Raw genomic sequence first — 286,753 nt, 5'->3', positions numbered from 1 at the left:
CTCAGCACTTAGCACCTGGCTGGCACATAGGAGACCCTCAACACCCTCAATTTGACTTGATTTGTGCTTGAAAAGAATGGTTTCTTTATAGAATAAATGTAAATTTTTAGCTCTCCAGCAGTCATGTGCCCTTGTCTACCACAGCTCGCTCTAGCTCCTCTCCCAAAGCAATCTTCTTTAAGCTTCCAGCCCTCTTTCTGCCTGCCTGCTAATGCTCAGTTGGAGCATAGACCCTCACACCCCCTTGCATAAGCAAGTTGGGATCATGTTGGTTGTGATTCCATACGAATATCACTGCAACCCCCCAGTTTCTCTCTAAACTCTCTTCTGAACACATCATTTTGTCCTTTTTCAGTGTCAGAGAAACTCAGCATTGACTTTGGCTTAGAAAGGCAGGATAATGTCTCCTTCTTCATCTGTTCATTAATCCCATTCTTTCACAAATATTTATTGAGCTTCTATTTTGCACCAGCCATGGTTAGATTCTAATTTAAACAGGCATGGTGCTTTGGACCATAATCTAGTAGGAAGGCAGAAACCTGATATCTTCATTCTCTTTCTCTTGCCTTGAAAACATAGAAACATTTTCTTAGTCATTAAAAAAAAAAAAATCCAAGAAACCTTTTATTTACCTTTGCTGTTCTCATAAGAATGTTCTCTCACCTCTTCTTCTCCTCACTCCTAAAAGTTTAAAATGTATGACTTAGGCTGCTGTTGCCCATTTCCTCAATACCCTTTACCTCCCTGCTCCCATCCTCATGGCTCCACTGAAATTGCTCTCTTGGTGAACATACATGACCCAGTCAAAACCAGTGACATTTTCCTCAAGCTCATTTAATGCTATGGTTTCTTCCTTCCTTCCTTCCTTCCTTTTTTTTTTTTTTTAAGCAATTTTATTAAGATATATTCGTGTTCCATACAATCCATCCAAAGTATACAATGTCTTTTGGTATGAACTTCCTTCCCTCTTGGAATCATTGTATTCTTTGGCAGTGATTTCATTTTATATCTTTAGACTGGCTGAGTTATCTGCTTCAAAAAGTTGTCCAAAGAAGAAATTTCGACATGAGGCAACATTTTAAAAAACACTATTTATTTTAAAAGGTAAGAGAGAGGAGCAGAAGTGGCTCGTCGGTGGAGCACTGGCTTCCCACATATGAGGTCCTGGTTCAATCTCTGGCCCCAGCACCTAAAAAAAAAAGATAGTAAAAATATTTCAGTTAGTTATTTTTTTCAGAGACTGCCAAACCTTAGTATAATAATATGGTGAAGTCACTTTAATGTGTTTCTTATTGAGAGATAAGACTAAGTAAGTTTACATGCACCCGGTAAAAATTCATACCGGTAGGAAGAATGTACAATTAAATGTGCACCCCCAAATCTTCAATCTCCCAGCCCTCATCTCCAGAGCCACGACTATCAGTTTCTTGGGTCTTTCTCCGGAACTACTCCACGAACTTGTATGTTAGCGGCCATCAGGGCGCTTCACGTGGGACCGCGAATGGAAGCAGGGAGACTGACTAGAATTTATTTTGAGAGGTAAGGTAAAGTGTCAGTATAGAGGCCACGACGGGCATAAGAGACATTTTGAAGTGAAATAGGTCATCATGACAGATTAGATCTAGGGTATACAAGAGGGTCAAAAGTCAGAGTTTCTGTGTCAGAAACTTAATACCTTATTCTTGTAATTTCTGTCTACTCACCACATCTCTGATCATATAAATGATATAATTTCTAAAATACTGAAAAGATTTGATATGTATATTTACATATGTATTTAGTACTGATTTCCATCTCTCAGTAAGAAACTCATTAAATTAACTTAACTGTCTTTATTATTATACTAGGGTTTGGCTCTCTCTGAACAAAATAATAACCAACTAAAATACTTTTACTCTCTGTACTAGTCAGCCAAAAGGGTGCTGATGCAAAGTACCAGAACTCTGTTGGCTCTTATAAAGGGTATTTATTTGGGATAGAAGCTTATAGTCACAAGGCCATAAAGACTAAGTTACTTCCCTCACCAAAGTCTGTTGCCCTGTGTTGGGCTGCTGGTCTCTGTGAGGGCTCAGCTTCCTCTTTCTCTTAAGGATCCTTGGTCCCAGTTTCTTCTGATCCCAGCTGTAGTCTGGCATAAGGCTCATCTCCCTCCCTGGGGCTCATTTCTCTCCGGGCTCAGCTGCAGCTGTAGGCTATCAGGCACATTTCTCTTCCCAGGGCCTCTGCTGTGTCTATGGAGCTGTCTCTGTTCCTCTGTGTTCTTCTCCTGTGTGTCTATTTCCATGTGTCCTTGATTGAGCATCCATTTATCTAGCCTACTAAGGGGGGTGGGGACTCAACCCTACATGCCCTAATCTTAACATAATTTAATCAAAGACATCTCAGCTGAATCTAATACAATCAAAGGGTATCATGCCCGAAGGAACAGACCAGTTTACCAACATAATATCTCCTTTTTGGAATTCATAACTAATTTCAAACACTCTCTCATGTCTATTGACTTTCAGTTCATTATTTAAAGAAGCAGAATGTGACTCCCAAGTTAATATAATGATGTAGAATTCTGACTATTAAATATGATATAAAACACTTGTTTCCTTAATGTTCTCAAATCATGTGAACACTAATTAGAAGATAGTTGTCATTTTCAAAGGAAGAAGCGATTTCTTCTATTCACATGCTATTTTTTTTTAATCAACAAGGGAGGAATTGAGAGATCCTGTCCAAGTGTTGTCAGAGTTCACATAAGAAGCATCTCTCTGAACAGAAGCATGGGGATATTTTACTCCTCATATTAGCCATCCTCATGAAGGGAGGTTGGGTGTAGGGGATGAGCTATAAATTTTTTGCAGTTTAATAGTGCAAAGTAACCTCATTTGCTTGTTGGTGTCAGAGATCTATGGAGGCAAAGGGGTTTGAGCTGCATTTATGTTACTATTAAGACAATAAAAAGTTGTAAAAATCAAAAAAGGGTCAAAGGGAACTGCAGTGTTAGCAATCTTCAGCCCAGGAAACTGGAAGAATAAAGGCACTGGTGACAGGAGTGGCAGCAGTGAATGGGGGAGAAGTCATTTTTTAGACATTGTGAATTTGAAGTGATTTAAGATCATTGGGCAGTGGAAGGAGCCCAGAATATGGGTCAAAAGACCTCACTGAAGTCTGAACTCTACACTAACTGTATGACTTTGAGCAGATGAACTTTTGGGTCTTAATTCCTTCCACAAAGGTTTAATGAACACCTACTGTGAGTCAGGTACTGTTCTACATACTAAGGATAATTATAGAACGAAACAAAGAAAGCTCCTTCCCTGTGGAGCTTACATGCTAGCAGGAGGGAAAGAACACAAAATTAGAATATATTGCCAGGTAGTGATAAGTGCTATGAAGAAAACAAAAGCAGGGTAAGAGGATAGAAAAGTGTGGGAAGAGGTGATATCACATATAAGGAGATCAGAGGTGGCCTCTTTGAGATGACTGGAAGGAAGTGAGGGAACTTCAGAGGGATTCCAAGAAACTATTTCCATTTTTGGGGATTGAATCATGTCCTCCACAAAAGACATGTTCAGATCTTAATCTGCATTTCTGTGGGTCCCATTTGTACAATGTGAACATTGTACATTTTACATTTTACAAATGTGAACATTGTACATTTTACATTCTACAAATGTGAACATTGTACATTTTATATTTTACAAATGTGAACATTGTACATTTTACATTTTACAAATGTGAACATTGTACATTTTACAAATGTGAACCCATTTGTAAATGGCACTTTTGAAGATGTTGATACTGATTAAGATGTGGCCAAATTGAATCAGGATGGGTCTTTTTTTTTTTTTTAAGATTTTATTTATTTATTTAATTCCCCCCCTCCCCCGGTTGTCGGTTCTCTGTGTCTATTTGCTGCGTTTTGTTTCTTTGTCCGCTTCTGTTGTCGTCAGCAGCACTGGAAGTGTGGGCGGCGCCATTCCTGGGCAGGCTGCACTTTCTTTCGCGCTGGGCGGCTCTCCTTACAGGGCGCACTCCTTGGGCGTGGGGCTCCCCTACGCAGGGGACACCCCTGCATGGCAGGGCACTCCTTGCGCACATCAGCACTGCGCATGGGCCAGCTCCACACGGGTCAAGGAGGCCCGGGGTTTGAACCATGGACCTCCCATGTGGTAGACGGACACCCTAACCACTGGGCCAAGTCCGTTTCCCAGGATGGGTCTTAATGCATATGACTGGAGGCCTTACAAACAGAGGAAATTCAGATGCACTCAGTGATCAAGAAGCCAGAAGTCCTAGTAAGTCGGAAAGGAGAGAGAAATTTCTGTATGATGGAGGGTGCCATCACCAGAACACTACCAACTCTGAGAGAATGCATGGCCTTGCTAACATCTTAATTTTGGACAGCCAGCGTTCAAAACCATGAATGAATCCATCAGTTCTTATTGTTTCAGTCAACCCATTGTTTGGTATTTGTCATTACAGCCCTAGCAAACTATAACATCTGTGATTCTAAGTGAAGGAATCCTATAGTAATTTGGAAATAAGGATTGGGGGGCACAGATATGAAGTTGGGGAACATATGTAGATTTATTAGCCACCATCAACCTGGGTACTTGGATGATGCATGGATGAGACTGTCGAGCTCATGAGATAAGAGATGAAACTAAGGAGAAAAGTAAGGAAGACCAAAGAAAGCAACTTAAGGCACACCCAAAGCTGGGGGAGCAAGTGGGAGAAAGGAAGACAATGAAGAAGATAAAAAGACCAAGGTTGTGGTGGAAAAGCAATGGAAACAGATAGAATAAGGTTGCAGATATCCAGCAAGGAGGAAATGGTGAAGTGGGTCAGATTATGTGAAGAGGTTAATAACTGAGACAAAGACTCAGGATATGGCCCCAAAGTCACTGATGACGTTCATGGGCAGTTTCAGTGGCAAGGTTAGGAGCAGAGGCTGAATTACCAGGAGTGAAGAAGGAGAACCAGGCAGGATAAGGAGTTAGGCTGTAGTAACAAATAGGCCTCAACATTTCATGGATTAAGATAATAAAAGTTTATCTTTTCCTTATGCAACAGTTCTGGGCAGCTACTCAGATCATCAAGGTAGGAACCCTGGCTGATGGTGACTCTGTCATCTCTTCCAAGGTCAAGGAAAAGGTCATGGAAGAGTATGTGGGTTTTGTGTATGTGTGGGTATCAGTCTTACATTCCATTGGAAACAACTTTGTCACATGCTCACACCTACCTGCAAGGAGATATTAGATGGAGTCTAGCTCTGGGTCCAAGGAGACAGGAAAAAGGATTTCATGGGCAGTTGGTCTCTCTTGCAGACCAATAGGAAGTGGAGACTTTGGGGGTAGACCAGCGTTCGTGAAAGTGGGGCATTAGTCCTTCAAGATGTTCTGGAAAATGGAATTCTAAATTGGAAAATTTGGGAAATGCTACCTCTCATCCCTTTCTTGAAGAATCAGAAAGCATTATCAACAGTTCTAGGGAATCCTTAGTTAACAGGCAAAGCTTTTCCTAGACCTTCTTGACCTTGGACCTCTGGGTCTAGTGATGTGGGTAAGGGTCTGGTGGGATGCCTACTTAAGGTCCTGTGGGACACGCCTAGAAAACATAGTTAGAGTTGAGGACCTTAGGGTTAGTCAAATTTAGGTTTGAATGAAGACAAAAAACTGAGACATCCTGGGAAAGGTGGAGGTTCCAAACATTGGAGGAGAAAAGATTGTAAGAACAAGGCTGGGGAAGCGGACTTGGCTCAGTGGTTAGGGAGTCCATCTACCACATGAGAGGTCCACGGTTCAAACCCCAGGCCTCGACCCACGTGGAGCTGGCGCACGCGCAGTGCTGATGCGCACAAGGAGTGCCCTGCTATGCAGGGGTGTCCCCCCCATAGGGGAGCCCCACACGCAAGGAGTGCACCCCGTAAGGAGAGCTGCCCAGCGCGAAAGAAAGTGCAGCCTGCCCAGGAATGGCGCCCACACACGGAGAGCTGACACAGCAAGATGACGCAACAAAAAGAGACACAGATTCCCGTACCACTGACAGCAACAGAAGCGGAGAAAAGAAGAGCACGCAGCAAAGGGACACCGAGAACAGACAATTGGGGCCGGAGGGGTGAGGAAGGGGAGAGGAAAAAAAAAAAAAAAGAACAAGGTCGAAGAACTAGGAAGGAACCTGGAGGTAGAAGTGCTAACAGTCTTTACTGAAGGTTGGAGAAATCCATTCTTTTTTTTTTTTTAAAGATTTATTTATTTATTTATTTATTTATTTATTTCTCTCCCCTTCTCCACCCCGCGCCAGTTGTCTGTTCTCTGTGTCTATTTGCTGTGTGTTCTTTGTCCGCTTCTGTTGTTGTCAGTGGCACTGGGAATCTGTGTTTCTTTTTGTTGCGTCATCTTGTTGTGTCAGCTCTCTGTGTGTGTGGCACTATTCCTGGGCAGGCTGCACTTTCTTTCGCATTGGATGGCTCTCCTTACGGGGCGCACTCCTTGCGCAAGGGGCTCCCCTACGTGGGGGGCACTCCAGTGTGGCACGGCACTCCTTGCGTGCATCAGCACTGCACATGGGCCAGCTCCACATGGGTCAAGGAGGTCCGGGATTTGAACCGCAGACTTCCCATGTGGTAGATGGACGCCCTAACCACTGGGCCAGGTCTGCTTCCAGAAATCCATTCTTTCACCACAAGGAAGTGTGAGATTGAAAGAAATAAAGGAGTCTGTCATTCATGGCCCACTTTGACTGATTATGGGGGTAAGATGGAATTGGAGGTCTGAGGAGAAAGTTTCTAGAATAAAGCTGTGGAGTTTTAAAATTTTTTTTTAGGAGGTACCAGGGATTGAACCCAGGATCTTATATATGGGAAGCAGGTGCTCAACCACTGAGCTACAGCCATTCCCCTGTGGGGAATTTTTAATGTGGTGGGTGAAATCATTTCCTTCCAAAAAATGTGATCAAGTTCTAACCCCTGAAAGGAATGTGACCTTGTTTGAAAATAGAGTCTTTGCAGATATAACTGCATCAGTTAAGAAGAGGTCCTACTGGATTAGGGTGGGCTCTAATCCAATGACTGTAAGAAATGGGAGAAGAGACGGACACAGAGGGGAGACAGCCATGTGAAGATGAGGTTGAAATTGGGGTGATGCTACCACGACCCAAGGATCACTTGGGGCCACCTGACGCTGGACGAGCCAGGGAAGGATCCTCTAGCAATGCCAGGGGGAGCGTGGCACCTTGGTATGGGACTTCGAGCCTCCAGAACAATGAGCGAATAATTTCTGTTGTTTTAAGCTACCATTTGTCATAGTTTGTTATGGTGGCCCCAGAAAATTCAGACTGAATGTCTGAAGTCCACTGAAGACAGGAAATGCATGGACATCTAAATGGGCTTTATAATTAGATTTATAAGTTAGTAAACCCCTGCTTCTGAAACCTGGTAAAGACAGCAGTAGGAAGAAAAAAATGACAGTGATCTCAAATAGGAAATATAGAGGCTGTCTTCATCCCACCCTCTCAGCATGCCCGCTGCTGGAGCTCTGATTGAATCTCCCAGCATGGGGTGTTGCCAGATGATTAGTGGGGTATGCAGGGCTTGCAGTTTGCATAATGCCTTTTGCTCATTCTCTCATTTCATCCCTGCTCCACCACCTGGGAATCTCAGGATGAAAAATGGTGAAGGACAGGGTGGAACAGATAGCAGGTGAGGGGCTGGACACAGCCTCGAATTCCAAATCTGTTCCAACTGGCTGCCTCACCCCCCTGCTCACAGCTTTCTCTCTGCATCTTTATATAGTCCCTGAATGTGGTAAGTGGGTCTTATGTTGTCTTTTCTTGACAAAAAAGAGTTTAACAGAGGAGGGCTTTGTCACCTCCTCCAGAGTCACCCCTCCCCATCCAAAGCAGTATCGTCAGTTTTCTTTGGTGGCTGAGAAAATGCCAAGTGTTGTAATGCGCTCTGCTCCCTGAGGATGTTACAAACAACTGTGTCAAAATTTTCGCTGTTATAATGTTGCACTGATGATCATTTCTTTAATTGAATTTATTTTAGAAAAGACAATGAGGTTAGGCCTGATTTATATATATTTACTTGTGGGGGAGTACATTTGGATCCCTAGAGATCCTCGCAATCTTTCCTAAGGGCTCACAAGCCATCCATTTGAGAACATATTCTGGAATTTGTTCAGGGATCAGTATCAAGCTTACCAATCATAATTATCATAATCCACTTGTTACCAAGTGCAACATCATCATGAGCCTGTGGTATCAGCTCTGAGTTCCTTTGGTGTAGCTGGATACTCTCATCCTACTGGCTCTCCTATTTTGGGAAAGTTCCTACCTACCTATCTATCTGTCTGTCTATCTATCTATAGTTTATAAATTGTACGTTTACAGAAAAATCCTGCAGAAAGTACAGAGTTCCCATATACCCCTCCCCTCACTCACAGTTTCCCTATTATTACCACTTTGTCTTAGTGTGGTACCTTTGTTACAATTGATGAAATATTATTATTGTACCATTAGCTATATTCCATAATTTACATTAGGCCTCATTTTTTTCTAGTAACACATTTGTACCCTAAAATTTCTCCTTCTAACCACATACAAATATATAATTCAGTGGTGTTAATTACATTCACAATATTGTGTTCTCATCACTACCATCCATTAGCAACACTTTCTCACCACCCCAAACAGAAACTCTGTTCTATCTCCTACCCTCATCTTGACCCCTGGTAACCTGTATTCTAGTTTCAGACTATGAATTTGGTTTTTCTAATTATTTCATATTAGGAAGATCATACAGTACTTGTTCTTTTGTATCTGTCTTGCTTCACTCAACATGATGGCGTCAAGGTTCATCCATATTGTCTCATGTGTGAGAACTTCACTCCTTTTTTGACAAAATAATGTTCTATTGTATGTATATACCATATTTGGTTTATTCATCTGTTGATTGACACTTGGTTTGCTTCGTCTTTTGGCAGTTGTGAATAATCCCACTATGAATATAGGTGTGCAAATATCCATTCAAATGCCTGTTTCATTTCTTTTGGTTATGTACCTAGAAGTGGAATTACCAGGACATATGGTAATTCTATACTTAGCTTTTTGAAGAACTGCCAAACTGTTTCCCTCAGAAGCTGTACCATTTTATATTCCCATCAACAATGAAGGAGTGCCCCTATTTCTCCACATCCTCTCCAACACTTGTTATTTCCATTAAAAATTTTTGAAAGACTTATTTATTTATTTTTAAAATTTATTTCACCCCCAGTTGTCTGCTTTCTGTGTCCATTCACTGTGTGTTCCTCTGTGACCGCTTCTATCCTTATCAGTGGCACCAGGAATCTGTGTTTCTTTTTGTTGCGTCACCTTGTTGTGGCAGCTCTCCGTGTGTGCGGCACCGTTCCTGGGCAGGCTGCACTTTCTTTCGTGCTGGGCGGCTCTCCTTATGGGGCGCACTCCTTGCGTGTGGGGCTCCCCTACGCGGGGGACACCCCTGCGTAGCATGGCACTCCTTGCGCGCATCAGCACTGTGCATGGGCCAGTTCCACACGGGTCAAGGAGGCCAGGGGTTTGAACCATGGACCTCCCATTTGGTAGGTGGATGCCTTATCCATTGGGCCAAGTCCACTTCCCTCCATTAAAATTTTTATTGAAGTATTCATACATGAACATCTACAAACAATAGGTGCATAGTGAAATTTGTGAACTTACAAAACAATTATGCATATCATCGTATCAACAACTTGCATTGTTGTGAACCACTTGTTACAAAACTATGAAATAGCATTAAAATATTACTACTAAGATTATACATTTGGTGTATTCCCCCCCAACTCACCTGATTATTAAAAGCATGTATTAGTATTAAATATTTGTTATAGTTCATGAGAGAACATTCTCTTATTTGTTCTGTAAACCACAGTCCATCTTCCACCACAGGATTCACTATGTTATACAGTTCCATGTCTATACAATCCATTCAAAGTGTTAACTCAGTGGCTTTTGTTTTCATCACGGAGTTGTGTTATCATCACCTCAGTCAATTCCATTTTTTAATAGTAGCAATTCTAGTGGGTGTGAGATGGTATTTTATTGTGGGTTTGATTTACATTTCCCTAATTGTTAAAGATGTTGCACATCTTTTCATGTCCTTTTGGCCATTTGCATATCTTCCTCACAGAAATGTGTATTCAAGACTTTGGATCATTTTGAAATTGGGACTGTAGTCTTTTTGTTGTTGAATTGTAGAATTTCTTTTTATATTCTGGATATTAAGCCCTATTGGGCACACGGTTTCCAAATATTTTCTCCCATTGAGTAAGTTGTCTTTTCACTTTTGTGATAAAGTCCTTTGAGGCACAAAAGTTTTTAATTTTGAGGAAGTTCCAATTATCTTTTTTTTTCTTTTGTTGCTTGTGCTTTGATGTAAAGTCTAAGAAGTCATTGCCCAATACAAGGTCCTAAAGATGTGTCCCTATGTTTTCTTCTAGGAATTTTATAGTTTTGGTTTTTATCTTAGGTCTTTGATCTGTTTTGAGTTAATTTTTGTGTACGGTATGAGGTAGGGGTTCACCTTCATTCTTTTTCATATAGATATCTAGTTTCCCCAGCACAATTTATTGAAGAGACTGTTCTTTCCCCATTGACTGGGTTGGCATCATTGTCAAAAATCCATTGGCCATAGATGGAGGGTCTATTTCTGAATTCTTAGTTTGATTCTATTGGTCTTTCTGAATGTCTTTGTGGCGGTACCATGCTGGGTTTTTTTTTTTTTTGTTTTTTTAAATGTGTATTTCCTGTCTCTGTGGTGATAACAATGGCCATCATCACAGATGTTTGAAGTTCAAACTGACCTTAGGGATGAAGATATGGACATGTTGGAAAAGGGTTAATCGACTGGTGTGCTCAGAAGGAGTCAGTAACAGGCCTACCCCCAATCCATGTTCTTCCCATTGACCACACTGCCTGCCAGAATTTACTGCTTAGAAATCTTCACCATGGGTATCTTTTCTTTCTTTTCTTTTTCTGTTTTTTTTTAAGGAGGTACTGAGGATTGAACCTGGGACCTTGGACATGGGAAGCAGGTGTTCAACCTCTTGAGCTACATGTGCTCCCTGGTACTTTATTAATTAACTTCCGTGAGCAAAGATGTAGGGTTTGAGTCATTTTCATGTATGTAGTAGTTTTGTTTCTCTGCCACATGCTGTAGTTCCCAGGTGGGATCTCATCTTAACAGATGGCCTAATTGTAGCCCAAACAGATTAACTGAAGCAAGAAGCTTAGAATAACATCTTGAAGACCAGATTCAAGATCTACTTTGTCCCAAATTCAGGCCTGCCAAGTTGATGCAATTTTCTCTCCATTTTATTTCCTTAAAACATCACTCTCCCTTTGTTTCTCCTTCTGGGTCCCATACCTCAGATATGTACTCTTACTGAGTGACTGTTTTCCTCTGTAATGTATCCCTTTATTGATTTTTCCCAGTCAGTACTGGGCGGATTTATAGGCCAGAGTCAACCTTGTGCTGGGCAAAAAAAAAATCAAGGAGGCAGATTAACGATCCCCTCAGCACTGCCCATGAACATGCCAGAGCATGAGCAGGCCCACTGTGGCCCAGTGGAAGCTGTAGAAGCCCACTTCTATCTCCTCTGTGTCACTATACCGAATATGAACTCCTTCATTTCCATGCCAGTACCTGGTTTTTGGGGCAGGGGAGAAGAGATCTGAAGTGGCTCCCACCATGTTCTCCAACCACTGCTCCCCCCCCCCTTTTAAAATTAACTTTATTAGAGAAGTTATGAGTTTACAGAACAATCATACACAAAATAAAGGATTTCCATATACCACACTATTAACACTTGCATTGGTGTGGACCACTAGTTACAACTGATGAAAGCACATTTTTATAATTGTACAATTAACTACAAGTCCATGGTTTAACCTAGGGTTTACTGTTTGTGTAGTGGTAGTTCCATGGAATGTGTTAACATTTTTTATTCTGTAATATGCTGTTTTGATAATGGTAGATTTGTAATAAGTTTGAAAATCAGAAAGTGTGAGTCCTCCAACTTTGTTCTTCCTTTTCAAGATGGTTTTGACTACTTGGGGCCTCTTACCCTTCCATATTAATTTGGTTATTGGCTTTTTTATTTCTGCAAAGAAGGTTGTTGGAATTTTTATTGGGATTACATTGAATATATAAATCACTTTGGGTAGAATTGAATCTTAATATTTAGTCTTCCAATTCATAAACATGAAATGTCCTCCCATTTATTTAGGACTTCTTTGATTTCTTTTAGCAATGTAGTTTTCTATGTATAAATCCTTTACATCCTTGGTTAAATTTATCCCTAGATAGTTGATTTTTTTTAGTTTTTTTTCCCCCCCAATGGGTTTGTTTTCTTTATTTCCTTCAGAATGGTCATTACTAAAGTATAGAAACACTATAGATTTTTGCTTGTTGATCTTGTACTCCACACTTTGCTGAATTTATTAGTTCTAATAGCTTTGCTGTGGACTTTTCAGGTATTTCTATTTATATAGGATCTGTATAGATAGGGAATGTTTTACTTCTTCCTTCCCAATTTGAATGCCTTTTATTTCTTTTTCTTGCCTAATTGCTCGGGTAGAACTTCTAGTACAACGGAGAAAAAGAGTAGTGATGGTGGGTATCCTTGTCTTGGTCCTGATCTTTGAGGGAAAGCTTTCAGTTTTTCACCATTAGGTGTGGGTTTTCATATAGGCCCTTTATCAGATTGATGTTAAATCTGAATTTTTGTCTAATGCCTTTTCTGCATCTATTTGATATCATGTCGTTTTTCCTTTTGTTCTAGTAATGTGATGTATTGCATTAATTGATTTTCATATATTGAACCAAGTGGGATAAATCCCACTTGATCATGGGGATCAATAATTCCTTTAATGCACTGCTGGATTTGGTGTGCTAATATTTATTGAGAACTTGTGTGTGTGTACTCAAAGATATTGGTATATCATTTCTTTGTGGCATCTGTATCTGCCTTTGGTGTGAGGGTGATGTAGGACTCTTGGAATGAGTTAGGTGGTGTTGCCTTCTGTTCAATTTTTTTGGAAGAGTTAGAGCAGGATTGGTGTTAATTCTTTTGGAATGTTTGGTAAAATTCACCAGAGAAACTATCTGGTCTTGAGGTTTAATTGTTGGGAGGTTTTGGATGACTGATTTATTCTCTTTACTTGTGTGGTGATGAACTCTCTCAGCTTTTGTTTATCAGGAAATGTCTTAATCTCTCCCTCAATTTTGAAAGACTGTTTTGCCAGATATAAAATTCTTGGTTGGATGTTGTTTTCTCTCAATCTACTGCCTCCTTGCTCCCATGGTTTCTGATTAGAAATAGGCAGTTAATGTTACTGGAACTACTTGTACATATTAATAATATATTGCTTTTCTCTTTCAGTGACTTTCCTAGTCGCTGGTATTTAATAGTTTGACTGCCATGTGTCTGGGTGTGGTTTTTTTGAGTTTATTCTGTTTGGAGTTCGCTGGTGTTCTTTTTTTTTTCTTTTTTAAAAAATATTACATTCAAAAAATATGAGGTCCCATTCAACCCCACCGCCCCCACCCCACCACTCCCCCCACAGCAACACTCTCTCCCATCATCATGACACATCCATTGCATTAGGTAAGTACATCTCTGGGCATTGCTGCACCTCATGGTCAATGGTCCACATCATAGCCCATACTCTCCCACGTTCCATCCAGTGGGCCCTGGGGGGATCTACAATGTCCCGTAATTGTCCATGAAGCACCACCCAGGACAACTCCAAGTCCCGAAAACACCTCCACATCTCATCTCTTCCTCCCATTCCCCGCACCCAGCAGCCACCATGGCCACTTTTCCCACACCAATGCCACATTTTCTCTGTGGACCTTGGATTGGTTGTGTCCATTGCACATCTATGTCAAGAGGGGGCTTAGATTCCACATGGATACTGGATGCAATCCTCCTGCTTTCAGTTGTAGGCACTCTAGGCTCCATGGTGTGGTGGTTGACATTCTTCAACTCCATGTTAGCTGAGTGGGTTAAGTCCAATAAACCAGAGTGTAGGAGTTGAAGTCTGTTGAGGTTCAGGGCCTGGCTATCATATTGTCAGTCCAGAGATTCAAATCCCCTAGATATATCTTAAACCCCAGCACCAACTACAATTCCAGTAAAGTAGCATGAAAGTCTTGTGAAAAGAGATCCCATCTGAGTCCAGTTCCATCACCAGAAACACCAGCTCCAAGGAAGGGCCAACTGACATGACAGTGAACCCCATCTGCCATGACCATAGAACCCGTGGGTCTCTTTAGCCCTCAAAAAAACTAATACCTGGGGTTGTATCTACTTTATCTGTCTCTGAGACTCTGCTCAGGTGTGCATAAGGGCAATGCTTCTGACAACCTCCAGACTCTTTTTTAGAGACTAATAGCCATATAAACTCATTTCTCCTTTCCATTTCCCCCTTACATTAGGTCAAACAGCATTTTAAAGTCCTGTTATTATATGTAGACAGGGATATTCTGCTGGTCTGCGTTGAACCTTTAATTCAAGGTCATTTTCTAGTTGCATCACCAGCTGGTATTTGGTAGTGATCCGTCGGTGCCAGGGAGGCTCATCCCCGGGTGTCATGTCCCACGCTGGGGGGAATGTATTGCATTTACATGCTGAGTTTGGCTTCGAGACTGGCCACATTTGAGTAACATGAAGGCTGTCAGGAGGAAACTCCCAGGCACAGTGCTGCTCTAGGCCTTGTTCTTATTTCAGGCGTATAGGCTCACAAGCATAGTCATTAGTATCAGGGGCTCACTGTTGGACCCTCATTCCTTCCTGGTCCTTACTGTTGCACCTGGGGGACTGCCACTGCTCCCCTAGGGACCAGGACAGAGCACCCCCCGCCAGGAACCCAGTACCCCCCCAGCTGTTGTTTTTAATTGTTTCCACTATGAGTATATCCAAACATTACCATGCACCCTGGACATATGCCCTGTATAGCTCCCTGTCAGCCATATACCACCTGTCAATAGTATCCTATACCAGTATTCCTCCGCTGCCATTGTTGAACCACTCTGTGATCCAAAACTTCCTGAAAAGTGAAGCCCAATATAATGTCAGGTTCCCTTACTAGTAAAATGGAATATAGCAATGAGTTTAAAGGTTAGATCTAGAATATGTATTGATTTGGAAAAATTCTACATCCTATCTTTTCCTTTTCTTTTTTCCTAATTATTGAGCTTCTCTTCACAAGAGCCTTAGATCATAGTAATTCATATATACAATATACAGTACTCCCACACATCCATCATAAAACCTTTTCCCTTCCACAGCGATAATCTTATAACTTATTCATATCATATTTACTTAAACTGATGTACAGACTCTTAGACAATAGCTTTCAAACAAGGTGACATCTGTGCTTACATTGTGGTCCATACTTTAGGATATACAGTTTTCTAAATTTTTAGTTATCCTATGTTTTATATTATGGTTTACATTATTAGTCTGTCATCCCCTATATGTTTTTGGTGTAATATTACATGTTTTATATCCATCCTTGTGTATTCTCGCGAAACTCCTCTCTTACCCCCACATTTACCTTGGTTCCATCCATTCAACATCCATTTTCCCCTCCCCTTGGGGCCCACAGCGACAGCCAATCTCCATTTCCCGAGGAGCCACGTCCAGAGATACTTGCAACAATGTTCAGGGCTTGACTTGCTCAACTGCCCCAATGCCCTGGGAGCCACCCTTTCTCTCGAGAGATACAGTTCCCTCTATTTGATGGCATTAGTCCTCCCCAGGATGTGGGTCCACCCCCACTCTCATACTTGGGTCTCGCTGGTGTTCTTGAATGTGCATATTCATGTCTTCCATTAAATTTGGAAGTTTTTCTGTCAATATTTCTTTAATATCCCTTCTGCCCCTTTCTCTATTTCTTCTGCTTCTGGGACTCCCATAATGAGTATATTGATATGTTTGATGGTGACCCCCAGGTCTCTTAGGTTCTGTTCAGTTTTTTCATTCTTTTTACTTTCAGCTGCTAAGCATGGATAATTTCATTTCTTTTATCTTCATGTTCAATTTTTCTTTCTTCGTCCAGGTCCAGTCTGCTGTTGAAACCCTCTAAGAAATTTTAAATTTTAAAATTTTCTTCAGCTCCAGTATTTCTGTTTGATTCTTTTTCAAAATTTCTGTCTTTTATTGAGGTTCTCATTGTTCATTCATTGTTTTCCTAATATCCTTTCATTCTTTCTTCTTGGTTTCCTTTATCTACTGGAGTATTTTGAGGATCATTTTTTTCTGTGTCTTTGTTTGGTATGTCCAAAGTCTGGTCTTCTTCACTGATGCATTTTTTTGGTCTCTATTTGCTTATTCTTTATTTCTTAAATGTTCAGTTCTCTATGTAAATTCATAGGATTATAAAGCAGGCTTGTAAAACATGTAAAACTTATGGGAAATTTAAAAAAAAGAAAGAACAAAGAAGACAAATATTAAAAAATACTTATGGAATACAAGGAAAGGGGGCTAATGATGGACCAGATATTAATGAAAGTTAGTTAACACACTAAGCAGATTTCATACATTTTTGTCATCACACTGAATGTTTAAACAATCAGAAAGAGGCATAACTTCATAAGATGCTCTCCTTCTGGGTATTACTCTATGTCAAAGGTACATAACACTTTTAATTAGCATCTGGAGTAAAATGTGCCATAAGTCAACACATTGGACTTATAGGTCTTCTGAAAACTTAGCTGCTAATGATAATAAATATCTCAATAATCCCCATTATCCTATGACTGAACCTTTGGCAGGTGAAACTCTTGTGTCCAGGGGTCTAAACTGATCACCAGCCAGGTTCAGAATTGAATTTCTTCTTTCTTTCCTGATAGTAATTTATGATAGCCAGTTGCTGTGTGAGTGATTTTCTTCCTTATTCAGAGGCAACATCAGGTGACAGAAAGTCTTATCTTAGAGAATAGAATGGCCTCTGATATTTTGTATTTCTTCTTTGTAGTCCATCATATTCTCCAGTACCTTTCTATTCCCATTCACCAAATCTTCTCCACCTTTACCACAGGTCTTTGTTTCTTTATGCTGCTTTGAACCACTTTCTAGTGTCCTTTCCTTCCAGTCTGAAGAACTCCCTTTAGCATTGCTTGTAGGGCAGGTCTGGTGGTGATGAGTTCCCTCAGCTTCTTCTGTCTGGAAATGTCTTAATCTCTCCCTCATTTTTTTCCCTTTTTAAAAATTTATTAAATTATGTCAGCCATACATAAAAGTACATAAACAATAAATGTATAGTAATAATAACATCATACAGGGCTCTCATACCTCACCCTACCACCATACCTTGCATTGTTGTGAAGCATTTCTAACTAATGTGAAATAGCATCCTCAAAATATTACTACTAACCAAAGTATTTCCCCCCCAACTCACCCTATTATTATCTTTTATATCACTTATACATGAACATATATAAACAATAAGTGTATAGTAAAAAATATGAACTTACAAAGCCAACATGCATATCATACAGAAGTCCCATTCATCAACCCACTGCCACCAACATCTTGCATTGTTGTAAGACATTTGTTACAAATTATGAAAGAATATTGTCAAAATCTTACTACTAACTATAATCCTTATCTTACATTTGGTGTATTTTTCCCCCACCTACCCTATTATTATTAAATATATTTTGTGACAGAAGTTGTAAACATACAAAACAATCATGCAAATGTGCAGAATTCCCATACAACACCCCTCTATCAACACACCTCACCATGGTGGAACATTTGTTACAGATTATTAGTTAATATTATCAGGTTATTACCAGTTCCATAGCATATATTTGGCATACTTTTTCCATACTACCCTATTATCAACACAGTACATCTTTGGCATAGATGCATGAAGGTTACATTTCTACTGCTAACCATAGTCCATAGGTCACTCCAGTTGTATTTTTCCCATGCTTCCTCACATTTCCACTACCCTGAAATAGTGATGTACATCTGCTCTAGCTCACAAAGGACACTCTTGTAGCTATACCATCAAGCACAATTTTCATCCACTTCTGGGTTTACAGTGTTATTCAGTCCCTAGATCATTCTCTAGCTTTCTGTCAATTGGCATTTATATCCCTAAACTACCATTTTCAGCCAAATTCCCATTTATAAACCAGCTGTTACTCACTATACCAACTCTGTTCATTTCCACACTTTTACATTAAAGCTAATTAAAACGTCTACATACATTGAATATCAATAGTCCATCTCAGTCCTCTTCTTATCTCTTAAGAATCCACTACCTACCACCAGGTCTTGAAGATATTTTTCTGCATTTTCTTCTAGAAGCTTTATGGTTCTTGCTTTTACTTTTAGATTTTTGGTTTTTGAACCATTTTGAGTTCATTTTTGTATAAGGTGTGAGATAGGTGTCCTCTTTCCTTCTTTTGGCTGTAGATATCCAGTTCTCTCAGCACCATTTGTTGAATGGGCTGTTCTGCCTGAGCTGGAAGGATTTGACAGGCTTGTCCATAGATGTGAGGGTCTGTTTCTGAACCATCAGTTTGGTTCTGTTGGTCTATGTTTCTGTCCTTATGCCAGTATCATGCTGTTTTTTACCACTCTAGCTAGGTAATATGATTTAAAGTCCAGAAATGAAAGCCTTCCAACTTTGCTTTTCTTTTTTAAGATGTTTCTGGCCATTCAAGGCCCCTTATACTTCCAGATAAATTTGATAATCATGTTTTCCATTTATTTAAAAAATGCTGATGGGATTTTTATTGGGATTGCATTGAATCTGTATATCAATTTGAGTAGAATTGACAGTTCAATGATACTTAGTCTTCTAATCCATAAGCATGAAGTAGTCTTCCAATTAATTAGGTCTCTTTAAATTTCTTTTAACAATAAGTTGTAATTTTCTGAACACAAGTGCTTTACATTGTTGGATAAGTTTATTCTGAATATTTGGGTTTTATCTGTGATATTTTATTTTTACCACTCTTTTGACACTGTTAGTTACTTTTATTGATATCATCTTCATTTCTAGACTCTCTTCCAGGCCTCTCTCTCCTCTCTTCTTTTCAGGTTGTAACACACCCTTTAGTATTTCCTGCAAAGCCAGCCTCTTGGTTACAAACTCTGTGTCTGTTTATCTGTGAATATTCTAAACACACCCTCATTTTTGAAAGGTAATCTTGCTGGATATAAAATTCTTGGCTGGAAGTATTTCTTTTCTTTTCTTTTTAAAAGGTAATCTCACTCTTTTTATTGTTCTGCTTGAACCCTAACTATGGCATAACAGATTTGCTAATCCAGGAGTTCATGGAGCCAGTAATCCCAATGTCACCTGAATATCATCAGATGCACTTTTTACCCTTGAAAACATTTTCTTGTATTCCATTGTTTGCTCTGAAAACATGGGCTTTAAAGCTTCTAAGAAAACAGTTTGTCTCATCATTCTGGAGTTCTCTAGGACACGCGTACAGTGTTGCAGAAATGATGGAATGAAGGCCAGTCAGTTCTGACTGTGAGCCCATCCCCTCAAGGAAAGCATGTGGAAGTTCATCTAAAGAAATTCCCATTTCTAACTGTAGCAAATTTGTTTTTTCATGGCAGGGCAGTTCTAACAGTCGGAGAATCTGGTCCCTGCAGTGGTCAGTGGCCTTAGGCTGTCTTCCCAGCCAGGCCCCTGCCAAAGCCAAGCACTCTTCCACAGGAACACAGGACAGATGCACAGCTGTGCTCTGAGTAGCTGTTGAAGCTGAACTTCTTAGTGATTCTCTCAAATACTGCAGCAGTTTGCTGCCACTGAGAAGCAAGAGGTCAATCTCACTCAAATCATTTTTTATTTCCAATGATAACTCCTCACTTTGTGAATTTCCACTTCCATCTACTGCAGCTTCATTCATCTAGGAAGGCAAATCTGAAGGCATAGAGCTCTCCTGCATTCCTTGATGAGGCCCACAGAAGCATGTGTCTACGTTATCCCCTCTCCTTGTTGTCACTGTGGCCAGGCGGCAGTCGAGGACCCTCCTTACTGCCTCCTGTTTTGTATTCTTTGATGCAGGGAGCCTGAGCACACACTTCTGTCACAGCTGGAGGAAGGCATTCAGTGGCTCTTAATATGAACCTGCAGGCAGATGCTGAGCATCACGGAGGCCGTAATGAGAGATAGGAGAAGTTGATGCGCAGCCGCCAGGAGGGTGAAGAAGATGAGCAGCGTGTGGGTCAGCCCCTTGCAGAAGACCCCGAAGGAGCAAGCGGCGGCTGAGCACAGGAGCCAACAGCCAGGCCTGACAGAGCCACTGTCATATAGAGACCGGCGCCTGCCCCTGTGCTCCTACCACCTGCCTGCCTCGTGCCTGTAAGTTTTCCTCTTGCAGTGTCTTAAATGTATCATACCACAGTCTTCTTGCCTCTATGGTTTCTGAGAGAAATAGGCACATAATCTTATTGGGTATTCCTTTTATGTGATGCATTGCTTGTCACTTGCTGTTCTCAGAATTCTCTCTTTGTCTTTGGAATTTGACATTCTGATGAGTATATGTCTTAGAGTTGGTCTATTCAGATTTATTTAGATGGGAGTACATTGTGCTTCTTGGATATGGATATCTATGTCCTTCAATAAAGTTGGGAAATATTCTACCATTATTTCTTCAAATATTCCTCCTGCCCCTTTTCCCTTCTCTTCTCCTTCTAGGACACCCATGTCACATATGCTTACACGTCACTTGCTGTCTTTTAGTTCCCTTAGACCTTGTTCAATTTTTTTCCGTTCTTTTCTTCATCTGTTCTTTTGCATGTTCCCTTTCAGAGGCCATTTCTTCAAGCTCACCAATCCTTTCTTCTGCCCCCTCAAATCTATTATATGATTCCAGTGTATTTTTTATTTCATTTATTGTGCCTTTCATGCCCATAAGATCTATTATTTTCCTATGTATGCTTGTAGATTCTTCTTTGTGCTCATCCAATGTCTTTTTAATATCCTTAATCTCTTGAGCCATCTCATTGAATTAACTAAGGAGATTTGTTTGAACATCTGTTATCTGGATGTTATCCGGAGGCTTATCTTATTCCTTCAACTGGGCCATATCTTCCTGTTTCTTGGTGTGGATTGTAATTTTCTGTTGATGTCTTGGCATCTGGCTTACTAGAGTATTTATTCTGGGTGCAGTTTCTGTCTTTAGTTTAGGGGTTTCTTCCTTGCTGGTTGTGCAGTAGGAGCCAAGGATGTAGTTGGTGCTACAAGCTGTGGAGCCTCACATTGTCCTCATTGCCCCAGGGACCAATGAAACTTCTGCCAACTTTCTCCTTTGCCAGGGGTAGGGACAGAGCTACAGTCATGCATAGTAATCCAAGTTGTGGAGGCTTAGACTGTAGTTGCCCAGAAAGACTAAGGAAGCTTCATGCCCCTTTCTTCCCTGCCTGGGGCGGGGATGGAGCTGCATGTATGGGCAACAATCTGTGCCGTGTGGGTCCAAAATGACCATAGTTACCGCAGTAGACTTCTGATTATTCAGCCTGTGCCAGGTGAATGTATATTCAGTTACCTAGAGATGCAAGGCTGGTGCAAGGCCCGGCAGCCTCCTCCCTGACAAAGGAGGGCTGAGGCCTAGACTGGGGCTGCAGGCCGTTCTGGGTGAAAGAAGCTGGCTCCAGCCGTCACTGTGATTTTCAGTTAGCCTCGCTTCCACTCACGGTGGGGGTGGAGTCAAAATGGCGACCACTGGCCTTTCTAGGACTCGGACAGGTTCAAACTTCAGCTGTTCTTAGGGTTATATTTTAGCACCGAATTTACTAATCAGTAGCTGAAATCGATGGCCAACTGTCTGTTCTTTCCCTGCTTTGGGGAATTTGAGCTTCCAACTCCAGTTACAGAACAGCTCCTGAGGCAGCTTGCGCCGCCAGAGTAGGATGATCACCTGCCTCCGAGGTGTGGCTGGTCCCAGAGAGGCTGGTGCGGGTCCCCCAGCTTCCTCCCTGCCAGAGGTGGGGCTGGGGCTTAGTCTAGAGCTGCCATCTGACCTGGATGGAAAGAAGCTGGTACCCACTAGCGCTGTGATTTTCAGTCCTCCCAGCTTCCCCTTGTGCCAGGCGTGGAGTTAAGATAGCAACGACTGGCCTCTTTCTGCCTTGGACAGGTTCAAACTTTAGTTCTTCTTAGGATTATACTTTAGCCCGTCGAATTTGCTAATCTGTAGCTGAAGTTGGTGCCCAACCGTTTCTTTCTTCCCCATTTTGGGGAAGTGGAGCTTCTGATTCCAGCTGTGGAACAGCTCCCGAGGCAGCCGGTGCCTCTGGTGGAGAGTGGGCACCAGCCGCTGTGGCGTGGAGTGCTCTGCTCATGAATCTTCTCTGCACATGGGCAGTCTCCTCCTTCCATTCTTTCAAGGATGTTGCAGGATGCTCTTCTGGTTTCCTGGAGCCCCCAGACAGGTGCTTCAGCTAGCTCCAGAAAGCTCTGGGTGTTTACTAACTTCCCTGTAGCAGGAGCTGACTCTAGGAGCTCCTTACTCTGCAGCCATCTTGCTGGTTATCCGCTCCCTCATTTTTGAAAGAGAGTCTCGCTGGATATAAAATTCTTGGCTGGCAGTTTTCCTTTAGCACTTTAAGTATTTCAACCCACTGCCTTGCCTCCATGGTTTCTGATGATAAATTAGCATTCAATATGATTAGGACTCCTTTGTGTATAACATGTTTTCTCTTCAAGCTTTGAGAACTCTCTCCTTGTCCTTTGCATACAATAATGTAACCAACATATGACAGGCTCCATTTTTTTTTTCATGTTTATCCTGTTTGGTGTTCTTTGAGTGTCTTGGATGTGCATATTCACATCTCTTACTAAGTTTGGGAATTCTCTGTCATTATTTCTTTGACTATTCCTTCTGACCCTTTTCTCTCTTTCTTCTCATTCTGGGACTTCCATAATGCATATATTGATGTGCTTGATAGTGTCCCATAGCTATCTTACGCTATTTTTGCTTTTTAATATTTATTTTTGTTTCTGCCCAAAACAGAAACAAAAAAGAGCCTTATCGTCAAGTTCATGAATCCATTGTTCTGCTAGCTCTAATTTTCTCTTGAAATCCTCCTGGGCATTTTTCATTTCAGTTACCGTTGTCTTCAACTCAAGTAGTTCTGTTTGGTTCCTTTAAAAAATTTTTTTATTTAGACTCTCATATTGTTCATTCTTTGTTTTCCTGATATCCTTTAGTTCTTTCATGTACTTTCCTTATCTCCTTGAGCATTTTTAAGATCAATTTTTTAAAGGCTTTATTTGGTGTGTCCACATTCTCATCATCTTCCTTGGTGTTTTTTGTATTTTTAGCCTCTTCCTTTGGAGGGACCATCATTTCCTGTTTCTTTGTTTGTCTTGCACTCTTATTGCACATTGTACATTTTATTTTCAAATGTTAATGGTGGAATTTACTCCCTGGTATGTCTGTTTCTGGGTACTGTAACCAAGACTGAGATTTTCTTGAGCCCTCCTATCATGAAGGCCTGCCCGAGGTGAATGGAATGTGTAAGGTTTCCCCTCTCTTTCTGGACCTCTGTCTTGTTTGGGCTTTTGCTTGGTAGTTGTTTTGGAGTTCCCCTATTTATATGAGCTTGCTTGTCCCTTCTGTTTCCCAGGAGACAGACTTTACTGTCCCTGGTATTTGAGGCCATCAGGCCTTGTCCCCAGACTCCCGCCTCTATAGTTTTTAACGCTCCTTTCATTGTCTCACACTGCTTTTGCCAGGAGGGCAAGTTCTGTGAGGAGGGCCACCTGGAGAGGACTTTTGCAAGTCAGGCTTTCCCAGCCAAAACTGGGACCGAGACCTACGAAGAGGACTCAGGCAGACTCCAAAGTACGCTGCGGAGGAGATCGGAAAAAGCGCCAAAAGCTTCTCCAATGGTAGCTTTCCTGGCCTGCCCAGCAGATACAGCCCTTCAGCTAACTGTCCCCCACAGCCCTGAGGAAACACTGCATCTTTAAATCTCCACCACCTCTGCCCCTCCAGGGAGGTTGAGGCGATGGCTGCCTTCAGAGCTGGGGCCCGGCAATGCGAATTTGCTGATCAAAAGCCACGATTAGTGCTCAGCTCTGGGGAAGAGCATTCTTACGTCCCTTTCTGTCAGCAGCAGCTAGTCAGGGACTGGACCCAGTGGTTTCCTGCTGTGAGAGTTGGGGATGGGCAGCAGTAGCCATGGCATGGAGAGAACAATTTACAGTTCTTTACCATGATTTGTTAGCATCTTCCTCCTACTCTTTCTTGGATGCTGTGCAGTGTTCTTCTGGCCTCTGAAGTTTCAAACTAGTTGCTCCAGACAGCTCCTGCCTGTTTAACAGTTGTTTTGGTATAAGGACTGAGTCCTGGAGCTCCCCACTCCACCATCTTTCCCATTGATGGATTCTTGATTTTTATTTTGATCCTTTGGATGGGCTATCAGTTCATGTTTCTTTGTCTTGTAATCTTCTGTTCTTTTGTTGCCCACTCTAAAATATTAAAATGTTAAGTATTAACACTGGGATTTAGTCCCTGAGCTGCCTCTTCCTGGAGTTTATATCCAAATAGTGATATGATGGAGATTTCCCTGAGCTTTTGTTAGCTCCTGTCATCAGGAGAAAAACAACAACAGCAACAACAAAAGAAAACAAACAAAAAAACCCAACGTCTTTCACATTCTTAGCAAACTGACTCTGTGTTGGCTGGTGTTCTCCTCAGAGTTTAGCCCTCCTGTCACCAACATTGGCCCAAAGCAAAGGTGAAGTGCAGGCGCCTCTCTCTCTTTTCTGAACGTATTTCTTGCCCTGAACTTGTGCTTACTCAGGGCCTTCAATCTGTGGGGCAGGTGCAGCTCAGTGATTGAGCCCCTGCTTTGCACGTATGAGGTCCCGGGTTCAATCCTTGGTACCACCTCAAAAAAAAAAAAAACCAAAAACTTAATCTGTGGTAAAAGTGTATAACCTGAATCTGAACAACACGAGAAAACATGGGTGACTCCAAACAACAGCAAAGCATTCTCTCACAGTTCTGGAGGCTTGAGGTCCAAATCAGTGTGTCAGCAGGGCTGTGATTCCACTGAGGTATGTGGGGTTCTGGTGGTGGCTTGCCAGTAACCAATGACCTTCTTTGACTTGTGGCATAACTCAGTCGCTGTCTCTGTCACATGGTGGTGGTTCTGGTTTGCTAGGCTGCTGAAAGTGGTAAACAAGAAATGGAATGGATTTTAACACTGGAACTGTATTAATTTTCAAGCTGACAGTTCTCAGGCCATGAGAATGTCCAGATCAAGGCATCATCAAGATGATACCTCTCCCTGAAGACACCTGCTGGTGATCCTGGACTCCTCTGCCACATGGAAGGTACATGGTGACATCTCTGGTCTCTCCCTTCTCTTTTGGGCTTCTTGCTTCCCTGGCTTTCTCTCTCTTTGTCTGACTTTGGTTCTTATAAAGGACTCTAGTAAAAAGATTAAGGCCTACCATGGATGAGGTGGGTCACATCTTAACTTAAGATCCTACTCATCAAAAGATCCAGCTTACAATGGGTTGGCACACACACAGGAATGGATTAACTTTAAGAACAAACTTTCTGGGGTCCATACGGCTCCAAACCATCACGGTTGTCTTCCTTCCCTGTCTGTCTGGATTCACATGTCCTCCTTCAGAGGACACCATCTTACTGGGTTAGGGCCCAGGCTAACCCAGTTTGTCCTCATTTTAACTTACATCTTCAAAGATCCTGTTTCCAAATAGGATCACATTCACAGGGCTCGGGGCTGGGACACGTTCGCATCTTTGTGGGGGGCATCGTTCAATCCATAATGCTAGGTATGGGCATGGTGACCAAGTTCTGGCCATCGCTGTATGAGAGGAAGTGGTGTGGCAACTTCTGTGTCATGACCTCGGGGATGAAGGGCCACCCCTTCCCTCGTCCCTCTTGCTCTTGCACTGAGACCAGTCTTAAACGGCTTTTAGCAAGAAATAGAAGACCCTGTTGTTTCTTGATCTGTCTGTTTTAAAAGTTATATATTGACTTCACGTTTCAGCAATTGAGAAGTAGATCTCTCATACTCCCTCCCTCCTAAATATTTGCTCTCCCTTCTTGCAACATAGATCCTTCTTTTTGCTTACCATTTTAACATTATTGGGACCCTACAAAGATTGCTCACTGCTGAGCCTAACAGCATACTTTAGTTTTATATCCTATCTCTTAGAATTTTTTTCCCCTAGAGCCTTTTTATTCCATTTGCTTAGTGTTCTAGATACGTAGTGTTATTTTCCCCAAATGTCCCAAGTAGTCTGTCCAATGCTTATCAGTAATTTTCCCCCAGATGTTAAAAAACATAAAATACTGTCAGTTAATTCCTCCATTCCACCCCAACCCATGTTCCGTTCAAATCTGGACATTTGTTGTGGAATAAATCATGTTGTTGCCTGAAAAGACATGTTCAGATCCTAACCCGCAGTGCTGTGGGTGGGTGTGAATCCATTTATAGATAAGAGCTTTGAAGATGTTGTTAGTTAAGGTGAGGCCAAACCTGGAGTCCTTATAAGCAGAGGAAATTTAGATACAATAGGAAGAGAAAGTTGGGGAGAGATGGCCATGTGTTAGAGGCAGAGACTGAGTTCTGGGTTGGCATAAGCCACCACCGGAATGCCACAGATTGCAGAGAAAGCAGGGCCAGGCAACACCTTGATGTGGACTTCCAGCCTCCAAACCTCTAGACAACACATTCCTGTTGTTTAAGCCAGTCTGTGGTCTTTGTCACAGCAGCGCTGGCAAACTAAGACAGCTGTGCCCTGAATTTGCTTCCCAGCACTCAGTCTGGAATTTCCTTTCACCGTCACCCTGGGGATTCTCTTCCTTCCTCGCTTGTGTTGAGCTACCCTTTTCCCAGAACTCACGGTTCCTCTTCCTCTGTTAGCTCCTTCATTTGTCCTGACACATTCTTCAGTAGCTTCTCCAAGGAGAAAAAGTTCTAAAGCCCGTGCATATCTGAAAATCTCCTTCATTTCCCCCACAGTTGATGGATAACTCGGCTAGATATGGAGTTCCAGATTGAGAATCATTCTTCCTCAGAATTTTGATCTTTCATCTTTGAGAATTCCAGAGCTACTGTTGAGAAATCAGATCCATTCTGACACTCCTGCTTTTGTACATGGCCCATCAGTTTCTCTCTGGAAGCATTAGGATTATCTCTTTTAAAAAAATATTTCAACTTAAATTTTTTTTTAAGAGTTTCAAAATATAAAAGGCACAAAATCCATCTCTGATGCCCCACGGTTCCCAGCTATTTCCCTCCCGAGAGATAAACAGTTACTAGTGTTTATTGTATCCTTCCCATAAAAATTTACATATATTCTTTTTATTTATTTATTTATTTTTTATTTCTCTCCCCTCCCCCTCCAGTTGGCTACTCTCTGTGTCCATTTTGCTGTGTGTTCTTCTGTGACCGCTTCTATCCTTATCAGTGGCACCGGGAATCTGTATTTCTTTTTTGTTGCGTCATCTTGTGGCAGCTCTCCGTGTGTGCGGTGCCATTCCTGGGCAGGCTGCACTTCTTTTCTCGCTGGGCGGCTCTCCTTATGGGCTGCACTCCTTGCACGTGGGGTTCCCCTATGCGGGGGACACCCCTGCATGGGACAGCACTCCTTGTGCACATCAGCACTGTGCATGGGCCAGCTCCACACGGGTCAAGGAGGCCCGGGGTTTGAACCTTGGACCTCCCATGTGGTAGGCAGACACCCTATCCATTGGGCCAAGTCCGCTTCCCTACATATATTCTTTTCCCTTTTATTTATATAAATCATTGCATGCTGGATTCCCTGTTCATTATCTTGTTTCTGCCATTTAATGATGTAGCTTAGAGATGACCCTATTATTTTTATGGATACTTTTATTAATGTCTTTTATGGCCGTATAGTATTCCAATGAATGGCTCTGCCATTTGTCATTCATCTAGTCCCCTACTGATGGAATATAGTAAATAACTTTGTACAACATCAGTTCACATGTGTGTATATTGTATCTTAGGGTGAATTCCCAGGAGTGAAAGTGGTGAGTCAAATTTGAGCACATCAGTAATTTTTCAGGCTCGTTCCCTCCTTCCTTCCTTCCTTCCTTCCTTCCTTCCTTCCTTCCTTCCTTCCTTCCTTCCTTCCTTCCTTCCTTCCTTCCTTCCTCCCTCCCTCCCTCCCTCCCTCCCTCCCTTTCTCTCCCCTTCTCCCCTGCCCTGGTTGTCTGTTCTCTGTGTCTGTTTGCTGCGTCATCTTCTTTGTCCGCTTCTGTTGTTGTCAGCAGCACAGGAATCTGTGTGTTTTTTTTGTTTTTTTTTTTTAATATTTATTTATTATTATTATTTTTTAATTACATTAAAAAAAATATATGAGGTCCCATTCAACCCCACCGCCCTCGCCCCCCACTCCCCCCACAGCAACACTCTCTCCCATCATCGTGATACATCCATTGCACCTGGTAAGTTCATCTCTGAGCATCACTGCACCCCATAGTCAATGGTCCACATCATAGCCCAGACTCTCTCACGTTCCATCCAGTGGGCCCTGGGGGGATCTACAGTGTCCCGTAATTGTCCGTGAAGCACTATCCAGGACAACTCCACGTCCCGAAAACGCCTCCACATCTCATCTCTTCCTCCCGTTCCCCACACCCAGCAGCCCCCATGGCTACCGTTCCCACACCCATTTCACATTTTCTCTGTGGACATTGGATTGGTTGTGTCCATTGCACACCTATGTCAAGTGAGGGCTTAGATTCCACATGGGTACTGGATGCACTCTTCCCGCTTCTAGTTGTAGACACTCTAGGCTCCATGTTGTGGTGGTTGACCTTCTTCAACTCCATGTTAGCTGAGTGGAGTAAGTCCAATAAGTCAAAGTGTAGGAGCTGAAGTCTGTTGAGGCTCTGGGCCTGGGTGTCATATTATCAGTCCAGAGATTCAAATCCCCTACATATATCTTAAACTCAGCACCAACTACAATTCCAATAAAGTAGCATGCAAGTCTTGTGAAAAGAGATCCCCTCTGAGTCCATTTCCATCACACAGAAACACCAGCTCCAAAGAAGGGCCATCTGTCATGGCAGTGAACCCCTTCTGCCATGACCATAGAACCCGTGGGTCTCTTTATCCCTCAAAAGAACCAATACCTGGGGTTGTATCTACCTTATCTGTCTCTTAGACTCTGTTCAGTTGTACATAGGGGTATTCCTTCTGACAACCTCCAGACTCTTTTTTAGAGACTCACAGCCTTATAATCTCATTTCTCCTTTCCATTTCCCCCTTACATTAGGTCAAACTGCTTCCCGAAGTCATGTTATTATATGTAGACAGGTATATTCTGCTGTTCCGCATTGAATCTTTAATTCAAGGTCATTTTCTAGTTGCTTCTTCAGCTGGTATGTGGTAGTGATCCCTCGGTGCCAGGGAGGCTCATCCCCGGGTGTCGTGTCCCACGCTGGGGGGAATGCATCACATCTACACGCTGAATTTGGCTGTGAGAGTGGCCACATTTGAGTAACATGAAGGCTGTCAGGAGGAAACCCCCAGGCACAATGCTACTCTAGGCCTTGTTCTTATTGCAGGTGCATAGGCTCAAAAGTGTAGCCATTAGTATCAAGAGCCCACTGTTGGGCCCTCCTTCCTTCCTGGTTCTTGCCGTTGCACCTGAAGGATTGCTGCTGCTCTCCCAGGGCCCACAACAGTGACCCCCCGGCCAGGAGCCCAGTACCCCCCCAGCTGTTGTTTTTAATTGTTTCCACTATGAGTATATATAGACATTACCATATACCCTGGGCATATGCCCTGTATAACTCCCTGTCAACCATATATATCCTGTCAATAACATCCCATATCAGTATTCCTCCGCTGCCATTGTTGAACCACTCTGTGATCCAAAACTTCCCGTAAAGTGAATCCCAACATAATGTCAGCTTCAGAAGAGTCTTAGTTCACCGAAATTCATATATACAATATACAGTATTTCCCCAGATCCACCATAAAACCTTTTCCCTTCCACAGCAATAATCTTTTAACTTATTCATATCATATTTCCTGAAACTGATGTACAGATTCCGAAACTATAGTTTTCAAACAAGGTAACATTTGTGCTTACTATGTGGTCCATACTTTAGGTTGTACAGTTTTCTAAATTTTTTAGTTATCCTATGTTTTGTCTTATGGTTTTCATTATTAGTCTGTCGTCCCCTATATGTTTTTGGTGTAATATTAGCTGTTTTATATTCATCCTCGTGTACTCTCACATAACTCCTCATTTGCCCCCTTATTTACCTTTGTTCTATCCATTGCACGTCCATTTTCCCCTCCCCTTAGGGCCCACAACGCCTGCCAATCTAATGCCCTGGGAGCCGTCCTTTCTCACGAGAGATACAGTTCTCTCTATTCGACGGCATTAGTCTTCCCCAGGATATGGGTCCACCCCACCCAATGGTAGAACCCACCTTGGCAAAATGAGCCTTCAGCTATTCCCTCCAGAGTCCGTCCCGCATCAGACCATACCCCCTGAGCGTCCTAACCAGGTGACCCTCCTACTTATACTTTGATACGTTTTACTCAACATTTAGTTCTCAACGAACTTCTGGCACTCTCCCATGTTTGTATGTTGCCCCTCCCTCCCACCTATTTCTTGGACCATATTACCCCTCTTCCCATCCCCAGCCCCCCTCAAACCCAGAAAACCCCACCCGAAGGTAACCCCTTGCCCCCATTTTGTCCCTTCTTTGTGCTCATACTTACCCCCAGCTCATCACAGATTCCACCCCTACAGACATTAACTCACATCCTTCCTCCACCCCCCGATTTCCAATAAGCCACTTTTCCAGACTCTAGCTCTCTGAGGCAGTTAACTTATTTTATATCATTGAGGTCATATAGTATTTGTCCTTCAATGCCTGGGTTGCTTCACTTAACATAAGATTCTCAAGGTTCATCCATGTTATCACGTGCGATTGTAGTGTATTGGTTCTTACAGCTGAGTAGTATTCCATTGTGTGTATATACCACATTTTATTGATCCACTCATCTGTTGATGGACTTTTGGATTGATTCCAACTTTTGGCGATGGTGAACAATGCTGCTATGAACATTGGTGTACATATATCGGTTTGTGTCCTTGTTTTCAGATCTGATGGGTATATACCCAGCAGTGGTATTGCTGGGTCATATGGCAAATCTATGGATAATTTTTTGAGAAACTGCCAAACTGTCCTCCAGAATGGTTGGATCCTTCTGCATTCCCACCAGCAATGGATGAGTGTTCCCCTTTCTTCACATCCTCTCCAGCATTTGTATTCTACTGTTTTTTTCATGGCTGCCAATCTTATGGGAGTAAGATGGTATCTCATTGTAGTTTTGATTTGCATTTCCCTGATAGCTAGGGATTTGGAGCATTTTTTCATGTGCTTTTTAGCCATTTGTATTTCTTCTTTGGAGAAGTGTCTATTTAAATCTTTTTCCCATTTTTTAAATGGGTTGTTTATCTTTTTGTTTTCGAGATATATGAGTTCTTTATATATGCAAGTTATAAGTCTCTTATCAGATATATGGTTGCCAAATATTTTCTCCCATTGTGTGGGTTCCCTTTTTACTTTCTTGACAAACTCCTTTGAGGTGCAGAAGGCTTTAATTTTGAGGTAGTCCCATTTATCTATTTGTTCTTTTGCTGCTCGTGCTTTTGGTGTGATATTCATGAAGCCATTTCCTATTACAAGGTCCTGTAGATGTTTCCCTACACTGCTTTCTAAGGTCTTTATGGTCTTGGCTCTTATATTTAGGTCTTTGATCCATCTTGAGTTGATCTTTGTATAAGGTGTGAGATGGTAATCCTCTTTCATTCTTCTACATATGGCTATCCAGTTCTCCAGGCACCATTTGTTGAATAGGCCATTCTCTCCCAGTTGAGAGGGTTTGGTGGCTTTATCGAATATTATATGGCTATATACATGAGGTTCTATATCTGAACTTTCAATTCGATTCCATTGGTCTGTGTGTCTCTCCTTATGCCAGTACCATGCTGTTTTCACTACTGTAGCTTTGTAGTATGTTTTGAAGTCAGGAAGTGTGATTCCTCCTATTTCGTTTTTCTTTTTCAATATGTCTTTGGCTATTCGGGGCCTCTTTTTATTCCAAATAAATTTCATCGTTAGTTTTTCTAGTTCCTTAAAGAAGGCTGTGTTGATTTTTATTGGGATTGCATTGAATGTGTAGATCAGTTTTGGTAGGATAGACATCTTAATAATATTCAGTCTTCCTATCCATGAACAGGGAATATTCTTCCATTTATTTAGGTCTTCTTTGATTTCCTTGAACAATCTTGTATAGTTCTCGATGTATAAGTTTTTTACCTCTTTAGTTAAATTTATTCCTAAGTATTTGATTTTTTTATTTACTATTGTGAATGGTATTTGTTTCTTGATTTCCTCCTGATCTTGCTCATTATTGGTGTATAGAAATGCTACTGATTTTTGCGCATTGATCTTATAACCTGCGACTTTGCTAAACTCATTTATGAGTTCTAGGAGCTTTGTTGAAGATCTCTCAGGGTTTTCTATATATAGGATCATGTCATCTGCAAATAATGAAATTTTGACTTCTTCCCTTCCAATTTGAATGCCTTTTATATCTGGTTCTTGTCTCAGTGCTCGAGCCAGTACTTCCAAGACAATGTTAAATAGGAGCGGAGACAATGGGCATCCTTGTCTTGTTCCTGATTTTAGAGGGAAGGATTTCAGGATTTCGCCATTGTAAACAATGTTGGCTTTAGGTTTTTCATATATACTCTTTATCATGTTCAAAAAGTTTCCTTGTATTCCGATCTTTTGGAGTGTTTTTATCAGGAAGGGGTGCTGTATTTTGTCAAATGCCTTTTCTGCATCTATAGATATAATCATGTGGTTTTTTTCTCTCAATCTGTTTATATGGTGTATTACATTGATTGATTTTCTTATGTTGAACCATCCTTGCATACCTGGGATAAATCCCACTTGGTCATGGTGTATAATTCGTTTAATGTGTTGTTGAATACGATTAGCAAGTATTTTGTTAAGTATTTTTGCGTCTAGGTTCATTAGAGAAATTGGTCTGTAATTTTCCTTTCTTGTGGTGTCTTTGTTTGGCTTTGGTACTAGGGTAATGTTGGCATCATAGAAGGAATTAGGCAGTGTTCCTTCTGTTTCGATTTTTTGGAATAGTTTCAACAGGATTGGTGTTAGTTCTTTCCGGAATGTTTTGTAGAATTCACCTGTGAAGCCGTCTGGCCCTGGGCTCTTCTTAGTTGGGAGATTTTTAATGACTGATTCTATCTCTTTGCTTGTGATTGGTTTGTTAAGATCATCAATTTCTTCTTTCGTCAGTATGGGCTGCTTATGTATTTCTAGGAATTTGTCCATTTCCTCTAAATTGTCATTTTTGTTGGAATATAGTTTTTCAAAGTATCCTCTTATGATAGTCTTTATTTCTGTGGGGTCAGTGGTGATATCACCTTTCTCATTTCTTATTTTGTGTATTTGCATCTTTTCTCTTTTTTTCTTTGTTAGTCTCGCTAAAGGTTTGTCAATTTTGTTGATCTTCTCAAAAAACCAGCTCTTGTTCTTGTTTATTTTTTCAAGTGCTTTCTTATTTTCTATTTCATTTAGTTCTGCTCTTATCTTTGTTATTTCCTTCCTTCTTCTTCCTGTTGGGTTACTTTGTTGTTGTTTTTCTAATTCCTTCAAATGTGCAGTTAATTCTTCAATTTCTGCTCTTTCTTCTTTTTTGATATATGAATTTATGGCTATAAATTTCCCTCTCAGTACCGCTTTTGCTGCATCCCATAAATTTTGGTATGTTGTGTTATCATTATCATTTGTTTCAAGGTAGTCATTGATTTCTTTTGAGATTTCCTCTTTGACCCACTGTTTTTCTAAGAGTGTGCTGTTTAATTTCCAAATTGTCGTGTGAAGTCTGGGTCTCTGTCCCTTGCAAATTTCCAGCTTGACTCCACTGTGGTCAGAGATATTGTTTTGTATGATTTCGATCTTTCTGAATTCATTAAGCCTTTCTTTGTGGCCTAGCATATGGTCAATCTTGGAGAATGTTCCATGTGCGCTTGAGAAAAATGTATATCCTGCTGTGTTTGGGTGTAATGATCTATATATGTCTATTAGATCCAGCTCTTCTAATATACTGTTCAAATGTTTTGTTTCTTTAGTGATTCTCTTTTGAGATGTTCTGTCCAGAGTTGATAGTGGTGTATTAAAATCCCCCACTATAATTGTAGATGCATCTATTCTTTCACTTAGTTTTTCCAGCGTTTGCCTCACATATTTAGAGGCGCCCTTGTTAGGAGCATAAATATTTATGATTGTTCGATCTTCTTGACAAATTGTCCCTTTCACTAAAATATAGTATCCTTCTTTGTCTCTCACAATTGTTTCGCATTTAAAGTCTATTTTGTCTGATATTAATATAGCTACTCCTGCCCTTTTTTGGTTGTTGTTTGCTTGTATGATTGTTTTCCAGCCATTCACTTTCAACCTCCATGAGTCTCTGGGTCTAAGATGTGTCTCTTGTAGGCAGCATATAGATGGGTCGTATTTCCTTATCCAGTGTCCCAGTCTGAATCTTTTGATAGGTGAGTTTAATCCGTTGACATTCAGTGTTATTACGTTTAGAGAGTTATTTATGGTAGCCATATTTTGGTTGGATTTGTGTTTGTTATATTTTGTTTGCATTATTTTATTTTCCCCTTCTATTTTTGTCTTTCTTGTTGCTTTTACACTCTCCTCCATCTCTGACTGTCCTGTTTTTTCCTTTCTTCCTGCAGAATTCCCTTAAGAATTTCTTGAAGGGGAGGTTTCTTGTTGATATACTCTTTCAGTTTCTGTTTATCTGTGAATATTTTGAACTCTCCATCATTTTTGAATGCTAGTTTAGCTGGATAGAGTATTCTTGGTTGGAGATTTTTTTCCTTTAGTACCTTGACTATATCATACCACTGCCTTCTTGCCTCCATCGTTTCAGATGAGAAATCAGTACTTAATCTTATGGAGTTTCCCTTGTATGTGATGGTTTTCTTTTCTCTTGCTGCTTTTAGAATTTTTTCTTTGTCTTGAGCATTGGATAATTTGACAAGTATATGTCTTGGGGTGGGCCTGTTGGGGTTTATGACCAGTGGAGTGCGCTGTGCTTCTTGGATATGTACATCTGTCTCTTTCAGTAGATTTGGGAAGTTTTCATTCATTATTTCCTGCAACACTCCTTCTGACCCCTTTCCCTTCTCTTCTCCTTCTGGAATGCCTATAATACGTATGTTTGAGCGTTTTGCGTTATCCCTAAGTCCTATCTGGATTTTTTCTACCTTTTTATTGACCACTTCTACTATCTGTTTGATTTCCAATGCACTGTCTTCCACATCACTAATTCTCTGCTCTGCCTCTTCTAGTCTGCTGATATTTGCTGCAAGTGTATTTTTGATTTCTTGAATTGTGGTGTTCATTTCCATCATATCTGTTATTTTTTTGCGCATGTCTGCAATTTCCCCTCCAAGTGTTGTCTTCACGCTGTTAACCTCTTTCATTACTTCATCAAATTTGTCGGTGATAAATGTTCTGAGATCTATCATTGCTTGTGCGAAGTCCTGCCCCCCTTCCTGATTTTCAGTTTGTTGATTGGATTCAGCCATGTTTTCCTGATTACTGGTTTGGTTTGTAGATTTTTGTTGCTGTCTTGTCAACATTTTTTCTTGACGGGTTTAATCAGTTCCTTAGCTTCTTTGTCTAGTCTTGGAGATTAATTAGCTGTTGTTTTTGCGTAAGTGTTATATCTTCTCTTTGTCACTTTGTTCTTCTTATTCCAATTTCTTATTGCTAGTTAAGCTCACTTTAAAGGAAAGTATTAGTGCTGGGGAAAGTAAATTGTGTAAGGAAGGAAAAAGTGTGAAGTAGTATTGGTGATATATGTTTACAAAGCAACAATATGAGTTCTGGGAGGATGGAGGTTAGATCATGTAAATTGTGTAGAGTTATAGTAGTAGGAAAGTACCTATAATGAGGTAGACGACTGAATATGGGAGGAATGTGGTACGTACTAAGAGGCTATTGTTTTCGTGAGAGAGGGAAAGAGAAAAGAAAGGTAATAGTTTCAGGGACGAATACCAGATGGAAAACTAAACAAAGGTATTAGAAATTAAGAGTTAGACACTTTGTGGATCAAAGAAAGGGAGATGGAATATAGGAGAGATAGCAGATGGTGGAGGATATCAAGTTGTAGGGGAAAGGGGATAGTGTAGATAGGCTAAATCTATTCACAGAGAAATGAGGCAGTGGAGGGTGAGGAAACCCAGCAAATGTGAGGTATTTCTTGTAGGACCTATTGTATTGTTAAGGTAAAATAGTATAAGAAGAATATTGGGGACAAGAAAGAGAGGATTGAAAAAAAAAAAAAGAACAACAAGAACAACAACAACAACAAAAAAGAAAAAAAAACAAAAAGAAAAAAAAAACAAAAAAAAAAAACCAAAGAACAGAAACCCCGCCGCCAGGCTCGGCTGGGCTCGGCTAGGCTCGGGTCCCCCGCCTGCCGCCCGCCGCGGCTCGGCTGGGCTCAGCTAGGCTCGGCTGGGCTCGGGTCCCCCGCCTGCCGCCCGCCGCGGCTCGGCTGGGCTCGGCTTCCCCTCCCGCCGCGGCTCGGCCGGGCTCGGCTTTCCCGCCCGCCGCCCGGCACGGCGCAGCGCGGCTCGGCTCTCCCGCTCGCTGCCCGGCGCGGCGCGGCTGGGCTCGGCCGAGCTCAGCTGGGCCCGGCCGGACTCGGCTTCCCCGCCCACCGCCCGCCGCCGCCGCGGCGCAGCGCGGCTCGGCTCTCCCGCCCGTCGCCCGCCGCGGCGCAGCTAGGCTCGGCTGGGCTTGGCTCCTTCGCCCGCCGCCCGCCGCGGCACAGCGCGGCTCGGCTCTCCCGCCCACCACCCGCCGCGGTGCTAGCTGCCTCGGCTCCGCCTACCCAAGGAGGGAGTCCTCCACACGTAGCTGGGATCTCCGTGTATATTTCACAGATGGATCCTCTCTGTTACCTTCCCTCCAAATCGATGTCCAGACACCTCCGGACCAGGAAAAATCCCGAAACAGCCGGTCCCAAAGAGTCTCCGACGCCTCCCAGCCGATTCCCCCCAGGAGCTAGTAACCGGGAAGTTCACTCAGCCGCCATCTTGCCTCCCCCTCCTGAAAAGTCCCAAATTATATCTTATAGACCAGTCCTTTCCGTTACCTTCCCACCAAATCGATGTCCAGATACTTCCTGCCCTGAAAAAATCCTGAAAAAGCCTGGTCCCGGAGAACCTCCAGCGGTGCCCAGCTGCCTCTTCCCAGGAGAGACGGCAAGGCAAGCTCACTCAGCCACCATCTTGCCGGAAGTCCTGTGTTTTTTTTTGATGTGTCATCTTGTTGTGTCAGCTCTCCGTGTGTGCGGCGCCATTCCTGGGCAGGCTGCACTTTCTTTCACGCTGGGCGGCTCTCCTTACGGGGCGCACTCCTTGCGCATGGGGCTCCCCTACGCAGGGACACCCCTGCGTGGCAGGGCACTCCTTGTGCGCATCAGCACTGCGCATGGGCCAGCTCCACACGGGTCAAGGAGGCCCGGGGTTTGAACCGTGGACCTCCCATGTGGTAGATGGACGCCCTAACCACTGGGCCAAGTCCGCTTCCCTCAGGCTTCTTCTTAATAGCTTTCAACCTTGACAGCTCTTTCTCAGAACAGCCTCCTCTTTTGATTTCCATGACAACAAAATTTCCTCATTTTTCTCCTACCTCTCCTCCCTTTGGCCATTCTTCTGTTTCTTTGGCCAAGTCTTTCTCCTTTACTTGACTATTTAATGTACTTTTTTGTTTTTAAGATTTATTTGTCTCCCCTTCCCCCCACCCCACCCCGTTGTCTGCTCTCTTGTGTCTATTTGCTGTATTCTTTTGTGTCTGCTTGCATTCTTGGCGGCTCCAGGAATCTGTGTCTCTTTTGTTGCATCATCTTGCTGTGTCAGCTCTTTGTGTGTGTGGTGCCACTCCTAGGCCAGCTGCGCTTTTTTCGCATGGAGGGGCTCTCTTTGCGGGGTGCACTCCTTGCGCGTGGGGCTCTCCTACATGGGGGACACCCCTGCATGGCACAGCACTCCTTGCGCACATCAGCACTGCGCATGGGCCAGCTCACCACATGGGCCAGGAGGCCCTGGGCTTGAACCCTGGACCTTCTATATGGTAGGTGGATGCTATATCAGTTGAGCCACATCTGCTTCCCTATTTAATATTGAACTTCTCTTAGGCTCAGGCCTAAGCCCTCTTCTCCCCTCATTCCTCTATGCTCTTCCAGGCCACATTTCCCAAAATCACAGCTTCATTTCCCCTGAGTAGAGACAAACTTTACTTGGAGCTTATGTATCTTCTTAGAATATCAGATCCACATACCTAACTGCTTTGTTGATGTTGCCACTTAACTGTCTCCACGTGTAGTGCATGCTGTAGAACACCTTCCCAGATCCGCCTTCAAGATTGAGGCGTTCAGTGGGGGTGCTGGATGCCAGTAGTTCATAGTGGAGTCCCTCTCCAGGAATTGCCTTCTGCCAAAAGAGAGTGCCTTGCCCAGGACTGTACCCTTCCATGGGGGCAGCGTGCATCCGTGACTGCTGCAGTTGGGGGTTACAAAGGCTTAATTCCCGTATTTCAATATAGACATCCCTGAAGGGCCAACCCAGCTCCAGAGGTCCTTCTGGGATCTGCTGAAGTCCTGGCTGCAGCTGCCTCACACTCACCTTCTCCATCTGCCCAATCTTGCTTCTCTCACTTTCCTACAATTAGCCTCGAGGTGACTCCGGTAAACCTCCTACATACAAATCTCTGCTCAGTGTCTCCTTCCAGGAACTGGACCTAAAAAGACAAGGGTATCTCCAACCCAAACACATTCAAGACAGAACTCATGACCTGCCCTCCAAAACCAGGTCCTTGTGTTCCTTGTGTAGTATTGGTGCCACCATCTAGCCAATTGCATGAGCCAGAAACTTGGTTCCTACCCTTGTCTCTTGTGCTATCTATGAACTCATTCTGTAAATATTTTTTTTAGATTTATTTTTTTATTTATTTCTCTCCCCACCCCAGTTGTCTGCTCTCTGTGTCCATTCACTGTATGTTCTTCTGTGTCCACTTGCATTCTTGGCAGCGACACTGGGAATCTGTGTCTCTTTTTGTTGCGTCATCTTTCTGCATCAGCTCTCCGTGTGTGCGGTGCCACGCCTGGGCAGGCTGCACTTTTTTCGTGCTGGGCAGCTCTCCTTACAGGGCACACTCCTTGTGTGGGGGGCTACCCTATGCAGGGGACACCCCTGAATGGCACAGCACTCCTTGTGCACATCAGCACTGCACGTGGGACAGCTTACCACATGGGCCAGGAGGCCCTGGGTTTGAACCATGAACCTCCCATGTGGTAGATGGACCCTCTATCAGTTGAGCCAAATCTGCTTCCACTCTGTAAATACTGAATGACCACCTGCTCAGCATCAAGTGCTGCTAGGTTCTGGGAAGTCATAGTGGACAACACACAGTCATGAGTTTGCATTCTACTGGGAGTAAATGACAGGGAAAACACACCACTATAGCTGGAGATTCCTTCTAAGACAGAAATGCACATGGTGCTGTAACGGAGAAATGTGTAGGGGACTTTGCTTTAGATGAGTCATCACAGAAGCTCTCTATGAGAAGATGCTATTTAAGTGGAGACTTGAAAAATGAGGAGTCAACCATGCAAAAAGGGGGCTAAGAGCATCTCAGGAACAGGGGACAGCAACTCAAAGCCTGAAAAGCAAGGAAGATATTAAGGATCATCTAAGAACCACAGGGCCAAGAAGTTCCAAGGGATAAGTGTGTCTAAGTGCAGGGGAAAATAGCAGGAGATGAAACTGGAAAGGTCAATAGGCTCCCCATTAGAAAGAATCTTGGAGACCATACTGAGAACTTGGATTTTATTCTAACTCTAGTTATTAAAGACTTGAAAGCAGGGAGGAAGATTCATAAGAGGATTTATATTTTTAAAAGATCACTCTGGCTATTGTGTGGACAATAGAGTTAGCAGGGCAAGGATGGAAGCAAGAGATATTAGCTGTTTGGTCTTGAGCAGATCAGTGGAGATGGAGAGGAATGGGCAAATGGATGTGGTTTCTATCTCAGGCAAATTGTTGGATGGTGGTGCCATTTACTGTGATAGGAAGCCTGGAGAAGAACTGGATGGAAGGGGTGATGGGTACCAAGAATTGCAGTGTTCTCTGATTAAGTCTGAGATGTCTATGAGGTCGTGATTTCAAGGGAGCCATTGCATATGGAAGTCTGGACCCCTATGGAAGAGAACTTATGTTACTTCTCTCATTTCTAACTTAGAAAGCACTACTCTAAGTCCCGGATATCCAAAAGTTTGATGAACAACTCTATTTTCTTCCAAGTTTTTTAAATGATTTTAATCTTTAAAAAGGGATTTGTTCTGTTTCCAAAGATATTGTATTCAATGACAAAATTAAGGAAATATAAAACATTATAAAGAAGACAATAAAGATCAACCAGAGATTACCATTGTTAAAATTTTGGTTATATCTCTCTAGGCAGATTTTGTTATATTGAATATAAACACTGTCATAGTTCTTGTGTGAGACTGGTATTTTAACTTTCTTTATGGTATTTTTTTTTTAAGGAGGTACCAGGGATTGAACACTAGGCCTTGGACCTGGGAAGTAGACACTCAACCACTGAGCTACACCCGCTCCCTATTGTTTATGGTACTTTAAACATAGAACTTAAAATTTTTTTTTTTTAAAGATTTATTTATTTATTTAATTCCCCCCCCTCCCCTGGTTGTCTGTTCTTGGTGTCTATTTGCTGCGTCTTGTTTCTTTGTCCGCTTCTGTTGTCGTCAGCGGCATGGGAAGTGTGGGCGGCGCCATTCCTGGACAGGCTGCTCGCTCTTTTCACACTGGGCGGCTTTCCTCACGGGCGCACTCCTTGCGCGTGGGGCTCCCTCACGTGGGGGACACCCTTGCGTGGCACGGCACTCCTTGCGCGCATCAGCGCTGCGCATGGCCAGCTCCACACGGGTCAAGGAGGCCCGGGGCTTGAACCACGGACCTCCCATGTGGTAGACGGACGCCCTAACCACTGGGCCAAAGTCCGTTTCCCTAAAATTTTTTTATATAATCAAGTGTGTCAGTCTTTTTAGAGATGTTGGGTTTTGCATACTTATAAGGCACTCCCTATATTCACTTAGAGATTATGAAAACATCCATTTTCTGGTGATTTTTTTTGTTTTTACATTTTAGATTCAAATTTTTAGTCAATTTTGAATCGATTGGGATGAGTATTTTCATTTTCCTCCCAAATAGTGCAGTAGTTTTTCCATCACCATTTATTAAATAATTCATTGTCTTCCTACTAAATTGGAAAATCACCTTTACCATAACCTCTATTTATAATTGGATCACTTTCTAGGCTCTCATGTTTCATATTTCTGCCTACACTGCTATCAGCATCACTCTGTTCTAATTGTTGTATCTTTAGAGTATGCTTTGCTGCCTAAAAGGGCAAGAACTTGGTTTTTCTTATCCATTTATTATTGTCTTTTGGCTCTTTTGAAAATATCATTGTTTGTAGAAAGGTTTATATAAGCATTGCAAATGAATTCAAACTGTATCTAAAAGAGCAACAACGATGAAACCCTTTTGGCAAGCATCGTTCTAGAAAACTTCATATACCCATTTAGATACATGTGTATCTAATGTCTCATTTCCTAAATGGAATCACACTTCTTTTTCTGTAACATGGTTTGAAGGCTTGACAATTTATAGACAGCTCTTCATTTTAATAAACATAGATCATAATTTTTGATGGCTGCGTAACATGGTATAGATAAGTAGACTGGAATTTACTTAATTGGTTTTCATTGCTGTTCTTTTCAGTGCTTTCTGACTTTGTTTTTAAATGATTATAAATATTGTAATGCATATCTTCTCACAAACAACATTTTGAACTTCTACTTTTGTTCTTTGGATAAATTCCTAAAAATGGGATGGCTTGGGTGAAAGATATGTGTACTTTACAGTCTGATAGGTTTTACCAGTAGCGGTACCCAGAGGGTCTGGGAATACACTCTAGCCTACCTCCCAGCTAACACTAGATTTGTCAGTATTTATTTTTCATATGTGCTGTTCTTTTTTTTTTTATTGCTAATAAATTTGAACATCTTTTCATATGTTTGTGGTCCATTTGTATTCTTTTGTGATTTTTTTTCCCTTGTCTTCCTTGCTCATTTTTCTTTGTGTGAGGCTTGGGGTATAAATGATACTAAATGTTAACTTTTTTCCTAGGTTCTGTATTACAAATATTACACTCCACCACTTTGTCTTTAGATTTACAGAAGTTTTTGTTTTTTTTTAAATTGATGTCATCATTATTTTTAAAGTAACTAGATTTGCTAATCTTTCCTTAAATGGTCTCTGGTTTTTGCAACATGTGTAGAAATGCCTTTCCCATCCCAAGATTATAAAAAGTATATCACCTTTTCTTTTAACATGCTTGGGTTCATATAGTTTAAACCTTTGAATCTTTGACCCATTTGGAATATTACTTTAGTGTATGGAGTGATGCGAAGATTCAGGTTTGTTTTTTCACCCAAGTGTTGAGCTGATTGTCCCAATTTCATTTATTGAACACTCCATCTGGAGTGCTCTGGATTTGAAATTCTAGCTTTCTCACATTCTAAATTTCTCTGTTTACTTCTGTCCATTTCTACACTCTCCCCCCCCCCCCCCCCCATTGAGCTGTTTAGACTGTCTCAGTAACATTCTACTTTAATTCCTAGAGCTTTATAATATTTTTCAAACACATGCTAGGATACATTTTTCTTTTTCAAAATTTTCTTGGCTAGCCTTCTGCATCTGTTTTTCTTCTTCAAATTTAGAATCACTTTGTCAAGTTTCCAACAAAAATAATTTCGGAATTTCATTTAGAATGGCAACAAAATTATATTTTAGGTTGGGGAAACTTAATTTTATAGTATTGAATTATTCTGTCCAAGATCCAGGCATGTCTCTCCATTTGTTTGAGGCTTCTGTCCTCTGTAATGTTCTTTGGTAGGCTTAGTCTTCATGAGCACTGGCTGCACAGTTTATTTTTCAGATATATGTGCCTTCAGTTCTGACCCTCACTCCCGAGTGAAACCCGGCTAGTGCATAGCCTCCACGAGGATGCACCACACCAGCATCGAGCTGGGGGTGCTTGGGCTCACTTATCATCAACTGGCTACAACGTTGGGGGTTTCCGCCACCCCCTCAAGTTCAACAATTTGCTAGAACAACTCAGAGAACTCAGGTACCTGCAAAACTTGTGATTATGGTTTCATCACATCAAAGAGGAGAAAAATAATTGCAGTTTCACTGTAGCAAAAAGTATACAAATAAGAAGGAGCTGAAAGAAGAGACACATAGGCTGAGGTCCCCAAGCACAGAGCCCCAGTGTCCTCTCCCTGTGAAGTCAGGATGCTTCACCCTCCGGCACGTTACCAACCAGGGCAGCTCACCCAAGATTTGGGGTCCACAGTTTTTACTGAGGCTTCATTATGTCAGCGTGGTTGATGGAGTCAATGGCTGTTAATTGTTTCCTAGACTGCTCAAGCAAATATCATGAAAAGGGTCAGGTTATACAATGGGAATCCATCCATTCATCATTTTGAGGCTAAAAGAAAAACTAAATCAAGGCGTGATCAAGGCAGTGCTTTCTTCCTGGAGCTGGTGTTCTAGGAGGACAGGTTGCTTGTGATCGTTGGCCCTGGGCTCTTCTGTCATATGGCAATGCCCATGGCGGCCCCTCTGGTTTCTCCATTTTCTTCCAGGTTCTGTTGAATTCCAACTTCCAGCTGCTCCCTGTGGCCTTTTCTCTCTATCTGAATTTCATTCTGCTTATAAAGCCCTCTAGTAATAGGATTAAGGCCCATCCTGATTGGCCTGGCCACATCTTAACTGAAGTCACCTCATCAGAAGGTTCTACTAGGGAAGCAGATGTGGCTCAAGTGATTGAGCTTCTGCCTACCACATGGGAGAGTCCAGGTTTAGTTCCCAGTGCCTCCTAAAGAAGATGCAATTGCTGGCATGGTGAGCTGATGCAACAAGATGGCACAACAAGAGACATAAGAAGGAAAACATAATGAGAGACATAGCAAAGCAGGGAGTGGAGGTGGCTCAAGCAATTAGGCGCCTCCTTCCCACATGGAAGGTCCTGGGTTCAGTTCCCAGTGCCTCCTAAAAAGGAAGATGAGCACACAACAAGCAGACACAGCAAGTGCAAACAATGGGGAGGTCAAATAAAGAAATGTTAAAAAAAAAAAAAAGGTCCTACTTACAATGGGTTCATAACCCATAGGAATGGATTGGATTTAAGAACATGTTTTTCTGGGGAGCATACAGATTCAAACTACCATAATGACCAAATGGTTGAACTCAATCTCTAGCTCCCCTCTCCTACTTGGAGGTCAGGCCCAAAGCCCCCAGCTACTAATCAGATAGTTGGTCTGATTAGCCCTTACCCTCAGACCACCCAGTGACTGACCCCACCCTGAGTCATCTCCTGAGCATAAATTATCAGGAATGTGTTTGGGGATGGCAGGAGGAAGGAGTTCACTGTGAGTCCCAGGCAGTCCTATCACTTGGGAAGCTCAAAGACATAGAAGATTTCTCTCAGGAACTTGGGACAAAGGCCAGACCTCTTTTTAGAGACCGGATTTCCTTACTTTACAATGTTATTGCTATGAACTTTTTCTTTTCCACTATGGTGTCTAGTTGGTTAATGATTAAACAGTAGAAAGGGCCTGCTATAATGGGTAAAGTGGGCTCCACCAGCCTTTCTCTTGTGCAAGGCCTTCTGAGTTGCACATTCTTTTTATCGGGCAGGCACTATCCATTACATGTTTATGTGTATTTATTGTATATATGTCCTGCTGCACATGTTGGAGGTGGGGTGGGAAATACTGCCCTTAAAATACCTTCTAAACACAGGCCCTCTGCTTTATCTGTTCTGCTGCTGGAGGACTCTCTGCCTGGGTAGAACTCACTGAGAGAGTACACAAGCCATGTGCCATATACCTTAGAGAAAATTTAAAAGATTTTCAAGGGCAATTTTGACTATCACTGGTTTTTCCATACATGCAGACTTCAAAACCCAACTCAGGTAGGCACAAAGTCATGTCTGGTATTCTAATAATTTGTGGAGGGCTAAGTAGATGAGAGGCATTTTCCATTTTGGGTTTTATTTTTGAAAAATAATTGATCCTCATTTTTCATGAATTCTCTATTTGTGACTACACCTATTAGCTAAAATTTATTTGTAACCCCCAAATCAATACTCAAGACAGTTTTGTTGTCATTTGTGGATCTGCACAGAGCAGTGAGAATTTTGAGTCACCTGATGCCCACATGCCCAGCTAAGGTCAAATAAGGCAACATTCTGCCTTCTTGTTTCAGCTCTCATATTGTGAAAAAGTGTCATTTCAACAAGGCCAACAGACAACAAAGCCGCAAGACCCTGCTGAGACCTTGACCTCAACTTGAGGTGCCAGTTGGGACTCTTTCTGGGGCTCAGGGGAGACTCCAGATATTCCAAACAGGCCTCACCATTGGCCCCCATCATTGGTGGGGTAGTGAAAGTCAGCTGGGCCCCCTCTCCTTAGCATTAGCAAAGGGGAGGCATGATTACTAGTTTAAAAGGTCACCACACGAGCCAAAACTTGTTCTATGCCTAGAGGAGCCTGCACCAAATCTCAGTGCATATTTCCATCCTTCTCTCCCATTTCCCCCATATCCCAATAAATTACTTTTACTGGCCTAACTAAAAAAAAAGTGTCCTTTTTTGGTGGTGTGTTTAGTGCCAAGGGTTTTGTATTTTGTGCTTTCTGTTGGTGATTTTTCTGTTTAAAATTACTCCCAATGTAGTGCTGAAGTGCTATCTAGTGTTCCTAAGTGCAGGAAGACTGTGATGTGCCATATGGAGAAAATCTGTGTGTTAGATAAACTGTGTTCAGGCATGAGTTATAGTGCTGTTGGCCATGAGTTCAATGTCAATGAATCAATACTATTTATTCATTAAGATGTCTTTAAACAGGCAACACATAAAACAAAATCAATGCTGTGACCAGAGGCTCACAGGACCCTAACCCCAGATTTCCTCTGGGAACAGTGCTTCAGTATTTGTAAATTCCGTGTTTGCAGTGACTGTGTAGAACCTAACTACTGCAAACAACAAGTATTGACTAACTCTAAATGAAGCAGGGTTTTAATTGAGAAAAAAGTAGTCTATTTTTATTTCATTTAATTACTGATTCTTATATATATTGGTCTTACGTGGTTTGCCACAATTGGCTCCGTGGTTTCCATCTGGTTTGAGGGGATCTTACTGCAAAACTATGGCATCTGAGGGCAGGTGTCCTATTAAATTTTAAACCTGTGTGAATTTGTTTTGTTACAAGTGACTCTATATGCTGTTGCAGCAATTACCAACCTGCAAGATGCAAGATGCAGTCTTTTACCAATAAGAGTTAAAGGGTGTCATGTAACATCAGCCAGTGCCCAGAACAGCATTCTTGGAAACGTTTGAAGACTTTGCCTTATTAGCGTGGGTGCAGTCACAAATTCTATTCAAAGACCCAGGAGTGAGGTAACTGTGCATTCTTCTATAGACACTGTGAGACTTTGTTCAACTGAAGAAATGTTTTCATTGTAATTATTTCTGACTTGTTGCGTGACTTTTTTCCCTCTTGATTCTTTTAATCCCTTTAAGTATGCTATAACCATAAAGAGGTTACAAATCACTGGGATAGTCAATTTAGGATAGAAGGCGGACTTTACATATAACTGTGTAACTGACAGAATGATTCATTACCTTGCAGGTCTTTCACTGGGAAAGAGCAGAATTTCTCAAACTGTGTTCCATGGGCTGATATTTATCATACAAATGCCCAAAGCACAAAAGGTGCTCAGGGTTCCAGGCCAAATTGGCTTAGGAAAGGCTGCATAATAATTCCCCCTCTCAGAGCTTTATAATGTGCATTAGCATATTAAAACTTCTGAGAAGTACAGCAATAAAGAATCCAGTTTTAATTCTGCTGAGTGGTTAAGCAAGTATATTAGTGCAAGGGACAACTTTCTGTTTGGCTGAACCAGTTTCCCTTAACTCCAGTTTTGGAAGGCTAGAAGAGATTTCATGGAATTGTGCCCTCTTTTTTGGCTGCAGGCTCTCCGCATCCTATTAAAGAGTGTGCCGATGCTGCAATACTAGAGCTAGATTTTAAACAAAATGCAATTCCAATAAAATTCTCATCAGATGTAAGTTTGCTTATGTATTCATAGTGTGATTAATGTATTTAAATGCATTAGAGGCAATCAATGGTGAAAGTTTTAACTCCTCTGGACTCCTTCGTCACTTTAAGAAAATGACCTTCTAAAGTATTCATTGATTCATTTATTCAAAGATTAGGTAGTAAAGGACTCCTGCGTCTTCAGTGCAGGGGTAGGTGTGAAGAAGCTGGAGCTATTTTAGAGTCTGGGAATGGTAAGGGACATGAGAACTCGGAGAACACAAGAAGCTCCTCTCGTGCACATGGCTCTTGGCTACTCGGCGGGCCAAATTCTGGGCTCCTCTTTGGGCGGCTGTGGGAGACAAGTTCCAGCCAGAGACTGAGAGCGGTGGTGGGCTCAGGCCAGAAATTGGGTCATCTTTGCGCTGGGGCCCTTGAGGGTTTTGCTGGGGAAACTGACACCTAAAAGTAAATTCTAAAAAGCATGCTTCACAGTGGCAACAATGCTGCTGCATTAAAAAAAACATCTCCGAACACAGGTGCTTGGAACAATAGTCCTTTATCATCACAGGTTGGCTGGGGGTCTTCTGAGGCACCTCGGCTTCATGTGTTTCTCGTCCTCCTTGGACTAGCCAGGGATGTTCTTCTCATGGAAATGGCAGAGACAAAGATAGTGTTCCCCCTGCACAAGTCCTTTCAAGCTTGTAGCTCATCTGCTAGCATCTCACTGGTCAAAGAAAGTCAAGGGATGGGAAGCAAACCTCATCCCCATTGAGAGGAAGCTCCCTAGCAGAAAGCATACATGTCTTCTCTAATCCAGGAGAAGGAAACAATTGGACTGGTAATCTGGTCTACCATGTTGTGGGAAGGACTCTGTCCCAGAGTCATGGAGAGATGGTGCTGCCTGCCTTCCAGAGGAGACCCCAGCAGTGGCTCCTGGATAGAAGAACATTCTTTCTGGACCCAGTGAGACCTGAGGGCTGGAGCTGACATTGAGTCAAAAATAGCACCCCAAGGAAGGAGTTTTGGCCAGAAGAGCAGGCTGATCCTCCAGCCTATGTGTTCTAGGCACATTCTCCTACGTCTCAGACTCAATCCCTGTCTCCCAAACAGCTGAAAGTCTGGGCTGCAGCTAGTTCATACAGTGACTTTGTGTGCCCACATGCAGTGCTGATGCAGGGGTGTCCCCCGCATAGGGGAGCCCCACGCGCAAGGAGTGCGCCCCCATACCGCCCAGTGCGAAAGAAAGTGCAGCCTGCCCAGGAATGGCGCTGCACACACGGAGAGCTGACACAGCAAGATGACGCAACAAAAAGAAACACAGATTCCTGTGCCGTACAACAACAGAAGCGGACAAAAGAACACGCAGCAAATGGACACAGAACAGACAACGAGGCGGGGGGGAGGGGGGGAAGGGGAGAGAAATAAATAAAAAATAAATCATTATAAAAATTTAAAAAAAAAATAAAGAAAAAGTTGTCCCACCCTGCCATCATGAACCTGCTGTAGGGAACGATTGGAGGATGAACTCTAATTAACAAAGAGGTAACAGGAAACTTCAAAGAGGATTGAGTATGGACTATATTTGACAACAGCCCTGAGGAACAAGCAGAGTGGGATGGGATAAAGTGTGGGGTAGACTGTTTGCAAAATGTCTCTTCTTCCATGCTGTTCTGGGCTAAGTGCCACCTCATTGTTCAGACAATGGAGCAATAGAAGGTATGATGTAAGAAGAGACTTGAGGGAAATGGATGAAATGGATTTGGCCCAGTGGTTAGGGCGTCCGCCTACCACATGGGAGGTCCGCGGTTCAAACCCCGGACCTCCTTGACCTGTGTGGAGCTGGCCCACGCGCAGTGCTGATGCACGCAGTGCCTTGCCACTCCAAGGGTGTCCCCCGCGTAGGGGAGCCCCACGCGCAAGGAGTGCACCCGTAAGGAGAGCGCCCAGCGCGAAAGAAAGTGCAGCCTGCCCAGGAATGGCGCCGCCCACACTTCCCGTGCCACTGACGACAACAGAAGCGGACAAAGAAACGACGCAGCAAAAAGACACAGAAAACAGACAACCAGGGGAGGGGAGGGGGGGGGCGATTAAATAAAATAAATAAATCTTTAAAAAAAAAAAAGAAGAGACTTGAAATGTCTTGTGCACCGTGGCTTGACCTTTTTTGCTACGGGAAACTCTTCTGCCTCCATGTGAACAGCCCAGGCTTGCCTGTTGGGGGCTTAGAGACACGTGGCTGTTGCCTCAGCTGACATGGAGTCAAATGCCCGACCTGTGAGTGAGACCAACCAAATTGCTGACCACAGACTAGATCGTCCAGCCAAGCGGCCCGTACCAGCAAGCCACTCAGCCGGGCCACAGAACTGTGAGAAATAAGGAGCGGTTTTAAGCCACTAAATTTTGGGCTTTTTTGTTCTACAGAGAAAGCTAAATGATACACAATATAAAATGTTAGATGCCTTGGCAATGCATAAATAATAGAATTCATTAAAACTGGGAGTAGATGACAGAGAGAAGGTAGAAAGTAGAAAAAGCTGTGGATTGCTTTATCTTTAAGAGCTGGGAGTCAATACTGACAAATCATATTGTCCAAATTTATGACTATTTATAGATGAAAAGATAAAAACATAAAGGATGAAAAGGAAGAGATAAAAGCTGATCTTCTTGCTCACTTTGTGGGGAATCAATAGATACTGGCAAAAGAAAGAGATTACAGGAATTATATAAAAGTGTAAATTTAAAGATGGGCATTAGAACAAAGTGCAACATTTTCTTAATAGATTAAAAACCACAATAGAAAGTAAATAGACCACGTGTTAAAATATTTACCAGATTTTACCGACTCTTAATTGTAAGATCACTGGTCTTTTAACAGTCACTATAAAAGAAAAGCATCCTGTCAATTAAAACATGAAACACCCTCATTGTAAGACACACCCCAATTTCAGAGATGCTAAAGTGTGAAAAAAGTATGTCTCAAAATTAGAATTCTTAGAATGCAGTATCAAAAAAAGAAAATGCTATATAAAAGTGATGGAACCAAGTTGAAACACGTGTAATACCAATAAATGTAATTGTAATTTACCCAGTAGAAAAAAAAGATTTTCTGATTGAGTCTCAAAGAAAAATAGAAAAACTAAAAAATGAAAGGATGGGCAAAGGATGGGCCAGGGGTGAAAGCGCAGTGTAAGTGTGGCAGAATCACCATCCTAATTAGATGAGGTAATGTTCAGGCTGGAAAGTATTAAACAAGACAAAAGCTACTAAAGGATGAAAATCACCATGAAAATATTGCAGCTATAAATATCTAGGCATCAAATGACATGGGAGCATTTTTTTTTCTTTTTTTTTAAAGATTTATGTATTTAATTTATTTCTCTCCCCTTCCCCACCCCCCATTGTCTGCTCTGTGTCTATTTGCTGCGTGTTCTTCTTTGTCTGCTTCTGTTGTTGTCAGCGGCACGGGAATCTGTGTTTCTTTTTGTTGCGTCATCTTGTCAGCTCTCCGTGTGGGCGGCACCATTCTTAGGCAGGCTGCACTTTCTTTCATGCTGGGCGGCTCTCCTTATGGGGTGCACTCCTTGCGCGTGGGGGTCCCCTATGCGGGGGACACCCCTGTGTGGCACAGCACTCCTTGTGCACATCAGCACTGCGCGTGGGCCAGCTCCACATGGGTCAAGGAGGCCCGGGGTTTGAACCGCGGACCTCCCATATGGTAGACGGACGCCCTAACCACTGGGCCAACTCCGCTTCCCAGGAACATTTTTCACTGAGCATAAAATAAGGAGCTGTAAAGAGAAATAAAAAGACACTGATAATAGGAAACCTTAATTCACCTATTTTAGTCTAAGACAGATAAATCAATAAAATTATTATATAATTTCCATTAAATATTTGCTAGCCATTAAAAATGAATATTATATAGTACTAAGGGAAATGTGAACAAAATAAGGGGAAAATAGGCACATGCGCTTGTGATATTGGTTATCTGATTACAATTGCGCAAATTGTGTGTACTGGTGCATAAAGATTGGGAGAGCCACAGGGAAATAGAATTAATTGCATAAGTGAAAAGAAGTGTGTCTATAGGTTGTAGCAAATTCTTTTGAGGATTTAGCATTTTAACAAAGATGTAGTTAGTTCTTTAATGTGTATCTCTATGTTCGTTATAGTAAATGCCATGATATTAACAGCCCATGGAGGGACATTTAGGAATTAATTCATCATGTGGCTAATCTCAGAGCTTCTGACTGAAAACGAAATCTAAAAGGTTCAGCTTGACAATGAGAGGATAAACAAGTCATGGAGTTAGGCATTTGCTGGCTATTTTCTAAGCTCTAATAGACCTTAGCCTTGACATGGGAAAAATGTTTCCTACCATTCTTTCATTGCAATCCTTGGCACTTAACTAAAAGAATGTATGTTTCTGAAACAAATATATAAAGTCCCCAAAGGATCACAGACTGCCAGGATGGGACTAAAAGGAAAACAAAGCAGCAGGATAAAATAATAAAATTCTGAGGAGTCATTTAGTTCCAAATGGAAAACAGAGGCCAAGATTTTCTTAATAATTTATGTGGTCACATAACTTGAGATAGAAGCAGAGTTGAGGCCAGAACAAAGTTTATTGCTTTCCAGGGAGAAAAATGTTAAATTTCCTTCAGCACCACTACTTAAATATTCATTAGACTTAGGACAAGTCTAGTTTAAGGTAAATGCTACATTTTTAATGATACACAGTGTCAATGTATCAACTATGAAGTGTTGCCAATATATTAATAGTTTTCTGAAACTTTTAGAGGTATCTTCTAGAACAGGGATTAACAAGAGGTGGATGAGCTTGAGCTGAAATTTTTAAAAAACTATTATTCTTGGGGGGATGTGTTGGTGTGGGTGTGATATATTTATTAAATAATATAGACTATAGTGTGGACTTAGTAAAGGTGCCATGGTTTTCACCTGACTGGCAAAGAGGTCCAGGAAACAAAAAAAAGGTTAAGAGCCCCTGTTCTAGAGGTTTCATGCTTTAGCATTTTATATCTTTGTTGTAGGTAACCAGTGAAAATGTTGACTCTGTCAGATATCTCCAGACATTATCTGGCCCCAGAGAAATTTCTCGGGTTGCTTTTTCCGCAACATCACTTTAATACGGTAACAGACTTCGTTTTATTGGTTCTCTCTATGGCCACTTGTTCCTTTTTCGCTAGTGCAGCTGTTTTGCTGACCTCGTTTCCTGACTGGGAAGGCACCCAGTCAGCTGTGGGAAAACAAAACCCAAGATGCACAAAATCTAACAGTTGCATACATTTATTTAAAAATAACAATACGTGCCGGGCTTCTTATGTTAAAAATCTTCTATACACATGTTTCAAAGCCAAAGTGCACCAAATTTCCAAAATGAAGCTTGTGGAAACATTAGCGAGCGTGAGTGTACTCAGTAAGTCGATGGTCTCCAAGCCAGATGTGAAGATAAAATGCCGTGGAGAGATTCAAGAGTATTTTCCAAGTTAAACAAAATTTCAAAACAGTGAAACTTGGCAACTTGCTAAAATTCTGAGTTGGCAAAGGGAACGAGGGTAAAGTCTAACCATGGTCTTAATGACAGACTGCTGTGTAGTGATGAATTCTTTAAGTATTTGAATTATATAAATTTATTCAAAAATATTTTAAAACATCTATAGTGTGTCCAGTATTGTAATATATAATGGGCTGTTAAAGCTGTTCATTGTCTATATATTGCTATGCATTTTATAGATCTATGTGATAAACCTTGGATCCTAATCCTACTCAGCTACAACAAGGGCCGAGAATATTCCAGGGAACTTCCTGACTGCCCAGCTGAAGCATGCCTTTTTATTTTTATTTTTAACCTCAGATAGAGATGGGGAATGGGAATACCATGTCACTCTAAGAAAAATAACATTTATCTAAAATCGTTCTGTTTTGAATTGTCATTGCCATTTTCCATCAAGACACATTAAGAGGGTATTCTGTCTTGTTAAAAATATACAAGCCAGCAGTTATTTCTAATTTTGTATTTGGTCGTTACTAGAATAAATTCCCATGTCCCGTTGTCCTGTTTTTAAAAATATATATATTATTGGGAGCAGATGTAGCTCAAGTGATTGAGCGCCTGCTTCCCACATATGAGGTGCTGGGTTCAATCCCCAGTACCTCCTGAAAACAAAACAAATAAACAAGTGAAAAAAACAACTCTGGGGAGCTAAAATAGCTCAGTGGTTGAGTGCTGGCTCCCCACATACCTAAAAAAATTATATTATGTAATCTTTGTATTTTTGAGAATTTTTCAAGCCTTTCTGTTCAATTTTTCTTTCACCAAATAATGACCATTTGGTCCTTTCTGTGTCTTAGTGAGGGCACAGAGGGAAGGCAATAGGGGAGCGCGGACAGCATGTCAACTAGAATAGGACAGGCTGCAGGATACCAGGTGATAGAAAAGGAGACGAAGCTGGACATAAACTCAACAATACGGCGGGCCCTGAAGGAGATGGGCAGTAATTTCACTGTTTAATTTTCAATGTTGTATCTGTCAGGGCTCACCTGAGAAAGAGTCAATCTCTCTCTCTCTCACACACACACACACACAGAGTTTGGGGGAGAAAGAGTGCTTTATTATAAGGAAGTGGCTCATGTGATTGTGGGGCTGGCAAGTCCAAATTCTGTGGGACAGGACAAGGGTGAAAGTTGTGGTAAGAGTGATGCTGAGTTCTTGAGACTAACAAGACTGGACGCGCGGGAATGGGTGGAAGGCGTGGTCTCGAGGCAGGATCCTTCTGATGGCTGGAACTCGCAGTTCCTGCTCTTGAGATCTCTGGCTGATTGGACAAGGTCTCCTCACGTTAGCCAGGGTCATTTCCCTTACTTAGGGTAAATGATTGTAGATACTAACCCAATCTATGAAATACTTCCAGAGCAACAACTAGACCAGTGTTTGACTGAACAACTGGTCAACATAACCTAGCCAATTTAACACATAAAGTTAACCATTAAATGGTGTTAGGGAACCTTGAACTGCTGTACAGTTGACACAGATATCCACGTAGTCAGCCTCCTTCCAGTCGTCATCATGATGCAGCAGCCAGTATAAACTTCCCCTCCTGCTAGAATAAATATAAAAAAAGGTCAAAATATTTGAAGCAATGGTTTTCAGGCATTGGACAGTGGATCGCTTAGAGCCATGATCCTTGAGCTTTGGGGAGCACTGTAGGGGACCTCCATGTTTGCCCCAGCTTTCTGCTTGGGGGTCATTCCAAACCATGGTATAGGAAAATGGAGCTGAGCAGATAGCAGCAGTGTCTTGGGCAGAAAAGAAGAAAAGCAGATTTGTGGCTGCTTCGGTGGCTGCAGTTTGTGTGTCTTAGTGCCAGGGCTGCCATGACAAATACCTCACAATGGGCTAAAGTAACAGGGCTTTGTTGTCTCAAGGCTTGTGAGGCTGGAAGTCCAAAATCAAAGTCCGCACCACCATGCTTTCTCCCGGAGTCTACAGCATCCTAGTGCTGGTTGCTGCAGTCCTTGGGGTTTCTTGCCTTGCACCCCTGCCTTCCCCCCATGACTTGTCCTTTTAGATTCCACTTCTCCTACTCAGTTGTCTGTGTCTCCTTATAAGGACTTTAGCCATATGGATTAAGGGCCTCTCTGGTTCAATTTGTCCTCATCTAAATAGGATCTTCAAAAATCCTATTCGAAAATGAGTCCATACCCTAACTAATAACACCTTCAAAGGTCATAATTACAAATGAGCGCACCCACAGGAATGCAGATTAAGATCTGAACATGTCTTTCATGGGGAGTGTGGTTTATTCCCCAATAGTCAGTATACCAGATGTGAGAGAAGAGTAGAAAAAAATCCCTTAATGCTACATAAGTGTGACTTTCAGGTCCTTGCCAAAGTCTAAACAGCACGTTCAGGGCAAAGAGCCATGTGCCATAGTAGAGAGCAGCTGCTGGGGGACGGAGGGCCGAACAGGGGTGGCAGAGGTCCCACCATGTCGGAATTTCAGTCAGCCGAGCCAGAGGCCTTGGTGAATCTCTGGCAGTCAATTAAAATCCCCAAAAGACCGTCCATTAAAAGTAAGAATCATGCCATAGGACTAAGCACTCAACACTCATTGGAGGAAGCTAACAAAATCCACAATCACTGTAGGGTTCACACAGTGTGTAGCACACAAAAAATTTATTAGGCATGTGAAGAAGGAGAGAAATGCGACCCATAATTAAAAGAGTAAAAAAAAAAAGTCAAAGGAAGCAGACTCACAGATGAACCAGATGTTGGAATTAGCAGACAAGGATGTTAAAATAACTGTTACAGATATGCCAAAGAATTTAGTGGAAAAAGGTGACAAATAAGTGAACAAATGGGAATTTTAACAGTGAAATGGAAACTTTAGAAAAAGGAATCAATAAGAAGTTCCAAAACTGAAAAATATATCTGAAATGAAGAACTTGTCAGCAATGCTTAATAGCAGACCAGACACTGCAGATGAAAGGATAAGGAGGGAAGCAGATGTGGTTCAATTGATAGAGTATCTGCCCAGGGTTCTATACCCAGAGCCTCCTGACCCGTGTGGTAAGCTGGCCCATGAGCACTGCTGCTGTGTGCAAGGAGTGCCCTGCTCCACAGGGGCATCCGCGCATAGGGGTGCCCCATGCGCAAGGAGTGCGCCCCACAAGGAGAGCCGCCCCACAGGAAAAAAGTGCAGCCCACCCAGGAGTGACGCCATACACACAGAGAGCTGACGCAGCAAGATGACACAACAAAAAAGAGACACAGATTTCCAGTGCCGCCAGATAACGCAAGTGGAAACAGAAGAACACACAGCGAATGGACACAGAGAGCAGGCAATGGGGGGTGGGGGGGAGGGAAAGGGGAGAGAAATAAACAAAATAAATCTTTAAAAAAAAAGGATAAGGAAATACAAAAACAGATTATAGATATTAATCAGGTGAAGCACAAAGAAGAAAAAGAATTTTTTAAAAAAGAAAGAAAAAAAAGAGTGAAACAATATAAAATCATATACTATGTGCGCAACTGAAGATCCAGGAAAAGAAGAAAGAAAGGGTCAAAAGAATTATTTAAAGAGATAATGGACAAATATTTTCCAAAATTGAAGAGAGACATCAATCCATAGATTCCAAAGGTCCAGTAGACCTCAAGAAAGATAAATGCAAAGAAGACGTAGGCATACTTAGATGATACATTATCATCAACCTGATAAGAAAGACAGAAAGAAAGCTTAAAATTAGACGTAAAAATAAACGCATTACCTTCGGGGAAAAAATGAAAGAATGATGGCTGACTTTTCATCAACAATAATGGAGGCCAGAACACCAGGAAATGACATCTTTTAAGTTTTTTTTTTTTTTTTAAAAGTCAATCCAGATTTCTGTAATCAGTGAAATATCTTTTGAAAAATGAAAATGACACATTTTTAGAAAAAGAAAAGCTGGAACAATTTGTTGCTAGCAGGTCTGCATCACAAGAAACACTGAGTAAGTTTTCCGGTTTGAAGAAAGGAGATCCTGGTTGAAAGTCCAGATCTTCAAGAAGGAATGAGGAACTAGAAACATAAACAGGGAGGTAAATATAAAGCCAAGTGATAGAAGTGTATGGTAAGATTATATCTACATAGGAGTAAAATCCATGATAGCAGCACAAAGGGTGGAAGGAGTGGATAAAAGAAACTACACCATTGTACATTTCTAACACTGTACATGAAATTGTATTTTTTCATTTCAAGATAGACTATGATAACTTAAGGATGCAGAACTCCTGAAGCAACCACTGAAATATAAAAGGAAGACTTACAACTAACTAAAAATTCAATGAAAGAGAGAAAATGGAATACTAGAAAATACTTGAATATTTCAGAAGAAGTCTGGAAAAGAGGAATAAAAGACCAAAGATCTGAAGGGACAAATGAAACACAAATGGCAAGATGGTAGAATTAGCCCCAGCCATATGAATAATTAAAGATGGAAATGGAATAAACACTCCAATTAAAGGTATTATGAGACCAAACAGAAAAAAAGTCTTAACTCTATAATGTTTACAAAAGACCCTTTTTAATATAAGGATATAAATAGGTTAAAAGTAAACAAATGGAAAAGAGAATACTATAGTTGCAAGAAAACTGATATGGCTGGGTAACTATCACAGCTATATTAATACAGCAATGTGGCTATATTAATATTCCCCAGAATAGAGAGGTGCTTTTCAAAATGATAAAAGGTTTAATTCATCAGGAGTTTATAGCTATCCTAAAGTATATGCACCCCCAAATAGCTACAAAATTCATGAAACAGAAATCAACAAAACTAAAAGAAGAAATAGTCAAATCCACACAATATCATTCCTCTCATAAGAACTGATGAACAGGTAGACAAAAAAAAAAAAGAGTAAGGAAATATTAGATTTGAAACTCACTGACTACCAATTTGACCTAATAGGCATTCTATGACTATCATCCCCAACAATTGCAGAATATACATTTTCACTCACCAAAATAGATCATAGGGGAAGCGGACTTGGCCCAGTGGTTAGGGCCTCCGCCTACCACATGGGAGGTCCGCGGTTCAAACCCCAGGCCTCCTTGATCCGTGTGGAGCTGGCCCGCGCGCAAGGCATGCCCTGCCACGCAGGGGTGTCCCCCACGTAGGGGAGCCCCATGTGCAAGGAGTGCGCCCCGTAAGGAGAGCCACCCAGCACGAAAGAAAGTGCAGCCTGCTCAGGAATGGTGCTGCACACACGGAGAGCTGACACAACAAGATGATGCAACAAAAAGAAACACAGATTCCCGGTGCTGCTGACAACAACAGAAGCGGACAAAAAAAAACCCAACAAGGACACACAGCAAATGGACACAGAGAACAGACAACTGGGGGGGGAGGGGGTGGGGGAGAATAAAAAAATAAATAAATGAATAGATCATAGTTTAAAACACTTCTTAATAAGAGTTCAAAGATGTGAAATCAAATAAAGCACGCACATTTACCACACCAGAATCTACTCAGAAATTTAAAAAAAGATAACCAGAAAAATCCCCAAATGTTTGGAAGTTGAACAACATACTTTTAAATAATGTATGGGTTTAAGAAATTAGAGAGTGGATATGGCTCAAGTGGTTGAGAGCCTGCTTCCCATATGAAAGTTCCCAGGTTCAGTTCCTGGTGCCTCCTAAAACAGACAAAAAAATAAAACAGCAAAAAAAAAAAAAAAAAAAAAAAAAAACCCACTCAGGGATGCTGATGTGGCTCAGTGCTTGAGTGCTGGCTTCCCCTGTGCAAGGTCCTGGGTTCAATACCCAGCCCCGGGACTTCAAAAAAAAAAAAAAAAAATCACAAGAGAAGTTAGAAAATGCTGTTTACTGAATGATAATGAAAGAATAATATCTCAAAATTGATAAGATGCTAGTAAAGCAGACCTTGGAGGGAAAGTTGTAGATTTAAATCCACATGTCAGAAAAGAAGAAAAGTTTAAAGTCAGTGATCTAAGTAAAGTTGATAAATCCCTAGCAAGACTGACTGACAGAGAGAGCTAGAACTAGAAAGAGAAACACAAATTACCAATACCAGGAATGGAAAAGGGAGCGTTACTGCAGATCTTGAAGACTAAGAAGATAACAAGAGGGGAGCTGGTGTATCTCAGTGTCTGAGCACCTGCTTCATGTGGACAAGGTCCTGGGTTCAATTCCTGGTACCTCCCCCCCAAAAAAGTTAACACAGGATATCAGGAACTCAGTGGAAATGCCTTGGAAAATATAATTGTTTTAATCTGACAGAAGAAATAAAAAGTCTGAGTTAAAGAAATTCAATCTGTAATTAAAAACCTTCCCACAAAGAATACTCTAGGCACAGGTGACTCATTGGTGAATTCTACCTATCTTAAAATAAATAAATATTACACAAATCCTTTTAGATAAAAGGACAGGAGACATTTGCCAACTCATTTCATGAGAACCCTGTTACCAGAACTCAACAAGGACATTACAAAAGAAGGAAAGGGACAGATCAATATTCCTCAGGAACAGAGGTACAAAAATCCTAAACAAACCATTAAACCCAGCGATATATGAAAAAGATTATGGATCACAATCGAGTGACGATGCCAGATTGGTTTAACCTTTGTACGTCAATCCATTACATTAACAAAAATAAGGAGGAAAACCCACGTGAGTATCTCAAGAAAGCATTTCATGAAACTCAACCATGTTCATTGTTTTCTTCCATTCGACCGGTGTTTTCTGAATGGCTGCGGGATCAGGCTCTGAGCAGTGAGCCATCAAAGGGTCTCAGCCCGTGGAGTTCCTGCTGAGTGGGAGGGACAGACAACAAGCAAAAAGGCAAATTAATACATAACGTGACCTCAGGTAGCCATACGGGCTTTAAAGAAAACTAAAGCAGGAGAAAGGCGTGGAAATGGATGGTCGGGGAAATCCTGAGAAGGTGACCTTTCATGGGCGACCTGAATAAAGTGACCATCTTAGTTTTGTTTTTGCCATAACAAACGACCCGTGAGCTTGGTGCCTTAAACAGCCGAAGTGTGTTCTGGTTTCAGCTCGGGCCCCCCTGCGCTGACACCAGGGGCTGGGCCGGGCGGTGTTCCTTTCGGAAGGTCCCGGGGAAGGGCCCGTCGCCTGGACTTCGGGGTCCTGGGCAGAGAGCAGCCCCTGGCAGCTGTGGGGCTGAAGTTCCCGTTTCCTGGCCGGCTCTGAGCTGAGGGCCAGTCTCAGCTTCCCGCTGCGTTCCTTGGCTCCTGGCTGCTTTTTCCTCTTGAAAACCATCAACAGTGGATCAAGCCTGCCCCACACTTCAGTCTCTCTTCTTTCTCTTGGTGAGTCTCGTCTCTCTAACCCAGCTGGGGAAAGTCTTGGCTTTTCCTGCTTTTGAAGGCCTCCTGTGATTAGATTGGCCCCACCCGGATAACCCAGAATCATCTCCACGCCTCAAGGTCTGTGCCCTAAATCCCATCAGCCACCTACCTTTTGCCACATATTGCAACGTGTTCACAGGTTCTGGGCATCGCGGTGTGGACATCTTTGGGGGAGCACGGCATAATTCTCCCAACACTGTAAGGGAGGGAGCCATAGGGATGTCGGGGAAGATTCCAGGCGGAGAGAGCTGCCGGCGCAAAGCCCTGAGTCAGACCCTGAGGCTGGAAGGGACGAGGGCATGAGTGCTGGCAAAAGAGGTGGGGGGCTCTCAGGAGCCAGGGGGGCCAGTGCTGCTTGTCCTGCCTTCTAGTGTGTCTAATAGGGAAGACTTACAGTCAGCATCGTTCATTTGGCAGATATTTTTTGACTCTGGTACAGGGTGAGGCCTGAGCCAGGGGCTGGTGACTGATGAGTTAAAATGGGCTGGCAGCGTTGTGTGTCCAGTCAGGCTACTGCTGATTGGTCCTGGTGTACAGTTGTACAGGCTGTGCACTGCACAGGGATCCTGGTGTACAGCTGTGCAGGCTGTGCCCCGCACAGGGGTCCTGGTGTACAGCTGTGCAGGCTGTGCCCTGCACAGGGGTCCTGGTGTACAGCTGTACAGGCTGTGCCCTACACAGGGGTCCTGGTGTACAGCTGTGCAGACTGTGCCCCACACAGGGGGTACTGGTACAGCTGTACAGGCTGTGCCCTACACAGGGGTCCTGGTGTACAGTTGTACAGGCTGTGCACTGCACAGGGAGTACTGGTGTATAGTTGTATGGGTCATGCACTGCACAGGTATGCAGTTCTATAGGCTGTGCATTGCATAGGGGTCTTGGTATGCAGTTCTATAGGCTGTGCATTGCACAGGGGTCCTGGTGTACAGCTGTACAGGCTGTGCCCTGCACAGGGGTCCTGGTGTACAGCTGTGCAGGCTGTGCCCTACACAGGGGTCCTGGTGTACAGCTGTACAGGCTGTGCCCCGCACAGGGGTCCTGGTGTACAGTTGTATAGGCTGTGCACTGCACAGGGAGTACTGGTGTATAGCTGTACAGGCTGTGTACTGCACAGGGGTCCTGGTGTACAGCTGTACAGGCTGTGCACTGCACAGGGGTCCTGGTGTACAGTTGTACAGGCTGTGCCCTACACAGGGGTCCTGGTGTGCAGCTGTAAAGGTCGTGCACTGCACAGAGAGACCTGGGAGGAGACTAGCTTGAGCTCCAGCCTCCGAGCCCAGAGCCTTGGCTCAGGACTGTGTCTGCCTGGAGAAAGGGCGCCTTTTAAAACTTCACACAAAGGCACTCTCCCATACCCTGCAGGGAGGGGCGCATTTTTCCAAATTCCTAAAACACTCTGGGTGACCTAGTGTCGCTCCTGCTTTTTGCTCCCCTCCCAGGACCCCTTCTACACTCCTCCCTCACTGCTACAACTTCATTTTATTCCAGGCAGCAGTGTAGGCAAGTGAACACCACACCAAAGCCCCAGACAAAACCCGCTGTTGGTCAGCCTCCCTTACGGATGTGGAGGCCCGGGGAGCTAAAATGCAGGTGGAAGTTGGTGGATCCGGCCTTCAGGGAAGTTCCTGGAGTGTGGGATGACTCCGCTGGCGGTGCTCCTTTCGCCCTTTCTCCTTCCTCCTTGCTGCCCCTTTCAGCAGCCACCCTGGAGGTAGAAGGATGTGAGCTTGAGCTGATCCTGCAGAGCTTGAAGGAACCTGGGTCCCCATGGCATCATAAAGCTGTTGCATCAGCCCTGGCCTTGCGAGCCACGTGAGCTTGCTTAGGCTGCTGTCCTCATTTCACAAAAGCATCCTGCACAATAGTTCAGAAGCCCAAAATTAAAGACTAGCCTGCTAACGCAGCATTTCTTCTGGAAATGTGATAGACGTGTTTTCGTAAGAAGTAGGGAAAGACCGAGGGCTCGCCACCAAACGCTAGCGAGCAATTCACAAAATCCCTAGTCTCCATCCCTGCAAAAGGGAGAGAGCCTTGCTTGCCAGCTCTTAGGGTTGCTAGGAGGCAAAGGAGCTGCAAGTTCTTAGAACAGGCCCTGGCACAGGCTAGAGCTGTGGAAGAGTTACCACTTACTACCGTTACTCCTAAAGAGGTCACAACTAGAATTGCTTCTTTTGAGACCATTTCTCTCCTACTATTTTTATCATGCCCACCTCCAGGCTAGCTCCGAACTGGAGCAGTGAAGGCACACCGTTCTTAATAAACGTATATCTCTATACCAGTGTCGCAGCGTTGCCGGTTGGCTTTGCCTGCCATTTGTATTTTCATGATGATGCCGATAGTGTGAGACCGAGGTTGAGATGGGATGGAGCTATCCCCTCGTCACAGCCTCACAGGATGACAAGTGCTGGTCTTCAGGTCTGAAGGCTCCCAGACTGCATGTGATCAGTGCACCTGCTGTTGGGCAGGTCAATGCTCGTAAATCAAACGCCCTGGAGTCTCTCGGGTAAATCGATCATCTCCAAAGGGGTCTGTCTTCCCAGTGACTGACTCCCTGGTCCTGGTCTCCACACATTTGGGGCAGTGAATTGGGAACCCAGAGGTGTCTGGCAGGCGTGGAGTCAGAGAAGAGCATTGCTGCGTGGAGGCAGGGCTCTGTGTCCGTTTCATTCTGTGTTACATCCTCAGAGGCTAGCATAGTGCCTGTCACCTAAGAGGTCTCCAACTGATACTTGGTTAACGAAAGAAAGAATGAAGAGTCAGGAACTGTAAGGACCGTTCGTCTAGGTCAGCAGTGTGGTATTAAAACGCCAGTTCCTGCGAACCACCAAGGGATTTAGGTTCAGTAGACACTCGTGTGTTAGGATCAGGTTGGACTATAAGAAATAAAAGTAACATATTAAACAAGAAAGAGTTTTATTTCTCTCTCATGTTCAAGAAGCCTGGAGGTGGGCGGTATAGAACTGGTAGGCTATTCCAACCTATCAGGGATCCAGGCTTCTTCTATTTTATTCTACTATGAAGGGCTTCCAGTCTTATGTTCACCTCATGGAACAAAATGACTGCTGAAGCTCCAGCCATAATGTTTGTATTTCAGCCAATATGAAGCAAGAAAGGGAGAATACAAGGCAAAGGGTAAACACCAACTATTTTTTTTGGTCTTTATTTATTTTTTTAATGTTACATTAAAAAATATGAGGTCCCCATATACCCCCTACCCCTCTCACCCCACTACTCCCTCATAGCAACAATCTCCTCTATCATCATGAGACATTCATTGCACTTGGTAAATACATCTCTGAGCACTGCTGCACCTTATGGTCAGTGGTCCACACCATAGCCCACACTCTCCCACAGTCCAACCAGTGAGCCATGGGAGGACATACAGTGTCCAGTAACTGTCCCTGCAGCACCACCCAGGACAACTCCAACCCCTGAAATGCCCCCACATCACATCTCTTCCTTCCACTCCCTACCCCCAGCAGCCACCATGGCCACTTTCTCCACACCAATGCCACATTTTCTTTGGTTACTAATCACAATAGTTCATAAATAGAATATCAGTAAGTCCACTCTAATCCATACTCTATTCCTCCATCCTGTGGACCCTGGAATGGCCATGTCCACTCCACATCTATATCAAGAGGGGGCTTAGATTCCACATGGATGCTGGATGCAATTCTCCTGCTTTCAGTTGTAGGCACTCTTGGCTCCCTGGTGTGGTGGTTGACATTCTTCACCTCCATGTTAGCAGAGTGGGGTAAGTCCAATAAATCAGAGTGTAGGAGCTGCAAGTCTGTTGAGGCCCAGGGCCTGGCTATCACATGGTCAGTCCAGAGATTCAGGTCCCCTGGGTATACATTAAACCCCAGCACCAACTACAGTTCCGGTAAAAGTAACAGGAGAGGCTTGTGGACAAAGATCACATCTGAGTCCAGCTCCATCACACAGAAACACAAATTCCAAAGTAGGGCCAACTGACATGGCACTGAACTCCATCTGCCATGACCATAGAACCTGTGGTTCTCTGCAACCCTCAGAAGAACCAATACCTGGGGTTGCATCTACTTTTATCTGTCTCTGGGACTCTGCTCAGGTGTGTATAAGGATAACCCCTCTCATAACCTCCTGGCTCTTTTTAGAGACTCATAGCCATATAAACTCATTTGTCCTTTTATTCAGGACAAAAAGCATTTTTAACTCCTGGTATTATATGTAGACTAAGATATTCTGCTGGTCCGAGTTGACCCTTTTATTCAAGGTCATTTTCTAGTTACATCATCAGCTGGTACTTGGTAGTAATCTCTCAGCTCCTGGGAGGCTCATCCCTGGGAGTTATGTCCCACGCTGGGGGGAAGGCAACACATCTACATGCTGAGTTTGGCTTCGAGACTGGCCACATTTGAGCAACACAGAGGCTCTCAGGAGGTAACTCTTAGGCACCCTGCAGCTCTAGGCCTTGTTCTTATTTCAGGTGCACAGCTTACAAGCATAGTCATTAGTATCAAGGGCTCATTGTTGGACCTTCCTTCTTTTTTGAATACCAACTATTTTTGAAAGACATTCCTGGAAGCCATGACAAGCCACCTCCACTTATATCTGAGTGGCCAGAGCATAGTCATACAGATATACCTAGCTGCTTGAGACAAGGGAAAATGTATTTTCTGTTCTGGTTAGTCTTATGCCCAGCTAAAAGAAGGAGGTCTGTACTACAACAAGAGAGGAGGAGAGAAGATACACATGGGGCCACTCCCCACGATCACACACCTAAAGCCTGCAAGTTTAGCCAGCATCCCTGGTGATTCCAGTGCAGGTGGCACATGGGCCTCCCCTGGAGAAGCTCTCTGGCCACGGGGGCATCTGAGAGATGGCAGAACTCCTTGCTCTGGTGACTTCCTTGCCTCGTGTAGAGCCAATGCTGAAGGCTGCACGGTTCATTTGGCTCGTGATGTCATTCCTCACGAGCTCATTCTCTCCTGGCTTTTGTCCTGTTTAGAATCCAGCACTCCCTGAGCTCTAGTATGAGCCAAGTGCTTTTGCTACGACAGTATGTTCCTCTCTGCAGCCGCAGCGCCCTGCTGACGTTCGGCAAGCCAGCAGACGGTCTCCGAGGGCGGAGTGGAGGTGGCCATCGGGTCCGGTTGACTGCGGGCCTCTGTCCTCTCCGCTCCTTCACTGCACACTGTGACCCCGCCCTAGCGCCCTGGAGGAGCAGCGTGCAGCCTCCTTTCTCCTCACCCCGTATTTTGGACTGCCTCTTAAGGGAGGTGCTTCCATGTACAGCTGGTGCGATGGTGTTAAGGTAGACGGGCCCTGGCGGTGATATTCGTGAAGTTAACCCACTCCTGTGCAGGCAGGCCCTTCTGGCTGGATGCCTTCGGCTTTGTGCTTTCTTATTCCTTGCCCCAAACGCATTAACTCTGGAGAGTTGCTAAGGTTCCAAGTCAGTGACGTCAGCCCCTCTCCTGGGGATGTTGGCGCGAGAACGCTCTTCCCTGCGTGAGGAAGTCCGCTCAGCCTTCAGGAGCTTTCCGCAGTTGTCTTGGATTCTTCCTGGGCGTCTGCCCTGAGGTACAGTTAAGACCACAGAAGACAGATCAGGAAGATGGAAGGGGCAGAGGGGCAGGTCGAGAAGACAAAGGAAGCAACACATCACGGCCAGAAGGCGCTCCAGAACCTCTTCTTTATAAGTGACTTTAGTCACAGTGTTTTAAAAAAAAAACCACTAAATTTCGTCATTCACTTACCATATGGCCCCACAGTTCCAGCCCTGGACGTGCTTGCCTGAGTGCAGCAGGAACACTATACAAGAAAGTTCGCCATGGCATGGCAAAAATTTCACAAGCAATGCAGATAGCCATTCACAGGATAGTGCATATGTAAGTCGTGGTCTAGTCATACAATAAAAATTACTGAACTCCAGCCAAATGTGAAAACAGGAAAAAAATCTTAGGATTGTATTATCGAATGGAAGAAGCAAGTCATGGTATGATAATATTTTATACAGCTGAAATATGGCACTGTTTGGAGAGATAGACTCTTTTAGTCTGCCAGCCACTGAAACCAATCCCGTATATTGGGCTGGCTTCACAACAGGAACTTACTGGCTTACAGTTTCAGAGGCTGGAAGGCTGCTTTCCTTCTGGGGTCAGTTTCTTCTGACTGGCTGGCAAACTTTGGGGTCCCTTGGCTTTCCCATCCCATGGTGCTGCCCATGTGGCCTCTTGTCCTTTCTCTTCCAGGTTCCGTTGACTTCGGCTTCTGGCTGCTGTCCATGGCCTCCCTTTCTGTGTCCAGCTTCCTTTGCTTCTAAGGACATCATCATGTCGGATGACGGCCCCCGTCCTTCAGTGTGGGTATGCCTGAACCAAGAGCGTCTGCAAAGGTCCTATTTACAAGTGGGTTCACGCCCACAGACCAGGGGTTGGGACCTGAGCATGCCTTTTGTGGGAACCATGATTTAACCCCCAACTCATACTTAGATGATGAAACAATTTTTTTTTAAAGCAAGGAAATGAATTGTGGATTCAGACAAAATGGAATATGTGAACTTCTCCCTATTTCTCCTGCTAAATATCCTGGACGCTATATATAAAATAAACATAAGACTCTAAAAAGTGGAGAAAAGAAGGGAGATCACCCAGGGACCTAGGGATACAAAAATTACCCAACTATATGTTGTCTACAAGAATTTACTTCAATATAATGATGTCGGTAGGTTAAAAGTGGAAGGGCAGAAAGAGCTACACCACACAAATGTTAATCTAAAGAAACCAGCAGTGGCTATATTGATATCAGATGACATGATGGTCTATATAGAGAATCCCAAGGAATCTATTTAAAAATCCTCAGTATTAAATAAATAAATAAAACCTTTGTCAAGGTTGCACGATACATGTCAACATATAAAAATGAATTTTGTTTCTTACACTAGCAAAGAACATGGGAAAACCAAAATGAAAACACCATGCTACTTATAACTGCTCAAAACCATGAAATGCTTAGGTATGAAAAAAACAAAACAAACACATAAAAGACTTATATAAAACTGAAAACTGCAACATGGCGATAAAAGAAATCAAAGATCAAAATAAGTGAAGAGACAATGTTTGTGAACTGGAAGACTCAACTTAGTTAAGATGTCAGTTCTCCCCAAACCAATATATAAGTTTAATGAAATTCCCTTCAAAGTCCCAGCTATATGTTTTCTAGATCTAGACAACATTCTTCCAAAATTTATATGGAAAGTTGAAGTAACTAGAGTAACTAAAACAGTACTGAAAAAAGAAAGTGGGAGGAATCATTCTACCCAATTTTAAGCTCTCTTATGTAGCTACAGTAATTAAGACCATGTAGTGTTGGTGGAAGGATAGAGACATGGATTAATGGAACAGAACAGAGAACCCAGAAATAGACCCACAAAATTGATTTTAATCCCTCTGCCAGAAATGGCTTACTCGTCTGTTTGTTCATTTTTTCAAACTGTCTGCTCATTGTTTTTGCTCAATGCCTGCTTGTTGTCGGCTCATTGTCTGCTCATCTTCTTTAGGAGGCAACAGGAACTGAACCCAGGCCCTCCCATGTGGGAGGCGGGCGCTCAAATGCCTGAACCACATGCACTCCCCACCAATTGATTTTCAACAGAGGTGCAAGAGCAATTCAATGGAGGAAGGATAACTTGCAGCCAAAGCAGTTGGTGCTGGACCAGTTGGATATTTATAGGAAAATAAACAATAAAAACTCTCAACCTAAAGCTCATATATTATACAAAAATTAAAATGGATCATAAATTCAGATGAAAAATGAAAAAGTATAAAGCATTTAGAATAAAGCACATGAGAAAATCTTTGAGACATAGGGCTGGTAAAGAATTCTTAGACATGACACCAAAATCATGATTCTTATAGGAAAAAATCAATACAGTAGACTTCGTAAAAAATTAAGATTTTACTCTGTGAAAGATCCCTTCAAGAGATAAAAAACAAACTACAGCCTGGGAGAAAATATTCATAAACCACATATCCAAGAAAACACCTCAAACTCAACAGTAGGAATAGAATTCAAAGTCCAGAAATAAACCCAAACAGTTTTTGACAAGAGTGCCAAATACATTTTTGACAAGAGTGCCAAGACAATTAGATGGGGGAAAGAATTCTCTTTTCTATAATACAAATGGTACTGGGACAATTGGGTTTCCACATGCAGAAGAATTAAGTTGGACCCCTTCCTTTACCATTCGAAAGAATTAACTCCAAAAGGATCAAAGAGCTCAAGGTAAGAGCTACAACTGTAAAACTCTCAGAAGAAAACACAACAGGAATTCTCCATGATCTTGGCTTAGGCAAAGACTAGAAAGTGTTGGCAAAAATGTGGAAAAATTTGTACCTTCATACAAGGCTGATAGGAGTGTAAAATGGTGCAGATGCTTTGGAGAGCATTTTGGCAGTTTCTAAAAAAGTTAAACATAGGGCTACCATGTAACGCAGAAATTCTGCTCATAGGAAACATTATGTCTACACAAAACTTGTACACAGATGTTCACAGCAGCATTCTTTATAACAGTTAAAAAGTAGAAGCCACCTAAATGCCCATTGGCTGATGAATGGGTAAACAAAACATGGTCTATCCCTACACTGAAATATTATTCGGCCATAAAAAGGAACGAAGTTCTGATACGCACTACAACATGGGTGAACCTTGAACATATTAATCTAAGTGAAAGAACCCAGATGAAAAAGGCCGTGTGTCGTGTGAACCTGTTTATATGAAATGTCCAAAACAGGCAAATCCATGGCTACAGAGAGCAGATTAGCGGTTGCCAAAAGCAGGAACAGGGTGTGGCTTCTAGTGGGTGCAAGTTCTCTTTTTGGAGTGATGCACACATTTATCACTTTGACTCTTGCCTTTAATTTCTATCCTGAGCTAAATGTTTCCCCCTCAGAATATCTTGACTCTCATCACAAAGTAGTCTGGTTTATTTATAATCCAGGATTTAAAGAAATTGACCCAGGGAAGCGGCTTTAGCCCGACGGATAGGGCGTCTGCCTACCACATGGGAGGTCCAAGGTTCAAACCCAGGGCCTCCTGACCCGTGTGATGAGCTAGCTCACACCCAGTGCTGATGTGTGCAAGAAGTGCCGTGCCACACGGGGGTGCCCCCTGCGTGCAAGGAGTGCACCCTGTAAGGAGAATCGCCCAGTGTGAAGAAAGTGCAACCTGCCCAGGAGTGGCGCCGCACACACTCAGAACTGATGCAGCAGGATGATGCAACAAAAAGAGACATAGATTCCAGGTGTCGTTGACAAGAATACAAGTGGACACAGAAGAACACACAGCAAATGGACACAGAGAGCAGACAACTGGGTGGGGGGGGGGCGGGGGAAGGGGAGAGAAATAAATAAAAAATAAATCTTTAATAAAAGATAAACAAATAAATAAAGCAATTGACCTGAGGCTCACACATTCTAATAAACAAATCTGGTTCCAACTGCTTGGGAAACAGGCACATAAAATCCCAGAACATCTTTTTCCTTCACAGTCTCTCTCTTTCTATCCATTTCAGTGTTGTAAGGGCCCACTTGCAAAAGATCTATGGAAATGGCTCTTTCCCTGGTAAGAGGGGGAGAAGCAGTACAGCGTATTCTAGAGTTGGCAGTGGGGGAGAGGGGAGGAGAGCAGTGCCTCAATGCTCTGGATCTCCAGACCGTGTGAGAGCTGAAGGTAGGTCAGAAGATGATCTGCAGACGTTTGATTCAAAACCCTAGGCCAGCCTGGGAACCCCTGGTGAAAGAGCCCTCCACAAAGAGCGAGAAAGCAAGGTGGTTTCTCATTTTCTGAAGAACATCCGATGGTGAGAAAATGTGGGTGAGAAAAGGGTTGTCCCAGATAATTGGTAAGATTAGACCAAGAAAGAGGGTGAAGCATAGCACCTTTCTCCAAAATACCTAGCGTAGAGAGCTGGAAATTGGCTTTGAAGGAAATGCAATCTCATTAAGGATAAACTAAGGAGTGAAAGAGGACGCTGGTAAATGAATGGGAAATGGCATTCATTTGCCATGGCTTCATGTCACACAGATCCACTTCATTAAAGATTCTGTAAGACACTTCCTGAAACATTAATGTGGAATAGTGGAATGAACTGGGCTTTGGAACCACAGGTTAGAAATTCAAATACTGTTTTTACAATATTATTACCTCTGCAGATAATTTTCACCACTGAGGTTCAGAAAGGTTAAGTAATTTGCTTCAGGTCACACAGCTAGAAAGGAAACTGCAGGCTGTTAGTGGGACCCTGGTTGGTGTCACTGCCCAGCCCATGCTCTCATCTGGAATGCTTGGCCACACCAGCCTGGGAGCGGTACGTTAAAACTCGACCACTGGAATTACATCATGGCCGCTGGAGTGTATTTGGTGACAGCTGTAATAAATAACTCCTGACTCTAGTGTTTGTATTCACTACTGCATACTTACTTAAAGCAGAGAATGTAAAATCACCAAGACTGAATTGATGGATCCTTAAAGTGACATGTCAGGCAGACACTTCATTTTTGTGTATAAAGCTGTACATATACATACATATATATACACACACACCGTATATGTATGTATAGATACACACATGCATATATATATATACAATTTCGTGCATAAAGCTATGAATATAAATATATACAAAGTGCATATATGTAGCTATATAAACATAGAGTTATATACACACACACCTATATGTATATATACACACACATATAAATATAGGTGGTGCTATTGGCTGTAGGTAATAGAAAACCTAATGTGAAATCGTTTAAACCATGCATTCATTTGGAAATGTCTTGACCCAGATACCTGGAAGTCTGCAGTTACTGGCGGACTTCATAGGGGTTTCGGCTCCGTCTCTCTGTGCGTCCTTCAGGTGTGCCCTCTTCCGAGTGTTGGCTTTAACCAACCCCCAGAGGAAGAGAGAATGCCCCGCCCGTGTCTGTCCCCTAAGTAGTGAAGGAGGACAGGGCTCGGCACACCTCCCCTGGTGCGGCATGACTGGCTCCTTCACAGCCAGGGGGAAGGGAGGCAGCTCCCCAGCAGGGAGAAGGCGGAGGACGAGGGCCCTGGCGTGGGCCACAGGAACGTTCTAGCGCGTTGCCGTGGCTGGGGAACGCCAGGCACCCAAGGCCTTCGCCTGGGCTGGGAGCCGCTCACACAGCGAAGGCGACGGATTAGGCCTGCCAGGCCCCCTGGGGTCGGTCTCCCCGCGGGTCCCCCAGCCCGGCAGGGATGGGGAGGATGTGCTGGGCGCACAACCTGCCGTGTCCCCCCAGTCAAGCGATCCTAGCGGAAGTTAGATGAGTTCCAGGACAGCCGGGAGAAGCTCTTTGTTTCAGGCCACTTGGCAAAAAACCAGGGTGCTTTTTATGAACTGAGACAAAAACTGAATTGAAGAACCAGTCTTGAGGAGAGAGCGAGGCTTTTAGAACCCATTGTCAAGGGAAGCCATCAATCATTACACTGATTGTTCCTCCGACCAGAGAAAAGCAAAATGTGGTTCCTGCCCTCCAGGCCTCAAGGCAGCAGGGCGCTGGGGCGTGAGTGACATGTGAGGGGCGGCGACCCCAGCCTCCTCAGGTGCCCAGCGTATGTCTTTCTCTGTAAGAAGCTCTGAGCTACACCTGGACTCAAGGCCAGTTGCCTGCGTGCTAAATGTTTGGCCCTGCCGGCTTACCAGCCCTGGAACTCTATGCAATGACTTAACCTCTCTTCTGCTGTGTCCGTGTAAGTACAGTTGGCTCTTGTTATTCGTCATAGTTACGTCCTGTAAAGTAGCTGTGAACACGTAATTAGCAAATAATGAATCCTGGCTCCTGGGGAAATACAGGGTTAGGTTTCTAGGATTCTCTGGTCACAACATTTTCATCAACCCATCAGTACCTAAATTTGTCTTATGTGTGTATCTGTTTTAAAGATACCTTATTTAATCTATATGGTTGATTCATGAATTTTGAACTCAGAGCCATTAACACTTAACTCATGACTGAACGAAGCTTATCTGTGATGGTTTGAAGCCAAATGGACCTCAGAAATATATGTTCTAAACGGTAATCCATTCCTAGTGGGGTGGGCTCTTTGGAAGTAGGACCTTCTGATGAGGTGACTTCAGTTAAGGCAGGGCCCAGAGTGGGTTTTAATCCTCTTACTGGAGTCCTTTATAAGAGAATTAAATTCAGACAAAGAAAGATAGCCATGGAAGCAAGAAGCTGGAGCAACAAAGCCCAGAAAGAAGGGAGAGCCCAGCAGATGCTGCCTTGTGCCTTGCCGTGTGGCAGGAGTCCAGGCCGGTCTTTGGGAAGAAGTTACCGTCTTGATGATGGCTTGATTTGGACGTTTTCATGGCCACAGAACTGTAGCTTGTGATTTATTTATTTATTTATTTATTTATTTAATTTCCCCCCCTCCCCTGGTTGTCTGTTCTTGGTGTCTATTTGCTGCGTCTTGTTTCTTTGTCTGCTTTTGTTTCTTTGTCCGCTTCTGTTGTCGTCAGCGGCACGGGAAGTGTGGGCGGCGCCATTCCTGGGCAGACTGCACTTTCTTTTCACGCTGGGCGGCTCTCCTCACGGGCGCACTCCTTGCGCGTGGGGCTCCCCAACGCGGGGGACACCCTTGCGTGGCACGGCACTCCTTGCGCGCATCAGCACTGTGCATGGCCAGCTCCACACGGGTCAAGAAGGCCCGGGGCTTGAACCGCGGACCTCCCGTGTGGTAGACGGACGCCCTAACCACTGGGCCAAGTCCACTTCCCTGTAGCTTGTGATTTAAATCCCCATTGTCGAAAGCCAACCTATTTTACGTTAACTGCCTTTCGGCAGCCTAGCAGACCAGAACACTTATCCAACACTTGTATTTTCACCGAAAGTCCTAGCACACCTTCTCACACTAAAGAAGACCAGACAGCACTTCAGCTCTATGCGAGGGGGCCACTTCAAACAGCAGAATCACCCACAAAAAGCACAGAACTGAAAAGCACGGCACTAAATAGGCCATGAAAAGGACACTTGCTCACGGTTTGGGAGCTGAAATAAGGAGGCAGCGTTCACCTTGTTTGACCTCAACTGGACATGTGGGCGTCAGGTAACTCTGTGTGTTTGCAAATGACTACAAACCACGTTTGGCAATTGCTGACTACAGCCCGTGAGTATTGTTTTGAGGTTACAATGAAATTTTAGCAAATAGGTGGATTTGCAAATACAGAATCTGTGAATAATGAGGGTTGCCTGCACACACACACACACACACTGAGCATAATACTACAACCTTCTTAATAAGTTTGTTAGGGTGACTAAATGTGTTAATAAATGTAAAATGTTCTGAACAGCAAGTGACATTTAGTGAGTGTTTGTTAAATGTTATTATTGCTATTATTTTGTGATGATCAACAAAGGCATCCTTCATTCAGTGAATCCCAAGAGCTCTGTGTTTCAACACTGGTAGAACTGTCAGGTTGTGAGGGGCAGCTGGGCAGTGTCCCCCACATCGCCTGCCTCCTTGTTGGGTGGGAGTGGGGTGGGTGTTTCTTTTTACCCTGCCCCCCCCCCCGGCATATCTACTGCTCTCCCTTTAAAGTTGTGGCCAAGTATGATTCCCCATAACAGAACCAATGTGGGGTGGAGCTCCCCAAAAGATCTTGTTAAGCATCAAGGAGAACAAGAGAGAAAAACCATAAAAATACAAGAAGCATAAAAAGGGTTCAACTTGGGAAACGGACTTGGCCCAGTGGTGAGGGCGTCCGTCTACCACATGGGAGGTCTGCGGTTCAAACCCCGGGCCTCCTTGACCCGTGTGGAGCTGGCCCATGCGCAGTCCTGATGCGCGCAAGGAGTGCCCTGCCACACAGGGGTGTCCCCCGCGTAGGGGAGCCCCACATGCAAGGAGTGCGCCCCGTAAGGAGAGCTGCCCAGCGCAAAAGAAAGTGCAGCCTGCCCAGGAATGGCACCGCACACACGGAGAGCTGACATAACAAGATGACGCAACAAAAAGAAACACAGATTCCCATGCCGCTGACAACAGAAGCGGACAAAGAAAGAACACACAGCAAATAGACACAGAGAACAGACAACTGGGACAGGGGCGGGGGGGCGAGAAATAAATAAATAAATCTTTTTTTAAAAAAGTGTTCAACTTACGAAAGATCTTATTTTAATGAACTTGCTTGAGACACAAGTCTATTTACTTCCTATTACCGAAGCCCCCAGAGGCTGGTACAATTGGACAGATTGTGGACCCAGGATTTCATTGGTTATGTTTCCACATGGAAGGGTAGAAGGTATCACAAATGATCCATGCACGCTACATCCTTCAGACGTGTTGACTCACTCATTGCTTGGTCAAGAGTGATTCTACTTCATTTGACTCTCTAAGGCCTTAATTTTTGTGTTAGGATAGACAGACTTTTCTCAGTTCTCAGGTGATAGGCAATAATTTATTAACTGGTACAATGAATTATCTTACCCTTCAAGCAAATCCCCTGTCCAAGGGATACACGTCCCACAGCATAACAATACCTAGCCACACACTACCTATACATGACAGATGTTATAAATCCATCGCAAGGGTGAGTCTTTCTGCAAACATCTAGATGCAAACATCTAGTGTTCTCTGCTATGGTCTTACACAGTGTTTCAGTTAGTTTTTGCTGTGTAACAAACCACCCCAAAGCAGTGACTTTAATAAATAGCTACCATTTTTATATTTTTACCTGGAGGTTGACTGAGTCAGGTGGTGACCAGGGCTGGGATTGTCTTAAAAGTCTCTTTATTCACACACCTGGTGCCTGGGCTGGGAAGACTAAACAGCTGGGGGCTGGGGCAGCCAGGGCTCCTTGGGCATCTCTCTCTCTGGTCTTCCCAAGAATGGTCTCTCCAGCATGGCAGTCTCAGTGTAGCCAGACTTCTCGCATGGTGACTGAAAGCTCCCAGAGCAAGTGTCCCCAGAAGAACCAGCAGAAACTGCATGGCCTTTCCTAACTTCACGGGGAAGTCATTTGGTGTTACTGCATTGTTCTTCGTTGAGGCAGTCACAAAGTCTCGAGAGGAAGAGCACAGACTCTGCCTCGTGATGGAGGAGGGTCAGAGAACTTGCTCAAGGAATGCAGCCTTGACTGGGCACCAGTGATGTACTGGGGCTCTTCAGACTGTGCTGCCATGTTTTCTTAAGCCTAAGCCTCCTGTGGGTGTGAACTCATCGTGAGCAGGTGGGTGTGAACTCATCGTGAAGAAGCCTTCTGATGAGGCTTCTTCAGGTAAGGTGTGGCCCACCTCCGTCAGGATGGGTCTTGATCCTCTTACTGGAGGCCTTTATAAGAGAGTGAAATTCAGACAGAAAGAGAGAGAGGGACTGAGACAGCAGCCAGAAGCAGAATATCAACAGAACTTGGAAGAGAAGGAAGAGCCCAGGAGATGCCGCCATGTGCCTTGCCATGTGACAAGCTAGGGACCGAGGACCTCCAGGATCCAGCCCCAGAACGCCACGGTCTTTGGGGAGAAAGCATCACCTCAATAATGCCTTGATTTGAACTTCTTCCTAATCTCAAAACTGTGAGCCATTAAATTCCCATTGTTTAAGCCAGTTCATTGCATGGTGTTTGCTGGAGCAGCCTGGGAGACTAAAGCCATGTGTCAAGGCTAACTGATTCTTTCTATACCCGGCAGCTTGTGAACCAATTCCTCTCTTATTCAATATCATCATTTGGGATGAGAGAAACTGTTGATACTCAGATTAATGGTGTGCAGCCAAAACCACAGCAGTTTGGCACTTATGTAGTTAGAAAGAGAAACTTGAATAAGGCACACAGTATACAAGATACGTCTATCATGGTTTTAGTATTGATCTGCTATTTTCCAAGGAAAGAGCCCACAGCTACTCCTGGCAGTGCTAGAAAGTGTAAATCTGACCCTCTTGAATGTTGGAGGATGACGGTTGTCACAACGGGAGCTAGGATGCAAAGGCGGGGAAGAGAGTGGGGTCGAGCTTAGCTGCCTGTAGTTAAGGTCTCACCCACATTGGCGGTGGGCTTTTGAGCAGATTTCTCAAACTCCTTACAGTCTCATTCTCCTCCTCTGAAACATGAAAGTGATCATTTTACTCACCTCATGGCTTCCGTGAGGAATAAATTAGATATTTCACAAAAAGCCCTTAGAACAGTGCCTCCCATGGCACAATGCTCAAACAACTGTAAGCTCTTCTTAACATTCCTGTAAGATCTTAGGATTTCTGCCATGAAGCCTAGGATTTTTATTGACAAGAGTTTGGCCTGACATCCCTAACTCTCAGAAAACGTTGATGCAAGTATACATGAGTAGACACAAATAGAGAGAATAAAAATGTTCAGATTGGTTTGACACAAAGACAATTCTCCTTTAGTAATTATGAGCCTATAAAAAGAATGCGAGCAGCATTAGTCTTCTCAACACATTTCCCAAACAACTTGGCTTAAGGATAAATTACAGTACAGACAAGCACTAAGGACCCTGGAAGCTCCTTTGCACATCGCTATGAAAGTTTCAGGGTTGAATGCACTTTTTGGCAGCAAGAAAATGTCAGGCAGGAGGGTGAAGCCTGAAATTGCCAAGATGGAAACAAAAGCAAACACATTTCACCATTTTGAGGAGTCATCAAGGTTGAGCTTTGCAGCTGTTGTCCTGTACGAAAGCAAATACCGGCCCCTGGCTAGAAAAAAATGGGACATAATTATGTTATGATGAGCTGGGAGAAAGTGGCAAAGAAAATTGTAATGCAGAGCGTGATGGATGCTGTTTTGTCAATTGGAACTGCTGGAATGCAGCAGTGGAGCAAAGCGGCATAATAACTCTTTTTTCCCCCCTCTCTTCTAATTTGGCAAGCAGAAATACAGACGCATACCACATCTTTTTGCTCTGTATATTTTCTTGACATAATTATGTCAGGTTCGTAAAATGGACAGTAGAGTCATCGATAATGAAAACAAAGCGATATCCCCCTTTGAGACACAAAGCTGTAATCGTATTGAATAGAGACTTCCTCCTCTTATTTATAAATTTTAAAATTATACGTGGGGGAGGGGTCTTCACCCTGGGGTCATTTACATGTTGGGGAACGCTCCATCTTTGAATACATGGCTTCCAGGTAGTGTGGATTTTATGTACATTAAGTCAGTGCTAAATCACATTTTAAATCACGATTGATGTCATGATCATGAAGACTCAGTTTAAATCATTAATCAAGGAGATTGGTGTTCGTTCATCTGCAAAGGGTAGTCTCGTGTGTTGGTGGCATGTCAATGCATGTTCTCCACCAAGAGGTACGAGGTGTCTTCTGCTTTAATGCAGGAGTTTCATTTCATGTCTTCAGATGACTACCTTTATAACTGAATCAGAAATCTGAGTGATGATTCAGTTATTCTTAACTTAGCCAAATTATTGGAAGCATAGTCCCATAAGTTTATTTACTGTGAGATGAATCATTTGTAATCTAAGAGAATAACCGTGAATATGTGGACTGTTACAGATTGAACCTCATCCCCCACAAAGTCATGTTCAAGTCCTCACCCCCAGTCCTGTGGATGGGAACCCATTTTTGTAAATAGATCTTTGAAGATGCTATCAATTAAAATGAGGCCAAGTTGAATAAAGGTGGACCTTAGTCCAATATGACCAGAGTCCTTATATGCAGAAGAGAAGAAGGAGGAGACAGAAGGAGACAGACGGCCATGTGAAGAGGCAGAGATTGAGTTAGTGATGGTTGGCAAGCCCCCACTGGAATTCTACAGACTTCAGAGAAAGCATGAGCTTATCAACACCTTGATGTTGGACTCCTAGCCTTCAAAAGAAATCTGTGAGCCAAAATTCCTGTTGTCTAAGCCAACCAGTCTGTGGTATTTGTCATAGCAGCTCTTGCAGACTGAGACATGGAGAATATATTTGCTGTGCCATATTAAAGAAAAACAACCAATTCCCCAAAGATGTAGCTGAACCACTTTACTTAACAGAAATAACACATATATATTAAATGTGCAGGCGTGCATTTTAAAAAGTAACCATGAGGGAGAAGATGTGGTTCAAGTAGTTGAGTGACTGCCTCCCACATGGGAGGTCCTGGGTTCAGTTCCCAGTGCTTCCTAAAGAAGACAAACAAACAAGCAGACAACAAGCAAAAACAACAAGCTGATGAGAAAAAAAAAAACAATGAACGGACAACAAGCAAAAACAACAAGCAAGACAATGAGCAGACAATGAACAAAATCAAAATGAGCAGGGAGAGAAGCAGCGATGGCTCAATCAGTTGGGCTCCTGTCTACCATATAGGAGGCTCTGGGTTTGCGTCCCAGGGCCTCCTTGTGAAGGCAGGCTCACTCACACGCTGCGGAGAGCCACCAGCCCGCCAGCGCTGTGGAGAGCTGACTCAGCAAGGTGATACAACAAAAAGGGAGACAAGCAAAAATGCAGAAGAACACGCAGTGAATGGACACAGAGAGCAGACAGCAAGCAAGCCACAAGGGGGGGGAATAAATAAATAATAAAATACAGACACAGACGAATGCACAGTGAATGGACACAGAAAAGCAGACAGCAAGCAAAAAGCGTCAAGGGGGGGTGGGGTTGAATGGGACCTCACATATATATTTTTAATGTAATATTATTACAAAGTCAATAAAAAATAAAAAAATTAAAAAAAAAACAAAAAAAACAATGAAACAAATCACTCACAGATAAGAAAAAAAAAAAAAGCGTCAAGGGGGGGATAAAAATAAGGAGCAGGGAGCAGATGTGGCTCAAGCAGTTGAGCACCGACCTCCCACACGGGAGGTCCCGGGTTCAATTCCGGTGCCTCCTAAAGAAAAAAATAAAAATAAAGCTGGAGCAGATAACGAGGAAAAAAAAACAAAAACCAACGAGCAAACAATGAGTGCAAACAATAGGCAAAAACAATAAGCAATAACAGATGAGGAAGCCATTTGGGGTGGGAGGAAGTAACCATGAGCCCATCGTGTGGGTGAATTGGCTGCTGAAAGCCTGGAGACAAAGAGCCAGTGAGGACATCATTTCCAGGGCCCAGAGAGGGAGGGAAGGTGTCCCCAACCCCGGCAGGGACAGTTCATTGGCAGCAAGGGCCAGTCTTGTTGGCCAAGAGAAGAGATGGCTCAATAGAGCATATGATGAACACCGAGACAAGTCTTGGAATGTAAGACTGGGGCAGGCTGGTTTATGCAAGACTGCAGTCAGACTAAAATCTTGTTTTCTACATCATTTTTCCTCACTGAGAAATGATTTCTTAAAAATCAAATCATCATTTTTATAGTACTTAAAGATACTAAGCATCTAGTGGTTTTTATCAGTATAGTGTTTATTGAAAGCTTTCCCCCTGCTTTGCACAAGGCCTTTTATCAGTTCGTTTAGCACTGCAGAATTTTTAAAATCACATAATCATCTTCTTGACTATTTGCATATAAATTATTTGCAGTTTATATGTATATAAATATATTTGCATATAAAATATCACTGGAAGAAATTAAAGAACATCTAAATAAATGGATAGATATACCATGCTTACAAATTAGAAGATACTGCTAAAATGTCAGTTCTCCCCAAATTGATCTATAGATTTAATGTGATCCCAATCAAAAACCCAGCAGACTCTTTTGGGAAAAAAATTGACAAGTGAATTCAATCTTTTATGCCTGTTAATGTTTTCTCTTATATTTTCCTTCTTTGCCTTTTTGCTGTACATCTTGGAGGGTTTATTTGAGTTTCTTTTCCAGATAACAAACTTAGTGCTTACCACGCCCACAGTGTTTTCTGTGCCCATTGATTGATTATTTTATTTTGGTAAGCATATTCTAATTTCTAAGAACTTTCTGGTTCTGACCATTCATTTTCCCCAGCACTATTTTTATATTAAGGATATAATAATGTTGTGAATATTATTTAGAATAGATTATATATGTGTCCATATGCTGGTGTATTGGTCTACTGATACTATTTTCTATTAAAAAAAAAAAAAAGAATGGGCTCCTTGGAGGAAAGGCTGATTGCAGGTCTAGAGCAGGAAATAGATAAGATGAGCCTATAGTATCTTGTCATACCAGAAAGCAAGCAGCCTTGTGTAACTACAGAGTTTGTTTCAGAAGGACCCAGGAGCCCACTTGAAGAGGTTTCCACTGGCTATGGATGGAACAATTTGAGCATCCGTAAGGATAGTGGCTACAATCAATTGAAACACATAAATACAGTAAAATAGATAAGTTTATAGTGACCATTTTAAAAAATTCCTTTTGGAGTATCCCAGGGAACCAATCATTTTTTTAAAGATTTATTTTTCAAAATTTTATTTATTCCCCTCCCCCTCATTGTCTTTTTGTTCTCATGGTCTGCCCTCTGTGTCCATTTGCTGTGTGCTGTGTCTGTTTGTCTTCTTTTTAGGAGGCACCAGGAACTGAACCTGGGACCTCCCATGTGGGAAAGAGGTGCTCAATCACTTGAGCCACCTCCACTCCCTGCTTTATTGTGTCTCTCATTGTGCTTCCTCCTTGTGTCATCTTGTTGCATCAGCTCACTGCACCAGCTCTGTCTTGCTTTATTCTCCAGTAGGCACCAGGATCTGAACCAGACACCTCCCATATGATAAGTGGGAGCTCTATCACTTGAGCTACATCTGCTCCCCAATCATTATTTTTAAAAGTGATAAGTAGAGGAAAAGAATCAACCAAACATTTATCTTGTCTTTGCTATATGAACTACAACTCTGGTTAATCAAATAATTGATGAGGGCAAGTTTTTAATTATAGGTGTATTCCAGCAAATAAATGAAGGGATGATAGAATTGGACAAGCATCATTTTGCAGTATATAATGAATTAATGGATTTGCTAATGATCACTAATGACTGTTAATATCACAAAAAGAGAGACAGTCAGACATGTGCCTCTTGAGGGAAGTACACAAGGTTGCCTATGAAACAGTTTTGCCCACCTTTCCCCAAATCAAATCTAAATAGAATAAAGCCTCTAAATCTAACTACCACTTCACAGAAAATACTAAGGATAAAGGAAGTTGTTGATGTGGGAAAAATGGGGGCTGTGGGGATTGGGACATATGGGAATCTCCTATATTTTTTTAATGTAACATTTTGTGTGATCTGTATATCTTTTAAAAATAAATAAAAAATATACCAAAAAAAAAAAAAAAAAGATGCCATGGAGATGCACTAGGCAAAATCCAGACCGTGGGAAACTTTGCTAAACCAACAACCCAATTTCTTCAAAAATAAATTTCAAGGGAAAAAAGAAAAGAGTGGCAGAAGCTGAATCTCCATATTAAAAGACATTTAATATTCAGATCAACTAATTACAAAGTATGTTCAGGAAAATTCGAACACTGATTGGTTCTTTGATGATATTCAGAAATTATTACATTTACGTATGTGATAATGGTCTTTTGGTTATACTTTCTGAAAAAGAGACAAAAACTGCATTTTTTTACAGATACCTACTTGAATATTTATTGGTGAAATGCTTTGATGACTGATGACTGAGTCGTGCTTTAAAATAATCCAGCAACAGGAGTGGGCACGAGTGAGGTTACGGATGGAGCAAGATTGGCCATATGTTGGTTAACGGCTGCAGTTGGGTGATAGGTATATTTTTTTTTTTTTTAATTTTTTTATTTTTTATTGACTTTGTAATAATATTACATTAAAAATATATATGTGAGGTCCCATTCAACCCCACCCCCCCACCCCCCCTCTCCCCCCCCCCCAACAACACTCGTTCCCATCATCATGACACATCCATTGGATTTGGTAAGTACATCTTTGGGCACCTCTGCACCTCATATACATTGGTTCACATCATGGCCTATACTCTCCTCTATTCCATCATGTAGGCCCTGTGAGGATTTACAATGTCCGGTGATTACCTCTGAAGCACCATCCAGGGCAGCTCCATGTCCCGAAGACGCCTCCACCTCTCATCTCTTCCTGCCTTTCCCCATACCCTTTGTCCATTATGTCCACTTTTCCCAATCCAATGCCACCTCTTCTATGTGGACACTGGATTGGTTGTGTCCATTGCACCTTTATGTCAAGAGGAGGCTCAGATTCCACCTGGATGCTGGATGCAATCCTCCCATTTTCAGTTGTAATCACTCTAGGCTCCATGGTGTGGTGGTTGTCCTTCTTCACCTCCATCTTAGCTGAGTGTGGTAAGTCCAATAAATCAGATTGTAGGTGCTGGAGTCTGTTGAGGCTCAGGATCTGGCTATCACATTGTCAGTCCAGAGATTCAAATCCCCTAAATATATCTTAAACCCCAACATTAACTGCACCTCCAGCACATTAGCATGAAAGTCTTATGAAGGGAGATCCCATCTGAGTCCAGATTCATCACACATAAACACCATTTCCAAAGAGGGGCCATCTGCCCTGGTAGTTAACCCCATCGGCCATGACCATAACTCCCATGGGTCTCTTTAGCCCTCAAAGGAACCAATATCTGGGGGTTGTATCTGCTTGGGTGATAGGTATATTTACATTACTCTACATTGTACTAATCTCTCTACTTACGTAAACATTTGAAAATTTCCATAATGAAGAGTTTAAAAAGCAAAACTGAAAGATAAATGATAAGCTTGGGAAAATATTTACATCACACAGTCACAGACAAAAGGCTAACTTGGTTAACATATGTAAACCATACGTTTAGGGGGGGAAAGTTGTTAACCCAATCAAAATCTTGCCAGTTTACAGAAAAAGAAATACAAATGGGCTTAAAATATATGAAAAACCTCAATGAAAATTAAACTGCATGAAGAAAGCAGTTCTCCACCTGTCAGATCAGCAAAAATCTGAAAGAATAACAACACATTCTGTTGGTAAGGCTATTGGGAAACAGGCCCCCTCCTGCATTGACAGTAGGAGTATAAAATGGAAAAGCCCCAAGCAGAGTAATTTGGCAATATCTACCAAAATTACAAATACATTTCCCTTTGAATTGCACAATCCCCAGTCTACAATCATATTAGACATGACTCACACGCCTACAAAAGGAAGCTTAGTTTACATCAGCAACAGGTTGGAAGAGCAACCCAGTGTTTGTCTACAGAGGACTAGTCAAATAAACCATGATACATGAACTGAATGGATAGGGCACATCCATAAAAAAATAAAGAGAAACTTTCTACATATTGATATGGGAAGATCTCCAGATGTATATTATTAAAAAAAAAAAAAAAAGAACAGTGTGCATAGCATGCTCTGTTTTGTGTAAGATAGAAAGGAAAATAAGTCTATTTTCCCTATTTGTTGCATTTTCACAAGTAACCTAATTAAAATGATTATCTGTAGGATGGGCAAGGATGGAAGTGAGACTTCTCAATGTCTACCTCTATTTTTCTCGGATTTTTTTTTTTGGACTCATGCACGTATAGTACATATTTCAACACTTCAAACTTAAACTTAAGATTTAGAATGTGTTTTTCTCTGGTGTCCTGAATCATTTCTGATTCCTCCAGGATCAGCTGTCTTTTTTTCTATCAACCTTTCTCTTACTTGGTGGTGCTTTCCCCCGTACGTCTGGTCAACAGTAGTTATGGTTTATTAATGAAGAACAATTCCAGCCACGTCAGTAGCTGGCGGAGGGTGGCTCTGCTGGTGGGCAGGGCTCTTTGCCCCGTTGTCCTGGTCCTCGGCTGGCAGGGCTGATGGCGCTGGGCATGAGCAGGGAGTGCGGGACCCTGTGCAGGCACAGGTCACCTGCCAGGCACGGGTCAGGTGCAGCCCAGCGTGCTGTGTGTCTCCACAGGCTTCTCCGTGGGAAGGGCTTTATTCTGGTGTGCTCTGATGTGGCTCGGTGCTTGGCTGACCTGACTTTCCTTTTTCTTTCGCCTTTGCACCCTTCCCCCTCCCCTGTGTCTGTCTGTTACCTGGAGCCACCCCTGCCGTACTTTCTTTGGAAAGCCTTCTCTGCCAGTAGCTGTGTTTCTAAAGAGAGAGGGAGAGGCTCTGGCTGTCTTAGATGTTACGGCTGCGGCTTAGACACCAAGAGCGGCTCCCTCCTGCCCTTTGTTCTCGTGGACGCCCACCCCTGGCTTCTCCAGGGCTCCTTTGGGAAGAACACCTCTACCCCCCGCCCTGATCTCTACAGCAATCTGACTCCAGCTGCTTTCGTCTCCCTGGGACGCCTCTGAATTGCTGGCCTGCAGGTGGCGCCCTTTCTTGTTTTCCCCTGCTGCTATCTTTCACAGAAAAAGCTTCTTCTCCTCTCATTAGGAAGTGACCTTGGGAAGCAGGGGTGATTTGTGTGTTCCTGAGAGCCTCACCATCGCAAAATCGCAATTATCGCCCCTTGTCAAGACAAAGTTATGTTTGTTTATTATATTCATTTAAGAAGATGGGGAAATGTGTAAAATATTTAGTAAGATGTGAGAATTGATCAGTATTCAGTCAGAAAATAATTGACGTAGGTATTTCAAGCAGAGAGGGATTGATCAGAGGAAATTTGTTTTTGAAAGTAGAAGAAGGGGGATCGACTTCTGGCATGACAGTGTGAGAAGCTTGGATGATCTTCCCAGTACAACTGGTATAAACGATTTTTTAAAAAAACAGTCCTTTTAAGTCTCTGGAAATGGTCCTAAAGGCAAACAGCAAAAGAAGATACATTTATTCAAGAACATCTTCAAAAACTCAGAAGGAAATGCAGGAATCTATGATATTTGAAAGAAGACCACTCCCATTCTCCCCCTTCCCAACTCAGTGAGATGGAAACTCCATCCAGACCAACGCAGCCAAGAACACAGAGCCCCTTTCCCCCAGCACCGAGGCGTAGTGCTTTCTTCCCTAAGGAGGAAGACATCAGTGTTTCCCATCCTGCCTCCAGCTACCTGCTGCTGAAACTAATTCCCAACCCACAAGAGTGCTGTGGATCTGTGGGAGCTGCCTCCTTCTGCCCAGTCCTCACTAGGGAAACCGAGGCTCTACCCTGGGTGTGGCTCACAGAGCGTATGGGGGCCCTGGTATGTCTTCCCCTGGCTCATGAGGCAGTGGTTCTACACTGAGAGGCAAGCTGAGAAGACCCCAGGCTGTGCTTCCCACTCCACTGAAAACTCAGCTCTTAGAGTGGGCATCACTCAGAGAGCAGCTTACCATTGTCTTCTCCCCGAGCTCCGGAGTCCTGGCTCAGAGATTTTGCCTGGAGGAGAAACAGGTCATAAAACAGCTCTGAATTTTTTCCCAAAGCAACTGACTTTATGTACAACAGAGAGTGAAGATGTCCAAGGCTAAAGGCACTATTGAGAACAGTGGAGGTTTTGGTGAGAAGCAGTTAGGGAAATCCGAGATGAAGGCTAGACTATAGGCAAGAGCAAGAGCTGGGAGGAGCCCTCCTGGGGTCAGAACAAAAACTAACTGCTGACTTCAGAACTAATCCTGCACAAGAGCCCAAAGGATTAGAAGGGAACGTTCTCAATCTGATAAAGGGGATCTACAAAAACCCACAGCTAAAGTCATACTTAGTGGTGAACAACTGGATGCTTTCCTCTTAAGATCAGGAACAAAACAAGGATGTCCGCTCCTCTGCTTCTGCTCCAAATTGTACCGGAGGTTCTAACCAGGGCAGTTAGGCAAAAAAAAAAGAAACAAAAGGCACCCAGATTGGAAAGGAAGAAGAAAACTCTCTATTTGCAGATGACATGATCTTGTATATAGAAAAGCCCAAGGAATAAAAACATTATTAGAACTAGAAAATGAGTTCAGGAAAATTGTTGGATACAGGATTGTTATGGAAAGAATTGTGTTTCCCAAAAAGGTATGTTCAAGTCCTAACCATCAGTCCCAAGAATGTGAATGTGATCCTGTTTGGTAATAGGATCTTTGAAAATGTTATTAGTGGAGATGAAGCCAAACTGGATTAGACTGGGCCCTAATCCAATACAACTGTTGAATAAGCACAGGAAATTGGACATAGAAAGACAGAGAGAGAAGATGGCCCCGAGACAGAGGCAGAGCCTGGGATAAGCCTTAAGCTGCTGCCAGAGCCCTGCAGGCTTTAAAGGTCACACAGCCCTACTGACGCTGAGATTGGACTTCTAGTCTCCAGAACTGAGACAATAAATTTCTGTTGTTTTATGCCATTCAGTTTGGGGTAATTTTGTCCCAGCAGCCTTAGGGAAACTAAGACAGTTTTTGGTACTTGGACGTGGGGTACTGCCATAAAAAATGTCTAGAAATCTTGCTGAGGATTTAAAATTGGGTAAGGGATGAAGACTGGAAGAATTTTGAGACACTTGATAGAAAAAGCCTAGATTGTCTAGAAGAGACTATTGCTAGAAAGATGAACATTTGATGTGTGTCTGGTGAAGTCTTAGAAGGAAATGATGAATGTGTTATTGGAAATTGAAGGAAAGGAGACCTTTGTTATAAAAGTGCCAGAGAACTTGACAGAAGTATACTCTGATATCGGATTGTAAAGTTTGGAATAGGATATTTAGCTGGGAAGTTGCAGTCTATATTGGGAAAGAGATAAATTGAGGAATGAACTGTTATGCCAAAAGGAAGCAGCAATTGATGATTTAGAAAATTCTTGGCTTATCAGATAACATCCTCTGGAAACAGTGCTAAGGGTGTGGCTGGACAATATCTAAAGAGATTAGAGATTGATCCATGGATACAATCCTCTATATAGCAGAAACACTGCCAAAATGGGATGAGGGTCAGAAACAAAATTAAATGAAGAAAAAGGACTCCAAGCAAAGATCTGGGCTGAAAGAAGAGAGCAGGGTCATCAACCCAGTTTTTGGAAAGGGCAAAGCTGCCACTATTTCTATATGCTTGTAATGTATTTCTATATACTTGTAATGAACAATCAGAAAGTAAAATTAAGAAAACAATTTCATTTGCAATAGTATCAGAAGTATAGAATAACTACAAATAAATTTAACAAAAGAAATGCAAAACTTACATTATGAAAACTACAAAACAAATTGAAAAAAACTAAAGAAGATCTAAGTGAAGGGAGAAACATCCCATGATCATGGATCAGAAGACATTTTTAAGATGGCAGTACTCCCTAAATTGACCTACAGATTTGACAAAATCCCTATCAGAATCTTAGTTGTCTTCTTTATAGAAACTGACAAGCTGATTCTAAAAATCAGAGAGTATCAGCTAAAAGATAGGGATGTCTTCCTCCCTCCCTCCCAACCTCCCCCCCTCCCTTCTCTCCCTTCCTTCCTTCTTTCCATCTGCTTTGTTCACGGCTGAATACCAAATACCAAAACGGTGCTGGGCACACCAGGGGTTCTTTTTGAGGTGATGAAAATGTTCTAAAATGGATTGTGGTGATGGTTGCACTATCTGTGACTAAATTAAAAACCGTTGAGTTGTACACTTTGAGCGAAGTGCACGGTATTTGAATTACATTTCAATAGAGCTGTTTTTAAAAAATGGATAGGAAGTTCTGGAGTTGCATAAAAGATGGAAGTTGGTGGTGCACGTGGACCAGGAAGTGAATGAAATTGCTGCCTCCCTGGAGGTCCCTGCGCTGGTCTGCCTCAGCACCGCTGCCGCAAGCATGCGGGTCTCGGGCTGCCTGTCTCTCCGTTAGCCAGCACTGCCACTCCGCTGAGGTTCCCTTTGCTGCTGCCACCACCCCTGCCACGGCACGGCCAGCTCCCCACAGAATGGGCATGACCTGCCTGTTGTGCCTGGACTCCTATGAGGGCGTCCCCCAGGCAGAACCCAACTGGACCCTGCTGCCAGGGGCATGTGGACAATGCAGTTTCTTGTTACCATCTCCTACAGCATAAAGGAGAAAAAGGAAGGCTAAAGTTAGAAATTTTGAAAAAAAGACTGACTCCTCTAAAGCAACTTGGTTGTGGGTAGAATTGATAATAAAGCTTTCTTGTGTGCGTGGCATTGGGGTTTGCAAATAGCTCTTGGAACCAGACTGCCTGGTTTAATCTCTGCTTCTTAGCAGCTGAGGGATGGCCATGCCTCAGTTTCCACACTGGAGCGTGGTTATAAGGACAAATGAGGCAGTATATATACAGTATTAGTACAATGCCTGGAACATCAGCTATTTTTCTGGTTGCTTTGGGAAGTATAGGGCATCAGAGAAGTGATTCCATTTTGAGAACTTTCTTTTCTCATTCGGTGGAATTTTATTTTGTAAAAGGGTATTTTGGTACTGTTTAGTGGAGGAGCTTGTGTTTTCAAAACCAATAAACTCCTGGGAAATTTCTCCCTGAACAGAGTCATGTTTTATGAAAGGCACATGAGTGAACTATACCATAGGTCTTGACCTTTAACCATCTTTGAACAATTACTTTTTTCATTTTTCTTCTAAAAACATAAAAAATAATAAAAATGTTAAAAATCATTAAAATTATTTTTATTTGTACCCTTCTCTTATTGTTCATTATTTTAGAGAAAACCTACCCAATTTTATTTAACTAGTCCTGCTCGATGGGCATTGGGTTGGCTGTGTTTGTTTGTATTACAGATACAGGTGAAGGCAGGTTCCATGGTCATGGCAGGTGGCTCTGGAGTTCAGTGCCTTGTCAGTGGACCCTACTTTGGAATTTGTGTTCCTGAGTAAGATGGACTTGGACTCAGATGTGAGCTCTCTACACAAGCCTCTTCTGTCACCTTTACTGAACCTGTGGTTGGCACTGGAGTTGGTGTATATCAAAGGGACTTGAATCTCTGGACTAGCCATGTGCCAGCTGAACCCTGAGCCTCAGCAGAGTTGCAACACCTACTCTCTGGGTTCATTGGACTTACCCAGGTCATCTAACAGGATGTGAGGATGGTCAACCACCACACCAGGGAACCGAGAGGGTCTACAGCTGTGAGCAGGAGAATCGCATCCATTAGCCATGTGGATCTAAGCCCCCTCTCTATATAGAGGTGGAGTGGACATCACCATCCCAGGGTCCACAGATGGAGGAATAAACTATGGATTAGAGTAGACTTAACTTTTATTCTACTGTACAACTATTGTGACTGTAATGGAAGAAACTATAGCATTTATCTGGAGAAATTGGCCATGGGAGTTGCTGAGGGCAGGGTAAGGGAAGAAGAGATGTGATGTGGGACATTTTCGAGACTTGGAGTTGTCCTAAATGATATTGCAGGAACAGATGCTGGACATTATATATCCTGCCATAACCCACTGAATGTACTGGGGGAGAGTGTAAATTACAATGTAAACTATAATCCGAGTGGTGCAGCAGTGCTCCAAAATGTATTCACCAAATGCAATGAATGTGCCACAATGATGAAAGAGATTATTGATGTGGAAGGAGTGGGGTGGGGTGGGGTGTGGGGTATGTGAGAAAGTTTTATATTTTTTAATATCACATTTTTCGTAATCTATGTATCTGCAAAAAAATACAATAAAATATTCTTAAGTATAACATATACACACAAATATAGGTAAAGGGAATAGCCTTGTGTATCTATCTTACTGAATGCAGTTAATCTTCAGGAGCGATTCCTAGAAGTGGTAATGCTGGTCAAAAATGATCTGATTTTGCTAGATATTACCAAATTCCCCTGCATAGGAATTGTGTCATTTTGTGTTCATGCCAGCAATACATGAGAGTGCTAGTCTCCCTCAGCCTTATCCACAGAACACATTGTTTTAAAATTTCTTTATTATTTTTTTATTTTTAGTTTTTATTTATTCCCCCCTCCCCCCACCCCGTTGTCTGCTCTCTGTGTCCATTCACTGTATGTTCTCCTGTGACCACTTTTATCCTTATCTGTGGAACCTGGAATCTGTGTTTCTTTTTGTTGTGTCATCATCTTGTGCCAGCTCTCTGTGTGTGCGGTGCCATTCTTGGGTAGGCTGCACTTTCTTTCGCACTGGGCAGATCTCCTTACGGGGCACACTCCTTGTGCGTGGGGCTCCCCTACGCGGGGGACACCCCTGCGTGGCACGGCACTCCTTGCGCGCATCAGCACTGCACATGGGCCAGCTCCACATGGGTCAAGGAGGCCCGGGGTTTGAACCATGGACCTCCCATGTGGTAGGTGGAAGCCCTATCCATTGGGCCAAGTCTGCTTCCCAGAACACATTCTTAGTGTAGCTTTAATTTGCCCACCTTACGTTAGTTGTAAGCATGCTTGAGCTTCCAGACTCTTTTTATGGATGGCTTTTCAGAGCACTTTAGCTTCAGATGAGATTTTTATTTACTCCAACAGTAGCCACTTTTGCCTAGTGCAAAAGCTTTGTAAATGGGGCTGCTGCATTACCGGCTTCAGGTGGGTAAGACTTTGACATTTTGGATCTTTAAGAGTCATATCAGATGATGGCTGGGTCCATGCTGCTCTTGCAGGAGTGGGCTGGGACACTTTGGCTTTCTTTTCCCATCTCACCGTTAGCAAATCCTTTAAGGCTCTCCTTAATTGTCACTTCCTCGATTAAAACTGCCCTCACAACTCCTTCAGAACTGATCCCTACCTCTTCCACAAAGTACTTCACCTTGACCTGAAGGCACTTAGCATTTCCCCCTTACCGTTTCGTTTTTCTGAACAGGTTTTGCTTCTCTCACTGGCCACAAACTTCCGTGAGGGCAGGCGACCCCTGCACCCTGGGATCTCCCAGAGCCCGGTGCACAAAGCAGGGGCTCAACTTTTTGGGGCAGGAACTAAAGATGTGTCTGGGGAGGGCTGAAGTCTCACCAGTAGGTCTGTTAGGGGAAGGGACTGTTCAGTGAGAGCCTGTGAGAGCTGCATTTCAGGTGTGCACTCATTCTTCAGAGCCCTAAGAATGTCCCATCCATAACGAAGTTAATATAGAAATACAGGCATCAGAAATCTGGTCCCATACGAAGACCAGCCACTTGGCGCACGCCCCGCGTGCTTGGCGGGAACCTCTCCAAGATGGCGGGTCTCCTCAGGCTGCGGCCTGCTGAGCGGAAGCGCCGGTCACCAAAGGCCTGACGGCGCGGCTCCCCCGTTCTTCCACAATAAAACGACACGATCTCTTCGTTTGCACCCATGCATCTTCAGATTCCTTTTCTTTAGAACCCATATTCACCAGGAAAATTTCTGAGTTTTGATCTTTTCCATGCAGGCTTCCTTGCTGGGAAGAAAATTTGGCAACCCATTGACATAAATGCTGCCGTGTACTTGGCAATTACAGTTAATTTTTTAAAAAATTTAATGGTGTTTATTTTTTCAATTATAAGAATAATACATGCATATAATACAACATTGGGAAGTATTAAAAACTAGGAAGGAAGAAATAATTATCCACTATTTCAATGCTTAGGACACCCACTGGGAACATTTTAGTGGATTTTCTTTTAGTCATTTTCTATGAATATTTATGTTCATTTTCCAGGTACACTCTTTTATCTTGCACTTTTATCTTAAAGTTATAACATGAGCATTTGATCATTATTACAAACTCTTCAGGAGCATCTGTAAAATTTGGAAGTATTTATATATACATATTTTTTCTATTCACAACAGCAACAGAAGTACATTGTGAAAAATAATCAAAGATGACTGGAAATGCAATTTGGAAAGAGAAAGTTCTTTATATCCCTTCCCTACAGATATTATCATTATTTATTTTTTCTATACATTTATTGATATTCATATATTTATATACACATACAGTTTTCTATTCTTATTACTTGATCAGAAGATACTTAGGTGTATAGAATAAAATGGGAAAAGCTCCCCCTGTTTCCATCCTCGGCCCCTTCCCTGGAGGTAATAACACTTGAGGATTGAGAATATCTTCCTCCAGCTCTTTTCCTAGGCAGTGATGTACCTGTGTACATAGTTGATAAAGGCCATCCTTCTATCAACAATGACAGGGGGCTTTCTCGTGTTAACAGGTTGAGTGACGAGGAAGCAGACTCTGAGATGGAGATAAGAGAGCAGGCGGTATCTTAGTGAGTATCGTGGGTTCAACATCCACAGAAGAAATGGAAGGAATTAGGAGTGGGCCGAGGGAGAGGTTAGCCTGCGATCCAGTCTCAGTGACGGCTTCAGCCACCTCTGTGGGCGTCGGGAGGATCTAGAGTTGGGATGACGCTTCAGATGTCCTCAGCTGGGGTGAGGTGGCTAGACATTTCTACTCTTGAATACTGCCTTTGGGAGGGGCTGTCCCATTGGGCAAGACAGTTTTCTTCTTATGGCAATTTCCAGAGAGGGCTAACAACTGAAGTCTAGAGAAGGAGAATCTGGGTGGCATAGCAGGGGTCAACAAACTATGGCCTGTGGGCCAAATCCATTCCCTCAGCCATTTTTGTAAATAAAGTTTTATTGGCACAAGCCACAGTAGTTCATTTACATGTGGTCAAGGGCTGCCTTTGCACCGCTATGGTGACAGAGACCATATGGCTCTCAAAACTGTCTGACCTATGACCTTCACTGCCTGGTGTTAGGCCTGTGACTATGTCACGTGACATGGCAAAAGCTTTGTAGATGTAATTGAGGTGACTAATCCCTTGACCTTAAAACAGGGAGAATATCCAGTATAATTAGAGGAAGGCAGAAAGATTCAAGCCCTAGGAGGCTTGAAGATGGAGGAGGCCACATGGCAAGGAAATGTGGGCCTCAGTCCTACAACCGCAAGGAACTGAACTCTGCCAACAACCTGAATGAGTTTGGAAGAGGATTCTTCCAGCTCTGTCCCAGCCAGCTCTGCGACTCCTTGGTTATGGCCTTGAGAGACCCCGAGCAGAGAGACTCCAACCGCGCCGTGCCAGATGTCTGGCTAAAAGGACTGAGAGAAAATAAATGAGTGTTGTTTTAAGTTGCTATGTTTGTGACAATTTGTTATGCTTAAGAAAACAAATACAGGTTTGTTTTGTATTGGAAACATTTACTATCTGGCTCTTTACCGGAAAAGTTTGTATGAACCTGTCCCATGTCTCTTAAGGGCTTCAGAATGCTCTCTGCTGTATGTGTGCCATAATTTACTCAACTGCTAGAAGACTAGATTTTCTCAGTATTCAAACAATGCGGCAATAAAATCCATGTACATGTATTTTTATACACGGGGCAAATACTTTTTTAAGTTAGATGTCTAAAATTACAATATCTGGCTCAAAGAGCACACACAGTTTTAAATTTTGTCAGATGCAGCCAAATTGTCCTCCAAAGAGGTGGCAGGTGGTCTGAGGTAAATGAAGTGCTACTTAGAGGGCAGACAGCTGGGGTAGCTGGTGGAGCTGTGGGGAAAGGCTGCGTGCAGGACTCCAGAAAGCTGCAGACTCAATCAACAAGGTTCTCTGATGGACTTAGAAGTTTGCATGAAGAAGCCCCTAGCATCACTGTAGGGTTATATGGCTATAGCTTAGATATCAGTTATAGTTATTAGGTGCTGATCGTATGTGAATCACTTTCATGTGAAGTCTTGGAAGTGCCATGGCCATCTGGCAAGACAGGCATTTGCTTCCCTATTTTAAACAGCAAGTGAGGCCCAGGAAGGGAGCGTGACGTGTACAATGGTTTGGCCCCTGAAGGTGGCTCTGGGGGCCTTCGAACCCAAATCCACAACTCTAAAACCCAATCTCCAGCTGCCCCTCTACAGGGCAAGTCTATCTCATGCGCCTTTAGAAACATTCTGTTTTTCAGACCTGCCTTGCTGAGTGCTTAGGAATGGGCTATCCAGGCTTAACGAATCTGGGGTAGGGACCCAAAGGGGCATAAGGGGACTTGGGAGGGGTGGGCTGGTCACCTCTGGTTTTGGACTGGGCCCTGGTTACATTGGTGTGTCTGCTGTGTGAAGACTCATTGAGCTGCACATTTACAGTGTGTGAATGTCTCTGTACGTCTCCTACATGTCAACCAAAAGTTTCCTTAAAGCAAACTGAAGAATGGGTTTCGCAGCCGGTATAGTAGACAAACACTATAGCCTCGTGTCCATGTGGTGATGTGATTTTGTTCTGGGAGAAAGTACCACTAAAAGGGACCATCACCCTCTTATGCTACCGTAATTAATTTTTTTTGTACTCGAAGGAAACACTCTCAGGATCTTCCTAGGGACTAGCTGCTTCCTGAGTTCCCAGCCCCGGCTTTCTGGTCTCTTCCGGCCACACCCATTTGGGCTTGGCCATGCTAAATTCCTGTGCTGACCCCATCACACTGCACCATACCCTGGGCCTTCATGCATGTCAGATCCCCCCCCTCGATTGCTCTAGCTATGCTTAGAAAGTTCCAAACCTTACCTTGTACCTGACACATAAGAGGCACCTGATGCTTGATGACCGAAGGAATGAATGAACCATAACCTAGAACACGAACAATCTCCAGCAGACCCCAGCTGTCCAGGGGCTCAGTTAGCTTTCCTTTTTGTCCTATTATTTTTTTATATGCATATATATTTTAATTAGAGAAGTTATAGGTTTACAGAAAAATCATGCAGAAAATACAGAGTTTCCTATTATGAATACCTTGCACTAGTGTGGTACATTTGTTACAATTGATGAATGTTGTTATAATTGTACTATTAACTATAGTCCATATAGCCCATATAGTCCTAATGTTCACTATGTGTGCTGTGGAGTCCTGTGGTTTTTAACAAAATTTGTATTCTAGTAATATATATAATGTAAAACCTAAAATTTCCCATTTTAACCATGTGCAAATATTCACTGGTGTTAATGACATTCAGAATGTTGTGCTACCATCACCACCATCCATTACCAAAACTGTCCCAGCACTCCAAACAGAAATTCTATACCAATTAAGCATTAAATCCCCATTCCCTACCCCACCCCATTGTGGGGTTATTTTGTTTTTTTTTTAACCTGTTCTTGTAAGTCAAACTTCATGGGTTCTCCTAGCGGGGCCCAGTTCAACCTCATTGCAGGCTTGCAATGGTCAAGTTAATAGAATAAATAGAATCAAGTTTCATGAGGCTCTTTTGCATCATTTCCATGGATCACCACTGCTGAATTTTCTCATCTTCTCTCCCTGCAATATTTTTGGGATTGCTTTAGTCAAATACATTAGCAGTGGTCACAAACTTACCATGGTGAGTCCAGAAGGAAGGGGAGCCCAGGAAGGGCAGAGGGACAGTGTGGCACAGAGGCATGGCAACAGTCCTTGGGAAGAGGACGAGCCACCAATGCTTGCTTTTTGAAGAAAAATTTAATGACATTGTTGGAAGAGGGATCGATGGTCCCTTCAAAGTATCGGCCTTTAAAGGCAGTGGAATGCCATTGCCAAAGGAAGAGATTATTGGGAGCAGATGATGTGGCTCGAGTGACTGAGCGTCTCCTGCCCACATGAGAGTCCCAGGTACAGTTCCCAGGACCTCCTAAAAACAAAGCAAAACAAAAAAAGAAACAAGCAAAGGAAGAGATTGTTTAAAATAACCCAGGTCCTAGGAGGACCCCATTACACAAACCTATTAGAATTCAAATCTGGAAATTTTATCAGATGTGACTTAGGATCAAAACTGTCCTCAGGGAGGATGATGGAACCAGACTGAGGGGAAAAATTCCTTTTGAGCCCTAAGGAACTCAGTGTTTGCGAGTCATTGAGTAGAGAGAATGTTCTTTGCAGAAGGAAACGGCCCCTGACTCATTTCCCCCTCCGGTCCAGCAACGTTAGGACGGGCCTTGCTGAGAGGATGTGCTGGCTGCTCCGGGTACCGCTCAGGCGGAGAACAGCTTAGAATCAAGGAGCTTCTCGTCTGCACCAGTCGGCCAGCCAGAGAAGCCTGGGGTATCCAAATTCAACAGGGAGACCTTTGGCCTGCCCTCGGGTGGCAAAGGGCGTGGAGGGCCCCACGCCACAGCGCCTGCCTCCTCCCCACCCCTGCTTCCACGACCCCCCAGCCCATCACAGTGGCAGTGTCTCTGTTAAGGGGTGAACTGCATTCCCCAAAAGATGGTGGGATTCCCAGTATCTGTGAATGTGTCCTCATTTGGAAATGGGGTCATTGCAAATGAATTGGTGACGTTAAAATGAGGTCGCACTGGAGCAGGGTGGGCCGGTATCCTTGTGAGAGAGGAAGGGGGCGCCTGAGCAACACACAGAGAAGGCAGTCGGATGAGGATGGACGCAGAGGCATTGACAGGCCGAGGAGCCCTTGGAGACTCCAGAAGCTTGGAGAACGGCCTGGAACAGCATCTCCTGGAGCCTTCACCACTTCCTATACCTCGGCTTCAGACTTCTCGTCCTGAGCTGCGAGAGCACACATTTCTGTTGTTTTCAGCCATCCTGTTTGTGACACTTCAGTCCAGCAGCCCTAGGAAACGAAGGGAGCCCTGATCGGTTTTGACTGTTCCATCGGAGCAGGACGGTTTTCTTCTCTCCCTCCTGTTCAGTATGTTCCCAGGAAATCTCTACATCTTGACTCCTTTTGGCACTTGAACACAGCGAGTCTCAGGATTCGATGTGGATAAGAACCATCTGGAGAACTTGTTAAAGCGCACGTTCTGCTCCGGGAGCTCTGGGTGGGGTCAGGGACTCTGCATGGGCAACCAGTTCCCTGGAGAGGCTGACGCTGCAAATCCCGGCCCTGAACCAGCCGGGAAGCCGCAGGCTTTGCACTCACATTGAGACTTAGGCTGCAGAAATGTCTATCACTCCAGCGTGCCCTGGAGTCGAGTTTGCTGCACACAACAAACTTCTGGGCATTACCGGGTGTAGCAGTATGATATGGTTATGAATTCCAAAAATAGATACTGGATTATGTTTGTAATCTGATCTGTACCTGGGCCTGATTGAGTAATGATCAGGGCTTTGATTGGGCCGTGTCATTAGGGCATTGAGTCCCGGCCCCTTGGTGGCTGGGGATTCACAGATAAAAGGCATGGCGAAGGACAGAGTTGTGGGTTTTCTGATGTTGGAGTCTTGACGTTGGAGTTTAATGCTGAAGCCTTAAACTGGAGCCTGGGGGAAAGAGACAGAGCCGTTCACCTGATAGTTCACAGCCGGCCTTGTGGAAGAGGCAAAGCCTAGAGAGCCTCACCGTCTACAGCTGACCTTGTGGAAGGAAACAGAGGAGCTGAGCCCAGAGGAACCCAGGAAGCCTGAATCCTTACAGTTGTCTTGTCAGCAGCCATCTTGCTCCAGCATGTGGAAATAGACTTTGGTGAGGGAAGCAACTTATACTTTATGGTCTGGTAACTGAAAGCTCCTACCCCAAATAAATACCCTTATAAAGCCCAGTAGATTTCTGGTATTTTGCATCAGCACCCCTCTGGCTGATACACCGGTTACTCCCCAGGTATAAGATTTAAGGGCACTGTTCCTTCTTGGAGAGCCAGGGGACAATATTAACTGCTCAGTTTTCATGTGTTGATATATCTAGCCCACCAATCTGCCAACATTTGCTTACTGCTGGTGAGGAAACAGGCGCAGGGTGAGCCCAGGGCACCCAGCCTGAGGACAATGGCCCTGAGGTCCAACACTGGCTATCTCATGCCAGATCTATGTTCTTGACCTTCGTGCTGCATTCCTTCTTGATAATAAAGGTTGTTATTGTTATTTTTAGAATTGGAAAGGGAAAGCTGGGAGGCCAGGGTGATTACCCTTGAATGCAGAAAATGGGAGACAAGGCTTTAAGTGCTATAAAAAAGTCGAGAAAATGGGCAGCAGAGATGGAGCAGGATCAGCAGCTTTGGAGGTGTGTGAACACATACACAGGGTAGAGGCTAGATGTACCAGCTCGGGCAGGAGCATTCTGAGACTGCTTTTGGTTGAAAAGAGCAGCTCTTCACTGACAGCAGTCAGGAGCCAAGTAGGAGGACCAGGTGGGAAATGAGGGTGGAGTTTCTCAAGTCTCCTCAATGGGATCTTCACAGCATGGCGGTCACGTGGTGTGTATTCCCACAAGAACGCATATGTTCATATTTAAACATTGCATAGTCTCTGGCCAGCATGCATGATAAATCTTTTCTCAATGTTTTACTTGCCCATGGTTTCAGGAGTCAGGTTTCTATAAGGTTTGTTGGAAGCGTGGGAGCCCTCCCACTTCTCTTTCTCTAACAAATCTCCCCCATCATCTCTTCCGGATGATGATTTTGGTGTGTTCCTCCAGGTCCCTCAAAAATGTGCTGCCTTGCTCCTTCGCAGTCTGAAACTGAGGCTAGCCCTCTTTCCTCCTCCGGCCCACCTATGCTTACCCTTCCTTCTCCCTCACTCTCCCCTTATTGTTACAGGTTGATTATGGCTATGGAAATTTTACATCTACAAAAGTAAGGAACATAGTGAACGATGGCAATTTTACTTTTCCCTGCATAACTTTCATTTTCCTCGGGGCTAATAATGATCTTTTACGGTCCTATGCGTGGTGTTCTCTATACTTACTAATAATTCAGGCCCTGGCTCTTAGCCCACTGTCTGTTGTTCCTCATGACATGGTCCATGCGGCAGATGGACTGTCAGTTGCATCATTTTGAGAAAGTCTCTTCCAGAACCTTCAGAACTTCAATCTGGACTTGCTTCACAGCTGTCCTTCCAGAATCGCTCTTCAGCGTCATCTTGCTGATAACCTTTATGTCTCCCTGTGGTGTCCTTCCTGAAACTAAGATTGAATATTAAGTGCTGCCTTGACAGCTGGTGGAGCCGAGAGGACCCCTGTCAAAGGGGCCAGACGCAGGGCCCGCTTATCCCCAGGAGCTGGCTTCTGTTCCCTGCCAGCCTGGGGGATTATTCGAGCAAGCCAGTCCCTTCCTCTGGTGGGAAACGGTGCACCTCATCCTCCTGTCCCACACCTCTGTGCGGCCCTGCAGGGCGTGTGACGTCCTCCTCCCCCTGCTGTGAGCCCATATGACTAATAAACAGCTGTGGACCTCATCTGCCCAGTGTTGGGGTCATGCGCTCAGTCACCCCCATAATCCTCGAGTGGGAAACCCTCCCTCGCCCACAGGATGAAGAGAAAGCGAAAAAAAACCACATTCCCCTACTGCGATCTTCTACTTTCTGTATCCCCAGTGGGTTCCTCTTTCTTTGTTTACTTCTTTGTTTCATTTGAGAATGTCCTCCAGGGGCTTCTTGGGAAAGGAGGTGGGGGAGATAAATTTTTTTGAGAATTTGTATCTTAAAATGTATTTATTTTACCCTCTTACCTGATGGATCCTTTGGCTGAGGAGAGATGTCCTCTAGATTGGAAAGGGTTTTCACTCAGAATTGAGAGGGCATTGTTCTAGTGCCATCTAGGTTCTTGGGTTGCTACTTTGAAGTCCAGGGCTGTGGTAGGCAGAACGATGACTCCTGAAGATGCCCACTTCCTCATCCCTGGATTCTTACATGGCAAAGGGGTTTCTGCAGAAGTGGCTGAAGGTATGGCCCTTAAAATGGGGAGGTTATTCTGGATTATCTGGGTGGGCCCAATGTAATCACCAGGGTCTTTTTAAGAGAGAGGCAGAGACGTGAGGACAGAGCAACGATGAGAGAAGCAGAGACGTGAGGACAGAGCAACGATGAGAGAAGCAGAGACGTGAGGACAGAGCAACGATGAGAGAGGTAGAGACGTGAGGACAGAGCAACGATGAGAGAGGCAGAGACGTGAGGACAGAGCAACGATGAGAGAAGCAGAGACGTGAGGACAGAGCAACGATGAGAGAGGCAGAGACGTGAGGACAGAGCAACGATGAGAGAAGCAGAGACGTGAGGACAGAGCAACGATGAGAGAGGCAGAGACGCGAGGACAGAGCAACGATGAGAGAGGCAGAGACGTGAGGACAGAGCAACGATGAGAGAAGCAGAGACGTGAGGACAGAGCAACGATGAGAGAGGCAGAGACGTGAGGACAGAGCAACGATGAGAGAAGCAGAGATGTGAGGACAGAGCAACGATGAGAGAGGCAGAGACGTGAGGACAGAGCAACGATGAGAGAAGCAGAGACGTGAGGACAGAGCAACGATGAGAGAAGGAGATTTGAAGATGCTACGCTGCCGGCTTGCGGATGGAGGACGAGGCTGTGAGCCGGGGAATGCAGGTGGCCTCTAGACACTGAAAAAGACAAGGGGACACGTTGTCCCCTAGAGCTTCCAGAAGGAGCACAGCCCTCCCAACATCTTGATTTGAGCCCAGAGAAACCCATTTTGGATTCTGACCTTCAAAATGATAAGAGAATAAAATTGTCTTCTTTAAAGCCATTAATTTTTTTAAAAAAATTTGTTATAGCAGCAAGGGGAAGCTAACACAGCCGCCCTTCCATCTTTTCTTCTATGTCTTTCTCTCTGGAAGCTGGTAGGATGTTTTCTGTGTCTGGTGTTCTGAAGTTTCAGGATGATGCCCCTTGGGGGGCACTTGGCGAGTCCTTGCACTGAGGACATTCATGTTCTGGGAAGGGTTTTGGACCCCTCCCCTACCGTCCGCCACCCACCACCCACCTGCATTTCCTGTTCTTTTCCTAAAACTCCTGTTATGGGAAATCTGAGCTCATGGATCAGTCCTCTAATGTTCTTAGCTTTTCTCCTTTATTTTCCAACTCTTTGTCTTTTTGTTCTACTTTCTGCCCTTTTATCTTCTAAAACTTCTATTGAGGATTTCATTTCTGCTATCATCATTTTAATTTTCCAAGTATTTTTTTGTTCTCTGAATATTTATTTTTATAACATCCCATTCTTGCTCATGGTTGCAATAGTTTCTTTTATCTTCTTTCCTATTAAGAAAGATATTAATAATCATTTAAACATTTTTATTTTCCTTGCAAAAATGTTTTTTTTCAAATTGCCATTGTCTGTCTCATTTTGTCTCCTCTCCACCTGCGTTCTGATCTCCATCTTTCTATTCAGAGTTTGCCCTCAGGTGCCTGATGACCTTTGTTGGTCTCCTCATATTCAGGAATGAGGTACACTGACTGGAAACTGAGGGGTGAGTGCAGCCTGCCAACAGTGAGTTTCACTGTAAGACGGTGAGGCTGGCCCATTTAGTTGGGAAAGTCCTAATGTCAGTATCTTTAATTCCAGAAAGATCCTCCAATTTCCAGAGTTGGGAAGAGGGCTAGGGATTTTGGTATCCAAAATACACATTATCTTTCAGTCTCCCCTTTTCAGTATGATAACCCTGACCTCAACTTTGTCTGGTGCCCACCCCCCACCACCTAGAAGAGTCTCTTTTCTGCGCCACTCCCCCCCCCCCCCAATATATCTCCTGTCTTCTGCTAGGGTCGAAGTGGAGCGGAGAGAGGACACGAGTATCCCACTGCTCCTTAAACAGACTTTCTTTTTTTTTTTTTTTTAAAGATTTATTTTTATTTATTTAATTCCCCTCCCCTCTCCTGGTTGTCTGTTTTCTGTGTCTTTTTGCTGCGTCTTGTCTCTTTGTCCGCTTCTGTTGTCGTCAGCGGCACGGGAAATGTGGGCAGCACCATTCCTGGGCAGGCTGCACTTTCCTTCGCGCTGGGCGGCTCTCCTTACGGGGTGCACTCCTTGCGCGTGGGGCTCCCCTACGCGGGGGACACCCCTGCGTGGCAGGGCACTCCTTGCGCGCATCAGCACTGCGCATGGGCCAGCTGCACACGGGTCAAGGAGGCCCGGGGTTTGAACCGCGGACCTCCCATGTGGTAGACGGATGCCCTAACCACTGGGCCAAAGTCCGTTTCCCTAAACAGACTTTCTATCAGTCCTCTGCCTTCTTGACACACCTTTTATCCCCACTTTCAGAGGTATTTGGTGCTTCTAATCCCTTGGCTTTTAGGGGACTCTGCTGTGTCATTCTGCCAATTTCTCCATTGCCAGCCTAGACTCGGTCTTCCTGGAACCACGGGTCAGATATGGTTCTGCCTCAGTGTCTAAAGTTGGGTTGCAGTTGTCTCCTCTCCTGTCTCCCTGTCCTTGGGGGTTGATAACTTTAAAGCAATCCCTTTATCGTCATCTAAAAGGGATTTTGGAAGGGGACAAAAATAGATGCCTGTGCTTGGCTGCTCTCTCCCTGGTGGACCTAAGCCATCGGGCACCGAAAGTGGACCCTTTTTTTTTAACACCTCCCTCCTCCATCCAACACAATTCTTAGTAGAAATGAAATCCAATAAAAATGAAATGGAAAGAGTCAATGTCCAGAAGAGAAATCCTGGAAAGAGAGAAACATTTCTTTTACTGAACTTTGTATATACAACCATGCCAGTACACATATACACACACAAATGCACACACGAAAAGAGGAATGGATAAACAGATTTTAGTTACAGTAATTTTTAAAGGGAGGGCATATAATGCAGTGCACACTCTCCATCACTGTTTTAAATTTTAAATAAAAATAAAAACTGAAGCCATCACACAAAAGAAAAACAGAACCGAAGAAGCTAAGTTCTGTTTCCTCCTCTGTAAAAATCATGGGGCTAACACTGTTTATTTTGAATCTACTATTTAAAAGCAGTAACTTGTAGCACTTATACCTTATATGGGTTGGAGGTAGGAGCCCTAAGAGAGTTTAAATCATTCTGAACTTTCAAACTTACAATGAATGTTTGTAGTTGGGTAGGCCTGTTTTCGAGGCCAATTGTATAATTGGGAGTTCTTCCAGATAAAATGTGCTGTTTATTATTAAAGGACAAGTAATAAAAATGTGCTAATGTATATACATAATTCAAGTTTAGCAGTAACCACAGCAATTGTTTAGAACAAAAGACTTCCTCAGGGAGGAGTATTTACGGTGATAATAAAAAGCAGAGTGACCTTCAGTGGGCTTGGCTATTGCTTTGAGAATCTCCATAGAAAATGCACCCCTCATCTCCTACATCTGGGACAGACTGTTCCCACCACACAGCCCCTGGGACATATATCACTGTCCTGAAGTTTGTTAAATTATTTTTTAATATAAAATTTGTTGACAATCTACTGTGCACCAGATACTGCTAGGAGTTTTGCATGCAAGTATCTTAATAAGTTTTTCAGATCTTTTGGATCATTTTGGCAATGATCACTGCCATTAGGGCAGGCAATTCCATGATAACTGAGCCTTCGGTGAGTTAAACGCTGAAATGGAAAATCCTCTTCTAAAGAAGTTGGGAAGTGGGGTACTCTATCATCCAGCTGCTCAACAAGAGTAAACAAATGTTACAGACATGGCAAAGTAGAGGGAAAGACCTAAAAATCCCTCCCTGGGGGCCTTCTGTCCCTTGATTCTCCTCTCCTTCTCAGCAGTCAGAATTTCTGATCTGATGAGGGAAAACATCTGCCCCCAGGCTGCCCTCATCATCTACCCCTTGGTGGTTTTGATCTCACTCATAGAAACTCTTATTTGTATAAATGCATCTTACAAGATAGTTGCATTCTGTTTTTCTGCCTCAGTTAAAAATTCTTTTAAAATTTTGTTATACTTTCAAACTTACAGAACAGTTACAAAAATAATACAAATCCCAGACTGAGAATTCCAACGTCCCCCTATCCATCATGTACCCAGATCCACCAATTTTACAATGTATGCCGTATTTGCTGTATCATTCTATCGATCCATCAATCCATCTATCCATTTATCTATCTATCCACCTGTCTGTCTGTTGTCTAATTTATCAATCCATTTTCTGAACATTTGAGTGTAGGTTGTGTACATCCTCCTCCTTAAACACTTAATACTGCCATGTACATTTCCTAAGGACAAGGATATTCACGTGTATAACTACCTTAAGTACAGTTATCAAGTTCAAGAAATTTAATATTGAGATTCAGCTTATAGCCTATATTTCAATTTTTTCATTTGTCCCAGTAATGTCCTTTGGAGCCTTTTCTCCTCCCTTGTTAGATTCCGCCCAGGATCGTGTATTGCATTTAATTGTCATTGTCTCTTTAATTGCTCTGGCTCTCTCTCTTTCTTTTTTAATTGTGGGAACATATATACAATGTAACCTTTCTCATCTCAATCCTTCCCAAGCATTCAATTCAGTGGAATTAATCACTATTCAAAACGTTGCCGCAGCCTCATCACAAACCATTACTAAAACTTCCCGTCTCCCCGCCTGCATTCGGCACTAACTCCCCAAACTCCCTACCCTTGGCAACCTGTACTCTAATCGCTGTCTCTGTGAGCTTCCATATTATGTTTTCTTTGTGGTTACCACAGGGCTTAAATTTAACATCCTAAATCTGTAACCAGCTTGTTTGCTTTGATGCAAAATAAACTTCTATATTTACAAAAACTATGTTCGTATATCTCTCTACCTCCCTGCCTTTTTGTAGTTATCACAAATTACATATTTATACATTATGAATTCAAAACTACTGACTTCACCTTTACGTTTTATGCAGTTGCCTTTTAGACACTGTAGGAAATAAAAAGTGGAGCCACTAACTAAAAATGCAGTAGTACTGGCATTTGTACCCTGACAATACCTTACTGGAGATCTGCATTTCTTTGTGTAGTTTAGACCTATTTTCTTTAGTCCTTTCTTTTCAACCTATAGAATTCTCTTTACCATCTTTTGTAGGGCTGGTCTAGCTTTTGTTTATCTGAGAATGTATTGTCTTCTTTAGTTTAGAAGGACAGGTTTGCTGGGTATAGAATTCTTGGCTGGTAATTTTTCCTGTAAGCACTTTGAATATGTCAATCCATTGCGTTCTTGTCTTCATGGTTTCAGATGAGAAATCAACATTTAATCTTATTGAGGCTCCCTTGTATTGGCACATTGTTTCATGGCTTTCAGAATTCTTCATCTTTGCTGTTCTATACCTTGATTATAATAGGTTGCAGTGTGAGTCTATTTGGATTTACCCTATTTGAATTCACTGAGCATCTTGAATGTGTATATTCATGTCTTTCATTAAATCTGGGAAATTTTCAACTGTTATTTCTCTGACTATTCTCTCTGTCCCTTTCTTTCCTCTCCTTCTGGGACTCCCACAAGAAGCATATTCACTTTTCTTCATCCTTTCTGTTCCCTAGACTGGATGATTTTAATGGTCTTATCTTCAGTTTCACTGATTCTTTTTCTGTTAGCTCCAATCTGCTATTTAACCCCTCAAGGGAATTTTAAATTTCTGTTACTGTGGTCTTCAACTCTGTTTGCTTCCTTTTCATTATTTCCATTTCTCTATTGATATTCTCTTTGTGTTCTTCTATTGTTTTCAACATTTTCTTTAGCTCTTTGTGCATGTTTTCCGTTAGCTCTTTGAGCATATTTAGTATTTTTTAGGAGGTACTGGGGATTGAACCCAGAACGTCATACATGGGAAGCAGGTGCTCAGCCATTGAGCTACATCCACTCCCCAATGAGAGTTGGGTATGTTTTTGTTTGTTTGTTTTTAGGAGCTACCGGGGAGTGAACTCTGGACCTTCTATACAGGAAGCAGGCACTCAACCACTTGAGCTACATCTGCTCTCAGGACCATTAAAAAAAATCTTTGTTTGATATATCCCAAGTCCTCAACATCGATGGTTCTAAATCTTTAATCTTCTCCTTTGTCTGGGCTAGTGCTTCTTATTTCTTTATATGTTTTATAATCTTTTGTTGAAACCTAGACATTCTAGTATTTTAATATGTTTTCACTGGAATTTAGAATCTGAGGGCTCTGTTTCTGAAGCTTGTACTGGCTAATGTAATGACAGAGCTTTCCTTTAATGCCAGAACTAACAAAAAGTAAAAATAAAAAAGAAGGAAAAAAGAAAATACCTTCCCCGCCTTCAGACTTATGCATACAATTAGCTTAGAGAATAGCTCAAGGCCAAAACAGGGGCTTTCTGTGTGTGAGTCTAGTCTTAGGCATGTGCATGTGGCCCTAGGAATTCCCTCATTTACACAGATCAGAATGATCCCTCTTCAGCAGGAAACAGTTTCCTCACAATCCTAACCCCTGCACTGTGTCTCCTACAGCCAGCAATCCCTTGGTGCAGGCAGCCACGACTTGACTTCTCTCCTACAGTGTTCTGTAGGAGAGCTTGTGAGCCATCTTCTACATGCGGGGCAAGTTTTAGGATGGCAAATCCTGCAGGCCACCACCAGACAGATTGGGACAGACATATGTGCTCCCAGTATGTGTGCCAGGGCTGCTCTGCTCCCTGCAGATCCAGGGCCAGGGAGCGGCACTGGGAGTGGGCACCTGCTTTGCATCGAGCTCGTGAGGGGTGGGAGCCACTCGCTCCCACCACTTATAAGTTGCCTTTTTCTTGAGTCAGTGCTCGCCCTGTTGCTGCAGCCCTTTAACTGTCTTCTGGAGCATTGAGAAAGATGCTTCTGCCAGTTCTTGCTGGTTGTTCGAAGTCTCTGTGGGAGGACAGAGCCCAGAAGCATCTCACTCTGCTATCCTGATGGGGCTGTAGCTCAGCTTTTAAATTTCATTTTCCATTTTGTCCTCAGTGACAAATCTGATTATGCTTCAGAGGGAGGGGGCGAGGCGGCCTGCCACATTTGGGGGAGGGAGACGGTCCCTCTCAGGCGTGCTTCATCCACTGTCCGCTGATGGTAATGTAGCCCATTGGGAGAGAGACTATTTTCTTTTCCTCTTTTAAACATTACAGTGCAGTTCTGACTCTAACTACCTGGAGCTGGGTCGGACTCCACAGGTGAAGGGGGCCTAATCCTCCAGCTTGGATCCCCAGGGTCACCCCCACCTCTGCCACCTGGCTCCGTACATGTGAAGGGGTTCCTGGTGAGGCAAGCTGGAACAGGGACTTGAGGAAAAAGAGGGAGCTGTGGGAAAGCACTAGTGTTACCGATGGTTCTGGGGTCTAGGTTTCCAGGTTCTTGGCATAAAGGAGTTTAAGGACGTACCATAGAACAGTAAGTTTGGGAATAAAGAGTTTATTAAGAAACAAGAAAACAAGAAAAGTACCTGGTCTGAGGCATGGACCGCAGCCTGCTGCAGGGTGAGTTGCACAGGTGGGACCCCAGCTCGGGGCTTTTTAAGTCTGTTGCTGTTCTGATTGGTTGCCCACCTGTCATTTCTCAGGGGACCAATGGTGAGGCCTTTTGAGGCTATCTGGGGCTTTTATGTACCCCATTAGGATTCTCATTCCAAATGAGACTCTCCTTCCAGGATCCCCAGGAGGTTTCTGGGCGGGTCTTACGACTCTGTGGTCTGCAGGCAGCCGTGGTGTCTGCCAGGCTTCCGCTGTGCCCCAAGTCTTCCCTTTCCCGACCTAACCTGCTCGCGAGAGCGACAGGACGAACCAGTCACTTCTGTGTAACATTCCTGATTGCTGCTGTCCATCTCCACCTGCGAGGGACAGCGGGACAGCGGGACAGCGGGAGCCCCACCAACAAGGGAGGGGTCCACGGCCCAAGGCTGAATACCTGAAGACATAGATAAGGAGAAGCCCATTCCTGACCCCCACTCAGGCCCGAGGACACTAGGAACCAGTGAAAATGTTGTGTTTCCAGTCCTTCCACATACTCAGAACCAGCTGGAGTGTTGTAACTCCCCAGGCTTCATTTACATGGAGGAGGAAGGGGTGGGGAGGCCTGCCTGAACTAGGCGGCAGCCGCCCCGCACCGGTCCTCCCCCTTGAGCTCGCCCACGCCACTGTCTCGCTGTCTTGGGTGTGTACATGCTCTTTGTTTCACAGGACGATAAACTCTTTACTTGCTTGCTTAAAATACGGCATATCCTTACAATCTTTTTTGCGATATGGAAACCCTCTACCATGCTACAGATCAGAACAATCCCTCTTCAGTAGGACAGATTGGATAATCAGCTGGAACAACTCACAGAACTCAAAGTGCTTTACATACTATTACAATTTTATTACAGCATAAAGGGTGTAAATCAGAAGGAGCCGCCCAGGGCAAAGCGTGAGAAGGTCTCCAAATGGAAGCTTCCTGTGTCTTCTCCAGGTGGGGTCCTGGCACGCTGGTACGTGCCACCAGCCTGGGAGGTTCAGCTGAGCTCCAATGTTCAGGTTTTTATTGAGTTTCACAGGTAGGCGTGATTGATAGACTTAATCGTGTTTGGGCTCAATCTCCAGACCCACCTAGTTGGTCTTTATGGTAGGCAGGCCTCACCTTAAGTCATCTCAATAACATAAACTCTCAGGTGTGGTGGAGGTGAGTAACAAAGACGCTCCCAAGAGCTTCACCATCTGCAGATCAGAGGGAGATGGAGATCTTTACTCCCTCTACCTGCATATCAGAGGGAGATGGAGACGGAAACCTTCACTGTTTATATATCCTGTAATTCCTACAAATGAAAAAATAATCTGCTCCTGCAGCATTCCAAGAAGCCATAAACTCCCTCAGCCCCCCTCCCACTATCATTTCCCTGCCTAGGAAAGTTCTGTATAAATTCAAGTCCCCCCTTCCAGGAGTGGCTGAAGTCTCTCTTCAGACCCCACCATGCCGGTGGGGCTAAAATCTGTTCTTCAAACCGCCTCTGTTGGGGGAGCTTCTCAATAAATACATCTTCTGCCTGTGGTCAACCAGTCTCCGTGTCACAGTGAACACCGTTTTTCTCTAACACTTCATAACATCATTTTTTTCATCCTCCAACTTTTACTTTGACAAATTTCAAATCTACTCCAAAAGTTAAAACAAAGGTACAATGAAAATCTATATTTCCTCTCCCTAGATTAACCAGTTGTTAACATTTTGCCACAAATATTTTGCATATGCTTTCTTTCTCTTTCTTCACACACACAAATACACTTTTTAAAATCTTTTCAGAGTAAGTTGCATCATCGTGATATTTCACATCTAACTGTAAGGAATTTTCCTACATAATTACCACATAATTGTCTCACTCAGCAAATTTAATATTGACATATATTATTTTTAATATATATTTTATATTCAAATTTCCCTAATTGTCCCAATAATGTCCTTTACATACTTTTTTGATGCAGGATTCAGAGATTTCTGTTTGTTATGCCTCCTTATCGCCTTTAAACCAGAATAGCTCCCCTTCCTTTCTGCGTATAAGTTGTGTGTGTTTCTTTCATGACATCAATATGTTTGAAGAGTTCAGGTCATTTATATTCCAGAATGTTCCTCGATTTGGGTTTGTCTGATGTTTGCTCATGATTAAATTCAGTTTCTACATTTTCAGAAGTAATCCCATAGAAGCAAAGCTCTGGCCTTGATACACAAAACAGGAGGTACACGATGTCACTTTATCCCTTTCTTGTTCATGTTAGGCTTGCTCACTTGGTTAAGATGTCATTATAAATGTGCCAGGATTTCATCCTTTCTTGGGGTGCTTGTTCTAACCAAGACCTGTGCACAGAGTAATTGGTGGTCAATGTCCTGAATTAGAAGGAAAGTAAATATTTTTTCCCCTCTATGCATCATGTACAGTATCTCATTTAATTTTGTCCACATTGAGTTGCCATTATCCTCATTTTACAGATGAGGCAGTCGAAGCAAAGAAAGGTAAAGTGCCTTGTCCCAAGTGGCATCCTGAGTACTATCCTGGGATTCACATAAGGTTTTAATGCCTGTTCACTTCTCTGCACTGCCCTGCTTAGGAGTCTTCTTCTCATGTCTCCTTCTTTTGGAGCAGTGGGAATGACATCAATAACTTGCTTCAGTAAAGCTGGGCAATGGAATACAGCTGGGCACTTAAAACTTCTGCAGTCCATACAAACCATGTCAAAATGCCTACTTAGAAAGCTCATGGGTTTGGGTAAGCCCTCACTTATTACTTGCTAACTTTGAGTAAACGCTTCCATCCAGACAACTCCAGTTTTGAGAAATCAAAAAGTCACCACGAGGCAAGCATGTTAGAACAAATGAATCAGGAAGTGCAGGTGTGTTGCACTCAGTTTTTCCCAAAGGCAGTCTAGAGACCATGGGTACAGCATGCAAAGGCTGTACTGTGGCAGACACTGCACATGTACCCATGCCCCAACTACTTTCCTCTTCTTTCTTGTGGCAATAGGACCTCCAGTTTTAGCTTGGCATGTGGATGCCCAGAACAAGAACTACATTTCCTAGATTTCCTTTCAGCTAAATTCTACCGTGCCAGTGTACCATAAGAGGGATATGTGAAATTTCTAACTTGTTCCCTTAGAGGGAAGAGACTTGTCTTCCTTGTTTCCCTTCCAGCTAGAATATAGACCGTGATCACATGAAGGCAGAATACATGGTAAATATAGATGCAGTTGGAATGAGAGCCGACGTGGTAGGGCAGATGTTGACCACCTTGTGATGACAGAGGTGGCAGGAGTGAACACAGATGAGCACAGAGGTGGGGTGAGCACAGGTGTGGCTGGGTGATCACAGATGTAGCAGGGATGGCACAGGTGCGGCAGGTGAGCACAGGTGTGGCAGGTGAGCACAGGTGCAATAGGGTAAGCCATGCTGGGCCATCTGGACAAAGGCCATGGCCCTTAGATGGTTGTATATCAAGAAAGAAGGAACCTGGGTCTGTGAAACTGAGAAGTACTTCTTGCCCACCTTGGGCTGCTCTCGTCCAAACCATTGTGGAATAAACTTCATTTTTAAAGCTACTCCTATTTTGGAGCATTTTCATTTTAGGACAGCTAGACCCATATCCAAACTCACATGTGTCACAGGAAGCTTCATCTTACCCCGCTTTCCTTCCCCCTTCCATGCTGTGATGCTCTGAGCACACCTGGTGCTTCCACATGTGCTTTTGCACTCTGGGTTTTGCATGTACTCTTTCCTCTGCCTTGAATACCCTCTCCCTCCCCGCATCTGCCTGGTCAACTCCTACTCAACCTTCAATACTCCGCTCAGGTGTCCGCTCCCCCGGGATCGGTTCCCGAATCCCAGGGGCCATCCCAGGCAGGACTGTGTATTTTGTCATCTTTGAGCCCATAGTAAAGTGTCCAGACCTCTATTTTCAGCAATTAGCACATGGTACCATAATTACGTGCTCACATATTCCTCTCTCCAGCTAGAATGTAGTTTTCTTGAAGTCAGGAACGGTATTTTACTCACTTTTGCATCCCCAGCATTGGATTGTCGACGAATGGGTGAATGAACACAGAAGATGTAATTACATGGATACCCATGCAAATCCTTATTCTTTAAAAAAAAAAAAAGTGTTTCTTTCTTTACTAAGATACTGCTTGTGAATAGCACACCCATTCCTCCCACAGAAATTTAATGAGCAGAAATCTACTCTTACATAATTTATAAACTCGGGGACTGATTATACATCGCCTGAAAACTTGTGTTCTAGATTTGCCAGGGCCCCTTGGCTCAGCAATCCTGCAAGCGGGCTCCCCCGCCCTGGACTTGCAGTGACTGCAGAATTTTAAATGACTGCCTTTGCTCTGTTTGTTTCTGTCTCCTTTGAGCTCAGAGCAGGCGATTTGGGCTTCAGTACTAACAGTTTCCAGAAAATGCTCAGGCATGCTCTGAGCTAACAAAGAGGCCGGCCTATTACCCTGCCCTCAACACTGGGGGATTCCAGGGCTTTTCGTGCTAGCGGGCTCTGCACTGCTGGGTGCCAGGTTTGCTTCTCTTTTGTTCTGCGCCAGGTATCATACTGACTCTAGCAATGCTGCAGGCCCGTATTGGCTTTCTATCACATTCGTACCAAGACTAAGACTTGGCAGTAAAATGATTCTTTTCTCTCGAGGAACATCATCTCAGCATTCTATAGGTTTTGACATACAGTTTGCATGAGAAGGCTTGGAGTGTGTTGATGCAACCCGCTCGATGACTCACGTACCTGGAGAGCCCTCTGGAGCTGAATCCACACCCATTTGGGATCCTTCCTTAGACGGTGGCCTCTATTTTCTCATATCTAGCCTGGGTTTTATTCCTGTAGATATTTATCTCAAATATCCCTAATTTGTAAACAACCCAACATTATTCTAAGAAAAATTCTACTGCCCAATTTCAAGCACCAAGCTGCAGATTTTAAAAAATTAATGCAAAGTGGGGATTATAAAGAATATAGAATATATATATTATATATTTATGACTGCGTTTGCTTATTTTCTATCTCCTCCAGAGAGAATACAGGTTCTGAGGAAAGTGGGGAATGGTCTATTTTATTCATGCTGTATTTGAGCATCTGGCATATAGGAGCTGTTTTAGTTTGCTAAAAGCTGCTGAAAGCAATATACCAGAGATGGGTTGGGGATTTATTAGCTTAAAAGTTGATGGTTTTGAGGCAGTGAAAATGTCCAAATCAAGGCACCAAGTGATGCTCTTTCTCCCAAGTCTGGCTGTTGGCAATCCTGGACTCCTCCGTCAAATGGGAAGGTGGCAGCTTCTGCTGGGCTCCCCTTCTCCCCTGGGTCTCGTCTCTTTCACCTTCTGGTTTCCAGGGCTTTCTACCTCAGCTTCTGGGGGTTCTCTCTGCATCTCTCTGTATTCATTCCATGTTTAAAGGACTCAAGTAAAAGGATTAGGACCCATCCTGGACCACACCCTACTGAAGTGATCTAATCAAAAGGCCTGTAACTAAAGTAACCGAATCAAAAGATCCCACCTACAGGGGATTCATTTGCTCCAAGGACATGATCTGCTGGGGTCCAAAGAAGCCTCAAATTACACAGGAGGTGATCAGTAGGTATTTGTGGAATAGAAGATTGGACTGCATCTCCTCTTTTGCAGATGTATTTGCTGCATCAGTCAGTTGCTCCAAGCAAGCAGGCACACCTAGCCTGATCTGGGAAGCAGGGACTTGTCCTGAGAGCTTCTTCCTGTCTCCACTCTGTGATCCTCCCCTTGTGGAGTACGGGGCACTTTCCAACCCCGGGCCTGTGTTCTCAGCTACCCAAGGCTGGCTCCCATCGGGATGCCTGTTTTTTTCCCCCCCTCTTTCCAACTGGAGGGACTTCAAGCAGTCCCTCCAGTTAGTTAGCCTAACTAATTTTTCATAAGATGGGTCATTTAAAATGCAATATCTATTTGGGGAAAATATTAAGATTATTTTCAGAAGATAGTGGCAGAGAGACATTAAGAAATTAAATCACGAAGGGGCTAAATCAGGACCAGGTCTTAAGCAGACCAGGAAACCTGTCAGTTTCTTATGTAACAGTGATCTCAGAGGGCAAAGAATTGAGAGAGTGGGAAGGAGAGAGGAAGGGGGAAGAGGGAAGGAAAGAGGAAGAGAGAGACAGAGAAACACAGAGAAGGGAAGGGAGAGGAATGGAGGGAAGGAGAAAGGAAGAGAGAGGAAGTGAAGGAGAAATTAAGGGAAAGAAGAGACTAAGAGAGGGAGGGATAGAGGAAGGGAGGGAAGAAAGAGACTGCATATTACTAGTTTTCAACCAACACATAGTCCCATCCAACAAATATTTTTGACCTGTGACCAATGCGCCAGGACTGGGGACAAGGCAGACCAGACCGCTATTCACCGCCAACATCCACTCAGGTCAGCACTGCCCCGTGGAAACAGAACACAAACCTCAAATCAAGCCGGTGGCGTAATTTAGATTTTTCTAGTGGAAAAGTAAAAAGTAAAAAGTAAAAAGAAACAAGTGGAATGAATTTTAATAATAGAATGTATTTAACTCAACATATCCAATATGTTATCAATATGAAAATTACTATTGAGATATTCCACATTCTTTTATGATAGGTCTTCAAAATCCAGTACATATTTTACACGTGTGCACACCCTAATTTGGACTAGTCATATACATATGTATTTTTAAATTTCTCTCCCCTTCCTCCCCGCCCCCCCACAGTTGTCTGTTCTCTGTGTCTATTTGCTGCACCTTCTTCTTTGTCCGCTTGTGTTGTTGTCAGCGGCACGGGAATCCGTGTTTCTTTTTGTTGCGTCATCTTGCTGTGTCAGCTCTCCGTGTGTGCGGTGCCATTCCTGGGCAGGCTGCACTTTCTTTCGCCCTGGGCGGCTCTCCTTAAGGGGCGCATTCCTTGCGCGTGGGGCTCCCCTACGCGGGGGACACCCCTGCATGGCAGGGCACTCCTTGTGCGCATCAGCACTGCGCATGGGCCAGCTCCACACGGGTCAAGGAGGTCTGGGTTTTGAACTGCAGACCTCCCATGTGGTAGACGGACGCCCTAACCACTGGGCCAAGTTCCCTTCTGGGGCTAGTCATATTTTAAGTATTCAAGAGCCACGTGTAGCTAATGGCACCCATATTGGACAGTGCCATGCTAGAAAATGAGCAAGTAAAGATGTCATCGAGAATGTATGTAATTTTCGTACTGAGCATCATGAAGTACTGTGAAGAGCTCCTAACAGTAAGAATATCAGGCAGAAAACCGAACAGGCAGTAGAAGAGAAGGGAGCTCTTAGCCAAGGTGGTGAGAGCAGGCCTCCCTGAGGTGCTGACATTTGAGCAGAGCTCTGAGTGGCGTGAGGGCGAGAGCGACACCGAGGTTTGGAGAAAGATCTTCCTAGGCGGAGGAGCTCCAGAGCTGAGGCCCGAGTGTGCGGGCTATGGCAAGACAGCCCGTGCGGCTGAGCAAGAAGAAGTGAGGGTGGGCAAGAGGAGGTGGGGGGCTCGGGGCAGTGGCCAGCCCCTGCTCGCCTCAGGAGGGCCTGAAACCATGCTCATACATCTTTTTTCCCCCTAAGATTTATTTTGTTTATTTATCCCATCCTTCTGCCTTTGTTTTGCACTGCTGTCTGCTCTCTGTGTCCATTTGCTGGGTGCTCTCCGTGTCTGTTTGTCTTCTCTCTGCGAGGCACTGGGAACCAAACCCGGGACCTCCGTGTGGGAGGGAGGCGCTCAATCGCTTGAGCCGCTCTGCTCCCTGCTTTGTTGTGTCTCTCATTGTGCTTCCTCTTTGTGTCTCTTGTTGCAGCAGCTTACTACGCCACATTAGCCGCTGTCTTGCTCGTCTTCTCTAGAAGGCACCAGGACTTGAATCAGGGACCTGCCACGTGGTGGGCGGGGGCTCAGTGGCTTGAGCCACATCCACCTCCCTGTCATAGGTCTTTGTGTTCCGTTTTCTTCCATGTTGAAGAGTAGAAAGTCTACAGGCCTATCCGTGGTGCTAGCTTAGCACCTGAAGCCTTTAAATGCAGTTTGTTGGCGTTTCTTTCCTCCTGTGTCCCCAGATAGCTTCTCCATGACAGAGCGTCCCATCCCTCCACCGCGCCCTCGGCACAGGGACCCCGTGTCTGGGGCGTGGAGAGAATCGATGCCGGCGCCCTCGCCCTTAAAGGCGCTGTCCGGCTGCCTGGCGTGATGGGTCACTCACATCCCCTCTGGAGAAACTCTTCCACGTGATGATGCGTAAAAGGAGAGTTGGCAAAGGCCTTATCTGCTCTCCCTAGGACCAGACTTTTGAGGGGTGTGGTCCTTCTTTAACTAAGGAAGCCTGACTCACTCGGCTCTTTGTGCTGTTCGGGTTTATACTGTTTCCCCAAAACGGGGGCCGCTCGAGGCTGCACCCCGCCTCCGTGGAGGCACCTGCGGCTGCGGCGCCTTCAGAGGCTGCCTCTCTGGAGGAGCCCCTTCTGCTTCTTTCTGCAGACTTCCCCTTTCCGTCACAGCGCATTGCCGACCCTCCTCCTGGGCTCCTTTCTCTCTTTCCCCAACCCCTTCTCTTGCAGCGCCCTTCCTCTTGCAGCCCCGGGAGCCCTGAGCTGGCTCTGGGTGGTGGGGCGCGGGGAGGGCAGCGTGGCTGGTCCACCTCCACTCCTGCCGCCTGCGGCAGTTCTGGTCTGTCCTCCGGGAGCTGGAGTCCCAGGCTCTTTGCTTTCCGCACCCGAGGCACTTCCACAGCCAGGGTTTCTGGTACAGCAGGCCAGGGGCTACTGGCAATATTGAAACAACTCCTTTTAGCCCCAAGAAAGCAATACTAAATGTTACCACCCCCTGTAGTTGCTCTGTCTTGGGAAATGGCTTCCTTCCTGTCTGATAGGAACCCGTGTCTTCAGGATCTGACTCGGTTCTATGACCTCATGACAGCGGTTTTGGAATTGTAACCATGCTCTCTTCTATTCTGGTTGAATTTCTAAATAAATGGGTGAGAGGTTTAACTTAGAGGTGGAACCTCACATTATTTCCAGCACTTTTGAACTTGGTCATCATGATCAGCCCCTAGTGCCAGAATGGGGAGAATCTTGCCTCTCCCAGCATTTTGCTCCTCCTCTGGGTCACTTGTCTTCTCGCCATTCTCTTCTTATTGGGAAGGCAGCACGGGTGGTAGCCTGGATGCAGGTTCAGATGGAAACGTGCATGCTTTTTGTGTTGACATATCACATATGCTTGGGGGCAGGAAAGAACTCAAGGATTTTAAATGCTTGAATGGGTTTTCTGCTGGGATAGTGGCAGTTTAAATGCTACATTAGCCAGAGCAAGTAATGCTGGCTGCTATAACAGACAAAAAAAAAAAAAAAAAAGAAGCAAATCATAGCTTATTTCTCAGTTGCTTTGTAGCCCAGTGCACATTGTTGTTGGGGTGGGGTGTTCCTGTGCTCCACAAAGTCCTTCAGGGACCCAGGCTCCTTTCCTTGTGTGGTTCCACCATCTTCTAAGAATCCTCCACTCTGCTCCTGGCTGGCAGACAAGGAAAGGAAGAGAGAGAGGTTCTAGAGATCAGGCTTGGCTGTGGCACATGTCACTTCCTTCCACATTCCATTGGCAAGAACTCAGGACATGGCCCCACTGAGCAGCAAGGGTGTCTGGGAAATGCACAGGCAGGTGAGCCTGGGGTGGTTGGGAAGCCATAAAAAATGTATGTATTCTTAGGAAGATACCCTACCTTGTGTTACTTTGCTGAAGAGTTGTTTAATTCCCATTGAATCAGGGGAGACCAGAAAGTTCACTGATTCTACTGATTTTCTAGTATTTGCATGGTTTCTTTTTTTACATCTGATCCATTTGGAATTTATTCTTATTTATGGGGTGAGATATGAATCTAATGTTATCTTTTCTTAAACTGACCAGTTTTCCCAAAACTAATAAAAAATTCGTCTTTGCTCCAGTGATTAGAGATGTGATCTTTCTCAATTACCAAATTTCTATATGTACTTAGGTCTCTCTTTAGACTTTCTATTCTTTTCTGTCAGTTTATTTATGTACCAGTACCACACTGTTTTTAAAGGTATGTTTTCATATCTGGTAAGAAATTTCTGCCTAACAGAATGAAATACTATTCTTGCATTAAAAAAAAATGTGTCCATGGTCTATTTCCTAAAGAAGCTTGTTGGCATCTTTGTAGGGATTGTTTTTAAATTTAAAAATTTACTTAAGGAAAACTGACATCCTCATGATGTCATCTTATCTAAGAGCAAGGAATGCCTTTCCATTCATTTACATCCTTTTTCTGTATTTCTGTGTTTTTCAAGGCTATTGAGAAGTTTTCCTCACACAGTTTTTGCATTTTTCTTAAGCTTACTCCTAAATATCTTATCATATTTATTGCTAACATAGAAGAGATTTTTCTCTGCTTTCATATAACTGGCTATTGTTTGTGTAATAGGCTATTGATTTCTATATGGTAATTGCATATCCTTGCAGACTTTTGTATTATTTAGAACATCAGTGTTTTTCAACCTGCAACGCCCCTGAGAGCTGCCCGAGCAGTATTTTAAGTACAGATGCCTAGACTCCCTCCCCAGCCCAGGGCCCACCCAATGTCAAAGCGGGAGGAAGAGAGACGCCCAGTAGGGATGGCGCTGGCAGGCTCCAGACCACTGGGTTCAGATATAACCTGGGAGCAGCCCAGATCTGGGAGTCAGAGCAAGCGGAGCCCAGCTGAGCCAAGCCCTGTGCTGACTGCATTTCCCCGAGGAGAGGCAGGGAAGCAGGGTGAGCAGGAGCAAATTGCAAAGGGACAGGAACCGAGAGGGGTCACAGCAGCCCTGGGCCACAGGCTTGGGGGCCGTCAAAGCAGAGCTCAGCACCAGGAATTGGGAGGCACTCCCGCGGCCAGCACAGCCTGAGGGGGCAGCCTGCAGTGGGCAGGAGGGAGCCCCGAGGGTGAGCCCCGAGGGGAGCAGGGTGGGGATTTTTCTAGACACTGGTGGCTATTTATGTATTTACGTGTTTATTTTTCGACTGCAGGTGCAAAGGCTTGAACTGATTGTACTCCTCCTTTCATGCCACTTAATCATTGTTGGTTCAGGGAAGGGTGCTTTCTATTTCATCTTATTTCACTTTTCTTATTTATACGTCATCCTTGTTTATGATTTGTTTTTATTGACTTTACTCTTACTATCATTATTTATTACATTATTATTATTTCTGATATTATACATTATATCATACATATTCTATTATTTCCAAAATCATATTATAACTATATCACATCTTATATTATAATGTTGTTATGTTATATTATATTATTTTCTGTTCTGACACATCCCTCTCCCATTCTCCTTCCAAGCAAATACAAACCTCTTATGTTTATAGTTTGATGTTTAATTGTTCTTAAAATAGGTTTTGTTTTGTATGCCTCTATTTTTAACTATATGTAAATGGCATTGTTTCTCTTTTTTCACCAGCACTCTCTTATAATATCTGTCCTCATTACTTTAGGCACATCTGATTGTGGCTCCTGCATCTGCGTGATGGGCAGAAATCTCCGTGGCTCATCTGCCACGCGGCACTGACCCGCTCTCACTGCAGTGGACGCCAGGGCCCGTGAGGTCTCAAGGCCTTCGCCTCCTAAGTCATTGTGGGGTCTCTTCTGGGCCTGCGAGAGCGTTTGTATGTGAGATTCACCAGGAAACAGAGTCCTGGACCTTGGGGGATGTTGTCCACACTCCCACCAGTGCCACCACGGCCTCCTCGCGCTTTCACCCCTGCCAACACCTTGCGTTGCCCGGCATTCACATTTCTGCCAGCCCAATAGGTATAAAGTTATATGTCCAGGTTGTTTGGGCATTTCTCTGGTTTGTTTGTTTGTTTTTTAGGCCAGTAAAAAGAATTTATTTGGGAAATGGGGGAATGAACAGAGCTTGCTGAGAGACGAGAAGAGAAAGATGAAATACGCCTGAAGATTTGGTGCAGGCTCCTCTAGGCAGAGAGCCAAACAGACTTTAGAAAGGAGGTGCATTTTTTTTTTCTAGGAGGTACTGGGGATTGAACCCAGAACCTTGTGCATGGGGAGCGGGTGCTCAACCACTGAGCTACACCCACCCCCTCTGGTTTTTAATGAATGTGATCATCTCTTCAATATATTCATTAGCTTTTCAAGATTCTGTTTCTCTAAATTCCATATTCATATCCTTTGCCCATTTTTCTTTCTCTTAGGGCAGCTGTCCTTTTCTTGTTGATTTTCAAGAATTCCTTGTACATTTTCTAAATCCTTAATTTAACCTGGGCAAATATCTCTACCTCTTCTTTGTCTTTGCCCAGGTGTCCTTTGTTGAAGAGAAATCCTTAATTTTGATGTAATCAAAAGCTTTTTTTTTTTTTGCCTTATGGTTTGTGTTTTTACATGTTTATTTAAGTTCTTTCCCTCACCTGGATAATAAATATATTCTCCTGTACTTTACTCTTCTTTTTAAGGTTGTTTTTTCACTTTTAGGTCTTTAATCCAACAAGAATAATTTTCTAGTATAAGTATGTCCCAAATATTTCATAGGACACACAAACTGAAAATTATTCATTGTTTATCTGAAATTAAAATTTTATTCAGCGTTCTGAATTTCATCTGGCAACCCTGTGGTCCCTCCAGCCCTCCAGCTTGCCTTCCCCCCACCCCTCCAGCGTCGTCCCCACCAGCTGCGACAAGTCTGGTTACACAGTGTTTCCTGACATGGCAGGTTCCTGACTTGAGTGGTTCTAAATAACCCAGTCGTCAATGAATATCTCAGTACTTCACCTAAGGGCTCAACTGGACCGACACTTCTCAAATTTTAACATGCTTACCCTGGGGAGCCTTGTTAAAATGCAGGTTGTGATTCAGTAGGTCTGGGTGGAGCCTGGAATCCCGTATTTCTAGCAAATTCCCTGCTGCTGGTCGGCGGACCACCCTTTGGTAGCAAGGAACTAGGGGTCCCACGCACGTCCCCACGGCTTGGATGTGAAAGGTCCAGGGCTTGGAGAGCCAGAGCAGAGCCCAGTGTGGCCTGACTGCCTCGTGCTAAAGCCACAACGAGGCCCTGACTCCCAGGAGAGGGAAGCTGCAGAGCCCGCAGAGCCTTCTCCGCCCTCCGCCTGCAGAAGAGGGATTTCCCCACCACGTGACGTGGTTTCTTGCAGGCGCCTTCGGTTTGCCTTTTGGGCCCCCTGAGCCCCTGCCTTGAGGTGCCCCCTGAGCACCTCCCTCCAGGCGCGCACCTGCCGGGCTCTGCTTATCTGTGCACTTGTCCCCCGCCTCCTCGGACTGGAAGTACCAGGAGGGGAGACGAGGTGCTTCTCCCGCACCCCCCGCGCCTGGGGGAGCATTCGGCCAACAGCAGGTGCTTAGCAAACGCAAGTTGAGTGAAGGAAACAAGGAATAAATAAATACTGACGTCTATTACCAAGACTGTCCTTAATACAATTCTTTCTCAGTTTTAAGGACTCCCTGTAAATTCATTGTTTTGCTCTGACAGTTTGTGGGTTTTGTTTTGCTTTTTAATATCTTTTTTTTAAGATACATAGATCACACAAAATGTTATATGAAAAAATACAAGAGGTCCCCATACTCCCCAGCCCCCACACCCCCGCTGCTCCCTCAGCAGCGGTCTCTTTCCTAGGTGTGTCCTCTCAGTGGCTGGGGGGATGTGAGGCTGTGGAAGTTTTCCTCTTTCAGTTTCTAGTGTCCAAGCCCTGCCTACAGCACCCCTCCCTGTCTTGTTTCCCTTGGCCTTCTCCGCCCTTTCCCACTCCCGAGACATTAAGGGTGCCAGCTTCTTTTTTTTTTTTAGATTTATTTTTTATTTATTTCTCTCCCCTTCCCCCCTCCCCCCCACTTGTCTGCTCTCTGTGTCCATTCGCTGTGTGTTCTTCTGTGTTCACTTGTATTCTTGTCAGCAGCACCAGGAATCTGTGTCTCTCTTTGTTGCGTCATCTGCTGCATCGGCTCTCTGTGTGTGCGGCGCCACTCCTGGGCAGGCTGCACTTTTTTTGCGTGGGGCAGCTCTCCTCCAGGGTGCACTCCTTGCGCGTGGGGCTCCCCTGCGTGGTAGGGCACTCCTTGCGCGCATCAGCACTGTGCATGGGCCGGCTCCCCACAGGGGTCAGGAGGCCCTGAGTTTGAACCCTGGACCTCCCATGTGGAAGGTAGATGCTCTATCAGTTGAGCCTCATCCATTTCCCCTCAACTTCTTGACTTGACGGTAATTCCTAACTCTCAGGCTTCCTGTGGCAGAACCTTCTCTATGTTGGCCTAAAACTATTCCACTGCTTTACTCTAGTCCCAGCTCTTTATTTCTCTTCTCTCCAGGCACCCCTGCAGCAAACAGCCTCTTAATTCCCATTCTGTACTCTCTCCAACCATTTTCCTACCTGCTAGTAATTTTCATAATAGCTCTGCTAGGTTAAGTCAATAAGTTAAGTCATATCTGTCAAGGTTCTTTGATTGCAAGCAACTGAAATCAAGCCTGGGGAGGCAGATGTGGCTCAAGCAGTTGAGCTCCCACCTACCACATGGGAGGTCCCTCATTTGATCCCTGGTGCCTCCTAAAGAAGACAGTGAGCTGGCACGACAGGTAGGTGCAGCAAGCTGATGCAACAAGGTAATTCAACAAGAGACACAAACGAGAAAGAACATAATGAGAGACACAACAAAAGCAGGGAGCAGAGGTTCCCAGTATTCTAAAGAATATGAGCAAGACAGCAAGCTGATGCAATGGGCAGGCATGGCAAGCTAATACAACACGATAACTCAACAAGGGCACAAGAAGAAAAACATAATGAGAGACACAACAAAGCAGGGAATGGAGGTGGCTCAAGCGATTAGGTGCCTCCCTCCTACATCAGAGGTCCCAGGTTCAATTTCCAGACAAGGAAGACAAATACAGCACATGCAAACAACATGAGGTTGGGGAGAAATAAATTAATAAAATAAATCTTTAAAAAAAAATCAAACCTTGCTGACTTAAGCAGAAAGGGGATTTATCGAAGGTCTATTGGGAAGCTCCTAGGATGGAGAGGAACCTGGAAGACAGGTTTGGAACAACAGATCAAGGAGCCAGAGTCCAGTTCACCTATCAAGGGCCCTATGCCAACCCCTTGGCTAGAGGGAGGCAGGGACTTTGATTGGGTTGCCCCAAGAATGCACTCAGTGGTGGTGAGTCCTTTAAGGGAAATAGAGCTGTTGCTAGAAAAGGAAAAGTGTTGTTGGGTGATCAAAAACCAATATATCAAAGAAAGCAAATGTCTATAATAGACCAGTCATGGATTTGAAAGAAATGAAGGTGGGAAAGCTGACACTGGCCTGTGGCAGAGTGTGGGGAGGAGAGTTCAAATGTGCCAATTCCTCCCTTTCACTTACATTTCATCCACGAAACAGCAAGAATCTGTGGGGAATGAAAGGAGGCCATGGCAATGGCTCCTGGGTGCAAAGGGAGGGCTCCAGTCTTAACCTGGACTCGGCCACCAGCTCGCTGTGCCATCTCCTCGCTCTGGCCGCAGCTTCTTCATCCACCATTTGGATGAGATGACGTCTAGGATTCCTTCCTCCCCGAGGCCTGCCAGCTTGGCTTGATTTACAGTGAAATGTGCACTTAGCATGTCATTAGGAACCTGAGTAGAGGACAGCAGTCCTCAGGTGTGTGGTATTACAAAGGCAATTTGAAGTGGAAAGTTGGTGCTGTGTTAAGGCTCATAATCATTGTAAAAAAATAATAATAGACCTAACACGTGAAGCATTTACCACATGCCAAGCATTGCTCTCTGTTTTTTAACATGTTAATTCATTTAAACCTCACTACAATTACTATGAAGTCAGTACTATTGTTACTGCCATTTTACCCATGAGAAAATGGAGGCACGGAGAGGCTGAGCTACTTGCCTGAGGTCACAGAGCTGGAATTCAGATCCAGGTGGTCTGGCTGTAGGGTCTGTGCTCTTAGCCAGCGTTCCAAATGGAAGAGAAGATCGTTGACTAACACTGACAAAATTAAAAACAGACCTGGGGAAGCAGATGTGGCTCAGGTGATGGGGCTTCTGCCTACAATGTGGGAGGACCCGGGTTCGATCCCTGGGGTCTCCTGGTAAAAAAGAAAAAGAGAAAGCCTGTCTACGCGGCGAGCCAGTGCCCGTGTGGTGAGCTGAGTGCCCTCGTGGTGAACCGAGTGCCTGCTCAAGTGAGTCACGCAGCAAGAGGATAACGCAACAAAAGAAAGATGAAGGGGAGAGTCAAGGTGAAGCTCAGCAGGAACTGAGGTGGCGCAATTGTCAGGGAGCCCCTCTCCACATCAGAGGTCCCCAGGATCGAATCCTGGTGAATCCTAGAGGAGAAAGATGGAGAAGAGAAGACAAAAAGAGAAACAGATACAGAAGATCACACAGTGTATGGACAGAGCCAGCAAAAACAGCAGGGGTTGGAAGGGAGAGGGGGGAAAAAGGAAAAAAAAAAAAACAGACGGGAAAAATACTAGTGCTTAGAAAAGCTGTGTACTTTGCTTTTTTCTCTTTACCTTGCCTGCATTACTTAGAGCTGTCTCTACCTATGTAATAGTTTTTGCACAGTTACTCAACCCAGCACTGGACTTTCCCTGCCTAAATGCAACCACCACCTCATTTGCCTTCAGAAACCAAACTTGTAGTATGAGGTCAGCGGCATCTATTTCTAAAGGAGTCTAAAGATTTTTTTTTTCAAATAATAAATTCGAAAGGTACACACGTCACTCAGCCCTTTCATTTGCTAGCAGAATCAGTTTCATGTGAGGCTATAATGATCCAAATGGGATTTTTTTCCCCAGTGGGTCTTTTCTTTACCGCACCTCTAACCAGATTAGTCAGTGAAGAATTTCTCCCTCACTGCTAAGTGCAACTCTCATTATAGCAATTGGGCCCAGCTACTAATTGCTGACATTGTGGACTTGCCAAATGCAATTTAGAGAAGGTGGCACGTGGGTAGGACGCTGTGTTTTCATCTTTGGGGGTTTGATCGACCTTAATGACCTTGCCCAATAGACCTGGCCCTTGAGCTTAAACGTATAGCGCAAATAGCTGTTTCAGAGAACGGCTATTTCCTGAAAGACCCTTGGAGATTGCCTGGGCCCACCTTATGCTGACACGCAGGAAGCTGAAGCCCAAAAGTGAATTGAAACACTGGCTCTTAGGAGCTTGAACCCGGAGGAGCTGTCATCAGGAGGACGGCAACTCAGGGACCCACCAGACCTCCCCCTGTGTTTTCCACACTCCACTCACTGCCACACCTCAGCATAATTGCCTGGCCATATCTCTGTACAGCCTGCTCTGCTACTTACGTAATACTTTGCCTTGAGTTACTCTGTGTTTAAACTTCACTACTTTCATTTAAAAAGGCTCCTTTAGATAGGAAATGAATGCTTACCCCACAAAAGGAAGGTAACCCCACAAATAAAATCAATGAAACATAGATAGATGGATGGATGGATGGATAGATAGATGGATAGACAGATGGGTGGATGCATGGATGGATGGGTAGATGGGTAGATGCATGGATGGATGGGTAGATAGAACGATATGGCAAAGGTGCAAAATAGTACAAACTGGTGGATCTGGATATCTGAGTGAGTGTGTGTTGGAGTTCTCTGTATGGGCTTTGTTTTTTGTTTTTTTGTAACTGTCCTGTAAGTTTGGAATTATTCAAAATAAAATGGTTTTTATGAAAAATCAACATGAATAAAACTTCTTTTTAAAAAGTCAATGAAAACAAAGTAATGGGATTTACTTCTAGCTACTCCTGATGACCTTTGTTCAAAGGGGATTCTAGAAAGCGACTGGAGAGGTAGGCATTAAAGACATCTAAAAACCTAAAAACTTCACCTTTTACTAATCAAGAGAACTGAAAGAGAATGGAAGACGGGCCTTCTCACAGTGAAATTCGGTATTGTTCTCAGGATGGGTCGTGCCTAAATCCATTTTCCCCAGTAACCTTGCTCCACACTCTAGTGGGTTGGAAAAGAAAGGGTGTAGGAGGCAGAGAGATCTGGCCTGACGTCTGATTCTGCCACTCTTTCACAAGTGCACGTGGGCAAGCAACGGCACCTCCCTGTGGGGTCTGTGTTGCTTGCTCAGCTGTAGGATTCCGCATGCTCGCTTTCCTCTTACAGCAGCGTGTGAGATTAGGCAATGCTTCTCTCAGCACCTATTCATTTACCTCCCCTCTCGTATTGCCAATTGATACAACTTCTGGGGGAAATGCACTAAAAGATCCAAAATGCACTATTTTGATTTTCCCTCCTGGCCATTGGTGGTCAAGGAAATGCAGTAAAGTGCCTTGGACCTCCAGACCTGTCTTTCTGTCCCACCTTCTGTTATAATTGCTGCCAATGACATTAACTAAAAACTGTGTCTTCATGGAAGAATAAATCAGAATCAACTCACAGGAACACTTGACAGGAGAAAAATGAGCTTTTCTGCATCAACATGTGTTTAAGAACTTATATTCACAATTAATACCCAGCAATCCTTTCTCAACCAGGGGCATTTATGGCCTCAAATCTCCTATGAGGAAAGTATTTGTGAAGGAGGAATTAAGACCTTGCAACAAAAATAAGGAAAGGGGCAAAAGCAGAAAGGATTTGAGGAGAAATTTCAAACATGCTTCAATATAATAGAACCACAAAATCAACATACCCTGCCATATTAGCGTTGAAAATATTTGTGATCTCTTTAGTTACAGCCTTGGGTGCATCCAATTAATTTGTTCAAATCCCTTAAAACTTTCTTTTTATTCCTGCAGAGACTATACATAGCATAAGGTGTTTCTTTTCTGTTCATCCTCTTTCTCCATCCACATTTTCAATGCTTTATTTTAGAATTGTCGAATGGCTCCTTCCAAGTCCACCAACACTTGTAGACCCAGGATAAGTTGAATGCTTAAGACGGCAAATGTGGCTGCGGACTTGGCCCAGTGGTTAGGGCATCCGCCTACCACATAGGAGGTCCGTGGTTCAAACCCCGGGCCTCCTTGACCCACGTGGAGCTGGCCCACGCACAATGCTGATGTGCGCAAGGAGTGCCCTGCCATGCAGGGGTGCCCCCCTCATAGGGGAGCCCCACATGCAAGGAGTGCACCCCGTAAAGAGAGCCGCCCAGCGTGAAAGAAAGTGCAGCCTGCCCAGGAATGGTGCCACACACACGGAGAGCTGACACAACAAGATGATGCAACAAAAAGAAACACAGATTCCCGTGCCACTGACAACAACAGAAGTGGACAAAGAAGACAGCAAATAGACACAGAGAACAGACAACCGGGGTCGGCGGGGGGGGGGGGGGGTGCGGCGCGGAAGGGGAGAGAAATAAATAAGTAAAAAAAATAAATCTTAAAAAAAAAAAAGATAGCAAATGTAACAGGTAACCTGCTAAATAAGTTAGCTATTGGTGCATAACAAGCCACCCCAAAACTCAGTGGCTTAAAAAAAATTTATTTAGCTCATTATTCCGTGGAAAAGCAAGCTGGGCTCAGCTTTTGGCAGTTCTTGTGTCCCTGCCTGGGTTCTGTGTCAGCTGCATGGCAGCAAGGCAGCTCTGTTTCTTGCTGCTTGTTTGTTAGAAAGCCTTGGCTTCCTCCATGTGTCTCAGGCATTCTAGCCCCGGCTGGTGCACATGGCAGAGTAAAGGGTCGGAGAGAGACAGCGAGGGAGGGGAGGCAAGCTAGACCTCTTGATGCTTAGATGTCAACCTGGCATAGTGCTATGTCCACCCCATTCTATTGGCCAGAACAAATCAGGTGGTCAGTCCAGATTCAAGGTGTGGAGGAGCCAGAAGTCACCACGCAAAGGGTGAGGTACAGGGAGTCTATTAATGGGGCAACAGTTGACACTACACCTTGCTGAAGAGATACTTCTCAAGTTCTGTCCCCTGCCTTTGTAAGCAGCCCAGAAACTTGGAACCACTACAAAATCTAGTTGCTCTCACCTTTGATGCCCATTGACATTTGATTTTCTCCCTAGTTAGCACTTTCTCACCCTCCTTACAGGATATTGCAAGGCTTTGCCACTCTTCTCAAACCTTGGAGCATCTCCGGAAGGCTCCACGGGAAGCCTGAGCTGGTGGTTGCCTCCAGGTGCAGGAACTCAGTAGGGGTGGGACTTGCAATTCACTGTTAACTTTTTGGTTCTTATTTGAATTTTTTGCACATGCCTATATTACCTTAACTTAATAGTGAAATTTTTTGTGTGCCCAACTCCCATGTGCCAGGCATTGTGCTACTTGCCTTGCATTATTCCATTCCAGCCCATGAAATAGACATGAATCTTAATTATCCTCCTTTCATAGAGGCTTCAAGAGGGGAAGTCACCTGCCCAAGATCATGTGGTTAAAAGTCAACAGAGGAAAGGAAAAAAGGTGCCAACCAAGAATTTTGTATCTGGCCAACTGTCTCTCAAAAAAGAGATCAAGACATTTCCTGAGAAGCCATGCAGAAATGTGGCCCAGTGTTGCTAGACCGTGGAACTTGTAGAGAAAATCCATAAATCAGCCTTGTCATGTGACGTTTCCTGAATTGTGAATGTGGGCTGCTAATTCAAATGTTGTTAAAGTACTGCCCAGGCCAAACTCAACCTTCTGCTGAAGAGGTGCAGTTTGTAGGCATCTAAGTGACAACCTTCCCCTTCCCACCCTCTAGAGGTGCAGGCATCCTCTCCCATGGCTGTGGGAGCCATTTCTGTGCCACTTCCCATCTCTCTCTCTCTATTGAGCTCCAGACCCACAAAGCCAGCTGCTCAACAAGTCTAGAACCACTGGCCCAATATGACCATATCCCTCTGCTCTTCAAGAGAAGCTGGAAATCTGGGTTTGCATGTGAAATCACCAATTTCTAAAATTCACATTTAAAAAAAAAGTCTGATTTAAAATATACATTTTCTTGGTCAGATTTGATATGAGGCTCTCAGGCCTGATTGAATGCAAGCTGACTACCCACCAGGCACAGTACCGAGTGCTCCATACATACCATCTCATTTGGTCCTAGACAGCTCCCCTATGGTAGATTAAATTATGTTCCCCCATGAAAGGCATATTCTTAATCTTAATTCACATTCCTGCAGGTGCGAATTTATTTATAAATAAGATTTTAAAAAAGAAATTATTGATCTATGGCCAACTGAATCGGGGGGGTCTTTTTAAAAATTTTTTAAAGATTTATTTTTTTATTTATTTCTCTCCCCTTCCCCCCACATTGTCTGCTCTCTGTGTCCACTTGCTGTGTGTTCTTCTGTGTCCACTTGCACCCTCGGTGGCACCAGGAAATTGCATCTCTTTTGTGTTGCGTCATCTTGCTGCATAAACTCTCCATGTGTGCGGAGCCACTCCTGGGTGGGCTGCACTTTTTTCACGTGGGGTGGCTCTCCTTGAGGGGTGCACTCCTTGCATGTGGGGCACCCCTCTGTGGGGGCGCCCCGGCATGGCACAGCACTCCTTGCGTGCGGCAGCTGTGCATGTGAGCTAGCTCACCACATGGGCCAGGAGGCCCTGGGTATCAAACCCTGAACTCCCCCCACCCATATGGTAGGTGGACACTCTTCAGTTGAGCCACGTCAGCTTCCCAGGGTGGGTCTTAATCCATACACCTGGAGACCTTATAAAGAGAAGAAATTGGAAGTCAGAAGTGAGAGAAGTCCAGAGGAACCAGAAGTCAGAAGTCAGCAGAAACTGGAAGATGAGATCCAAGGAGAGAGACATTGTCATGGGATGGGAGGCAGAGCTGCAAGTAACAAGGGTGGCAAGCCAGCACCAGAATGCTACGGAGTCTGGGGAACCAGCGCTGCTTTGCTGACACCTTGATTTGGAGTTTCAGCCTTCAAACCATGAGACAATGAATTCTTGTTGTTAAGCTGACCCATAGCAGATCTGGCAAACCAAGCCTTCCCTGGTAGGAAGTACTCATAGGTCCCTGTCTCAAGTGAGAAGCCAGTGTCAGAGAGGCGAAGTAGTTTACCAGGGAGATACACAGCTAGTCAGAGGAGTGTATTTCTGAGGCTTAGGTACTTTTTTCCAACTTTATTTTCCCCTAAATTTGGTTTTGTATACTCTTACACTGTCTCTAACATTCACTTTAAGTATCATTTCTATTTCCAAACACTTCTTTCCCAACAGGAGTGATTTATAATTAGAGTATACAACCACCAAAATTCCTGCGATTGCAACAAAGCTGTAGTAGTTCATTAGTAAATACTAAAATTGCTAATAAGAGAAATCCTTGGTTGGCAAGTGGGATTATGATAATTGTGCAGAAAGATGCCACTTTCACTTTAATTGTTTCCCTGCCTTTCCATCCTAGGCTAGGACAGGTCTTGTTGACTAGCACTTTTTTTGGAGATCGTTTTATCTAGAATAATCCTATTCTTGAGAAACTGGAGACCCCAAGGTCTCATGGGCACAAGGACAAGCAGGGATCTGGTGGCCCAGGGATTTCCCTAGTAAATGAAATAACAAGCCAGATGTAGGGCTTCCATACCTGGGAAGATGGAGCGGATGCACTTTTCACAATTCCTCCTGCTAAGTACAACTAAAAAGTCTTGACCTTACCTAGAAAACAAATATAAAAAGACTGAAAGGTGGAAAGAAGAAGGCAGACTAGAGAACTTGGGACCCAAGGAATAACACAGTAGTGAATTCCATGGGTTTTTTGTTTTTACCTCATATCCTAGACTTGATTTGAAGAAGCTGGCAATCCAGAAATGCTAACAGCCATAGACCAAAACAAAACAAAAACTCAACAAAAGCCAGCTACCTCTAGCTAAAGGACAAGGAAAGGGACAGTCTAGAAAGACAGAACATGTTTAGACAATAACCACTATACATCAGCCAAATACTAAAGGAAAAGCCTGTGTCCCCACTCAAATCCATACCAGCAAATGCCGAGTAGGAAACTTGGACTTCTACCTCCACAAGGAATTAATGAGGCAGATCCTCCCCCTTCCCTTGCAAGAGTAGTGTTAGAGAATGTCAGCTAAAACAGAAGGTTAAAATAAAATCCAGAACTTTATAACATAATACAAAAATGCCCAGGTTTCAATAAAAAATCACTTTTCTTTCTAAGAACTAGAAAGCTTTCAAACTGAGTGAAAAAAGACAATAGATGCCAACACAAAAAAAGAGACTTTGAAGTAGCCATGATGAAAATGCTTGAACAAGCAACCAAGAACATGCCTCAAACAGATGAAAAATGGAAAGCCTCAGCTAAGAAACAGAAGATATAATAAAGAATCAAATGGAAATTTTAGACTTAAAATATAGCAACTGAAGTAAAATGTTCAGTAGAAGGGCTCAATGGAAGAATGGAGGGGACAGAAGGCAGTAAACTACCCAATCTCAAACACAGTGAGAAAAGAGGCTGAAAAAAAATGACCATAGTGTCAGCGACTATAACTAAAAATCTAACGTCCATGTTGTTTGGGTCCCAAAAGGAGAGGAGAAATGAAGGTGGGGCTGAAAAAGTACTAGAAAAAATAACAGCTGAGAACAACACAAATGTGTCCTGACGTAAACCTACAGATTCAAGAAGCTGAGCAAACCCCAACGGTATCAACCCAAAGAAAGCCATACCATGACACATCATAATTAGACATCGGAGAAATAAAGAAAAAATAAAATCTTGAAAGCAGTGAGAGAGAAATGTTACCTTGCCTATATGGGAAAAACTATTGGAATGACAGTGGATGTCTCATGAAACCATAGCAGCCAGCAGGAAGTGCCGCAACATTTTTCACGTACTTAAAGAAAAGAGCTGTTAACCCAGAAACTTATGTATATAGTCAAAGAATCCTTCAGGCACGAGGGGGATATCAAGACATTCTCAGATGAAGGAAAACAAAAGAGAACTTTTGCCAGCATACTTGCCCTCAAAGATTGGCTAAATGAAATTCTCTTAATAAGAAGGAAAAAATAAAAAGAAGAAACCTTGGAACACCAGGATTGAAGAAAGAACACAGTAAGCAAAAATGTGGGGGAAATACAATAGGATTTCCTTTTCCTGTTGAGTTTTCCAAATTATATTTGAAATTTAAAACAAAAATTATAACACCGTCTGATGTGGTTCTCAATGTAAGTAGAGAAAATATTTGAGAAAATTTTAGCATAAAAGATGGAGTGAGGGAATATAAAAGGGATGAGGTCTGTATGTTTCACTAGAACAGCTAAAATGCTGACATCAGTAAACTATGATGTCATTTTATAATGTAATACCTAGAGCAACCTCTAAAAAAGCTATACAAAAAGATATACTCAAAAACACTATAGCTAAAACAGAATGGAATGTTTAAAAATTCCTGTTTAAGTAACCCAAAGGGAGGTAGGAGAAAGAAAACAGAGTAATGAAAAACAAAGAGAACTGAAAACAAAAACTTAAATGGTAGTGTGAGTGCTAACTTATCAATATTTATATTAAATGTTAGTGGTCTAAATGCACCGATTAAGAGACAGAAATTGGTAGTATGGATTTTTAAAACGACCCAATATATGTTGTATACCAGAGAGTTATTTCTCATATAATGATGGTATTTGTAGGAAATCTCAAGGATTCTACAAAAAAAAAAAAAAACCCACTCCTATATCTAATAACTGAGTTCAGCAAGGTTGCAGGATACAAGATTGACATGCAAAAATCAATCATATCTATATGGTAGAAATGAACACATAGAAACCAAAATTTAAAATACATAACATTTATAATTACAAAAAAGTGAAAGGTGTAAACTTCACAAAACATGTATAGGACTTATATGCTGAAAGCTACACAACACTGGTGAAAGATATCAAAGAAGATCTAAATAGATGGAGAGTCAGGTAGTATTCATTGATTGGAAGATTTATCATACTAAAAATGTCAGTTTTCCAGAAATTGATATACATGTTTGATTTAATTCCTACCAAAATCCCAGCAAGACTTTTATAGTTATAGGTAAAGTTATTTAAAAATTTACATAGAAAGGCAAAGGAACCAGAAGATTTTGTAAAAGAAGAAGAAAGTGGGAAGAATCCGTCTACCTGATTTTAGGACATTATAGAGCTACAGAAATCAAGACAGGGCGGTATTGGTGGAGGGGCTGACACATAGATCAGTGGAACAGGATAGATAACCCAGAAATAGACCCACACAAATATGCCTATCTGATTTTTTTCACAAAAGTGCAAAAGCAATTCAATGGAGAAAAGTTAGCCTTTTCAACAAATGATACTGGAGCAATTGGATATCCATAGTCCAACAAATGAACCTGGACCTAAGGCACTCCTTATACAAAAACCAACTGCAAGATGGATTACAGACTTCAATGTAAAATGGAGAACTAACAGAAAAAATAAAAAGAAAGTCTTCAGATCTAGGGTCAGGCAAAAGGTTCTTAGACCTAACACCAAAGGCATAGTTCATAGAAGGAAACATTGATAAATTGTACCTCATAAAATTTTTTAAATTTGCTTTGCAAAAGATGCTGTTAAGAGGATGAAAAGGCAAGCGAGAATATATATTTGTGAATCACATGTAGGAATGTCTTAGTTTGCCAGGGCTGTTATGGCAAATACCACATATGGGATGGCTTCAACAATGGGAATTTATTGACTCATGGTTTTGGGGACCAGAAGTCCAGTTTCACGGTCTTGACAGGCCATGATTTCTCCCAGAGTCCGCAGAGTTCTGGTGCTGGCTTGCCTCGACCCTTGGGACTCCTTGCCTTGCCTCTCGCCCCGTCATGTGGCTTCTCCTTCTGGCTCCTCCTTCACCTGTTCAATTGTCTGGGTCTCCATCTAGAATCTTCTCCTTACAAGGACAGCAGCCTCATGGATTAAGGCCCATCCTGAATGAGTGTGGCTTCATCTAAGTAGGATCTTTGAAGATCCTGTTCACAAATACCTTAACTAATAATAACATCTTCAGAGGTCCTATTTACAAATGGGCTTCCACCCACAGGCACGTGGACTAAGACTTGAGCATGTCCTTTGTGGGGTACGTGATTCACTCAACAGCAGTGATGGACGACCGGCTAGAATATACAAAGAACCCTCAAGCCTCAACAGGAAAAAGGCAAACATTCCATTTAGAAAGTAAACAAAAGACAGGAAGAGATGTTTCCCTGGATAGGGTCTATGGTTGGCAAATAAGCATGTGAAAAGATAGTCAATATCATTAGCCATTAGGCAAATACCAATAAAAATCACAAGGCAATATCACCACATACCTATCAAAATGGCTAAAATAAAAAATAGTGATACCAAATGCTGGCAAGGAGCCAGAGAAACTGGATTACTCATAGTTTGCTGGTGAGATCTTAATATGGTGCAGCCACTCTGGAAAACATTTTGGCAGTCTCTTAAAAAAAACAATTAAAAAAACCAAACATACAATTTCTATACAACCCAGTAATTGCATTTCTAGGTATTATCCCAGAGGAATGAAAACTTATGTTCTCACCAAAACACAACACAAACGCTTATAGCAGCTTTACTCATCATAGCCCCAAACTAGACACAACCCAGATGACTTTCAGTGGATGAATGTTTAAATAAACACTAGTTTATCCATACTGTGGAATACTATTCAGCAATAAAAAGGCACAAACTATGAATATACCCAACAATCTGGGTGAATTTCCCTCAAAATTATGCTGAATGAAAAAAGAGAATCCTAAAAGGTTACATACTGTATGGTTCCATTTATGCAACATACTTGAAATGACAAAATTATAGAAACGGAGGACAGATTAGTGGCTCTCAGGGGCAGTGGGGAAATGGGGGTGGGAGAGAAGTGGGTGTGGCTATCAAAGGGTAGCATGAGGGAGACTTGAGGTGATTGGAAAGTTCTGTGTCTTGACAAGTATCAATGCCAATATCCTCGTTTGTGAGATTGTACTGTAGTTTCACAAGAGCTTACCACTGGGATGCCTGGAACCTCTCTGTATTATTTCTTAGAACTGTATCTCAAAGTTAAAAGTTTCATTGTTAAAAAGCCAGATATGGTACAACAGAGCGCCAGTCTCTTAACTCCCAGCTTCCTGCCTGGCTGACCACTCATTCACTCTCCACCACCGTTTCCACTAAGGCTCCACGGGAAACTCCAGTGAAGTACCTCCTCAGGGCTTTCAGGCTGGTATTTAAAATCATGAGATGTTGAAGGCAGGAAGATTTGGAACAATGGCTGCTCAAAGGATGGCTTGGTGGGTCATCAGCCCCCACCCCCTAATGCCCTTTTGACCTCAAAGACAGTAAATTACAGTAAATCCCAATCCCAATAAATACAGTGTCCTCAGCACACACAGTTTTTTGTTTGTTTGTTTTGTTTTTCTCAAACTTTTTATTTTAAAATAATTTCAAACTTACAGAACAATTGCAAAAAGAAAACAAAACCCATACAGAGGACCTCAGCATACCTCTACCCTCCCATACACATTCCCAGATGCACCAATTTTAACATTTTGCCACATTTGCAGTATCATTCTATATACCAGTCCATCTATTTATCAATTCCTCTATCATCTATCAACTATTTGTCAGATCTATCAATTTTCTAAACATTTGCAAGTAAGTTTATACATCATGCTCCTTAAGTGTGTAATACATCCACGTATGTTTCCTAAGGACAAGGATATTTGCTTATATAAATCACCTTAATACTGTTATTAAGTTCTAGAACTTTAAATTGATATAAAGCTTTGTCTGTATTTGAATTTTGTTCATATGTCCTTTTGGGTCTTTTCTCCTCTATTATTAGAGCCAGTCCAGGATCATGTGTTCCATTTTATTGACATTGTCTCTTTAGTCCCTTTCTTCTTACGTTGTGGAAACATACGTACCACATGAACTTTCCCGTCTCAACCATTCCCGAGCAGAGCATACCTTTCAGTGGTATTCATCACATCTCAGTGTTGTGCTACCAGCACCACCATCCATTACCAGGATTTTGCCACTACACCAAACAGAAACCCTATACTCATTTGCTTTAAGTTCATTCCCATATCCCCCACCCCTGGTAACCTATATTCTACTTTATGTCTGTATGTGTTTGCATATTCTGGCTATTTCATGTAAGTGGAATCATATAGCATCTGGCCCTTTGTGTCTGACTTCTATCACTTGTCGAAAGACAAACTGGAGTTGAGTTTTATTCAGGACACCAGAAGTTTTGATGAAGCAGAGAAGCCAGGTCACTTGCAAAAAATGGAAGCAGCTTTGAGCTTCTAGGAATGGCGAGGGGATTTTTATAGACATAAAAAGGAAGTCAGCTTGATCCCTATTATGATTGGACGGGGGCTTGTCCGTCTCATAGGGTGGCTACGGGCGGGTTGGATTCATTTTGCTTTGGGTCAGACGTAATGAACTGGGGTCTTGATTTGCTATCTAGGTCAGCTGCCCTAGTAGGGATTTCAAATTTCAACGGATATCAAGATGATCAAGAGGGAATTCAAAGAGGAAGTAGACATGGGTTTTCAGTTTGGGTTTTATTTCGCCTCTGCGGGGCCCCCGGGGCTTTCTCTATATAATTTTATCAATTCCCCCTGTTGGTCATACCCTTGGCTACAAGGGCATGACCGGAGATGTTAGTGTCTCATTCACACTAAAAGTCTCTCGTGCCTCATGGCTGATTTCACAGGTGAGTTGAAGTTCAAGATTTCCATGGTCCCATTCATGCTGGGTTGTTTTTTTTTCTGTCTCTACCTACTTTTTAAATATGATAAACTTTATTTTTAAAGAGGTTTTAGATTACCGAAAAGTTACATAGAAAGGATAAGGGATTCATATATACCCCACCACTCCCCTCCCACACCTTTCCCTATTAATAATCTTACAAGAGTGTCGTACATTTGTTACAATTGATGAATAAATATTGAAACATTGTTACTAACCAAGGTCTATAGTTTACACTGTGGTTTACACTTAATTCCAGGGCCCTAAAAATGCCTATGATCCACTTATTATTCCAGCCCGCCCCCCCCAAACCTTTGGTAACCACTATCTTTATATCAATAGTACATGTTCTTCATGTACATCCATCACTACAATATTAATATGTTTATTTTGTCCATTGTCCATGGTTGCATCCTCCTGTTACGTTTGTTCACTCCTCAACCTTGGAGATTCACCCAGTTTTTGTACACTTAGTTGTATCATTCGTTGAGTGAGTGGTTGCACAGTTAGCACCTATGAGTCAAGAAATCAGAACAAATGAGGGATATTACGATTAAAAGATAAAAAGTGCCTCATTAGGACATCTCTGGACCAAGGTCCCCATGACTCTAGAAGCCAACCAAAGAAAGAATCAGACCAATCAGATTTGGGAGGTGTGTAAGATGATTTGGTTGTGTCTCCAGCCTGGGCTTCTGCTGCCATTACCTCTTGGAAAGCTTCCTTTTGACTCTCATTTACAAATACACAGCACTGGGTACCCCCGAGGGCACACACAGCTCCCTGGGAAGTCAAATCCGTGGGAAACCCAGAATACAGTCTTAATGCTAATCAATTTTATCGAGTCATTTGGCAAAATTCTGATACTTTGTCACCTAGTGAGCTGATGGCCTGACCTAGGTGAGAGACGGATTTCTCTCACTCTGATTTGCTAACACCTCCTGTAATCTGACAGTGGTTCTGCAAACACAGGAGCTGCCCCAGGGACAAGGGGAGGAATCCCAAGAAGAGATCACCCTGTGAGTTTAGCCTGGGTTACCAGGTTTTTCTATGATCCGTTCTGAGCTGCCTCTAGTCGGAAGTAGTCTCTTCACCAGTTTTTATAGTAAGGGAAGAGGTCACAGGAGCCCTTATGTTTCTAATTTTCCCTTTTGGGAGGTTATCATAATTAGTCGTTTGGGAAACAGCATAAGCTACAAAACAGGAACAAACCCAATTTACCAGTAGTACTTTGTACGCCTTGTGTCCACATACAAAATAATGCCCTTGAAGAGCATAGTAAGCCTATCTACTGCCTTTGAGGAATGGGCTCTTGGCTTGTAGAGCTAATTGGCTGTAAACTCAAAAAGGAGAATCATAACCATCACAATCTTCACTGCTATCTCGTATCATCATCCCATTTAACCAAGTTTCCTTTGCCTGACTCTTTAGCCCATCAGAATTTTGTGCCTTGAGTGGAATAAATTCTTACGTTATTAAAACCTGGGGGTGCTTGGAGAATAATCTCTAAAAAGGGTCTGGCCTCTCCTGTTTGCTCCCATTTCATGAAAATAAAAGGAGTCTTGCCATACAGAAACTGAACATTCCTGTGCCCGATAGGGTGGTCATTTTTATCTGTTCGGTTTCTAGTGAAACATCATGTTCCTTGGGTTAGAGAGGCCACATCGGAATCTCAGTCTCGGGACTCTTAGGGTGCAGCCCAGAGTCATTTTAGAAGGGACGTCTCTCTGACGGGGTACACCTGATGTTGCCTGGCGGGGCCAAGTCTACAAGGGGTTGTTAGGGGAATCTGTGTTTTGGTGGGTGGGCACAGAGCCAGCCATTACAATGGTTAGTTTCCATTTGCTATATGTTGTGCAACAAAGGATGAAGGGATTATATTCTAGGCAGGAGTACATAGGACAGAATAAGGTAAAGAGAAGATAAAAACAACATGGTAACGTTAAGGTATTATTGGAGATGGAGACTAGGCATTGTAAGGGGTATTGGATGCAAACCAGAGCATTTAGACTGATAGCAGAAAGGAAGAGACACGGAATAAGAGAAGGACATCTAGGTGGGTCTTGATCTTGGGCGTCATCTACTTGTTCCAATGACTTGAGCAGAAGATGTCTGCGCCAGGTACCATCTGCTTCTGGAATCCTTGTGTCAATTTTAGCACATTTTAATTGGGACACATGGACCCAGGGGTCAATTCCCTGTAGTTTTACTGCTGTAGTGGTGGTCAATAAGACATGATAAGGCCCTTTCTGTCTAGATTCTAAAGCATCCTTTGGCTGAGCTAGTATACCAAGAAGGCTCAGCTGTAGAGGAAGCTCTGGAAAGGCAGCTTAGACATGTAAATGGTGAACATGGTATATGCAATTAGGCCCTTATTATAATTAGCAATTTCACATTGTAATATGTTGGAGTCTGGTAAAGTAGGAGAAAAAAATAAACCTCGGGGGTCTTATATTATGATTTCATAGGGGACTAGCAGGCATTTTCTCAGTGGGCTAGATCATATCGCTATCAAGGCTAAGGGAAGAACCTCAGCCCAAGGTAAAGACAGAGAGATTTAGATAATTAAGCTAATTTAAGTTTTTTGTTTGTTTGTTTGCTTTTGTTTTTAGGAGGTACCAAGGATTGATCCTGGGATTTGGTAATGCCAAGCAGGTGCTCAACCACTGAGCTACCCCAGTTCTCTGATTTCAGTTTTAAGATACTATACATTCTTTCTACCTTTCCTGACCATTGAGGATGATAGGGACGCTTTTGGCTGATGGGTAAAACCTTGCAAAGTTCCTTGATTACAGTTCCAGTAAACTGGGAGCCTCTATGGCTTGAGGGAATAGCAGAAGGTTTTTAGCTACTGGGAGGGCAAGTCACCTTGTGACAAAGAAAAGCCTCTACTCATCCAGAAAATAGACACAGGGTAACAAGGACATATTCCTATCCCACAGAAGGGGTAGCAGTATAAAGTCTATTTGAAGATGTTCAAAGGTGCAGTCGTCAAGGTCTTTAGCTCTGTCTCACCTTTACATTTTTACCGAGGTTATGTAATTGACAGGTGGAACACGATTCATATCATGTGCCTTTGCTTCTTGTTTAAAGGCCCCTTTCTTGAAGATGAAGCTCTAATCTGCGGCTGATTGCAAGCTCTTTCAGGGAAGCATCAGAGTGAAACGATGTAACCCATAAGAAAATGTGTTGTTTCTGTAGCATGTAACATTTTTTAAGAATAACGAAAATGACCAATAATACTTTACTGTTATCTAACATTAGGAAGATCAATATCAAGACATAACATGGACAGTGAGGATACTGACAAATCTCTAGGAAGTCTATAAAATTTCTGAAATATTTTTTTATTAGTAACATATTCCCCACACAAATGTAACCAACAAAAGGTTAGAAAATTCCTTTGAATTTGACAACACTTCCCATGCAACTCAGTATATATCAAATAAACCTAGCTATTTCTAGCAAGTCTCTTTTTATAAGGTGAAAGAAAAACTGTTTTGTGATTTTCTAGGGGTCCTCAGGAAAATCCCAAAGACAATTTTAAATAATGTTTGATACGAAAGCTCTTAAAATAATCTTACAATAAACCTATCAAATCTTAGCCAGCACTCACCATGACAAATAAAATTCATTTCTGCAAACCTCCTACAGCTTTCTATATCCATTTACTTTTCTGTTTCTCATTCTGCAACTAGTCAATTTACTGTAGGAAAAGCTACTCTTTTTTTTCCTTACAAAAAATGCATCCTACATACCTTACATAGTTAAGTTTCCAAAATGATCTTGGAAACTGTCTTCAAGCCAACACCTACAAAACGCAATAACTTTTGAAATAAAATTTGTCAGAATAATAACTCAATCTGGTTAAACACAAATTTACATTTTCCAATGTTTTAAACATCTAGTAGGTATAATTCTCACTTATTTGATCTTTAAACCTATGTGAATTTAGGAAGAGTATACTCAAGTAGAATAAAACTTTGTTTGTATTTTATAACTCAGAAGACATAGCTGTTTTTACTTAACTAAAGATATTAGAGTAGTCCTGTTTGCTAAAGGTTCACCTAATTATGTGCACTTAAATTTTTTAAGCATTTGGGTTTAGTTCTACAAATAATCTTTTTTTTACTTTAAAAGTATAGAAGTTTGGTTTCCTTAATTCCTGGGAATTTAAGAGTATTAATTTACATATAAGTGCTTACTTGTCTTTAAGCCAAGTTAAATAGAACTCTTTTAAGGAGTTTTATAGGTTAAGTTGGCATTACCACACAGAAGTAAATCTACATCAAACATACCAAGAAGAACAAATAGAGAGCTTAGAGCCCCAATTTAAAAGTTTTCAGCCATGAGTCAGACAGAAACACAGAAACAGAAACTTAAAACTCACTAGTTTATATAAAAGAACTGGCTTTCTCTCCTTGCTCCACTCATATTTTTATCAGAATTTTTGTTCTTGGCAGACAAGACAAGTTGAGGTTATTTATTTACTGTGAGAGCTAAAGTTTTCCCATTGATATTTGTGGAGGAGAGTTCCAGGATTTTCTTTGCCCTGATGTGTAATCTTGTAGAAGGGTTGTCCTACATCTCAGGCCTATTTGACCCTCAAATTTATTGTAGAAAGAGGAATTTGTAGGTCCCTCTCCTGGTCAGTCCAACCAGCTTTTTCTTTTTTTCTTTCTGAAGGTATCAGGGATTGAAGCCAGGACCTTGGATACGGGAAGCAGGCGCTTAACCCTCGAGCTACACGGGCTGCCCTCCACCCACCTGGGGTTCTGACCAACTCCTGACGCGCTCATGTGGGTCAGGTGGCCCTGGATCGTGTGCATCTAAGAGAATTCTAAATTCTTCTATGAGTATTTGCTGGTCTTATTGGGGGGAAATCTTTGATGACAGCTCTTACTTCAGTTCGGGTCCAAGGTTTATGTTTTGCTCTAGCGGGCAGCCAGTTTCCACAGAAGGCTTAATTAATCATTAAGAGTCTGGAATCGATCGAGAGGAACTGTTTAGGTCGAGAGGAACTGTTTAGGGTAGCTGTTTAGGAGGGCTGGATCCAGGGAAGCTGTATAGCTATAGGTTTGGAATTCTTTCCCCCTCTGATTGGTTTTTGGTCTTTTCTTTTGTTAATGAACCTTTAAGTGAAGCATTGTGGAGGCAGATTTTTCTCTAGCAGCCTCCCTACCAATCTTGGGACCTCATCCCCCTTTTTAAGGCACCTCTCAAAAGCACAATTTTGTTTTTGTAAAAAATTTCTCAAAGTGGTCACTACAAAGATAAATTGTCTTTCGTCAGACCCACCGAGGAACAGAAAGTCACAGGTCCATAGTGCAAGTATGTGCAAGAAGGAGGAGTTTGGGCAGGGGCAGGAGAGGGGGACGCAGAGGGAAGATGCCCTTGGGCTGCAGTCAGAGGAAACGCCTCCCCCCCCTTCAGCGGAATCCCACGTGAGTGGAAGCTTCACGCCAGGGGCTGGCACGGCACACAGGCAGCGTACTGGGTGGAAAGGAGCGAGAGGACTGGCAAGCCTCCTGCTGTGACCCAGGCTGGGAGTCGGTTTATCGGGCCTCCTGGATTCCCCTAGGTCTCTGAGAAAGTCTGAAAATTAGAGAGCTGGAGGGAGAAATGTAATGAAGCCAAAGGGAAGGTCTGACAATAGAACCCAAACCAAACCCAGAGCAAAGGCCCGAATAAAAGGCAACTGAACTCAAGGCAGATGGGTGCGTCGAGATAGAGGAAGGGGTTACCTGGGGTCGCCAAGCTAGCGGATGGGTCGGCAGACACAGAGGGGTCCCTTGTGGTCTCCAGAGCCCACAGCTCCAGAAGGTATCTGCTGTATTTTGGCAGAACCTCTGTGCTCCTCGAAAGACAAATCGGTGTTGAGGTCGCAGAATACAGCATTTTATTCAGGACGCCAGAAGTTTTTTGCAGCAAAGAAGCTGGATCACTTGCAAAAATGGAAGCAGCTCCTAGTTTCTAGGGATGACATGGAATTCTTAAAGCCATAACTCTTACACCTCTATGTTTTATACCCACAGACATGACTCCTGCAGGCTGGATGAGGCTTGTCTGTCTTGCAGCGGTGGGTTTAAGGCAGGAGGGCTTTATTTTGTACGGGGTCTAACGCAGTGAACCAGGGCCTTGATTGGCTATCTGGGCCACTGGCCTTGGTGAGGGCTTCAGATTTCAAAAGATATCAAGAGGGAACTCTAGAGGGAGTTCAAAGAGGACGTCTGAGGGGTCCCTGGGGCTCTCGCTTTGTAATTTTATCAAATGCAACATGATGTCTTCAAGGTTCACCCAAGTTGTAGCAGGTAACAAGACTTCATTCCTTTTTCGGGCTGAGTAATATTCCATTATATGAATAGACCACATTTTGTTCATCCATTCACCTGCTGAAGGGTACTTGGGTTGCTTCCATCTGCGAGCAATTGTAAATAATAACGTTATGAACATTAGTGCACAAATATCTGTCTACATTCCTGCTTTTCAGTTCTTTTGGATATAGACCTAGAAGTGGGATTCTTAGGTCATATGATAATTCTATTATTAACTTTTTGAGGAACCACAGGCTGTTTCCCACAAGAAATGCACCATTACACATTCCCACCAACAACAACCTGTGACAGTTCTTATTTCTCTGTACCGTTCCAGCACCTGTTCTTTTCCATTTTATAAAATGCTAGACAATTTATAAAACTCAGTTTAAAGGGCAAGTTCCCCAAGTGCCTGCCTCTGAGACTGCTACCCCCACGCTTCTCCCACGTGGACATTCCAGAGCTGCCGTTGTTGAACGAGTGTCGTTTAGACCCTCCTTCTCTGGGGCCTCGTGAGCTGCCTGGGGCTTAAGAGTGGGCCAAGCCACTCTGCAGGCACCTACAAGCCCAGCTCCTCAAAGGCTACTTGCTATATGCCTCAGGTTAGAGCACAGGCTCCACGGTCAGAGGACACAGCCCGTGTGACAGTGACACACTGGCTTCTGTAGACAGCCCTCCTCCTCAGCGCTGCTGTGCTGCAAGGTCATCTGTGGAGCAATAGGACGGGAAGACCTGTTGAGGCCAGAGGGAGGGGCACCTTTCTCGCACTCCTGTGGGACACAGGTCCCGTCACGACGGGTGGTGGGTGAGATGACGAGTGGGAAGTGGAGGAGCTGGTGCCAGAGTCCCAGGCTCAGCCCTGAACCCCCTCCCCCGGGCTGCACTGCCACTTGTCCTGGGCTGCTTTCAGCCCTTCCCTCCCCGGGGGAGATTGGGGGTGGGGAGGGGCTGGCGCAGGGGCGCAGGGTGCTGAAGGTCTGGGGGCAGAGGCACATCTGCTTCTGCTCTATGTCCCGAGGAAGTGCCCCCCTCCTCACCGCCAGCTGGTTTACCTGTGAGTCTGTGTGTTGTGTGTCTACACATGTGTGGATGTGTGTGTGGATCTGGGTGCCTGCGTGTCTCTGTGTGGGGGTGTGCCTGTGTGCCTGTGTGTGTCTGCTCTTGTGTGTTTCTCTGTGTGCCTGTGGGTATGTGTGTGTGTGTTTGTGTGTCTGAGGGTGTGACATGTCTGCTTGTGTCTGTGTGTTTCTGTGTGTACATAGATCTGTGTGTGTGTAGGTGTGTGGCTGTGTGCGTGATGGCTGTGCCTGTGTCTTTGTGTGTGTAGATGGTGTCGGGATGTTTCGGGGTGTGCATGCACCTGGACATATGCGGGTCTCTGTGTCTGCGTGTTCGTATCCGAGTGTGCACGTGCTGGCTGTGGTATGTGTGTGCCCGATGGGGGGGGCGTCTGTGTGCGCGCCTGTGCGCGCGTGCGGCGCGTCCTCCCGCGCCGAGGCTCGGGAGAGCCCAGCTCGGCTCAGGGAGGGCCCCGTGGCTCTCCCCGGGCGGCCACCCCGGGGCGCGGCTGCCGCGAGGCCGGGCGCGGGGAGGGGCGCGGAGCGCGTGGCACGGTCCCGGGCTGTGCCCCCGCGCTCCTCCCCGCTGGCCGGGCACACGTGGGCGCCGGCGCCGCCTCCCGCACCGCCCGCAGGCCGCCGGGCCCCGCGCGTCCCCACCCACCGCGGGCCGCCCGCCCCCGCCGCGGCGCCCGGCCCGGGGATAAAGTGGCGGCGCGGACGCCGCGCCCTATCGCCGCGGAGCCGGCGGCGCGCAGCTCGGTTCGGCCCGCCCGCCGCAGACGAGGACCGCGCGGCGCTCGGGGGACGCGGAGAGCGGCGCTCGCGGCCCCGGTAACTGCCTCGCGGCCCCCGCCCCAGCCCACGAGCGCCCGCCGGCGGCGGCGGGGCGCGGCACCCCGGTCCTGCCCGCTCGGCGGGGTCTCCCGCGCACCCGCGCGCGCGTGTGTGTGCTTGTGCGAGCGCGCGCCCTCCCCAGCTCCCTGGCCCCAGCCCCCGAGTCAACTTGTTCCCAGCAAGCCCGCCTTTCCAGTCCCACCCCTCTGGGGTGCGGGGACCCCCAGGCCAAGCCCGCGGGCGTTTGGATGACAGCCGCGAGCTCCATTCCCTTCGCGGTCGGAGACTGGCAGGAGGCAAAGTTTGTCGGAGCCCTCGGGGGGGCGGGGTGACTTTGCCTGGCGACCCGGATTTGTGCGTCTGCGAAGTGGCTCGAGTGTGCGCGGCGCAAGTTCCCGGTTTCCCGGGCAGTGGGTGCCGGGCCCGCGCACCCCGCCCTTCTGCAAGCCCCCACCGCGATTTGTTTGGGGGAAAAGTGATGACATGAGCTAGGACTGGGGATCGCAGGCGCCTGCCCGGGTCCCCGGGGAAGGAGGGGAGCCCCGGAGAGGCTCCGCTGAGAACTGCAAGCCGACCGCGGGCTCAGCGCTCCGGAGAGCTCGAGAGGCATGATCGGGGGGCAGGGCGGGCGGGGGGCGCGGAGCGCGGCTGGGGATCCGCCGAGGGCTGCCCGGGGCTGAGGGCGCAGCCCTGGTGTGCCTGGCGTGGAGCTTCCAGGCTGTCTCCCTTCTGGAATGCAAAACCCGGGACATGACGGAAACAGGTTTGTCTTCGCATCTTTGGAATTTCGGAGGCGAGAAAGAATCGGAGGCTCAGCCATTTCATTATTGTGGCCCCCGAAGCCGTTCCCGGGGGATTCTAAGTTAGATGGGTCTTCTAGCAGCTGGGTCTTTGTCCCCCTTAGAACTGACTATAATTTCCACTTGATTACAGCTAAAATAGTCTTTAAGATGAAGTTTCCTGAAATGATTTAAAATAAACACAGATGGGAAGGGGGAAAAAAGCTTGTAACAGAGGCACTTGAAAAATAAAGTGAGCATTTTCTTCAGAACAAATGGGAATTTTTTTTTCCGTTTTGGAAAGGTTTGCAAGAAATATATGTATTTCTTAAATCTTTGAAACGGAGTGGATTTTTTTTTTTTAACTGTGTTTTAAACAAACATTGACGACTCCAGGCAAGGCTGGGTGTGTTTTGGCTGTTTCTGATTCGAACTACGTCCTCCTTTCTCTCAAGGACTTGGAGATCGTTTCAGAATGCCAGAGAAAAGTTCTCCCAGGCGGACCCCGCAGAATGTTCCGTACCGAGACCTGCCTCACCTGGTCAACGCAGACGGGCAGTACCTCTTCTGCAGATACTGGAAACCCGCTCGCGCCCCCAGGTGAGTGTCCCCCGCCGCGCTGCCCGAGGTCTCCTCCGCCTCCACCTCCGTGCGCCGTCTCCGGAGCCACTTTCCCTGCGACCTGCTCCACGTGCCACTTGAACACTGGGCACAGCTGTGCTGACAGAGCTAAAACTTACCCCTTGTCACGATTATTTTTTAGTTAAGAACCAGGAGGTCTTTTTTTCATGATTACAACTTGGAGAGTGCTTCTACCATAGAGCAAGTAAAAAAAAAATTCCACGTGACTTTTGATTGATTGATTTTCCTTGACTTGCTTTCCTGTTGCATGGACATCCTTTTAAAATCAAGCCCAACAACAAAAGAAAACCATTGTAATCGGTTGAGAAAAACAATATAATGTACGTTTTAGCCTTTGCGCTCTTTTCCTGTTTCATTGTGAGCTTCTGATGATGATGTATGTGTGTAACTGGGAAGAAAGGGGGTCTGAGTATTTCCTTCTGATTTCTTGCCAGCTCAATTACTTTTTTCCATTTTCCATCGAGGATCTGTCTTCTTAGAAATAAGCGTGGGGACGACACACCATGAGACAGCTGCTCCTCTCCTCTTGTATGAAACAGGGAAAACACCTGCTTATTTTTGTGGTATTCGGGGACAGAAAATTATTTGTGGTAGACAGTTGTCCTGGTGACAAGTGAAACTTTCCTGTCCCCTTGAGCATTTTACCTGTTTCCTAGGCCTCTGGTTTCCCTGGGGAAATGGTATCATATGGCTTAGGTTTCCCATTGTGTGTCAGCAATCACCCAACCCTAACACGTACAAAACAACACCTACAACATTTTGCCTATTTCCTGAACAAGGTGTGTACAAGGTTGCTGCACATTAGAGACCAATTACTGGTCCCCCAGAGAGAGGGACTTGTAAAGCTGTTCTGGAGTAAAAATCACAGCTTCTAGGCAGCTGTGCAAACAGGCTGGTGCCTTCTCCCTGGTGTGTTCCCAAAGCAAGTGATAGGCTGACAATAAAGTTCCTACCAGGTCTGGCAATATTTTACTTAAGATTTCCTCTAGAGGAGAGTATGGGTGCTCTGTGTGTGTGTGTGTGTGAGAGAGAGAGAGAGAGAGAAGGAGGTAGGGAGGGAAGGAAAGGGAGAGCCAGAGAGAGAATCATTAGGCATTTTAATGCTAATTAATCATTAATTCCCCACACAGAGTTAACTGGCTGTAGAATTGCGTATTCTTATTTTAATTTCTAAGAATTAGTGGCATTTGGAGAGTTATTTGATCACTGTAGATACAGGAGCAAAAGATTTGCAAGTAGAGGTTTCAGTGCCCAAGTTGCAGACTTTGGGGTGTTGAGTGGTGAGCTTGCCCTACTTTGAGGACAATGAAATAAAGAGAGCCTGCCGTCCTCATCTGGAGGAGGGGTGGCATACTGGGGAAGGGTGGTGGATGAGTGGGCTAGGAATGGCCGAGCTGGCCGGCCTTGCCTCGCCTGTGGGCGGCTTTGGCAATCTCAGCTGAAGCTGCATTGCGGGGAGCCCTCTCTGCTCCTTTGTGTTTGCTCTAGTCAGAGGTGGCAGCTCACCTCCTCAGTTTACGGTTTACGTGGAGCTGCCTCTGGGAAGTCAGCTCCTACCGGTGGTGGATGACGACGGGAATAAGAAGGGGAGTGGAAGGTTGAAACAGTTGGGCCCTAGGATTTGGAAGAGAACATGTAAGTCTGGAAAAAGTTAAGGGCGGGAGGATTGAAATGAATTCCCACCACCCCTCCCCCTGCCATCTTAAAACTTTTCAAACATTCCACCACTGACCAGCCAGAAAGGAGCAGGGTCCCAGAGGCTCTGTGGCTGCTAGCTCTTGGGGAGGTGCAGGGGCTCCTGGAGGAAGGATCGTGGCCACCAGAGTGGTGGGGAGGCAGTGGGGGCTTCAGGGAAGACGTTGATGCCAACTGGATGAAACGATCTCCCCGTTTTCACCAACGAGCCGGGCTCCCCGGGAGGCCTGTGCCTGCATGGTCCGCTCATGCCTTTGCAGCTGTACTTCACCTTCATTTCCTCCAGAACAGCAGTCACCTGCTTCTAGGAGGAGGGGGTGGCTGCGGGTACCACTGGCCCAGGATCTTCCCCCAAGCCCATTCCTTCAAAACTCAGGGTCTTCCTTTGCCATCGTGCCTCCTCCCAGTAAGGACAGAAGAGAGGAGGAAGGAGAGGGAGAGAAGGAAGAGGGGACTTCCTTTCTGGGGAAAATGTTGGTCCAACTTCACCCTCTCTCGCCTTGCTGTTCTTGTCCCTTTCTCATAGGGGTCCTTGGGTTCCCAGAAGCCGTCTGTGGGGTCCTCCTGTACAGATGGGGGGCCCTTGCCCTCCCTTAATTGACACTGGTTTGGGTGGGCCTTCTGGTTGACCAGTTGCCAAGTGTGCTTTGTCCTTCCCACCTGGAGCACCAGCGATTTGCACAGGAGCCCCCTGCTCCTCAGGGCCCACCTCCTTTCAGAGAATTTGTGGGCTCCAGGACCCAGCTCTGCAGGCATCCCAGGGCCACAGGGATTTGCAGGTGCCAGCCTTAACCTGGTAAACTGGCTTAACCTGTTTTATTGAAACCGATTATGTGTGTATTATTTTTTTTCCAAGCCAATCTCTTCAGAATGGACACTGAGAAAGAAGAAAGCATTTCTTGAGATAGTTCTTGCAATTTGTGTGCCCAAACCCAAGGCCTTATGTCATGCAGGAGGCCAGGGACTCGGTCATACGTAATCACGAGCTGGAGATTTTAAACTCACACTTGGCAATGCCAAGGCAAAGTCATGTGTGCCCCCCACCCCCAGTATTACGTAAAGTAATATCAACTGTTCTACTGAAGGTATACCAGAACTATCTCCTATTAATCCAGTGTCTGGCATGTTCTAGGGTCTGGCTAGACCCTGTGCACACACAAGCTCATTTACTCTTCACATCAACCTGTGAAGCAAGTATTGCCATTATTGTCATTGTTATTGTTCTTCCCATTTCATAGATGAGCAAATGGAGGTCCAAGTTGTAACATGCCTTGGTCAAGATGACCGGCTTGGGTTTGGTCTGGAGTTGATCTGAATTCCTCTGACTTGGACCCTGAACCTTACTACACTGAATTTGGTTAGGGCAAAGTGTACTTCCTATGGTAAAGAGGAGCAGAATAATGAAGTATCCCTAATCAGTATATTAAAAGTTGGAAATACATAAAAGATGTATACCCATTATGAAAATATATATATATCTTTTGATGCCCCAGGTGACTGGCTAACTTATCCAGATTCAGTACCTTGGAATTTTCCATACTGGCTCTTTAGCAGATTGCCACTGATGAAGCCCGTGGAATAATAAAGACTGATTCATAGCAGGGGGTTGAATTGCTGTGTGGGCTCCTGAGGTTTATTACTGCTCTTGTGCCCCTGACTTTTGAATAACATTTAGCCCCCCCCCCCACTTTTAAAGGAATATCTAAATTTTATTCACAGGGAAATGCAAAAAAGCACAGTCTCTCTCAAAGAAGGCCAAAAGAACGTAGCATAATTATTTACAGGTAGAGGACTCCTCTGTCTTATACCATATTTTTGGCAGTTGTGCTATCATCATCCTAATCCACTTTTTAGAAAAGATTTATTTTATGTATTTATTTCTCCTTACCCCCATGATGTTTGAACTTGCTGTGTCTGTTCATCTTCCTTGTTTCTTTGGGAGGCACTGGGAACCAAAACTGGGACCTCCGATGTGGGAAGGAGGCACCTAATCACTTGAGTCATCTCCGTTCCCCTGCTTTGTTGTGCCTCTCATGTTTTTCTTCTTGTGTCTCTTGTTGCCTCACCTTGTTGCATCAGCTCGCTGTCTTGCTTGTCCTCTTCAGGAGGCACCAGGAACCTCCACTCTCTGCTTTGTTGTGTCTCTCACTGTGTTTTTCTTGTGTCTCTTGTTGCGTCAGCTGGCCATGCCTGCTTGTTGCGCCAGCTTAATACGTACTTAGGAGGCCCTGGGAACCACACCAGGGACCTCCCGTGTTGTAGGTGGAAGCTCAATTTCTTGAGCCACATCTGCTTCCCCCTAATCCATTTTTAGAAAACTTTTATTGTGGATAACATAGATACGACACAAAATTTCCCACTTTAACCACTTTCAAGCGTACGATTCAGTGGTAGGAATTGCATTCGCCATACTGTGCTACCATCTTTTTATCTGGTCCACCAAAGTGGCCCCTTGGTTCATTTGAACTAACTTCTGGATCCTTTGTAGCCCTACTTAGAAGAGTGAATGATCTGGAAAGCTGGAGAGCCTGCCGTAACTGATTATACAGCTTGGACCCCTACCAGATGCTGTGTTCGTTTTCACTCCGTATTTCATATTCCTGCGTGATGAGCAAGGGCTGACGCAAAGAATATGCAAAGTAGATGGATGTGTCGAATAAATCAATCAGGGTTCTTCATCTTTCTTTGAAGCGAATACTTCCCTCATGCTTTTTTTCCCTCTTTGTCCTGTGGTAGCCCTTGGATGCTGACAATCTGACAAGCGTTTCTTCCTGTAGCTTATATTATGGTGTCCATTGACGTAGCGAATGAGCTCGTTCCAAGTTGTTGGCCCATTTGCAGATGTCTTGATGTTCTCCCCGCCAGGAGGTGACCCTCCCCAACCCCCATCCTTGAGAATCCCTGGAATTCGCCTGGCCAGGATGTCTTTCTGAGTTCCATTTAGCATTCTGTTGTCCCCAGCATTTGCAAAGACTTTCTGGAACTTAAGCCCCTAGAATTCCTTTTCCAGGCTTCCTGCCTCAGGCTTTGTAGTCACTTGGCTTGTGTCCTCTGTGAACCCTGCAACCCCCTCCTCACCAGGGTTTCCTCTCCTCTCACGGCTCCCCAGCTCCCTCAGTCGGAACCGCCCCCTAGGGCAATCTGTAGGTTCTAGAAGGTGTTCCTGTGGGTGGCACGGATTGGGGCCCAGATCCACAAACAAGGGCGACGAGCAGGGGACATGGTTTGCGGCATCTCCCAGTTGCTCCGAGCCACGGTCTAAGGCCTGCGGCTTTTGAGCCTCTAAGCCCAGGTGCCCCCGCTGCTGCTGCTCCTTGCCTCGTTCCCCCGAGTGGGCCAGCCGGGGCCAGCCGCCTCCCTCCAGCCCTGACCTGCCTTCTCCTAGGTCGCCTGGAACCCTTTCTCTACGAAGCCTTGGCTCTGTCTCTGGAGTTTGGGAGTTTGGGGCAGGGCCATCCTAGGACACTCCTTCCCACTTCATGCAAATTTACCTGGAGAAGAAGCCATCCCCGGGAACTGGGATATATTTAAATGGTACAAAACATTCTCTCTCCCTCCCACCCCCAGAATGTCCTCTTGCATCAGCCACCCTCTCAGGCGTGGCACCCGTGGCTCCCAAAGATAAGGGCCGTCTCAGCCAACCGGATGCAGGCCCCTAGACGAGAAATTTCACCATCTGACTGGGCGTCATTTCTCTCTCCATGGCCTTTTGGAAATTTTGTTTGAAAAGATCAGACTTCTTTTGTTTTGTTTCCCCCTTTTCTCCCCTTCCCCTTAGGTTTTTCAATCAGGTTGCAAAACAGTTTTGTGAGGCCCTTCTCCCCTGCCTGAGTAAGGCCAGTGTCCTGGGTGCCAGTTCTGCAGGGCGTACTTAGCATCTTTGAGTCTCTAGAAAGGAACGTGGAGAGATGTCACACTCCTGCAGCCTCGGAAACTCTTCCCCTCGAACACCTGCTGCTCGAGTGACTCGGGGTTCCAGAATTCTAGCTGCTGCGTCACCCACCTGGTGACTTGGTGGGATGCCGCAGGGTTCACCAATCTGCATGACTTCTTTGTCCCTAAAAGTAGCCCCCTTCCAATCCCATTCCTTTTTCTCTGTGGGCAGAGGGACAACCTTCTCTTCTAACCCCCCCTCATTCCTGATTGTCAGAGGGGAGCCCGAGGGCTCCCCAGAGCCTCTGGGATAAGCCAGGCTGGGTGGAATCACAGTCGGTGCTCAGCGTTGGTCCCTCAACAAGTCGGTTCAGCAAACACTTCTTCACTGAGGTCTGCACAGGCCTCTATCAGGATGAGGGTGCAAAGAGCACTTTGTTTGATTGAGGGGGGCGGTTTTAAGATAAATGCACGGGATCATTAAAACAGAATGTGGCAAGTACCTGCAGACAGAGCGGCTGATGAGCCAGGCAGATAGAGCCTTTGAGCACACTGGGAAGGACACAGCCCCAGGGCGAGAGCTCAGATTGAATTTCAGCTCCTACTCACCGGTTTTGGCCAGCACCCTGGAGCAGTCTTCAACCTGAAAGCAGGGCATGGCAGGCGCAGAAAAGCACGATGTAGCATGGTGGGCTCAGGGTATCCCAGGAAGGGGGTAATACTGGAGGTAATAGGCTGAGGCAGAAAGGAGCAAGAGCTGAAGCTAGAGAGGTGGGAGGGGGGCAGGACTTTGGGGGCTCCTTCAGCCAAGCTCCAGGGCTGGCACTGGAGTGTTTACGGGGTGGGGAGCCATGGGCAGGTTTTAAGCAGAGAAGTGGCGCAGTTTGCAGTGATCTAGGTGAGCGGTGAAGAGCCCAGGCCTCTGTGTGGAAGGTCAGCGTTCACCAGGCGTGGTGATTGGTGGTCGGTGGGCGGAGGGAAGGGACGACTTCCCAGGCAGCTCTCTTTCAGGGACCCGGGTCAGAGCTGGTGCCTCCCAAGGGCAGAAGGGACATGGGTTTGTCCTTTGCAGCAGCTACCTTGTGCTTATTCTCCCCTGCTCATAAGCTGCAGGGGTGGCTCTCAGACAGTGGGGACACGCAGGGTCACCAAATGTTGTTTTCCATTTCACTCGCGCAGCCCTGTAATGATCTGGTAGGAGAGGTGAGAGCATGGGCTGGTGCAGCCCAGCATGGCCAAGCAAAAACGAATTTTACCTCCAAAATCAACAAGAAAATACTAATGACAGGGACATTTGCTTTCACAGTTGTCAGAAAGAAGTCATGTTTTACATGATCTTCCCAAAATTAAAAAAAAAAACGAAGCACCTTTGACTTATCTCCGTTGTTTCATGAAATCTGCACTGAAACTCTGAGAAAATGGAGCATACGATGCATTTTATAGCAATGACGTTATTTTTAATCAGATCACTGACTTTCAATAGCACCTCTATTTTCTTTTCCCTATTTTAAGTATTTCCAAAAGTTTCTCTCTAGTTTGAAACTGTTATTTCTCCTTCTGAAGCATATGCTTTTGTTATAGCATAGCAAAATGCCTGCCTTATTTTTAAATAGGGCATCTCTTCTGGGCTTTTTTTTTTTTCTCTTCGAATAGCAGAGATCCTTTGATGGCAAGAGCAAAGACCGGCTGCTATTCTTGCAGTTGATTTTTCCAACAGCTTCGTTAAGGGATAATTTCTTCCAGTTGCTATAAGAATGTTCTGCAGCTACAAATCTGGCTTTGTTTTCCAGTGGACTCTAAGAAAAAAATAGCCGAGCAAGCTGCTTCCTGAATAGCCACCGTTGTCCACCATTGTCTATTTATCCGTTATCGGCACCTTTTAGGTTTAGATCTTAATTCCAGATGCACTTTGTCCGAGAATGCAAACCCAAACCATTGGTTATTGTATAAACGGAGCAAACGGGCTTCAGCGTGCGAATGTTTACAGCTGAGATCACAAGACGACCCTTGTCCCCCATTTTAGGGTCACCCAAGGTTCTTGGTGGAGGAGGCTCTTTCCAGTGCACACAGCCTGCTCAGTAGGGTCTGGGGGCGGGGATGCTGACGGTGGTCAGCAGTGACACTGGGGGTGGCTTTGTTCTCTGTGTATCTGAGAGCCCCGTAAGCCACAACAAGGGGTGTGTGTGGAACTTGGGTGCTGCAAGGGAGCTGTGCACTCACGACCCTTCATCTGCAGCTGCCCCTGATTCAACATCTGTAGACATATTCCAACACGCCCTTCTCCGGGGCTAAGGTGGCCCCCTGGTTTCTACTCTTGGCTTTTAACAAATCCTCTTGTGTGCTGGGATTAAGAGGCATGTCTCACCTCGCTTGAGAAAAATTCACATGAGCCATTATTATGGGATCACAGCTCAATCAGCATTCTCTTCTGGAAGAAGAAAAGAGGGAGGGAGGGAGGAAGGAGAAGATAGGAAAGAGAAAAGAAAAGAAAAAGGTTGTAAAAATATATCCTCAGTTGATTTTTAGGTTAAAGGAAATTTGGCCTTCCTTCCCTTGAACAAGCTTTCAAAATCAAAAATATTTAGAAGATTGCAAGGGGCAGGAGACTAGAATGAACAGAGATCAGAATGGAGGTTACGGTGTGAAAAATACCTGTGGGGCCTTTAGATGTTTGCACCTTGAGCCGTCCTACCCGTTGTCTCATAATGCTTCTTCCAGGGAGCAGCCAGGTATTGCCAGCCTGTGGGGATTTGAACAGTGGCCCAGAGAAAGGGTTAGATTGCTGAGATGGTGAAGAGCTTCTCCCAACCCAGATGGAAACTCCGCTATTTTGTTTCTTTGTGTACATATTACGCCCCTGGTGCTAGAGCAACTGCCCAGTCCTCAGGAGCTAAAACTGTTTGTTGAATGAATGGATTTGCTACTGCAGAAGGAAAGGAACGTGTGAGCGTTTTATTAGCAGAGCTATTTTTCTTCTGATTGAGGAGCTCAGACTTGAGCATGAAGATATCCTTGGAGGTCACCAGCCCTCCCAACCTTGGGGACTTCCAGAAGGTTCATGGGTACCTTTTAAGACCTGGGAAGGATGTGGATCTTTAGACATGGTGGGTATGTAAATCTATGCACCTCTGTGGACAGGGGGTAGACCACAGACTCCCCCAGATTCTCAAAAAGGGGGTGGTCGGTGATCCCAAGCACTGCCCCAAACTCATTATCTCAGAAGATGAAGTAATATGAGATGAGATGAAACCAAAGCGAACTCTTCAGATGGCATCGTGGGTTAGTGTGGGCTGAAATGGCAGTCTCTGGACCACTTGTTTCTTCTGCTTGGCATCATTTCTCAGGAGTTGCTCCCAAACCACCTTCTTACGAGTTTAAACCTCAAGCTACTCCTGCCCGGTAGGGGTTTGAGCAAGTGTCCAGTTTGGGTCAGGGCTTGGAGAGCTCTCAATTCAGCAGCTCCCTCCACCCATCCCAAAGCCATCTGGCCATGTCTCCATTCTGGGTGGCGCGCTTTTCCAACATGAGAAGAGTGTGGGATCTGGGTGGTTTCCACGGATGCTGGGTAGAAGGAATAGTGGGTCTTCAGAAAAGGTTGCCAGAGATATACAGGGACTCAAGATAGGATGGGAGGAAGGGGTATGTGTAGGAGGATGAGAAGCCCAGGAGGCCTCTAGGAAAATGACAGCCTGGGAATGGAAAGAAGGATGGTGGGGTGGGGGGTAGAGGAGGGAACCCCCAAATAAAGAGGAGGCAAGGAGGGAAAAAGCATGGACAGAGAAAGAGACTGAAGGAACTAAGAAAACTGCCTATGTGTTCCTACCCCCAGATGAACCTCTCCTTGTCAAAGCCGGTCACTTTTCCCAGGTCCCATTGGATGAAGGATGAAAGATCTCTAATTAGGAAATTGCTGTCTTTAGACACTGGAGAAATTGCACTCTGTTTATCCTGTGTGGTCAAGCTGCAAGAGATGTGTTTTGCCTCCTTGGGAAGCAAAGGCAGGATGGTGCTATGGAGAAAACACTAGGCAACACATACTCAGCCCAGCACCAGGGACGTTACTTGACCAGTCTTTGCGTCTGGGTCTCATCTTCGAATGGGGAAGAAGAGCACCTTTCCCAGAGGGGAACTGTAAGGATGCACAGTAAGTGCCAAGGACACTGCCTGGAAAGAATGAGATGTAAGGGGGAGCCCTTAAGATTTAGTCAGACCTCTTGGGCAGCCACCACTGTCGGTCTTGTAGGCTCTAGTGATGACATGGAGTGGTTTGGCTTAAACAATGGGAATTTACTTGCTATGGTTTTCAGGCTAAAGGAAAGTCCAAGTCAAGGCAATGCTTTCTTCCCGAAGACTGGTGTTCTGGGGCTGGCTGCCAGCAATCCTCGGTCCTTAGCTTGTCTCATGGTGGCATCTCCTGGTCTATCCCTTCTCTTCCTGGTTCCATCGATGTTCGGTTTCTTGCTTCTTTCTCTCCCTATGTCTGAATTTTGTTCCTTTTATAAAGGACTCCAGTAATAGAAGTATGAATTAAGAGTCTTGGGGACCACATGTCAGGCATGCTTGTCACCCACCATGGTCTCTTACTTCCCACCACCCTTCTGGCAAACATTAGTCACGAAAGCAGTAATAACGTTTGTTTTGTAAATTCTACCTTTGCTCTTCCCCACCAGTAACATTGGGCTACATGCTTTTTCTAGTCTTCAGGTTGTTATTATTTTTTAGATGTTAAAAATCAATTCCAAATTATGGCAGAATATTGTGAATATAATTCATGACACTGGACTGTACACTTAAAATGGTTAAAATGGGGGATTTCTTGCTACATATACATACGCATATACATATACATGTTACCACAATAAAAGAAAAAAAAAATCCTTTCCAGTGAGATTTCAAGCTTCCTTATAAACTTCCACTGATTCTGGATGGTTTTCAATGTTAATGAAATGAGAAGGCCATGAGAAAGCAGTTGGTGGTGAAATTCTTTTTGAGATAACACAGAGTTAGGGTAACAAGATGTTTTTCTTTTATCTTATGTAACAGCTCAGAATTTGTGGTTTGGCTCTTGACTGGAAGCACTGCTGAGCAGCACTCAACTCAAACGAACCTTAGAAAAAGCATCCAGCCCATTTTCAGTGGTCTCAAGTTATTCCAGTCTTCGGTATCTATTTCTTTTTCGGTCCTGATTACGTACTCATGCAGTGCAGAGATGTTTATGCTACAAGAAAAGTGACTGTTAGTGCAAGGGCCATCCTGTCCTGTACTATATCTAGAGTAGGCAGGTAGCCTGGGGTCGCGTCACTAATATATTGCTGTCTAGCAACCACGGAGATCTTCATTTAGCTCACGATTCTGGGGGTTGGCAGTTTGGGCTGGGCTGGGCTGGGCGGATCTTCTGCTGATCTTGGCTGGTTTCCTTCATGTGTCTGTGGTTAGCTGCTGGCTCTGTGGGCAGTGGCCAGGCAGCTTAAGGCTTAGTGTTCAGGGATGGCAGTTGGTAGGAGAATCTCAGTTCTTCTCCTCGGGGTCTCCCAAGCTCTGTACGTCTAGCCCAGACTTGTCCTCGTGGTGGCAATGTTTCAAGAGCAACAAGAGAGCAAGCCCCGACATGCAAGTCCCTGTCAAGTCTCTGCATATGTCACATGAGATGTCCCCCTGGAAAGGCAGGAGAGGATGAGTGTGTGAGGGCACTTCCAAGGACCCAGGATAGGGGAGGAATGTAATTTGACCTTTTCTGAATTCTACCACCTAAGGAAAGTTGCTCTGTGCTAGGAGTTGGGAAACCAGGGTTGAGGTTTTATTCCCACCTCTGCCTCTGAGTAATATTAGGGAGGTGCTATCTCCTGAGCCTTCCAGACAGAGGACAGCGAGTTTCCAGAGAGTTTTGCATTTTATAGGACTCTAAGATAGTTTGCATCTCATGATTATGGAACAACCTCCGAGCTCCTTCAGGGCAGAATTCATGTTAGATTTTTATTCTTTCTTCTCCAGTGCTTGCTTGGTGCAGAGTTTCTTGCCTAGCTCAAAATGAGGGATCTATACATGCTAGTTGAATGAATGAAGGCATTTCCCCATACTTAGAGTGCAAAGATTGAATTAGATGATTCCCAAAGTCCCTTCTGGCATGGTTTTCTAGGAAAAGACTAGAAGCATTCCACTGAGTGTGGATAGAAGGATTGGTACTTTATGTGGGGAATATAGTGCCTAAATTCAGAAGTATCATTTCAGGAGTTAGTCTGTAAAACTAGAATAAAAGTATTCCCTGCCGGCAATCCCTTGAAATAATAGATGGCTGTGTTTTAGTCCATTTAATTTAGAAGTAAAATTCTGTAAGTGGGAGCTGCATTATAGCAGACAATGTTTTCTATTTTGACCAAGAAGTCAATGTGGACACCAGAATCTGGAGAGAAGGTCTGCTTCCTTTTTGGATGTGGGGAGATGATTCAACAGGTGTTAACTGCGTTACAAATGTAAACTATAGCATGGACAAGAACGGTGCGTGGAGACGCAGGGCCCATTTCAGTGAGGGCACTCAAATGAGTTCTTTCTGAACACCTTGTTTGCACCAGGTCTCATCCCAATTTGAAGATACAGAAATAAAGCAGCTCGATCTTGGCCTTTGAATGATGCAGATGTCCCCACACATTAGTTAGAGGTCAGTGCCAAGCAAACACGATGGGAGTTTGCATGTAAGGGCTGTGAATTCTGTGTTGAGTTTCATAGGGAAGGTCAGCTTGCTTTAAGCTAGGTGCTAAAGGTAGAAAGGAGCATTCTGGGCAGGAGGGGCGTTTTAGCACAGGCATGGAGATGCGAAAGGGTGTGATCGATTCTGGAAACAACAGGCGGCCTTTTGAAATTGGCATCTGAAGTGCATAGCAAACGATGATTTGGAATGGCAGGTTTGGGAGCCCATATTTGACATGCTAAGGCATTTATCATGTAGGCTGTGGGAGAACCATTCTAGAGTCAGAGGCCAAGGGAGGCTAGTTATGGTTTACAGTCCAGTTTTTCAAAGCAAGTAGGAAACTCTTCCAAGTCTTCATATGAATGAATTTCTAGGCTTGGCCAAGGACCCTGCCTTTTCATATGGGTACTTCTCTGTGGTTTCATGGTGGATATACTAGCCTAGCTAAAGTTGGTCTTGGATTATCCTTTGCCTTGTTATCTTATATCCGAGACCGTCCAGTTTTAGCAAGTCCTGTTGGCCATCGGGCGCAAGGGAACTGCAGATGCAAAAGTGGGAGTGTGCTGGATAAACTGTCTTACGAAGAGTAAAGGCATTGTGCAGTCACAGCAGTTGCCTTCTCTGTGAACATCCCCCCTGCTCCCTTCTTTCTTGCTGATTTTTGTCCCCAGGGGGATGATTCTTTTTTTTTGGGGGGGGGGGATGACTCTTGATTGGCCTTAATCTAATATGGCTCACCCATTCCTTTTTCCCAGCATTCTTGCATCTAGAGCTGGCTAGGGGACCCAGTTATGGCTGAGACATGAGCCTAGCTCTGGAGGCCCCCGGAACGGATTTAAGCTTCATGATAAAAGGCAAGAGAGAACAGGATGAAGTGAGGTCTGTTTGTCCACCCCAGTTACCCCTGCCCCCAGTTCCTACCTTTGATTATGCTTGTAATGCTCAGAGCTGCAGCAACCATCTTGTAATCATGGGATAAGAGCTAAAAGATGAAAGAGGGTGCCACAGAGGGTATAGGAGAAGGATGGAGAAATCTGGGTCCTTGGTGACAGCATGAAACAACCAAACCAAGTTTGGGCTGCCTACCAATGGATTTCGATTTATGTAAGAAAAATCCATACCTATGTATCTCAGCCCCCTTTTCCATTCTGATGTTTTCAACCAGCTGCATCTGGATTATGGAGGAGTGTGGGCGGTGAGTGATTGGGTTGTGATATTTGACTTGAACCTCAAACTTGGGTTGTGATATTTGAACTGAACCTTAAACTGGGCCAGGAGAGATATTTAGGAGCAGGAGTGAGAAGGGGGAAGGCATCCTAGGTGTTTGCTGCAGCTTCAGCAAAGGTGCTGGAGGGGTGAGTAAGTAAAGCAGAGGCTGATGATGGAGAGTAGTGGGAGATGAGGCATTGTTTGGGGTCTCACTAGTATCCATTCCTCACTTCTCCCACCAACAGTTCCCCAAACTTGAGACACCCCTCTTCTCTACTTTTTAAAAAAATGTTTACATTAAAAAAATATGAGGTCGCCATATACCCCCCACCCCGCCCATGCCACCCCTCCCCCATCAACAAACTCTTCCATCATTGTGGCACGTCCACGGCACCCGGTGAACACATTCTGGAGCAGTCCACCCAGTGGCCCATGGTAGGACACACAATGTCCAGCATCCATCCCTGCAGCACCACCTAGGACAACTCCAAATCCTGAAAATGCCCCCGCACCATATCTCTTCTTCCCTCTCCTGACCATCAGCAGCCACCGTGGCCACCCTCTCCACATCACTACTGTAATTTCTTCCCTTACTAATCACAATAGTTCCCCAGCAGAACACCAGTAAGTCCATTCTAATTCATACTCTATTCCTCCATCCTGTGGACCCTGGCATGGCTATGTCCAGTCCCCCTCTACATCAAGAGGGGGTTTAGATTCCACGTGGATGATGGATGCAATTCTCCTGCTCACAGTTGTAGGCATTCTTGGCTCCCTGGTGTGGTGGTTGACCCTCTTCACCTCCCTGTGAGCTGGCCAGGGTAAGTCCAAGAAACCAGAGGGTAGGAGCTACAAGTCTGCTTAGGCCCAGGGCCCAGCCATCATCACATGGACAGTTCAGAGATTCAGGTCTTCTGAGTATACACCAACCCAAATGCCAACCACAGGTCTGGTAAAAGTGACAGTAGAGGCATGTGTAGAAAGGTTATATCTGAGTCCAACTCCATCACACTCAAGAACACAAACTCCAAAGTAGGGCCAACTGACATGGCCCTGAACTCCAGAGCCATCCGCCCTGACCATAGAACATGCGGGTCTCTGCAGCCCTCAGGAGAACCAGCACCTGTGTTTCCATCTACCTTGGCTGTCTCTGGTACCCTGCTGAGGCATGCATAAGCATCACCCCCTGATGACCTCCCAACTCTTTTTTGGAGACTCTTAGCCATATAAACTCACTTGTCCTTTCCATTTCCCCCTTTTTATCCAAAGTCAAAATGCAGTTTTTAACACCTGATATTACATGTAGCCTGAGATATTCTGTCGGTCTGAGTTGACCTCTTTGTTTCTGTTGGTGTTGGCTCCATCCTGATCAGGGATTGATCCTGTGACAGGTTTAAGCCTATCAGGATGTTAATCCTCCCACTTCCCACCCCAGCCACAGTGATTGGTCTGGGTCAGTGAGTAGTGAGGGTTTCTGGATTTCTGGGAAGGAGGTTATCGCTACTCTCCTAAGGAGTTGACTCTGGTAGTGCACCTCAGGGCACTTGTGGCAGCCATCTTGAAACCATGACGGGGAAGCTTGACCAGGAGTGGAGCCCACCTCAAGAAGGCAAGGCTGAGAAGTGATGAGAGGGAAACCAGATCCTAGTCTTGTTACTTGACCCTTCAAATCAAACCTAACAGGACATGAGCTGATAAAGTATAGGCAGGTTATTCTGTCACAACTGAAAGAGTCGTCATGGAACTAAAAAAGCCCACACTGGAGGCTGTAGACATATTTTCTCATAAGAAAAGCCTACTTTGGAGTAGAGACAAAGAGCAGAATTTTCATGGGGTATCTGATTGAACCAGAGTGCGGGGTTAGCAACCATCACAAAGTGGGGTGCTGAGTTGCTGTCACCAAAACAAACAAAAAAGCAGGAAGACTCACACTTGCAAATTTCAAAACAAAATAACAATAATCAAGTAAATATGGTGCAGGCATAAGGATAGACATATAGAACAATGCAATAGAATTGAAAGTCCAGAAATAAACCTATATCTCTATGCTCAGTTCAATTTTTTACAAAGGTTCCAAGACAATTCACTGGGGAAAAGAACAGTCTTTTCAATATATGAAACTGGGACAACTGGATATTCAGAGGCAAAAAAAAAAAAAGAAGGTGGACCCCATACCATATATAAAATTTAACACAAAATGGATCAAAGACCTAAATGTAGAAGTTAAAACTATAAAACTCTAAGAAGAAAATCTAAGAGTAAATCTTCATGATCTTGAATTTGACAGTGGTTTCTTAGACATGACACCAAAAGCACAAACAACAAAAGAAAAAATAAATTGTAGTTCATAAAAACTTATTTTGGGCTTCAAAGAATACTGTCAAGAAAGTGAAAAGATAGCCCATAGACTGGAATAAAATATTTGCAAATCATATATCTGATAAGGGGCTTATATCTAAAATATATAAAGAACTCATAACCCAATATTAAAAATATTTTAAAAAACCATGATTTCAAAGTGGGAAAAGGATCTGAATAGATATTTCTCCAAAGAAGATATATAAAAGTGAAAAGCACATGAAGAGATGCTCAATATCATTGGTTATCAGGGAAATGCAAATCAAAACCACAATGAGACAACTCTTCGTATCCACCAGGATAGCTAGAATAAAAAACGCAGATGATAAGTGTTGGTGAGGATGTAGAAAAATGAGAACCCCTCCTCTACTGCTGGGGTAGATGTAAAATTGTGCAACCACTGTGGAAAACAATCTGAAAATTCCTCAGAAAATTAACCAGAGAATTACCATTTTGACCCAAGGAATTCCACTGCTAGGTATAGACCCAAGAGAAAAGAAAACATAGGCCCACACAAAAACTTGTACACAAGTGTACAAGAATAGCAGCTCTATTTATAATAGACAAAAGGTGAAAACAACCCAAATGTCCATTGACTGCTGAATGGATAAGCAAAATGTGGTACATCCAGGTAATAGAGCATTATTTGGCCACACAAAGAATGAGGTACTGATGCATGCCACAACCTAGATGACCCTTGAAAATATAATAGGAAGTAGAAGAAGCCAAGGACAAAGATCACATAGTACATGATTCTGTTTCTATGAAATATCCATCAAGAGTCAGAGGCAAATCTATAGACACAGAAAGAGGATTAGTGGTTGCCTAGGGCTGAGGGTGAATGTTGAGATTAAGGGGTTGAAGCTAAAGGGACGAGGTTCTTTTTTGGGGTGGTGAAAATATTTTAAAATTTACTGTGGTGATGGTTGTACAACTTTGTGAATATAGTAAAAACCTTTGAATTATATATTTTTAAACGAAATTGTATGGTATATGAATTATTGCTCAATAAAGGCTTTGCTAAAAACAATGCAAATATCTAAAGAAATTAATTTGGGGGATATTATGCAGGCATTTTAAATGATGTTTACAAAGAAAAATCTAATAACATGGAAAGTTGTTTAGGAAAGAATGATAAGTAGTAAACAATATAAAACTGTGATCTCAACTAATTTTAAAAATATAATCATGGAAAAAAGATTGGAAATGTGAATAGGTCGTCTCTAGGTGGTAGAATTGTGATGGGCAATTTTCTTCTTAGGCTTCTCTCTGTTTTCTACATTTTAAAAGGGAGTTTGGGGTAAGGCTTTGGAGGAGTTTATACCTTGAAGGATGATGGGGTTTGGCCCAGAAAGCAAGTGTTTTCTAGGCAGGGGTCCTGAAGAGCATCCAAAAGTGTGATGGTTGGGGCTCTGGGGGATGAGGCTGGGAGGGCCTTGTGGGCTCTCACCATGTGGGCAGTAGGGAGCCCTGGAAAGTTTTAGTGGGTGTTTGTGAGAGTTGATGAAAGAAGAAGAACAGAGACCACAAAGCTGAGATCAACAGCAGATCCAGAATCCAGGAACATGGAGAGCACAGACCAAAGAAAGTAGGTGGAGAAGAGGCCAGCACAGGAAAGAATTCTGCTACAGAAGGAACAATGTGGGGATGGGAAAGCAGACATGAAGACAGGAGAAGAACCATGGCCAGTATGGGATCTCTTCCTGACTTGGGTGGTCTCACCTGCAAAGCAGGAATGTAAAGGAGGTGGCTCCATCACAGCCCTCCTTCCTACAGCTCTTTTCAGAAAGGTTGAGGGAAGGGTGTTGGATATCAACAGGGCCCCTACTTCCAAGTTCCAAGTACAAAGGGCCTGGATGTCCTGCAGCATCTGCGAGGGAAGAGACAAATGTGCGCTATAACCATCCCTCCCTCCATCCACCCCTCCATCCACCCCTCCATCCACCCATCCATCCATTCATCCTTCCCTCTTTCCCTCCCTTCCTCCCCCACCCTCCTTCCATTCCTTCCTCCATTTCTCCCTCCATCCCTCTATCTTCCATTCATCCATCCATCCATCCATCCATCCATCCTTTCATTTAACAAATATTTAATGAGCACCTCTGTGCAAGGCCTTGGGGCAGTGAAATCTCTGAGACTCCACGATCCCTCCTTCCAAGGGCCCACAGTGCAGCCACCAACTCATGCCAGGCTGTCCTGGGGGCTGGGCCAAGAGCTTTGCCTGGAGAGACTGGGAAGCTTCCCTGAGGAGGGGAGCCTCACTAGTGCCCTACTTAGGCATTCAGTGCATTCAAAATCCAACAAAGCAGACCAAAGATGGGCATTGTCCAGCGTCATCTGCACTCCCCAGCCAAGAGCTGGGGTGAGAGACTGGCCCGTCTCCATGGCTCACCATCAAAGGGCTGCAGGGAGGCTGGGCTTCCTTGCATGCATGCCTTTCTCGCAATTCCTTTATGACCAAGTTTTAGTCCAGCCCTGTATCACCTTGAGAAAGGAAGAGCAAGTGAACCTCTATGAAGGCCCACCTCTGACTCCGATCCTTTGCTCAGATGCTCTTTTGATTTTTCTTCCATGGATCTCACGCCACCCATGAGATGGTTAGCATCATTCTTGCTATCTAAGGGATGTGAAAACTGAGTCTTGGAGAGCCACCCAGCCTTGCCCAAATCATGCTCTAGCAAGTGGCAGAACCAGGATTTGAACCCAAATCTATTGGCTTTGAAAGAAGCTCTATCCTTTCCCCCAGCACCCAATTCTGTTCCCATGAAACAGTCACGTGCAAAATAAACCCGCTGGCTGCACAGATATTATTTAATGTTCCCAATAACCCCCAGAGGCAGGGGTGATGACCCCACTGCCAGATGAGAAGACTGAGGCTGGGGAAAGATAATGGCTGTGAGGAGGCCACCCGGTGAGAAACGGCAGCCCTGTGAGCTGAGGTGTGTGCTCCTGCCACCGTACCTCTGCAATCCCAGCCTGCTTGGACTTGGTGGCAGCTGCCTGTTCAAAACATAACAGAGCCCAGAAGCCGCATCACTGTGATGGTTTCCTTAAAATTCATCCCACTTTCCACTCCTCTCACCTCTCCAGCATTCTCTATAAATTCCTGATTGTCTATTGCCATCCGCTTGGCATTTCAGCACCCAGAAGAACTTAGAGCCATCTGCAGCCTTGGAGAGTTCATGTTGTTCTCCTTCCAGGAAAAAAAATAATGATGTTACATAAGAGAGAACCTAGCACAGTCTTATAAGAAGGTTGGGGAGCCACTTTCCTGACTAGAGAAACTCCTTGTTATTTCTACCTGTGGTCTCCCGCTTCATCCAGCCCCCAAATCACCTGGTCGCTGTCTTTTCAAACATGTTCTTCCCCTGCAAAGGCTTTCAGAAGAATCTAAATTCTATCCCCATGCCCACAGAGAACTTGTCCTCTCTCCAAGATCTCCTTTTGGTTCTGCGAGGGAAGGATTCTTCTGGAAAACTCACATGGCCTCCTTGCAATGGTCCGTCTGTCTGTCGGTGACTGCGCCCTTGGCTGTGAGGATAAAGCAAAGGAGCCCCCGGGGATTGTTTCCTGGGGCTGAGAAGTCCGCCCCCCTCCGGCCTCGGGGCGTGGCTGCGCTGGCCCCACCGCTGCCCTGTCCTCCTCCTGGACCTGACTCTCCTCTGCTTCCTCATCTTAATTTGTTTTATTTAGCCGTTGTTGATAAAATTTGCTCCGTTTGTGTGGCTGTGTGGACATGTTCATTTTTAAACATGGGGACGTCAGAGTAAAGTAGAAAGAGGAGACTCCCGACCACCCCAGGAGAAGATTGTTAGCCTTCAAAAGCCTGAGAAGTCGGAGAGGACCCTGGAGACAATCCAGGGCAATCCCTTTACGGGAAGGGAAACCGAGGCACCGAGGAGTCAGACTCCTTCAAGCACTCGTCAAGGTCTGCGGAGCCAGCGGCAGGAGCCGGGAGTGGGCAGGCACGTGAGGGAGCCTGTGGGTCAGCTGAGGAGGTAGAGCCGGGGGTGAGCCGACTTTTCGGGGCGTGGCCAGGCCAGCTTTGGAGGAGGGGACCCCAGAGCCGGGTCTGGGTGTCGCCTGCTCTGCGGCCACAGGCTCAGGCCTTGGATGCTGGCCTTGGACTCGCTGCGCAGTGCTCTCCCTGCTCGCCACGCGCTCTGACTTTCCTTTCTTGCTCCTCAGCCCCTGCCCCGGCCCACTGAACCCTACTGGAGGGTCACCACCTCACGGGCCACCTCGCGTTCCAGAAACGTCTTTCGCTTGTCTCCCACCCCATCTCTGCTCTCTCCTTGCGTGTGCTTCCCGATGGTCGCTTGGAACAAGGTGGGGGAGAGTCCAGGGCCTGGCTGACCACCAGGAGTTAGGGTCTTGTTGGCTTCACCACAGAAGATTTTGGATCAGCTTCTCCCACCTCCTCCTTGTTTACCTTCCACCGTTGTGATTTTTAATGTGTTGTTTCTTCATAGTTTACTTTCAATCGACTCCCTTTCTTTTTCACTCTAAATCTATTTCAAAAGGAAACTCTATTCCCACAGGGGAAGTGGAAAACCAGTATCAGGTGCCATAAATAGAAAGGTGACCTCGAGGAGAAAACAAAACCACAGTGCTAGATTCCAGCGCTACCCTGGCACCTGCCAAAAAGCCCCGAGCCTGGGGCCTGCCGTCCCTGTCCTGAAAATGGAGACCAGCAGGTGCTGCCGAGGGCTTGAGCCGCTCAGCCCCCGAGTGGGACTCCCTCACCCCCCGAGGACTGAATGGGGTGGAGTGGGGAGTGAAGAGCTGGCCCCTTGTGCGCTGATGTTATCTAATGCGATGTCCCCATTCTCCTTAATCCATTCCGAGCTCCGCTCGACTCTGCGGGTTGAGAGACTCGTGCATAGGGACACATCATCCCGGCTCATGAACGCGGAGGGTTGTAACATCCTTCCAAGGTAGTAAGAGCCGAGCTCTTTTTGAGTTTTTTCTTGCTCCAGTGTCTGTGTTACACCTTGATTAAAAATTCATCGTGAACGAATGCGCTGTCCTCTTTTCCTGTGGACCATGCGTGGAGAGCGAAAACATCCTGGGTGTCCCCTGCCCGGGGGGCTTGGGTTGTGGCTTTGCTGTGCGTCCACTGGTGCCTGAGCAGCTGGAGTCAGATCCTGCCTGCCTCCATCTTCAGGTGGCCTGGAGGTGGTGGGCTCCCCGTCGTTCCAGACGTTGCGGGAGCACAAGCCCTCCTGGTGTGCAGCAAAAACAAAACAAAACAAAAAGCGTCTTACAAGAGAGCGCCGAGACCTTTTGTGTAAGGAGAGTTGGTTGTACCAAATTCCGGCCCCTCGGCTGGCCTTTTCCAGAACCTGGGGACAGCTGTGATGCTCTTCATTAATGATCTACCCTAAAAGTCACACCATGTGCCTTCCACAGCCCATTAGTGATTTCCCAGAAGGCCAGTTCCAAATATCGATCTGGACGCCAGCCTCCGAGGAACCCTTTGGCATAAGAACCTTTTCCGAGGCGGCTTGGTCAGGCCAAGAAGAGGCCCCTGAAGAGATTACGCATGTTAATAAAGGGCCTTAATCTCCTGGCCTTTTACAACCCAGAACTGCTTTGCGATTAAAAAATAAATCATTCCTGGAGGCTGCCTTCCCCCCAAACACATGAAACTATTTTGAGGCAGGAGATAGCCGATGGTGGAGGAACGAGCGTTTCCATGTACATTTCTAACCTAGTTTTCGTGAAGCAATTATCCATCTCACTTCCCTGGAACTGACAGATATTTTCTGCACCTCGAGGAGATTACAGGAGGAAAGGAAAATGTGGGAGAGCCTAATTAAACCTAATTAGGGAAACCGGGATTGCAGTTTTGCTCATGATTGCAGTTTTCCCAAAAGGACTGCTGGGTGCATCTCTGTGGTTTGGTCCTTTTTGCATTTTATTGGAAGCAGTAAGATGTGCACTTAATTTAGTGAAGTTACCTTTCACCAAACTCTTAGACTCCAGGATCTCCGGTATTTGTAGGAAGCGCTTCTGTGTTTTGAGGGATGGGGACTATCTCTGTCCCCTGACCTTGATACGTCAAGGTTGTTCTCCATAGCCCTCCGTACAGCCTGGCGTGTATGCATTTGTTAACTGTGTTGGCTCCTGTGCTAGACTAGAAGCTTCACGAAGGCAGGGACTTTACTAGTGCAGATGTGTCCCCAGAGCCTCAGCTAGTGCCTAGCCCAGACAAGTCACTCAGCAACTATCTAACGAAGAAGCCAAGGAGTGAGACAAGATGGGGGGTCAGGCTGGCGACCTGCGTTCCTGCCCACAAGGGCTGGGTGGTCAACACTGGAACCGTAGCCACCTCCTGACCTCCTTCCTGGGACTGCGTGTTGTCTAGGCCAGAGATGTATTTTGCTTTAAGGAAAGAGATGCTTTGGGAACTGCTCCACACATCTGAACTTGACTCTGAAACATTACCCTGGACTGTAAATGTAAGTAGAATCTGGTTCTTCATTAGCTGCCCTGGCCCCTGGTGAGCAGTATGGGGGGCTGAGCTGAGCTTAGAGGAGGGGAAGTACAGGTGGGAGGATGTTTTGTTAGCTACAGTTCTTGGACACCCTGAGGGGCGGGAGCACAGCCTCTTAGCCTGCTGTTGTTGCGTTAAGTTCTGGAGCCAGCCAGTCGGACAGTCCCAACCAGCATGGATTTTGCATTAAAATGAGCTTGAGGACGGTAAAACCAGTTATGGCAGGAAGACACAGAGCTAACCTCACAGGGGACCAACATAAGAGCCAGCTTCTCTGTTACAGGATGACTTAAGCAGGGGTGGCCCAGCTGGGACTCTTCCAGCAGGAAAACATTTTGGCTTAGTGATAAGAACAATAGTCAGCTTCATCTACATTCTTTGTCATTTCTCACTACCATCCTGATTGGCAAGTCCTATTATTATCCCCATTTCACAGGTGGGGAAGCAGGAAAATTCAGGAACTTGCCCAAGGTCATAGTGTTAGGGGGAAGTAGCAGGGTCTGGATTTGAACCCCGGGTCAACTGGCTCCTTCTTACGTGAGGGTGCTTATTAACGAGATTCTGTATTTGTTAAGGTCTAGGCTGAGTGCTATAACCAAGAGATGCCCAAAATGTAGTGGCTTAAGTAAGTCAGAGGTTTATTTCTCTCTCACTCAGGAGTCCAGAGGTGAGCAGTTCAGGTTGGTGGCGTCACTGCTCCACTCAGGTATTCATGGACCCGGGTTCTCCGGGCCTGGTGCTCCACCATCCCCTGGGGTGTGGTCCACCTCTGCACGACCAAAGCTGGGTCACTGCCATATTGCCGTCTCTGGGTACCAGACCATGGGAGTGAGAAAGAGAAAGTCTAAGCAAGCAAATTACTTTTAAGAAGTGTCGTGGAAATGGCATATTTCCACTCAGCATTCAAGTCCACTCATATTCCGACAGCATTCACATCCACTTATATCCATCAATGTTCACGTCCACTCATATTACATCAATGTTCCCATCCACTCATATTCCATCAGCATTCACATCCATGTATATTCCATCAATGTTCACATCCACTTATAGTCCATCAATGTCCATGATGTCTCATATTGCATCAGTATTCACATCCACTCATATAGACGTGAATGAGTTTGCTCCACTCCGTTGGTGTAACTTAGTCATGAGGCCACACCTAGCTGCAAGGGAGGCTGGGTAATATGGTCTATATCTGGGCAGCCATCTGTCCAGCTAAAATTCTGTTGCTGTGGAAGAAGGGGAGAATGGATCTTTGGACAGCTAGCTTGCCATAAAGAACCATCTCCTCTTTCATGCATGTCAATGCTGCTCTGTAACAGGGAAAGTGCTGTGTCTGTTAATTATGATCATGCAGTCATTTATTCATTCAGTAGATAGGATTCAGCCTTTCCCTTGTGGGTACCACTGGAGCCAGCAGTTTGGAGACTGCCAAGAAGCATAACTCACTGACAATGCCTGTTACATAGCTGGAAGATGAGAAATCAGCCAATGAAACAGGAAAGGGTAAAAGAGAGTTGATTTGAGGATTCCACTCGTTCATTCATTCTTGTTTATTCACTCATATCTCATTCTAAGAAAGGACTTGAGGTCATCCATGTGCAGTAACCTATATTTGAAAAACGCTATCCGCACACATCGTCTCTTTCATCCTCTTGTCCACCCTAGAAGGGAGGCAGAGTAGGTTCAGAGAGATTACTGAGATGCCTAAAATCACATGGCTGGTGAGTGATGAAGCCAGGATAAGGAGCACGACTTCTCGGGGCAGAGACAGGTTAAGTCAGGTGGATCCAAGCGCTAGTTCTGACTCGTCTGATAACTAGCAAATAACTTCATTTCTTAGAGACTTAGTTTCCTCATCTGTAAAATGAGTGGTAAGGGTTCTTATGCCAGAGGACTACTAGGAGGAGCTACTGAGAAAATGGATGAGACAGAGCTGGTCATGGAGTCTGCAGGGAAAGTAGATGCTCCATGGGTGTGTTTCTTTCCCTTCTGGCTTCTTCAGAGTTCTTGGTCCCTGACAATTTGTACCACATGCTCCGTGATGTCCCAAGAATTCACAGTGAGAACATTGGAGCTAGAGACTCAGGCAAGCTGCCTTTCCCTCTGGTGTTCAGGTCCTTGTAGTTTGAGACTATATGTACCCCAGAAAATCATATTCTTAAATCTGGTTCATTCTTGTGGGTGTGAACTTATTATGGGTGGGACCTTTTGATTAGATTACTTCAATTAAGGCATGGTCCAGGGTAGGTCTTAATCCTCTAACTGGAGTCCTTTATAAATGAGATGAATATGGAGAAAGAGACAGAGAGAAACCCACAGAAGCACAGAGAGAAAGCCCCAGAAGCCAGAGCTGAAAGCAGTGGAACCTGGAAGAAAAGGGAGCGACCAGGAGACACCACCATGGACCTTGCCATGTGACAGGTGGGTCCAGGATCACCAGCAACCGGTCTTCAGGGAGAAAGCGTGGCCTGATGATGTCTTGATTTGGTCGTTTTTCTCAGTCCTGAAACTGTAAGTTTATAAGATAATAAATCCCCATTGTAGAAGCCAACCCATTTCTGGTATATTGCATCTCAACAGCCTACCAGACTAGAACAGCCTTTCTGGTCCTCACTTCCTCCTGGGACTTCGAGCTGCTTTCTCTTGTCCTAACCCTTGATACTTTTACCCCACCTGTGACCTCCTACCTGTTCTGCCCTCAGTTTCTTCTTGGTTCTCTCCAGCTTGGCCACATCATCCGTGGACACTTCAATAGAGTCCCAGTGTTTGGAGCCCTCTGGGAAGGCTTTCGAGCAGAGCCTCTTACACTGGGGGGACTTCTGCACAGGCGAGGAGGCTGGGGACAGGGCAAAGGTGTGGGAAACGGATGAGTCAGGCGTACGAGGAGAGCCGCGAACTACCTTTGGCTGGCCAGTGGCCCATGGCGAAGGTGGGGTCTCTGCCAGCATGGATGTGAGTGGGGCGACCAGGGGCAGGACGTCTAAGTAGGAGGCTGCTGTCGTAGTTCAGGTCCGGGTCAGTCAGGGTCCAGGGGTGGTCACAGGGAATGGAAAGAACAAGCGCAGGAGAGGCAAGGACTTGGTGAAGGGCCTGCCTGAGGGAGGGATGCTGGGACTCAGTGTCCGGGCAAGTGTGATTCCCGGAGGCAAGAACAAGGCAACGTTAGGAGCTCGGGGAGGGCAAAGCCGAAGGCGGAAAGGGGCAGTTGGAGGCCCAGAGGGATGGGCTTTGTAGACTCGTCTGAATGTATGAGGAAAGCTGGCTAGAGGTTCAGCTCTGTCTTTTTATCTAAACCTGAACTTTCTCTACACCTGAACCCAAACTATTCTCTGCTGAAAAGAGTTAAGTTTATCCCTAAACCTGATGCAATCATTCTGGGAACACAGTGAGTAGTTGATCTGGGCCAGACATTGTTCTGAGCAATGGAAACGGAGAAAAATAAGGGGCCCTCCCTGCCTTGGGGGACGGTGTTCTGTCTGCAGAAACAAAAGGAAACAGGTCGTTCTGCCCCGGGGTGGTCAGGGCGTGTGCCAGCTGTGAGGCAACCACGCCCAGGGCTGTGGGAACCCACGAGGAAGGCCAGTTTCACCCCGAGGCCCCACTGAACTAGGCGTTGCAGAGCACGTAGGAGCTCAGCAGGCAGAGAGGAGGGAAGCACACACTCGTGATGCAAAACAGCACAGTCCAGAGGGCTCACGAATGCACAGCTACATGCTCAGCCTCATCGACTCAGAGCAGTGGGGGTTAAACCTCACCAACAGCCTGCTTCACACCCTTTCGATTGCAGGTATCCAAAGGTCTGCCATTGCCAAGTGCTGGTGAGGCTGGGGCACAGGCATGCTTATCCACTGTAGGTGGCGGTGTAAACTGGTCCAGCTCTTTTGGAAAATCATTTCTCATTCCTGGTAAAGTTGAACATGTTCATTTTCTATCTTGTGATTCTACTGGCAAACATGAACCATAGAGAAACACTTGCCTGTGAACCCCAGGATGTATGTAGCAGAATCACTTGCAACAGGCAAAATGCCCATCCCCAGAAGGATGAATAAATAAATACATTTTGAAAGAATCATATAGTGGAATACTATACAGTCATGAAAAAATGCACGACTCCCACACATACCAGCAGATGCTTCCCCAAAGCATATTAAACAGAAGAAACAAGACCTGGAAAAACAATGCTTGGATTTACATAAAGGTTCCACAGGCAAAATGAAACAGATTGTCATTTCACTATAGGTGGTTAAAATATGAAGAAAAGCAAGCGAGGATTATCACAGAAGTCAGGATAGGTGGTTCCTTCTGCTTCTGAGGTTTGGGCGATGCTCTACTGCTTCAACTGGGCAGTAGGTACGCAGCCTACTCTATTATTATGATTATTTAACCTACGTCTTACACGCACGTGACATACTTTGCAATGAGAAAGTAACTCAAGTCTTGCCACTCCGGGCAGCACTGATCCAAGGGCAGGTGGAATTTAGGCCGCGGATGTGGCTGGAGAGGTGTGTTGGAAGCACATTGGGAGGCCCTCCTGTGCTGTACAAAGAATTTTTAATGGCATTTTTTTAATCTGAAATATTTTAGGATATTATAGTGATACTCAGGGTATATAAAATCTTAGGCATGTAAGTAAGGAATTACAGATACCCATAGTGAAAAGTTGTGCTAGATCTCCATCTTTTTGCTCTGCGTTTCCATTTTCAGAAGACTTCTATCTCAGAAAATAGGTTATGTGCAGCGCAAGATGAAGTTGAGTCCTGAGGGGTCAAGAGGAAATGTTCTTTAGAAGACAGGGTACTGTGGTGACTGTGGGCTGAGGAGGAGCCTTGGCCTGTCCCGCTGTCACCAGCTGAGACCTGGCTCAGGGCAGCTTGGGAACAGCCATGTGGGGAGGAGGAACGAGAGGAGTCAGCAAAGGGGAGGTTGGCCGAGAACCAGGGATGAATGTTCCGGAAGCTGACCTGCCCTCCACAGAGAACCAAGGAGAAAGATGAGGGAGGGGGGCTGCAGTTGACGTAGTCACTCAGCCAGCCGTGCCACCATGTGCGTCCACCCGTGCCTGGGGCACTCCGTGGCATCTCAGCATCTATTTCCATCTGTGACTGCTGGTAGACCAGTTGATCTCAGGTCTCTCACCAGGCTCTGCAGCCAGGGGAAGGTTTCTGCCTTTGAGAAACTCTTGGCTTAGCAGGCCTGATAAGGCAGGCATTCCAGTGGCCCAGGGGCAGGGGTTGGGGGAGTGCGATAGGCACCAAAAGTGAGATATTTAGCAGTATGATAAATTAGGTATTAAAATGCATCAAATGGTCTCACCCCCTCTGTTTCAGGCTGGATTTGCTTTTGTACATTTATATGGAAATACATCTTTGCTGTGGCTTGCAATTTTCTAGTTGAATAACTTCAGGGGAGGCCCACTTTGGAATTTAATTATCTTTACACTGGGAGAGCTTTGTTGAGGTTCAGTGCTTAGGAGAGTGGACGATTCCAGACGTCTTGTGACACTTATCAGGGACGCCATCAACTTCAGCATAGTGCTGTTTTGCGGGTCGTATGATAATGTTCTTTTGATGTTTCAGGGATCAAGACAAACTGGTCCCACACTGAATTCTACCCTGTAACTAACCATGCAGCAGGGAAGTTTCTCCTCTGCTGAGGTTTTGAAGCCAGACCCTGATCTTGGCAACCCTAATGCCTGAGCACCACTGTGCTTTTTTAGTGGACGCCCAAACTAAATATAAAAGCTCCCACCGTAGATTCTTTCTATACTAGAGGTGCGAAGGTCGGTAAGGAACAGTCCGTTGTGCTCTAAGTAGGAATGACTAGTCCTGGGTGGAAATTGTGAGTTGAAACTACTCAGTGCCAGTCTTTTCAAAGCCAGGGCCCACTGCAGGAATATAGAATGTAGCTGTCTAAGGCCTCGTGCCGAAAAAGGTTCAGAGGCGTCCTGGGTTCAGCAGAAGAGGAAACTGTGATTGATTAGTAATGTCTGCTCTGAGTATAGGAGCGGGGGTGGGGGGGATGGCAGCCCAGGTGCCATGTGTTTGTCATCTTTTCTTTTCCTAGGAACCTCCCAGGTGCTGGGTGCTGTGTTGGGGGCTTTCTCAAATGTTCTCTCCATTCACCTTCACAGCCACTCTGGAAGTAGATGGTGGTACTATTCCCATGGGGAAATGTGCGTGGCCCGATGTTAAGGGATCAAATGTAAGATCCAGTGCATATGCTCCCATACAGTTTTTTCATAATTACAATTACACGTGGTCATCATAAATTATAAATTCATAATTTAGTTACAAATAATTACAAATGCATTTTAATATATATGGAGAGAAAAAACTCAGAAGGAAATATATTAGAATGTTCAAAATGGTTATCCCTTGGCAGGGAGAGGATGGATGGATTTTTGTTTCCCCCTTTATTCTTGTCTGTAGTTTTCTATTTTTCTACAATGACACATATTCCTTTTTAAAAATACATAGCTCTGCACGTGTTAGTGGGTGTATTTTTTTAATATACATATGGAAATGGCGTGGCATTCTTTTTTAATTTAATAAATTTAATAGGTTCACCAGACACAGTAATTACTCCTCCTCCGTGGTTTTATATTTAATAGCCACTTTAACCGGGCTAAAAGAGCTGGGCTGGTATACCCTCACAATAACTTCCTCAGTTTCTAAGACCAGATAAACCTTGACCTTCTTCGGAAAGGCTGTGCAAAAAATGAAACATCACCGGAAATCAGGAAAACTCAGCAGCCCAGAAGGGAAACCCAAGGAGTCGGAGAAATGACTTTCTGTAAAATGCCATTACTACAAGAAATTTTAGAAGTTTTCAAATCCCTCCCCACAAGATTCAAGAAGTCCTGACCTCTGTAAAATAGGAATGGATGCTGATGAAGAAGGAAGGAGCGGATGATCTCTGGAAAGATTCCAAGGGATCCAGAGCTTTTCCAGCCGGTGGGAGGAACGAGAGCACGCCTAATACTTAGCTCAGTACCTGACCCCTAGGCACTCAAAATACCTGGCTGTAATTTTAAAATAAAATTATATTTATTATATTGCGAGAGAAAAATATACTAATATGTAACCTATTTTTCTAATGCTTTAATAGCTTTAGTTTATTAGGAGTTATGCTAAGTGTTTTTTCAACCTTCAAATCTGTGTAATTCACCCAAGCTGGTTCTTCTCGACCTCGCTGTGGACACGCGAGGGCTGCCCACGGAGTCCTGCATTTGGCTGCCGTTGCTGCTGCGCCAGGCGGTTCCAGGGCGCCCGCCGTTTGCCTCCACGCTGTTGCTTTGACTCGCGGTGGGAGCCTTTGTCCTTGGCAGGTTGGAGCTGGGAAGGGCTCCACCCGGCCTGTAGCCGACGGGGAGTGGAGACTTCCTTTGGGCTTAGGCGGGCTATCAAAATCATTATTCCCAAGTGAAAAATATTTCAGGTCGTGGACCCCGGGCTGGGCGGGAACTGGTCAGCTTCGGGCACAGGTGTGCGGCCGATGTACAAAACCCAGATACATAGACCAGAAACCCCGGAGGTGGCCCGCCGGATCCCAGCCTCCTGAAGTGCGCGCGCCCCTCCGCGTGCTGCCCGCTGCCGCGCCCGTCGAGGGGCGGGAGGGGACCAGCATTATCAGGCATGCATTATGCCGGAGGTGCAGAACTGGACGTTTCAAGACCGCGTCATCCTCCTTTCATCCTTAAAGCACCTCCCGTTCTACAAATCAGGCACATGAGGCTGCGGGCGACCTTCTCAGGTGTCAAAGGAAGGCTCCCCCCTGCCAAGTAGGGCTGACTTTCAAAGCTTGCCCTTTTTCCATGCCTCTAATCCCTTTCTAGCCATCTTTTTTTTTTTCATTTTTTGTCTGTTTGTTTTTTTGTTTGTTTGGTTGGTTCTTTTGTTCTTACTGGTCTGTGAGAGAAAAATGAAGCGAAAGGAGTTGATTTGATACAAGTTTCTTAAAGTCATAGAGAGAAAATCTTTCCCTATGTATATGCATATAGAGAGATTCAAGTTTAACGAGTGGCTCCCAGGGCTGGCACAATGCTGGTTAAGGGAAAAGGCCCCAGACTCCTTTTCACTGAGGGGCTGAACAGGAGCGAACGGAGCCAGTTACAGAAAAAAAAAATTCTGCATGAAAGGTGAGGAAGAAGGCCTGGCCTCAAGAGTTCAAGGTTGGGATAAATTGCCCACATTGGTGTTTGAGTGTCTTCCAGTTTCTGGGAAGAGGCTGGGGCTGGCAGAATCAAAGAGCTTATTCGGCAGCCTAACATATGTAAAGTGCCTAGTTCAATAAATAAGAATTTCTTCCCTTTTGTATATTGAGGTAACCAAGCATGCACAGACACTTCCAATAGAAACACAGAAATAGCCAACAACAGCGTGGAGTAATCAGGAAGTGGAATTTTAACTAACCGAGGCTGGGCAGTGGTTACCTTGGAGGCTGCAGGTTCTTCTCAGATCCCTTTAGAAATAGGATGGCTCAAAGGCAGGAAGAAGGAGAAAAACAGAAGGAAGGAAGGGAGGGAGGACTAGGGAGGCTTTCCAGTGCCTAGGGCAGGTGTTGTGGAGAGGGCGAGTTTTCAGGCTCTTCTAGAATGGTGCTGTTTAGCGTGGTGCCTCAGGAGGCTCAGGAGAGAAAGTAAAGGCTTGTCAGTGAAATAAGCCAGACACAAGGGGACAACATTGTGTGATTCCACTTCCGTAAAACATCTAGAACAGGCAAATTCAGAGAGACAGAAAGATTAGAGATTACCAGAGGCTGAGGGGGGAGGAGAAAAGGTTTTGGTAACGGAGGGTGGTGATGGTGGCACAACGCTGTGAAAGTAATTAATACCACGGAATCGTTTCACCTAAAAATGGTGACAATGGCCAAAAAAATAGTAATAATAATTTACCACAAAACCAAAAGTAAAACACGGGAAATGTGGGAGCAGATCTCACTGGCTTTCACTTTTGCCTGTCTTCTGTTTGCGTGAGTTTGGGCAGGCGTGTGCACCACCGAAAGGAAGTGGGAGCCCAGCCTCAGGTTGCCCCATGCCAAGCCTGTACTTTGGGCAAGCAGCCGGAGGCTGGGACCTCGTGGGGCGGGGGAGAGGGGCAGCATGCGGGACGAGGGGCGTCACCCAGCTGTGGCCCAGGTGCACCCTGGGCCACCATCCAAGCAGGCAGCGTGCTCATTAGCAGGTGCGGGCACGGAGGCGAGCGGAAGTGGTGGGGGGTGGGGAGGGCAGGGGAGAGAGACCCCAGGCCCCCAGGCGAGGCCTGGCGGGAGGGGGGCAGCAGACTGCGGTATAGGCCGAGGTGAGGGCCGCTGACCCAGGAGGCCGGGCATGGACCCGGGAGGCCGGGCACGGACCCAGGAGGCCGGGCATCGACCCAGGAGGCCGGGCATGGACCCGGGAGGCCGGGCATGGACCCGGGAGGCCGGGCACGGACCCAGGAGGCCGGGCATCGACCCAGGAGGCCGGGCATGGACCCGGGAGGCCCGGCATGGACCCAGGAGGCTGGGCCTCGACCCGGGGTGGGGCAAGAGGCTCTGGAGCCAGGTGTGCGTTATTGCATAATCAGGAGTTGGACGAAGTGGCTTCCACCGTGACCTGGAGGGCCATGGGGCGTGTCTCATTCATTTCTGGGTCCCTTGACGTGTAAATTTGGTAAATCGCTAATGAGTGTATGAATGAAGGGGTGACTCAGTAGGTTTATTTCAGCATCGTGGAACAGAAGCAGACCAATTCTGGGGCCATGAATGGCCTCTAGGAAGAGCCACCCCCACAGCCCTGCTCCACCCGTCACCCGTCACCCTCGCCCCTCAGGGAAAGAGCTCCCATCACGAGCAGTTTAGTGTCTCGGTTAAGTCGTAGGATTCCAAAGTCAGATCTTTTACTTCCGTAAAAGAGCAGGTCGCCTTCGCTTAACTCTGAGGCTGCGACACGATGGCTGGCACGCCGAGAATATCGGCTCGCACGTGTCGCGCGCTCGTCGCCTGCAGGCCCTGGGCTGGTGTCTCGTCCTCGGCGTCATCCTCGCCACTCTGTGAGCAAGGTTCAGTATGAACCCCCATTTCAAAGATGAGGAAACTGAGTCCAGAGACGGCTGCCACGTGCCCAAGGCGGCCAGCGAGAGAGGGGCAGGTGCGGAGCCCCGGCTCGGGAGCCGGGTCGGGGCACGTGCTGCCTCCAGGAAGTGCTCGTTAGCGTCGCTGTCACCCATCGGGGCGCTTGCCAGTGTGCCTGGCTTCGGCAGTCTGTTTCGAGTGCTGCTCGACATCTGCCCAGACCCGTTTGGGTGCAGCTGTGCGACCTGAAGAAGTGGGTGTAGCCAACAGCTTCTGTTTCCCCTTGATCGTTGGGATGTTAATTTTTTAAAAATCTGATTCGGGAGTGGACAGCAACGTTTGAGGTGGCAGGCTGGATGCACGGCTGTTCTGGGCTGGGAGCTGGGCCCTTCTTGAAAGTGTCTTCAATGGATGAATGCTTTAGGGAACTTTCTCTGGGGTTTTAAAAATTCTCACCATTTTGTTTTCTCCTTGGAAAATGCCTCGACTGAAGATCTTCCTTTTAAAAACAAACTGATGGGGTTGGGTTTTAGAGATGATTAGTCTAATTTCTGTTGTGTTTTGTGTTCCTTCCTCTTAAATCTTCCTTCCAGCCATAGATTATTAGTCTCTTGTATCTTGTGACATCCCAGCCTAAGCCCTGGCAGATTTGATAAACGATTTTTTCTCTGCATGGGGGCTTTTCTCTGGCCTGGCTTCCTCACCTATTCTGTGAAGTTTTGCCCTCTGCTTACACAGTCTCCTTTCTGGCCAGCAAGAGTCCTCAGAGCCTCATGAGTCCACCATGGCTGCCAATGCGCCGTGTACATCTCCTAGCTCACCCTGAAAGCCCTTTTCAGGTCCTGCTAGCCTGTCCTCATATCCTCTTCCTTTGGGCCCAGTGGAATTTCCATCCCCCTGATTGAAGCATTTATATCAACCAGGATTTAGTTGCAGGCACCAGAAGCCTCTCTAGCCAGGCAAAGTGAAAAGGGATTAAGTGCTTTCAAAATAGTAGGTGGGGCTGCAGGAGTGATGTGAGGCGTCTGAGAATGGTCCCTTGGCTGTTTCAGCCCACAGTTTTCTCTGCCTTCTCTGAGCCCCTAGCAGCATAAATTCATTCATTCACTGCCTGCACACAGTCATTCAGCAGTGATGGAGCAGGGGCAGACGGGGACAGTCCTGCTAGAGACGGACACCAGGAGGACTCAACAAAACAAGGCACCCGTGCCCAGCGAGCCCCCGGGCGCTTCTCATGGAGGGCTGGGAGGGGAAGCTGCTGAGCCCTGTGCAGGCATCCTGGGCGGAAGCGGGCTGGAGTCACTGCACGCCCTTCCTTGTGACGTGACAGGGAGGGAGAAATGGGGGCCTGGGGCAGGAGACCAGACGGCCGAGCTGACCAGGGCAGCAGGGCCTTGGGGACGTGATCCGACCACACCACACGCTGTGATATGGTTCCACGTCATCTTCCCCTTCCTCTAGATACGGGGTGGGCAAGTGTGCACATGTCAGAGCCAGACTGCCTGGTTTCGAATTCTGCTCTTGCCACCACCTAGCTGTGTGACCTCAGACAAGCTGTTCAACCTCTCTGGACCACATTTACCTACTTCTAAAATGGGGAAAATAAAATGGGGTTATAGAGAAGGCGAAACAAGTTATATGTAACACACTGAGACCACTATCTGGCTAAAGTAGGTGTTAGTTGGTAGCACTGGCTGTTATTATTATTTTTTTTAATGATTAAAAATTTTTTTTTCCATCACTCCAAATGGAAGCTCTGTACCAATTGAGCATTAGTTCCCCATTCCCCACCCCTGCCACATCCCCACCCCCTGGTAATCTGTATCTGAATTTTGGACTCTATGAATTTACATATTCTAATTATTTCATATATGTGAGATCTTATACAATATGTGTCCTTTTGCATCTGGTTTCTTTCACTCAACACGATGCCTTCGAGACCGGCTATTATTTAACAACTAGCTCTGCAGCCAGCACTGTGCTGGGTTATTTTCCATAAATTCTCTCAATCAGTCCTCACAAAGACCCTGCGAGACAGGCAGTATTGATCTCCATTACAAATGAGAGGTCTATTTCCGGCTCCCTCTACGAAATTTTAAGCCCCTTTAACATGTCTCGTTCTATTTTTGTCTCCCCCGCGTTGCTCATGCGGCCGGAGCCCAGCCAGAGATGCAGAGGAATCCAAGTCCTCCTGGAACTTTCCAAGGGGGGAGGCGAGTTAAATTTGGATTTCACCAGAGCCCGCAATGCTTCTGCTTCCCGGTGGGAAAGGGATCCAGCTCGGCCCCCCCACCCCACAGGCGGGCTGACGACAGACGCGCCGTGCCAGTTCTTTAGAGTCATGAAATTTAGCAGTCAGGAGTTCGGTGAACGTGGGTGATAAAATGGGCAACCCAGCCGCGTGCATGGGACGCTTTCCAAGAAGGCAGGGAGCCCCGCCCAGCCCCCACTTTTGGAGGCCGAGGCAAGGGTCAGCGGAGCTGGCGCCCGTGGAAACTGTCCCCTTTCCTGAGTCAAACGACATCCCCGCCTCCCTCTTTCCCTTCCACCGAGCATTCCCCCCAAACGCTGAGCTTTGCAGATTTCTCCTAATTAAATGAGCAGAAAACTTCTTTAGTTGGGAATTCAGTTCTTCCTTTAATAAGCCTGGCATTGCCTGGGAAAGGGCAAGCAGGAAGGACGCGCTCTTAGTTTGCCATATACAGACACCACGCACTGGGCTGGCCTGAACAACAGGAATTGGTTGGCTCACAGTTTGGGAGGCTAGAAGTCCAAATTCAAGGTGCTGAGAGGCCAGGCTTTCTCCAAAGCCTGGCGGTGGCTTTCTGGCAGTCCTCTGTCACATGGCAGGCAATCTGTCTCTTTTTGTCTCTTGCTCGGCTTTCTCCTTCTGCGTCCAATTTCCTTTGCTTAGCAAGACCTCAGCCGTTTGGGACCAAGGCCCACCTTCATTCAATTTTGTCACCCCTCGACTTACACCATCGTCAAAGGTCCTGTTACAAATGAGTTCCCTTCCACGGGCCTGGACAGCCCCCACAATCCCCAGCAGAGACCTGGTGCCACGCTGTCCCGGCAGCTTTATTCTCCCAGCAACTCTGAGAGGGAGGCACTGTCATCCGCTCTCTACGGGTGCACAGTCGGAGACAGAGAGAGCACGAGCAGGTGTGAAGACCGGTAAGGGAAGGGTGATGCCTGGCAGGTGGAGGTGCGTTGTTTTCCTCTCACTGCTGGTCTTTGCCTGTAAAGCAGGGGCTCTTAATCTTCTTTGTCCCTTGGACCCCTTTCTGTCCCACGGACCCCTTTGCCAGGCAGCTGAACACCGCGGGCCCCTTCTCAAAATGTAATGGCACTTTTATGACACTCAACATCAGAGGTCCGAGAAAGTAAAAATAATAAGTTGATTTTTCCCACTTCAAGCTCAGGGATCCCCTGAAATCTTTCCATTGACCCCTTTGGGGTTCTGTGGACCCCTGGTTACGAACCCCTGCTTTAAAGGCAGTGATGGCTGCTGGAATGCCTCCCCCCCGTTTTTCCAGGGGTCCCCGTGCGTGCCGCGCTAGGCAGGTTGTGGGCAGCAGTGGACGTGAGCACGGCTGTGCGTGACCACGAGCCTCTCATCATCAAGGCAGCCTGGAAGGCAGGCTGTGCTTCGTCTCGCTTCACCTCAAAACCCGCTGTGTGGGGGCTCGGGCGTCCCCGTTTCCCGAGGAGAGAAATGGAGGCACGCGGGATCCAGGAGCCTGCCCCGGGAACGGCTGGCGCTCCCGCGCAGGCCCCCAGACTGCGAGCAGCTCTCCTCTCCCGCCTCCCCGCTGCGAGCCCATCTGTGCCGCTGGAGAAGGCGCTTCCCCTGAGCCGTTCTGTGCCAGGCGAGGCCTGCGGCGCTTTCAACACGTTTTTCTCATTTACCCTCGCAGTGAGGGCGGCAGTGTGATTATCCCCACATTACAGGTGGGGAAACTGAGGCCCAAAGAGGCCCAGTAAAGGGAGACTTAAGTTTCCAAAGGAGGGGGAGGTTGCCAAGCTGGGGCGTGGACAGAGTGGCCCACTCGCAAACCCTCTTCTCTCCCCGGGGCTGCACTCGCCGGGCCCGCCCTCTGGGGCTGGCGTCAGGCGAGCCATCTGCTCCTGGGCCCGCGACCCCACAGTCACTGCCTTCTCTCTGAACGACGGGCTCCCAGGCGGCCGCAGCCGGGGCAGGAGCTCCAGGAGGAAGGTCTGCGCCAGCCCCTCCTGCCACCTAATTTTTTTGCTGCTGCGGGCACCGCCCCGTCTGCATGAACAGCTCGGCTTCCGCTGCTGCTGGCTGCGGGCAGCGCGCCAGGAGAGGCGGCCCTGCCGTGGCGGCCACCAGACGACACCCGCTCTTGTCCCCTGCTGCCTTCTCTGCAGAAGCCACCGGGGCAGAGCTCGCCAGGCCGGCTCGCCGCACTGCGCACCTTTCGGAGGCTTTCCCCCCCACCCCGCTTAGCCCAAAACCCCGCCCCGCGCCACCGCCTCGGGGGCCCTGGGGGCCCCATCCTGCCTCCAGCGCAGGCTTCTAGGAACGGGGCCCCGTGGCCTGCAATGGGCACCCCTTCATTTCTCGGACAGGTTCCCGGGCCCGACAGCCCTCTCCCCGCCCAGGACGCGCGTGCCCGTGGCTCTCTCCCTTTGTGCACGCGACACTGTCCACACTAACTATTCAGGCACATTCCCTGCTGCACGTCCGCCCTTCCCCGTAGACCACGGGCTGCGCGCGGGCAGGGACGGTGGTTCTGGCCTCCTCCGTGCCCCAGGGCCTGCACGTCGTCAGCTCCCGGCGGTCCTCCTGGACTCTCTTAGTGGAAGGGAGGTGGCGAGGTGGACGGCGCTTTGTTTCTATTTTAGCGCTGCGCAAATGGAGGCTCCGAGTCGTCCTGGGACTGGCCCCTGGCTCCGGGGGGGGACATCAGGACTTGAACCCCGTAGGCCTCACTTCCCGGTTTGCTCTCTGTTTGTTTGGTCAATGCTTGGTTCCCCGGGGCTCGGCCATGGACGTCCTCAGAGCAGAAATGTAAGCACCAAGGTCTGTGAAACCTCAAAGGAGAAGTTTCCTAGGGACCACCAGAGCCCAGGGTCAGTGCGGAAGTCCCACCAGAGGGCCCCCTGGGGGGCTTTCCCTTTCCCCCGAGAGACAGAACTGGACGCACACATCCAGGGATGTGGCCGGGTGAAGGCCCCGAGGCAGGGGGGCAGGAGGGGCCTGGACGTGGACGGGGCTGAGGGCAGGAAGGCGTTGGAGGGACCGGCCCCGCTCCAGGGTTAGGCCACAGGCCGGGACGACGACGGTGGCAGCTCTGTCCACAGCAGGAGTGGCAAGGGCAGCGGCGTGTCCTTGCTGGTGGGTGGAGCAGAGCGCTGGTGGGTGGAGCAGAGCGCTGCTCCAAAACTAGCATCAGGCTGTTCCCAGGGGGCACCTGCCGCTGGACTTGAGTGGGGGGGGTAGGGCTCTGGGCCCGGGGGGCTGCACAGGGCAGAGGAATCCAGACCTGAGCGAGGGGTCGGCTGGTGGGTCAACCAGTCCTGATGAAGCTCCTACTGTGTGCCTGGAGTTTTCTCAGCTGAGGATGATCGTAGCGAACAAGATGCCCCAGAACCGGCACGGAGCGTTCTGGTCAGGGAAGACCAGAGAAAGCGTGTCAAGCGACCACAGGAGTTTTCGAGAGTGGCTGGTGCTGAGGGGGTAGTTTCCACTGAGCGGTCAGGCAAGGCCCCTTGGAGCTGGAGACCCAAGAGGCCCACAAGGTTGGGGTGTCTCCAGTGGAAGCCGCTGAGCCCCTAAGGTGGGAATGTGCTGAGGCCAGCAGCAGGCTCAGGCCGGCCGAGCCAGCCGACGGAAAGCACGGCTCCTCAACTGCGCCTTCGTGACAGACGAGGAGGGCTCTAGGCCCGCGGCGAGCGCGCTTACGCAGCAAGCTCCCCCTCCTGGGGTCAGATGTCTGCCCCGCACACCCCGCCTGGCCCCACTGAGCATCCAAAGGAGGCCTGCCTGCGTGTGGGGGGCAAGGGAAGCGGGGAGGGGGTGATTCCTGAGACCGGCAGGCTTTTGGCCGCAGAGGGAAGTTCCTGAAGGGTTTTGAGCAGAGGGATAACAGGATGTGATTTTCACGTAGCCAGACAGATTGTGCAAAACCAAGACTCAGGTCTGGGCAACACGTAAACATGGGACGGGGGGTGGGGGGTGGCCTTATCTGAAGGTCCAAGCAAAATGTGACTCTAAGAACTAAGGAGAAACCCACTTAGCAACAGCAGAAGCTGTTGACCAGAACGAGGCCAGGGTCAGCTCGTGGCTCCGGGGCCGCCTGGCCCGGGTCTGGGCAGGGCAGTGCTGCCAAGCTGCACGTGGCAGAGAGGCCTCCGCCGTCTGCAGTGAGATGGCCAGGCTGGTCAGCTCCACCTCCAAAGGAATGGCTGATAGAACCCGTGTTCTGCCCAGTGGTTTTTGTTTGTTTGTTTTGTTTTTAAGAAGTACCGGGAATTGAACCCAGGACCTCGTACATGGGGAGCAGGTGCCCAACCACTGAGCTATGTCAGCTCCCCAGTGACGGTTGGCTTTTTCGTTTGTTTTTAGGAGGTACCAGGGATTGAACCCAGAACTCATATATAGAAGCAGGTGCTCAACCACTTGAGCTACAATCCACTCCCTTTGCCCAGTGTTTTAATCTGTTGAAAGCGGTGGACCAGAAATGGGTCTGCTTGTACAACGGGGATTTAGTAGCTTATGAGCTTACATTTCGGAGGCCATGAAAATATCCAAATCGAGGCCTCATCAGGCAATACTTTCCCCCTGAAGACCGGCTGCTGACCATCCTGGGCTCCTCTGGCACATGGCGAGGCACATGGCGGCGTCTGCTGGGCTCTCCCTTCTCCTCCGGGCTTCCTTGCCTACAGCACCCTGCTTCAGTGGCGCGCACTCCCTCTCTGCATTCATCCTGCAGAAGGAGGATTAAGACCCACCCTGGCCCATGTCCTAAATGAAGCCACCTAATCAAAAGGTCCCACCTACAGTAGGTCTCCACCCACAGAAATGGATTAGCTTTCAGAGCATGCTTTCCTGGGGTCCGTGCAGCGTCACACCGTCCTGCCCAGCATAGCCTCCAGGGAGATCCATGGCTCCAAAGCGGCTGCAAGTTTCCGTGTGCCCCGCTGTGTGGAGTTCCATCTCCCAATCCCGCAGCCAGCCAGAGCTGGAAACTGCAATCAGAGCAGGTGCTGCTCCACCTTCCCCGAGCCTAAGAACCACTTCGGAGCTTTTACAACTCCAGATGCCCAGGCTGCACCCAGGCCTACGAAATCAGGACCTCTGGGGGGGACGCCCAGGCATCAGTATTTTTAAAACTCTGCATGGTTCCAGTGTGTGGCCGAGGTTGAGATCCACTGGATGAGAAGGTGAAGAAATGTCCACAGAGGAAGGGTGCCAGTATTTTTTTCACCTGTTGCCTTGGTGGGGTGGGGAGCGGGACGGGTTCCGGGCAGAGTGAGCGTGCCTCAGTGCTATTCCCTTGGACACTCGGTGAAACGCTGAGGCCCTCCTCTGCTGGGCTGGATGGCTTGTCAGTTTGCATTAGCCTTGTGCTAAATGCATATCCCCGCAGGGCCTTAAAGTACTCGAGACATCCCTTCTGGAAGTGTAGCCACTTTTGAAGATGGGAGATGAAATGGCTGTTACAGGTCCCAGGCACGCCTCTCCAGAGCTGAGGGAGAAACAGAAAAGAAAACCCATCCGCCCACCCGAGAAAGCTCAGTTGGGCAGGCGTCGTTTGTTTAAATTGATGTCTGAGCAACCGGTGCAGGCTGAACATTCCGTGAAGCAGTGAAGAAAGAGGTGTGAGATATTTTTCCTGTATCTACAGGAAAAGGGCAGGGAGGACAGCTGTCAGGGGTGACTTTGGAAATTAGGCAAATGCTGTTACCTTGAGCACCACTCGAAGAAGAAAGTGAGTAGCAAAGTGAGCCCCGCGGATGCCCTTGCGACTTTTCTCGGTGTGGCAGAGAGGACTTGGAGAAGGGACTCAGGCTCCTGCGTGGGGCATTGACTCATCCAACACTCAAGGCTGGGGATGCAGCTTTGGGGCTTCCTCCGGCTGCGTTCTAGAGCTGAAACTTCCCCCACCCACCCCAAGGTGGAAGGGAAAGCCAGGAAACAAGTAAGCCAGAAAATAGGCAAAATAAAGATGAACTGTGATGTGTGTAAAGCCGGTTCCGAGCGTCGTGTGAGGAGGGCCTCAGCAGGGCCGAAGGACTTCAGTGAGAATATTTGTCACATGCACACATGCGTATGCATATAGGCAGGCACAGATATACAGATATATACTTACTCATGCGTATACACATCATATACACAATACATATACACATACACACATGCATATACATACATATATACACACAGCTATATATATGTGCATATACACATAAATATATTCGCAAATACACATATATACAAAAATACATGTATACATATACACATACTTATATACACATGCACATATAAATGCATATATTCATATATACACTGACACATGCATATATATACACATGCACATATATACATAGCCATAGACATTTATATACATATATATGGTGGTAAAATATACATAACATATAATTTCCAGTTTACCCATTGTGAGTGTACTGTTCAGTCGTGTTTGTTTGTCCACAATGTTGTGCTGCTGTCACTACCATCCCTCACCAACTTTTTCATCTCCTCAGTAGACACTCTGCGCAATATAGCAATAACTCCCCTCCCCCCCCCAGCCCCTCGTACCCCCTGGTCTATTTTCTCTCTCTAAGGATTTGCCTATTCTAGGTATTTATGTGGAACCCTACAAAATCTGTCCCTTGGTGTCTGGCTCCTTTCACTCCGCCCGAGGTCCCCGAGGTTCGCCCACGCTGCCCTACGCATCGGGCCTGCACGCCCCCTTGTCGAAGCCCAGTATTGTAACGCCAAGCCCTTCTGGGTCCAGGGAGCGTTTAGACCACGGTTTCGTGTCCACCTTGCTAACGTGCCTTGCCCTGCGCGTCCCTGTCCTGACCGGCTGCCCCTTCTCGCCCCCAGGGCCCTCGTGTTCGTCTCCCACGGAGCCGGGGAGCACTGCGGGCGCTACGAGGAGCTGGCTCAGATGCTGACGGGCCTGGACCTGCTGGTGTTCGCCCACGATCACGGTGAGTGCCCGAGAAGGGTGGGCGCCACGGGCTGGCTCCCGGCTGCTCCGAGGCCGCCCTTCCCGGCTCGTCTCACCCCCGTCCTTCCTCCTCCTCAATTATTCCATTCCGATTCCTGCAGCGAAACTGGAAAAAGATGTTCTCGAATAATGTGCCTAAGTGAAAAAAAAAAAGTAATTATTGAAACAAAAAAATAGTTCAATCAGCAGTTCTCTTGAGTCTGGGATTGGAGGCAGGCTGGTTAGAAACTGCAGCGGGAGAGAACCCAGGCAGAGTGCGTTTACATAAGTACCTCCTCCGGGGTCAAGCAATGATGCCTTCCATTTTTAAAGTGTTTCTGTACAAATGGGCCCTAGTTTTCTCCCAAGGGACTTCAGATGGATGTGGTGTCGTCAGCTCAAGCGCAAATTAAACCCGTTTAACCAGAAGAGGGTTACAAAGCATTTCAAGCCAGAAGAATAGGAAACATCTCAAAGAGCCGCACTGGTCACCAGAAAACCCCAAACATACACACAATAGGCATACACACACACACACATAACACACACACACACAGTCACACACCCACACACACATGTTCATACGCACATACACACGTGCACGCTGCGAATGTGCACACGTGTCCACACAGATGCACATATACACATGCATGCACACATGCACACGTTCACACAGGTCCTCAGGCGGAGTAGACAATTCCATTTGACTCTTTGTCCTGTAATAAAATCCACAGTAGCCGTCAAACCTTGGTGCTCGTGGGATAGGTCAGTATGTCGTTTCTCCGTCATCTTTGTGATATTCTCCAGGGCTGGTAAAACTCCCAATTTAGATATTTCAGCTGAGCGTCTTTAAAACGAAGAGTTCCTTCATTTCTTCAAAATGAAAATGGTGATTTCTCCATAGCCACGGCATATAATTCCAGCATCCTGGCCCAGATGCAGAAATGTTGCTTCTGTTTTATTTTACTTGAAAAGTAGATAATTAAGTGATGGTGCTGAAAACAGGGACGGGGGAGCTGTGATGTGGGTTAGGTGTCCTTGTAAACGGGAGGGAAAGCTGTTTTTCATATATACAGAAGCTAATGCCGGGGATAAAAAGCCTGTATGTAGAGAACTGCAAATTTGGTTTGCGTCTGCCAAGTGCCCTTTTCAAGCCAGATCTGTGCAGACCTCCTTGTAATTGGGAATATTGGCTAAATTCCTTCCCACTGTGGTTGTGATGTTTGTGCAACTGTTTGAGAAATAATATTCAAGCTTATCCTGCTTTAGCTGTGGGACTGTGTCATTATGTTGGGCACTTTCCATGCTGTGTAATGACTCAAGATAGGTGTGATTTTTTTTCTATTGTGTCTTCATTTATACTTGTTGCAGTTGTCATTGTTATTACCTCCCTGAAAAAAAATAGGGAAACCCTGAAAGAAAAGGATATTTATGTCATACACATGCTAAACATCTACAAGTATTTGCGTTTCTATTTTCTATCATACTTGCATCTGCCACCATCTCATCAGATAATCCTGACCAAATCTATGGGATTAAGTAGATGTTGTACCTTATTTGTTTTGCCTGACTGTAGCACTTTGAAACACAATAAGAAAAAAGGCTCTTCTTAGAGTAAAAGGGAAAAAAGAAACAACCCACCTTTTAATGTTTCCAGAATAGCACCTAAAATTGAGGCATAGCTCTCTGTGACATTCTAAATATAGTGAGGAAAAAGGTTGGTTGTGCTCACCTGTCTCGAGTTCCATGCTTCATCCATTTCTTTTTTTTCTCAATTTCTCTCCCCTTCCCCCCCACCCCCACCAGTTGTCTGCTCTCTGTGTCCATTCGCTGTGTGTTCTTCTGTGACCGCTTCTATCCTTATCAGCGGCACCGGGAATCTGTGTTTCTTTTTGTTGCGTCATCTTGCTGTGTCAGCTCTCCGTGTGTGTGGCGCCATTCCTGGGCAGGCTGCACTTTCTTTCCCACTGGTCAGCTCTCCTTACTGGGCGCACTCCTTGGGCATGGGGGACACCCCTGGGTGGCAGGGCACTCCTTGCGCGCATCAGCACTGCGCATGGGCCAGCTCCACATGGGTCAAGGAGGCCCAGGGTTTGAACTGCGGACCTCCCATGTGGTAGGCGGATGCCCTAACCACTGGGCCAAGTCCGCTTCCCTGATTTATCCATTTCTGATGACTCATTGGAAGACATATCTCTGGGAAACGCCTAAGGGAGGTGTTTTATTCAAGAAATGACCCCAGTTGAAGGTGGGTGTGACTTTCATTGTCTAAAGGTGAAAATCATTGTGGCTTACATAGTAGGAGAAAGCTTAGGGGGTTGCCATTGGGGTGAGTTTGTGCCTTGGGTTATCGATGGTTAGTGATCTTGCCTTTATTTTCCTCTTGCTGAGAAATGTGGTAGTGAGTGAAGGAAGGATTTGAACCCAAGACCGCGGTTCTGAAGCTTGACCTCCTTGTAGTTCCCTACACTGACATATCCGTGCATGCAATTGTACAGAGACATGTGCAGGTGTAATCCTTTCCCAAGGTTTACTTTACTTAAATGTAAGGTAAACAGGAGAACATCAGGGTCTTTTTTTTTCTCTCCCCTCCCCCCTTCCCAGTTGTCTGCTCTCTGTGTCTATTTGCTGCGTCGTCTTTGTCTGCTTCTGCTGTTGTCAGTGGCACGGGAATCTGTGTCTCTTTTTGTTGCATCATCTTGCTGTGTCAGCTCTCTGTGTGTGCAGCAACATTCCTGGGCAGGCTGCACTTTCTTTCGCGCTGGGCAGCTCTCCTTACGGGGCGCACTCCTTGCGCGTGGGGCTCCCCTACGTGGGGGACACCCCTGCGTGGCAGGGCACTCCTTGCGCGCATCAGCACTGCGCATGGGCCAGCTCCACACGGGTCAAGGAGGCCCGGGGTTTTTTTGTGTGTCAATTGGAGATGCACTAAGGACTGAACATAAGGAGCTGGACGCAGCTGCTAACGGGGCTATGGCTTCCTTCTCCGGTACCAGGAGAGTCCAAACCGCATCTGCATTTAGTCACTTTTTACTCTGCAAAAGTTATCCTTTCTGTGTCTGAAGAGCCGCAATGCTGGAGCCTTATACCCCAGAGAGCCAAATAGCCCAGACCCTGATGCACCTGGGCTGAACTCCCCACTTGCCTGGGATTCTAAGCTGCAGGGTCTCGGAGGTAGAGTTCACCCATTCCAAGCCATAACGTTTTCATCTATCAAACTGGCAAGATGACACATAACACAGGAGGGGATTGTTGTGAGATGATACATAAAGAGCGCCCAGCACCCTGTCCATCATGTAGACCACGCAGTGTGCCATGTGCTAAAGTGTGGGTGACCCCTAGCCTGTGAGGGGCCCGCTGACCACCCTGAAGGCCTCTGTGAGTGCTCTGTCCAGTTTGGTTTCCTGTAGCTGGCAGAGCACTTAGTAGCTTAGGCCACTCTGCAGCTCAACCATAAACCTCATCACCTGAGCCATGTCGTTGGGATGATCCGTGGGTGGGCACCTTCTCAGGGGTCCCATTTAGGGGTGCCGACAAACCTGAGGACTCAAGAGGGCTGGGCTCTGGTCCTGGCTTTGCAGCTCTGGGACAAGCCTTGTAATCTCCCAGATACTCAGAGCGTGGCGCAGAGACAAAAGGGAGCTATCGATGTGGAAATGCTTCACAAAGGAAATGAGAGCTACCCAAGGTGGTTTTTATTGCCAGTTTCTATAACACAGATAAATCCGATGCTAACTGACTTTAATACCATGGGCCTCGTTTCTCAAAGAGATTCTAGGATTTCATTGCTCAAATGGAAATCTAGAGCCGCCATGGCCATCTGGCTGTTTTTCTCAGCACGCCCGGTAGACTGGCTTGTGCAGGGTGGTGGTCAGTAAGTATCTAGTTCAGCATTGCTGGTCAGTTGACTCTTAGAACAGTACAGGCTGAGCGCCTGACCTCCTGGGTATAAACAACTTTCTAGCCATGAGGATTAAGATTCCTGCCATTTATTGAGTGCCAGCTGCATGCCAGGTCTTTATCACTAATGCTTCATAATAATTAATAGTATTATCCTCATTTTATAGGTGAGAAATCTGAGGCCAGGTAGCTGAGGATTCTCACCAAGTCTGGAGATTCCAAAGCCCGTTTTCATGCCACCGACGCACACATCTCGATGGGGAGTGGTTTGGCAGCATGGGGCAGAAACCTGACTCGAATAGCTAACAAATAGAGGCTTAATTTTCTCTCATGTCATGTGACGCCTTCCTGGGGCCGTCCGGTACTGTCGCCCTCGTCAGCGCCCGAGGCCCCTGCTGGACTTTGGCCCAGTTCTTCTTCTTGGCACTTGGCTTTCCTCCTCACAGGTAGCTGCTCATGTTCCCAGCGGGGAGCAGAAGGAAGCAACAAGGAAAAGGGAGCTCGGCTTCGATCAGGAAAGCCAGCTGTAGCCAGTGCTGGCGAGAATGCTGAGAAGGAAATTGGAAGGCTTGAATGTTGGGGTGGGAGTGGAAAATGGTGCGGCCACCGCGGGAAACAGTTTGACGGTTCCTCAGAGAGTTAAACGTAAACTTACCATCTGACCTGGCCATCCTACTTCTAGGTATGCACCCCAAAGAAGTGAAAGCAGGGACTCAAACAGACACTTACATGCCAGAGTTCATAGCGGCGTCATTCACGACAGCCGAAAGGTGGCAATGACCTGAGAGTTACTCAGCAGGTGAATGGATAAAGAAAATGTGGGCTATCCCAACAACGCACTGTTACTCCAGTGGAAAAAAGAATGACGTTCTGGTGCTTGCCACAACATGGAAAAAGCTGGAGACATCATGTTTCACAAAATGAGGCAGATGCAAAAAGACAAATACTGTATGACCTCACCGATGTGAAATAACTAGAATACGCAAATCCATAGACACAGAAAGTAGAGAACAGGTTGCCAGGGCCAGAAGGGTGGGGGTGTGGGGAGCTTTGCCTAATGGGTACGGAATTTCTGTTTGGGGTCATGAAGAGGTTTTAGAAATGGGTGGTGATGGTAGCACAATATTGTGAATGTAATAAATGCCACTGAATTGTACTCTGAAAAATGGTTAAAATGACAAACTTTATGGTATATGTATATGAAATATATATATATACACACACACACACACATATATATGAAAGAGAGAAAGAAATAGAGAGAAGAAAGAAAGAAAAGCCCTTCTTAGTGCTCCCTGGCAGACCCCAGCTCCATGTGGTGCATTGCGTGGCTGCCCCTAGCTGCAAGGGAGGCAGAGAAATGTCACTCTTTAAGTGGACATCAAGAAATGTCCCTCTTGAAGTGGACATCAGCTGACTCAAACAAAACAGGGTTCTGTAAGTAAGCAAGAAGCAGAGATTGGATGTTGCCAGTAACCAACCCAGCCTCTGCCACACCACGCTCCCGGAACGGCATTGATTGTGACGAGCATTTCCCAGCCCTTTCTCCTTTACGCACTTTTGAGGGGTATAGCACAGCTAACTCACAGTGTTGCCTTCCTGTGCTCTCTCGTGAAGTTCGGGTGTGAAGGCTGTTATTCGCATCGTCAGTAGTATTGACCTGAAGTCATATTTACCAGGGCTGCTGTGAAAAGTACCTGGATTCGTTGGCTGAAATAACAGAAATGCATTGCCTCACAGCTCTGGAGACTCAGAGTCCAAAGCTGGAGTGTCGGCGCTTCCTCTTCAGGGGGCGAATCCGCTCCACGCCCTCCTGGCTTCTGGGGGGTGGCCGCAGGCCACGGTGTGCCTCGGCTCGTGTGGTGTGGTTCGGCCTCTGCCACGGGCTGTCTCTCTCCCCGTGTGTCCAGATTTCCTCTGCTTTTAAGGACACCGGTCATTCTGGATTAGGGCCCAGGCTAACCCAGTTTGGACTCATCATAGCTAAGAACATCTTCAACAGTTACTGGCAAACAGCTTGTCATTCACAGGACGGGGCCATGACGTGAGCATGTCTTTTTGGGAAGCACAGCTCAGCTCTGACGAACCCAGGCCCGTCATCCTCAGGGTAGAGTGAGCTGTGGCCCCGGAGAAGGCCAGCAGCCCCACTCCAAGTGCAGAGCTTGGCGGTGGTGTTTCTTCTCCGTGGGGTCATGAGCACGCACGTGCAGTGGTCTGCGCAGGAAGCTCCTGGCAGGCCAAGGCTGCGTCCTTTTGCGTTGTGTGTTCTGCTCTCCTCTCTCCCTCTGCGAGCTCCTCACCTCCTCCGCGAGGCCGGGGTCTGAGCAGAGAAGAGAGGCAGGGCCGCTGTGTGCTGAATGAAGGCATCCGTAATCCAGAACAGATCGGACCTTTTTTTTTTTTTAGAGATTTTTTAAAAAAATTTCTTTCTCTCCCCGTCCCCACCTCCCCAGTTGTCTGCTCTCTGTGTCCATTCACTGTGTGCTCTTCTGTGTCCGCTTGTATTCTTGTCAATGGCACCTGGAATCCATATTTCCTTTTGTTGCGTCATCTTGCTGTGTCAGCTCTCCGTGTGTGCGGCACCATTCCTGGGCAGGCCGCACTTTCTTTCACGCTGGGCGGCTCTCCTTACGGGGCACACTCCTTGCACATGGGGCTCCTCTACACGGGGGACACCCCTGCGTGGCAGGGCACTCCTTGCGCGCATCAGGACACGTGTGGGCCAGCTCATCACATGGGTCAGGAGGCCCTGGGTTTGAACCCTGGATCTCCCGTGTGGTAGGCGGACGTTTAAATATAGGTGGAAGAACAGCCACATCTCAGTCCCCCAGTTAGCAGGAGACTGTGAGAGCTCATCATGGTGGAGAGGATCTGGCGAGGGGCCCTTTGGAACTTGGAGTCTGTGGCCAGGACGGCGGGGAGCTGTCAAGGGAGCTTTGCAGCCACGCAAGTGGTGCTTGAGGAGAGCCGGCGGCTGAGGTGTGCCGAGGCAGGGGAGCGGGGCCTCAGAGCTGCGGGGGCAGCGGGGACTGCGGTGGGAGGCTCCTTGGGGTAATTGGGAGCTTGCCAAGAGGAAGAGTGTGGAGAGAGGCAAGCGGTCTCTTAGAGCCGTCATCCTCAGTCTTGTCTCATCCCTGAAATCGCTGGGGGAGATCTGGAAAATACGGGAGCCGGGGCCCACCCCAGAGGCTCTGATTTCTCTGCTCTTTCGTGCGGCCTGGGCATGGGGATATTTTAAGTACAGCCAGGGCTGGGAGCCACCGTTTTAGGCGCAGGAGCCAAACCAGGCAGAAACAGGGAGGATTGCTTTGTTGTGGTTTTTGTTTTTCGTGTTTTTTGCCTGATATGAACATCACGTGCTGGTGTCCTGTTCAGGTAGAGGCACTCGCCCAGCTCCAGGCGGCTGGGCCTGAAGGCTCGGCCCAGGCCAGAGGGAGACCGAGCCCCTGGCACGCGGAGCTCGGGGGTCTGCCGCCCACCCTGCTGGGTTCCGCGGGGACGTGTCGGCAGAGGGAGGACGGCGCCGGGAGGAGCGCCCGAGCCTGGAGGCTTTGGGACCCTGGGGAGAGGGGCCGGGCCGGGCGCGCTGATGGGGGGGCGCCGGCGGCTGACGTCTGAGCAGGTGGAAGCCGCAGAAAAAGGGCTTTTCTGTGACATCTAAATTTAGCCCTCAAGGAAACGGTGGCCTGTGTGCCGCGGCTCCCCAGCTGCTGGCGGTGACTCACGGGAAACTCCTTGGCCTTCCATGCTCGCTGCGCTGAGCAATCGGAGCCGGAGAGGGCGAGCGGGAGGAGCTGGGGGAGGACAGCCGGGGCCTGAGCAGGGCGACAGCGGGAAGCCACAGCCGCTCCATCCCCGAGGATGGTCATTTAGAGCCCGTCGCAGCAGGAGGCCGTGCTGCGGATCCGCAGCCCCTCACTTAGCACGGCTCCTCTAAAAATAGGCTTGCCAGGCCAGAGACCTTCTCTTTATTTACTAAGTATAAAGGAATTATTCTCTGCTGATTAACAGTGAATTAATTATCTGCAAATATTTGAGGGAAAGTGTTAAAGGGAGAAAAAATTTTTTTTAAAAACTCAGCTGGGGCCTGTGAGAAAAGCAAGTGTGGAGGGGATGTTTGTGGGTGGCAGTTACGTGCAATTCTCGATGGGGAGTGAGCCCTACCCAGTCAGAAGAAAACTATTCAGAAAATCCAGGAAAAATACTTAGAAGATTCTACGTGTGTACTTTCCATGCAGGGAGACGGATTTGAGTCAAGGTCCCTTGCTGGGTGTGTTCGAAAATAGTTCACCATCCGTTACGGTAATATATTTTTGCTTGAAATGTTCGAAAAATGTGTCTGCAAGTTTCCCTGCCTCGGTAAATAGAAGACTGAAAAATAACCGCGTGCGTTGCCCTTTGAGGTTTCAAGAGCTCGTCAGGGCCAAACTGCAAGGTCGTGACTTGCAAAAAGTGAGGTGCGGGAGGAGGGGCGGAGCCCCCCTCGCCCCGGAGGCCCCGCCGTCCCCTTCCTCTTTCTCTTCCTCTCATTTCCCCACTCCTTTTCCCTTTTTATTCACAGTTAAGCGTACCCAAGCCTTTCTTTTTGCTGTCCATCTCCGATAGGAGTTTATTTTTGTCCTGTGCGCCTTTCCTGAACACAGCGGACACCTCCACGTGCCTCTGTTTTTTCATCTGTAAAATGAGAGCATCATGACGCTGTAGTGAGGCCGGGGGGTAAGAGGAGATAGAGCGGGGGTCCCCAGACTCGGCTCGAGGACCATGGGGGCTGGCACCGCTGCCCAGTTCCCGATGCAGCTGCCCAGCGGCCGGCCTGGGAGCCTGCAGCTCTCAAGGCTCCCCAGGCGGCTGGCGGCGCTGGTCCTGGAGCCCCACCTTGAGAACCAGGCGATATCTCCTAGCAAGCCAGGGGCCACACCTGGTTTACGAGACACCCCCTAGAAATGCCGCCGACGTGGGATCTGCAAAGCACGATTACAGAAAGAAGTCTAGTTACCACAGTTCCGTCTGAGGGTTTTTAAGGGCACTTTCCTACAGGCGGTGGGATGTGAGCAAGTATGTGGGGAGAGAACATTCCAGTGCCCAGGGGGTTGTATTTGGGGGAGGGGTATTCCTTTAGTCTTCAGTGTTTACCTGGTGCCTGGCTGTGAGCCAGACGCCGTCCTAGGCGCAAGGGACCCCGCAGGGCACGAGGCAGACCCGGTGCCTGCCACCTGCTCTGACGTGCTGAGCAGGAGCGGCGCGGGAGGCTGCCTGGGTTTGAGCAGGTGGAGAAGCCTTTCTGAGGACGTGCTGTTGCCTCTGACCTGCTCACGACGGCAGGAGGGATTAGCCAGAGAAAGCCACGGCCCTGCGCCCGCGGGGCTGCCGCAGCTTCGCCAGCGAGCCCGGGCATCCAGGGTGCCCTCTCGGGGAGAGCAGCCGGGAGAGATGGGAGGGGCCGGGGCGCGGGGAGCCGCCCGGGGGCTGCAGGCAGGGGAGCGCCGCGGGCTGGCGCGCCCTTTGGAAAGACCCCCTGGGGTGCTGCGCACGGTTGCAGGGCGCGGTCAGGGCGTGGATGCGTTGCCCAGCGCGTGGTCCTGGCTGGTCCACGTGGGGTGTGGCTGTGGGACGAAGCAGGTGCATTTCGTGGGGAGGCGCAGCCAGACTTCACCTGAGGTCAGGATCGGAGCCGAGGGTGCAGGTGGAATCACCCGGACTTGGCCGGCAGGTGTGAACCAGGGAAGATGCAAGGGGACCAAAGGGGGCTGTGACATCCGGGGGGACCCCTGCCTTCGGCGTTGCAGTCCTCAGGGGCGTTGGACTCCAGGCCTCCTGCCCCTTTGGGGATTTCTCCTGGAGATCCCCGGTGCAGGTGCCGTTTGCGGCTGGCAGTGCGGGAGCAGAAACGCGCCCCTTAGCGGGTCCCCGGCGGGCTGTCTGGGTCTGGAGCCCACGCAGGCGCTGCCCCGCCTCCACGCCATGCCTGCTTAGGCCTCTGCCCTTCTTGCTGAGATCCCCAATATTAACAGTAATATTAATCGTAAGGAGAGTAATAGTCGCACTCATTGCTCACCGAACATGTGCCAGACACTTTGTTAGTGTTTTACATGCACAGAGCCCTCACAGCACCACCACGAGGCAAGTACTATCATGATCCCCCTCTACAGACAAGGACGCCGAGGCCCAGAGGGGTTAAGATACTTACCTGAGGTCGCACAGCGGCAAAGGGGCAGAGCCTAGGTTTGAATTCGAGCCATCAGGCTCTAGAGCCTGCCTCTTTAGCTGTTTGATTACCACCTGTCGCCCACCTTGGTGGGGGGCCAGGGCCCTGACCTGTAAACAGAGGCCCGCAGCACTCTTGGGCCCCTGGAAAGCGGTAAAAGCATGCTGTGCAAGCACAGCCTCTTACAGTTTAAAAGAGCCCTTCTACAACATCGTGTCATCTGGTTTTATCAATTACCCAGGGAAGAGGCAGCCCGGCTTGGAATCTGGGTGTTTTTGTCTTCAAGCATCAGGTTTGGAGTTGTTCACAGCTGGCTACAAAGCCAGGACCTCTACCGGGCTGCCAGGACGGCTTGAACAATCCTTTCATGTGCTGGAACCTCAGTTTCCCCTTCTGTTCTAGGTGATAATAAAGCCCCTCTCGAATAAATCCTCTGTGAGGATGCCTAACCTCGGGAGGTGTCCCCCCAGGCTCGCACTGGTCCTTCCTTCCCTCCATCTGCGAACAAAAGCGAAATGGCCCCAGCTTTAGAGAGACAGGCGTTGGTTTGACGTCACTCTGTGATCTTGGAAAGCTACTTAGCCTCTCTGGACTTGGCACTCCTCTTCTGGAAAATGGGCTGACAATACTCAGACGTGTGGGATTTGCTGTGTGAGAATCCAGCCAAGCCCCGGAAGTCGAATGCAGCCCGCAGCCTCTGCGGGGGAGGCCGCACGGTGTTCTCGCTCGCTGGGTCCGCGGCCTCGGCCTGTTTCAACGCGGTCGGGTTGCCTTCGGGTGGATGCAGCAGCACTGCTCTCTCCTGCTGGGGCTGCCAGGAAGGACTGAGGTGAGCTTGGGTGAGTCCGAGCCCTGGTGTTGGATAAACCCAGTCTTGCTTTCTTCCTCCTACGACATCTCTTTTGCCTTTTGAGGAAATCTATGGAAATCGCTAAACCCAGCTGTCCCGAGAGCCAGACCCCATAGTGGCCGGGCGCGAGTGGGGCTCACCCTGCCCACTCAGGCTTTCCCCAGCACCTGCCTGTTCTCCGGACGTCACTGCCATTCGTGGATATATGCGTGACAGGAGATGACACCTATGGTACTAAACGGATGCGTCCTGAACGGTGGCAGAGCCGTGGGGGGAAATCCAGTGTTCTCTTTCAGACGGCATTCACACATTTAAAAATACAAGGATGCTTTTGCTGATTTCCTATTTCTCTACATCCTCGCCAAAGCTTGCTGTTTTCCATTTTGTGAAATAGTAGCCGTTCTAGTGGGCATGAAGTGGTAGCTCACGGTGGTTTCGATTTGTGTCTCCCTGCTGGCTAATGATGTTGAGCATCTTTTCATGGCCAGGTTGGCCACTTGTAGATCCTCTTTGGAGAGATGTCATTTCAAGTCTTTTGCCCATTTTTAAAAAAAAATTGGTAGTCTTTTTGTTGTTGAGTTGAAGGATTTATTTATATATTCTGGAGAGTAAACCTTTATTGGCTATAGGGAATCCTGTAAACCCACATCTTCTCTAATACAAAATATACCTAGATAGGAGCTAATCTGAAAAAGAAATGAAAGGAAATAAATGAGTGAGAACAGAGCAGAAACATGATGTGATATATACAAGACACTGAGGGACGAGCTGCCCTTTCCCCTGCTGGTCCGAGAAGCTTGTTTAAAGAAGGCAGGATGGGGGGAGGGGCAGGGTGCTGCTGCAGGGAGGTGAGGACGCTCCTGCCTACACGGGAAGGTTAAGGCAAGTTGTGGGAATGAGGTTGGTGGGCAGTTAGGGGCTTGGAGCAGACCTCTGGGGCCTACCCAGGGGCAAACAGCTTAACAAGGAGGGAGGCTGCCTCAGTTTACCAGTGCTGCTATGACAAATAGGACATGCACTGGTTGGCTCCAATCACGGGAATTTTTTGTCCATTCAGAAAATCCTTCCTATCAGGAATTGGCATAAGCATTGGAAATAAATGAAGAAGACAGACATGGCCCTTGATTTTATGTCAGTTACATTCTGGAGGGGATAATACACAAATGAACAGCAAATGCAATAATTACAAATCATGTTAAATGCTACAGAGGAAGTGGAAAGGGTCGTGTCGCAGTAACAGTGGGCACTAGCTCAGCCAGGGTGGGTATCTCTGAGGAAATGACATTTGATCTGACGGAGAGGAAGGACTTAGCCATGGGACTATTAGTAGATTATATTCAGGAGTATATGTCAAAAGTAAAACAAGGTAAAGATGTAAAATTCATGGAAGCGTGTGAATAATATTTTTCTAAGTGTTCTGCCACTCTAACACCTCCCATCAATACTACAGAGGGGGAAGTGGATGTGGCTCAAGTATTGAGCTCCCACCTACCACATGGGAGGTGCCAGGTTTGGTTCCCGGTGCCTCCTGGAGAAGACGAGCAGAACAGTGAGCTGGCATGGTGGGCAGGTGCAGAAAGCTGATGCAACAGGATTATGCAGCTAAGAGACACAAAGAGGAAAGACAGTGAGAGAGACCCAACAAACCAGGGAGCTGAGGTGGCTCAAGCGATTGAGCGCCTCTCTCCTACATGGGAGGTCCTGGATTCAGTTCCCACTGTCTCCTAAAGAGAATACCAGCGAATACAGAGAGAGAGCTGAACACCCCATCACCTTCGCCCGTGGGCACGTCCCCCTCCCTGCTGGCACCTTAGTTCTCTGAAGTGCAGAGGCCTGGGCCAGGTGGCATGAGTTCAGCCTGGGTTCTGGGCGGCCCCCGGGGGTTTCCTCGGGGCTGCCCGGATGGGGACCCCCAGGAGCCCAGGGCTCTGCCTTCTTTCCCCACCTCAAGTAGAAGCCCCCAGCTCTTTGTCTGCTGATTTCATTTGATTAAAGGATTCTCTTACTTAAAAAAAAAACTTTTTCAAAAACTACTGGACTGAGTAATTTAGGAAGTGCCTGCCTGATCTAAAATTCTCTGATTCTAAACAAGAAACTAGCCGTAAATGTGCTTTGTGAACTGGGAAGGGTTGAGCAAATAGGAAAGGGGCGCTTTCTTGTTATTTCCTCTGGGGAGGGGCTGGCCGGTGGCCCGGCGAGGGACAGCGTCGAGGTGGCCGGGACAGGGAAGAGTGCGGCACGTTGCCGGGGCCTGCGGCACTTACGAGAACCCCCGCAGCGGCCGGCAGGTGCGCCCCCACCAGCTGTGGCCCCGGCAGTGCCACGGCCATCTTGGGCCTCGCCTTTTTCATGGGAGAGCCTGTCTCAGGGTTCTCCAGAGAACAGAACCAGCAGGATGGGTGTTAAGAGAGTTCTTATCATCATATCTGTTAAGAGATTTATTATGAGCCATTAGCTTACATGACTGGAACTTTCTGGGGCAGACCTCAGGCTGGAAATTCCAGTAATGGTGATACTGGTGTTCTTAGTCCAACTTCCCCAGGAGAAACTGGCTGACTGGAAATTCCAGCAAGGGCTAGTGCCGAACCAAGATAGAAACGTCTTCTGACCTGAACTTCTCACTTCTGCCTTTTAAGACTGGAAACTGGTTGGATGAAGAGACTCCCCACATTGCTGAGGGCAATCTCCTTTGTTGATTGTAGATGCAATCAACTGATCGTAGATGCGGATCCCGATTGAAATGCTCTCATATGAACAGCAGGCCAGTGCAGGATTGAACTAACTGCACACCTTGACCTAGCCATGTTGACCTGTGAAATTAACCATCATATCCCCCTCATGGGTTGCAGTCTGGGCCAAAGGAACAAATTTGTGCAGGAGGGCACCTAGGGCAGTGTTTAGGTGATACAGGTTACTCGAATTTTGAAACACTGGTTTTTGATGGGATGGGGGAGGGAGGAGGGAGATATTTAAAAATTGACTTGGAAGAAGCCTGTGCTTAAGGACCACCTGATTCTTGGTAGGAGACTTTTCACTTGAGTCTCGTAAACTAAGTGTCTAGCAATCTAGGCCCTGAGAAGGAAGGCACAATCCCCCCGTCTAAGGGGCTTGCTCTGGTAGTGGCTCTCAGCTGACTGGCAGCATCAGCACCACCTGGGAACTGGCTAGAAACGCACATTCTCAGGCCCTGCCCCAGCATCAGAGTGGACCAGGGGTGCTCAGCAAGCCTTCCAGGTGATTCTTATCTGAGAAGCACTGCACTGAGGCAGCCACACCTGTCCTGAGAGAGGCGCGCTCTGGGGGCCGGGAGAGCCTGCTCCTGGGCAGGGCAAGGGGGGATAGGACAAGGCGCCAGCGGAGGAAGAAGAGAGGAGGGGGCTTTCAGTGCAGAGGGAGCAGAGACGTGCCAGAGAGGAGAGTGGGAGTGGACGGCGCGCTGCTGGGAGAGCATTCCCTTATTTAGTGATCCTGGATCCCAGGCCTTGCTTCTTAACATTTTATTTCTATGACTCTGGACTCATTACACATCCCCACATCAGGGCTCGCCAGGAGTGCAGGAATGGGTGGCGTGAAAAGTGGCAGGGTTACACACTCAGATTTTGGTGTCAGAGATGGTTTCAAATCCTGGCTCAAACATTTACGAGTCGGGGTGGGTGTGGGAAAGGGCTTGGTCTGTAGCACTTCTCTTTTCCACGTCCTTCTCAGGTTTTGGTGCCAGGGAGAGGCTGGGCGGGTAAAATGAACTTGGAAGTGTTCCTTCTTACTCTGTTCTCTAAAAGTGTATAAGATTGGTATTTTTTTTTTTCCTAAAATATTGGGTAGAATTTACCAGTGAAGCCATCAAGGCCTGCAGTTTTCTTTGTGGGAAGGATTTTCATCATGACTTCGATTTCATAGAGAAAGGTCTATTCAAATTTTGTTTTTCTTTTTGTGTCAGTCATTAAGTTGTATTTCTCGAGGTGTTTGTCCATTTCGCCTGAGCTGTCAAATTTATTGGCATAAACATGTTCGTGATGTCCTCTTATTATACAATCTCTATGCCTTAGTCCCGACCTCTGTAAAATGAGGGTATTAAAATTTCTACCTCATAGGGTTTTCACGAGGATTAAGTAGCCACTGAGATGGAGTTTTTAGCAAAGAATCTGGTATGTAGCATGCACTCAACTGTTACTTATTATTATCAGTGACCGTAGATCACGTTTCAGTTACTTGCTGAAGGCACACACTGAAAATTGCCCGAATTCTATTTCTTAATAGGTGAAACTTGTCTAAATTGGATAGTGTCATAAGAGTCATTCCAAGACTATAAATTCACAAAATGCTGGCATCCGTTCTGTTCCTGGAGCCACACTGAGGACTTCAACATCTCTGCTGGAAACGTTTTCCATGTGATGGAACAGAGGTCCCTGGGGACCCTAACAGTCGATTCTTTCTTCATCAGTCCAGTCAGTCAAACATCTGTTGCGTGCTGCCACCTGCTCCTCCTGTGGCCGGGTGGGGGGAAGGTAGTGCCCCTGCCCTTGAGAATCGTACAATCTCAGCTCCCATCTATAGATAAGAAATAATTCTCCAATTATTTGATCCTTGCCCTGAGCCATGAAGTGTGGAACTTTATGGCTGGCTTGGACTAATAAGCTGTGCATAGTCTTTGGAACCGGACAGACAAGGCCATAGCTCTGCCCTGCCATTTATTGCTTAAGGGACCTCAGGAGAGTTTCTTGTCACCTGTCAACCTCCATTGCCTCGTCTATGAAACAGCTGCGATAGTACCGACTTTGTAGGATTTCTGTGGGATTATTAGCCTAGGATCCGGGATAGCTTCTCATAGATGGTGATGCTGGCGATGACGAAGGTGATGATGACGATGACGATGGTGATGATGACGATGGTGGTGGCATGATGGTCGTGGTGTGATGATGGTGATGGTGAGGATGAGGATGAAGAACATAAGGCTAATACAAGGCTTAGAGAAGGTTCAACATTTCCTAAATATGTGTTGCTGTTTTTAGCAAACTTCGACTTTGTATTTGAAAGAAAATAACCCCCACAAAGCCCTCCTGCCACATGGTTTGGCAAAACACTTCCAGGATCCTCCAGAACAAACCAATAAAGCTGCTTTCTTCTAACTTCTTTTTATTATTATTATTATTTAAAATATTACATTCAAAAAATATGAGGTCCCATTCAACCCCACCACCCCCACCCCCCTCTTCTAACTTCTTAAACGCTTTTCTTGAGGGCACAGTCCTGTAGCCGTGCCTTTCAAACAGGCAGGTCCTGCTTTACTGATGGAGAGATCACGATGGGGGCAGTCAGCTGAGAAATGACTCGAATCTAGGTACTCTCCAAGACTGAGAAAGAGGATGGAAGGGGAGAGAGATGGATCTGGCTAATTCCAAGGAGAGGAAAGGGCTCCAGGGTCACCACAGGCCACCGTCAATTCTTTTCTGTAGAATTTACTTTAAATAAAGTGTAGTGTCGTTAAAATCGAAAAGATAGAGCCAATATCTGGAATAAAAAGATTCAACCAACATCTCATATGGTATTACGTGTTGGCTCTGTACAGGGTGTGGGAATATGGAAATGACACGGACTTAGCAACTTCCTCAAAGGACCTCAGTCCAATGAAGGAGATAGACTTGCTTTCAAAGGAAAATTAGTGGAGAGGCTTATTCCAGGGGCCCTGTAGAAGTGTACGTGAGAGGAGGGGGCCAGGTATACCTTGGGGAGGGGTACTGGGAATCTTTGTAGAGGACAGGACGCTGTGACCTTGGACAAGCTCCTGGCCCTCCCTGAGCCTCCCTTTCCTGCCTGTAACTGAGTCATAGATCTGTGGGTGAGGTTGAATGAGGCTGGTGGCTGCTTGGAGAACCTCCCAGGCACCCATGGGTGCCCAGTGAATATCCATGTTGCCCTTCTCCCCACCCACAGACCCCTTTTCTCTTCACCACAGATTGGACACTATCTTTGAGAAGAGAAACTTCTTTTTTCCTGGTTCCCTCCTCTTCAATAGACAGTTCCCACCTTTGCTGCAGAAGGTGGCTCCCACTTCCCAGTTTATGTAATCCAAGAGCGATTCAGCCCATGGGCATAAATGTCACAGAGGCAGCCTCTGGCAGCATGGGAGGCTTCGCTTTGACGACGGCTGGTTCTTTCACCCACTGTTGATTTTGTCTTTCAAGAAATTTAAAAAGTGATTGCTGTGGAAGCTACAGCACGGACGCGGAGTTATTCACGCATGAATCAGGCACATTGTTTACTCAGCTTAGTTGAAGCGCCACAAACTTGTAGCTCTTTTGAGGGCCATAAGCAAATGCGCAGTCGGAATCCTGAATCCTGAACGAGTGTCAGGGGCTTTAAAAGCCAAATGGGTGCTTCTGGAAATCAGTGCCATCTTTGCCTCTTTCAGTGCTGGTGCAGCCCTGATAATTTGCCACCTGGTTGTCCTTCAAACGAAATTTACCCCAAAGGGGTGTTCATTCCAAATTATTCATCTGGCTCCAAAGACGAAAATATTTAAGGGTTTCTGATAAGAAGAAAACAGACATCACTCTGTCTCTAGAAGAAGCTGTTTCCGTGTTTAAATGAGTCATTGGTTGGAGGAGAAAAAAGTCAAATTACTTACTTGTGATGCTGTGTTAAAGTTAAAAAGAAAGACTGAATAATTCTGGGGAAGGAAACTCTCAATACCATGAATGCTATTTACTGTGATTCAGAAACTGAGAAAAAATGTGCCTAATTATACTGTATGCATAGGTTACAGCTGAAACTAGAACCAAAACAGAGACCAGGCTTGAGTCAGCCCAGCTACTTATTAGCTGTGTGGCCCTGGTCAGGTAACTTAACCTCTCTGTGTGAACCTCTCACCTGCAGCAAGAGAATAATAAAAGCCTCTTCTTGTCTGATAGGGTTAGCAGGAGGATTCTATGAGGTGTTCCAGGTAGAGTGCTTAGCTTACTGCCAAGTTCACAGGCTATTCCGTATGCATCGGCTATGACTGGGTGACTGCTGATTGCTCTTAGAAAAACCTGAATTTGCTGCCAGGCACAGCTCCATCCTAACCAGCATGGTTTCCAACTTTAAAAAGTGGATGTAAGTTTACTTACCTCCCAGGGTACTTACTGATAAGGATTCTCACAGGATGAAATAATATTTTAATTAATATTTATTAGTATTTATTGAACAGCTGACAGCCCAATCAAAGAGCTCTTCACATGTTGCCTAGTTTGATCTTGATGTGAGTGGGCTCAGTTATTATCACAGCCAAGGGCACCTCCTAGCACACACCTTCTTCCAACATAGAGTGCAACAACATGGTATTCTGGACACTAACGGGGCTGAGAGGCTCCCAGGCATTTGCCATCTTTTATCTTATTTATTCTACATAACAAATCCATGACCTAGAGTTTTTTCAAAAGTTTTTATTTTGCAATGATTTCAAACATACAGGACAGCTGCAAAAATCATAAAAACCCATTCCGAGAATTCCAGCATCCTCCTCACCCTGGCCCAGATGCACCCACTTCCATAATTCTGCCACTTTTTCCATGTCATTCTATCTGCTCATCTATTTATCTATCCACCTGCTTATCTTTCTACTTATCTATCTATATCCACCCTTCTGCCTACCATCCATCCATCCATCCATCCATTTAGCTATCTACCTACCTATCTATCTACTTAGCTGTCTACATTTTTTTAAATGGATACATCATTTTCCTTGAACGCTTTGACTGCCTCAACTTTTGACGTTGCCCATTTTCCAGACAAGGAGCTAAGAAGAGGCCAGCCAGGAACCCCTGCACTGCTGGTCTCCAGCCCCAGAGCCTCATTCTCTGCCCTCCCAGGCTACTTCTCCTGAGAATGAGACACGAAGCTCTTTCCCTCAGGCCTTCGGGGACAACCTGACTTTCCAGAGCAAGCACGCATCCCAGGGGTTTGTGCTCTGACCGAGTGTCCATCAGGGAAAGCGGATTCTCCCTCATCCGTCCTTTACCACGCCAGAGGCCGGTCCCCGCATCTCCTGCTCTTCCTCCAGCTCTGATGGCTGGAGGAGAAGATAGGAGGACAAGCACCCCTGGGCAAGGGATCCCGCTGCCCTCGCAAGCAGGCCTCGAGTGCCCACCTGGGGGGCCCTGTGTGAGGACTGGAGAGCCACAGTCGGGGTGGGGGTGGGGGTCCCCAGCCGTGCAGTGGGGAGAAGCCTGGCGAGCAAGTGAGAGAATCCCGAGGGAGAGAAAATGGACTCCCACTGCGGGCAGGAGTGAGGGGAGGGCTTCCACATCTTTATGGAGAAGGCAGCCTTTGAGCTGAGGCTTGAAATGTGACTGGGACTTCCCAGGCAAAGTGGGGGCACAGCGAGGGCCCCCGGGGCGCCCGTGCAGGGTGGCCGAGGCGAGCAGGTGCGGAGTTGCAGCATTTCATCTCACACCTTCCCCTGACTCGTGGGTGCGCCCTCCCCATCTTAAAGCGGGAAGCTGAGCTCCAGAGCAGCAAGAGGCCCTGGCCCCAGGTGGACCCCCGAGGGCCCGCGGTGGCCCAAGGAGGAGACAGGAGAGAAGGGGAGTGCGGAAGCTGGAGCCGGCTTCTGGGTGCCCCGGACGGCGGACGTTCGAGATGACACGAAACGTCCAGGAAGGGGCAGAGAGGAAGGCTCTGATCTGAGGGCCATCCTCTTCCCTCATCCAGCCACCCACTTAGTGCCCCCGGCTCCAGGGGCTTGTCCATCTGGCCACCCGCCCCCTGGATTTGGGGGCCCTTAGCTGGGGCTGCTCTCACGGCTCTCGGCCGCTCCCCGTCTGCCTCACCCTCCTCCACGCGCTGCCGCCGCCTTCACCTGCTGGAGGGTAGCCCTCTTCACCCAGTGGATTCCACTAGTGTGCACGCCTTCACAGCCCCGCCAGCCTCGGAGCTCAAATGCTGGCAAGTGTGTCTTTTATTTCCTATTTTTAGGCTGCATCCCCTAGCTCCCAGCGGAGACTCTGGTCCCCAAGGGGAGGGTGTCGTGACCAGTCATGAAATACAGGCTTGGGAGCGCCTGAAGGACAAGGCCTGGCCCCTTGACTTAGCCCCCATCTCCCCCAGGAATTTTGGGGTGGGATGTCTCTTCTAACTGAAAGCAACAAGAGAAAGGGAAGGAAGGAAGCGCAAAGGGTGGGCTCACAGGCAAAGCTTCCAGCAAAGGGAGAAACCGACCTGAGCTCAGGTCGGGCCGGGTCAGCTGCGGGACACGTCCGGGCAGGCCGTGCGACCGGGCAACAGCGGTGACGCCTGCAGCTGGGCCTGGCGTGGGGGCAGAGGCACCCACGCGGGAGGCACCTCGGCCGCGGCAGGCCCTGAGGGGCAGCGCCCACGCCTGCGGCCCTCGGGTGAGCTGATGGACCTTGAACTTGAGGGAGCCCCACTCTTGTACTCCCCATTTGCAGTCCAGGCGTTTTCAGTGCCAGCTCGGCTTCACCGCTTTGGGATGCCCTCGGGAGATGCGCCAGCGAATGCCCTCCCCGGTGTCTTGAAAAGCTGCTCGGGGACCCCTTGCCGCCCTCCGTGAGCCTCCCCTCTCCCGGCACAGCTTTTCTCCGCGGGCCCCAGCGGCTACCTGGAACATAGGAGGTGAACCGGCTCCACCACAAGCCCCAGACACCTGCTGGCGTTAAACAACGTCAGGCCTCGTTGGGTAGCAATTACCTTGGATTTCTTTTTCCCATCCACACACTCTGAACGTTTCCCCTCCAGGCCTTCCAGCCAGGTGAATTATCCGTCTGTCACCAATTAGTGTGACGTGCAGACTCTTCCAGGACTTCGAGCACACGTCAAAGTGCAGGGGAAGGGGGAGAGAAGCCAGGGCTTCCGTACCACGTGCCCCAAGGGGGGGAGGCGGGTTCTGGACCCCACGGCCCCGCCGCAAGACCGTGTCCCTGGCTGCCTCTGTCTTCTGCCCCGTGACGTGGAGACGGTTTGATGGTGGCAGTAAAGCAGAGCGCTCCTGGAACGGCATGAGCTGCCGTCGCTCAGGGGCTCATGACAGAACCTGGGCGGGGGCTGTGAGCCCACGGGCGGGCACATCAGGAGCGATGCTGGACGAGCCCCTGGAACGGCTGGCGTCGCTCGCCCTCGCTGACGCAGCGAGCCTGCAGGAAGCACCGGTCTCCTCCTTTTAAGGGGGCGAGGTTTTCCAGGTCCCTGGCAGGTGCACGCCGCAGGGATCCCGTCCCGTCGTCCTCCGCAGGCTCGGAAAGGGCTGCCTTCCCTGTTAACATTACCGCCCCTGTCTCGCATTTGGTGTCACAGTCATAGCCAGCGGTAATATTTTGATGATGCTCTCTCCTAGTTTGTAACAAATGTTTCACAACAATGCAAGGTGCTGGTGGTGGCGTGAGGTCTGGCCAGGGAGCCCCCTGTGATGTTATGCATGTTTGTTTTGTAAGTTCACAACTTTTACTATACACTTATTGTTTATGGATGTTCATGTGTGACTGATAGACTTCACAAAGATTTTTTAAACAAAAAAATACACTGTAAAAAAAATGACCATCCCAAATAATTGCATATGAACTAGGAAAAGGAGCTATTCAAAAGAACGTTAAAACAGGTAGGGCCTGGACTTGGTCGCATTTAAATGTGTTGCTTAGAAAGGCCCGTGGCTCTGCCAGCTCACCCCAGGTGCCGCGGGGAGCCGCGGGGCTGCCCGCCTGCAGGGAGAGAGGCAGGCGCGGGCTGTTTGTGAGCCGAGCCCCTCCGAAGTGGGAGCTCCAGCCCCGTGACCAGCAAGCGGCCGGCCCACTGGAGGCGAAAAATAAACAGCTGCCATCAGAGAGGCTGCCACCCCCCACGCCCATCCGTGGGGGCCAGGACAGAGCGGTCCCACGGGGCCCCCGAGAAAGCCCCCGGGAGGGCAGACGAGGAGCTGCGTGTGCCCCTTCGGTAGCGTTTTTAAAAACTATATTTATCACCGGCTTGGAAATAATAACTTCTTGCATTTTCACGGCACCCTGTCCACGGGCTCCCCACTCCACGTAAAGTGAGAGGTCTGAGCCAAGATTGAAATTCCAAATGACAGCTGCACCACGCCTGGAGCTCGCTGGTGGAACATCTGCTTCGCGTGGATGACGTCCTGGGTTCAACCCGGGTGCCTCCTGAAAAAATAAAATAAAATGAAAGGCCACGGGGGGCAGCGCATTGCAGCTCCGTGGTTGAGCACCTGCTGCCCATGTACTGGGTTCAGTCTCTGGTACCTCCTGAACACAGAGGCCACCTGAGTCCCAGCCCTCGCACGGGATGCCCTGAGGCGGCCGAGCTCATCGGCAGAGCCCTGGGGCGTGTTACACATATGCCTGCCTGGACGTGTCCGGAACGAAGAGCTCTGCTGGTTAACTGGGGTGCGTGCAAGCCAATCGCCTGAGCACAGATGGGCCAGGCAGGTGGCGTGCGCGGCCTCTCGCCCCAGCTCTGCCAGGGATGAGCTGTGTGGCCTGCATCCTCCGTACCTTCTTTCCCAGTCGGCAGAAAGATGAGATCCCGCAGTCCCTCACAGCGTCTCGCACCCACCCGAAACCTAACTGGCAGCCCCCACACGGCGGCCCTAGGGAGCCCTGGAAGAAGCAGGGTTTCGGCTGAATCCGATGAGGCGGGTGTTCCTATCTGGCACGCAAGCTCAGACACGTCAGGTAACTTGCTCAAGGCCACCCAGCCGTTGGGCGGCAGAGCCAGATTCAAATCCCCATCCTTGCTGTGATTTTTTCACTTTTGGGGAAACTGCTCCGGGGTGGGTGCTGCACTTTTGTCTGACCCCTCATGGTGCCGTGTCTCTAAGGGACCTGGCTTGGGGCTCGGGGTTCCTACACCAGCCACGCCCCAAGAGAGGCTGAAAGGGCCACCGGGGCTCCGGGAATAGCTCTGCTGGCAGCGTGGGGCCGGTTTCCCGCCGTGCGCCTACTGCCAAGCCTCCGACACCCCGAGGTGGCACCCGAGCCCAGCCAAAGCGTCGGGGCCAGGCGCTCGGTCTTCTCTCGCCCACCCACGAGCACCTGCATGGGCAGAGGCAGCGCCGCACGCCCCAGCGGGTAGCTGCGCCTGGCGGCTAGCGGCTTGCCCGCTGCCAGGTCGGGCTCTGCCCGGGACCTTCTGTTACGCAGCTCTCTCTGCCTGACAGAGGATGACTCGGGCCCAGAACCTGGCCCTGCCATTTGCTGCTGTGTGGGCCGGACAAGCCACTTCACCTTCTGAGCTTCGATTCCCTCCTTGAACGATGCACCTGGTAAAACAGGAGCCAGCCCGTGTCAGCCGGCGGCACCTGCCAGCCCCTGGCCCCGAGCGCGCCAGCTCTTCCGCCTAGCTGCTTTTCCTGGGAAGGGTGGTGATCTCACCAGGTGCCCCGTCTGCAGCTCCACCTTTGCCTGTCTCCTACGCAGCAAGCCGTCTTCGCAGGACATTGGTGCGAGAGGACGGGGCCAGCCGCGCCTTTCCCCAGAGCTGAGGAGCAGCGCTTGACCGTTTCGGGACCATAACAGTAATTCTTTCCCTAGTTATCTTGCAGATGTCACCAGATCAGGAAAACTGCTTAGAGGGTTTATTCGGTAGAAACTTGGTCTCTCACCGAGAAAGGAAAAAAATCAGCCTTGGCATTTCATCTGGAGGCCAGAGGGACAGGCTCCAAAGGCCTTGAGAGGGAGGAGAGAGTGGGCTGTCCCTCCGCAGGCGGGGTTCCGGGCCGAGCCCTTTTGCCCCAAGAGCGGTGGTCTCCAGGCAGGGCTGTGCCTGCAGAAGCACAGGGACATGGTGGGAACCTGCCCACGGCAGGAATTTCTATGTGACAGAAGGGGACGGCAGGCGTCCGTGTCGAGCTGGCGTCTCTAAAGGGAGCTGAACTCACTGTCAGTGAGCACTTCCCGTGTGTGCAGAGAGGGCTGTGAGCCTCGGCCAGGAGGCGGGGACAAGCCCGGCCAAGGCCGCGCGGCTGCCAGGGGACAGGGCCGAGGGTGGCCTGGCCGAACACACCAGGCGCTCACCTTCCTGCTGGGCGTTTGGCCACCGAAGCCGCCAGAGTGGAGCGCCAGTTTATAACGATGGAATCTGCCAGAAACAGCTGTCAGGGACCTCCTAAGTCGTCCTCGCCTGCAAAGACAGCGTTGACAACCTCAGCTTGCACACTTCTGCACGTTTTCAAGAACGCTCGTTCCCCCCTTGAGCAGGAGTTTGTCACTGACATGCTCCATCGACTGGTTTTCCCATTGTTTTTCAGTAAAATAGATCTGATTTTGAAAGGCCTTTTTAAAGAGCAAGAGAGAAAAGGAAAGTGTAGGTGACTTCTCCATCCTCCTCACTCCCTACGACACAATTGTTAAGAAAAGCGATTGGCACTTTGCCTTCCAGAGCTGCCAGTGGAACGTGCCAGGAGAGAGAGGTCTTGACGGCGTGTTTCAGCGCGCGACGGCGTGGGGCGGCTGGGAGGAGCACAGGCAGGCCTGGTTCAGGCTAGCTCGGCAGACTCCCAGCTGTTGACTTTTTGCAGGTTCCCTCACATCTCCAGGCCCCTCCCTCCCTCCCTCCCTCCTTCCCTCTTTCCTTACTTCCTTCCATCACTTATTGAGCATCTGCCATAGGCCAGGCCTGATTCCAAGCGCAGGAGACGCAGTTGAAACATGACAGATAAAACACCCTCGAGGGGGACGGAAGCAGAAATGGGTGACTGCAGAGGGTGTCCTGTGGAGATAAGTGTCAAGGAGAAAACCAAAGAGGGGAGGGGCAGGGCGTGTCAGGGAGGAGGGCGATAGAAAGTGGCAACTGAGGTGAGGGGGCGGCACCCAGATGCTTGGGGGAAGTGTTCCGTGCAAAGGCCCTGGGGTACGAGTGTACCTGGCTTGTTGGGGAGCCTGGGGGCAGAGTAAAGAGGGGGAGAGGCTGGCGATGAGGCCAGAGGCGACAGGGAGCCAATCCTGCGGGGCCCAGCGAGTCTTGGTTTCTGCATCCGTAAAATAGATATAAAAGACTTCACGTAGGGAAGAGGTGGTGGCTCAAGTGAGCGGGCTCCCGTCTACCGTATGGGAGGTCCAGGGTTCGATTCCCAGGGCCTCCTGGAGAAGGCACGCTGGACCGTGCAGCAAACTAGGCCAAGGGAAGGGCTGGCCCTGTGGAGTGCTGGCCCAGGCAGCAAGCTGGCCTGAGTGGAGAGCTGGCACAGCAAGATGATGCAACCACAAGAGACACAGAGGAGAGATAATAAGAGGCCAGCAGACCAGGGAGCCAAGGTGGTACAAGAGACTGAGCACCCCTCTCCCACTCCAGAAGGTCCCAGGATGGGTTCCCAGGACTGCCTAATGAGAATACAAGCAGACACAGAAGAACGCACAGTGAGTAGATGTAGAGAGCAGGCAATGGGGGCGGGGTGGGGGGGGTTAATAAATAAATAAACCTTAAAAAAAAAGACTCCATGTAGCTGTCATCCAGATTTGATGGGATAACACATACAAAGTACCTTCACATACAGTAAGTGCCTAACAAATTGAGCAAACATGAAAAGTGAAAATTAGCGCTCTATTTGCAGGGTGTCAATGGCACATGCTGAATACAGCTGAGTCAGCAGTGACTCTGAATTTGGATTTGGATCTACCCTGGTTGGGGTCAAGGAGTATTCTCTCATTAGCAGGTCCCTCCAGTTACATGACACTGTCACAGTTTCCTTAGTTTTGTCCCAAGAGTTTCTTTCTCTTGCAGACTCAATTCTTCTGGTGAGCAATAGTGTAATTTCTGCTAGAGTTTGCAACTGGGAACCCAGCTAACCCCAGTAGTCCTTGAAACAGAAAAGTTCCAAAGCTAAAAAATAAAACTCATCGAGAGCAGGAGCCAGGTCACTGAATATAGATCCATACATATCCCAATGCCTAGCACATGTTTCTAGCAAGTAGTAAGGAATCAATACTTATGAAGCAGTCAGCAATTGTCACAGTAATGCTGTGTAACAAAGCAACCAAAGACTCATTAGCTTAAAACAACAGTGATTTATTCTTTCCTATGTATCTAGCTATAGGTCAGTTGCTCTAGGCTGAGCTCCAGGTTGCTTCTCATCTCCCTTTGGACTGTGGGCTAGCTGAGTCATGTTCTCTTCAGGGTAGTGAAAGGAGCACAAGAGGACAATGGAATCATGCGATGCTTTTTACTTTTTTATGTTTTTTTAATTTATTTTATTTTTAAAGATTTATTTTTTATTTATTTCTCTCCCCTTCCCCCCCTCCCTGCTCTCTGTGTCCATTCACTGTGTGTTCTTCTGTGACCGCTTCTAATCAGCGGCACCGAGAATCTGTGTCTCTTTTTGTTGCGTCATCTTGTTGTGTCAGCTCTCCGTGTGCATGGCACATTCTTGGGCAGGCTGCACTTTCTTTCAAGCTGGGCGGCTCTCCTTATGGGGTGCACTCCTTGCGCGTGGGGCTCCCCTACGCGGGGACACCCCTGCGTGGCAGGGCACTCCTTGCGCGCATCAGCACTGCGCATGGGCCAGCTCCACACGGGTCAAGGAGGCCCGGGGTTTGAACCGCGGACCTCCCATGTGGTAGACGGACGCCCCAACCGCTGAGCCAAGTCCGCTTCCCTGTGATGCTTTTTAAAGCCTGGGCTCAGACTGTCCCGTCATCACTTCCGTCTGTCACTATGGACCAAAGCAAGTCACATGGCCAAGGCCACCATTAACGAGGTCGGGCAGTCTATTCCTTAAGTGGAGAGAGGAACTGCAGTGTTCATGTGGTGAAAGCCGTGGATGCAGGGAGGGGCTGGAAGGCCTGGGAAAAGAAATGCGTCTAATGCACTGACTGCTAGAGCAGCTCGCTGTTGACTTGGAGGTTACCCCAGAAAAACGGAGCCCCAGGTGATTTTAGACAGTACATAGGCAATCAGCTCATTTTAAGTGGCGCACATTTATTTTATCATGTCTATATCAGGAATCAAGCCGGGCTGCTAGAAATAGACCAGTGGTAACAGTGGCTTAAGTCAGAAGACTTATTTCTCTCTCACTGAAAAGAAGCTCGAGATGGTCCAGGCCATGGAATGATGGCTCCATTTCGTTCTCATGCAATTAGGTTTCTTGTGTCTATTCTACCACCCTTAGAGCACCCAGCCTCAAGCCTCCCTCATGGTCCAGGATGGGTGCTCGGGCTCCCACCATCACACGACATCCGTATTTCAGGCATCAGAAATAATACTTATCTTCCTTTTAAGAAAGCTTTTATGGAAGTTCCTTCCATCACCTTCCTCTTATATCTTGGTGGCTAGAGCTTCGTTCCATGGCCACCCCCATTGCGAGAGGAGCTGGGAGACAGCGCGCTTTGATGGGCTGTATCGCCAGTCTACGTAAGTCAGGTGTAAGTTATGTAGAAGAGGAAGCGAGTGAATGGAAACTCGGAGTAGGCAAAGAGTGGTGTCTGCCAGTTACTCTCTGCTTATGGGAGGTGACTGGTTTCTTATGAACAGGAGTGATAGAAAGTTTCTTTGATAAATACATTGATTTTTAAAGAGTGAGTCAGGGTAATAAAGGAATCTATCAGGTGAATAATACAATGACTAGTGTGTGGCGAGGACAAAACGGTGATGGTGGTACCCAGGGAATAAAGACTGGGCAGTTCCGACTCCTGTGGCTGGGGTTCGGGGCAGCCGATTTGATGCGTTTGTGCCTGGGTTCAAAGCTACAGTGACACACCCATTCAAACCCACCAGCGTCCCTGGCCGGACCGGCTCACGCCGCCGGCACGTTGGGCTGCCCCTCGTGACTGGGCACAGCGTCAGATGCCCGCCCACCTGCACATGCTCCGGAGCAGGCAGCTCTCCTTTCCTCTTCTCACAAAAATATCCTTGACATACACCTGGCATCCTGTATCACTCCCACAGGTGGTGGGAGACAACTGTGGCAGAATGGTGGGAGAGGGCCTGAGGCACAGGAAGACGGGCTGGGTGGGGGCCACGTGTTGTCCCCCTAAAGCAGGGACGAGTGTGGAAACCTTCTTATTTTCTTCAATGCCCTCCTCCCCCTTTCACCAAGAGCCCTGCGTCTCGCTAATGTGGACCCAGTGTTGACTTGGGCTTTTCCCTAAATTCCAGGTCACAGTGGCTAATGAGAAGTGAAATTGGTTGAATGAAGGTTTTATCTTCTCCTTTTCTGTCTGAGGTTGGGCAATGTCTGGGGGCATCCCCGGGTAGAGAAGGCTGCTAAAAGGGCAGTGCCCCCCAGCCCCAGTCTGAGAGGGCCGTTCTTCAGCGCGGCCCTCCCTGGATGCCACACTCGGGTACCAGTATTCAGTGATTCGGGGATATCCCCGAAACACAGACAAAAGCAAACAAACAGTAAAAAACACCCCACAGTCTTATCAAAGCATGGCATTCCTCCTACACAGCTCTGTCGCTTGTGCTCCAGGTGAATTTTTAAAACAAAATGCACACACAGCCTGGGGGATGCTACCATCGAAAGGATGTGGGGTACACGAACATGCAAACACAGATTTAAAATGACAGCTAAGTTGTCAACCAGAAAAAACACCGTTTTATTCTGCCATTCCCCCCTCTCTCTCCCCTCCTCAGTTTGTCTTCCTCAGCTGCTGGGTGGAGGGTGTGGGGGAGGGCACTAGCATTTTGGGGGAAGAGAGTGAGAAATCCGTTGAAAGTGCGGGATGAAGCACGTGCACTTCCCTCGCTTCCTCGGCAGAAGGCACCGAGCGGACAACAGCTCTGAGAATCCTGCATGGCTCCTTCCCGTTTCCCCATCTGCCCTGACTCAGGAGAACCTGTCTCCTGGATCGCTTGCTTTCCCACAGCCCGGAGAGACTTAAAAACAGCCACCCCGGCCGGGGTACCTACTCGGAAAAAGAGCCTCCGGGGGAGGCTGCATGTGGATCCAACTCTGCCCAACACTTCAACCTCCGTGTGCCTCAGTTTCCCCTTCTGTAAAGCGGAGATCAGCGCTCGTGCCCGTGTCATTGGGCTGGTGTGAGGATTTGTTGCATTCATGTAAAGGGTTTGAGACTCATGATATACAGTATTTTTAAGTCTCCCAGTAAGAAGTTTTGAAATTCTCATTTGACAGTTGAGAAAACTGAAACAGAAGTGAAGGAACCTGCTCGAAGACTTCCTGCAATCCTGTAGCATAGTGATATGGAGCTTTTAATGTATATATATAATTTTTTTTTGAAAATTCTCCTTATTTTGCCTTTAAGGCTGTGAGGGTGACACAGCGTGACTGCTTCCCTAAAAAGGAGAGATCTTCTCGTTTAATCTCAGCCCTCCCTTCCCTGAAGGGGATTTGAAGAACTTGCTGTGAACTTGGGGTCAACTTGGGCTGCGGAGCCCGGCAGGTCATGGGACGCAGAGGGCAGCTGGGGGCGCCCCTGCAGGCTGGGGACTGAGCTCATGGAGAAGGACCGGCTCGAGGAGAAGTGCAGAGGCAGAGTGAAAGCAGACTTTGGGCGGGCCGCAAGGATGCGCCCCCCGAAACCAAATGCCGCGTCACGTGGCGAAACGGGGGTCTGCAGAGGCAGCTGCCCAGCTGTGGGAATAGCCGCAACGTTCCCAGGATGCCAGGATTACCACAGGCTGGGAGGAGACGGGCACAACCCCACCTGCGAGGAAACAGGGCTCGCGCCGGCCACTCGTGCCTTCCACCCCCCCGCAGCCGGAGCAGGGATGGAAACGGAGACTAACAAGTGGGCAGTGCGGGAAACAACCTGCGCCTCCCCGGGAGCAGGTTCCACTCTGCCGTCCAGTAGCCACGGCCCCTGGTGGAATCACGCGCTGATTTGCACAAGGAGCTTCTTCCCGGTGTACCCAGTGCTGACCTCGTTATGCCTCGGTTCTGAAGAGGGCAGCTCGAGCCCAGGAAGGTCAGGTGGTGATCTGATGAAGCAATGTCTGCGAACTCAGCCGGGCAGCTGTCAGCACGTGCTGTGTTCGCAGCCAGTGCTGGCGGAGAGCAGTGAATGTGACTGGAAAACAAGGAGCCCCTGAAGCATGACTGGGCTCTGAGAGACAATGAAAAGATGACCCCGTCAGTGGCCCAGAATCATCAGGGAAGGTTCACTTGCTGGGCTGCTGGGCTGCCAAAATGCACTACACCAGAAATGGGTTGACTTTCACAGGTTGGATTTATTAGATTGTAAGCTTACAGTTCCTAGGCTGAGAAAAACGTCCAAGTCAAGACAGCCCCAGGCAGCGCTTTCTCCCGAAGCCTGGCTGCCTGCGATCCCGGGCTCCTCTGTCACAGGGCCCGGCACCTGGCGGCGCCTGCCCGGCTCTCCCTTCTCTTCCGGGTTTGGTTGCTTCGGCTTCCGGCTTCTTCTGGCTCTCAGTGCTTCTGTGGGTTTCTCTGTCTGTCTCTCGTATTCATCTCATTTGTAAAGGACCCCAGTAAGAGGGCTACGACCCACCCTGGGCCACGCCCACTGACGTTCTCTAATCCAGTGGCTCCACGACAGTAGGTGCACACCCACGGGAATGGACTGGTGCCAAGGACCTGATCTTCCAGGGTTCATAGAAGCCTCCAGCTAGCACACACATTGTCTCCAGCATCTTCTTCTTTGGATATGGAAGGGAATTTGCCTTCAGCATCTGAAACCCTCACTTGTCCAGAATGCTTACCCAGCGAGGAAACAGGATTACTCAGGCGGCAGGCTGTTAAAAACACAGGGTGAAGTTGCTCTGTCGTCATCTGCTATTCTGCTTCTTCTCTTCTGTGGTTTTCTCTTCTTCTTTTCAGGCTCCTTTTGTATTTTCACTCCTTTGGATATTGCGCCTCCCATTTTTGTAATGCTTCCTTATATTTCTCTTCCCACGAGAATCTGGTGTTTATTCTCTAATGCAAGGTAGAAAATCTTTTTCTATTTTTCTATGAAAGACCATTGACTCATGGGAAAAAAAGTTGCGTCGAGGGCCCAACAAGAACAACTATATTTAGGGTAATTTTTTCCCTCACTTAAAAAAATGTAACAACTTCAGTAAATGTGCTTTTTAGATCAAAGCAGGAGAGATAAAACTCTAGTCGACTGGTCCTGTGTTGTGTATATTTAAGACTGTGGGAAGAGGGAAAAGGAAGAGAGCCTGGGAGACGTGGAGATTGTACTGGGCAAAGAGAAGCCCAGCTCATTTTCTTAGGGAAGTGTCGGTTCACTGCTCCGGGGTCCTGGAAAGTCTCCGTCTGCCATCGTCTTCCTTTAAGACACCCACTCGAGGCGGCTGGGGGCCCTAGGGAGGCTGACCCGAACCTTGTTATGGCGAGAAGTTGGAAACAACCCACACACCCCTCCACGGAGGAACCAGCAGACCCCAGTTTGCTGCCCATACCTGGCCCCCGTTAGAAAGAAGGAGCCAGATCTGCCATTTGCCACGTGCAAAGGTCTTCTGCCTAAGTAGGGAAAAACAAAACAGAAAACCACAAGATAAAATTATACTGAGGTATGGACCTAGGAGCCTGAACAAAAGAAAAAAAGGTCTAGAAAAATATAGACCAAAGTGATGGAGTCAGCAAATCTGAGAGGAGGGTAAAGCTGTGTGTGTGTATTTTTGGAATTTGAAAAAGAAATTTAAAAATCAACATAGGTGATGGTTGTTGATTCAGTATTATTTACAGGTCTTCACCTTGGAAAGGCCCCAACTCTGGTTCACAGACCACCAGACTTCCATTACAGCAGAAAAAGTCTCTTGGCCAGAGCCTCACATTCTCAAATACAATTCCCTGAGGGACAGTTCAAACCAAGCCAAGGTTTTCTGTCCCAGGTTGTGATGGTTAGGCTATTGTGTCAACTCGGCCAGGTAATTGTGCCCAGTTGTTTGGTCAAGCAAGCACTGGGCTCCCTGTAATACAAGGGCATTGATGGAGTTTAGTCACCATTGACTTTACTGCAGTGGTAAATCATAGCTGGTTATAATTACATCCATCAGGGAGATGGCCCTCAGCAGTGAGTGATGCTTGTCCCCATCAGTTGAATGCCTTAAAAGGGGAAGTGATTCCAGCATTGGGAGAGAATTTCCCAGCTTGTCTTTGGATAGCCAGCATCTCCCAGAACTCATCAAGAACCTTCGTTGAACTTTCATTGCAGCCCCTGGTTGCAGCCTGCCTGTGGAACCTGGACTTGTGCATTTCCACAGCTGCGCGAGAGATTCTTAATACGATCGCATACTATTGATAGATATCTCTTGTTGATTCTGTTTCCCTAGAGAACCCTGACTAATACACAGGTACAGTTGTGATGGTTATCAGTTAGCTATTGCTGCATAACAAATGACCCCAAAAACTCAGTGACTTAAGACCATAGCCATTTACTCATGAGCCCGTGAGTCAGTGAGTCAGTCTGACATCAGCCGGGTGGTTTTTCTGGAGCATCTCGTACAGCTGCAGGTCAGCCAGGCAGCTCTGTGTCCGGGATTGTCTGTCTCCTGGCTGGAGGGAGGGAGGACAAGGAGGTGTCTCCAGTTACCCAACAGGCTAGCTGGGCTTGTCCACGTGCTCCCGGCTGGCTCAGCAGCAGCATCTCCTCGTTCCCGCTGCCTCCCATTGGTCAAATCAAGGCGTGAGCCCAGGCGCAAACCTTACTGTGGGCAGCTGCAGCCTCCCCTGGCAGAGGGGTACGTCCTCGCATGGAGAAGGCTTGCCGCCCGTCTTGGAGTCCACGCTGACCGGGGTCAGGCTCCAGGCATGCATCCCAGAGGGCAGAGGAGGCGCGTGGAATGGACAGCATTTCCGGCAGCTGGTCCTGATCATTGCTTTTTCCTATCAGAGGGATGTCTTGACGTGACTGGGGGGTGGTCCTGATGGCTCTAATTCAGGCCAGCAGAGGTCGGTCAAGCCCTCGCCAGGTAGACTGCCTTCCTTTCCTCACCTCCCCCAAGCCCCCCCCCCCAGCTCCCTCCTTTCCTCATCTTCAGCTGTGCTGCATGCACGTACTCCAATCACAACCATTTCTCAAGAGCGGATTTGATTGAGGCTGATTGCTGAGCTGGATGATTTTGTTCTCTTGCCTATCTGTACATATGAACAAGTACGATTTATTTAAAAAAGAAAACAAAAAAACAGCCTTTATTTGTTTCCCCCAGATGACAAAATAACAGTTCATTGCAGAAATTTTGGAAAATACGAAAAAGTTCAAAAAACTTAAAAGAACCCAGAGACAACCAGTGCCCCGTTCTTGGCGTGCCCCTCAGTCCTTGTACGTGGACGTGACGGAGCCCCGTGGTTCTGCCACAGAATGGCCAGAAGCTTCCCCCGGTGGCGCTGAAGTGGCAGCCCCCACCCACTGCCGGGGACTGTTTCCTTCACGGGGGACCTCTCCCTCCTGCCTGCAGTGCCCTCTGTTTGTTCATTTGGCTTTTTTCTCAAGTTGCTTCTGAAATTAGAAAACAAGAGCACAGCGTCTTGAAGCCAGACGGGAGTAGCTCTGGAGACCGTCCCTTAATCGCACAGACGAGGCGGCGAAGCCTGGGGAGGGAGGCCTCTTGCATGACCCCGCCTGGCAATCCGGGGGCACAACGGGGGCTCTCGGCGCCTCGTCCACCTTCTGCAGCCCCCTCGTCACCCAGCTGTCTTCTCCACAGCAGACCCGGGAGAGAACAGCGCCGAGAATCCTACCAGGAGACAAACGGAACATGGCTCTCCTGCCTGCCCCTGCCCTGCCATTCCTATTAAAACCCAAGTCAGACCTGGTCTCGCCTCTGCTCCATGCCCCGCTATGGCTCCCACCTCCCAGGGCAAAAGCCGCCCCTCCGTCCCTCCACCCTCTCCCCTTCCCCCTTGGCTCCCTCGGCCCCACCTCTCCGGCCCGTCTTCCTCACACACCGAGCACCCGCCCCTGAACCTTGGCACCTGCTGCCGTGAACGTACTTCCCCAGGGCTCTGCGGCGCCTCCGGCCCTCCTGCCCGTCTTGATTTAGTGCGGCCCTTTCCCACTGCCATGTTCTAACTTGAGCTCCTCACCCCGTGCCACACACACGCTCCCGGCTCCCCACCCAGCTTCGTTCGCCCCCGTCCCACCGCTAGGTGTTCTTTACTCTCACTTGCCCACCTGTGCTGAACATCCGATACCCCTTAGAATGATGGATGCTTGTGGGGCCGAGAGCTCGACTGGGCCAGCCCCGTCCACTGCCGGACACGGAGCCTGGCCCGTAGCAAGCGCTCGGTGAATGTCTGGCAGAATGGAAGAAGAATAGAAGCTCAGAGGGAGGAGGACTGGAAATAAGGGACACGGACTTCCAAACGACTTGATTCGTGCTAAAGGCGCTGGAGCAGGGAAGCTTGGCAGTGTTTCCTCCGGTCCTGTTTAATGAGCAAATAGTATTTGTTTGAAGAGCCAGCACTTTTGGTCAGGTGCTGCGCTTGCCCAGTGCGGGGAGAAAATGTGCTTTATCTCAGGGTCGTAGGGTGGGTCCAGGTCATGTTTTCTGAGCCAGAAGCCAAGGCAGAATAGCTGACAATTTGAATTAATACAGAATATCTGGTTTCTGGTCCTATCGGGACCAGAAATGTGGAGCTGAATGCAACGCCCGTGTGATGAGCGGCTCGCTGCACCCTGGGCCTGGAGCCAGGCCTGAGAGAAGCCCCTGTTCTCTGTTCAAGGGCTCAGAGCTTGCACCAGAATCGCAGGCCCCTCCACAAACAGCCGCAGGCAGGCTGCAGAGGGCTGGGGAGAGCGTGGTCGGGTGTTGCGGGTGCAGAGGGAACAGCAGCCTGCCTGAGGGCAGAGGGGAAAGCCAGGCTGCACGGAGGAGGTGGTGTCCACAAGGGGTTTTGAAGGTGGAAGAGAAGCTGGTGTAGTTGGCAGAGGAGGTGACTTTTTAAGCAAAGAGAATTAAACTTTGCAAAAGGACTGAGTCCTCCGATGTGGGATGCGTGGAGGAAACCGCACGTCCCTAGCGATGGAGGCGGCAGTAGGGCACCAGTGGGGCACGGCCCGCGAGGGCCCTGTGCGCCATGTCGGAGCGTCGCGGTGTTCCCCAAGGAGTTATTGAACAAGGAAAGTTGCCACCCGGTGTCTGCTTTACACCCTGGAATTCAGAAGAACCGGGGTGTGCCCTAGAATGGCAGGTGCCTCTTCATGGGGTGGAGAGAGAACCGGAAATAAAAGAATGTCCAAACAGCCCCCGTCTCCTGTTCTGCCGAGAGCCATCAAGTATAGCTGCGAGTGAGTCCACGCTTGTTTAAAAGTGTTTTTAGGACTTGTCATTTCGGTCCTGTTAGTTGCCTCTCCTTATCAATTCCTCCGCCTTCTGCTGGCAGGGCGGGCTCCTTCCCCGTGGGCGTAAGGCCCCACGTCTGCTGCGGTTCTCAGGGTGGGTCCCGGCTGCGGGCAGCTCCTGCCCCAGGGGAGACCCCTGCCTGCCCCCCTGCTGTGCTCAGGCCCTGGCAGCCGGGGGCTCGGGCTTCTCGGGGGCACCCTGTCTGAGGCCTTGGGGTGGGCGACGGCCTCCAGGCCAGTTCCCGAGGCTGTCGCTGGACGCGCCATCGAGGAGCTCATGCCGGTGGTAGGTGGAGGCCCTGCCTCGGGGGACACTGAGATTCCAGCTCACCGGTCCCGGCCCGCCGCCTGATGGAAACGCGCCAGGACTCCCTCCTGGGGGGCCGGGCCGGGCTGGGGACCCCCATTCTAAGGCCCGGCGAGCTCCGTGCCAGGCTGGAGCAAGCCTCTCCCCCCTGTGAGCCGGTCAGCACAGCCTCTCCCTGGCGCTCCTGTCTTCTTCTTGGGAGGCTGCTGGGGCCTGGCCCTTTCTGGGTGCTGGAGAAACAGAGACGCGGTAAGGCACTTGCCCTCTGGAGGCACGTTCTGGTGGCACGAACGTGTCGATGTGCCGTTCCCTGCCAACGCCGCAGTGGTGAGCCAGGGCCCGTGGGCTCGCCTGCGGGAGGCTTCCCAGCACTGGGGCAGGAAGAGCTGGCCTTCCACGAGGGGCCCACGAGGAGGAGGGCTCCAGATGGAGCGAGATCGTGTGCCAGGCCCCAGGATGGGGACAAGAGTGAAATCTTTTGGGAAAAGCATGGGTGGGCGGCTAAGGGTGCACCGTGTCTGGACCCTCCATGAGGACACGTGAGCAGAGGCAGGGGAGGGGGGCGTGGGTGCTGCCCCTTGCCCTGGGCCCCAAGCCAAATCTCCACACGTTCCAAATAACTTTTGTTAATATAGGATGCAAAAATACGAATTTCACCAGCTTGCCTTGTAGGGAAGAGGTCGGTGAGCTGCTCGGCCTCCTCCTTCCGCCGTCCCCTGCGCTGTCCACTGCTGCTCACAAGGACGAGCAGCCAGGACGGGTCTGGGCCTGGTTCTGGGTGCAGCCTTTGGAAAAGTCTTGTTTGGCCTGAGCAGGGAAAGGCTGCACTGTGGGAGGTGGACAAAGTCTACACTGTGACTCAAGTGTCTTAAAACAGACTTTCTCTTCCTAGAGTTACTGCCTGCACCCTAAGCACAAAGGTTGGGAGAAGGAAGACCAACATTTATTGGGCACCTATTATGTGCAAGGAGCTTTTACCTGCTCTCAGCAACCCACGAGGGGAAGAAAATTATCTGAAGAGAAAACGAAGGGTCACAGTGGCCCTAGGTCACACAGCTAAAACGTAGCAGCAGGATTTCAACCCAGATCAGATGCCAAAGCCTTTGTTCTTTTTGCTACCTTCCAGAAACTCAGCCAGTCAGGGTGTTTAAGGAATAGAAGCAAATGCAGTAGTCTTTTCCTAGGGTTGTCATTTAAGGTCCTTTCTTTTTTAAAAGATTTATTTATTTATTTCTCTCCCCTTCCCCCCCAACCCCGATTGTCTGTTCTCTGTGTCTATTTGCTGCGTCATCTTTGTCCACCCCTGTTGTTGTCAACGGCACAGGAATCTGTGTCTATTTTTGTTGCGTCATCTTGTTGTGTCAGCTCTCCGTGTGTGCAGCGCCATTCCTGGGCAGGCTGCGCTTTCTTTCGGGCTGGGCGGCTCTCCTTACGGGGCGCACTCCTTGCGCGTGGGGCTCCCCTATGGGGGGGACACCCCTGTGTGGCACGGCACTCCTTGCGCGCATCAGCACTGCTCATGGGCCAGCTCCACATGGGTCAAGGAGGCCCGGGGTTTGAACCGCGGACCTCCCATGTCATCGGCATATGCCCTAACCACTGGGCCAAGTCTGCTTCCCGCTAGGGCCTTAAGCAACAGGAATTCATTTTCTCAGTTCTGGAGGCCAAAAGTCCAAAATGAAGGTGTTGGCAGCACTGCGCTCCCTCGGAGGACTGGGGGGGTCTCCCCATGCCTCTTCCTTGGCTGCAGGAGGTGGCCTGATGGCAGTGCATGGCCTTCTCTGCCTCAGTGGTCAAAACGGCCTTGGCCCGTCGCTCTGTCGGTGTCCAGTCCTCCCCTCCTTATCAGGACTCGGGTTGTGCTGGGTCAGGCCCACCCCATCCAGTTTGTCCCCATCCTCCCTAATCACATCTCCAAAGACCCTGTGTCCAAAAAGGCCAGGCACGTGGGCTGGGCGCTAGGACACGGCCCTGTCTTTTGGGGGGAAACACAACCCCAGAATAGTGATCTTAAGGACACAAAGAAAGTAGTTCAAGTAATTTCTGAAAAAATCCCAGTTAAGCCAGTGACTTCTCTGATTTGGCAGATTGTTAACTGTCCCTTTATTTGGTTGTTTTAATTTTTCTGAAGTTTAAAAAAAATGCTTGGGATTGCCAATCTCACGGAGTCCTGCAATTTGCCTCCAGCATTATTTGGAGTCTGCGGAGCATCCTGTTATTTCATTGCAGACTTTTAATTCCTTGATGTCATCGCATCCTGGAAGTTTCAGGTGGCGAATGGAAAATGCCGTGCCCCTCCGCACAGCTGCTGCTTGTTTACAAGCCAGAGGCGCTTTCTGTTAAATGCGACTCTGGTCGGAAAGATCAGGGTGAAAGGTCTGGCGTTTCAGGATTCTGGCGAACCCAGAACGGCCCAGAGGGCCCCATTGCACGAAAGAGAAAAGCGACAGAAGGATGTCTCGCCCCAGGGGGGACACTTGGGAACTAAAATCTCACGTAGCCAGCCCCCTCCGTCCTCCAGCATCCAAACTACCGCCCTGGAGCACGGCACAAAAGGAAGGCCTTCTTGCTAAATGCCAAGAACCGTGGTGATGGCCCCGTGTGTTTCCTCTTATTTATACAGTGGCAAGTAGGATGTTTTCAAATAAATCCTCTAAATCAGAAGTCCTGAGAATGTGTTACTTGGAAAATGCCGCACTGTTCGCAGCCTGTCATTGGTTACGTCATAAAGCGTGCTCCAAACAGCCCCAAACCAACCCACCTGAGCCGGAACGTGTTTCCGCAGCCGTGTGCTGGCTCCTGGCACCTTTATACCTTTTTTGAAGCAGTTGTCAATTAGTAACGGAGTTCATTTCTGCTTTGCCCCCTTGGTAGCGCGGGGCTCGGGCTCGGGCCGGGAGGTGGACCCCAGGGGGCTGGTTTTGGTCGGCGGAAGGTCCCTCTCCTCACGGGGGCAGCTGGGGAGATGAAAACATGCTGGACCAAGTGTCCGTGGATGGAAATGGGGACATCGGCAGACAGAAGAGGAAATGGCTTTTGTTGAGGGAAACAAACTGTTTTCCAGGACAACAAGCTGTGACCCTGGACTTTTTGCCATATGCGTGTTTTTCCCAAAAGGCAGCGGGAGGCCGAGGAGCAGCGCCTGCTGGTGGCACAGCCACCCTCGCCCCGGCGTGGGGGCAGGACGCGCGCCGTGGGCAGCGGGCCGCCCGTGTCTAGCCCCAGGGCCACGTCGCCTCCTCGAGTCCCCCGGCCCTGCGACCTGTCCTCTGCTCCCAGGCCGCCAGCTCCGGGGAGCGAAGAAGGACGCTCGGGGCTGGTGGGCCACGTCGGTGACGACCGCACGCTCGTCCTGGGGGCAGCCGTGGGTGCGGGTCCGGCCTTGCAGCCCGAGGACGCGTTTCCTTCGCTCTGGTTTGTCGTTGGTCTGACCTCCCCTTCACTCTGGTTTGTCGTTGGTCTTACCTCCCCTTCGCTCTGGTTTGTCGTTGGTCTGACCTCCCCTTCACTCTGGTTTGTCGTTGGTCTTACCTCTGTGCGCCATGGTAGGCGGAGTCTGTGGTGGAGGTCTTCACGCTCTTGGGTGTAGACGGATCTCAGGGAGCCTGCGGGAAACCACAGTTGAAACCGGGATGTCCAAATTTTAAAAGAGACAGCCAGGCTGACGCGTAAAGGAGGAAGGAGATGCGCAGAGCCTCGTTGAAGTGACGCACTGGGATCGGGGAACAGGGAGCGAGCCGGGGGAGCGGGCAAGAGGGCGGCCCCTGGGCTGGCTTGCCGTCGTCCAGGCCGTGGCGCTGACTCCAGCATCACAGGCTCGGCCGCAGCCAGGGCTTCCAAAGTCGGCCCCAAAACCCGGATCATTGGAAGACTCATTGTCTGGGTTGCGTTTCTATTGTCTACGGCGCCCTCCCTGCCGCAGGTGGAGAAACGTTTGCCTTAATCGGGGAGGGGCAGGGGACGGGAGGCACGGATGCTTCAGGCCAGAAGATGGAAACCGAGGAGCATAACGGAAAGAAGGTGGCTTTTGTCGCCCACTAAACAAAAAAGACATTTCAACTGATGCGATGGTGAGACTCCAATTCCCACACTTTGCCAGGGATGACGAAAATTAGCTGAGTCCTTTTGGAAATAACTTTCACTTATGCAAATGAAGGCTAGCCAGATACTCCTGTCCTTTGATCTAGAAGTTGGTCCGAAGAAGTCCAGAAATAGCTGTGAATTCCTCTATAATAGTGAAAAAACTTGAAGGCAATCTCAGCGCTCGACAGTAAGAAATCGCCAGTGGCTTCTGGTTCGTCCCACGGCAGTCGGGGTCAGCACAAGCATGGGTGACGCCACTGCGTGGGAAAGGGGCGCGTGTGGCCCCGATGCTCGCTGGAGACCAGCTGGGACGCCTCCGTGCCTTGCAGAGGTGCTCAGGAAATGTGTGCCAGACGAACATGCCCGGCAGCGGGGGCTGAGCCTCTGCCCGCCTTGTCCCCAAGCCGTGCCCCTCAGGCCCCAGAGGGACAGATGGTGGCCGTGCCGGATGGCACGTGAGCCTGCATCCCACCCCGGCTGCCCCCGTCGGGGCCTCTGGGCCCCCGTCACGGCCCGTGTCATCGCTCTCCTGGCACTGGCCTCGTTCCCGAGGACGGCAGAGCAGGGTGGGCCCAGGCCGCCCCGTCTTTCCTGCGAGGACTGGAGCTGGGCCTGGGCGAGCCGGAGGGGCCGCGGCAGCACGCGGGGCGGGGGCCGGCGAGGGACCCAGCCCACTGTCGGCGCGCCACGTGGCACGCTGGCCACACAGGCGCCTGGAGGGCCCTTCAGGGCGGGCGGGAGGGAGCGTGCCCGCCGTTCACCCCTGGGCTCTCAGAGCCACGCTCCTGGCCCCGCCTTGTCCCGGCCCGAGGTGCCGAGTCTGGAAGTTTCTCCCCGAGGTGCGTTTCACACGCCGAAGCGCGAGTGCGTGCCATCGTTGGGGCACCCCGCCCGACCGCCGCCGTGGGCGCCGAGTTCCAGATCCCGCCATGCCCGCCTGGCTGGCTCCACCGGGAGAAGTGACCTGCCCGCCCAGGACGCGGGGATGCTGCCCTCCCACACACGTGACGCCGTGGACGTCCGTGGGGCGCAGCCTCGGCCTTCCGAATCTCCACGTGCTGCACCTGGATGTCAGCAGCGCCCCCGGGTGCTTCTCAAACGTGCCGGTGGGAGGGACGCATGTGTGCCTGCAGACGAAGAGAGGAAGGGTCTCTGGGGCCTCTAGGAACCCCCAGACAAGTGTGAAAAACAAGAGTCTCTTCCTGTCTGAACATCACTATCAAAATCCACGCCTGCCCATTTTCAGGACTTGGAGTTGTCCTCAGTGATATTGCAGGGACAGACGCAGGACATTGTATGTCCTGCCATATCCCACTGAAGGGACTGGGGGAGAGTGTAAACTACAATGTAAACCACTATCCATGCCGTGCAGCAGTGCCCAAAGTGTATTCACCAAATGCAATGAATGTGCCACGATGATGGAAGAGGTTGTCGATGTGGGGAGTGGGGGGAGTGGGCAGTGGGGTATACGGGAACTTCATATTTTTTAATGTAATATTTTGTATGATCTCTGTGTCCTTTAAAAAAAAGATAATAAAAAAATCATGCCCTTTGCTGAGAACTTTCTCTAAGCTTTGATATACATTATATATGAACCACAGAAAATGCTCTTGTTCTGTGGGTCTTTAGAAAACAGGAATGGAGGAGAGCGGGTGTAGCTCAGTGGTTGAGCACGTGCTTCGCATGTACAAGGTCCCAGGTTCAATCCCCAGTACCGCCTTTAAAAAAAGACAAAACCCACAACAGATAGGAAGGCATCATTCAGCAATTTGAGTTTTTTCTCCTAACGACATGAGTTAGCAGTCCCTTTTGGCCTGGTTGCGTTGGCAGGCTGCTGACATGAGACTGAACCTTAGCAGTATTTATTTCTGGGTGGTGAGGGCAGGAGTGGCTTCTGTTCCCGTTTGCATTTCTGCAGTAGTATGTACCAGTGACTTCCTCTGTGCCTGGCTTTGTCCTAAGTGCTTTGCATCTTAGCCACAGCCCAAGAAAGCAGGCACTTTGCAGACAAGGAAACTGAGGCCCCAAGGTGTCAGGGACCCTGCAGGAGTGCAGAATCCAAGCCACGGCCCTCTCTCCAGACTCTCCCACTTAACCCCACATCAACGGCTGCCCGGATGCCTTTTTATTTTTTTCCCAGAGAGCTACTTGACCGTGTATTCCTTCTAGGACCAGAAAACAGGCAGCATGTATTATTTAAAATGTAGGCAAATGCACACGAGGATTTGTCCCCATGCCATCTGGCTCCTGAATAGAAAGTATTTTCCGTGTCCCAGTAGAGCCTTTGGCGATAATGGGCGTGCTTGTTCTCTGCACTGTCCAAGAGAGTAGCCACAGGCCACAGGGGGCCACAGAGCACCTGAAACACGGCCAGGGAGACCGAGGCACTGAGTTTTCAATATCCTGTACTTTAATTCATTTACTTTTACGTTTAAGTGGGCCCAGGGGGCTGGCGGTCGCCGTGTCAGACAGCGCACCTGGGTGCCGCCCCGCTACCCGCTGCCATGCAGCTGATGGTACCAAGGACTCCTGCCTGCTTTCGGTGACTTCTTGGCAGAAACCGGGCCGCTGCCCCACCTGCCCACAGACTCCAGAATGTTCTGTCCTGCGTGGGGCTGGAGCAGCAGCCACGGGACGATGCTCCATCTTTCGGTGCTAAAGAGCTGCCCAGAGTCCCAGGTGGCCAGGCTCACGCACCGCCGTGGGCAGGGCCGGAGGGGGCGGGGGCTGGGCTAGCAGGACGCCTCTCTTTGCCTCCCTGGGACTGAGCGGGCGGAGACCCAGGGACCCAGCCTCCCAGCTCCCCCGTTACCACAAGGAACCCCCAACCCTTGGGTGTCATCTGCCCACCGCGGGTGCCGCTCGCTCCTGCGTTTGCTTGAGGAGTCTGCTTGATGGAAAACTCTAGATCCCCTTTCCCAGTTTCCAGGAATCACAGAGCGCTTCTGACGTTCTCCTTACCGACGCGCATCCTATACCGTGTGCCGTATGTTAATGCAGACCAGAGGCCAGGGGGCGTCCTGTTGTGTTAAGAGCCTTTCCCCACGTCCCAGAGGTCGTCGGGAATGTCCCGGAGCTGAAAGTACCTTGGGCAGACAGGCGGTCCAGCCTCCCCCATCTCTGATTTTACGGTACGCTGCAGGGATCGCAGTCCCTGCCTTACTCAAATTGGTGGTGAGCACTTATTGAGTGCTTGCTGTATGCCGCACCCTAGGCTGGCCACCTCGCACCCACGCTCCCGTTCCATCCTCCCAGCACCCTATGGCCTGGGTTGTGCTTGATTACCCTGCGTTGCCAGGGGAGGAAGCTGAGCCCTCAGGAGAGGCCGTCACTTGCCCAGAGTCCCACGGTGGTGGCAGGAAAGACCTCCGTCCTGAACCTCGGCCTGGCTCTCTGGTCTCCTCGTCGTTAAACTGGGGTGGTGACTCCCACCTCCCTGTCGGGGCTGTTACTATCGATTTGATCATCAAAGAGCAAGTAGTAATCCAGTCCATTGGCCAGGTATACAGTCAGTGCTTAATAAACAGGTTTCTTTTTTTGCCTTTATAACATGTTAGTTGACATTGCGTTGGCAAGAGTGTTTGCGCGTTCATTCATTGAACTGACCGGGCATAACTGGGCAGGCTTTTTCCTCTGTTGAAGGGAAGCCTGAGCTCTGGAATCAGAAGTCATTCCTCAGCTCCGTGTTTGCTGAATGACCAGACCCATTTCTCTCTGTGCTTGAGAAAACGCTGACCCACCTTTTTCTGAAAGGTCTGGGATCCTGACTTCAGATTTCTACTGCTTGAATTTTCTCAGCTTTCTGAAAGTTCCACTTCTTAAATAATTAAAAATATAACGTCACACATCCCCGAGTGATGAATCTGCATTTCTTCTCAAAGCGGTTAACCGTACCATGTGCAATCTTCTCTATTTTTAGAAGTAACATTAACTACAGTTTCAACACAAGTTAAACTTGAGCCTGTATTTTCCTTCTGTAATAACATGAATTGGGAGCTTCTGTCATCCACTGGAGGACACAGCAGAGCCAACTTAGTGTTTTTGGAGGAAAAAAATGGTCTGTTCCTGTTAAATCTGGGAATTTTTAGTTTGAAGGAAACTAAGCTGAAAGGTAATGTAACGCTTCTCTCTAAGAGAGCTGTGACTAGGGTGAAGATTCAGACCGAGGGAGAGAAAACCCTTTGACATGTGAGGATTCGAGGTCAGAGAGGTAGAAGAGTCTCTGTGTGCAAAGAATGCTGAATCCCAAGATAGTTTATGACTTTATGGCATTGCTTCTCTGAAACTGGGGAATAAGAGAAGGAGTGGGGCAAAGGAAATGGAAACTAACCTTTGCTCAAGACCTGTTACACTCTGGGTGCATTCTGCTATTTCCTTTATTCTCCCAACATCTCTGTGAGATGAGATGTCTCCCCATTTTATTGACAGGGAAACTGAGGCTCGAAAAGAGGAAGGGACTGGGGGTAAGCACTAGCTTGAATTTAGTGTTTTCATTCCCTTGCTTTTATGTTTCTATCACATAGGTATAGGTCTCTAAAAATGTATTGTTTGGTCTTGCCTCTTTGTTAGCATTATAAAATGGCATCCCACTGAGGGTAGCCTCCAATGGCCTGCTTTTGCACTTTATAGTTTGTTTCTGAGATTCAGCTACATCATGCATACTGTAACTTTATTCACTTTTCATTTCAATATAATAATCCATTTGGTTACAGTGCACCCATTCTCCAGTTCATGGACCCTTGAACCATTTTTTCTTGCTATAATGTTCTGTCTCTCTTTGGAGCAAGGTATGAGACCTTCTCTTGGGCATAGACCTTGGGGTGAAATTGCTCAGTGGTTGCATATGGCAACTCAACTTTACGAGATGCCAAGTTGTTTTCCCAAGTGCTGTCTGGGTTTCTCACCGGCCTGTCGTAGGCATGCGTTTGTGACTTGCTAGTCACAGACTAGCAGTTGAGACTACATGAGGTCTTCCTCCCAGCTTCTAAAGCAATGGTTTCTTCTACTCTCTTGCTCATCCACTAGCAGTTTTTATCCTTCCTTTGGGCTTTTAGTGAGTGTCTTAGTTTGCCACCGCCCTGCTGATGCAATGTACCAGAAATTGGCTGGCTTATATAACGGGGATTTTATTTAGGGGAAAAACATAGTTCCAAGGCTGTGAAAATGTCCAAATCAAAGTACCATCAGAGATGCTTTCTCACCAAAGTCGTCCACTGGTGATCCTGGCATCCTGCTACATGGCCATCAGGCATATGGCAGGGTTGACTCCTCAGCCCTGAGCTTAAGCATGAGCCCTTGGGGACTTCATGCTTAAGCTCTGGCTGCTAACAGCCCTAAAGTCCTCTCTCACATGGCAGGGCAAAAAATGGAGGCTTCTTTTCTCTGTCTCTCTCTTTCTCAGTGTCTCCATTTATATCAGAACCAGCAAGAAGGCAGCGACCCAAACTGGCTCAAGCCTCTCTGATGTAGTCCAATCAAAACCAAGTGATATAATCAAAGGCCCCTTAACTGAATTTAATGCAATCAAAGGGCCCCGCATCCACAGGAATGGATTAGTTTAAGAATATGATCTTTTCTGGGTTCACAGAATTCAAACTGTCACACTAGCCATGACTCCCACATCTGGCTCTGGCTCCTGCGCTGTCCAGGCATGTGTTTCTTGAGACCAGAGACTCCCCAGCCGCCATTGGCCTTAACCGCATGCTCTGTAAGAGTGCTTGCTGGCATCTCCTAAGCCTCCTGTGGGTCAGCCCGAATGCAGAGCCAAGGCCATAACTGTGACGGAGGGAGAGTTTTGTCCTCATAAAAGGCCTAAGCTCCTGAGGAAACTGGAGGCAGCTCCCCAGCCTCCACTCCATCCCAACCCTGTCCGTCTACTCTCACTGTCCACTTGACTCTAGGAAGAAGGATCCCCTGGACATCAGGAAAGGGGGCATTTGTCAGGCGGACATGAGTGACTTCAGCAGCCTGTTACAGAGCTTATTGCTCCTTGGGTCTCTCCATCTGGGTGTTATTGAGTTGGGACAAAGCCAAAATGAGAGTCCTTTTCCCAAAATTAGTTCTTCCATCTTTTGATTGAGTTGCTTCTCTGGTTGGGTGAGCAAATCCTCAAAGGCCACCAGTGGGGCCTACTGGAAGGTGGCCACCTCGCACCTCGAGGGTAAGGACAGTACAGTCTAGTTGGCTCCAAAGAAGAAGCAGGTATGAGAAAGGATGAGAAGGTTCTGGTGGCAAACAGGCAATCCTTGTAAAGAAACACCCAGTTAGGAGTTAGGAAAATGCAGCCAAGGGCACCCACTAGAGACCTCCTCAGCAGAGAAGGCAATGGGGGACGGTGTTTCTGCAGGGAAGATGGCAAAACGGGAAGCTAGACGTCCTGATGTCTTGTGGAAACTCTCCGTCATTCTAGATGTGCCTGGTTGGCAGATTTATCCTTCATGAGATAGATGAACCGATGAGGAAATGTACTGGACTGATTTGCTTACCTTTCAAATAATACTTGCCGCATCTTTTCTCTGATGACACAAGCAATGGCTGGTCAATATCTGGGAGAAAAAAACAGAAAAGCATTGAGGCAGCTGCTGCATGTGGGGTTAAGCTGATGACCCCAGAAATTAGTCCTCCTTAGATCAGATTCTGGCTCCACCTCTGTAGCGCCACACACAGGGTTCTCGACTTCTCTGGACCTTAGTTTCTTCATGTGCTGGGAAAGTAGCTGACCATGCCTGGAGTCTGCAGAGCCGAGGGCCTGCCTTTGGCAGCCTTGGTAGCAAGGACCTTATTGTCTTTGTTTCATGTGTTTAGTGGTTGACCGTAAGATTAGAGGAGTCAGTCCGGCCTCATTTAGGGACCTCTCTTATGTGATATCTCATCACTCACTACAACAGTTTCAAGTTTGTTGTTAAGCTCAGAAAAGATCACGTTGTTAAAACTAGCCCACTCCTGAGGGTGTGGGACCCTTTGATTGCATTAGGATTCAATTCTGGGAGCTTCTGGTTATACCACTTTTGATTAAATAACTTTAGGGCTTTTGACTGGACTATGTCAGGGAGGCATGAGCCAGGTCAGGTCTCAGCCCTCTCATGGGAAGTCTTACATACACTGAGAACTAGAAGCAGAAACCCACAAAGGAAGCCGCCATTTTGGCCCTGCCACGTGAGAGCGTGGGCTCCATAGGTCAGCCGCCATCTTGCCTTGCCACGTGGCAGGCGCCCAGGACCTGCCAGCGGCCAACTCTGAGACGCATCTCTGATGATGCCTTGATTTGGACATCTTCACAGCCTCGGCACTGTCAGCTTTAGCCTAATAAATTTCCCATTATAAACGTCAACCCGTTTCTGGTATTTTGCATCAGCAGCCGTAGCAAACAAACACCCACCCCACCCCAGGCGCCGCCTCCAGGCTCTGCAGCTCTCTCCCCACCCAGTTCTGAGGCAGAGTCCTCACCGTCTAACTCCTAGTAGCCTGAGCCTTCCTACCCAGGCAGACCAAGTTGGAACTGGTGGACAAAACTTTTGACAAGACTGCCCATGATGACCTTGCAGAGAAAGCAATAACCAGACCACGCTTTTAAAAACACAGATGGGGGCAGCAGACTTGGCCCAGTGGTTAGGGCGGCCGCCTACCACATGGGAGGTCCGCGGTTCAAACCCCGGGCCTCCTTGACCCGTGTGCAGCTGGCCCATGCGCAGTGCTGATGCACGCAAGGAGTGCCGTGCCACACAGGGGTGTCCCTGTGTAGGGGAGCCCCAGGCGCAAGGAGTGCACCCCGTAAGGAGAGCCGCCCAGCGCGAAAGAAAGTGCAGCCTGCCCAGGAATGGCGCCACACACACGGAGAGCTGACACAGCAAGATGACACGCAACAAAAAAGAAACACAGATTTCCCAGTGCCACTGATAAGGATAGAAGTGGTCGCAGAAAAACATACAGCAAATGGACACAGAGTGCAGACAACCCGGGGGGGGGGGGGGGAAGGGGAGAGGTAAAAAACAAAACAAAAGCAGATGCCATGCGCTCACTCTGTATGAAGCCCTTTGGGGGCTCTCAGCCCCTGCCTGGGTTGCCCCCGTGGCCTCATCGGCTTGCCCAGGGCTTCCTCCCACCTCGGGACCTTAGCCCGTGCTGGTCCCTGAGCCTGGAACGCTCTCTCCCAGCCCCTCTGCTCCCTTGTCCTCCCAGCTCTTCCCATCTCTGCTCACACAGCATTTCCTCAAGGCGAGTCGCTCAGCCTCCCAGACCTCACTCCTTCACGTCTGTAAAAAGCAAAAAGCATGCAAGTGCACGAGGTGCTTGCACGTGGAGAACATTCTTGTGGATCTGGTTTGCGGAGCGCGTTGGCTGCTGCGTGTGGCAGTTAATTCCATTCCCCGGTGGTTGGTACTCACAGATCTGTGAAAGCTCCAAAAGGCCACGCCCCAGAGGCTCCCCCTTTCCCCCCATATCTACAGACTCACTAGAGCCAGGCCATATGGCGAGTGCGAATTCGTCTCAGTGAGAGCTGCCTGGTCCCCTTAGTCCCAAAACTCACCCCAGGCATGAGCAGCTTCTGTGCACGGGCCCCACCCCTACCCCCGCCCCTTCGCCCCCTCGCCCCCCGCCCCTCGCCCCCGTGGTCTGGTGACTGGGTTTTCACAGCAGGTTCTTGATCCTTATAAGGAAGAGCTTTGCTTTTCAGGCTTCAACCCCCCAGTGCTCCCTGGCTGCCTGCGTTTTGCCTGTCAAAAGCCTGACTGGGAACGGCTAGGAAATGGGGGAAAGAATCCCCAGCTCTCAGAGGGATGAGGATCAAACGAAGTCAGCTCTGCAAGGAGTGCTTGGAGAACTGTAAAGTGCTGCGGAAGCATCAGGTGTTGTTATTACGGCGCTGAGATGTGTTCTCTCCTTCTAAGGAGAAGGCTGTCTCTTCCCAGCTTCTGTTAGAACATGAATACCAAGTAGATCTAGTGCCCTGAGAAGAGGGAGGTGGAATTAACAGGATCAGCAGCTTTCTGGATCCTTCCCAGTAATCTCTTTTTATGCACATGGTAGTAGCACAGAAAGATATTTTCAGGTAGAAATTTTTTTTCCTGAGACAAAACTGGGATGGCTTAGCCAGACCACAAATCATTATTAAGTGCTTATTTTGTGTCAAATATAGTGCTAGAGGAATTGGGGTAAACAAAACTAAAAATATGTTGGATTGAGGCTTGAGGAGCAGGATTCTTTCTGGAAAAAAAAAAAAACAGAAAGAAAAGAAGAATTTTAATTGCATGGGCAGAACTATTGCTCAGTAGACTCAGTATAAATGATGAGAAAGAAAACTCATCTCAGCCATCGCTGCAGTGACGGAGTTGAATCTTTTTGGTGAGTGGATGTCATAGAAATAGTGCCTTCAGCCCCATCTGAACATTTATAAAAGAACCTACCTTTGTCCAGGCCTATGCAAGGGGCCCTGAGGAATATGCAGATGAATAAATTGTTCCCCTTGTTCTCGGGGACAGCCCTGGCAAACAAGGGTCAGGACGCAGGCCTTCAGAACCTCCGCCTGCACCCGTGGCAGACATGACCAATCGTTTCCAGCATTCTTTCTGCCAAGCCCAGCCAGACCCAGCCTTGGAATCCCCTCCAGCACAGGGGGCCGCTTCTACCCACCAGCCCAAGTTGTCGTCATCCTGTCTGTGGGTGCCCTCGGTTGCCAAGGAAATGGTGGTACCAGAGAGGTGGCGAGAAGGACTTTAAATCAATTTACATGTGATGGAAACACCAATGGCTTTGGGGCTATGGAAAGGAAAAAAGAAAATGCACCTGCTTTGAGGGTGTTTTTTTTAAAAAGTAAGTTTCCTCCCTCTGCCTATTGAGAGGGCATGGAAGCAGTGGCACCCCACTGGCACTAAGGACGCCAGCACTTAAATCTTGGTATCTAAATACCATTCCACACAAAAAGAATGGCGGTCCTTGGAGAAGGCCTTAATTCCAGGTCTGGGGCAGGGAACGTATAAGGTGAGCCTGGGGCACTTGTGCCAGAAAGCAAAGAAGTGCCTGGCAAATAATGGGGACACAGGAACAAGCAAGTGTACCAAAAGGGAGGAAAAAGAACAGATAGGTCCAGAATGAAGGCCATTTTACTGTCCTAGTCTCTTGAAAGTAAAAGTGAGGGGAATGTTCTAGATTAACAGAGACTAAAGAGACCTAAAAACAAATGTGTTGTGTGAACTTGTATCCTGCTTTTCCAAAGCCAGTTGGAGACAATTGGGAAATTTGAATTTGGACTGAATATTAGATGATATTAGGAACTATTGTTAATTTTCATAGGTGTTAAAATAGCATTGTAGTTATGAGGAGAACGTCTTTTTCTTAGGAGACACGTACCGAAGTGTTTAGGGTAAAGTGTCATGATAGTTATAACTTTTAAAAACTTTGAGTTCAAAATAATTTCAAGTTTACAGAGAGGTTGCAAGAATAGTACAAAGAACCCCATATAACCTTTATCCACTTTTGAAGTTGTTAAATTGTGCAACTTACTTTTAAAAGATTTAGCCATTTTTTAAAAATTTATCAATTTGTACTTTTATAAAGCAAATAAAATACTAACTGTCGAATAAAGACAGTAGCTATAAAGGGTTTATTGTACTATTCTTTAAATTTTTTTTGTGTTTTTGAAAATGTTCATAGTAAAAAGTTGGAGAAAAAAGAAATTGGATAGGAGCTGTAGTTCAGATGTTGAAATATCTCCAGAATATGATGTCAAGTGAAAAAAGCAAGATGCAGATCAGGAATCATTGTATTTTACTTTGTGTTTACGAGAGGGATAAAGTTAAAGATCTATATTTACATTTGCTTGTAAAAAGGCACTGGAAGGATATAGGAGATGCTACGAGAAGAACTTAGCAGGAGATGGGAAATGACATGGACAGGAATGGAAGTGGGAAAGGAACCTGTTAATATTTATCTTTTTCTACCACTTTGATTTTTTAAACCATGTGAACGGAGTCTTTTAAAAAGGCAATTTCTAACACTGAAATGAATGAATGGCAGAAAAAAGTCTGCCGGGAAAGAAAAGTCAGAGAGGTAGGAGGAAATGCGAGGAAGTTCACTGCCGTGGGAGCCACGTTACAATATAAGAAAGTGTGAAGGAAAAAGAGGAAGCTGGAGGGAAGGCCATCAGGTGTGGCCAGGTGGGCCCCTGGTGTCTCAGCTGAGGGGTGGAGCAGAACCTCGCTGGGTTAGGGAGAGACCGGGGAAGGGGGAGGGTGGCGGACGGAGGACGGTGCCCATGGACCACGCTTTAAAGAGGAAGTGGAATCTGGCAATTCCACTCCTTGGTATATACCCCAAAGAACTGAAACAGGATTCAGACAGACATTTGCACACCAGTGTTCACAGCAGCATTGTTCACAGCAGCCAAAAGGTGGAAGCAACCCACACGTCCATCCCCAGATGAATGGTTAAGGAAAATGGGGTCTGCGCGCGATGGAATACCATTCAGCCATAAAAAGGAGGGCGGTGCCGAAGCAGGCGATGGCACGGAGGGCCCTTGACAGCGCGATGCTAGGTGACAGTAGCCAGACACAGAAGGACACTTTGTGAGTAATTCCATTTAAATGAAATAGCTACAGTAACCAAATCCAGAGAGACAGAAAAATAGCTACAGTAACCAAAGCCAGAGAGACAGAAAAATAGCTACAGTAACCAAAGCCAGAGAGACAGATTAGAGGTTACCAGAGGGAACGGGGAGTTATGGTCTAATAGGTACTGAGATCCTGCTTGGGGCGATGACAAGATTTGGGGACTGGATGGTGGTGACGGCAGCACAACATTGTAACTGTAACTAATATACCGAAAAATGGTTGAAATGGCAAATGTTACATTACACATACATGTTACCACAATAAAATTTGTAGAAAAACAATCCAATAATTTAAATAAAGTGTAGGAGGAAAGGGATAAAGAAGATGGTGGTGGGAAGGCTGGAATAAAGGACCTCTTCCCCAGAGAGGAATTTGAGCACATTAATGAGCCAAAGGGATGGAGCCAGTAGAGGGAGAAAAGTGGGAGGAAAGAGCTGGGCCAGGTGTGACTGCGTCCTGAAGAGCTGACCTTGATGGGAAGGAAACGCGGGCGCTGCGGCTGGAGGACGCCTCTGCGGGAGAGGGACGGAGGTCGAAGAGGGCTGTGTCGGGTGGCTCCGTATTTCCAAAATGTGACGTTGGCGTTATCCGCTCAGAGTCGTGAGGTGGGTCTGCGAGCTTTGGGAGGCTGGAGACCTTGGGAAGAGGGGCTGACATGAGGCTCTGGGGCTGACTCGGCCCTCACGGAGTCCGAGTGGACGGGGTCAGCTCACGGGAGTCCGCCCTGAGCCGGGCGCGGGAAGCGAGGCTGCCACCAAGAGGTGGGCAGGGGTGTCAGAGGGACAAGGTGGGCCAGCCGGGGTGACAGGCAAGCACGAGGGGGCCAGCTGGAAACAGGCACGTGTGCTCAGAAAGAGCCTCAGGCTTGGAGGTACGGGCAGCCCATCGGCCCCAGCGTCCTCTGCCAGGTGGCACAGGGTCTCATGGAGAAACCTCATGCCGACACCTTTCCTTGCCCATGTCAGGACCTCAGCAGGAAAGCTTCTGGGCAGAGATGCTCTTGCTGTGTGGTCTCCATGCTCTGAGTGCTTTCCTTTTTGCAGGTTTCAAAGCATCCCATAGGCCGCCCTCTGCCAGCATATGGATATGGAAGCAGCAGCCAGCTCACTGTTTCTATAGCGACTGACGTGCTTCAAAGAGGGGAAAAGTGGGGGGGATGCTGAGAAATTAACAAAGGGGATGTGAACAGCACAGATATGTGACATATCTAAAAAGAAATCCAAGGGGACATAAGGTGACCTAGTTTTACTGCAGTCGAGACGATTCCTAGCAAGCACACTTGACTGTGGATATTTTTATCCTTTATGTTATGTCATGTCTTGTCATATTTTGCTTTTTATTTTCTTTTATATGTGTGTCATATTCACCTAAAGCTGTATGCAGAATGTAGCCTTTCCCGGTGAAAGGCTAATATTGAAACACCGTTGTGAGGATCAAGGAACTGGGAGAAGCCGGGAAAATTCCAGTCTCGTTTGTCTTACTCCCGGCCACTTTGCAGGAAACCAGGCATGCAGAGGCTTTCTCTGTGCCTGTCATTTCTTTCTTCCTCAGTGACTGCTGCGAGGAAGGCTGGGTGGACAGGCTTTGCAGTGTGTACCTCCTGGCCCACAGCTTCCTGGCTGTGTGATCTCAGGCAAATGCCTTAACCGTTCTGTGCTCCAGTTTCCTCATCTGTAGAAAGGGGAGAAGAATCCCAGGTCTCAGGAGTGGTCGGAAACCCCTGAGCTGGGGCAGGGTCACCCTCCCGACCCCTCTGACGTCCTCCCTTTCTTCCGTCCCCTTCCAGTTGGCCACGGACAGAGCGAGGGGGAGAGGATGGTCGTGTCTGACTTCCACATTTTCATCAGGGACGTGTTACAGCACGTGGACGCCGTCCAGAAAGAGCAGCCCGGCCTGCCCGTCTTCCTGCTGGGCCACTCCATGGTAAGCGCAGCCCGGCCTGCCCGTCTTCCTGCTGGGCCACTCCATGGTAAGCGCAGCCCGGCCTGCCCGTCTTCCTGCTGGGCCACTCCATGGTAAGCGCAGCCCGGCCTGCCCGTCTTCCTGCTGGGCCACTCCATGGTAAGCGGGCCGCGGGGGCGCAGGCAGGCAGCCCTGCCCCGCTCAGGACGCGGGACTGTGCTCCGCGATGGAGAAGGGGCGCGCGCCGTGCCGTCCCAGGCCGGTTAGTGCTTGGGAGGCTGGAGACCAGCCGAGGAGGTACGGAGAGCTTCGGGGGAGCGAACTCGCCAGCACGTGGGGCCTGCGGGGAGCTGATCCCCCCACCCAACCCCTTTGGGCCCTCGGGGCTATTTCCTAGGAAAGCTGGGAGGGCACTTCTGGTCCCTGGAGAGCCACATCTTGGGAGGGGACAGGCACCTCAGGGAGGGAGGCGCCCCAAAATGTGCCAGAGCCCTGCGTGCTTGTTTGAGAAAGGTTCAGTACCAGCGGGAGGCGGGGACAAAGAATCCCTGGTGGGAACAAATCCCTAAATGGGATTCAAAATCCTTTTCACCTTTTAAATGCTTTTAAAAAACCTCTCAGAAGCAACCAAGTGTAATCTTTAAATCAGAGGGGGTTGCTCCCGGGCGGAATGTACCTACCAGAAAAGCTGGCTGGCGGTGCTGTTTTAACTGCTTGAATGGGAGGGCCTGGAAGGGGGGGGCTTTTCACTGCGCTGCGAGGAGTCGCTGCCTGGCTCCTCTCGTGCATTTTTCCATCACCTGCCGGCACCCCGTAAGCATCTGAGGAGCGTTCGAGATTTCAACCCTTGGTTTAATTTACCTTCCATTTTCAGCATCATCCAAATTCACTAAGTATTTTCCTTGGAACCTAAATTTCTGGACTCCTTCCTGAACCAGGAAAGAGTATAACAATCTCTTTTTTATGATCAGATGGAGGAAGGAAGGGAGGAAGGAAAAGAACCCCGACTCCCATTAAGACTGATGGAATAGGTGAACTGGGGGACTTCCGGGTTGGGGTTTGCAGTGAAGCAGGAATGTGTTCTTTAACTTGCAGCCCACAAGCAGAAACCTTATTTCTCTCCCTTCACGACGTTTGCTCTCGGAAAAACATTTGTAATAAAATAAAATAATTGCAGATCGCGTTTATCCAGCCTTCGATGGTTCCCATTCCAAGGTTGGGTTCTTCAGGTCTCTCGGCCAGAAGGGCAGTTGGGGAGGATTTTCTTCATGTTCGTGAAACCTCTGTGCTGGGGCCGAGGGGGACGCAGCCGCTCTGCTTTGCTCTTGCAGGGAGGAGCCATTGCCATCCTCACAGCCGCGGAGAAGCCGAACCATTTCTCTGGAATGATCCTGATTTCACCGTTGGTTCTCGCCAATCCTGAGTCCGCGACAACTTTCAAGGTAAACGGACACCTGGTTCTTGGCAACTCCTGCAGGTTCCCTGGGCCACCAGGCGTCCATTTAGAGCCAGAATTTGGAGCAAAGGGTCTAAGTCCTTTCTTTGACTTCAGGCGCTATTGTGTTAAGATGTGGAAAAACCTCAAATATTTTGATCACCTTGACTCCAAAATTTCTCAAGTCACATGCAGTGTTTTGGGGTCTTTTTGTTTTGTTTTTTCTTTTTGCCAAAGACAAAAGAAAATGACTTCCTGTTTGTGAATGCTTTGTTGTGGGTTTTCAAGGGAATAAAGTTTCCTGGGAAGTATCCTTCATGAACGAGTCAAATGCAAGGTTTGAGCTGTTTTTCATCAAATATTTGCCAACTTCAGCCAAAAATAAAAACAAAAGAATAGTTAATGGAATGAACTCCAGGCCATCAAGATAACATTTCTGGCAAGCCGCTTTTTCATAATTGGAACACAGAGTCTATGTTCATTGTAACTTTGTAACACTACTCTCTTCTAAGCCCTTTCACCTCCAGTTCTGCCAAACATATCATTTTGTCTTTCTGGTTATGTTACATGATGACACACTTGAATGGAACTCCCTTTTGATGCTGGAGCTTTCACCTACTTTAACATGGCATATGAGCCAATAAGTAACAACTAGAAATAGACCGCAGTACCTTCTCTCCCTGAGAAACTGGTATCCAGCAAGGGCTCCCTGCCCGAGGTACACAGAGGCATTGGGATTTTGAGAGAAGAAAGAGCTTTAATGCAAAGTTGACCGACATGGAGACAGGAGTCATGGCTCAAATCTGTCTCCCTGATCTCAGCACTGAGGGAGACTTGATGAAAACGGGAGGTGAGAGGCGGGCACGGAAGTGGGGAGGTCTGACCTGGCACAGTCCAGTTGGTTGATTATAGAGCTGCCTGTTTGCGGTAGAGTGGATTTGAGGCCAGATCGTCCTTCCTGAAGGACCTCTCATGTTTGACCTGCTTCTGATGTCTCCCTGCCCTCATAATATTGGTCCCCGGGGAGGTGACCTCTGTGCCTGGTGTCTCAAAGGTCATCTAAAGGATGAGAGTCAGTGCTTTCTGTGCATGCTCAGGTTATATGACCTGCCGTCAGACAAGCCAGAGAAAGGGTTGTAGGAACAGAGGATATCACCATGCACTGGTCGGTCCTGCCTGTGGTTTCAAAAGGAGATGCAGTCAGTGGTCTTGGCAAGGATGCTTAATTGCGAGGGTGGGTTATTGGGGAGTTTTTGAGATAGACCCGTTTTTGAGGGATATGAGTTTTAAGAGAGACGCACAACCCCCATTGAGGGTGAAGGACCCCAGCTCCTTATGTCCCCCAGGAGTATGTGCCCTCACCCTCGGGCTGGCCAGGGGTCTGACGGGCGCTGCTACCTGAGCCAGTCCTTGGGCCTCTCAAAGGAAGTGGGTCATGGTGCCTCACCCCTGCTCTTCCCAGGCCTCACACCAAAAGACAGAGGGGCCAGGTAAGTCGCAGCCTTGGCTTATGCCTCCAAGAGTTTCTGATCGTCCCTAACCATAGACCGGACCCCGGGCTCCCAGGATGAGGCCCCCCTGCCTGGGCTTTCACTTAGTCAGAACATCTCATTTTCTGTCCACTTTCTCTCATTAGTAATTTTTGGGATGATGTACAGGCAGAATCCCAGAGCCACCCTGCCTCTGTCATGGACTATTAAGGGGCCTCTCACCTGGATGAGTTTTGTGGGTTTGTTTTTTTTACTGTTTTTTATTTATTTTCTTTATTTTTTATTAGAGAAGTTGAGGGTTAGGTTACTTCTTAATCACTTAAGTGTGCAGGAGGGAGCGTGCTGACTTCACTTCTCCCGTAGGGGCAATGATTACATAATGCAGAGCCAAGGCGTTCCAGGGTTCTTCCCCAAGTAGAAAAAATAAGCCCAGAACCCTCTTGGAAAGGGCAGTCGCCTCTGTGGTCAATATGCTGTGATTTTGGGACATCTAGAAAGCTCAGCGAGGGCAGGGCTGGGCTGTGCTTTCACGTGCGTCGCCTTACCCAGCTCCTCTCGCCGGCGCTGCCAGTGCATTGTGAATGGGAGACGGTGAGGCGCCCGCCAGCTCGCACCTGTGCGGTGGATTTGAATCCAGGGCCATCCCCTCTCCACCTGGAAGTCTTCCTCGTAGAAGAAAATGCATGTTTTCCGCCATGGATGTTTCCCCTTAAGAAAAGCCAGGGACCCTGGAGACTTTCAGATGAAGTGGAGGAGGGGATGAGGGCAGCTGGGACTGGAGGCAGAGCCAGCGCGATCTCCCAGAGGCCCCCCGGGCTCCGCGCTGACCGCAAGGCGTGACTTCGGGGCAAGGTCCCCAACGAGACCTTTCAGGGCCTCGTGCTAAGAGCCCGCCTCCTCAAATCAGAAGCCAGCTGTCCCCGGAGGGGGAGTCGCTCCTTATTAACCAAGACAAATTAGACTTCCCTTTGCCCTCAGACCTCCCAGGGTCCACCCTCCCCCCCGGAATCCTGGTGCTGCTCGTGAATCTTGGGCAGTTTTGACGGCCAGAGTCTATGACGCACTCGTCAGACACACCCCCGGGCCACTCAGGTATCCTCCACGGATTTTCTAGTCTTGCCCAACAACCTTCCTGAAAGAGTCTCTCACCATCTTTTTTTAAAATATAATTAAAAAAAAATTTTTTTTAGAATAATATATATATTGGGCTCAAAATTCAAAAGGTGAAACAGAATATCCAGTGAGAAGTTCCCTCCCCAGGTGGGGGCGGCGTGGGCGGCCAGTGGGGCCAGCCTCTCCACCACCCTTCCAGACATCGCATCTGCATTGACAAGCAGGCGACCCATGGACTCCGTCTCTTCCTCTCTTTCACAAATGGGAAGCCTGCCCTTGGCACTTGGTCTTGGCGTTGGTTGACCGGCCTTTGTGGGGATTCCAGCCTTACTGTTCTGCTTGGCGGTGTACCTGGGTGCTTGTTTCCGATCAGGACCTCCCAAGGTTAGAGTCTGGAGAAATCTTGGTTTAGGCGAAGACGTTTCCTTGCCGATCAACCTCTGAGTGGGCCAATGGTTTGCTCTTGGGAGCCTCAAGGGTGGAAAGAGTCTTCGAGATTGCCTCTTCCCTCCTGGTTGATGGAGGAGAGCGCGGAGGCGGAGAAGGGGAGGGACGTCCCTGAGTCACACGGTCAGCTGGTGGCCGAGTAGGTCACAACCCATCTCGTGGCTTCTTGCCCAGGACTCCCTTCATCACACCATCCAAGGGTTGGCTTTATGGCATGGGGTATATCCTGGGGCAATCCCCCAGTCCCTGCAGGGGGCAACGTGAGGTCCCTAAGTCTTTGAGCCTGGACGATTATCACATCTACTCCCCCCCCCCCCCGCCCCCCCAGCCAAACGTCCTCCCACCGCCTAAATCTCAGTCTCCAGCACATCTGGTTCTTACATAGATCTGGTTCTTACTTAGATGGTCTGTTTTCTAACAGGCTGAGATATATTTAGCCTGGGGAAGAGGCAATGAGGACAGAGGCTTTGGGCCGCAAACACCGTCTCTGCTGAGACTGCGGTTTCGCAAAGCAAATCACAGCAGCAGAGATTTAGAAACAACAACTCCATGTGTTAGACGAAGTCTTGGCCGTTTATGTGTCATTTCATGGAAGTTCTCACAAAATCTCCCGCCCCGGGGAAGGCAGGGCTGGCGTGATACCCTGTGCAGAGGTAAAACCCATGGCCGCCCAACTAGCAGAGGATAAAAATCTCATTTAGAACTCGGTGTCCTCATTTGTTCTTTTCTAGGGATGGAACACAGGAAAATCTGCAGAGGGTTGTAGAGTTGCTTCTTTCCCCAGGAGCCCCTGCGGGAGAGCCGGGGCGCGCCCCTGGGCACAGCAGGGTGGGCAGCGGAATGGGGGCGCAGCCGACGGCGAGGGCAGCTAGTTTCCATGCGCTTCTCTGCCTATAGGCTGGAAGTTAGCCCCCAGGGTCGTGCGGCAGGGAGGCTGGAGCCCGCGCGGTGCTTCCAGAAGAGTCCGGGAACGCAGGGAGGGAGGGAGGGGAGCTCCCTATGAGCCAAGCGCTCGGCTGAGGTGCATGGCGTACATTGTCTCTGTTCATCTTTGATACCACCCTGCAAGTAGAGAAAAATCATTCCCAATTTACAAATGAGGAAACGAGGCCTACCGCCTTGATCAAGAAACCCTGCGCCCCCGCTCAGGCCAGTGGGTGCGGTGGGAGGTGCCTCTCACCCTGAGATCAGCTTCCCTTAACTTTACCCCACTTCCCATCCGCATGTTGCTGGCCTGTTTTAATCACTAAAGTCCAGAAGGCCCTTGGGGAAACAGGCCGGGGTGGGGGACGAGAAGAGAGGAAACGGAATGGGAGGGGTGGTGGTGGAAAACTGACACTCTTTCAAACTCAAATAAATTTAGACCTAGGAGCCTGGGGACTTAGCCGTGACCGTTTGGCCGCCGCGCTGGGCCCATGTGCAGCCAATTTACCTCCAGCCTACAGGTGCCTGCTGTCTAATGGCTGGGATTCCGAATTCTAGAGGCTTGGAAGTCTTAAGATTCCAGGAAGGATTCATCTTCCCAAAGAGTCCCTGCCCTTGTTCGTTTATTCAACAGCTCTTTGGTGCACCCCTTCTCGGGGTCCAGCCCTTCCCAGGCCCTCCTGCCAGTAAGCCCCAGGGCCCTGCTCTTTCAAGACACCTCATGGGAGAAGGCCGTCCTATTTTACGTCTGCCTTCAAGTGTCCTTTCCCACCCAAGAAAACCCAGAGCGACCTCAAGGGTCCTTGCCACATCACCGCTGTGGCCATCCCGTGATGGCGCCCCACGAAAGGCCTGGGATTCTAGCCTCCTTTGCGTGGGTCGACTTGCTAAAACCACTTTGGAACACGGCAATTGTAATTACCTTTCTCCTGTCAAGTCTTTCACTGGGAGAAGTGTAAAAATGATTTTAGAGAGCCATTAAAACCTTTCCAATCAATAAGGGCATTTGTGAACGTCTGGAGTTATTTGCAGTGATGGGAGCTTCGGATAATGGCAGGAGGGCCTTGAGCATGTATCGAGGGTAGGCCAGCGTGCATCTCCTGCCCCTCAGCATCTCGGGTTCATGTATGCAAGAGTTGTCCTCTTTGGGGGCAAAATAATTTGGGGTTCTGGCTGCAGTCACTTCCTTTGTTGTGAAGCCACTTTCCCTGATGTCTCTACGTTGAATGACATTTTCATTTGTTCAGTCATTCAGTCAACTGTCAAACGTTTATTCTGAACCGTCTCCTCAGGGGCAAAAGCCAGAAAGCAAGAAGGAGACGTGTTCTGTAGGAGTTAGCTCTCATTTCGTCACAGAAATCCGTGGAGCTGGGTTATATCATCCCCATTCTATAGATGGCAAAACAGATTCATAAACTCTTCCTAGGATTCAGATCCAGAATTTGAATCTGCCTGACTGCAAAGGCTCTGAGTCTGTCTTCCCTGCTGCACCGCCTCCCTCTTCCAGGGTCACGGCCACGGAATTACATACTCATTCTTATGCTCAGTCCCCAGATTATCCTCTCGTGACAAGACCTGGGTACCTGTTGAGAACATCTTTGGGAGCTCTTTGGTTGCACAGATCTGATTTTGTCTGAGGGTGGGGTTTCACCTCCAGGGGACCCGTCTTGGGGGCCACCTTTCCTGAGGTGGATTCCGGGCTCTTTACACACTCCCGCGGGAATTTGCGAAGAGCTGGAGTGACCTGACCGACAGGGCAACAGGAAGGCATTCTGTAGGACCCCACGTCCTCTGGGTGGGCCGCCTCCCTCCTTCCACCACCGCCGTCCTCCTCTGGGGCTGTGTAGCTGGGCCCCTCCCAGCGATGGGGGAGGCTGCGGAGGCGCATTACCCGGCAGCAGCAGAAGCCGAAGCCGTCGGTCGACCTGACAGCTTGCTCCTTCTGGGGAGGGGGATTTGCCAGAGCTGTGTCCCTCCTTGTCACGGGACGGCCCAGGCCCTCTCCCCAACTTCCCTCCCACCTTGTTTCCTCACCTGGTGACCCCACCCTCTCTCTCCTTAGTTCTTTATTTTCCAACCCCCCTCTTTCTTCCTCCACTCCACGTCATGCTAATGAAATAAGCAAACATTAAAAATAGACAGGTAGATACATAGCCAGCAGGGGGAGGGAATGCCTTTTGCACCTGTTCAAAGCATCCTGCCCCTGCTCCAGTGCTGTCTTCGCTCTCTTGGCTGTTTTGTGGGGAAGGGGCTTAGTGCCTGAGACTTCTTTTCACGCCACGACATTGTCATCAAAAGATGGACCTCTGGGGAGCGGCTGTAGCGCAAGTGGTTGAGGGCCTGCTTCCCTTGTACGAGGTCCCAGGTTTGATCCCTGGTACCTCCTAAAAACAAAACAAACAAATGAAAAGACGAACCTCTCTCCAGCCGAGTCCCGTTGGAAATGTGGTTTGGAACGTGGCCTGCAGGTTTAGAAAAGTAGCTGATGGTCCGGGACGTCCGAGCGTTCCCCAGCGTGACTCCTTAGAAAGCACGGGCTCATGGCTGGACGGCGGTGTCGGGGACGCGTGCCTGCTTGGGATCTGTGTGTGCAGATCGGCCTCGCCTGGGAACCGCCTCAGGGCAGCACCTCGGGCAGTTAACTGAGCATCTCTCAGGATGGGGCCTGGGAAGGAGCGTTCGCGAAGCTTCCTGGGTGATTGGCAGGTACATACCAGGTCCGGCAGCCCCTCGAGCTTCACCCGTCACACAAATCCCCTGGGACGCCTGTTAAAATCCAGACACCGATCCAGGAGGCCAGGCGCCCCCAGTCCCGCTGGTGCAAGGACCACACTTTGAGCCGGGAGGGGTGGGGCAGAGAAGAGTGTGCTGCCTCCCAGCAGGCCCCCGGGGTTTAGGGGCAGGCCCTGGAAAACCAAGTGCAAGGAAGCAGGTGGCCACGCCCCATGAATCCCTGGACTGGAGAAGCCCCTTCCTACTTTCTCCTCCTCCGTGCCCTTGGCCCCTTCCCTCCCCAGGCGCTCTCCCTGCCTGCACACCAAGGCCCTTCCGCTCTCAGGGTGGCGTCCCGAAGGCACTGCAACCAACCGCCCACCCCGACCGCATTCCCTGCACACTGTTCAGGCGGGGATGTGATGCCTCCTGTACATTTGTCGTTGGACAATTGGTTCTTGGTGCTGTGACACAGTGTCTTCCACTGCGTGGTCAGCTACTGCAGTTTGCCCACCTTGAGCCTATGGGCCTCGGCTCCCGTGGGAGAGGGACAGTGGCTGCCGTGTGACTCCCGGTTGCAGGGGTAAAGGGCTGCATGCCTCCACCTCCTGTCCCAAGCATGACGCGTACATGCCATTTCTCCCCCGGCTTGTACTTTTGGTGATAGGCCTTTGGCAGCTGGAGGTGGCAGAGCCCTTGCGGGAAACGTGGCTTACTGTATCTGGAAGGCGAAGGGAAAGTCGCTGCCATTAATTTTTTCAGTTCCCTCTAGGAGACACTCCTTGCCTTATTCATTTGGTAATGTAGATTCTTCTCCTCTTTTGTTTTTCCCTTGAACCTGTTTTCTTAAAAGCTTCCTTTAGTGACAGGAAGTTCAATGGAGAAAGAAAAGCTGGCAACCTTGGAGAAGGGACTGCACGAGTCTCCCCTTATAATTCTCTCCCAGAGGGAGATCTTTCGTGAATCCCTCTTCTCCTGCCCCAGAAACCAGAGTAAAGCCGGTGGGAGCCTTAGCGCGGTCTCTTCTGCCCCTGCTTGAGCTGACAGCCTAACCTGCCAGCATCCTCTCACCAGCCCGGGCAGAGAGGCCCAGCACCTGTGGGTACCACCCACTTCGGTTTAAGGAGGTCCCAGCCACAGGAAGGTAGATTCAAAGACACAGATAAGTAGGTCACTTCCCAAATGCCCAGTCACGACAACTGACCAGCCCCTCGTCCTTGGGTCCGTGCAGAATCAGGTGGTGGGGCTTCCAAAAAATCAACTGTTGGCAAAAGAGCGATCCAGGGGTGGGCCCGGAAGAAATGGAGCGGGCTCGCGTTTGGCTTGGCGTTGGGGGCACGTCCCGAGGTGTTCCGTGCCTGAGCCTCTCTCTGGCTCTCGGACGTCAGATCCGGGTGATGGGCTGGCAGGGAAACAGCCGTGTCCTTGGGAGGGCCGGGCAGCAGGCCGTGCTGGGGGGCAGCGCTGGGGAGCCTGGGAGCTGTGCTCTGTCCCCTCGCACCGTTCCTGAGCGTGGGTGAGTCACCCGGGGGCTCCTGAGTCCATTCCAAGGGCAGTGGCAAGAGGCGTGGGAAGAGCAAGCTCCCTGGAGACGGTTCTTCACAACTTTGGAATATATAGGGAGGTGGTTTTGTTTGTTTTGTTTTTTTACCCCTAACAACGTTGCCCTTGGGCCACGATTGCTGGAGAAGATGGAGCAGTTGTTCCCAAGTCAAGTGCACTCTCCTTCGTGTGCCTGGAGCCCATCGGCTGGCGGTGTAGGAGACATGCAGCCTCTCTGCCCCCTGAATTTTCTCGTTTTTTATTTTTTAGCCTTTGAAAGCACAGACCCCAATTCCTGAATTTAGGGTCCCAGGGGAGTCCCAGTCCTCAGAGTTCACAGATAAAAGAACCCAAATCCTCCACGAGAGTCCCTAGCATTCCAGGCCCTTCCTTTCCTGGGCTTTTCCGCCAAGCCCATCCATGGCCACCTCGGTCCTCGAACGTCTCCGGTGTGCCACGTCTGCCCCGGCGCTTCAGATCAGGTGGGCACGCTCCAAGCTGGCGCTCTCTGTAGTTTTCTGCTAGGCTGGCAGGTCCCCAAAATCAGGACCCAGGGCTGGGCCTCACGCCGGCCGGTGGCCACAGGGGGCGGCTCCCAGGAGCTTTCCTCGCCTGGAGTCCAAGGCCGAGTTGTGATGCTCTCGGCGATTCTTAGGGGCAGGGGCCGCTTCTCGGACTGAGGACTCACGGGCTCTTATCCCTGAGGAGTCCGGCCTCGAAGACGTGCGCCTCGGACAGGGTTCGTGTACGTGGGTTCCTCACCTGAGCCCTGGTGGTCTCCCCGGGACCCCTCGCGACGGCTGCAGCCCGTTCCTGCTTGCGCAGGCCTAGGAGACAGAGCCCTTCGTGGCTTTGAAGCTACAGGGAGGGTTGGGGCAAGTCCAGCCACAGTGTCGCCGCGGAGAAGAGCAGGGGCTGCTGGTTTCAGTCACACGTAGGAAAGGCTCGAGCTCGCAGGTGCATCGTAAAGGGAGGACGAGGGACAGAGAGAGAGTAAGTACAGGCCGTGTAGAGAGGAGGCAGTGCCCGCAGCCCCGGACCCGCGCCTCCTGGGAGGTGCTGCTGGTTCTCCGCTTTCTTTCCGTGAAATGAGGATAAAGGCCCTCCTCACAGGACTGCCCGGGAAGGGGGACAGATGGAGCCCCTGGTGCCATGCCCAGCCCACAAAGACCAGTGTCCCTCAGCCTAACGCGAGTGCCCGCCCTGCCCGCAGGGTCCCCATGGGATATGGTTCCTCAGCTGTGGAACCTGTGCCCCAACGTGTCCCCAGAATTCCCAGCCTGCCCCCTTCCAGGGCGTGCTAATTCTAGCATCTCACAGCTCACGTTCGAAATAGCATCTTTCATTCTGGAGTGTCTGTGCCCATTCCAGAAATGACAGCAGCCTCCTCCTGCAGGCACAAGTGTGAGACCCGGGTTCTCTTTTCCTGGTTAACCTGGGGTCCAGAGAGAGGGATGGGGCGGGGGGGAGCTTGCTTCCAGGCTCGAATTCGCTGACCGGGAATCGAGCACCTTGGACCGCGGTATCCTCTCTGCTCCGCTGGAAGCCTCCGTTTCACAGTGTAGGAAATGGGCGCTCGGAGACGTGGAGGGCCCTTGTCCAAGCTCACGAGGCCGGCAAACCCAGGCCTCTTTCCTCAGGCCCACAGGCAGCCTGGGACTGTTTTTACTGCCCTTCGAGAGAAACCGAGTGGATTCACAGATTCTTTCTGATCAGGGTAGGCCCTTCCCCGCTCTCCAGCTTCCCCCTCGGGTGGCCTGGGGCTTCTGTCCCTGCAGGCTTTTTTTTAGCAGCCCTAGAGAAAGGACTTGTGTCCAGGTCCAGGCAGCTCCTGCAAAGAGTTCACAACCGCCAACAACCCGTGAGCGATCGGGGGAGGGCCACGGCACGGAACGAGAGTGGGCCAAGAGAGAGCTGGCGTTCCTGCCGCCAGCCACGGGGCTCCTTCGTGCTCGTCTGAATCAGAACACAGAGCCTCGGGCGCTGGGCCTCGAGGCCCCAGGCTTTGGAAGTGAGCTGGCTGATGCTGTGTGGGGGGTCGCGCTGGGTCTGCTCTGCCTGCCCCTGGGAAGCGTGGCTATGGGCTCCGCCCGCACTCACACGTGTGATTCCCCCCCGGGGCCAGGCTCCACCCGCACTCACGCGTGTGATTCCCCCCCCGGGGCCAGGCTCCGCCCGCACTCACGCGTGTGTTCCCCCCCCCCCCCCGGGCCAGGCTCCGCCCGCACTCACGCGTGTGTTCCCCCCCCCCCCTGGGCCAGGCTCCGCCCGCACTCACGCGTGTGTTCCCCCCCCCCCCCCGGGCCAGGCTCCACCTGCACTCACGCGTGTGTCTCCTCCCCGGGCCAGGCTCCACCTGCACTCACGCGTGTGATTCCCCCCCGGGGCCAGGCTCCGCCCGCACTCACGCGTGTGTTCCCCCCCGGGGCCAGGCTCCGCCCGCACTCACGCGTGTGTCTCCTCCCCGGGCCAGGCTCCACCCGCACTCACGCGTGTGATTCCCCCCCCGGGGCCAGGCTCCGCCCGCACTCACGCGTGTGTTCCCCCCCCCCCGGGCCAGGCTCCACCTGCACTCACGCGTGTGATTCCCCCCCGGGGCCAGGCTCCGCCCGCACTCACGCGTGTGATTCCCCCCCGGGGCCAGGCTCCACCCGCACTCACGCGTGTGATTCCCCCCCGGGGCCAGGCTCCGCCCGCACTCACGCGTGTGATTCCCCCCCGGGGCCAGGCTCCGCCCGCACTCACGCGTGTGATTCCCCCCCGGGGCCAGGCTCCGCCCGCACTCACGCGTGTGATTCCCCCCCGGGGCCAGGCTCCGCCCGCACTCACGCGTGTGATTCCCCCCCGGGGCCAGGCTCCGCCCGCACTCACGCGTGTGTCTCCTCCCCGGGCCAGGCTCCACCCGCACTCACGCGTGTGTTCCCCCCCCCCGGCAGGTCCTCGCCGCCAAAGTGCTGAACCTCGTGCTGCCCAACCTGTCCCTGGGGCCCATCGACTCCAGCGTGCTGTCCCGGAACAAGGTGGAGGTGAGAGGCTTCTGAAAACCGGGGGGGGGGGGGGGGGGGGGCAGCCTGGGGCGGGCGGGAGAGCGAAAGCCAGGGCCCGTGAGAAAGCCGAGTTTCGGCTCCAGGCAACTTGCCACACTTGGGCTGAGGCCCCGCGCTGTGACGGGGAGAGGAAGATGCGCCAGCAGCCTCTGTGTGTGTGTGTGCGTGTGTGCGTGTGCGTGTGTGTGTGTGTGTGTGTGTAATTTTCCAACATCCTCTGGCTTCAGGGCTGGGCAGATGACAAGGGGCGGGAGTGGTGTTTGAGCCGCGCCCTCAACATGCAAAGGCGCTGACCAGATGAAGGTAGTGTGTGCGTATCAGGCAGATCCTTTTTGGTTGCAAGTGACAGAAACCTAAGCAAAGTGGTATAAGCAAAAAGAATGGTGAGTTTCTTGGTGAGTGTAATGAAAGGTTTTGGGCATGGCTGGATCCAGGAGCACAAAACTCTTTCTCAGGACCCATGTCTTCTGATTTTGGCTTCATTCCCAGCCTTTCCGCAAGGAGAGGCAAAGATGGCCACCAGCAGTTTTACCTGAGCAAACCCAGTGGAGAGAGAGACCCTCTTCCCAGCAAAAGTCTCAGGGCTGATTCTTATTAGATGATGTCATTTCTCAGGCTGGGGTTATTTGGTCTACTACGAAACCTGGAAAAGGGAGTGTAGCAGTTTGATATGGTTATGAATTTCAAAAATAGATATTGGATTTTGTTTGTAATCTAGTCTGTACCTGGGCCTGACTGAGTTATGATTAGGGCTTTAATTGGGCCACGTCATTAGGGCATTGAGTCCCCGCCCCTTGGTGGCTGGGGATTCACAGATAAAAACCATGGCAAAGGACAGAGTTGGGAGTTTTCTGATGTTGGAATTTGATGCTGAAGTCTTAAGATGGAGCCCTGGGAATTAAGCTCCCAGAGGAAAGAGAAGCAAGCCCCAGGAAGAGAGGAACCCTAAGCCCAGAGAGAAGCAAGACCCGGGAAGAGAGGAACCCAGGAAGCCTGAACCCTCGCAGCCATCAGCAGCCATCTTGCCCCAATACGTGAAAATAGACTTTGGTGAGGGAAGTAACTTATGCTTTATGGCCTGGCATCTGTAAGCGCCTACCCCAAGTAAACACCCTTTACAAAAAGCAACCGATTTCTGGTGTTTTGCACCAGCACCCCTTTGGCTGACTCATACAGGGAGGTATCAAGAACCCACTCCTCAAGCGGTAGCAGAGGAAGGAAGAATGGAACCGGCCAGTAAACATCACGTGCCCCTGCGAGGAAGAGGGCGCCGAGTGCAGGAAGCAGCCCTGGGAAGGAGAGGGCCTGAAGGAAGTACAGCCCTTTCGGAGAACAGCAAAAGTTGGGTTTGGCCAGGGTGTTGCGGGCAGCAGGCAACTGGCAGGTGATCTTCCGGGAGGTAAATTGAGGTCAGATCATAAAGTTCCTTGGAAGCCCATTTCCCAAGAGTACGTCCTAGCCCCCAGGGAGCTGCTCTGCCTTCGACAAAAGCAAAACAACGGAAAGGAGCTCAGAAGAGGAAGGGGCTCAGAAGACGGGATGCTGTGCCATCAGCTGGGACCAGCCACCACAGTCAGCAGGGATAGAAGGTCACGGGCAAGGTCAACCGCGTGCCTGAAGTGCTGGGCTGGAGCAGGATCCAACACCCCAGAGATGGCGGCTGGTCGATGAAAACGCAGCTCAGCAGCCCAATCCACTTCCCACTCAGGACCCGGGAGCTCTGTACAAGCCGGCCCTTGGCTCGCCGCCCCCGAGGCTGGGCCGGGCCTGGGCTGGCGCCCCTTCGGCCTCCAGTGCAGGAGGTGTTCTATTAACAGCCCATACTATAGAGGAGGAGCTGAGGCCTGTGCGGCGAGGGGCCCGCTGGGGTCGCCCCTCGGTGGAGCCAGCCCAAGGGCACAGACGGGCTAGGTCCCCAGCCGCCACCTTGGGGCTAAGAGCCTCTGGCGGGCTTGCTAGGTGACAGAGAGCAGCACCAGGCACCGGAATCTACCTCAATTATTGTCGGATGAAGCAAATCCGTTGGCCACTCTTCTGCCTCAATTTCCCCTTTCGCCCTAGGAGTCGGAAGCCACTACATCACTAGCTCCGCGTGAGCCCTGGGAAGTGCAGCGGCGTGCCCCGGCATCCCTCTGGTTTCCGTGGGATTTCAGCGGTCAGCCGCTCGCTTCACTATCGGAGCTGAGGGTAGCACGTTGTGACGGCATGACTAGCACTGCTGGCTGACACACGTGATTCTGGCTGGAAGGGTAGTCTACGGAGGTTGACGTTACCTGAGCGACAGCTGGAGGATGACCTGGGGACCGTAATGTGACGACTTTGGTGGTAGATGAGGAGTGCGGTTAATAGAACAAGTACAAGAAGGGTCCTCTGTTACAAGGTGTTAAGAATATGGTGCTGGGAAACGGACTTTGGCCCAGTGGTTAGGGCGTCTGTCTACCATATGGGAGGTCCGCGGTTCAAACCCCGGGCCTCCTTGACCCGTGTGGAGCTGGCCATGCGCAGTGCTGCTGCACGCAAGGAGTGCCCTGCCACCCAAGGGTGTCCCCCGCGTAGGGGAGCCCCACGCGCAAGGAGTGCGCCCGTGAGGAAAAGCCGCCCAGCGTGAAAAGAAAGAGCAGCCTGCCCAGGAATGGCGCCGCCCACACTTCCCGTGCCGCTGACGACAACAGAAGCGGACAAAGAAACAAGACGCAGCAAATAGACACAGAGAACAGACAACCAGGGGAGGGGGGGAAATTAAAATAAATAAATAAATCTTTAAAAAAAAAAAAAAAGAATATGGTGCTATATGGGGAAAGTACAACTAACGTAACTCACAGACTACAGTCAACAGTAATATTGTAATATTTTTGTAGTAAAGGCAAACAAGGTACTCTAGCAATGCTAAAGGTCAAAAAAAAATGGGATTTAGCTTTATGAGATGTGAATACGATCAAACTTTTTTTTTCTCCATTAGCCAGGAGGCCTCTGTCATGCCATTTAACTAATCTGTGCTCATTTATTCATCTTCTGGAACACTGGGGCAGCAGGTGAACTTGCTCTTGGCGTTCAATAAGGCAGGTGCTCCTAGACAGGATTTTTGGAAGTGATGGGTCCATAATTTGTTGAGATGCCTTTTGTCTGTTTTGATTTTTGAAGTAGAAATAAAGTGTTAAAAAAGTGCCCATCCTGGCCCCCCATGTCTTCTAGCAAGCGCGCCTCAGTGGGCACCACCCTCAGCAGGGCAGGGAGGGGGCTTGCTAGGACAGCGCTCAAAACCTCCCACGCCTACTGCAGGCAGGTGAGAGACATGCAGGAGTGGTGGGGCTTGCGGGCCAGGGAGGCTTGCGCTCCGCCCCAGGCAGCGCGTTCAGTTGAAACATTAAAGTTCATTTCATGTAAAACGCCCACAGCGCCTCCCAAACCCACGTCTTAGGGCCAGGTTTGACCCACGGAGCCGGCGTGCTGCACCTGGTCTTTCCAAAAGGATATTGGGATGAAGAAAAAGAAGGAAGTTTTCAATTCCAAAAGGCAGCTTTGTGCACTGAAAAAGGTACGACTTCAGAAGACCGAAGGCAAACAGGTTGTTACATTACACCCTGACTTGAATGATCCCGACATCCACCCCATTTCACAGCAGCAGCAACTGAGGCTCACGGAAGTGAAATAACTGGTCCAAGGCTGCACAGTTAGCGAGAGGCAGAACTGGGACTTGAGTCGAGTTTGGTTCAAAAGCCCGTGCTCTGGCGTCCCCTCGCTGTTCACCCGTGACCCGTGGGCGCCCTTCCCTCCTCCTTTAACAGTCGTGGTCCCTGCAGCCTGTGGGGGAGGGGCGGGCGTTGTTCTCCGCAGGATTGCGTATCGTGGGGACGCAGTGCGGACAGGGCCCCTCCACCTGCCAGCCTCCTCGATAACGGCGCGTGCTTGGTGGCGCGATCTCTAGTAAAACCAATTATCTTGGCAGCAGCTGTGCTAGGACAATAAGGGGCCTTTATGAAAAAGGAAGGAAGGAAGGAAGGGAGGAGTGGCGGGAAACCGCCCCTCGAGAGTCTTGAGAACATCCAGGTACAAATCCAAGAGGTCTGAGCAAAGAGGAAGGGAAAAAAGATCCTAAGAGGCCTCCAAGCCCTCATTGTTTTGGAGTATCCAATCTCAGAGCGTGTCTCTCACTTTGGACACGGTGGAAAATTCCAGGAGGCCTGACCCTCCGCCCGGCCCCGCCTGCTTCCCGCTGCTGCGCCCTCACCTGACGGGCGTCCGGCAGGTCAGGTGACGGCAGGACCCTGAGAGAGGCCGAGACAGTTCCCTGCTGGCATCGGCTGGGGCGGGAGCGGCCTGCGTGGCCGGGAGGACCAGCCCTGGCCCGCCCGGCTCCCTGGGAGCATCCTTCCCGGCTTAGAAACAGCGCCGCGGGGGGGGCCTGCGTTCGGCGGCGGCACCCCCATCGAGCATCGGGTGTCTCGAGGCACGTCTTCAGCCGAGATCGCTCCCGTGGAGCCCTGCAGCTCGAAAAGCCCCCAAAAAGGAAAGGCCGTTTGCCCACCGAGCTTCCTGAGCAGGGCGCGAGGGGCAGGCGGCTGGGGCAGCGGGCAGCCCGCAGGGAGCGCGGCTCTGGGCAGCGGGGGCTCAGGTGCTGGGCCGTCGAACGCGGGGTGCGTGTTTGGGGTCCCCAGGGCTGCCAGCACGAGGACCCCCTGCACGGGCGTCGCTTCACAGCTGCCAATCCCCAGGGCCTGCGTGGGACAGAAAGAGCCTTAGCCTGTCTCAGTGTGACCCTGTGCCTGGTGCGAGCGTGCTCTTCTGTGCCAGACCCCGTAGCCCTCTGGCTCCCCATAGCCGTGGGAAGTTGCTCTTCTGGCCAGCGTTTTTGCCGTCTCCAAAGCTTGAGCCCAGAGAGGGCAAGTTACTGACGCAAGGACACACAGCTCCTCAGTAAGGATCCTAGGCCACATCCCTCAGCTTCCAGCCAAGGGCTCTTGGCAGTAAATCCCTTGGGATAATGAAGTTGCTCCTCCGACTTTTTCCCCCTTTATTAGTATTTGTCTGCATATATGGGCTGCCAAAATATTTACATATTAATCATCCCACCCCCAACCCTGGGCTTTTGGGGATGTGACACGTCCCTCGCCCCTGAGAAAGGCCTCGAGTGATTCTAAACGGCTCTCCTGACCAGGGCGCTGGGGAGGGGTTGCCAGAGGTGTCCTTTTAGTCCGTGCCGTGCGGCGGGGGCCCTCTAGGTCCCCCACCCGGGCCCGGCCTCCGCGCCCTGTGGACGGCAGCCGGCGGAGGCGCGGTTCCCAGCACACCGCGTACATCCGCTGCTCACAGAGGGAGGCAATTTGTCTTCTAGAACCAACTCTGTTCTCTATAAATACCCTGGGACGGCCTCCAAGCGCCTCCCGGCTAGTTTATATTCACGGCGGGGAGGCCATATGGCCATCAACGCTCCTGGGCTGCTAACTGGGCTTGCGCGAGCTCTGTGGCGGGGTGCCGCGCCCTTACCCCCTCCTGCATGGCTTCAGGGCGTGTTCCCTGTCCCCTGCCCGCCCCCCACCCGCCGCCTGGGGCAGCCGAGCGTCCTGCCTCCAGCCGTACTGGCCCAGAAGGCCCCCGCCGGGCAGCTGAAAGCCTGGCCACATTTAGGCCTTTGGCTAATGGCAAGCACGGCTAAAGATAGACGTCAGCCACCCACCGGGTGCCCGGGACACAGCTGCCGGCCGCCCCTCCGAGAACGGGTGATTAGCTCTCCAGCAAGCCTGGTCCGATTTTATTTCGCAACTCTCGTCATTCACAGAGGGCTTGAGGCAGCCACCATTTACCAGGGCCTAAAAAAAGACATGTCTTGGCCTGTCCAGCTCCGTACGGGGGTGGCGAAGAGGTCTGCGAGTCCCCACCTCCTCTGGCTGTTTTCCGCTCACGGCCTGCCCCCTTCCCACTGCTGCCTTTGGATAGAAGCAGCCAGAGAAGCCGTCACCACGGTGGCAAAGCCAGGCGCTCTGCAGAGAGGCTGTCAGCAGAGCCCGAGCTGGCAGCAAGAAACAAGGCAAAGGAGGCCAAGCCCAGCTCAGCTTCTGGCCCAAGTGCCTCGCGGGGCCGGGGCCTTGTCCGTCGAGGGGAAAAGGAGATGCTCAGCGGGGCTCCCACCGGGGAAAGCTGCAGCGATCTGGGGAGCTAAGGATGGACCCCCACTTGCAGCTGAGGTTCGAGAGGTAACCAACTTGCCAAGTCGTAGTGCAAAGGTGGTGTCGGACACAAACCACAGACCGGGGACGCTGGCCCCAGGTTCTTTCTGTCCCAAGCCTGCCCAAGGGAGGGTTTCGCGACCCCTAGCAGAGAGCTGTGTCATCGAAGCAGTGACGGATTCGGCACTCCTCAACCACGCTCCACGTGACTGGAAAAAAGCAAACAAAAAAGAAACCCCTCTATAACAGGAATTAAATGTTTAAGGAGAAAAAAAAAAATACAGGTGTGGGGGGAGCATTCACAGCTAAGGTGTGATGAGGTTCAGTGGGTCAGAGGGCAAGAAGCCTGACAAAAAGCAGGGATTTAGGATGTGGTGGTTTGGAGCTATAGGTACCCCAGAAAATCATGTTCTCAAAGCGCGTCGGTTCCTGTGGGTGTGGAACTATTGTAAGTAGGGCCTTTGGATGAGGTGACTTCAGCTAAGGCATGGCCCAGGGTGGGTCATAATCCTCTTACAGGCGTCCTTTATAAATGGGATGAATATGGAGAGAGAGAGAGAGGCAAGAAGCGAGAGGCAAGAAGCTGAAAGCAACAAACCCCGAAAGAGAAGGGGGAGCCCAGCGGTGCCGCCCCGCGCCTTGCCGTGTGACAGAGGAGCCCAGGGTCGCTGGCTGCTGGTCTTTGGGAAGGAAGTGTCTCCTATTGAACCTCGGTTTGGACATTTTTCTCGGCCTTGAAACTGTAAGCTTGTAAGCTAACAAATTCCCAGTGCATTTCCTGAATCTGCTTTGAGCAGCTTAGCCAACTACAACATAGGGGCAAAGGAGAGACCAAACTCGGCCACCAGCTTTTGCCTCCACTTTTAATTGTGAATGCTCCAATCTACAGAGAAGCTGCAAGGGTAGCGCAACAGACAGCATATGCCCTACCCTAGAGTCGCCGATCTTTTTAGCTGTGCCTATAGATGAAAATGTCGATAGCGGAAGCTCTTCCTGGCTGAATGGTTTGAAAGGAAGCTCCAGGCACCATGACCTTCAATTCCAGAATCCTTCGGCAGGAGTCACCCAGGAGTGGGGACACAGGGCAGGGCCACTCTCCTTCCAGCCGCCACACCGTATCCCACTGAAGGACCAAGCGCGTCAGTCCAATCGTAGTCCTCCATTGAGTCCGTATTGCAGTTTCCCCGGTTGTCGCCAACTTTTGATCTCAAGACTGCTGACTGGGGTTCTCCGACCCCCCAGGACGTGCGTGGTCCTTGTGGACCCTGGGGTGGCTCCTCGTTCGTCTCACCAGCTCCTCCGTTCCTGGACCTGGGAGAGGAGGGCGGGCAGCTGCCTAGTCCTTGCCGCCGGGGCCCCTGGGAGCCAGTTCTGTGTCCAGCACGACGCTCCAGGACCCTCCTCTCCAAAGGCCCGTGGGGGGTCACTTTTGGCATCATTGCCAGCTGTGAGAACACCTCAGACCCCAGAGCACGCCCGCAGCGCCTCCTTCCGTGTGTGCAAACCGACGGTGCCCGCGTGCACGGAGCCGTGCGGTGCCCGGGCCCGGCCCAGCTCGTTGCTCAGAAAGGCAGGCGCGAGCCGGAAGCCGCTCGCACACCCACGCGGAGCAGCGCCTCCAAATGCCAGCGCATCCGATTCCTTCTCTTTCCACCCAGAATGGAACTGCAGGGCTGGACGGGGGAGATGCTCGAGCAACGGCCTTACTTCTGAACGGGCCTTGACTGGCCCAGGACTCTCAGCCACCGAGGCTGGGGACCTGCCCCGGCCGGCAGAGGGGACGGTGAGGTCCCAGCCGCGAACCTGAGGCCCCCTTGGCGGCCGGGTCCGGCTCCAGCGGCCACGCACAGGCGCCACCCGGGCTGCGCTGGGACTGACGGCCCCCGCGAGGCCCCCACCTCCGCCTGTCGGCCCGCAGGCGGCGCCGCAAGTAAACGAGCGTTCGTCCCGCCCCACCTCCCGCCAGGCCCGGAGCGGGGGGGCTGGGGACAGCGCCGGGGGGCTGGGGACAGCGCCGGGTGCCCTGTCACCCCGGCCTTCCCGGAGTCACCATGCAGAGGGGCACGAAGGCGGATCAACAGCTGTGCGAGCAAAAAGGACCGAGTCTGAAGCCAGCGTCCGCCCTTGACCTCGGGAAGGACGCCTGGTGTCACCCATCCTCAGACGTCAACGAGATCCGCAAACCCAACCAGCGCACCCCCGGCGCGGCCTCGGGGGGAGGCGCCCTCGGCGCTGGGAGACGCAGGCCTAAGGGGGCGTCGGCAGAGGCACAGGCACCAGCAAGGGGAGCGTCCCAGGAGGAAATGTCTGAACTTGGTCTTGAGGGGAGAACTGGTGTTGGGGCAGCAGACAAGAGGAAGGGGTAGGCACGGGACCTCCTGGGGCGGCCCGTCTGCAGGTACAGGAAAGGAACACACAAAGGCGTGGCCGCCAGGGAGCCTGCGAGCAGGAGGGGAAGCCTTCCTGGAGGAGGAGGCAGCTGAGCTGAGCATCAGCTCAGGCGAGTGAAATTCCACAGGCAGCCAAGGGGGGTCGTGAAGGCTGAGCAGGGCAGGCCGGGCAGGGACCTGCTGTTTTGGAAAGTCGCCCTGGCCTCACCGTGGAGGGGGTTCGAGGGCTGAGAGCCAGTTGAGGGCCGGTGGCCAGGGCCTGGGAGAGAGCCGGCCATGCCCAGGAGGAGAGAGAGAGAATCGCTGCCCCCAGCCCATCGTGGCCGCCCTCCAGGTCCAGCACACCCAGTGTTCAGGCCGCTTCCCACAGTACATTCTCATCTGCATTTAGAACATTCCGGAAGGCCCGCCGGTCATGGGCACTCAGCCTGATGAGCTGCAGAGGAGAGCCGAGGCCGGCGAGCTCCGAAGAGCTGACCTTCGGGGCTTATCCGCTGTCAGGCCCCATAATTTTTTGCTGAAGGAAGTAGCGAGGCATCTTTTCCTCCAAGGCCACGCTGGGGGCTGTCGCCCAGGTTACGAGCAGGCCCTCGGCCAGCTCAGCCGGCAGGGCTGGCGCCGGCGTTTGCAGCTGGCCTCCCAGGCCCAGGCGTGTCTCTTCTGGGCTGGGGTAGAGACGGGTTCGTGCATTCATTCAACAAACGCAGCAAAGACGGGCCCCACGGAGCCCCGCGGGCACAGACAACCCCGAACGCGCGCCCGCTGGCAAACCAGGTGACGGCCGGGAGGGACAAGGGCCCTGGGCACGGACAGCCAAGGGGGCACTGCTTCTGGCCTGCAGGGTGAGGCCTGAGCTGAGCCCCGTGGGAAGAGTAAGTGGACCAAGAGCGAGGGGCTGGGCAGGCCACCTGAGGGCGCAAGAGCCGCCCGGGAGAGGAGAGGATTTTCTCTCCTCCATTCTGCCATGAGCCCCGGCTCCTGCCGTTCCGAAGGTGGGAGGTGAAGACCCGCCAGTTTGTTTGTAGAGTTCCACGGGTTTCTAGATTGCACAGAGATCGCGGAGGGAGAGCCGTGGTGCATCTCCAGGATGCTAGCAGGGGCCTGAATTTTCTACGATGAGAAAATGGGTGGATTACAGAGGCATCTAAACAATGGAGGCTGGAAAGCCGAGGTGGGAGGTGGGAGGTGGGGCTTGCGCAGGAGAAGGCGCGAAAGTGGATGGAAGGGGGGCGGGCAGGCCTGGCACCTGGAAGCTAAGAGGACACTGGGGAGGGTCCGCTGGGGGCTGTGTTTTCCTGTGACAGGCGGCCCCTGGGAAGGAGCATTCCTGTGGGGGCTAAGCAGGACCCCCTCTCCTTTGGAAGGCCGTGAAGGGTGACACCCTCTGGGACCTGCCAAGTCACGTCATCTGCCTGGCACAAATATGGACAGTCCTCACGAGGGACCCCATTCTCTTCTGGGTGGTGGTCCCCTGCTGCCTCCACCACTCCTGGCTGTCTAGGACCACAGGCTGGCCTTGACTTTGTCTTCCTCAGGTAGCAGAGCACGGTGGGAGGCTATGAGAGCAGCAGTGGAGCCAGACTGCCTGGGTTCCTATCCCAGCTCTGGCCCTTGCTTGCTCTGTGACCTCGGTTGAATCGCCTAACCTCTCTGGGCCTCAGTTTCCTCATGTGTAAAATGGTAATAACAGCAAGAGTCCCTACACTGCGTCTGTGAGGACGGAAACGAGCCGATCCAAGCAAAGCAGGCGGCACAGGGCCTGGAACAGAGCTCGGGGCTCAGTGCGTTTTAATAGTATTCTAATTAAAAGTGGAATATTGCATCTCATCAAGGAACAGACTGGGGGAAAAAAATAGGTCAAGAGATTCAACTGCTGGATTTCACTTCCACCAAGAGTTTAAGAAAACTCCCAGCTGCAGACTGCAGCTGTATTTAATGCGCTTTAGTGCAAAGTTTCTTCCCACAGAGACACACCATGTAGGAAATTCCACACTCCAGTTGGCACTTCACAGGCTGTCAAGTTCACCCTTGCTGAGGCCGCAGAGCCCCAGGGAAAAGGTGAAGACACCAGCAGAGAGCTAGAAACGACAGGGAGGCCGGGAGAAGTCGCAGCTGGTCACAGCTGAAACACTCGGCGTTGCAGAGGGGACGGGGCTTTGCCAGAGGACACGCGGCGCTTCCACCACGCACCACTGGGAGGCGCCCTGGGGCCAAACACCCGGCTCGGCCGCGCCGGCAACAGTCTCACCTCGTCTCACCCGCCTCCTTAGGGGCACCGACACCATCGCCCCCACTTCGCCGATCAGCAAACCCAGTCTAGGAGCCTTGACCAGATCACACCAGCTGGGCATGTCGGGGTGGGCGTCCCCAGACTTTCTAAAAGAAAAGAGATGACAAGTCTCCGCCATGGAGGCACATCCACAAACGTCAAGACAGCCAGAGCGCAGACGCGGTCACTCGGCCCCAGCCCCCACCCCCCACAGCTTGGGGGCCCTGCTCTGACTTAAGTGTCCCCCAGCAGACAGTGTCCCTCATTGCTTCACGTGCCTTCATTACTTCACTCAGCGGGCGGGGCGGTGTTGGCCCGAATAAGACCAGAAGTGGGGGTGGAGGGTGGGAGGAAGCGAGAGCAAGAACTAGTGCCAAAGACATAATCTTTATTATTATTAAACTTTTAATTTTGACATATTGTAGACTGACATGCGGTTGAAAGAATAATGCAGGGAGATCCTGTATACTCTTCACCCAGTTCCCCTACCCCACCCCCAGGGAACACCTTGCAAAAATACATACCATATCACAACCAGGTAGAGACACCGGTGCTGTCAAGGCACAGAACCATCCCACCACCAGGGGACCCCACCTGCTGCCCCTTTACAGCCACCCCCACCACCCCACCCCCTGCCGTCCTGAGCCCTGGCTACCTCTAACCGCTCCTCCGTTTCTATACTCCTCTGTCATTTCAAGAACGTTCTATAAAAGGAATCCCATGGCGTGTGACCTATGGGGCTGGCCTTTCTGCCTCTTGATTTTTCAAGGGCTTGTTTTGCTAAATAGAGCTCCGGGCCTGGCTCCCTCGGGAGGGAGGCCTGCCCACGTGGCTGCAGGCTGCATTCTTGGGACTCTGCCCACGAAGAGGACTTTGCCCGGATTTAGAGCTTATGTTCTCAGAAACAAAGGCCACTGTGGGGAAGGCTCGGGCCCTCGGAGCCTCGGTTTCCCCGGTTGGCAGGGTAGATGGCAGGCCGCTGGCCAGGCTCCTCCGCCCCTGCCCCTTCACCTAGCCGCGGCTGCAGTGCTGTAGGAGCCTGCCTTTTCCCCCAGACATCTGGAACCTCGGCCCAAGGCAGGCCATTGTGTGCACAGGGCCCACTTCATCACGAGGTGGAAGTGACACTGAGGTCAGGAAGCCACAGGGGCTGTCGGGCACTTAAGCTGGAGCGCAGGTCCCAGAGGGCCCCCCGCGCGTGGAGGGCCGGGGTCAGCCGGGCAGAGGGCACTGGGAAGGCGGCGCACCCCGAGGCGGCGGGGCGGTCTAGCCCGCACTGTGCTCCCAGCGGTCCCCGGGCACGGCTCGGGGCAAGCCCCCCTGAGGAGACAGGCCCCGCACTGGGCGTGAGCAGGACCCGTCAGCCACGGGCCGTGGGGCTGCTGGGACCGGGCCGGAACGCCGGACAGAGCCGGCCTCTCTCGACAGTGGGCTTGGAAGCCCCCAGGCCGCCCAGCCCTTCCCACGTGCTGCCCGTATCCACGTGCTTCCACCAACCGGAGCCAGCGGAAGCGGAAGCGGAAGCCGGGAGAGGTGTGCAGGCCCTCGATGTGGGGGCAGCCCCGCTGCTCACTTCCCATTGGCTAGAACCTGGTCACGTGACCACACCTAGCTGCAAGGGAGGCTGGGAAATGTAGTCTTCATTCCAGGGCCACACGTACCCAAGTGAAAACTGAGGGTGTATTGCGGCCGAGGGGAACTGGGCAGGTCATCAACCCTCTCTGTGGCTTTGTTTCCTCATCTGTAAAACAAAGGTGGTAACGGCCGTTTCTCACAGCGTGCTTTTGCAGGCGACTCACTTAATGGAAAGCACTGAGAGCCAAGGAAGGAGGAAGAGCACAGAGATGTTAGCTGCGTTTATCTTTGTTGTTAAATGAGGTTCTATAATATTTACCAAAAATAATTGAAAACAGGGACTCAAGGAGATACTTGGCTGCCAAGGATCATGGCAGCATCATCCACCACAGGAGAAAGCAACTCCACACCCATCATCAGAGAAATGGGTCAGCAAAACACAAACGCACCGTGGAGAATATTATTCAGCTGCAAAAAGGGGAAAAGGTCTGGTACACGTGACTGCAAGGATGAAGCTTGAGGACCTCATGTTGAGTGACAGAAGCCAGACACAAAAGGACCCATGTATGACCTCACTGATGTGACATAATTAGAACATGCAAATTCACAGGGGCAGGAAATAGACCAGAGGATACAGGGGCTGGGATGGAGGGAGGGTTGGGGCACTACTGCTTAATGGGTGCAGCGTTTCCGTTTGGGGTGCTGAAGAAGCTTTGGTGATGGGCGGTGGGGAGAATAGCACCTACCTCACCAAATCATGTGCTTGAAAGTAGTTAAAATAGGAAATGTTACGTTGTACATGTGTACCACAATACAATATTTTTTTTTTAAAGGCAAAATAGCCTAACCATTTCCACAATGTAAAATAATCTATAGCCAGGAGAGGTGTTACCCTAACTCTTACCAAAATAGCAAAATGTGAGCCTGTTACTTAAAGCCCCGGCACCCACCGAGTGGGGACTGGGGTGTGTCCCATAAAGTGCGGAAGAGGTTACTTCTTTGATTAGTCAGTGTCAGGGCTCAGTGGACCCCCAGTCCAGTGCTCTTTCATGGGCACCCCAGCTTCTCCTTGCGGAGCCTGAACGAGCCCCCCTGCAACCTCAGTCCACAGGCAGGCTCTGGGCACCGCCGAGCAGATGGCCGAGCCTGGAAGCCAGGCCGCCAGCTGCAGGAAGTGGCCGTGCCCTCTCGTGTGGCTGTCCACACATGGCCTGCTCTGCAGGGGTCGGTCTTCAGCCTGGGAAGGGATCCAGCAACGGGAGCCCAGGAGGTGAGCCCAGGACAGCTTGTGTCGTCTTGGCTTGGGCCCAGAACCCTGGAATACCGGAGGGGGAGGGCACCGGAGGGGGGCTGCAGCTGCCGCCCCTGGAGAAGTCAGAGTGCGATGGCCGCACGTTGCCCGCGGCTCCCGTCCTCGCCAGCCCAGCACCACGTGGCACTTCTCTGGCCAGCCTCAGACCCACCGGCTGCCCTGGCCAAGACGGGGACCCCGGGGCTTTGCGGCCTCACCGCTGCCCACTTGGGCCTGAGGGATTTCTAAAAACGCCTCACCCAGACTCTGTGGGGCCAAAGGCCCTTCTCAGGCATCCTCTCGGGGCAGTGGTGACCACCACGGCCAGAAGCCCAAAGCCAGGAACCAGAGTTGAGCCAGGGGGAGGAGGACGGGTGCCAGCCTCGCCCCCGGGGGCTGAGCCTCCTTCAGAGCCACTAGCTGAGGGACAGCTGGGGATGGACAGCGGCGCTGGGGACCGAGGCAGCCCCCACACGGCCAGGGGGGCCGGCGCCCTGCCAGAGGGACACACAGCTTCTCCAGCCCGAGACCCCGAGCCCGGAGCTGCCCTTCAGTTTGGCTCCTTGCGAAGCCCTTCGGTCACCGTCCTGCCCAAGACATTTGGGGGCTCCTCGCACGGGTCCCACACTTCCCGGGATGGCCCCCCACTAGTTGGGCAGGTCACTGTGTGCCCCTCCCCCACGTCACCCTGACCAACCAGAGGAAACAGACTCCGCAGGGGGCTGACACCCCACCACCAACACAGCTTCCCAGCTGCCCTCGAGCCAGAGGAAGTGGACAGGGTGATGCTGTTTACGTGCCAAAGCCCCAGTTACCACTTGCCCTTCTCTCCGGGCATGCGGATGTATGTGAAACCCAGTGAACAAAGCCTGGAGGGACAGGCGCCCAAAGGGGGCAAATCCAGTTTGTCGACAGGGCTGGGGTATTGAAAAGCATGGCGGGACTACTTGGAACCTCTGTCTCATCTTCTCCCCTGGCTCTCAGGTGTTGGGGAGAGAAGAGAAACTGGGGGAAGGTTGAAATCTTTTACCCTACTGAGTTTTGAGCTTCCTGTTGGGGGTGACGGCCCGGCACTGCCCTGCAGCCAGGGCCTCCAGCTGGTGTCAGGTGCTGGCTCTTTGGAGTTTTGGGGATGAGCTCAGCATCTTGTCCCCAATATGGAAAATCTGGTGCTAACTTGGCTCCTTCCCCGTCCTGACACCCCTCCCCCAGGCCTGCGACTCTCCACCTCCGTGGGGGCGTGGTCCCCTTGCCCTGCAGTCCACCCTCAGGGAACCCCCGCATCCCGACCCCATGCCCCCAGGCAGGCCGTCCCCTTCCCTCGGCCTCCTTGCCCAGGTCTGGTGCCTGGCAGCGCCCCTGGGCCGGGGCCTTCTCTCCTGCTTTCATTTCACCTTGCTGGGGGGTCCATCCTCCCCTCCCCCAAGAGGGGAGCACAGGATAGAGGGCTCCCTGCCCGACAGCTGGTCCTGCTCCCTGGTGCTCTTTCACGGCAAGGGGGCCGTGCCGAAGGGCACGCTGTGTCCCCTGAGGAAGGGACAGGCGGGTGCGGCCAGAGGGACTCGCGCTTTAGCTGTGGCCTTTGTGCAGATAAAACTTAATTAGAAGAGGGTGGCTGATGGGGAAATAGACCCCATGTGAGCTCTGGACGGCAGTGAGCTGGAATACGTCAAAAATGCTCTTTCATCGTTCGCAGCCGGTGTTTCACGTCAGCGCAGGGCGGTGTGGTGGGACGCTGCGCAGGCATCCCGTGGTCATGCCCACTGTTTGGTAAACTCACAACTTCTTTAATAAAAAATATATGTGTGTGTGAAAAAAATGACTCAAGATGTAGCTGGTAACACTGCCTTTAAAAAAAAGAATAGAATCACTTCATGAGATTTGGTTTTTTGAACCATGTAAATAAATATAGTCCCTCTTACAAAAATAAATGAGATTTGAGATGAAGTAAAATACAAATGTTAAAAAAAAAAAAAACTTAATTAAAAGATAGAAATGGAAGCTAGAAAGATGTGGTAAGTGGGGCAAAATGTTCCAAGTTGGTGCTCGGCTTCTCCGGAGAGGGGGGGCGTCCTCTGGGTGCGTTTTGGACGGTTTTTGCAATTGTCCTGCCCGTTTAAAATTATTTCAAAATAAAATTTAAAAAAAAATAATAACAATTCGAAAGGCAAGCCAAGAGGCCCTGGGTGCTACGGGGCCCTGCGCGGGCGCAGCGTGTGGACTCGGCGCTCCCCGGGCCAGGATGGACGCCGAGGCCACGGGGAGCGGTCCCGCCTCGCGTGGCCACCACACCCCCCCGCTGACAGAGCCCCTGTCCCCGCAGGTGGACATCTACAACGCGGACCCGCTCATCTGCCGCGCCGGCCTCAAGGTGTGCTTCGGCATCCAGCTGCTCAACGCCGTGTCGCGGGTGGAGCGGGCGCTGCCCCGGCTGACGCTGCCCGTCCTGCTGCTGCAGGGCTCGGCCGACCGCCTGTGCGACAGCAGGGGGGCCTACCTGCTCATGGAGGCGGCCAAGAGCCAGGACAAGACCCTCAAGGTGAGCGCCCCGCCCACGCACCTGCCCCGCCCCCAGGGACCGCCCCCCAGGTGGCCCCGGGGAAAGAGCGAGCGGGCCCCCGAGGTGTCTGATTCATGCTGGGGGCACCAGCCGATGGACGAGCTGGACAGGAAGGAGAGGGTGATCGGAGGGTTTTATGGTTGGGGGCTTCAAAAGAGCCCACAGCAGGGCCTTGAGTAAAGAAATCTCCAGGTGGTGGGAGAGGAGCCCCGGCCGCCCTGCTCCTGGCACTCTGTGCCCAGCGGCCCTGCGCCAGCTGGCCTGGGCGCACGCCGTGTCCTCCGGGCTCGAGGGGCTGGGGGCGCCGAGCGGCACCCGGACCTGCAGGGGCGTCTTGGCGAGACACAGGGCTTCAGGAAGAAGCCCTGGGCTTGCTCAAGTGGCACGGGGGGCGCAGGGGCCCCAGGGGACTAGCCAGGGAGCCCCCCCCGGAGGACGCGCCATCTCGGGAGACGGAAAGCGCTCGCTTTGTCTGACTGAACCAGGGAGGACTCCCGCACGGTGCGGGAGCGGTGGGCGACTCTTCTCTGAGCACAGGCCACGCCATGTTCCACCCTTCAAACTGGCCTCTGTGGTTGACGAGTCAGGGTGCCATTTGCATCCATGGCCCCGTGATGGGCGCACAGGCGGGGCCCTGGGTCCGAGGCCATTGATTTAACCAGGTTATAAAAAGAGCAGGTGGCTCGCTTACAATCCCACACCTCTTCCGGGATGGGCGGGATTCGAACTCAGATCTAACTCCAACCTTAGTGCCCTTTCCCACCCACGCTGCCCGGCAGACACGCACATCCCGCTAAGTTGCTGAGTGCTTCCCTCCTGTCTTTCCTGAGTTGCAGACTCTGACCCACACCAACTACCAGGTACAGATTCAGGGCTGGCTGGAAAGAAGAGAAAAAATAGATAAATAAGGCAGGAAAAAGAGAAGCCAACTCCCGTTAACGCTGGAGAGCATAAAAACACAAGAGGCCGCTTTGCGCTTTGCAGGAAAGCGTCTCATCCTGTCCTGGCAGGGAACCCTGTTGTCCCTACAGAAGGATCCCACTGAGATCATTCATTCATTTACTCCCTCAGCCATCCATTCATTGATTTTTTAATTCAACAAATCTTTATTGGCATGGACTTCGTGCCCTGCCCCTGACCGAGATAGGCCAAATCCCTAGCCTCCTGTGGACCCTGTAACCTGGTGGAAAACGAGCAGGCAGACAGACACATGATCAGGAAACCAGGGAGCGTGATCCGTGCCCTGAAGGAAGTTTAGCAGAGTGCTCCAAAAGCAGCGGAGGAAGGATAAAGCTCACTCTAGGTTGGACAGGCCAGTCTGAGGTCTGACAGTGGAAAAAGCCAGTGAAAACCTTCCGGAGGAGGGAGGAGCAGGTGCGGTTGGAAGGCTCCTGGTTTCTGCAAGCATCCAGAAGGATGCCCGTGAGGTGGGAGTGAACCGGCAGGGGCAAAGTGTGCCATAAGTTTAGGGACAAGGCACGGGAGCTCCACCGCGCTGGCCTTGGTCACCAGAAGTTGGGATTTTGCTCTTAGTATGATGGATGAGAAGCCACCAGATGGTTTTGAGCCAGGCAGTGACAGGATGTGATTTCAGTTTTAAGGCAGCCAGCAGGAGACGGGTGAAAGCAGGAGGGCCGGGGGGAGGGTGGCGCCAAGGGGAGACGGTGCGTGGCTTAGGGCGGTGGCAGCGAGGCAGAGGGGAGAGCTGGCAGGACTGGACGCGAGGGAGTGAGATAAAGGGGCGTACGCGAGAAAGGCCGGCTGCCAGGTTGGGGCTTGTGCAGAGTGTGTGGCGCTCTGGGGTGGGTAACCCTGGGGGAGAAGCAGCTTGGGAGAACCACTGAGTTCCACGTGGAGATTCCTCTTAGAGACGTCCGTACGTCCGTTACAGTTGTGGAGACGCCTCTTAGGGGTTCAGGCGGGGTGTCGATGAGGCGGTTGGATCCCCGCATTAGATGGAATCGTGAAGGGAGGCCTGGCTGGAGATGGAAATCCCCAAGCCGTCAGCTCAGGAATGGTTTTTGAAGCCACGGGACCGTGGAGGAGATCCTCGGGGCAGAGAAGGAAAGAGGGCCAAGCGCAGCCCCGGGGCCCCCCAACGTGCAGGGGCGTGGAGCGGCAGAACCAGCCCCGCTGAGGACCGCGAGCGGGGCGGGAGGCGTCGAGAGCCGGGCACGGCGGGAGGAGGCTGCTTCTGCAATGGAAGATAATGGCAGGCGGCTCAGCGGTCTTGGGGGGTGACGAGAAGTCGGATCACGCCGAGGGCCTAAAGGCACCCACAGGGTGTGGCAGCCTGAAGGTCATGCGTGACCTTGACAGGAACGGCGTCCTTGGGTTGGGGAGAGCGAAGGCCGGGCTGGGGTGAATTGGGGACGCGACGGAAGGCAAGGGAGCGAGGCCCGCGAATGCACATGTCCCCTGGAGGAGGTGGGCTGAGCCGGAGGCCAGTGGGTGGGTCTCTCCATCTGGAGCTGGAGGGTCTAGAGCCCGTGGGGCCCCGTTTCAAGTTCCGTGAACCACCACAGGATCCAAGGGAGCCCGGGCCGTAGGGGGGGAAGCCACCAGCAGGTGCTCGGGGGGCAGGCAGAGTCCCGCAGACAGAGGACTCCGTAGACACCCACCCCCGCCCCGGCGCCCCCCCCCCCCCCCCCGGCAGCTTCCTGCTGCCCCCGACGGCCTGCGTTTCTTCTGATTGCAGATTTACGAAGGTGCCTACCACGTTCTCCACAAAGAGCTGCCCGAAGTCACCAACTCCGTCTTCCAGGAGATAAACACGTGGGTGTCTCAGAGGATAGCTCCGGCAGGAGCCAGGTCCCCGCCCTGAACCCACCTGCCGGCTGCCGGTTCCTGGCCTGGGGGAAGCAGCAGAGGAAGGGCAGAAGGTGTGGCTTGCAAAAAATACACGGATACATATCTCAAATTGAGGAATCCCTAGCACAATTTCCTAAAAAAAAAAAAAAAATAGACATTCATGGCAAGCACTGGGCCATGAGCCATTGGGCTGCCTCAAGAGGTAGACACTTTATGCAAAAAGGAAGAAGGATCACCGGCCATTTTTAAGAGGGGGAATATGCTGAGACATCTGAGGGAAAAAAAAGAAAAATGCAAAGCCTCTGCCCCGCCTCTACTGGCTCCCACGGAGGCTCCCAGGAACTCCCGGGGTTCTTCGGGGTACCAGACGCAATAATTAGAGGAGTCTCCCCTTCTGACACGATAGCTCCTTGCCCACCCCCCCACCCCCGCCCCTCCGACCATGCCGGAGGCCCTTTCTCTGGGTGAAGAGGAGGCTGGTGGGTCCCCCTGTGGGTGGGGACGTGGCTTAGCCGGAAGGAGAAAGCGGCAGGAAACCCACTTCTTGCCCGCCCTCTGCCTTCCCTCCCCCTGATGAGGGCGTGGAGAGGGGAGCCCTCCCCTGAGCAGAGGCTGCCTGACACTAGGAGAGGAAAACCTGTACTGAAGAGGAAATGTTTAATATATATTATATATTCTACAGCATAGACTATTGAGGGCAGGGGGAGCTGGGGGGAACGTGAGGTGGGGGGGCTCCGGGCCCGCATCGCCCGCCCAGCTCAGCAGCCCTGGAGCCCACGCCGGGCTCTGGGCTTTGAGGGGGTCCCGGCCTCCTTGGCGGCTGGCCTCTGGGTGGACGGCGAGGACCCCGTGGGCTCAGGTTAAGTTGCACAAGCCCCCCAACCCAAGCCGGGGGTGGCCTGGCTGGAGGCTTCTGGCTGAGGAGGGGTGCAGACTGGGGAGCCCCTGCCCAGCCCTGACCCGGGCAGCCGGGCCCGCCCTGCCCGTGGAGCCCAGAGCCAGGAGTGCGCGGGGGCGCCACGCCGAGGGCTGGGGCTGAGCAGAGACGAGACCCCCCTCCTGGAGTCCCCACCCACGCGGCCCACGGAGGCGGGGGCGGCCCTCCCCGGCCCCAGCGCAGCCCCGCCTGCTGCTCTCAGGTGCCAGCCTCACCCCTGCCCTGCCTCCGCCCACTTTTAGGGCCAGCAATAAACGGGGCTGGCTCTCCAGGGGGACGTCCTCTTACCTCACGAGGCTAGTTAGTGGCCACGAGGCCGGGGGGGTAGCCGAGCCCCCTGCCAGGCACCCCTTTGGATTTTAGACCAGTGCATCCACTGACACCCCACGCAGAGCGAAACCCGAGGGCCCCAGAGCTGCCCCTCCCCAAGCCCCCAAGGCCAGGAGTGGGGGGCTGGACTGAAAATTCCCACCTCCGCCCCCAGCAGCTGCCTGTCACCCAAGGCTGACTCTGGGTCCCCGGGGAGGGGAGGCGCTCGTCCATCCCCTACTCCCCCAGCTGGCCCAAGAGAGCCGGGCACCCTGGACGGGCCTGGAGCCCCCCACTGAAGGAGGCTGAGCCCCGGGGGCGGGGGCGTGGGGTTGGTGACCCCCTGCATTCTGCCCCAGAAAGAGGCTGGGCACTGCCCCCCCGCCCCCCCAGTTCCCCAGGAGCGGGCAAGGTGATCACTTAGGGTGCTAACTGAACCCAGATCCCCACCCAGAGCAGTCTCCACCTACTTTTTTGGCTCCTCTTGGGAGGAGAAAAAGGTAAAATAAAATAAAATAGTTTAAAAAAAATTTTTTTAAGGCGGGAGGAAAGATCAGCCCCCGCCAGCCGCAAGAACGCTTCTGCGTCTCTGCAAAGGTGCAGCAGGAGCTCCACCCGCAGGCCCAGCTCCCAGGGCCTGGCGCTGTGACATCACAGGCCCTGGGCCCCGCCGCCCGCCCAGCAGGGAGCCGCTGCTGCTGGGGCCCTCGGGTGCTGGAGGTGGCTTTTGCTCTTGTAGATAGCTCCGTGCCGACATGCCCGAGCCCGGTCAGGACGCGGGTTTCGGGGCTCCTAGGTCACACACAACTTGCCCCCGAAGGGGAGGGGCTGGTGCAGGCCAGGGAGGGGACACGGGAGAAGGACACAGCTAATGGGGCAATTTCGTGGAGCCTGGTGTGAAGGAGCCCCCCTGCGCGTCAGCCCTAGAGCCCAGCTATTCACACAAAGTGGCTCCCGTGCCTGCCGCTGGCGGCGCGCCCACCCCCGGCCCCCTGGGGACCCTGCTTCCCCCCTCCGTGGGCCGCCTCCTCTGCAGGGAGCGGGGAGGGGGAGCGGCAGCCGGCAGTCCTGCCACCCAGCAGCGAGCACCCCACCTCCCTCCCAGCCTCCCAATAGCACTGGGACCCACCTCGAGAACACTAAAGGGTGCCCCGGGCACCCCTGGCCCCGCCAGGCTCCCCGTCTCCAGGCCTGCGTGGCTCTCACGCTCCCCACTCGCTCGCTCTCACCGATTGCTAACAAAACCTCCGCAGAGCACGGCTATGTTTCCAGGCAGCTTACCTGCCGGGCATTGCCCTGCTGTCAGCCACACCCCTGCGTGTACCTGCTGGCGGGGAGCGTGGTATCCGTCTAGCGCTCTTCAAGGGACCCATGTACACTCCAGCTAGTCCTAATAAACCGGTGTTTTCTGAATGTGGTCTGCCTGCTTACTGGACGCTAGTGTTCCCTGCAGAGGAGACGGCAGGTGCTTTTGCAGACAGGACGGAGAGCCCGGGCTCTCCCCACGCCAGTCACTGGACACGCACTCAAGAGGATCTCCCGGGGTCCGGGCCGCTGAGTGTGAGCCTCATTTTCTCTCTCGCCTGTTTTGGGGACTGGAGTTCCCTCCTGCCTCCACTTTCCTGTCTGCACCCGCGGCCTTGGCTGCCCCAGCTCCGTGGCTGCTTACCCGCGGTCCTGGGGCCTGTTTCACACCCCCTCCCGGGCCTGCCCCAGCTCAGCACCTGGAGCCCCATCGTCCCTCCTGCTTGGCCCAAGAACCTGCGACGCCCTCCCTGGCCCGTCTCCCGCCCACAGCCGTCCGTGCGCAGAGCCCGGCAGTTCCACCTGCGGAATGTACCAGAGACGGGTCGTTTCGCTCTGGCCCCACGGCTGTGGCCACCGTCTCACGCTTGGATAACAGCAGCGGCTTCCTCCACGGGCCCGTCTCCTCCCTTGCACCCCTGCACTCGGTTTCCACTCCGTAGCCAGAGCACGCTGTTAAAATCGGAGTCAGATTATGCCTCTTCTCTGTTCAAAAGCCTCCGTGGCTCCCAGCTCCTTCAGAGAAAGACCAAGGCCCCATCAGGCGTCGGCCCTGCCTGTGCACTCGGCCCCCCTCAGCACCCACAAGCTGCCGGCCGGGCTCCCGCCCCTCCTCTCGGGTCTTTCCCCAGATGTCACCTAGTGAAGCTGCTCCTCAACCCCTTATCTGAGACGGCCGCACACACCCTGGGCCCTGCCCTGACTTACTTTTCCCCAGTGCATTTATTGTTGTTTGACATGCTGTCAGTTTTGCTTGCTCATTTCGTCACTCTCTGTCTCCTCCCAGCAGGATGTGTGCCCAGGGTCTAGAGCCTTGTCTCGTGCCCAGTAAAGATTTGTTGAATGACTGATTAGTGAATAATGAATGAATGAATGAATAAGTGGGTGAGTAAATGAATTAGGAATCAATGAAGGAAGTGATGAATGAGTGAGTAGTGAATAAGTGAATGAGTGGAATGAATGAATAAGGGGTGAGTGAGCAGTGAATGAATGAGAGGGTGAGTGAAGAATTAATGAATGGATGAGCACACTGAGGAAGGAATGAACAAATGAATGCATATGTGAGGAATGAATGAATAGCTGAGGAATGAGTGGGTGAGCGAGGAAAGCATGAGTTCAGAGTGAGTGAAGGCGTGTGAGCGAGTGAGGGCATGTGGGCGAGGGGAGGCGGGTGAGCGAGTGGAGGCGGGTGAGCGAGGGGAGGCATGTGGGCGAGGGGAGGCGTGTGAGCGAGTGAGGGCATGTGGGCGAGGGGAGGCGTGTGGGCGAGGGGAGGCGGGTGAGCGAGGGGAGGCATGTGGGCGAGGGGAGGCGTGTGAGCGAGTGAGGGCATGTGGGCGAGGGGAGGCGTGTGGGCGAGGGGAGGCGGGTGGGCGAGGGGAGGCGGGTGGGCGAGGGGAGGCATGCCTTCTCTGGCCAGCACTGAGCTGCCCTGAGGATCACGGCTGCAGGAGCGACGTCACGTGCGTGTGACCTGCGCAGTCACTGAAGCCTAGAAGGGCCTGGTGCCCCCGTGGGGCGACGCGCCGCTGCCGTCTTGAAATCCTTCATCATTCTTGAACCAGGGGCCCCACATTCTCGCTTTGCCCTGGCCCCACAGACGCGCAGCCGGGCCTGTGCGGGCAAGCTGAGCCAGCTCCCACCGCCGCCGAGGGCCCGGCACCTCGCCCAGCCTCCCGTGGTGGCCCTGGGCATCAGAAAGACACACGGCCAACCAGGGTCAGCCCCATGCGCAAGCCCGGCAGACCTCCAGCAGACGTGAGGCGGCTGCCTCTGCAGACCTCACCGACGCCTCCACAATGCTCTGCGGAGCACCTGCTGCGGGCCAGGCCCGGGGTCGGCATTCAGTGGGGAGCAAGGAAGACGTGGGCCCACCCTCCAGCAGGCAGACACGGCCCCACAGATTTCACAGCACGATGGGGAGGTACAAGACACGTGCGCCGGCCAGGCGGCCCAGCGCGGGGTCGGCGCAGCTTTGCGGGGGAAGCCCTGTCTCTCACCCAGAAAGGGGAGGCGGCAGCCAGGAGAAGCGGGGCGTGGGGCGGTGGGCAGGCACGGCGGGGTCTGAAGCAGGGCACTGCAGGTGGGGACCCGGAGACAGAACGAGCTCTGGGGGCCCCGGTTGGGCCGGTCAGGTCCCTGCAGGGAGCAGAGGGCGCCCTGTCAGACACGAGCCTGGGGGAGGGAGAAGGCGCCGCGCTTAGTGGGCCCAGAGCCCCTGTTCGGGCGATAGACGAGTTTTGGTAACCAACGGTGGTGATGGTGTCTGCGAGGAGTGTTGCTGAATCGTCCACTTAAACATGATGAAAACGGGAAATTTTGTGTTATACGTATGTATGTGTTATCAGAATAAAAATTAATTTAAAAAATTATAGCAGTCAGGTGGACCCAGGGGCGCCTGCCCCACCAGGTGACTACATGCCTGCCCCAGGGGCGGCCGCGTTTGCACTTTTTCACTCCCTGGAAGGCAGGGAGGTCAGGACGGCCCCACGGAAGAGTGTGTTTTAGGAGGCAGGTAAATGCGAGGGGGGCAGCGAGCGGGGGAGCCTGGGGGCGCTGGCTCTTTCCAGGGCCCATCGCAGCTGCTTCAACTCCCAGCCGCTCCCCCCGGAGCATGTGTGAGCAAAGCACCTGCCTGAGAGGGGAGCGGCTCACCTCCACACGTCCATGCCTGCACCAAATCCTCACCTTGGCCTCCCTCTTAGGGGAACATCCTGCGATGGGGAAGGAGCCTGGGCCTTGGAGCCAGAGACTTGGATTCGAGTCCTGCCCCAGTAAGCTCCATGCTCTGGGGCACCTTATCCTGCCACTTGACCTTCAGTATCCTCCTCTGCAAACTGGACTGAATCCAGTGCAGCTGTGGGGTCCAGAGGGGAGACAGACTTGGGTGGAGGAGCTGGCCCGTGGCGTGAGCAGCCCCCGGCCTGGGCGCGGGGGAAGCCAGTGAAGCAGTTTGCAAAGCCCGCCCCATGCCTGGCAGACAGAAGGCACTCCCTGGGCTCAGCGCACGCCTGGCTCTCGAGACCCGAGGACTAGCTTTCGGGGACCCTCAGAAGCCACGACGGCACGATGGCAAGATGGAAGGGGCCCCGGGCGTGGAGCAGCGCGGGCAGAGGCTCGGCACCAGGACGGGAGTCTGGGCTGTGTTAGGAAACTGACTGGTTCTAGGGCACAGAGGGGCCTGGTGTGGGCTGGGGACAGCACGGAGGGGCTGGGAGGGGCATGACCAGGACAGAGTTTCCTTTCTCTTCACATTTTTAATTTAATTGCTTTATGCATTGCCCACCTGTTTAATTTCCCATGCAGACATAAACGCTGTGTCACTGTGTCTCTTTAAGCCTGACAGTTTTGTTTTGTTTTTTCTTAGCTTCCTCCACGCGCCCCCCCCCACCTCCTCTCCATCCTCCCAACCAGGACACCCACTTCAACGGCCTCGTCATCATTCTCCCCCAACCGCCCTAATTGCCCCTGCGCAGGCGAATTCCTTTTACAACCGCACGCCTGCCTCTACCTCACTTTTCCCCTTCCAGATGTCTCCTGGAAATCTCAGGCAAAAAAAAAAAAAAAAAAATTATTTTTGTTTTAAACTTCTCTGGGGATAGTTTAGGAAAAGGGCTATGTACTGGGGTGTGGGGAGAGTTACAGGGCCAGTTGGGGATGGTGTGTGGCACCCTGAGACTAGCAGTAGGGTTGGGCTGTGACCCCCTAGGCCTGCAGGGCCAGGGGTGAAAGGTTGTCACTAGAACACAGCGAACTGCAACTGTGGGAGAGGCGCCACCTGTCAGGGCCGTGGCCATAGGAGGACGGATGTAACCATGACCAAAATGGAAGCTAGCAGGGTAAGAGTTGCCTCCAAACTTGGTCTCCTCCCATTTTCCAGTTTCCTGGGTACTCTGATTGCTCTGCAATCTTGAGCACATTTCTTCTGCTTCATGGTGTAAGATGGCTGCTGCAGCTCCTGCCACTACTTCCTCATCTCAGCCAGCAGGAAGAGAGGAAAGGAAAAGGGCAGGCATGCTCCCTTCCAGGGAATAAACCAGAAATCCTATCTATCATTTCTGCTCACATCTAAAACTTGATTGCACAGCCATGCCTAAAGGCAACGGGGATACCGGAACAACCAGCAAGTTCTGTCACAGGAGTTGTGACAGTTGATTTTTCCTGTCAGCTTGGCTTGGCGAGGCCATGGCATCCTGATGTCTGGTGAGACGCTGGCCTTGTTGTTTCTGTGGAGAAATTTCTTAGGTGGGTTTAGCATCTGTTTAAATAAAGGGGGTTACTTTCCGTCGTGTGGGTGTGCCTCATCCTATCAGTCAGAGGCCTTAAGAGCAGAAAACAGGTTCCTGGAGAAGAAGAAAGTCTGCCTCAAAAGACAACTGCATAAAAATCCCCGAGTTCCCAGCCTGCCACCTGCCCTACCGACCCAACTCGCCAGCCCCCACCGTTGCGTGAGTCAATTCCTTAAAATAAGCCTCTTTATATATAGATACCCTGGCGGGTCTGTTGCTCTGGAGAACCCAGGCTGGTGCAGGATCTAGTAGGCTCTCCCCAAGGGAGGCTCAGAGGCCCGCCCTGGAAGACAGTGCTGAGCTAAGAGAGGAGGGGTCCCGGAGCGACCCTGGGGAGGTCGGGGAGGAGCATGGGGAAAGGGACGCAGAGCCTGAACCAGCGCCAGGCAGGTGTACGCCAGAGGCGGGAACAGAATCAGTGAGCAGGCCAAGGGGCTGGGAGAGACTGGAACACACGTCCATCAGAGCAGAACACACGTACATCAGAGCAGGACACACGTGTATGCTAGAGCAGAACACACGTGTACACCAGAGCAGAACACATGTACACCAGGCTAGAACACACATGCATCAGAACAGAACACACGTGTACATCAGAGCAGAACACACATATACCAGACTAGAGCATGCATACATCAGAACAGAACACACACGTACATCACAGCAGAATACATGTGTACATTAGAACAGAACATCAGAACAGAACATACACGTACATCAACTAGAACACACATACATCAGACTAGGACACACATGTACATCAGAACAACACATGCATAAAAAAGAACAGAACACACATGTACATCAAAACAGAACAAACACATCAGAACAGAGCACACGCGTACATCAGAATACATACATACATCAGACTAGAACACAGGTGTACATCAGAACAGAACACACACATACATCTGACTAGAACACACATATAAATGTGACTAGAACACATGCATACATCAGAACAGAACACACACATACATCAGAACAGAACACACGTGTACATCAGAACAGAACACATGCATACATCAGACTGGAACATACACATACATCAGGCTAGAACACACATGTACATCAGAACAGAACACACACATACATCAGAACAGAACACACGTGTACATCAGAACAGAACACATGCATACATCAGACTGGAACATACACATACATCAGGCTAGAACACACATGTACATCAGAACAGAACACACATGTACATCAGATTAGAACACACACATACATCAGACCAGAATACATACATACATCAGACCAGAACACACACATACATCAGACTAGAATGCATGTGTACATCAGAATAGAACACAAGTGTACATCAGAACAGAACACACATGTATATCAGACCAGAACACACACGTACATCAGAACAGAACACATGTGTACATCAGGCTGGGACACACACACACTGTTGGAGATTTGGACCCGAAGGGTATCGGGAATGAAAGAAAGAGAAAAAGTGGAAGGAATGAACGAGAGAGCTCGGATCAAGGGGTCTGCGAGTAATAACTCCTCAGACAACTTTATTGTTTACAAGGGACTCTCTTTATACCCCAGTCTACGTGACAACAAGCAGGAACATGTAGCCTACGTGACATCAAGCAGCAACATGCAGTTAACTATCAGTATTACCCATAGTCTAAGGAATTTTTAAAAATCTTATCTCAAGGTACAAAGTCTAAGTGTTTTGTTCACTACAAAAGGTATGCACTCATCTTTTCTTTCAGCCTTTAACAGCTTCATCCCATTTGCCGAGAACTCTTAATTACCGCATTCCTTAGGGTGCAAGCATAGCCATGGAGACAGCATGTCTCTCCTTGTGAGGCCACTGTGCCTCAGTTTCCAACAACACATATCATAATAAAACACATGCATACATCAGAACAGAACACATGTGTACATCAGAACAGAACACATGTGTATATCAGACTAGAACACACATGTACATCAGAACAGAACAGATGCACATCAGAATAGAACACACATGTACGTCAGTCTAGGACACACACATACATTATAATAAAACACATGCATACATCAGAACAGAACACACAAACGTCAGAACAGAACATGCAGGTACATCAGACCAGAACATAGGCGTACATCAGACTAGAACACACGTACAGCAGAACAGAACACATGTGACATTAGAGAACACACATACATCAGAACAGAAAATGCGTACATCAGAACTCATGCATAAAAAAGACAGAACACACGTATACATCAGACTAGAACGCACGTACATCAGAACACACGCATACATCAGAACAGCACATGTACATTAGAATACATGCATACATCAGGCTAGAACACATGTACATCAGAACAGAACACACGTGCATCAGAACCAAACAAGTGTACATGAGAACAGAACACACGTGCATCAGAACCAAACAAGTGTACATGAGAACAGAACACACGTGCATCAGAACCAAACAAGTGTACATGAGAACAGAACGCATGCGTGCATTCCCCAGAACTCCACAGACGAGGAAAGGTCACGCAGCAGGCCCTGGCTGCCTGCGTTGTGCTTCCCAGGAAGTCCCTGGAATTCGCCTGCGTTGAGCACCCACCCCTGCCCCCCCTTGCTGGGGGCCTCCTCGGGGGTACCTCATTGAATTTGCACCCTGGCTTTGGGCAGTTGGGGTGTTGCTCCTGTTTAGAGTACAGGGAAACTGAGGCCCCCAGGAATGAGCGCTTTACTGAAGGCCAATAGGGGTCCCACCCCAGTTGCCCCACCCAGAAGGGAGGGGGTGCTGATAAAGCCCGGGGTGCAGCCGCCAAGGAACCTTAGGCCTAATGGAACCCTCCAGAAGGGCCTTGTCGTGGCCTCCGGGGGCCTCTGGGCTCTGAGGCCTGAGGACCCCGAAACCTCCGGCTTCCCCGTCCGCAGCCTGGAAGCCCGAGTGACCCACACTCCCCGCGCGGAGGACCGAGGCAGCCTCCTGTGCGGGAAGCACGCCGCCTCGTGGGCGTCCACCAGGAAGGGAGGGGGCTCCAGCCCTCCCGCCAGGCGTGCTGCGGCAAGTGTCCTGCTCCCGAGACCCGTGGCAGCAGGCGAGAGGGCAGCGGGCGTGTCCGGGAGTGGAAGAACCCCTGCATGTCTCCGTTGTGCTCCGTGTAGGACAGCGCACACTGAAAGTGCTCGTGATGCGATCAGATAGGAAGACAGATCAAGGCCAGGGAAAAGTGCTGAAGTGAAAACGAGCAGGTGGACTCAGCCGGGGGCTGACACTCCGAGGCCAGCTCCGTGGGGTAACTCAGCCGGCGGGCAGCTGTGGCTGGGGCCGCCTCCCCAGGGCTTCAGCCACGAGTGAGGGTGAGGGCAAAGCCAGGGAAGGGTGAGCGTGGAGGTTAGATTAGGCCTGGATTAGGATGAGGTGGCAGGTAAACTAGGATTCGGGTTAAGGTAAGGGGTTGGGTTAGGGTTAGGTTAGGGTTAAAGTTAGATTAATGACTAGGGCTGGGACAAGGTTAGGGTTAGGTTACAGCTAGTGTTAGGCATGAGTTTCAGATTAGGTTAGTTTTAGGGTTATGGTTGGTTAGGGTTAAGGTGAGATTAGAATTAACTATGGTAAATTTATTAAGTTTTGTGTAAGGTTAGAGTTCATCATGGATGGTCTGCATCTATTTTGATTTTTAAAAATATTGTATTAACATTACTTATCTTGATTTTTGTCTTTTCGCACCTCCTTAAAATTTGCACTGGAGGTGTGTGCCTAGCTCACCTCACCTGTCTCAGCTCTGGTTGGCTTCTTTTTTGGTATTGTAGCACCTGAAAAAGTACATCAGTTTCAGACAACTTGTTATTTCAGTATAATTACTTTTTTTCAGCCAAACCACACTGGATAAATACTCCATACAAACAGTGATATTTTGACAGGCAAAGCTGCGCTCATCGATTTCCCCAAGAAATTGTGTGAAACAAATTGGAATTGCACAGCCTGCTCGGAGGTAGCTCCGCAGCCTGCCTTTCAAGGCTGCGATCTGCTGCACCACTGATGATCTCTACCACACGGACACACCTTCGTGTCTAGCTTTTATTTTGCCCTAGAGGTATTTTTTTAAGTGCTAGAAAACTCTAATTCCCCAAAAGGTTGAAAAATGGAAGAAAATAGTTGAGAAAAAGAATGCACCTTCCCAGAATGACGTCCCACTGTCTGCCACCACCCATCACCGACTCTCATGCCCCCTTTCCTTCTCCATGGGAGCGACTAACCTTCAAGCCTCATGTTGTACGTACAAAACTATTACTTTCCTTTCCATTGCTGTTTAGCTTCTCATGGTGCAACTCATCTATGTGAAAAATTGGGAGGATCCCGAGCCAGAATATAGAATGCAGATGATCTTTCCCACTAAAACTGATGGAAATACATATATTTTCCACTTAACAACGTTTTCACTTAGAGGCAGGAGCAAATTCAAATTGTTAAGGGATCGTGGTACTGTCTAATTCTAAAAATAATACAACCATATTATAGAAACTCAATGGAGACAGATTGTCGTCCCCCACCTCCCCCTCCCCCCAAGTCAATGGCTCAGCAAGTCTTTCTTTCGCTCTTTGCTGGGAGAGTTTACTATGGGCGGAGGCGTTCACGGAGTTGCAGCTGGCACGCCTCTGCCTTTTCCTTGTGAAGGTGCCACCGGGACCCTCCTTCCACTTCTGGGAAGCCCTAGCGCACTGCTTCTGCCGGCTAAACCTGTTCGTGAGGTTTCCTGTTTATAGGCAATTGCACTGAACATCTTGGTACATAAAGCATTTCCTCATTGCCTGGCTTCTCTACCTTACACTCTAAAAGTAGCTGTGAAAATGAGGAACTGTGTGGGTGGAGAAGCCAGCCCCACTTCCACCTCCACCTCCCTCCTGGGGACTGCAGTGTAGGGGTTGTAGTCTCCTCCTAGCGTGAATGCCACCGTTTTTATGGTTTGGCAGTGAACCACTAAGATATCAATTCCAGGGTATTTGTCCTTAAACGCCCTTCATTTGTATTAAAACCAGTTGTAAACAGAAACTTTTAACGATTTCAAATAGTATCTGTAAAAACCAAAGGTTTAATGTACTAGTTCCCTTTTTCCTAATCTGTATTAAGAGAAATGCACATTTAAAGAAATCCTGCAACTCAACAACAAAAAGACAAACAACCCAATTAAAAATGAGCAAAAGACTTGAATAGACATCTCTGCAAAGAAGATATACAAATGGCCAAAAGGCATATCAAAAGATGCTCACCATCATTAGCCATTAGGGAAATGCAAATCAAAACTACGACATACCATTCCACACCTACAAGAATGGCTACTGTTTTAAAAAATGGAAAATTACAGGTTTTGGAGAGGATATGAAAAGTAGGACATTCATTCATTGCTAGTTGGGATGTAAAATCGTGCAGTTTCTGTGGAAGACAGTTTGGCAGTTCCTCAGATAGTTAAGTATAGAATTACTTTATGATCTGGTGGCAATTCTACTTCTAGGAATACACCCAAAAGAATTGAAAGCAGGGACAGATATTTGCACATCTATGGTCATGGTGGCATTATTCACAATAGCCAAAAGATGGAAGCAACCCATGAATAGAAAAACAAAATGTGGCATATACACGCAATACAGCTGTAAAAGGAAATGATGTACCTGATACATGTGATGACGTGGATGAAACTTGAAGACAATAGGTTGCGTAAAATAAGCCAGACACAGAAGGGCAATATTGTATGATCTCTCTGACATGAAATAATTAAAATAAGCAAATTCAGAGTCAGAATCTAGAATATAGGTTACTAGGGGATGGTGTGGGAATAGGGTCTGGGAAGTTAAGGCTTAAAATGTAGAGTTTCTACTTGGAAGGGTGGAAATGTTTAGGTAATGGATGGTGGTGATGGTTGCACAGTATTGTAACAGTAATTAGCAGCACTGAATTATATATTTAAATGTGGTTAAAAAGGGAAATGTTAGGGTGTATATATGGGACTAGAATAAAATTTTTTAAAAAAATTCCTGGAACTGCAGAACACAATCAGTGAACCTGAGTTAAACCATATAGTAAATAGTACAATTATAAAAATGTGCTTTCATTAATTGTAATAAATGTTCCACACCAATGCAAGGTGTTAATAACAGAGTGGCATATGGCACTCCTGTATTTTATGCAAGATTGTTCTGTAAACCCACAACTCTAATAAATAAAAATGTAAAAAGGGGAATTGCACAGTAATTAGAATTTACACATGTATTTTAAAAACGATTTATAGCTCTCTGACCTACCTCAGCATCCCCAGGGGTGGGTGTGAGCCGAGGTGTGACCTGCTGGGGCCAGGCCCTCCCCTCTGTCCCGCCCTTCCTGTCCTGTGCCGCAGGAAAGCCCGAGTGAATCTGCAAATCTGCAAATCTGCAAGTCAGACAAGGTCTGACTTCCTTCACCCCTGCCTGGCCCTCACTGCCCACAGTTATCAATCCCAGCAGGCTTCCTAGAAGGCAGGTACTGCTTTAAGGTCTTGGCAAACAACAGCTTTCTTGATAAGCTGAGTGAGGAGGGAGCCATCCCCACTTCACAGGAAGGCCAGCCGAGCCTGGGCGGCCACCAGCACAAGAGGTGCAGCTGAAGTGGGAGGCCCTGAGTTCGGTCCCCACACCTGGCCCCGCTGACCCCTCCCCATCCCAGCGGCAGTTGAGTTTGATTCTCGCGTCTCTGGTGTACACTGTGTCCCCGGCCTAGCAGACCCTGCATGCATCAGTTTGTCAAGCTCCTCAATCTGCTTCTGAGCTACTTCAGGGTCCCCTCCCCTGGGACACCTCCAACTTACTACCACCCCACTCCCTTCCACACGGCTAGCTCCCTTGTCCCCACCGGCCACCCATGACTGCTACTTAGGACCTTACAGCTTCCCCCATGTGACAAACACAGAAGAACAAGACAGAGGGGAGGAAGACCCCATAAGTTCTGGAGAACTGACCCATAACAGTAAAACTGCATAAAGAACTGAGAAATAATTGCAGGGCGGGCCACAGTGGTACCTCAGAAGGACCCGTGAAGTGCTCCTTTCCCACCAAGGCTGTGCTGTGTGCGCCATTCCCAGGGCCCGGCGCAGCCCAGAAAGGCAGAAGGCGTGCCACCTGATGACATCACAGCCTGTGGGAGGCAGGCTGGGGCTGAGGGGGGATGCTTGGCTCCTGGTTTGAGTCCTCTGTGGACCTCAGAAAGTTGTGTTCTTAAGCTACCCCATTCCTGTGCATGTAAGCCTGTCATATGTGGGGCCTTTGGGTTGGATTTGGTTACGGGACCTTTAGATTAGATCACTTTTGATTAGGTCACTTTGGTTAAGGGCCTTTGACTAGATTGTGGGGCCCAGGTTGAGTCCTAATCCTCTCAGTGGAGTTTCATATAAGGCAGAGACTCACAGAGAAAGAGAGCTGCCCTTTGACCTGCCTTTTGAGAGGACTCCGGGATCACCTGCAGCTGCACAGAGAAGCCCCGAGAGGCTGAGAGAGGGGCCGGAGGCTGGAATCAGCAGAGCGGCCCACGGCTGCAGAGACAAGGCCAGGGGAGAGACAAGCCAGGGGCCTCATCGCCTAACGCTGAGCTCAGGGAGCACGTGAGCCTGGCGAAGGCAGCGACCGGCCTCCGTTTTGCTTGCCACACGGCAGGAGTCCAGAATCAAGCAGCTGGCCCTTGGTGAGACAGCATCTCTGCTGATGCCTTGATTTGGACATTTTCACACCTTGTAACTGTAAGCTTCTACCTTAACCAATTCCCATTGTAAAAGTCACCCCATTTCTGCTGTTTTTGTGATAGCAGCCTTTAGCAAACCAAAACGGCTCACTTAGTCGCTGGCCTCTCTCTCAGAATTAGCTGGGGGGTAAGGGGGTGGAGGGAGCCAGGCTCTGCCAGGCTGGGGTGGGATCAGAGGCGTCTGGTCCACGTGGCCTGGGGTTCTCCCTGGCCATCACCCTCCTGAGCCTTCGCCGGGGGGCCGGGGGAGCTGTGA

At 48.4% G+C, this 286,753-nt stretch overlaps 3 protein-coding genes and 3 long non-coding RNA genes across 14 annotated transcripts; 3 read left to right on the top strand and 3 right to left on the bottom strand.

Annotated features, from left to right (window-relative positions):
- Positions 1-19,387: 19,387 nt before the first annotated feature.
- FAM220A (family with sequence similarity 220 member A) lies at positions 19,388-19,939 on the bottom strand. Its single transcript, XM_071211967.1, has one exon. It carries the CDS (start codon positions 19,937-19,939, stop codon positions 19,388-19,390), a length of 552 nt encoding a protein of 183 aa, XP_071068068.1.
- Positions 19,940-54,159: 34,220 nt separating this feature from the next.
- On the bottom strand, positions 54,160-58,223 carry LOC139437624 (uncharacterized). The gene is made up of 2 exons (XR_011647494.1): positions 57,913-58,223; positions 54,160-54,508 (listed from the first exon to the last, which is right to left on the bottom strand). It is a non-coding gene; the product is annotated as an uncharacterized lncRNA (long non-coding RNA).
- A 1,129-nt stretch (positions 58,224-59,352) lies between these two features.
- LOC131276089 (uncharacterized) lies at positions 59,353-69,646 on the top strand. 2 transcript variants are annotated; one of them, XR_009183573.2, is made up of 3 exons: positions 59,353-59,581; positions 66,522-66,635; positions 67,829-69,646. It is a non-coding gene; the product is annotated as an uncharacterized lncRNA (long non-coding RNA). The 2 variants fall into 2 exon arrangements; XR_009183574.2 differs by having other exon boundaries at positions 59,353-60,243.
- A 73,401-nt stretch (positions 69,647-143,047) lies between these two features.
- MGLL (monoglyceride lipase) lies at positions 143,048-274,364 on the top strand. 7 transcript variants are annotated; one of them, XM_023589578.3, is made up of 8 exons: positions 143,048-143,066; positions 145,142-145,286; positions 186,786-186,892; positions 239,820-239,956; positions 241,267-241,377; positions 252,535-252,624; positions 268,658-268,873; positions 271,593-274,364. In XM_023589578.3, the coding sequence occupies exons 2-8, from the start codon at positions 145,162-145,164 to the stop codon at positions 271,716-271,718; spliced, it is 912 nt and encodes a 303-aa protein (XP_023445346.1). In that variant the 5' UTR covers positions 143,048-143,066; positions 145,142-145,161; the 3' UTR covers positions 271,719-274,364. The 7 variants fall into 7 exon arrangements, with proteins under 7 accessions (XP_023445346.1, XP_071068351.1, XP_071068350.1 ...); XM_004461169.5 differs by lacking the exon at positions 143,048-143,066 and adding an exon at positions 143,748-143,904; XM_004461168.5 differs by lacking the exon at positions 143,048-143,066 and adding an exon at positions 144,157-144,670.
- LOC139437659 (uncharacterized) lies at positions 145,293-161,094 on the top strand. Its single transcript, XR_011647581.1, has 2 exons — positions 145,293-155,040; positions 155,940-161,094. It is a non-coding gene; the product is annotated as an uncharacterized lncRNA (long non-coding RNA).
- Positions 223,534-234,997, bottom strand: LOC139437658 (uncharacterized). Of its 2 annotated transcripts, none has more exons than XM_071212253.1 (2): positions 234,955-234,997; positions 223,534-232,972 (listed from the first exon to the last, which is right to left on the bottom strand). In XM_071212253.1, exon 2 carries the CDS (start codon positions 226,218-226,220, stop codon positions 225,180-225,182), a length of 1,041 nt encoding a protein of 346 aa, XP_071068354.1. In that variant the 5' UTR covers positions 226,221-232,972; positions 234,955-234,997; the 3' UTR covers positions 223,534-225,179. The 2 variants fall into 2 exon arrangements, with proteins under 2 accessions (XP_071068354.1, XP_071068353.1); XM_071212252.1 differs by lacking the exon at positions 234,955-234,997 and adding an exon at positions 234,881-234,929.
- Positions 274,365-286,753: the final 12,389 nt, after the last annotated feature.

Source organism: Dasypus novemcinctus, chromosome 26 (assembly GCF_030445035.2).
Source record: "Dasypus novemcinctus isolate mDasNov1 chromosome 26, mDasNov1.1.hap2, whole genome shotgun sequence".
Lineage (NCBI taxonomy): Eukaryota > Metazoa > Chordata > Mammalia > Cingulata > Dasypodidae > Dasypus > Dasypus novemcinctus.
Note: the sequence above shows the minus strand (reverse complement) of the source record. Positions and strands in the feature narration are given on the sequence as shown.

Bases quoted from the DNA above. Each gene is read 5' to 3' on its own strand.
- FAM220A (XM_071211967.1), bottom strand. From the start codon at position 19,939: ATGAATGAAGCTGCAGTAGATGGAAGTGGAAATTCACAAAGTGAGGAG.
- MGLL (XM_071212249.1), top strand. From the start codon at position 143,437: ATGTGTGTGCCCGATGGGGGGGGCGTCTGTGTGCGCGCCTGTGCGCGC. The intron at 239,957-241,266 runs GTAAGCGCAGCC...TTGCTCTTGCAG, and splicing joins TCCTGCTGGGCCACTCCATG to GGAGGAGCCATTGCCATCCT. The intron at 252,625-268,657 runs GTGAGAGGCTTC...CTGTCCCCGCAG, and splicing joins TGTCCCGGAACAAGGTGGAG to GTGGACATCTACAACGCGGA.
- LOC139437658 (XM_071212253.1), bottom strand. From the start codon at position 226,220: ATGAGTCTTCCAATGATCCGGGTTTTGGGGCCGACTTTGGAAGCCCTG.